The following is a 205,596-nucleotide window of genomic DNA, read 5'->3' as shown; positions in this document are numbered from 1 at the left end:
GCTATGGTATCACCCAATGTAACTAGCTCTGCTCATTATGAACTCTTCTGATTGCCACCATACATCCTCACTTCTTTTTGCCTCCACACTCCAATGTTTAGTGTGTTTTACTTATGTGCTCCAAATATTATATTATCAATTATCATGAACATGCAGTTGTTGATTTTTATATACATGCTCATCTAGTCCAGTCTGACTAACATTACTAGATCCTGGGATGGAAGGTATGCATGGTATTGGAAATTCAGAAACAGGCCAACAAATCTTGCTTCTCAGTAATGTCAATGAAGTTCCAGTAAAAGTTTCACATTTGGCTGAATGTAAATGTGAGTACAGCATTAGTGTTCTACCACCCAATCTAACAATATCATGCCTATTCCTAAAGCCCACACTTATGTATTTGTAATCTTTACCTAAAGATTTACATCAATTACTTTACACTCACATAAGTGCTTTGTCAAGATCTGGTATGTGGTTAAGACTTGCATCTCAACGACTAATGCGGCTGCCACCCTGGATCCAATCTTATCATTTTTGACCAGGTCACCTCTATTCCAGACTGTCAATGCACCTGCGGTGATGCCATAATTCCACATAAGAGGTGTTCCTCTGGATGTTATCCCCTTTAACTCTTTCTATACCCAAAGGAGAGCAGTTATTGGCACTACTTACATTCATTCAGATCTAATTTTTATTAACTTTTGAATCATTTTTCTTGTAAAGTTATCCTCCAAAGTAAAGCTTTTGTTACCAGCAAAAGTTTTCAAAGTATTTATTAGAACCCCTTCTAGTTCTAATATTTTCATTTTTATAGATTTCACACTTAAAATCAATATTGTGATCCTTTTCCCAACTATGGTTTGCTACAGCACTATTACTTCCCAGTTTGGTGCCTTCTTTTGATAATTGCTTGCTTGCTTACAGCACTATTACCAGCCATGATTCTATATGCTGCTTTTTTGTTCTTCAATTTTGATCTAAAGTTTTTGCACTATTTCCCCCACATTGCAATGAAGGAGGAAACAATGAAGCTGTTACCCCCTCTTTGTGGGGAAAACAGTGCAAAATCTTAATATAAAAATTGAAGCACAAAAAAGCATATAGAATCATGGCTGGTAATAGTGCTGTAAGCAAGCAAGCAATTATCAAAAGAAGGCACCAAACTGGGAAGTAATAGTGCTGTAGCAAACCATAGTTGAGAAAAGGATCACAATATTGATTTTAAGTGTGAAATCTATAAAAATGAAAATATTAAAACTAGAAGGGGTTCTAATAAATACTTTGAAAACTTTTGCTGGTAACAAAAGCTTTACTTTGGAGGATAACTTTACAAGAAAAATGATTCAAAAGTTAATAAAAATTAGATCTGAATGAATGTAAGTAGTGCCAATAACTGCTCTCCTTTGGGTATGGAGAGAGTTATGAGGGATAACATCCAGATGAACACACCTATTAATAACAACTCCAGTTATCATAATTCCATAGGTGACAATATCACAGGTGCATTGGCAGTTGGGAATAGAGGTGACATGGTCAAGAGGATTGGGTCCAGGGTAGCAGCTGCATCAGTCGTTGAGATGAAAGTCTTATCCTAACCACATATTCAGATCTTGACAAAGCACTCAAGAGTGAAAGAATTGGTGTACATATTTACATAAAATTCACAAATACATTAGTGTGGGTTCGTATGTCCATTTGTGGAAGGGGGGGGGGGTTGTATGTCTGTGAGAAGGAATGCCAGGGGTACTTTTTTTTTTTAGGTGAACATATTCACCTGCCCCCCCCCCCCTCTTCTCTTAAACATTGCTATTAAAAAAATTGGCCAGCAAAAGGTCCCCTTCCCATGGGGATTAAACTTGCAAAAATGCACTGTTGTTTTGCCAGCTTTGTTGCTAGTTTGGCTATAGTAAGTGTGTGTGGTGGCTCCTTGTGTTTTCTCCGTTCTGTGCTCATTTTAAAATGTAGCAGCCTTTCCTGCACCTCGAAAACATCCCCCCCTTACCTTATGTATTTTTCATAAATACAGTACATGTACTTTGAAAAACATAAGACATGAAAGCTATAGTTATAATCATATTGAGGAATCTGAAAACTTTAAACTATTTAAAAATTTTAATGTTAAAATTTTACATTCTAGTGCATTGTATAATACTTTAATTCTATTCTCAAGTTGAGCAGCAGCATAAGTATTGGAAAATAGAACAATATAAAAGTTTAGAAAAATAAGCATTATACTGTACTGTACTTTAAAATGGACCGAGTTCAAAGTCTCTGGATATCACAGCTGCATTCTAAGACTTAGGTCTACTATTTGACACATTGTAATGCCAATATAATAAATACTAAGAAAATTTAAGTACTGTGCAGAAAAAAGTCAATACTGTATTAAATTTGTGTAAAGCTTATCATTTGACTACTACTGTGCATTTTTGGGAATTTTTCTTGCCACTTACCATATCTCCCTTCTTCAATTATAATACAACACACAAATCAGAAGGCACTAGGTATGAACGCTTTGGCTAATGCAAGAATTGGAGCACCTGTGGGAAAACCAGGAAATGGTCCTGATGAACCTGCAATATCCACATGGGAATATTTTAGTGGCTGACTGCTGTCCTTGCCATGCTGAAATGAAACAAGGTACATGACTGTTAATGGAATTATTATTAAGTAAAACAGTACTTTATGGGTAAATTATGTTATGATTCGTGTGCAAAAACTATTTTGGCAGCTTTCTTCATACCATGTCTTATCTTTCAAGCATTCTAGACATGACCATTACAACAATTCAGTCTTGCAATTTGAAAAATTCTTATTTCTTTTACTGTACTGTACTTCTATTTATCTCTACAATGTATAGTGTACTATACATTATGGTAGACAGTACTCAAATAAGCTTAGTTTTCCCCTCCCTGTAAGAATACAAGTGCTATATTTAAATCGGCTCTAAGATAAAACGGGCAAAATATTTCAACTTGTGTTTAAGACTCGTCAGCAAACCTTTTGATAATTTTTGATTGTCCTAAATGGTTAAGGGCCTGCCTGTTTGCTAAGTACTATGTAATGCAAAAAGTTTCACTTTTGCAACATGCCATGTGCATGTTGCTGTTTAATATCAGGAGAGTAAAGTCTAGTTTTAATTAATGTACAGATGAATAAACGTTTCAAGAGAATTCTACATAAAATAAGAATACTTTACTAATGTATACTTGCATCCATAGTATCTAACCCCTTCAACTGTGTGACAACCTGGGATGCTCTTGCCAATTATCCATACTGATTACGATACTCACAGCACTAGGCAGACAGCCACAGTTTGGTGCATCTATTCATTATGAAATGGGACCGCATGTTCTTTTAGAAAATGATTCACATTCAAGATTTAGTGACAAGGATTCTGCTGATAATAGCAGTGTTGTGGCTAGTTAGGAATGTGCACAGTATATCTGGAAGCACTGCTTTGCTTGGTGTTGCCAGCAAGCAACTAGCTTGTCACTATGCTCTGCTTGGATTATGAGATTACCACACCCACAGAACTCTTAGTGATTCATAATGGTGTATAAAATGTATGTTTATATAGCATGTGTATATAGTGGAATACAGCAAAAACAGTATGTTGTATTGTTTTTGTTTTTACTGTAATAGGGTGTGCATATTATTGACACCAATATAAAAAAAATTATGGAACACTGAAATGTTCACTTATATGTTTCTCAAATGACACCCTCTTAATATTACTGTAAAAAACAAAACAGAAAAAACAACAATTGGTAACATTTTTACATACAGTAGTTATTTCAATATCTTCATGGCAACTCCCACTCAATGCCTGGCCCAGGGCAATTGCTCCATGAACAGCCAAATGGAAGTCAAATTGTATTTTTATTTTCTTGTGATCATTTTAACAATATTAAAAGTTTTTTTTTTTTTTTTTTTTTTTGGACAGCAATGGTCATGAAAATTAGAGTGAGCAGTGCAGGGATTAAGTATTTTTGGTGCCGAGTTACTCTGTGCATTTTTATTGAGAAAAGAATCTTTACAACAACTAACCTTGTCAAGACCTGATGCCATTACAAGAAATGCAGCGGGAGTCTGGTGTCCACGAGGTGTGCGTGACGAGGGTAAATTGTTACACTGGAGTACATCTTCATATACACTTTTACCACAGTGAAAGTCGTAATCCTCACGCCGGATGGATGAAATCTGCAGGAACATTATATTTACCCTTGGTGTATATTGCTTTGATTTTAACCTGCAACAAAATATCTCAATATGAAATTATTTACATTGATTATGTCAAGTGGAGGCAATAATATAACATTAGTCAATATGATATACAGAAGACCTAAGGATGGGTGGGTTTAGGTGGGTAGGCAGGCATGGGTGGGTTCAGGTGAGTACTTACCTAGTTGTGCGTGCGGGGATTGAGCTCTGGCTCTTTGGTCCCGCCTCTCAACTGTCAATCAATCATCAGGTGGTGCACTGGGATACTAGTGCATAGTTAACATTTGGCAAACTATAATTTCCCTTATTTCAACTTTTTCTCTTTCATTAATTAAGATATGTTAATTAATTAAGATATGGTATAATAGTTTTCAGTTATGTGGTTAGTTTTTAAGCTCCATGCTGTTCTTCCCTCTCTCTCTCTCGAGTCACCACATTCTCTCAAGTGTGAGAGAATGGTGGTCACTCCATCAGCCCAATCATGGGCTCAACTTGGACCCTTTTGCATATTTTAATACTACGCCCCCCTTAAAATGCTCCTGATCTCCACAGAGCAGGTATGGGGAGCTACAGACGCTGTCCAAAAAAAAGTTTCCTAACATTCAGTGCTCGAACTTGAGGCTGGCCCTCAGTAGCTTCCTGGTGTCTCTGAGGTCAAAGGAACTTTAAAGATCAATGTCAGAATGAGGATCAGAAGTGGAAAAGCAAAGGCCAAAGTCAATTAAATTATGTTTGTGTTGAGAAAGACAAGACAGCATTGAAATTTAATGTTTAACTTGGTATAATGGAGATCATAGATAGATTAGCAGTGACTTGAGCAATGATAGTTGGAAGACTACACAAATTATTTGATACAAAAGGAGAAAGACCACATTGACATTTATAAACAATAAGGACATTGTCAACCCGGGAATTTTGTAAAAAGACCAAACTGTTGAAGCAAGAATGGCCATGTTTATGAAAGGGTAATCTCAAGAGAGTTTATTCATTCTTGCTTTATCTGTCTTAAGTATCTTAAAACAACCAGATTTGGCTTCTTAAATACTGCCTTGTGGAATAAATGATGACTTGCTCTCAATGTATTAAATAAAACACTATTATACTTTTTATTACTGCATCAGAACAATTTTCCCCAAAAATACTAAAATCAAAGATCTAATACCACAATTATGTTTACATTACCGTTACATGCCTCACTTGCTTACCTCAAATGGATCAGCAACTTCTTCTCCAGCAGCCTGTAATGTCTGAGCCATACTGGATAAGTGAGCTGGGCCATTGTCCATTATAGCTGAATAAGCTTCACCATGTGCTAAGACACAGTGGCCAGTGAGTGTTGCAATCGTCATTAGATATGGATTTACCTGAAACATTTTAGAAAATAATGCTGTCTTATAATATTAACAAACATTTGGAGCAGAAGCTTATTACTGGAATAATATCCCTCAAATCCTACCCATTCACCAAGTTTCAACTGGTCCTAAAAATGGGCTCCAGGGGGACATACTGATTAATCTGAATAAGGTCTTCCTTTTATTATCATTTTAGTGACTGAAGTTTAAATTATATATAAGTAGGTATTCTCGAGACTACTAAAATTCCACTGAAAGATTGCAAGAAATAAACGGAAAAACCAAACAAGCTTGCAGGCGATAAGTCACAATAACGTGGCTGAAGTATGTTGACCAGATCGACTTGAGAATGGTCCAGGACGGACCGAAACGTTGTCGTCCCTTCAACTTCTAGTGTGTGGTCTGGTCAACAAACAAGCTTGATAGCTGTTCAATAAACTGATACAGAATTTGCAACTTAAAAATTAAACATGTAATGTCAGACATTTATTAGCCAACAAAATGCTTAAAATCAAACATGATTGTAAATATTAAGTTAAAATGAGCCCCAAAATTGGATGAACAACTCCAAACATCTTTATGATTATTTCTCTTACTTCTTTGATACCCATTTCCTTCATATGACACAAAACATCAGCCATAGCCATTCGCCCTTCTGCATCAGTGTTTCCAACCCGTACACGTACTCCAGCACGGGAAGTGATGATTTCATCTGCTACATAGCAGTCTGATCCCACACTGTTTCGTACCATTGCCATGGCACCAATCACCTGAATTAAGATAAACAAGACCAATTTAGAATGAGGAGGATATACTTTGTAGCTCTGAACATATTTTTATACATAAAAATATTTTCATAGCAAATTGATACATATAATTAAAGTACCAGTGAATGCTGATTTAAGTGAGAATGTATGCTAAGGCTAAAGAAGTAATACAAGATGTTTAAGAATTCTTAAACAGTCTTCCTGACTTGGTGTCATCTTTTGATAATCATTTACTCTTCAACTCACATCAGTGGAGGGAGGATGAGTGGGCAGGCAGATGTTGAGTAAGCAAGCAGGCATTAAAAAAGGTGGGTGACTATTAGGGCAGGCAGGTGGAAGAGTGGGTGACATAGGGAAGGCAGGCATAAAAGAGGGAGAGTGGGTGTTGGTGTGGACAGGTAACAAGGCAGGTGGGAATGCCCACTTGCTCTCACCTCTCATCTGTATTAATATAGAGCTGCCTATAACTGTTCAGATCCTTGACTTCAATACCATTAACATTAATTATTCAAGTATTTTTACACCTTCACAAAGACTTGTGTACATACTTACCATCCAATATTTACCAAATGAATAAAAACAAAAAATATGATGAAAGCTAGAATAAACTGTTATAGGAAAGGTAATAAATTTTAGGCACATGTCAACAGCATACAAATGAAATGCTGGTTGGTACGATCACCACATAACTGCCAGCTGTGTTCTGGCTTAACAAGGTTAGCTCATGTATGTCATAACATTTATATACTGGCTCATATACAGTAATTTGAAAATGTATACTGTAATGTGTTTTTATTAATAAAATGTTTATTTATATAAAAATAGCAAATCAATTTCAGAAAATAGTGAAGAGGTTGTTAAAAGCAATCAGGCACCAACATTAATGAAATGCCAGCATGAACTTTTTGCCTAGTTTTTTCTGTAAATATTTTTATTCAGAACTTATCCGTACATTATTGGCAATATTGTACAAATAAAGAGATGAAAAGAAAAAAATTAACGTCAAAATGAGAAATAACCTTTCATGACTTGCCTCCATGTTATACAAATCATCTAAAAATTATAAAAAATTTGAACCAGCCAGTTAAGTGTCCACAACTGCTGCCATGCAGTACAGTCCTGCTGGTTCAGTTATGGCTGTAGCAGTGTTACAAGGAATAAACAGATTTCATTAATACCACAAAAAGTTTAAACTTTAAAGACTATCAACAAAGGTGCACTAACTGCAAAGTTACATTAGGGGTGTGGTGTTAACCTGGCTACTATTTATAATTTTGTTTACAATTTCCTACCTTTCAGGCTTTGACAGCTCTATTGTTTATGATTTATAAATATGTAAATAAATACATACATACATAAAGTAACTGCACTCTGTTGATAAACTAGAATGTACTAAAGCTCTGTTCATTAAAAAAATTAAACAATAACTACCTTGCAATATATTATTTTGGTTGCATTGTTGCCGTCTGTATATGATGAGCATCAAAAGGATCAATTTCTATAACATTATATGGTTGGTTTTAATTTTGAGTGTGACAAGAAATTAAGCTTTCACTCCAAATCCAAAAACTGAATACATTGTATCAGTGCAAGAAAGCAATATAATGCATCTCTATAATAGGCTATAAGGCATATTTTATTATTCCCTGCCACAGCTAGAATAGAAGCAACCATTACCTTTAAATTTGGTGGCTGAAGCTTGGCAAGAATCTGCATGAATCCAGCCACAGCAGCTGCTCCACATTTGTCTCTGTGCATGCCAGCCATTACACCTCCAGCTTTGATGTCGGCTCCACCAGTGTCATATGTTACACCCTTACCAACCAACATGAGAGTACGTTCAATTGGCCCAACACCTTCATAAGTTAGGTAGATCACACGGCCCCGGTGACGTAGTACACCTGTCAATCCAAGTTCAGCAAGATCATTCCAGCACACTACTATATGAGATTAAAGTGCTAAATACAAATGCATAAACTACTAAACTACAAACTACAAAATTTGGACAGGACTTTGCAATTTAAGCCCTGTCCAAATTGGTTGGGATGGATGGGTGCATTCATGCATGCTGAATGGCATTTGTTGTCGAAGCATATTCTTTTAAATGAATGCAGTGAGATGTAAAACCCAATTACTTGCCTAGCCAGGTCATTGTTTTATATATACTGTATTGTATTTATATATACTGCTCTTTATGGTTCACTCAACACTTTTTAGTGTCACTAGTAGGTCAAAATGGTCTATATAATACAATAACATTAAATTTTGGATTTTTAAGATTACACTGTATATTACACTGTACTGTACTAAAACAAAATCCATCTTAATAATGTACATATAAATAAAATTAAACCAGTTTTTTCTTAAAATGTTACAAATGTAGCACATTAAAAATGCTACAAATTATACAATTCCATTCTGTTATTTACAAAATAATTTCCATAGCTTGAGAAGAACAATACTTTTGTCTGACATACCTTTGGCACACCTATTGACAGCAGAGAATAAGGGGTATTCTTTACAGAGCTTAGCATCATCAGACACAACCTCCATTGACACATTGGTTCCTTGGAATACATTCCTCACATACTCCTCAACCCTAGGTGGTGCCATGCGTTCAGGATCTGATCCCCCAATATCTCGTGCCACTGTCCTGAAAAGAAAAAAAAGCAGCATACAAGTTTAATAATATATAAGAATAATAAGAGGTAATAAGAATACCTTTAAAATGCTTCAAGTTTATTAAAAAAATTGTTTTTAAAATAATGGTTGCAACAGTCAAAAGATTAATATAATTTCAACATTATCAATTTCATATACAGTGGGGCCTCGACTTACGATGGTAATCCATTCCCAGGGACGGATTGCAAGTCGAAATATTGTAAGTCGAAGCGATTTTTCCCATAAGAAATAAAAGGAATCGAATTAATCCATTCCCCACCCTCCAAAATATTAACTTACAAATACATTTTATACTGAATACAATATTTTTTCTAACTACAATACAGTATATATGTTTATCTTACCTTTATGGAGGACTCATGATGCGTATGGAAGATGGTGAGGAGGGGGGGAGGAGAGGAGGAGAGGTGTTACTGTTACCCTTCCATTATAGCATCAGGCAGTGATGACTTCTCTGGGGTACACACTCTCTTACGTTTTGCCTGCATACCACTAGGACCTGGTTGTGATTCACTGCTTGTTTGTCTCACTAAAAATCTTTCCAGAGATTTTTGTTTTCCATATGTTTTAATTTTTGTCTGTAGTGAGGCATCACAGTGTCATTAAAAGGTTAAGGCAACGGCCTACTGCACAGTGATTTGGGCGAGTCATTTCAGCAAAAGTTTGCAATTCTTCCCATGCTGCACACATTTTCTCAATTAATGAGGATGGGACATTCTGTACTGTCTCCTCCCCTGAAGAAATTTCCTCAGTTGTCTCTTGTTGCTGCTCCTTGTGAAGTTCTTTGGTGGTCAGTTCTTCGCTGTGTTCCTCCACCAGCTCGCAACACTAGGAATGCCACTTCTTTTTCTAAATTTCTCAAACCATCCCCTGCTCGCCTTAAACTCTTTCGCATTTGCATCACTCGTTCCAGGGGTTTTCTTTAAAAGGTCTTCATGTAATTTCCTTGCTTTTTCACAAATGATGGCCTCTGAAACTATCACCCGCTAACTCCTTGCTGTGTATCCAAATTAATAATAACTGCTCAACATCCTCAAGTGTTTGTGTTCTATGTTTTGTGATTATTGATACACCTTTTGCCACTTTAGCACTCAATGTTTTTTTTTCCTTAGCCAGTATGGTGGATATTGTTGACTGAGATTTGTTGTACTGCCTAGCTAGTTCAACAACCCGCACACCATCTTCATATTTATGAATGATCTCCTGTTTTTGCTCTATGGTTATCCTTACATGGGTTTTCATATGTTGAACCTTACCACTGACTTTCTTGGAACCCATATATATAATAATTACACGATATATAATAATTACTTTTATGTCCAAAATGCAAAAAATCACCACAAAAACAGAATTTCTTATAGGCGTGATTGTCACTAAGCTGTAGTAAACCGAGGCAGGGCAGGTCGGCCCGCGTGACCGGGACCCACGCGCTCAGTCGACCCGAACGTGTACCAACAAATATCGTTAGTCGATGACACCATCGGATGTCGAGTCGCATTTTTAAATCAAATTTACATCGTAACTCGAAATTATCGTAAGTTGGGGCAATCGTAAGTCGAGGTGCCACTGTATATCTGTTGCACTTGTCCATAACAAAAATCAAGCACAACTTTTCCAGCTTAATAACGAGTCGCAGATAATATGTTCTAAAGTACAATCGTATAGACAAATTTTTAGTGAGACAAACAAGCGGTGAACCACAACTAGGTCCTAGTGGTATGCAGGCAAAATGTAGGAGTGTGTACCCCAGAGAAATCATCACTGCTTGATGTTGTAATGCAAGGGGACTCCCCTTCCAAACAGTAACACCTCTCCTCCTCATCACCATCTTCCACATGTCATCAAGAGTCCTCCATATAGGCAAGATAAACATATGTATGGTATTGTAGTTATAGAAAAAAAATTGTATTCAGTATAAAATGTATTTTTAAGTTAATATTTTTTGGGGGGTGTAATGGATTAATTCAATTCCCTTTATTTCTTATGGGAAAAATCGCTTCGACTTACGATACGTCTCTGGGAACGGATTACCATCGTAAATCTGTATATATATACTGATATATATATATATATATATATATATATATATATATATATATATATATATATATATATATATATATACTGATATATATATATATATATATATATATATATATATATATATATATATATATATATATATATATATATATATATATATATAATTTCAAAAAAAAAAAAAAAAAAAAAAAAAAATTATATATATATATATATATAATAAACAAAAATTACAATTGGTAAAATTAATTAAGAACTGAAAATGCAGTCAAGTTCAAGTAAATAAAATTCTGTTAAAGTCTTATGGAAATATATTTTTTTAAATAAAATAATGAAATATTCAGCAAGAAGATAATAATGTGAAAGGGTCAGTCACAGGTGTCGTACAGTAGCTGTAAGCAGCAAAATTAAATAAATAACTAATACTTACTTTCCACTCTCCAAGGCAAGGGCTAATTGAACCATTTTGTTGTCACCTAAAAAGCCCAGTGAAGAAACTGTTGATGCTTTCTCAGGTACATCCTCTCTTATCTAAAAAAGAAAAGTAAATACAGTAAATACATACATTCATACATACAGACAGGGTAGATAAAGATAAACTATTTATCATGGGTGGTATGCTAACAAGGGGACACAGATGGAAACTTAGTACTGTATACAAATGAGCCACAGGGACATTAGAAAGAACTTTTTCAGTGTCAGGGTAGTTAACAAATGGAAAGAATTAGGATGTGATGTGATAGAATCTGACTCCACACACAGTTTTAAATGTAGATATGATAGAGCCCAATGGGCTCAGGAACCTGTACACCAGTTAATCGACGATCGAGAGACGGGACCAAAGAGCCGAAGCTCAACCCCCGCAAGCACAACTCGGCGAGTACATACATTTATTTATTTTACAGTATTAACAGTAAGAGCTGGAATTGTTTCAAGTAAGTACTATAAAAAACAGGTTCAGTCAGGCAATCAGAAACAATACATTACCAAAGAAGAATAAAAACAAGTCTACTAGTGTCCCAAGGACCTGTGTTTGAATTGTGAAGTGTATGTATAATTATAAATAACAAGGCTTAGTGGAAGCAGTTTGTTAAGAGAGAATGATTGCCATTTTATTGATGGTAATTCACACTGAGCACTTTACACCTAGTCTATGAAGCAAATGCAATATTCCTGTGAATGATTTGCTATTCTGATGGTGGTGGGGTTTGCTTTCCATGATGCTGCCCAGTGGTAATATATGTGCATTGATATATAATACTTTTACTCATCTTTTTCCTAAATTATTATTCCATCTCCTGTTAGCAAATGGCTTCACATCCCATGAAAGTGGGAATTAGGGAAATGATGTTCATTATGAAGGTAGACAACACCACAAGGGCAAAGGTATGTGCATAATGAGTTATTAATGGAAAGGGATATTACATGTGAAGAGGCATTAGGAGACTGACTGGATAAATCTGAAAGGAAAGGTATGTATGGGGTGTACAGGGTAATTACACACATTTCAATGCAGATGATATGCAGCCATTCTCCTAATGCCTGTATCTATAATGTCTATCCAAGTACATGCACGTACATGGCCATACCTATCATGTCGGTTGAAGAAGGAAGCAAAGGAAATTATGAGGAGAAAGCACAAAGTCAGGATGACTATATAGCACTTGGAAAGGCTACAAGAGCAGAATAAGAGCTGGGATAGAGAAGAGTGAAGAAATGATGCCCCATCACTTTGACCATCAGGGATCAAATGCCAACCTGCAGGGAGTGAAGTTGTCGCTCTACTGACTAGTCCAAGTCGATGGAAGAATGAACAAAAAATTACGAAATCCTTTGTGTTCAAGAATTTATTCAGTTACTGAAATAAAAGGGGCTGCACTTTGTCATCATTACTTCACGTATAGTTTCACTACAGTTTACAATATATGAATTAAACACAAGTAATAAACTGATAGCTGAATTGAAGTATATTAGTAGAGAAATTTAATGGAATTCAGAGAAAATACAGATTCATACCTCAAGTGGAACATAAAGAGCGTGAAGAGCCCCAAGTAACGTAACAAGATCAGCATGAGGGAAGCTCTGGTCTGGGGCACGTACAAGTAGTGGACGTTTCATCCCAACTTTTAAACCTCTGCAGAAACAAAAGAGAATTTAAGTTAATTGTATAAAATATAGTTACAGAACAGCACATCACTTTTTTTTATACAAAAATAATCAATAAAATACAAAAATCAATGAAAGCAAAGAAATTTTAAAAATATCATAGAGCATAAGGTTTTTATAGCAGGTGACTATTTTGTGGAGTAGATACCTTGACAAGAGATTATACTACACAGTCTACTTGTTACTTAATACAGTGGAATGTTAATAACCTGCACTTCAACTAACACTAGCAGTCTGTCTTCTGGGCCTACGCTGGAGCGTACATATTCCATCTTGTTTGGGCTCTGCAGAGGTATGCGTACAAATGTTTATCTTTTTACGTCCTATAGGACAGTGCTCAGCAAAGTCTGTTCACAACAACAAAAAACTTGTAACTATAGTACACAAACCGTAGAAGAGAACGTGTGGAAAGTGGCATCCCATTTGCTTCCTCCTGTTTTTCAAATAACCAACAATTACCTAGTGCTGCATGCAGAACCAAAATAATACTTGCAAATGGTAGGAAAAGCCAAACCACTCCAAAGTCAAAGCACACTGTGTCAGGGAAGGCTAAAACAGGCTGGCACTGCTCACATAACACCATGAGGTATCAAGCACTTTACATGCCCCAAGAATCTCTTTTTTTTTCTCCCCTACAAGAAACATAAAAACCAACTACAGTACTCCCTTTCGATAACTAATAACACAAAACTAATTTTCACCGTATGACAACAAATTACCACACTGGTATATAATTAGTACTATAAGAGCTTGGTAATCCAAACCTGGGGTAACCCCAAATGAATTTGCATTCGAGTTTCTTGAATTTTTAACCAAAACAGAAATTCAAGTTAAAAGGTTAAATGCTTTGTTTTCGAGTAAATGGCAGAAGCAACCAGGTAAACGATAAGTTTTTCCATGTGGAAATACAAATTTCTGAATGTTGGTTGTGGTACAAAGAACTGCAAATCTGTTCATTTTTAGAATATTCAAGTAAGACATTTGTCTATTTCTAAGTCAAATGCTCATCTAACTTGAATGTGGATGGCCCCTTTTGATTTGGATTAACAAAAGTAGACAGTAATTACTAAATATTTGTAACCTTCTAGCAAAGCATGTATACATTTGTTACTAGGAAGTCATGCATATCCTAGAACTAACCTTTTTATCCCGGATTCAGCTGCATCTGCAAACCTTCGCACATCATCATAATCACGGGTAAGAGGCCCAGTTGGTGCATACACAAGGCGATTAGCTGGAACATTTACTTTCACGCAAGCACCATCTTTTACCAAGGATTCATCTAAAGGAAGAAAATAAAATTTTATCAGTTCTCAGTCATGAATGCTATCAATATCTAATACTGTTAACAAATGTCTTTTTTACCAATTAAGCAGTACTATAATGGTCAAATATTTTCTTAAAAACACACAAACATAACACAAATTTCTTATACAGTACTGTACTAAGTTATAATGCAATATACAGTGAAAAATGTAAAGCAAACTGGTCTTGTAATCGAGGAAGATGTAAACATTCCCTTATGTCAGCATATCTCAGGATACAAAGACCATGAAGAATTATTGTAAATTCAACTCTTCACCTTTACATGATACCAATATGAATACTGTATTTATAAGAGTGAAGTGTCTTTTTATTCATGTACTGTATTGTATGTTTTACTGATATAGTATAATGTACCAGTCAGGAACAGAAAGCCTGCCAAGTTTATCTAGGCTCCTTAGCCAGTGACAAGGCTGTCTGTGTAGGCATCCATCCAATTACTGGCCAGGCCCAACATCAATCAGTGACCTGATTAATCAAGTGACATTTTGTGTACTTTGCCCACATTAAAATTTAAAGCAAATGTAGAAACTTCAGTATAGTACTTTTAATAACAACACCTTGCAGTACAAATAACATTAAGTACCTATACAGTATGGGTATTCTTAAGCAAGTACAGGACAGTAATTCTCAAAAGAAGGCACTAAGCTGCGATGACTATTGAACACTGAATACAGATATTATTAATACAAATACCTACCACTTTGAAAATTAGCCAATTGACGTAGTAAACCAAATACCAAGTCTTGCATTATTTTATACTGTATTCCATATACGGATACTGCCTTATTTCCAGGTACAGTATTGTACCAACAAATTCTTCGATGCTATAAAAAGCATGCCCTGATACAGGTGCTGTACTTCATTTTTTGTTTTAGATGTTAGAACTTTAAGACATGGCTTCTCAAGATCTCAGGGTATGTAATCAATGAGAGAAAGTTACTAACAATTGCAATAATCATAACTATTCCTGCAGAGTACACCAAATTTAACTGTTAAAAAAAAATATCCAAAAGAACTATGGTGCAGTTTGGGCAAGATGCCTTACATTCCAATCATGTTAACTCTGAAACTATGAATACATTGTATATCCAAGAATATGGTTTAGAAGAGTTGAATACCTCCCTGCAGAGTACAAAAGTACTTATCCTTAAGGGAAAGGGAGATATTACTGTTTATTAACCTTTACCAATGTTCTGCCAGCAGTTACAGTAATAAATTAATCAGCATATTGTATTCAGGGGAAAATCAATAGTATAGTGTGGGAGGGAAAGCTCCAATACTCCTAACAGGGGTAGGAAGCCATTTGCTCCTATAGGCTATCTGCAGTATAGATTTAAATTTTAGATACTGTGCTTAATGCAAAAATTTGACATTTCACCTCAATTTTTTAAATTCCATGTGTATGCCTACTGGCATTAATAATTCATTGTGTCCAGGGGAACAGGCAGCCAGTGTACATATATATGTTAAATTGTATATCGAGGTCCCCAACCCCCACAAGGTCAAATAGTGACCCTACCCAGAATGCAACCACACAACAAGGTGACTAACTCCTGGGTTAGTATATTTGCTGCTAGGTGAACAGATGCATTAGGCAATAGGAAGAGCATCTAACCATTTCTGTCCTGTCTGAGATTCAAACCTGGAATTCTCAATAGAGTCAAGAACTAACCCGACTGCATTACATGTTACCTACATCACAGCTGTGTACAATGTTATGATATTGTACGAAACAATTTTATAGGGCATTATAAACTTTATGATAGACATGTGGACTTATAAATTCCTATCATTATACTCATCACTCTAGGAAAAAAACAGTATAGGTAAAAACTTCAATTCCCTACCCTTAGTTAATTTTGTTACTGTATTACAATGCACAAGCCTTAGGATAAGATGATCTCACCAAATTCAGCTTGAGCTTTAAGGGGAGCCAGAAGGTTGTCCAAAGCCCCTGTAAGTTTATCCAGGGAGTCTGTCACCAGGATAATGCCATCATATCCAGATGCGGATGAAGATGTTTCCACCTTCACATCACATGGAACTCTAGAAATCAAAGAATTATTTTTAAAAATTTTCCTAAACAGTTAATGCCTTTAAATTATCACTCATAGGGTTTCCTGACAAGCCAGTTTGGTTATCCTCTTCCGCCAATTCTGGGTATTGAATTACAGTATTGTACTGTACTTTATAGTACTGTACTGTGGGTTTTCTTCCACTGCTACAGAATTAGAAACAAATAGGACACTGGGATTTATTTCTAGAAGCATTAACAATGAGACATCTAATATTATTCTTCAGCTTTATCTTGTTCTTGTTATCTTGCCCCCATTAGACCTCATTTAGATTATACAATTCAGTTTTGATCTGTACTATAGAATGAACATTATTTACTTTAATGCATACATAGAAGAATGACACTTAATCCCAGAAATTAGAAACCTTCCACATGAAGAGATCAACTAAAAAGCTTAATTTACATTTTTTTTTTTTTTTGAGATATATACAAGAGTTGTTACATTCTTGTACAGCCACTAGTACGCGTAGCGTTTCGGGCAAGTCCTTAATCCTATGGTCCCTGGAATACGATCCCCTGCCGCGAAGAATCGTTTTTTCATCCAAGTACACATTTTACTGTTGCGTTAAACAGAGGCTACAGTTAAGGAATTGCGCCCAGTAAATCCTCCCCGGCCAGGATACGAACCCATGACATAGCGCTCGCGGAACGCCAGGCGAGTGTCTTACCACTACACCACGGAGACTGCTCTACACCACGGAGACTGCTAGAAACTTTTCTAGAAACACGAAATGTAAGGGCAGGGCCAAAGGGCCTAGCCCTTCACCCAGCACCAGGGGGCCCACTAGTACATTTTTTATATCATAAAATCAGCTCTGAATGTTATGAAATACCAATTTCTGGGTGTGCCCTGGTGGCTCCCTGAAGCTACTACAAGACAGCCACTTGGTTTGCAAACTTAAGTTATTCAAAAGTTCCAGTTTCACAATCGGGGTTGAAGTTTCACGCTTCACAAACTAAGTTCGGGAAGCAAGGAAGCGGTATACCAGGCCTCGCACCAGCCCGGGGTGGGAGATGGCCTTGTATGCCCACTGAATGTGTCAGGCACCACCACTCTAGTGCCTTCTACTCTGTGGCTTCACAGATTCACAACCCATTGTTCCCATTGTTTTGATTTGTCACGAGGCTGGGGTGTTCATTCTGTGACTTTGTTGGACATATCTGCACAATCAAGGAACATCCGTGCACCATGTTGGCTTCATATACACGCATTGTGTCAGTGATGGCTGACTGATGGGTGGATTGGTGGGCAGAGTGGGCAGGCGGGCGGGGAGGGTGGGTGGGGGGTGGAAACAGAATGGCTGGCAGGCAGGACTGACAGGCAGGGTTAGCAGGTGGGTGGGCGGAACGGGATGGGTGGGCTAGCTAACAATCAGGTGGGCGGGTAGGCTGGCTGTGTGGGCAGTTTTGGGTGGGTAGATAGGTGGATGGATTGGTGGCCAGCTGGAAGACAGGCGGAGTGGGAAGGTGCATGGACAGGGAGGATGGCTGGGTTGGTGGACTGGCTGGGTGAGTGGGCAGGCAAGCGGACAGGCAGTGTGGATAGATAGATATGTTGGTGACTGGCGAGTAGGCTGGGTAGATTGCAATCCCCTCTAAAATACGTTATATGGAGGTCTAAATTTACAGAATGCAGGGTAAAGTGAAATCTAGATGTAATTGGAGCCAGACTGTATCTGATCTTTCAAGGTGCAAATTTTATCAAACTTCTACAGTTTTTCACAACCAAACATTTTGGGAATTTGTTTTGCTATGAATAATGATAAATATACAGTAATATATACATACATAATCCTCTATAAGTAAATAATGCTTAATATGAAAATATAAATTACAAAAACTTTGCTAACAAAAAATGAAAAAATGGTGGGTCAAAATCAGTCCACTTTATTAAGGTTGCCCCAGCGGGCATAATATCCAAAGCAACACCAATTCAATGCCTGAATCAATGTTGAATTAACACCACTCTTGGATACTGTGCTCAATGGGTTAACAATCTGGGCCCACTGATACATATTATTAATGGTTTTGTATAGCAAATTCATTCTGTCCCACCGAAGGTTCCATTCTATTGAGGTTCCACTATACTGTATTCTGCATCCATTAAGCATCACGCTTAGTATTGTTGCTGCATTTGAATATCATTCAACCATGTTATAGAGTAAAATATAGTACTGAACATATTTATACTTTATCTTTATTTATGGTGCAAAACATTTTGCAACCATGTTGGTGTACATTGGAAAAGTATATTCTCACAAAGTACAACACAAGAGTGTATACAACAGTGCAGTATTAAATAGCTAGGAAAGAATTAAACATATTCAAGAATAATTTCACTATGGCATTTGATGCTTAAACCATTTTTAATTATTTCGTAGTCATTATTGTGAGTCTTCACACAAATATTTAGGACATACACTACTGTATTAAAGCATCATCATCAGAAAGAAGTCCTATTGGTCATCAAATACTGTAAATGATGAACAATACCTTTTGTTAGCCATGATGAGTGTGAGAGGTAGGCAGACACTGGTGGGAGTGTGGCCTGGAGATAACTAGTGCACCAGCCTTGACCTCCCTCCCTGCCTGACGACAACCACCCAGTTGCCACCTACTACACCCCTTACTAATTACATCTCTTATTACACTAAGCACTGGAATACATTACCTGGGTAATGTTTTTGTTTCTAAATTTAAAATCTATAAAGGATATAATATCTTGCTTGGTAGAAAATTAAATGTGAAAGCAAACAAACTGTCCAACTATCAAATTACATAATGTAAGAAATATATAGCAGTTTGTTAAAACTTAATGAATTTTTTTATTCTTAGCAATTGAAAAATACAGTGCCTGCTACTGTATCTTCAAAGTTATTCATAACCTTATCAACATTATTTAAATTTACACTTGGTTTAAGTCATGAAGTAGAAGAAAATTATTGTAAAATGATATGGCAACCTCACTTCCCACCATACAAGTGACGCAAACAGCTCTCAATCCCCAAGGATACAGGGAGGAATTCTGGAAGACAGCCATCTTCTTTATCTTCCCAGCATTAAAGGTCAAGTGTCTACCAAATCCTTGAATGCCTCAAATGTTTGTAATTAAATTGTATAATGAAACATTGTTTTTTGTATACTGTACATTAATTTATCAACCTAAAAACTATTATCACAAATCAGATTGAGTTGACATGATTAATTAGATCACCCATTCTAGTCACTTCAGGAAATTTTACCAAAGTAGTTAATGTTGAGAAAATCACCCTGTGGGAACAGGAATTTTACTATTAATACTTTGAGTGTCTTAATAAGCTTAGATTCAGGTAAGTTTTGCAAGTGAATTGTACAGAAACCCCATAGTTCTTGTGAAAAGAATGTCACAATAACCTGACAAAAAAAATACAACTCTCACATGTGAAGTAAAATGAGAGCAATAAAGTTTTGGTTTGTCCTGGACCCTAATAAAGTCTAAACTGAGTAAGAAAGGAACAGGAAACCATTATAAGGCAAGAGGTTAGGTGAGCCAAGAGTAGGCAAGATGGCAGTGGAAAAGTAACTCAATCAAACTGAGCTATAAGCAGCTTTCTGTGAGATGAAATAAAAACAAAGAAATCAGAGAAATGCAAAAAGTAAATAAACAAAAAATAATACAATCAAATTAGACATATCAAAAGATAAGGACTGAAGAGATAGAATGATAGCACAGAGGGGCAGATAGTCAAGTCAGATCATGCCCGAGATATATATATTATTATATACATATATTATACCGTATACTGTATATACAGTATATATATTTATTTATATACAAGAAGTACATTGGGTTTGTGAGAGTACATAACATTGATGTTCTTACATTCTTGCAAAACCACTAACACGCATAGCATTTCAGGTGCTATATTAAGAGTACTGTATTTAACTATGAACTGAGAAAGGCAAGAGACAATAGTAATAAAGCTAGGACTAAGGTTCTGGTTGGCAACAATGTTTATGAGAGTCGACTCAATAAGATTGTGAGCATTGTTCATGTCATCGAGTTTAACACTTTATGTGTTCTTTAATTCTGTCCTTAAGAGTATGGCCAGTTTCACCAAAGTTTTGGAAAGGACAAGAGGAACAGGAAATTTAAAAAATGCCAGAAGCAGCAATGTGATCAGGTTACTATTTCAGGTTACTGAGTGATTTTGTTAAAAAGGAAAGTTTTACACCAATAGAGCAAAGGTATTAATGAAATTTTATAGTTCAGATATAAAGGGAAGGCAAAGCACAGGGGTTCCTAATGTTGGAAGCAGGTTTAGGATGAAAATTTTTAGCTTGAGAGTAGGCACAGTTTATAAAATTTAGGGGATAGCCAAAGCAAGAGAAATTTCAGAATCAAGAAACTGAGGGTAATAGATGCATATGGCCCAGAAGAGAGGGAGACATGGTGTTTTCTGAACACTGTTAGCAGTTATTGCTCTATGACTAAGTTACTCCTCTTTCAGTTAAAACAGTTAACATTTGATTAACAAATACAGTGCAGAATTGCAATAAATACAAAACCGAATTATAATAGAATATAACACACCAAAAGAGATGGGAAATGAACAATTAGTAAAACAACCTCAGCTAATATACATGTAATCTAATCTTTACTTGTTCAAAAGCGAATGTGTTATCTGACTTGACAAGGAATTGCCATGTACTGTACTCAAGATCAATAGGGAAGAGGTGGTGTTAATTGTTTTAACCACCACAATTTATTATAGTTTACAAATTCAGCTAAGATGGAAATACACCATGTAAACATAAAAATATTTTATAATTTTGCATTTAATAATATAAATTTGAAACAATTTACAAGAATATGTATTTTACAATTCATTTTGTGTCAGGGGAACAGAAAGCCAGAGTGTATTCATACACGTTTGACTTTTATTGAGCCCCCCCCCCCCCCCAAGGACACATTACTGACCCCACCCAGGATGCAGCCACACAACAAGCTGACTAACTCCTGAGGATGTACATACTGCTATGTGAACAGACACATTAGGTGAAAGGAAATGTGCCCAACCATTTCTGACCTGCCTAAGATTCGAACCAGGAATTCTCGATTGTACATTGAGAACGAACCTGACTGTACTACCGGGACCCTTTTATATTTAAATATAAATTTCAATAAAATTACTTGGATAAATTGATTGTTAAACACTATGTATAAAATTAATTAAACGTATGAATTAAAACAAATATTTACTGTTGCCTTTCTAGTTGGCCATTTGGATATACTGTACAGGTATATGCATTCAAAATCAAATCAAATCGAATCAAATGTCAAATCAAATGTTTATTCAGGTAAAGTACATACATACAAGGTGAGATGCAAACATTGATGGATTTATAGATAGAGCTAGTACATACAATGCCTAAAGCCACTATTACGCAAAGCGTTTCGGGCAGGAAAACTAAGACTAAAACTTAATACTAATTGAGATTAAAGTATAAATTGTGTTGAGAAAATAAAAAAAAGGGGGGGGGGGAACATGGCAGAAAAATAGCAAATATACAATTTGGTCGACAAAGAGCATTGTTTAAAATAGTAGATATGGGTTGACATTTAGGGGTAAGGTAGGTTACATGGAGTTAATTAAGTAGTATTTAGTTTTTATCTTAAACTGGTTGAGAGAGGTACAGTCTTTTAACATGATTGGGAAGGTCATTCCACATTCTGGGTCCCTTGATTTGTAGAGCATTTCTAGTTTGATTTAGTCGTACTCTTGGAATATCAAATAGGTATTTGTTTCTGGTGTGATACCCACGAGTTCTGTTACAACCGTCTAGGAAGCTTTTAAGGTCAGGATTGATATTACAGTTCAGCATTTTATATATATAAAATACACATGAGAGGATGTGCAGAGGATTCATATATACTTTAGGCTTGTATCAAGGTTCTCCCCCAAGGAGGAACTACTGACCCTCCCCAGGATACAACCTCCCCAGCAGCAGTTCCTTAACTCCTGGGTAACTATTTACAGCTAAGTGAAGAGAGACATTAAGTGAAAGGAAACATGCCCAACCGTTTCTGTCCCACTTGGGAATCCCTGAATTCCAGATTGCATGTCGTGAACGATGTCATACGTGTCACTGGGATGGTCATGGGAAATTGGCTCTAATATACAAACTAAAACTGTTAATTTAACATTGCTTAAAAGTATGTGCTACCTCTGCAACTAGCTCATCAATCCTGTAAATTACTTGGCTAGACGAATATTGCTCTCCAGTTCCTGAGCTAATGTATCCCATACCTGAGTAGCCTTTTCCCACCTTGTACTCACAGGTGGAGTACAAGTACATAATACACTTAACACCTATATTACCTGCAGATATTATGCACTTCTCGCTCAATTTAAACAATTACCTGGGCGAGTCAGAACTCATGTTGGAGAGACGTGAGTGGATGAAACAACTGGTGGCGGCCACAGCTGCTCACACCTTCACTACAGAGGCTGCTCCACGACCCGTCCTCAGGCCAGGCTCCCTAGGGGACCCGTCATCCCCCATACACACTGGAAGGAAAGGAGGAAATGTATATGTTTATCTCTCAGATTGTTTGGTAATATGTTTATTGTTTGTGATGTGTGTCTATGTATGTATTAACACGATGTACTGAACGGGGTGAGAATAGCTTGAGCTACCTCATCCCTTTGTGTGTGTTTTACCTCAATAAACTTATTTCAGTTTCCATACACACTCATCAATTTTATTTATTTATTTATATCCTAGCGAAGTTAATAAGTTAGTTTAATTAATATATTTTGCACCGTCCTCACAGTAAATCCATTACAATCAGTCTCCGTGGTGTAGTGGTAAGACACTCGCCTGGCGATGCGCGAGCGCTATGTCATGGGTTCGTATCCTGGCCGGGGAGGATTTACTGGGCGCAATTCCTTAACTGTAGCCTCTGTTTAACGCAACAGTAAAATGTGTACTTGGATGAATAAACGATTCTTCGCGGCGGGGATCGTATTCCAGGGACCTGCCCGAAACGCTACGCGTACTAGTGGCTGTACAAGAATGTAACAACTCTTGTATATATCTCAAAAAAAAAAAAAAGATAAACCACATCCCTAACCTAATCTTAACCATAAACTAACCTTAACCTAACCATGGATAGCCGGCTTGGTGCCTTCTTTAATAATTACTTACTAACCAATTTCGAGCGAAATTCGAACGCACATCATGCTTCTTACACACGATAATTCGGTTGTTATTCAATTGAGCTGTCTACAGACGTTTTTATTTATTTATTTATATACAAGAAGATACATAGGGGTTAAGAGAGTATATAGTAATGGTGATGATTTTACATTCTTGTAAAGCCACTACCACGCATAGCGTTTCGGGCAAGGAAACTGTCCGAAACTCATCAAGTTTTGAAGAAGGTACTTAACAATGCAACCAATTAACCCTTTATTTATACAAAATAAATAATTAATTAGCTGCACAATTCACAATCATTTATTTATGATGAACGTCCTAAGCGCCCAGCAGTAAATAAGGTGGTTCAATATGGCCGCCGGTGTAGAGGCAGTTTGACAGCCACCAGATGTTAGAGCTCTGTGGGTGTGACACGGCGGCGGCCTCACAACAGCTGATGGCTGTCAACAACAACAACACCGCCGGTCATATTCACTTTCGGTCATAATCATACTTTTGAATTTGATATTGCCATTTTAAAGTGAATTTAATGATTTAAGACGCATTAAGCATATGTATATATCTTAAGTTTAAATTCTTTTTTAATGGAACATGTTACCATAGTAACAATTTATCGTGATGATGGCCTTGTCAAGTCTAGAGCTTGACAAGGCCTAGAGCCAGACAAGAGTCTAGGCAAGGCCTAGGCAGGCCCAAGGTAAGGCCAAGGCAGGGCCAAGGCAGGGCCAAGGGACCAAGATGTGATGCCTATATAGCACAGGTTATTTTCTTAACAAATTTTATAAAGCGTGATCTGACTGATATCTAACTGGCCCAGCAGAGGGATGCTAGTCAAAATGGACAATATTCAACAATTGTACAGGTCAGTGATGTGTTTTTTATGTGTGTTTTTGTTGTTGAAAGTGGTGATTGTCCAGTTGCTAATTTTAGGTTTGGCCAGGTTAGGTAAGCTGGGAGACATAACCAATTTGTGGCTTTACAAGAATGTGTGCCAGTAGCTTTACAAGAATGTAAAAACATCAGTGCTATGTACTTTTTATGTACTATGAATAAAGTAACATGATGACTGAACATACAATTCAGTATGTTGATCAATATTCTAATATTTGTATATGTAAAAAGGTTCCGTTAATTATGAAAAGGTGCAAAATTTTATATTAAATCAACAATGATTTATGTTTCGCATAAATAATTTATTTATTTATTTATTTTTTTTATCCCAGAGAACCCGCCCTTACGATGTCGGGATCTGGTGGCAGTGAGGATGTTGATTCAAGCATTAAGGCTCAGTTGGAAGATGAGGTAATCCGTGAGGCCCTCACTTCAGGGACAGACCTCAGACAGTACTCACAGTCTGTTGAGAAGGAACTCCGACAGGTAAACAACAGGAAAATGTTTGTGCAATCACAAAGAAAGCCTTTGACAAAAAGGTAACTTTGTTTTTAATGATTATTGCTGAATAGTAATGCTTGTAAATTATTGGTGATATATTGCAAACTCAGCAGTGAATATAACTGTGCCTAATGTATATACTGTACTGTACTTTAAACTACTTGTATTAAAATTTGTATAGTTTTTAAGAATACAGTATTATAGGTACAAAATACAGTACTGTATGATTATTATACAGTGGAGTACTGTAATTATACTATAAGTAAATACAATTATTGCATGAATTTAAGTAATGTAGGCTGTCTGCTTATTTTAACAGTGAATTGTTTTAAATAATAATTGGATCAGTAAAATTAAATCCTTGTTTTCCAGCTTGAAAATTTGAGCATACAGGATTATATCAACAAGGCCCAGAATATAGCTACACTTCACCACCAAATTACAGAGTGTGATTCAATTCTTGAAGTAAGTACCAGATACTTTAAAAAAAATTCAAGTGTCTTTAACAAGGTTGTATACAGCACTAAATTACTTACTGCATATCTGTAGGAACAAAAAGTAACTATAGTATATACATGATTCAAATATGCTACAGTATCTGTAGCATATTTGTAATGTTTCTTTCTATGATTAAAAATATATTTTCTAATAAAACCCTATTAATATTTATCTTTTTATACAACCAGCAAAACGGCACCATGTTAACGATTTGAAACCAATCACCAATATACTGTGTCTTTACAGTTTCCATGTTTCTTAGTCTTGGCAATACATAATCACATTTTGTGTGAAAATTATTATATTGTATTCACTTCCTCATTCCACATGAGTTAACTGTATAGTAGACCTCTCAGATCAACCCACTCGGCTGCTCACTTAGACCTATGTCCCACTCTCATAAGGGCATAGGAAAGTACTAACCAGCGACAGTAATTCAAGTTTCACTCATTTTTGTGAAGATAATATGCATTTGTCATTATTATTTGAATGCATTTTCATTGTACTGTACTCTTTTATGAGAAGCTATATCTACTGGAGCATTATGGTGCTGGATGGATGTGATGCTACAGTATATAGTATGGAAAGTATGATGACATGATGTGTGTGTCATTTTGAGTGTGTTTTACCTGCATTACTTTCCTATTTCTTCCAAGTTGATATCTTCCCATCCCATGGAATTGGAGTGCATTAATAATGATTTTTAATACCTGTATTTATTTAACTTGTAGGATGTTAATGCTGTACTCTGCCTCAGAGAAAGGACTAACAAAAAAAATATTTTGGTAGCAAGCACTCTTCTTGGCTCATTATATCCAGCTATCAAGAGTCTTATTTAATCTAATTTACTATACTGGTTGTTGAAATCTCATAATTGCTATTTCTCCAGCCTAGTGTTTTGGCTGAAATGCAGTGTGTATTAGTGGCTTTAAGCATAGTACATATATACTAGCTCAATCTAGAAAGCCAACATTCTGTTTGTAACTCATTTTGTATGTACTTTTACCTGAATAAAAATTATTATTATTATTATTACAATATTATTATTACTGTATAGTGATATTCTTCTTCTGCCTGTATAGCTAATATATAATAATGGGTTTTAATCAGTATACTCTATAATGGCAACTTGCCAACTTTTGTAATTCACTTTCACTTATGGCAATGCCTGCAATTTCTTAATTTTCTTTTGACATGTCATTTTGTGTCTATTTTTTGTTGTTTTAGAGAAAATGCAATTAATGTGTTTTTCTGTTTAGAATATGCAGGGTATGCTGGAAGGATTCCTGACTCATTTATCTACAATTAGTCAGGAAATACAATCTCTTCAAGAACAATCAGCCACAATCAATATCCAGTTGACTAACAGAAAGCAAGTTCATGCAGAGATGTCAGCATTCATTGATCAACTTATGGTCCCTGAAGTTATGATACAGTAAGAAATTAACCTCTTTCACGTTGAAAATGTATACTGCCCGGAAGATAGGAATCAATGTTGATATAAATGACATCCAATACTGATATTTTATGAAGATCAAGGAAAGATCCTTTCCTTCACCTTCATAAGATGAAAGAAAGATACATTTAATATTATAGATTAATAATAATAAAGCATACACTTACTCAAGAAAACAGGTAACATAAGCAGTTAAAAGTTGAAGTTACTGTATATGGAGAGTTATTGCCACCATTGTATCAGTACTAAGCTCCTAGCAACAGCCTCATTATCTGAATAGTAACTGTCTCAAGTTTTTTTTATTACAAACAATTTTTTATATTCCATAAATTGTTGTTAAAAAATTAATATAATTTTTATCTTGTACATAGATATTAGCTAAAGGGTGATCTTAAAATGTGAAGATTATTCATTAATTTCTGTGAGGATTTACTAATTATTAATAAGTTTAATAATTTGGTTTGTCAGGGAAAGCAGCCAGTGTATGTATATATGTTAGGTGTGTATCGAGGTCTCCCCCAAGGTTGACTAACAACAGCTGACTAACTCCCAGTTACCTATTTACTGCTAGGTGAACAGAGGCATTAGGTGACAGGAAACATGCCCAACCATTTCTGTCCCACCCAAGATTTGAATCCGGGTTGCCCAATTTTGAGTAGGGAACGTACCCAACTGTACTACAAAGATCTTATATGATTCCTTTCCTATAATGATGTACCCATTCTCAATTGACACATTGTTTTTCATAAAAATTGGCACAAATAATTTCCTTATGAATGAAATCCTAATCAGTATGTTGTAAAATGAACTTTGGACTTAGGTGAATTCAGATACTATACTGTAATGGGAAATTTGCACAATATGAAGTAAGCAAATCTCCCATGTGTAAGTACTGCTGCCCAGACCATTATGCAAACAGGTAGGCATGCAATGCACAGAGGAAGTGTTTTGGCAAATCACACACCTAACCCCAAGCAGATTAGACTTGTAAGGAAAGGCCTATGAAATCCCAGATAAGAATCATTTACATGACCCAAGTGCAGCTAGATCAGTTTACCTCCACTTGGAGCCACAAGCTCCTTATTTAAGTGGCTGTTTTTGGATCAGGAAGCATTTGCATTGGTTGTACTGTGTGTATGGGATTAGTGAGAGATGAATCGGTGATTCTTTCAGTTCAGATGACATATCGTTTCTGGCAAAGTTAAAGAATTGTGTGCATCATGTTTTCCTTCTGGTTCCTGGTTTTAGTCTAGCATTGTCCAACCTGACAACATTCCCTGTGATTCAGCTCTGATATAGGATCTGCTCCAGGAAGTATATCTTGAGGTTATCTTGATTTCGGAGCTTAGTGTCCCTACGACCTGGTCCCCGACCAGGCCTCCTCGTTGTTACACATCCCCAGGAAGCAGCCCGTAGCAGCTGTCTAACTCCCAGGTACCTATTTACTGCTAGGTGAACAGGAGCATCAGGGTGAAAGAAACTCTGCCCATTTGTTTCCGCCTCCAAAGGGGATCGAACCCGGAACCTTAGGACTACGAATCCCGAGCGCTGCCAACTCAGCTGTCAGGCCCCTGTAAGTACATAGAATTATTGTGGCTGTTGCTCTACACATTTAAAGGTTTCGTGGCTGATGTACCTCCATCGGTATGGGAATCAGGTGGCTGGCCTATTAACTTTCTACACAATTTTTCATTACATCAATAAGAAATGGCATGGTGATCTCTCCAATGATTTTGTTGTGGCAGTGTTCGTCTTTCTTGTCTTGGCTATTTCTTGAGTGCCACCTTGTGTTGAGGAAATTTTAATTTAAAAGTTGTGAAAAATGCCATTCAGTATTATTGTTTCTCTTCCATCAGCCATATTCTCAACACCTCTGTGACAGATGAGCTCTTCATGCAACAACTTAAGGCACTGAATGAAAAAAGCAAATTTATCAAGGAACAAAATTTTAGAGGTATGTGTGCAGTTTCTATTAATTAAGTAGTGTGATCTATCTAATTTTGTTTTTTGTTCAGCCATTACCAGCAGTACAAGTAAAGAGTAGCCAAATGAAGATAATCTCCCAATGCCTTATGATCTTGGAACATTTCTATAGCTGTATACAATCATATGTTTTATGCTGGTCTTGCAGCCCTCACCTTTTGTCTTTTTGCTTATGTTACTGTATGTTACTGTGTATGAAAAAGCCTTTCCACTTGTTTTATGTAAAAATATACAAATTTGATTTTATAAGATTTACCGAAGTACTGTTTCTTCAGATGCCCACTCTTGCCAAGATGTTCAAGATATTGTAGACAAACTCACAGTGAAAGCTGTCAGTAAGATTCGAGAATATTTACTCCAAAAGGTGTACCAGTTTCGGAAACCTCTCTCTAACTATCAAATACCACAAAATGCAATGATCAAGCACAAGTAAGAACTTTGTGATATTGAGCATATCTTTGTTTCACTCACATATTTAGTTGTACAGTATTTTAATAACTTACAGTATTGCCCACATTTTTTCTAGATTCTTACTATCTTAGTTTTGTGAAGATATTGAAGTACTATTTTGTTTTATTATAAAAGAGATCTGTACTGTAACTATAATATTTTATACAGGTTTTTCTTTGAATTCCTGCTCCTACATGCAAGAACAATAGCTGCAGAAATTCATGATGAGTATGTTGAAACGATGAGCAAGGTCTATAGCTCTTACTTCCAATCATATACAAAACAGCTGTGGAAGCTACAGGTTTGTGTCTAGTCATTAACATAACATAAATAATTTTAAAGTCAGATAATACAGGACAATAAAAATAGAGTACAATTTGCATGTTGTGCCCCATCTCCACTACATCTCCATCTGTACTCTATCTTCTTCCATGACTGGTAACTGTTGAATCAATGAGTATATATTTTGTTTTAATTTTGTATGTTAAATCTTTTGCTGACTATTGTAACAATGCGACCTTGAAAATCGGACCTCGATATTGCTCCAACCCCAGAAATCTGTAAAGATTTTGCTATTGGAAAAATACATGAAGTCCGCAAAAGGTTTCTAGCTTTCATGTATTTTCTATGTGTATGACCATGCCATGAAAGCATTTAAAGTTCACACACTGGCCACATTTTCTCACATGCTCACTATGTTTGCCCAATTTCATGGCCTGCCTTTCCTCCCATATTTAGGGTCACTCGTGCATGGTTTATCCACCATTATTGTAATTCATTCTTTCCACATAACCATAACACCATAGAATGTTTGTTTTTTTAATTACTATGTATAATATGGAGATTGTAGCTAACATTACTATATTGGCAAAATGTGGGAGAGGCTGAAGTGTGGTGAATAAATTGTAGACGAACTGAGAGAAGATATAGTTGATATTGGCAATATCAACTATATTGTGATTGAAGGCACTGAGGCATGTAATTATAATATTATTATTAAAGTTTAAGCAAATCTAAATACTTTATATATGTGCAGTAAAGTAAATTTATTTCAGAACTTAAACCACTCAATTGCTTCCTTTGGCAATATCAAACTCTTCCAAGGACATGTCAAAAGGCTTCCTTAATGTGATGCTTTCATCCCCAAGGCCGAGGGGGCTGTGTTCAGTGAGAAGATCTAGTTCAAGTAGCATCTGAGAGAGTCCTTAGCTCAGAAATTGGGCATTGAACATTTGGATCAATGTTAGTCCTTGTACACATGCAGAATTTTAATCCATATTTTGGTTACTGTATTGATAATTAATCTTGTCAAACTTACAATTTCAAATGATTTACAGTATGAGGAAGGTGTGACACGTGATGACCTTATGGGTGTAGAAGATTCAAGAGCCAACAGCTTCTTCACGAAGAGTCTCAAGAGTCGAGGAACTGTGTTCACACTGGGCACCAGAGACTCTGTGCTCTCTCCTGCTGGCCTTATTCAGGATATAATTGTGCCTCACACTGCCAGCAAAAATGAAGCCAAGGTTGGAATAATTTTTTTAATAAAGTGAAAAAGTCAGTTTTCAGGACTGTCAGTATGGCAGTGTAAATATTAATGCATGACCACTCTAATGGGTCATGTTTTTATCACAATACAAATGTCAGACTTTCTTCTCTTAACATTTCTTTTAATTTACTATAACAAAGTTGCTACACAGTGGATGGAGACCTCACCTTCAAAAAGATATAGCTGCACTGAAAAAAGCAGCCCATCCTCCTGTTTTGATAACACTGTACTTATAGTAATGATGAGGATCATAGTATATATACCGACGTACAGTACAACGAAATTAGAAAGTAGAAATCAGCACTATTGAGTTGGACAAACTGGAAAACTATTTTCTACTTATGTTGAAAAAATACTAACCTAACCCTAACCTTCTAGGCCTAATATAGTACATATGTGCGCTACACTAGGCCTAGGAATATTTAAGTGTGTTTTTAGCTTCATTTTTTGTGTCTCTATAAAGTGAATACTGGTACTGTAGTACAGTACAAAGTTCTACTATCTAATTGCTTAGAATGGTAATCTTTGTACTATGGTGCATATAGTTACAAAAACTGCTATCTAAACAGGAGAATAGGTTTGAAAAAAAGGTTTTAGCACACAGCGATAAAATTTACTAAGAACTAACAACCTTTATACACTACCAGTAAAGGTTCTTCATCTCAAGACGAACAACTCTGCAAAAAAGACACGACAGGGCTGATCTTGTCAAAACCTTTAAAATGCCAAGCAAATTGAATACATTGGTTTAGGCCATTTCTATCAAAAACTCTCACGGGGCAACATCTTCAAGAGCAAGAAACTGCAGTGTTGGACAGACAGTACAATAGTTGTTTAATGAATAGGGTAACAAACTTACGAAGTTGCAAATCTGTTGGTTATCAATACCAAGACAATACTTTAGTTCAAAGCACAACTGGGAAAAATCTTCAAGAATAATTGGGAGATTTTTGACAAGCCACCTACTTCCTGTGACCACTAGAAATGGTGGCTCACATGTAATTCAGGTTCCAAAAGAAAAAACATCAATAATAAATCAGCATAAGTTGAGACAGCAACTTTTTGTGTATTTCTTGAGTGTGTTATCGTGGCAATAGCTGTATAAGATCCAGTACAGGTTTGTGGCAGGAGGAAAATGATGGAAACTTAGATGTGAGGTCAGGAGAACTGATGAGAGAAGCAGCTTAACTCTGTATTGTCTCAGGAATTTTGTTGGAGAGAATGCTACCTCTAATTTGAAAGCAATAATCTAGACAAGAGTGAATGAGACTGTAATAGAGCTGGAACAACAAAGAACTGAAGTATCTTGGTAACATGGAAAGAATGCCTAATATTTAGAGTTGGAAGAAGTGTGTCAAAGAGGTTGGCTTTGTCGGAGGAAGAGGTAACTAGAGTTATGAGAATGAAATGACAAAAAGAAGATCGATTGAAGTTATATGAGAGTTTTAGTGAGTGACCATAGAGCTCTATTAAGATGATGGCTTGTCACTTTTTGTAACACAGCACTGCTATGTCTGAGCACAGTACATCAGCCCTCTATGCAGAAAACAAAAATTCTCTAGAAAGGTAGAATACTGTATGCCTAGAAAAAAAAATTCTACTTGTGTTGGTTTGAGATAGCAAGGATGGAAGTGCACTGACAAATGATGACTAATGGTATATTTTAACCCTTATAATGTGGTTATTATCTTATTACATTACCCTGGGGATCAACATATCATCATATGTTGAGTTTAGACATTATTGTCTGGTTTTTATACATATGATGTAAATATGAGGGGTATTTACTTGTCATTATAGGGTAACCTATAGTTATCCTGAAATATAGAGAGAAGTAATCTGGCATTAGTGTTGAAGGTACATCTTTATGTTCCTTTCATTCTTTTGTTTTGGAATTAAATATACTGTACACTGTATCGTAAGATAGTAAATAAATGTTTAAGTATTTATTATGCAATTTTGATGTTTTCCACAGTATGCATTTGAAGTGCTATTTAGAAGTCAGCAGTATGCACTGATGGACAATGGCTGCCGGGAATACATATTTCTCACAGAGTTCTTCATGGTCCGAGATAGTGATGCTTTAAAGCTCTTCATGACTGTGATGGGCAAAACACTCCAACATGTTCAGGTTTGGTTCATAGTGTTGCTAAGTAGGTTTTCAGAATACATAAAGTGCAGCATTCCTTAATACTGTGAATTTTTTTGTACGGAATGCATGTTAAATAAAGCATAAATACAATTACAAATAAGAGGACACAAAAAAAAAGTTCACTTCCTAGAGGAAGTGAACATTTACATTACAAATTTTTGCCATTTTTAGCCATTTTTTGCCGGAAGCCATTTTTACATTACAAATAATGTCTTTAGAAAGGTAGTTAACTATGTAAAGCATGATTTATACTGTAATAGTACTGTATATAAACTTTTAATTTTGTGATCTTTATGTAAGATTAATTTTCATTTGACAGAAAGAGGTGTGTGGTGTAGTTATGGGTTGCTATGACTCAATAGCACTTTACTTGTGTGCACACCTTATTCATCAGTATCGACTCTTGTGCCACAAAAGGGCAGTTCCTGCTTTAGACAATCATTGGGAACAGTTACTTCACATGATATGGCCCAGGTAAGCAGTACTGTACAGGTATTATAGAATTTTATGTACAGTACTGTATCTGTTCAAGTTTTATGCAAGTTAATGTAAACATTTTTACTGAGGAAAATATTAATACAATTTGTCAGTACTTACTAAACAGTGACTTTATGCCTCACCTAATAATTTTTTTGTACCTGATGCATATTATTTTTAATTTCTGAATGTTCAAGTTTGTTCTATCTGCCCTAAAGGTTGTGGTAGAAGTGGTTGCAAAGACTTGTTTCAGTATATTCCACTTGTTGACCATCAGTGATGCAGGTCTATAGTTTCAACTTGAAAAAGTTTTTCTTGACCCTTTTTGTAATTGAAACTATGCTCATTATATGTCTGCTAGGTTATCCATTTGCAAGAATGTTTGAAAAATAAGTTGTAGTCCACATTTCCTTGGAACCCAAGGAGAGACTCCATCTTGCCTGACTGACTGGTTTCTGCCTAAATCTTTGTGCAGTTTTTTTGTCATCTATAGACGTACTGTATGTAGGTGTTCTAAAATTTGTATTGAGTCTAGTTCCCTGAAAACTTAATTTTGAATGAACACATTTTGGAACTGTTCACTTAGGATTTCATACATTTCCTTCTGTCTGTGAATATGTATCCCAATCTTAATCTCTAGATTTTATCATTTACTTACAAATTGCTACATATGAATTTATGTAATAGGCTGGGTTCAGTGATACATTTGTTGGTATCCTCTTTTACATTTTTCTTTCTGTTTCTTGTCTTTCTGTCTTGTAGTCATTTCATGCTTTTGTATTGTTGGTATGTTTATGGGTGAGGCCTCTTCCTGTGGCCCCTCACAATTTATGTTAAGACAATCATTTTCCAGTTCATCTTTGGTTTGGAATGAATTTTTAAACACCACTGTCATATATCTCTCAAAATATTTCATACATTTCATTGTACTTGTTTAACTGACTTTTCCAATTAGTTCCAGTGAAGAGTTTGTTAAATTACCCTATAGTGACGTATTTTATAGTTCCCTGGAGCACCACTATGGTGTCGGGAGATAATCCACCACTTCATCCAAGTCTTACTGTGTGTGATGGTATCTTAAATAAAAACTAAAAACAAAAAACGAGATAACGTGTAAGTGTCACTTGCTTCTTTGTAATAAGTATCTATTATATTCAGGTTTGAATACGTGGTGAAGATGAACATACAGAGCATTCAGGAATGTGATCCATCCAAAATGACAGCACTGGACATGCGGCCCCATTATGTAAGTCAACTACAGCGGATTTTTGTTGTCTTTGAGCCAGCTATGTGTCGAGTCAATTTACCATACCAGCTCCAGTAGTGGATACTGTATAGTTTAAAATACTAAAACTCTTGCCTATCTGTGCTTTGCATGAATATTTCACATGCCACATGTTGACCACATTTTAAACCTCGCACCTGAGGGGCCACTCATCTTAGCCACTCATGTTCAAACTTATTGTAAATAAAGGTAACGTACTATCCCTACCATTACAAGCATTGTGCAATATTCACTAATACTGTACTGCCATAATCGTACCCATATTATTTATTGTTTCTGATATAGGCCACTAAATTGCTTCTGAAAGCAAAGAAGTACATTAGGACCAGTCAGGAAAATGATAGGGTGGAATACAGTATAAGAACCTTCAAATCCACGGATGCCACCACATTGCTCCTTCTTTTCAAACCACTTGTGCATCCCAGCCTTGAATACTTCTTGATACTCACCTCCACTTTCAAGACAGAAAAGATTTCTGAAATAAAAGAATACAGAAAATATACACTGCATGCATACACACACTAAAGCAACTAAATTACTGGGACCATCTAAAAATGCTAAAGATGTGCTTTCTGGAATAGAGACGAGAGGTATCATACAATATATAAAGTCTATGGAAAATACTCGGAGGTTAGATTCTTAATTTGTTAGATGATATAGCAACTTACTAGAGTGAAAGATTTGGTAGGAAGTGCAGAATATAACCAGTGAAGAGTAGAGGTTCCAAAGACACAATTAGAATACACTGTATGAACATCAGAGGTCCATGACCCTTTTAAACTTCCAAGTACTGTATACAGAATAACAAAAGTACATGTTTTCAAGTGACAATTGGAAAAGTTTCTGCAGGAAGTACCACATCAACAGGTTTGTTTCTAAATGTGAGCCTGTGGGCTGCTGCAAGCAATAGCATGACTAAAGAAGTTATCGCCAGACATGCCTAGCCACTGGCTGAACTTGGGGAGGAGAATTACTTTCAAACTGGATACAGGTAAACTACAGGTAACCCCAGAACAGGTTGAAGCTTAGTCAGGCAGGTCATAATGATGCTAAGAGGACATTGAAGAGTACTCAGTCTAGCCCAAAATGACTGTTAGAAAGCTTCAAAATACCTTACAGCTGTGAAACCCTAATTGTCACCTAGAACTGCCAATTTATATATTGTATTGATAATTGAACTAACCATCCTCAAAATATTTTCTTCTTGTTGGCTGATTAATCCAATTATTTCTTATTCTGACAGCTGTTATCACATAAAACATATGCAATCACCACAGCCACATTAACCTTCTATACCAGGCATGTCAAACACATGGCCTTTTGCAAGCACACCTGCGGCCCACACAAATGATACTGTAATTAGGTATATAATATAATAAAAAAATATTCTGCAATACTTTGTATTAAATGACTTCAATTAGTTATGGTGTGTGGCCCTTCTGATAACAAATGTGACCGATATGGCCCTCAGGAGACCCTTAGTTTGACATGCCTGCTCTATACCACATACATAATCACATGCTGGTAATGTAAGGTCTTCTTCCATAAATGCATTCTACATGGTCATATCCTCTCTGTAAGCTGTACAAGCATTTTTCTCCAGTGACTTCCTCATTCAATATAAATTTTCTGCATCTTCATTCCCATTTATCTTGATTCCAACAATAATTAGTATATGAACCATATTTGAATAGTATTTAATAATTGTTTCTTAGATCACCCGACGGTATGCAGAATTCAGTGGTGCAGTGATGGTTCTACATGAGAAGTTCCCACTAGAGGGTGTCGATAGCCTTATGTTACAACTTCAGGATGAAGTGGAGAAAGTTATACTCAAAATGGCTGCTGTCTTTCACAACCGAAAAGATCAGCTTATTTTCCTCATCAATAATTATGACATGATGCTATCTGTACTGTCTGTAAGTTAAAAGCTATATACGGTATGTAAATACAAATAAAATACTGTATAGGAATACAAATTTAAAAGTAACTACTATTCTTAAAGTACTAATTAATCATAGATGCACACAGTTTGTGTGTGTATGTGTGTGTGTAATTACCTAAGTGTTGTTACAGGATGAGACCTACGCTCCTGGTGTCACGTCTTCCTAGCACTGTCATAAAACACTTTGAAATTACCGACGGTTTTGGCCTCCACCACCACCTCGCCTAAATTGTTCCAACCGTCTACCACTCTTTGTGAAAGTGAATTTTCTTATATTTCTTCGGTAGCTTTGTTTAGTTGTTTAAATCTATGACCTCTTGTTCTTGAAGTTCCAGATCTCGGGAATTCTTCCCTATCAATTTTGTCGATTCCTGTTACTATTTTGTATGTAGTGATCGTATTGCCTCTTTTTCTTCTATCTTCTGGTTTTGGCATATTTAATGCCTCCAACCTCTTCACGTAGCTCTTGTCCTTTAGAGTTCCGGGAGCCATTTAATTGCATGTCTTTGCACCTTTTCCAGAGTGTTGATGTGCTTCTTAAGACATGGGCACCATACAACTGCTGCATATTTCAGCTTTGGTCTAACAAAAGTCGTGAACAATTTCTTTAGTATTTCGCCATCCATGTATTTAAAAGCAATTCTGAAGTTAGAAAGTGTAGCATAGGCTCCTCGCACAATGTTCTTTGTTGTCCTCAGGTGATAGTTTTCTATCTAGAACCATCCCTAGATCTCTTTCTTTATTGTCCTCAGGTGATAGTTTTCTATCTAGAACCATCCCTAGATCTCTTTCTTTATCAGAATTCTTTAAAGATTTCTCACTTAATTAATAGGTTGTGTGGGGTCTATGTTCTCCTATTCTACATTTCATAACATGACATTTGTTCACTAAATTCCATTTGCCAAGTATTGCTCCATACACTTTTCTAGGTCTTCTTGATAGGAATAACATTATGAATGTGTGTGTGTGTAATTACCTATGTGTGTGTGTATAATTACCTATACAGTATGTGTGTGTATGTATGTATGTACTGTACCATATTTATGTCATATATCCAGACTCTTCAACATAGCTGGTTTGTTTGTATTTTATAATGTCCAGAGACAGCATACATAGGATCAGCTAGTTGATTTACATTTGAAGAACCTTTTGGGGATACAGTACAGTATGTACATTTTGGAGTTCAAGTATTTTGGAAGTAAGCTTTTCAGCTTGGGTGTTAGCATCTGTCTGAATTTAGTACATTACAAGTTTTGTAGAATAAAAATTCTACACGTTTTAAAATAATGAATTTTGCATTGTAGGAGAAAACGCGCGAGGACAGCCGGGAATGTGAGCGTCTCAAGGAATTACTTGGTCAGCGTACTGGAGAGTATATAGAAGAGGTGCTTGCACCACACTTTGGTGGCATGCTGTCATTTGTGAGGGAAACGGACCATCTTATTGCAAACAACAATATTGAAGCCTTGAAAGATTATGAAAGTTAGTTTTATAATGCTTGTACAGTAGTATACAGTATACTATTTTTTAAGTACTGTTCTTAGATTTAAATTAATAATTGGATGAAAGTAAAATTTGTGAAAAATATATGGGAAATCTACAGATATGTAAATACCTGTACTGTATTTAGCAAAATGTTTGTAATTTTTTTATTTACATTTTCTAGTCATCAATGAATTTGCCAGTTACTATAATTTTGTTGGCTCAGAAATCTTCCTAGTTGTTTTCTGGAGGAAAGAACCCTGATTAGGGCCAAAGTTGATGTCAGTCATTTTTCAAGATAGACGGTTTTACCCTGTCCAGTACTTATGCAATACTTTATATGGCTTTACCATTATGAAGGTTTTCATAAAATCCTAATTACAGTATCCTCCTGCTTACTGAGGAGGGTATTGGAGTTTCAAGTTTAAATATTGCCCCGGTACATTTTATTTTATTCTATTTTATTTATATATGCAAGAGTTCTTACATTTTTGTATAGCCACTAGCATGCATAGTGCTTAGGGCAGGTCCTTGATCTTAATTTTCCCTGAAATACAACCCTCCAAATTGTTTAACAACATCAGTTGTTATGAACATGTGTTAGAGCAACAAAGTTATATTGATGGGCAAGTATGTAGCAAACGCCTTTTCTCTTTATTAGATCATACTTGTGTGGATCTAATGAGCTATTATAAAACAAATACAACTTTGCTGTTGCAGGCAATGAGTCACAATAACGTGGCTGAAGTATGTTGACCAATCCACACACTAGAAAATGAAGGGACGACGACATTTCAGTCCGTTCTGGACCATTCTCAAGTCGATTCTCGCAGTCGACTTGAGAATGGTCCAGGACGGACCGAAATGTCGTCGTCCCTTCATTTTCTAGTGTGTGGATTGGTTAACTTTGCTGTTGTTTGGTAGGTTAAAACTTTTAAAGGGCACTGAAATGTCTCTGGGCATCCATGCACTATACTGAGCAGTAGTAGTATATCCTAAATGCACTTGGACTTTGGATTTCTCCAGTCAGTAGCAATTTGTGTTTATGCCTACCAGGTGCATTTGCAAATCACAGCATAGTGAGTGCCTCAATGCTCACCATATTCCCAGAAATACTTCTTTGCCTCAGCTGACACCTTTCACATATCATATTAATCCTTAAAGTGCTTTGGCCACCAGTGAGTTTACAAACACTGTTCACTAATTACACACACAAATCACAATAGCGTGATGCATCAAATGAACATCAATTTTGACCATGTCGTGGCCTAGTCGATTAAAGCAGCGCCTGGGATCCTCTCAGACGTAGGTTCGAACCCTCATCACGGCCCTTGTGGATTTGTTCACTGTTCACCAATGTTTATTTTATTGTGGAAAATCATTGCCATATCCTGGAGCAGTCATCCTGGCACTGGTGGTTTCTTTTGTTTGCACACAAGTTTCTTGCACTACTTTCACAGTGTTGTCAACATTAGTTTAACTTGACTGGCTTCCTCCTCCTCTGCATTACTGTATTATTCAGACTTTGAGCAAAACAGGCACCGATCTTGTCTTTACCCTTCAAAATATTACAGGGCTGTCTTGAGAACTTTATATTCATAGTACAGTACTGTAGATGACTTATCAATGCCACCTAATAAACCTAACCACCTAACCTAATCCTAATCAGATCTAATTTGTGTTAAAAATTAATCGCTACATGTTACCTGTATTTTGAGATGTTATGGTGGCAGGATTTTGAGTATTTTGACTAATATATGAAGGAAAGTGTGGGGAGAACAGTCTTTAAAGGTCATAAATGCATCCAAACAATGCTGGGTCAGGCAAACATGTCAGGGTGGATAAGAGGATTAGAGGCATTCTTGTGGCCCTACTGATGATCAGCCAGACAAGCTACACCTCTCATCTCAGTGTGTGGAAGGTCTGAGTTGGAGAGAGAGAATGTGTGGTCTGTGAGAGTAACTTCAGAATATTTCTTCTGAAGTTCTGGTAGCGATATCATACCATCATACTCTTGCCATCATTCCACATTTTCGGATTTAACATTGACACTTCCAGATGGGTTAGACTTTTTCCAGCATTTTACTAAGTTTTCAAATGTTAATATCTAGTTAAATTCAATAATGAACATTAGTTTTAGAATTTCACCCAATCTGGATATTAAATGTAAAATAATAATTTATCAGTAACATGTAAAATGTAATACAGTATGTTATTTTATTTCAGAGAAAGTTGTGTTATTAGTTAGATCATTTTCAACCACCTGGAAAAGATCAGTTGAACGTCTCAACAATGAGGTGATGCAGTGCTTTACCAATTTCCGCACTGGGACAGTGGTTCTGCAGCGAGCTCTCGAGGCCCTCATCACGGCCCACCACACGTTTAATAGAATCCTGGCTCACCAAGCCTTTCAACATCTGAACATCAAGGGAGATATTGTAAATTCACATCATTTGATTGTAGAAGCCAAAAAATATAAGCCAACGTTTTAGATTATTAAGAATTAAAAATTATACCATGTAGAAATTTGTATGTTTTATCTTTCCATTACTTACTGATTAAGAATTAGGGAAGTTTAAGAAACTTGTTATTTTTGTTCAACAACACTGTAAACTTCCTAATTTTGTGTGTCCAACCACTTGGGCTGGATGGTAGTGTGACGGTCACGCTTCATGCAGGTCAGCGTTCAATTCCCAACCGTCCAAGTGGTTGGACACCGTCCCATTTTCCCATCCCATCCTAAATCCTTATCTTCATCTCTTCCGAGTGCTATACAGTCATAATGGCTTGACACTTTCCTCTGATAATTAACTCCCTTCTCTCCGTAAATATATTTGACAAATTTTCCTATGGCACTACAGTTATTACTGTATATAAACTATGCAAGGCTTATTGTTGATAAATAAAAATAAATATCATAAAATCTTGGTGAAACATTTTGGCTAGTTTGTGTTTTTGTTACCGTTTGTTTGTGTTTTGTTTTGCATTTGAGTTCAATGCAGCATTCCTGGTAACTAAGGTTCACATAAAAACATTAAATTTAGCAAATTTGATATGCCTTTTTTATAAAATTACCCCAAAACAGTTATTCATTTAAAAATTTAAACTTTGCTATACAGCGACACCTTGATTTAGTGAACTACTGTAAGTAGTACAAGACCCAATTTGTTGGAGTGAGAGATTTGTTGCAACCAGAGATGCATTCATGAATCATTGGTGTGATGCAATATATTTTTTACAAAAATATATACCACTGCTGCACGGTATATATAGTGCAACACTTATTTTTTTAAACATCATAGACATCATTCCTGGGTATGAGAGCCTCGGTACTGAGTGAGCAACCAAGGCTGGCACGTGAAGCATTAGCTAACAGCACCACTGTTCAGTTTGTGTCCACAGCATCACTTAAAAAGGAAGTTAAGGCAGGCATCTGTGAATCGACCAGAATGCGAGTTCGTCACTCCATTGCCTCAATATGATTTTCATTGATATTTCACACCATTGTAAACAAAAACAAAAAAATTGTGTTTTCATTGCAGTCTAAGTGGGGTGTAAGAATGTGAATGCCATTTCCATAGGCCAGAGTGTGGTCGGGTCGGCTGTAAAACCCTGGTTGGGCTCCGGTTTGGGGCCTCCAGGATCTCTCAGAGAACTCGGTTGAATTCTGAGTTGGTCAACTTTTGTACCACCCTGGCCGAATCATTTAAGGCAGGTGTCTGGGAATCGCCAGAACGCGAGTTTGTCACTCCATTGCCTCAAAATGATTTTCATTGATATATCATACCACTATGATTTCATTGCGACGAATATTAATGACAGCCAATTGTATCATTCCACTTGAAAAACTATGGTATAGCATTGGAAATATGGAGAAAATATTATATATTCAATACTGCAGTTACAATTTCATGCAAAATATACAGAGCTAGGCTGAACTTTTGACCACATGTTATGAGATTACCATACCCGTCACAATGGCTTATCAGTTCATAATTGTGCATGAAAATGTACATATATAAAGTGTGTATATAGTATAATAACACCAAATATAGAATGTTGTATTGTTTTCAGCAAATATAGACGTGGCCGAATCTTAGTGACAAATACAGTATATTAGAACATTGCGATGTTCCACACATTTTATTGTACTGTAATATATATACATTTCTCAAGAAACAGTATTGAATAATATTACTGCAAAAAACTAGACAACAAAAATAATCAGAAACATTGAAATAAATATGTAAAAATATATATTTGCTGTAACTCCTGCCTGACAGCTGGCTCTAGACATCCTCCATGGGATGCATGCTTGATGAACGATGAAATGGATTGTGGTGTCTTTGCGAGACTTCCAGGCTTCACTGCCCCCCCCCCCCTACAAAAAAAAATCACATACAATTTTTGTATTATTTTCCTGATAATCAGGGAATGCATTTTAACAATACAGTATTAGAATTAAAAAAAAAATATAATTAATTTTATGCACACCTGGGTATTGCATGGTATTAACAGAGTTGCAGCCCAGGGGTTAATGCTGTTGCTTGTGTGACTGGGTCACTGAGGTTTGGGGGAGGGATATGGATTGAAGGAGGAATGGATGGTATGAGGAAGAGTGTAAAGGAATATGCAGTAAAGGTTCACTTGTGCAGGTACAGTATTATATATTTTTGGTAATAGGCAACTTGATATTATTAGGATAATTTGAAATATTTTCTTGTTTTAAGATACCCCAGGGCCAAGAGAGCACTGCAGGAGCCAACTCCAAAAACAAAAGAACACTGATGTATAGAAAATAACTGACAGAGTATACAGAATGGGATAAAGTTCAACTGTAAAATGCTCATTTACTGGGAAAAGGCAGCACACAATCACTTCTAAAGTCATTTTTAACTGTTGTTTGGATCATTGAAGCACTTAATCCCCTGCATTTCATGGTAACCATCTGAGTATGTAGCTGCACAATTAGGGTTAACACAGATCAGAAAAACGCCTTATAGGTAAGTTTACGAACACTTTACAGGCAGCTCGAGAATAACTATACAGTACAGTAATATGAAGTAGAGTACTTAATACAGTATGAATAACTACAGCAGGTTCTCAGAAAACATATAGCTTACAGTACTTACAATATATTGCTTATAGTACTGTACTTTAAAAAATCAAAAATCTAAATAAATAAATATATATATGTCGTACCTAGTAGCCAGAACGCACTTCTCAGCCTACTATGCAAGGCCTGATTTGCCTAATAAGCCAAGTTTTCCTGAATTAATATATTTTCTCAATTTTTTTTCTTATGAAATGATAAAGCTACCCATTTCATTATGTATGAGGACAATTTTTTTTTATTTTAGTTAAAATTAACGTAGATATATGACCGAACCTAACCAACCCTACCTAACCTAACCTATCTTTATAGGTTAGGTTAGGTAGCCGAAAAAGTTAGGTTAGGTTAGGTTAGGTAGGTTAGGTAGTCGAAAAATAAATAATTCATGAAAACTTGGCTTATTAGGCAAATCGGGCCTTGCATAGTAGGCTGAGAAGTGCGTTCTGGCTACTAGGTACGACATATATATATTTATTTATTTATTGTGTAACCGCGGTTTTCGAATGCCCCTCTTCAAATTTTTCAGGTCTCGAGCTCAATTTCTTTGAAAAATTTGACTCTGTATTCAAGGTTGGTCTCGGTGCTCGAGTTCGTTGGTACACGCATGGGTCGACGAAGCACGTGGCACGCTTCAGTTTACCAGTGTCTCCCACCTAATGACAACCCCGCTTTAATTCTTTGTGAAGAATTTCATTGTTTCTGCTTTTTTTGGTTTCTGAACATAAAAGTTATAATTATATATCATACCATGCACTCCAAGAAAGCCAGTGGTAAAGTTCAACCTAAGAAAATAGTTGTGAGGATGACAATAGAGGAAAAACAAGATATCATTCATAGTGAGACAATGTGATGTCTCACTTCAGAGGAGTGTTAAAATGTAGGGAAAAACAAGTGTCTATAGACAGACTCTTAGTAAGACAAGCAAACAGTGAGCCACAACCAAGTCCCAGTGGTATGCCTGCAAAATGCAAGAGAGAGTTCACCAGATATGTCATCACAGTTGGTATAATGGAAGGGGACTCCCCTTCCAAACACTAATACCTCTCCTCCTCCTCCTCCCTTCCTCACCGTCTTCCATACACAAACAAGATTCCTCAATAAAGGTAAGATATATTTGTACATGTACTGTAGTACAAAATATGAGCGGTTAGTATTAATAAATGTATTTTTTAGTTAATATTTTTAAGGATGTTGAACGGATTAATTCAATTTACATTATTTTGTACGGGAAAATTTGTTTCGGTTATTGAATTATGGGTATCAAACCGTCTCTGGGAGCGGATTAAATTAAAAAATGGAGGTACCACTGTATATTATATATTTTCATTTTATAATATGAAAGTACTTAAGGAAATTTCTGTTTCAATTTGTCCTTCGGGGTCTGACACTCACATTTTTCCATCACGTGTTAATTGTGTGATTTACACACACATTATAATTATATATATATGTGTGTATGTATGTATATATATATATATATATATATATATATATATATATATATATATATATATATATATATATATATATATATAATAATTTTGAATAATGAAATGCATCTAGTAGGCACAATTTAAAATAAAAATTATGAATAATAAAACACAAACTATATGCATGAATACCATATAATTACTCTGATTCACTTTAACTACAGTATTCAAATCATGTGGAAGATGGAGGATTTGGTAAATTGATTCTATACAAAAATATTTAAATACGGTGAGATGACATTTTTAAAGTGGCTAAGTAATTGGTTAGGTCTTAGACAAGAGATAGCAAGCAAGAAAAAAAAAAAATTCACAGAACTCAAAATGAATGAAGCAAAATGTGTTCTACACCTCTGCTAACTTTCATATAAGAGACTCAATTAATAAAAAAATTTGAAGGCTTCAATGCAAAAATTCTTGGCATGTTTATTATTTACGTACTGTACTTAAATTCTTTACTCTCAAAGCTTCTAATTTCAAGTTGTGGGATATTGATACTCCCTCTTAAGTCACTATGAAACAAGCTGTCAAAGTTAAATGAATGTTGAGTTAAATGAACTCAACATTTTAATTAGTTGACTTCATTATCTCTTTATTAAACTCATTTACTTCTTCATTTACTATAAACTTCTATTGATTATTGAGAAAAGAAAACATTTAGACTTATTTGGCAATAAAATACTGTATATATGTTTTATTTCTTTGAGAACCCAGTGGGCAGAATAAGCAAGTGTAACGTATATTCAGCATTGAAAGCGTTGAATTAATGTTACTATGACATTGTGGCCACTGGGAGGTAGGCCATAAGTACTGAAAGAGAACTCATATCACAAGAGTATGCAGAATAATCTATGTTCTCTTTACAATCACAGTACTATTAGATATACAGGTATTTGGGTTATTAGTTTTATATCACTTGTAGTTCACTCAGTGAAATACAATGTCTTACTTTAACCAAATAGAATAAAATAAGAATGAAGCCAGTTTCATAAAGTGAAAAGCCTGCAACATGCCAAACTGCATATCATCACCCTGTGGTTATACTGTATCTGCACGATAGGTTATACTGTATAACATACAGTACCACTTTTGAGCTGGTCCACAAATTACTATTTTCAAAGGAATATCCTTAACAATTTCAAGATACAAGGATATCTATATACAATACTAGTGACACTACATATACAAAGAAAAAAAAAAAATTATGCGTGTTCCCTGGGATGTCATTGAAAGAAGTATTTTAAAAGGGAGGAATATGAATAACTCATTCAACCCCTATGATATCATTTTATGACTGTACATAACAGGTATAACACATTGGTGATCAAATTAACCTGAACTCAAAAATAAACCAAATCTATGACACCACAGAATTTTAATCTTTAAATTTGAATTGTACTTAATTTTACTTACATACTCAAAAGCTTATAAATGCAATGCAGTATAGTAAAATCTACAAAATTTTAGAATACAGTACATATTGTTATTAACTTGAAGATTCACAAACAGCTACCAAGCTTTAGAAATATGATGTATATACTGTCTATATATGCATTCTGAGCCATGACTCTTCTGCATATTGAATAAGTGTGTAGTTAATACCTTTCTTTACATATATAATTTAAAATACCAAAATTAAAGGTATTAGTTATTGTAGCTAAACAAGTTATAACATTAACCACATATTATTTTATTTATTTCTAGCAATTTAATAATTTGTAATAATTCATTGTGTGTCAGGGTTGTCAGGCAGCCAATGTATACTATATACATGTTAGGCTTATATCGAGATCAACCCTACCCCCCCCAGGTCGAATTACTGAACCTTCCCGAGGATGGGGGAGGGTTCAGTAATTAACCCCCCTCAACAAATGGACTAACTCCTGGATATCTATTTACTGCTAGGTGAACAAATGCATCAGGTGATAGGAAATGTGTCCACCCATTTCTGTCCCGCCCGGTATTCAAGCCAGGAATTCCTGATTGTGAGTCGAGAAAAAACTTGACTGTACTATCAGCTTCCCTTATTTTCATCACTGTACATAATACTTTTGACAGTACAGTACTGTATTTTTAATTATATTTATCTTATTTGTTTGCAAACTAAAACAAAAATATTATCTTTTCATATAGTTTACTATTTATAATACAGTAATTATGTATTTATGCAAAGTACAATTGAGCATTATATTTTCGTATCTAAGTTTTCTATGAGCAACATTATATTTCTAATATTAGAATTTTAATTGATAAAAGTTTTTCTACACAAAAACAAAATAAATCCTCTAACTGTTCATTATATTTTTTCCAGGCATTGCTGTAATATTCACTATGTATTTATTATTCATATTATATTTTGAGCCAGTATGCTTATACAATAGAACACAAACAACACAAAACATATAAAAGTATTAAATTAATGTGCCTTACACAGAGTAAGCATTTAAATATTTATCTGTGTAAGATATTAATTTAACATGGAAGCTATTAAAAACATATACATAATGCTAAATACTTAAACATTTTGTAATATAAGTTAATGTAAACAATTGATGAAATGCTGTACCAAAATAATGATTTGTAGTACAATAAACATGACCTATTGAAGTCAAACATGTTCTGTTTTAATATCAGCAACACATTGTTTGGCTTAACAATATTATCAACACGTCTTCAGGACTTACAATGACATTTATTTCATGAAAGCAGTCTTGAGTCTTCTGCAATGTTGAGCTGCCGCTTCAATTTGGTCTTGGTACAGTATACATATTTTACAATGCACAGTATGCAATGTATCAGATTTCAAATGATGTAAGAGCATCAATGCTCACTGAGGAACAGTTAACTAAAAAAATAATCAATATACATGTAGTAGAAATACGTAAACACTCTTCAGTATCTAGGAATGAACTGCTTAGGAAATTATCTCCCACATTTTCAATAAATATTCACAGTAAATGTTTAATAAAACTGTACACAGTGAAGTACATTCCTCTGGCACTTAGTTTCAAACTCGTGTAGAAGTTCATCAATATCATTGTCCAAATCTTCAGTACCAGAAAGCTGGAAGAAAAAAAATAACTAAATACATGCATTAGGAAGTTAGCACTGATAAACTGTAGATATATTTATACTGTAACCATAATACAGTTTCAACACATTATAACAAAATTAATCTAAAACCTTAGCATTTATATAATCCTCTGTTTTAATAATCTCCATAACCAAGAAATACTCCCTAGATGAGAAGTTAGTACAGGAATGGTTCAGGGGGTTTAGAGGGACAGAATATTGGTTCTGGAAAACTGGGGTTTGCAACATCCAGATCAAGTCTCACAGAGGTAGTACTTATGGAGCCTGCCCAGAAATAGGCCATCACCACAGTAGCTTTTCATTCCCTTCAATTTCTCCCATCTTCCTGTGCCACTAGGCATCATGAGGGGCTCAAAAGTAAGGTGGGCACCTTCCCTGGGGCATCAAGTAGATTGGGCCATCACCTAGTAGACAGTTTAGCTTAGTTCATTTATTATGGACCCTGTACCCATCTTGTGGGCAATAGTTGAAAGGGTTACAGAGGCACATAATGGGCTCAGGACACACAGAAAATTGGTTGGTGGCTGTTAAGCTTGTTCAGAGCATATTTTGTAATTCAGTGTAGGAGGAACTTATGGTGCTTTTGGCTGCCTCATTAAATTTGTGGTGTGATACCCTAGTGGTGGGTTGATATCAGATCCCACACAGTACCTGCCCCATTGAAGGGGGCATAACACCTTGTACCTGGTTGGTTAAGATAGTCAACAGGAGCTTGGTGTGTTCAGCATGTCCTAGGCATGCCAGAGTTAAACACAGTAGAGCAACTGAGGTACAGTACTACCAAGGGTATTTCATCACACTCAAAACTATTATTTTGCTAAAGGGGCAAAATTCAATAGAAGTTATACTTCTTTGCTGACGCTTGTAATTTATATTTTCAAGTGCATACAATGAATCATTCTTTAAATATTAAATGACGAGTCCAGCTACAAAAGTCATCAAAAACGTGATTGGAGCCATATTAAGAGCGTTATCATTTATACCCTAATGCAGTATTTCCCATACTCTATAGGTTGATTTCACAGAGCTAAATTTTAATTTCAACCTATCATATAAAGGACAACTACCAAAAGAGCCTGTCTGTAGAGACTTGACTACATCTAGCATATTTCCTCCTCCCTAGCCTTGAAATCACATTTTAAAGGAAAAAAGACCTATATTAGTGAGCAAAAACCGGGAAATCTCAAAATGAAAATGTACCATAGAGTTTGGTTTTTAAATATGTTCAATGGCTTTCCCAAGGTCCCTTATTATTTATGGTAATGTTGCACCCATCTATGAAAATTATTAAAAGCCTGATTAGAGCTATAATAATTTACCATTCATACTTAATATTCCTCACCCTATGGGCCAATTTCACCGAGCAAAATTATAATTTCAACTTGTCACATGAAGGGCAACCACCATGAGAACCTGTCTGTTAAGAGATTTAACCACATCTAGCATATTTTCCATGCCGAAGCATCAAAATTTCTTCTACAAAGAAAAACGGGCCCATATATCCCTGAACAAAAACCTCTGCAACTGGAAATAAAATAGAACCATAGAATGTCTTAAATATGCTCAGTAGCTTTCCCAAGGCCCCAAATATTTCTTGTAATGTTGCCTTCATCTGTGAACTCGGTCCTAAAATATTCAGCAAATACACACATCCCCTGCTTCAGCGAACTCTTGTTCATTGAATCAAGTGAGGAGATCTGGAATGGAATGTGCGTGTTCCAACCAGAGATTTGCCCAATCAAGGTTCCACTGTAATTCAAATGGTCAGTTATAGTACAAACTTACCAAAGCAGCTAACTCGCAAATCATAAATGCACCAATTGTAGCCTCCTCGTGGTTATCCTGAATATCTATGTTGATTACATGTACTGGGGTATTCTCCTCTGGAATTCGTGCTTCTAAACCTGTAAGACAAGATTTAAATGTGAGAGAAAATAAAATACAGAATGATACAAGTATATTTATATAAATTAAGATAAACTTTGGGTATTTGTATTTAGCATTTATACTGTAACCACAGGGATCAGGACTCAAGAGCAAATGGATGCTAGACATTTTGTGGATACCTATGCATGTCTCTGGAGGAAAACTATGTCAACAAATAAATTTATTTACCCTAATGGTATTTTTTAGGCCTAATGGTAAGTGCAAAGGGGGTTCCTGAAGAGAGCAGCCATAGACCAAAATGCCTGGATAACAAGGTAAGACCACGCAAGTCAGCCACAGCCTGCCAGGCTGTTTGGAACACAAAGTACAGGGGCAGTGAAAAGAACAGAAGCGCACAGCAGCCTCCATAGAGGCAGAGGCTAAAAGTTGCCGACACAAAGGCACAGGCCTACTGCAATGCTGCCAAATAAAGCAAGAGGCTTGCAGAAGATCATTGTGGAGGGAAGCAGTAGCTCTGCATTTAAAAGCAAAATGATGGCTGCAACTGCAAACCAGCAATTTCTGTAGCTTACACACTGGTATATCCAACCCTTGAAGAGTGCACCAGGCCTCCGAGACCCATGCTGTCCTACCGGAAGTCATGGCCAGACGCTAACACTCTTTTACGAGGTTATCTTCAGGTTATCTTGAGATGATTTCGGGGCTTTTAGTGTCCCCGCGGCCCGGTCCTCGACCAGGCCTCCACCCCCAGGAAGCAGCCCGTGACAGCTGACTAACTCCCAGGTACCTATTTACTGCTAGGTAACAGGGGCATTCAGGGTGAAAGAAACTTTGCCCATTTGTTTCTGCCTCGTGCGGGAATCGAACCTGCGCCACAGAATTACGAGTCCTGCGTGCTATCCACCAGGCTACGAGGCCCCAGTGAGGAGAGCTGAGGTGAGGAGAGCTTGGGAATCAAAGACCAACCAAAACCAAGGACAACCCACTAGAAAGATTAGGTGAAATAAAACAAACTACTGATTGAAGAAATAAATAAAATGAGTGAAAGGTTAATGATCGATGCAGAGAACAATACCAATCACAACAGGAAAGTGAGTGATCAAAAGGATGTCAGGAACCTAATCCCCAAAAGAAACTGGGACAGGGATCACAAATCCAAGGCCCTAGGAATTGGTCAGTAGATCAGAGAGCTGAAACTCATGGCCCAGGATGATTGGCATGTGAATGAGGCCCTGAACCAGAGGCCTACTGTACCCCTCAGCTAAAAATGGATCATCATCTCAACACTCAGGACTGCAGTACAAAAATGTGGGGTGATCTGTCCAGAAGGCAAAGGACGTGTAGCTCATATAGCATGGGGTACACAGCACAACCAGCCCGAGGTAAACAATTCCCACACCCTGGAGACAGAAAGGCAGAGGTCAAAATCCTCAAAGATGAGGGCAAGGAGCCTGGATAATCAGAGAAAAACTTCAGACAGCCCACAACATGCAATGCAAGGCAAAACACAGCCCAGAGCAATATCAAGCTTCAGGGTCTCCAAATAAAGAACTCTGTTGCCACAAGCAAGCAAGTGTAAAATCAGAGAAGACAATCAAGGGAAAATCATAACAGAGAAGAGCAAGACATATTTACCTAGCATAAAGAGCCCCACTGGTATTCGAACCTGCCATCCAGGGAGCAGCAAGAAAACATTCAACTTCCATACCCAAGAATACTACACTTGAAGATCATTACTTGAGGCCAGGGTAAACCACTTGACACCAAGATCAGAACTGCAAAGGCATGGATTATATTGAACCTTAGGGTCAGAACAGTCTGACAACAGGGCAAAACAATACCAAGGAACACAGCTTGGGAACGTATGGGCCCCTCAACCCAGAAACCTAGTCTAGGTCCCTTAGCCAAAAACCAAGTCTAGGCACTTAGCCCAGAAATCTAGTCTAGGCACTTGAACCAGGAACTGCCAGACACGAAGTCTATAAGCCATCAGATGACCCGAGAACTGGCAGGCCAGTATATAATGGGTATACCCCACTATTCCACTTGTCTGAAAGAAGCAACTCTTGATTTCCCTCAGAGAGGTGGACTCTTAACTGGACCATGAAAGTGAGTGAAGTTCAGAGGTGGATTAAAATAACCATGGGCCTTAGGCTTGGATTCCGAGCAGTCCCAGGTATTCTATCAAGTATCTAGTCATCGCTACTAAAACTATTTCACTGAAGAAGCATGAGACTGCAAAGTTCATTAGCATCCTGACAGAGACCAATCAAACAAAATAATTGACAGTATAGTATATTAATAACACAAATACACTGTAAATCAAATTCAGTTACAAACACAGTTTAAGCCTGTCTTATTATCTTGGGTGATATTTTATCCATATTTAAAATTTTAATGTACGGTAGTGTACATTATTTTAATAAAATTTATACAAGAAATACTGTATGTATACTGTACCATCACACTGTCTTCACAGCTTCATCATACTTACATTCAAGAACTTGATCATATACTCGTTCTTCACATGTAATTATAATGTCAAACTTGTCTTTGCACACTTGAAACCGTTCAGGATCTGGTTTGATTCTTCGATTTCTATCTAACATGTGAAGGAGACCATTCTGGGTGTATCTGTGTTCTGATAGTTAAGGAACATCCATTTTCCTGTTTTCAAGACTTTTTAGTGTACAATACGGTGAAATCTTCATCATCTGAAGAAATGATTACCATACTTGAGAGCTGATTACTTAACCAAGCTGATAGCAAGTAATATACTGTATGCAGTAATTACAATACATGATTTTTATAGTAAAAGGAGCTTTCAATACATACTGTTAAAATGTTGATGGAAAATTACTGACCTGGAAACTCCACTCAGTCATGCAGCAGCTGGTGAAGAAGCTCTGAATATACCAAACATAAAACTTTGTGGCAATTTTAGGTCCTTGTGTAAATGTGCAGTGCTGAGTACTGTATATAAGCTCTATTTACATTTGCAATATGAATATACTGTACTGTAGTGGTATGTGTGAAAATGTGTACATGCATTAATGTGCATTACTATGAAAAAAATATGCATAAACAAAATTTAATCATTAAATGTAGTGAAATGCCCATTTCTGGTAGGTTCTAGCTGCTCCCCAGTGTTCACACTGGAATGGTTGAGCAACCAGCCTCAAAACCCACACTAACCTAATGGGAGCCATGACTAGAATATGGTTCTTTCTACAAGGCAAGAGGTGGCACGGTAGTAACACCCTCGCCCTACACTTCACGAGTAATTTGTTGTAGGTAAAAAAAAACCTGTGTTACCCCACCTGTGTAAACAAAAAAATGAAAGTTTAAGTGGAACTAAACACACTAACAAACTATTTCTTGTAAGAAGTAGAAAAACAAGCCAACTGATCGTTGCCACAGGTAAATCACCTTGACCCTTGCGAGCTCGGTCACCACCAAATGGTCAAATCGCCCTGGGTACCGACCCTCCTCTTGCCTTACTCACAAGCCCCAAAAATCCCCAAAATCCCCACAGGAAGGAAAGTTAACAGGGAAAGGATGAGGAGCTACTGAAGGTCATACCAGAAAAGGGCATTTCATTACATTCAGTGCATGATTCCCGTGAAGGCTCTCTCAGTAGCTGTAGCTTGCCAGTCATTACTCCCAACAGTGCCTCAGGAGAGGACAGCATTAGTGCAAAAACCATGTAAGTCACAAAAGAGCTTAACTGTAGAAGAGTGACAAATTAGCAGCACTGCACCAAATGACTTAGTAATAAGCCTAAGGAACATCCGAGGAGAAGCAAAAGGCTAGCATCGAAATGAATTGCCAAAAAACTGAAGCTGGAAAACAACCATGAACAAAAGAAAGAACAAAGGTCAGAAGGCTGAACAGACAACTACTGGCAAACCAGTAGTTGTTTGGTTTGCCAATAGAACAAACTACTGGCAGGGAAAAAGAATGGCAACCTTGTACTAATTGCCCAAGCACACAAGCTTGGCAATACCAAAGGAGATCCAATAATATCAGCTGGTAACATAACAGACTGTCAAAGAATGCCATAAAAGCAGCATACATCTATACATTCCCCCTAACCAGACACAAACAGCCGGCTGGTAGAACCAAATCGCCAGGTGAAGGGCCTAGGAAATGCAGCCTTGGAACAATGAAATTGACAAAACAGGAGCAATCAACAGCACTCCAGCCCCAGGGAGCATCCAAAATGCTGCATTGCAGCCACAGGACAGGGTGTATAATGGACACACCAGAGAGCAAAGAACACTTGAGACAGATGGAAAGAGATGCCGAAAGCATCCTGAAGGCCTATGAAAATGAGCCACAAGTCTGGAAACCAACCTGCAAATGTGGCACAGACAACACTCAGACAGCACCCCACCACACCAGCACCAGTGTAATTACCTAAGTGTAATTACACTGGTGCTGGTGTGGTGGGGTGCTGTCTGAGTGTCGTCTGTGCATACTACAAAAGTGTGTACTACAAAAAATGCAGACGATGAAACATGCCAACTGCCAGCCCAGAAAATGGTAATATAGTCCAGAATTATAACCGCAGACCGCAGTTAAAGCACCCGGCAAATTGTAAGAATATATGTACCCATACCCATGAACAACCTGAACAACAAGCAACTGGGAAAGTATCATGGTTCCAACTGGTGCAGTTTCCATAGATGTATAGCATCAATTTTCATTTAAATTTAAAATATTTTCATCAAATAAAATTTCTTTGCTTATATTAAGAAAACATTCGTTCAATTGTTGATAGACAATTAGCCTGTTTAGTACCAAGTGCTGTTCATCTGACCTGTTCTTTCTTGACAATATACCATTTGCTGTTTGCCATTTAAGACCCACCATATACCTAGTCCTTGTTATTTTTAGAGAAAGCATAAATGGCAAAACACACTGAAAATGTTGGTCACTGATTTACACTAGGCATTCTCTTCAAAATTTATTAAAATCTAAACCTATTCCCCAAAATGTATGTACAGTAGGTGCCAATAGCAACTGTACATATAATGTACAAAATATGGACTGTTGCAACCAAAAATAGTCCTTATTTTGTACAACTGATTTAGTAGAGGCCAAGAAAGTAGGCAACGCTGAAATCTAAACTTATCTCAACCTAGTAAATATATATACTGAATTAGGGCTAAGCTTCCATTTATAATTCTTAGGATTGCTTATTTAGGCCTTGAACAGGTTAGGTTGTAGCAGTTTTTGTTATGCTTTTAGTATACTAATAGTGCAGAAGGTAGAATTCTTATGTGCAACAATCTATATTTTGTACACATTCCATCCACAATAGTTATAGGTAACATACTATCATTTTTAGAGGCTGGGTTGTTAAATTTACACTGTGCCTTAAGAAATAATTTATTGTATGCAATGTATTGTACTTGCCAAATATAATATACAGTATAGCATACATATTAAAGAACAGACATACACCAAATATATTTACTGTACTTTAGTTACCAAGCATAAAGAAGAACTGCAGTACTTTTACTGTATATGGCAAGTCAAGCATGGCCCCGGGCCGGACTTGGGGAGTACAACTCCCAGGATCCCATCCAGGTACAAGTCAACACACACCTCCATCACTATACAATACAATATTACAAATTGGCAAAATTAATCGCACAAAGTAACAGCTTACTCAAAGGAGTGACGTGTGATGCTTGTTAAAAATATTAGAGTATTGACCAATGCCAGATGTTAAGGCTAATGCCTTGCCTACTGGTATTGTAATTTGAAGTAAATAATCCTCTTAATCCTTAAACTGCTCAGCTAATTAAAAGTCCTTTATCACAGTACCTATGATAAATAAAAGTATTTCACAAAATTTATATAACAAATAAATAAATAAAAATGCATTTGGTGATTCGAGGACAAAGATAATTGCAATGATTAGACCACTTACAGATTGCATGTTGCGTCAAAACTGTAAGGATATAAACAACAAATATTCTAGGATTGCATTTTTATTAAGTTTACACAAAAGATAATAATAAAAAAAAGTATTTCAATAAATACTGTAGTCACATTAAAAACCCTGCTTTAACGGGGGATTCCCTATGGCTATTTTTATATCAGTATATCTTCCAAATTAAAACAATTCTGAATCTCCCCATACCGTACACACTTACTGCTCATTGCTTTGCTTATACTGTACTGTATCTTATATAAATAGTTTTAACTTTATAATTGGACTAAGCATTTAATAATCAGATACTGAACTAAATAATTATGATTAATATAGAGATTTTTATCACAAAACATAACATGTTGAACCACGCTAAATATTTACGAATTACAGTACGTACAGTATTTAAATTTATGATCCAATCATCAACAGAAGGCATATCAAGATATGCATTAGTATTTTCACTGCAAGGATAGTTTACCTTATATAATTTGAAATATTTATACAATATGCCCTGCTATCAGCAAATTATAAGTACTGTACTGTAATAAGATTTGGAGGTAAATTTGTAATCTTAATTTACACTATTGTAGATATACGATCACTCAAGCATCGAGATGCAAATTTCTAAACGGAAAAAATTCAAATGATCTTATCGAGGAATATCTCGCATAAATCACTTGCAATAATACATTGCCTGATTATGACTGTTGCAAATATTATTTTTGTCCTTTGAAGTGATCAATATATGCACACCTCTGAAATTAGTTTAAAACAAAAATAATGTAATTTTTCAGAGGAATTTGTAATTCCTCTGTACAGGTAATTCTATTATTGCATTAATATACTGAACGAGTCAGTCCATCTGCTTACCTGAATCAATTTAATCCAACATTACAAGTAAGGCAATGTACTCTAAAATTTCTCAAGCACCCAGAATACATCCTCACAATTGTCACTAGCATCTAAATCCAAAACAAATTTTGACTTCTTTGTGCTGCAGAATGATTTGGTTATGAAATACCAGTACATAAAGAAATCACCAAACCTCACACCACATAATGTGAAGTAAAGTGGCTATTTCAATAAATACACAAAATCCAAATGAGTAGAGATGCATAAAGGTAGTAAAAGGCATGGTGTATAATAAAAAGAACAGTTCTGAAAGGTTCTTAACTCTGTGAATGTTAAGAACTTACATAAGAGTGCTTTCATTGATGACCAGGTCTAGATCATTTTCTTTGTTACTATATCATATTCACAGGGGGGGGATGGGTTGAACAAATACTGTACTGTACATTCATCTAGTTGTCCATGATGAACAAAAATAAAGCATTGAGTGAAATTTAACACCTCTTTCTGGGGTTGATCCCCTCACCTTATATCACTGCCATACAAAAGACACAAACATGCCAGGCTCCCAGTAACAGTCTTCGCACACCAAGAACAAGCACATTTCCTAGCAGCCATGTCCCCTCCAAGCAAAATATAAAAACCCCACAGATTTCATGGATCATGGGCATGCAGCCCAGGAACCCTTGAATGCACAGCCCGAGTGCTTCATGAAACAGTACAGGAACCTTCGAAAATGCATCCCAGAAACAAGCAGGCACACAACTCGGTAACCACCAGACTCTCTGTTCAAGAACTGGTAGACATATAGGCCAGTAATTACCAAGCACACTGCCCTGGAACTGCTGGGTATCCAGCCAGACAATCTTCAGGCAAGACGATGGCAAAAAAGCACAGTAGTACAGTCTCAGGGCAAAACCATTGCATACAACCAGGGCACACCAGCTGATGTGAACATGGCCAAAGGAGGTAATGCATACCAGCAAGCAACTGCATGCACTACTGAAAAGGGGGGGTACACACACACACAAAGTAAGAGGCACACCTACCTGAGGAAATGAGAGATGGTGAAATTCCAATTAAGCCAGAATTCCGATCCTCATAAGAACACCCACACAAAACATGGGAATGCCACCTCACCCCCACTGTCAGTTGCTCCAACTCCAGGATGGAGATAAGTGGCGGCAGGTGGAACTAGTTGCCCAAAGCAGACAAAACCCCAATCAAACTGGGCAAAACTTATCTTTTATGGGATTAGCAACACATTCTAAATAAAATAAAAAAACAAAAATGAAGGGTTTTATCAGGTTAGGTATAAATATCAGAACATTGCATGCAAGAAGTGGCGATACATATTTGTTCTGTATAGTCAGTGTGATGGTGGTCTGCAGTGAGGGATCAAGGCAGTGAAACAACGAGGCAGCATGTGGCCACCTTTTCCCACTGACTGCCAATTTACCATCTTGTTTTTTGTTCTTTATACATAATTAACCTGATTATGGCTGGTTAATTACAAACACTATCTTATCCCTAAATAAAGTAAGAAAATTAATAAATAATTTGTACTTGATATGTACTTAAAATACTTGAAATACAAAAACTAATAAAAACTATTGTATAATTATATACAGTACTGTATATTGTACATATACAGTGGAACCTCAGTTTTCATATGCCCCTCTTTTCGTATTTTTCGGTTCTCGTCTCCAATTTCTTAAAACAATTTGATTCAGTACGCGTTGTTTGCCTTGGTTTTCGGAGTTTGTTTACACACACATGGGTCCACCGAGCACGTAACTCTTCAATTTACCAGTGTCTCCTGCCTAGTGATAATCATGTTTGAATGCTTTGTGAAGAATTTTATCGTTTTTGTGCTTTTTTGGTTTGTGATCATAAAAGTTATTATATATCATGCGATGAGTTCCAAGAAAGTCGGTACTAATGTTCAACCTAAGAAAATAGTTGTGAGGATGACAATAGAAGAAAAACAAGAAATCATGCATAGTGAGACAAAATGATGTCTCACTACAGATAAGTGTTAAAATGTAAGGAAAACAAGTGTCTATAAACAGATTCTTAGTAAGACAAGCAAGCAGCGAGCCACAACCAGGTCCTAGTGGTATGCCTGCAAAACGTAAGGGAGTACCCCAGAAATGTCATCACAGCTGTTGTAATGGCAGGGGGGACACCTTCCGAACACTAACACCTCTCCTCCTCTTCCCCCTTCCTCACTGTATTCCATACACCAACAAGAGTCCTCAATAAAGGTAAGGTACCTAAGAGCATTATTCTGTATAAAATGTATTTTTAATTAATATATTTGGGGGTGTGGAACGGATTAATTCAATTTACATTATTTATGGGAAAATTCGTTTCGCTTTTGTACTTTTGTTTTCATACCGTCTCTGGGAACGGATTAAATACGAAAACAAAAGTACCACTGTATAAATATATTATATAACAGCACAATAATAAATACAATTTATTATTGTATAATTATATATTGCATGTATACAATATATGTATAATGTACAACTATAATTTTTTAATGACAACAGTAATAGCTACAGTAACAGCTATTTTTTTTTTACTTTATAAAAGGCGAGATAGTTTATAGCGTGAAAAATTGTAGAAATAAAATGAATATTAATGCGAGAATCATAATTAACACATATTTCATGCTTATATATGACCTTCAGTTATATATTCACTAGAGCTCAGGAAGAGAGAATAACTCCAGCGTATAATGGTGGTTAGAATGCTGGCAAACAATTACAATCAAACCTACCAATATTAAAAAAAATATCTGAAAAGATTATATATAAACAGCTGTACTCCTACCTTGTAAAAAAAAAAAGTACCAATGATGCCATTATTAGTTATAAAACTAATAATATAGTTTTATAACATACTCTTACTCAACAAGGTTTGTGGTCAAAAACAATTATATTTTGTGTCCCATTTGCATTTCATTAACAATACTTCCCATCAATAATGTTTTTGTTATGCTCTGCAATCTACATTCAGTATTCATATGTTAGTAAGTCAAGCCATTTACCCAAGCCTCACTCCTCTCTCGAAAACTTCAATTGCAAGTAACAGATAGGTATTTAAAGGATACAGTGTTTTATCTTTTTTTAGAAGGTCGTTATATATATCATCGTAGGATGTTCCGAACTCGTAGCAGTTGGGTTTGTCTGGAGCAGGTCCTGGTAGCTTCACTTTGTCTCCCGTTCCAAAGGATCTCACATTAAAGCCCTTTTTACTGTTGAATAAAATTTATATACACTACTGTAAAGCATTTAATTAAAAATGTATAACTCTCGCTTTGCTGGTTTAGTTATACTGTATTACTTAAAAATGTAGCAACAAATTTACAATACATAATGTCAGCACACTAAAAAAAATTATCTAAAATATATATAAGCTTCAATAGGGAGGTGATATCGGAGGAAAAATGAGTCAGCAGTACAGATTCTTACCTTAAAAAAGCATGAGCCTCCATGCTGCGATTCATATTGCTAGAGCAAATCACTGCAAACCCAAGGTCAGCCATAACGTAACTTCTGAAATATTATGAAATTATGAAAAAAATCAACCCATCATTTATATTCTTATTAAGGTAATTGCTAATATCCTACAATATATAAACAAATAAAATAATAATAATGCTAAATATGGGGGGTCTTGACTGCTGATTTTCAGATATGGTCAGAGATTGGCATTCGAGATGGTTAAAAGACTCGGCAACATGACATGTCTGAATACCAGATGTGACACCCACTATAATCCATTGCTTGCCACAAGCCTAACAGCATTAAATATCTTTGATCACTTAATATATTTTGAGATACTGTATACTCCCCCAATCACAGACATCCATGAGAACACTCGCCCGCCCGCCCACCCACATACACAGCTGAACACCCACATAATATCTGGAGGGATACCAAATCAACATACAGTACTACCTTACTGACCACCCAGTTATTATACTTCACATAAAAGTATAGAAGTAAAGAAAATTGCAGAAGGCCTACTGACCCACATTAAGTACAGTAACTACTATTTATAACAACTGGAAGTCATTCATATGTCTAATCTATGTTTGAACTAATCCATTGAACTCAAATTTACCGAGTCACCAGGAGTGTAATTATGCATGTGTGTGTGTGTGTGTGTGTGTGTATATAAATTCAGGTAATTTAATCAAATATTTATAAAATTTATGATAAATTTTCAATATACAAACTGTTTAAGTACCCACACCTTTGAAATTTAGACTAATATGACTGAAGGAGTGTTCCACTAAGTACACATCTTTGTTGACAAACCAATACAACACATACAACTTGCAAAAACCTATTTAGTGTTTTTTCCCACATCTTGCCCGAAACGCTGACCACATTAGTGGCTTTAGGCATAGTATATATATATATATCTGCTCTATCTAGAAATCCAACATTCTGTTTGTAATTCATTTTGGATGTATGTACTTTTACCCGAATAAACATTATCTTATTTAGTATTATTATAATGTGAACACTTTGGGGGATAGTGTGGAGAAAATGTTCCTGTGGTTCATTCTGGTGAACATCTTCACTATGTTCTTGATCTAAAATAGTGTATGACGAGTAATAGGCGTGATCATATTTGTACCATTGTATTTACAGTATGTAGAAATAGGTATAATACCCACTTGATCGAATACCAGCAGTTGGGTGCCGGATAATCTGGCGGCCACTACAACCTCAAGACATCTTATTAGTTTATCTTACAGTGTCACTGTAACAGAACATTTTCCCTTTCGAGTCACTGTATTTTTTAATTTTGTTAAAAATACAGTACTTTATTTAGCAAAAAAACAAAAAAAAAAATAAAAAAATCACTTTAACCTAGTGAGAAATCCAGTAATTTTATAAAGTATCCAAAAACCTGCAAATGTATTCTAATCAGGTTGCTTCAGGTGCCTTGTTCGAGGGCCAGATTGGCCTAGGGGTATGTTAAGGGTAGATTCCAAATGGTTAATTAGGGTCAACTCTGACAAGGGGGCGACCAGTCACGTCCCGCCCCAGGTGACCTCAGCCAGGAACTACCTCTCCCACCCACATATACCCGCCTAAACACTCCTTACCAACAGCCTCAAACATGCAGCATGTCAAGTCCGGGTCCCACACAGTACTTACAGACGCACAGCCTAGCATAAATTGGTTATTTTCGCCTGGAATCAGCTTGCGGTAAAACATAGCAAGGTAGCTGGGTTACTGACATTTTCGCGTGTGGGTTCGAAGCCTTCCTGCCATCTCTCGCCTGTTTTAATATGTTTCACCTTATTTTTAATGCTAATTCAATATATATATGTAATTATTGAGGATAGATGATTAACAGTTAATGTGTTTTACATGGGCACGGTTAAGAAAATATTTGGACAACTACCCTCTACATAAATTACATGAATATATTTTAGCTAACTTACAATTTATGGCAAAACTTTAATAAATATAAAAATTTTATCATAGGTTTTGCTATAGATGCCATATATCAGTACAGATTGGCAATATTAGTGATCATAAGAGGCTTCATGTGTTATTTTTATGCATTTACGAATGAGCACAATTGGCGGCAATTTCAAATAATATTTTTCTGCACAATTTAGGTACTATTGAATACTTATACTATTAAATTGAAATTAGAACACCCATATTCAACCTAATTTTCAGACTTATCACATGCACACGGCAAGCAGAAGATATTGTTGTGCTCTACCCCAGAGTTTGCTAGTGGAGGCTAATATCATGTTCTCTCCTGATTCCATGTATGACTAACCATCCCCATGATATGGGGATATCAAATGAACTTATAGCTAGTATTTGATCAACACTGTAATCTTTCATACAGAATATGATAGAAGTACATTGCTGCGTATACTTTTAAGCTTATAGGAAAAAAAAGAGTTCTTTGGATACGTGGCTAAGATTTCCGATAGAACATCGTTTTTAATGAAGTATTTTCACGTTGACCAGACCACACACTAGAAAGTGAAGGGACGACGACGTTTCGGTCCGTCCTGGACCATTCTCAAGTCAATTGAGAATGCAGAATTCCGAGATTCGGTCCAGGACGGACCGAAACGTCGTTGTCCCTTTACCTTCTAGTATGTGGTCAACATACTTCAGCCATGTTATTGTGACTCATCGCCTGCAAGTATTTTCACGTCATTTCTTGAACACCGCTGATAAGAGTTGTCTCTGAATTCCGAGATATTTTCGCATTTGATTAAATAGTGATGTAATGTATGTGAATAGTGCTGCTGACAGAGTTTGCATTTAGTAAAGTTTTCAACAGGTGGTGCAAACCCTAAGCCAAAAGGAACGTCTATAGACGTCTGCTGATCTTATTGAATGATCCATACCTCCTAAAGTAGTAATAGTTATCTTTGTATGTTCTAGAAGAGCAGACGTGGGACCAGTATGCACATACAACACAAAATCTGTCAGTTGCACATGCACAGGATATATATATATATATATTGCACAGCCAGTGATTGATCGTACGTCTGGCCATTTTTTGTTTTTTTAATTGACACGCTGGCTGAGAGATATTACCTATTGTCTCTTCCATTGATATTATTAATTTTACACAATGATCCTTGGCCAAACTGGAATAATAATAAAGCTTGAAATAACTAGAAACACATCTAAAAAGGTGGAAACATTACTGCGTTGCATGAGGGATATAAGGAGCGGCGTGGCGCCTGGCGCGGGTCAGTTAGTCAGTGTCAGTAGAGGCCGTGAGGTGTCACGCGTCACGGTGGTGTCAGGTGCCGCCTCTCCTCTCATTCTCTCATAATGAATACCAGAAGATTATTCCGCTCCAATAGGGTAAGATTTATAAGCGCCTTGAGTTAACTTGGTATGTGTAATTGTATACCCGTATGTTTAGTAGTTGTGTTCGTAGGCGCCTTGCATGAAGTCAAATGTTCATATGTTTTCCTGTTTTGTGTACGTTAAGGTTTTGTCAAGAAGTTGACGGAAGTTGATTTAGTACATAATCGTTATAGTCAACTGTTATAAGTAATATCCGAGTGAATGACCTCTCACAGAACCCGGCCATAGTTCTGCTTGTTATATACGTATTGTGCTATAATGAACCAGCTGATAACACCCAAATTTTACCCTAATGTACCTACTAATCTTTGTCATATTGTGTATTGTCATTATTGTGTATGAATCTAATCTGTGTATTGTCAAAATTTCTTACAATATACCTGTAAACATTTTTTGTCAATTTTGCTGGAAATTATCTATCTAAAATTAGATTCCAGACCTACTGGAAATCACTGATAGTACTGCCATGGCTCTTGACCACATTTGGACTAACATAATTCTCTCCGCTTACTTCAGGGATAATCATTGATAGCACCTTAGACCATTACCCTACATTTCTCCTAACCAAATTTCAACCTAACCTAAAATTACCTGTTAGATTAAGAACCTGCCCGAAACGCTATGCGTGCTGGTGGCTTTACAAGAATGTAAAATCATCATTGCTATGTACTCTCTTAACCCCAATGTACCTTCTTGTTTATAAATAAATAAATATATAAATAAAATACCCTCAACTCCTAGCTCACAACTGGCATACTTAAAGCAATTAACAAGAAACACGAATATTGAAAAAAAATAGAATTAGCCTAGTTACAAAATAAGAAGTTAAGATACTCATCAATGCTTACCAATATAATACAAAGAGGCAAAGCCTCATTTTATGTGAATAGATTTAAAGAAGCAAAAGGAAATGTGAAAAGTACATGGAAAGCCATCTCCAACATCCTAGGGTCTAAATACCAATCACACAACAAACGGATAAAACTCTCCAAAGATGGTTACACACTTGCAACAAACTTAGATATTGCAAATAAATTCAATAGTTCCTTTTCATCAGTTGATGTAAACCTTGCTAGAAAAATCCCAAAGACCCAGACACATATTGCTACATATCTCACAGGCAGCTATCCCAACTCTCTACTCCTTTTACCAGTCAGTCTGACAGATATTATATCCATAATTCAATCACTTAAAACCAAAGCTGAAAACATTATGAAATTACCATCTATGATGTATAAGAGTGCTGCCTCAGCTCTTGCACTACCCCATTGCTCTACTATTCAACAAATCTCTAGTGTCATACTTTTCCTGATATCCTTAAAAAGCAAGAGTGATGCCAGTTCATAAGGCAAGACAGCCAACATGAACATAGTTCTGCTATCAGAACTATAATGAACTGTCTTCAGACAACACGCACAGCCTCTCTAAGTCCCTTAATATGCTATACACACATACCATACATTCTCATGTGCTATCTACATGGACAAAACCTTGTTCCTGAATGCTAATCTTGATCTGAAACTTTTCCTTAAATTAATAGATGTAATAGAACCCATGAGCACCACACCAGAAATAAATATCTTTGATATCCCCAGTCAGACTAAATCTGTGCAAACAATCCATGCAAATAAAAGGGCCCAGTCTTTGGAACTCACTCCCTGAATTAAAAAATTTTCCAACCTATGTCCTGCTCAAAATTAGAATAAAAAATACCTAATTTCCTCATAGTTTCTTTCCTTGTGCTTCAAACTCTCACTGTATCTTGTACTACCCACTTCCCCAAACAAGGGGACACAGGTGGAAACTTGGTACCCAAATGAGCCACAGGACATTAGAATTTTTTGTCAGAGCAGTTAATAAATGGAATGCATTAGCTAGTGATGTGGTGGAGACAGACTCCATGCACAGTTTAAAATGTAGATTTGATAGAGCCCAGTAGTCTCCAGAATCTTTACACAAGTTGATTGACAGTTGAGAGGCAGGACCAAAGAGCCAAAGCTCAAGAACCTAGTTGTGCTTGTGGGGGGCAAGCACAACTTTGTACAATGTGTGTACAAAGAATATGATTGTATAGGGTACAATTGTAGGGACAGGCATTACACATACTAATGAAGCCACTTATGCAAAGCATTTCAGGCAAATGTATGAAGAATGTTGTTTAGCAGCTGTGTTGTAAACCATCGCCAATGTGTATCATAGGTTAGGTAAAGACTGAAAATCCCTGTGTGAACGGTCTCTTAGAAGTGAGTTGTTAACTATCTGGGAAAATGCTATCTGGGGCACTTTAAAGGTGCCTAAGTTAAATGTGCTTATATAAAATTTAAAATAAAATCTTTATTTTGCTAAGGATGTGTACCTTTATTAGTAATAATGGTTAAAAAAAATTCTGAAAGCAGCATGAACATCTAACTTTTCTGGACATATTTGTTTTGCAGACTAATACATCCAGAAATGCGAGCAATAGTAGTAGTACCGGTAGTCAGCCTCCAGCTGTTGTCCAGCTGCATGAAGGTGCTGAGGGTGGTAGTCAAAATCCAGAACATGCTTCATTATCTACGGTAGACAAGGTGAAAGGAACAAATCTCTACTACTAAATTTTCCCCACTGATTACATGATTTAACTAATGCAGATTTTAATGTCAAGAGTGTGATTTATAAACTTTTGTTCATGTTAAATTATGAATATTGTAATGTGCTCTCTATAGCTGTTGGCAGATTACACCCGCCAGGTATCATCACCTCCAGATGAAATATGTTCAATATGCATAGTGAGCCTAAGGCATCAGTCTGGTTTTAATGAGGATATAAAACATGAGGATTCTCCAGGGAATGCATCTTGTTCACAAGGCAAGTTTGCTTAATTAAGGAAATGTGTATTATATTTACTGTACTCTAAATAGGAATACATATACACAGACTTCCTGTCCCAGACAATGTGAGTTAATATTACCCATCAAATTTGCTTGTAAATATATTCATAGTGTTATCTGTTGCAATTTTATTTGATATGTAATCTCACTTTTGCACTTTTGCAATCTTAATCCCTAATTGCGGATCATAAGATTTGTTTTCTATGCGTGTATGTATGTATTGATGGGGAGGGGGTAATATTAAAACTAAAAATGTGCACGTCTTAAGAGGTCAAATATTGGTGTAGAGTACAGTACTTCACACAGATCAATTACTCATACTTGGTTTAATATCTTATTATTGATAAATTTGTTTAAGGGTAGTTGAGGTAATTTTCTTGGAGCTTCTTGTTGGCTCCCTGAAGCTGTTTCAATGATATTGCTGCTCTACTACTGGTTCACATCATTTGCAGGAGTTCTGTTTGAACTTCTGCAGACCAGAGCCAAAACCTGGCCTCCCCCCCTCCCCCACAGTTGCAGGGAGTGAGTAATACTCTCCCATCCCACAGGTAAAGCATTCAGAAAGTCAGTGAAGCTTTACAGACAACTAAGATTCACTTGAAACTAGCTTGAACCTATTAGTACTGATAGCCAGGCAGCCCGTGGCCCGTGTCTTCCTGGATCAATTCCAACACTGGTGTGGCAAAGAATGAGTCCACTGGCTTCTGGAGGAGTCCTTTGGCAATTGATGCATGATTGGTCTGGCTGGGGTTGTGGAGTAGCAGCAATTCACTGCTACTTGTAATTGCCCGAGTGTAGTTAAAATGTTAGAGCTCTGCTTATGGTGTCCCGTTCTTTGTCCCATGATTTGAAACTACTGATTGATTGGTAGAGGTGGGTGGCCTCTACCCACCACCTCACTTAACTTGTTCCAACTATCTACCACTGTTTGCAAACTTTGTGGTTAACTTTGTGGTGTTTTTTGGCAACTTTGCTTCCTTAGTTTGAGCCTGTCTTGTTCTTGATGTTGCAATTTTCAAAAATTCTTGTCAATTACTATTTTGTATGTTGTGATCATATCACTTTTTTTCAATCTTGTAGCTTTGGTATATTTAACATTTCAAACCTCTCCTCATAGCTCTTGTTTTTCAGTTCCTGGAGCCATTTAGTTGCATGTGTCTGCACCTTTTCCAGTTTACTGATGTGCTTCTTGAGATTTGGCCACCATACAACCATTGCAAATTCCAACTTTGATCTTGGAAAGGTTGTGAACAATTTTTGTAATATTTTGCCATCCATGTACTGAAAAGCAATCATAAAGTTGAGGCTTACATAGAGACTTTTTAAAGAAGTGGTCTGGATTAACATCGTCCTAATTTATTTAGAATTTCAAAGGTGTTGAAGAGATCAGCCCTGTCATGTCTGGTTTGTAGTGTTGCTAGTCCTGAGGTTCTCAGGCCGTTCCTGGTACTGTATGAGAGTTTGTTCAGAGAATTTTTTTTGTGTTTTAACATTTTCCAAATCAATTAAATAATTATGAAGATTTCTCAGTGTGAAAGATCGAGGTATAAATTAACAATATTCAAAATCATACTACTGTACATGGGGAGTTAAATTGAGTACAGTATTGTATTTGTAACAAGGCATTGTACTGTATATTTATGATACACTACTTTAGATTGGACAGTCATTTGTACACTTTAAATGTAAAACAGAAGTTTCATACATTGTCCCTGAGCCCATTATATGCCTCTGTAACCCACCCCATACCCATACAAGATGGGTATGGGGTGCATAATAAATGAACTAAACTAACTCATACAGAATACAATTTCCTTAGAACTCAGTATGTAATATGTGTTATTACTCATTTTAATTTAGCATAACCAAATAATAGTTCTGTATTGAGTATATTATCCTGATAATGGTAATGCTTGCATAAACCTAACCTTGACTTATAGTAGGAGGGAGAATAGCCATTACTACTGTACTGTGGAGAATAGCCATTACTACTGTATTGTAGGGAATAAACAAATCTCATCACATTTGTTGTAATCTTTTAACTGGAATGCTCATTAAAATGCCATCATTTTATCTTCTCCCAGGGTCAAATGGTTTTGGTACTGTGCAGTTAGTCCGCTGTAAACACATCTTTCATTTCGTGTGTGTGAAGGAGATGGTTAAAGCTTCACCAAAGTTTTTGCAGTGTCCTTACTGCAAAGCCATATATGGAATTAGACAAGGCAACCAACCCCAAGGCTCTATGAAAGTTGAGTGGGCACCCTACAAGTTTCCAGGACATCCTGACTGTGGTACAATTATTATAAAGTATAGGTATGTTAGCCGGAGTATTTTTTTTTTTTTAATTATTTTTACTATAAGCCCTTTTTTTTTATTTAGAATCAAGGTCATAATAAGATGAAAATGTAAAGACGTGTTACACTGTATTTTGAATATCTAGATACAGTATCTGTGATATGTGATATTGGTAGGAATGAACAGTAATAAAGATGTTCCAAAAGTTGGAAGTGCAACACATTGGTAAGAGCACATCATATGCAGTAGATGTGTAACACATTTACTCATTCACCATTCATTGTCAATTGTGTGGGTTCACCTTAGGGTTTCCCATCATCAAGAAAAAGATGCCTGTTAGGCTTATTGGGGTCCCTCTAGGCCAACTATCAACCTTACCTAGGATACAATGCATAATAGTCGCCTAGCTTCCGAGTACTTACAGCTCGGTATAGTCACTAAGTGAAAAGAAACATTGCCTGAACACTTCTGCAAGAATTCAAATTCAGGCCTTTTAGCTGTGACCTGACTGCTCTTACCACAGACGTAAGAGCAGTACCTTGGTTTAAGAGGTACCTAGGCTGGTTAAAGAAATTGCCAGCCTTCCACTTTCTCCACTAAAGACATGTAAGGGGCATAGTGAAGGATTTCTATTGGACCAATTGGCGTGATCATGGTTTGGACGTGCCCACGGAAGAGTAGGGGGACATTGTTTAAAGAAGCAAGTGAGTAGGATGTTCGAAAAGTAGTGTCTTGTCTGCACTCAAGCCTTTTTGTTTTTGTACAGCATATCATTTACAATTCTATGACATAAATGTTTAATATATTGTATTTAAACAGCCATGGTCTTGGGGTACTGAATTAGGTTTTGGAAATGGCCTGAAAAATGTGAAATGTAGGCAAGTTATAAGTTGATACTTTAGTAGTAAGGGTTATCTATATTTCAGTACAGGTACAAATGAGAGTACTGTATATGCAACAGATTTACTGTTGAGCAACAGTCCTTACTAATTTTAAGGAAATACGAACAGTTTGTCACATCACCTTGAGCTCTGAGTGAGTGGACATGTACATCTGTAAATACTAAAGTGGCATTCTGTTAAAGAAGGTTTACAACCATTTTTGGAAAACCATCAGGAAGATAAGAGACAACAGAGCAATGACATGAGCAGCATTGGAAAGGTTGATACAATTTTGAGCCTGTGTACCTTGTATGAAACCAATGATATAAGGTGACCTTATTTTTAGTGTGAAAAAGTTGGTTGGAATTTATTTTGGAATTGAGAAAATACATTTAATTTCTTTATCCTTATTCCTGTCGTGATATTCTAATATTGCATCCGTCAACTTTAACTGAAAGTCTGGATGGATCTCCTGAGGAAGGACTTGCTTAGCTAACACGCTAAGTGTAGTAAGCAGCTCATTCCTCACTCTGGGACCATTTAAGAACAATTGACTAGGCACGAGCAATCGCCGAGGCCTGAAAAGTTTGAAATCCCCTTCACTTAGGCCGTTGACCTTCTCACAACGCCGGAGTGAATCAAACGAGTAGGTCATGGGCTCTCACAACGTAATTTATACTGTTGTGTGGTGCTGTGAATTCAACTCTAATCTTGGTAGCAGTCTCAAATGAATAGCAATAGTAACAGAACATATGTCAATCAATAAAATGTGTGGGGTGTAACGAAACGACAGTGTTCAACATAGTTTAGTTCATTTATTATGCACCCCCATACCCATCTTGGTATGCCACACCACACCAAGAAAGCCACAGTGCCCCCAAATAAGTTTTAACAAAAGTTAATAATAGAGTAAAGTTAAGGATACTAATTTAAAAGGGGCACATGAAGCCAACATTATAAAATTGCCCAAACAGGTGAGAGTTGTTGGTAGCAGTATGGAGATGCAAGAAATCCTAATCAAATTTTATTGACCGACATTTTCCAAATGCTGCACTTCATTTTTAACCTGTCAAAAGGGTACCAGACAATTTCTTAAGCAAATTTAAATGGTTTTTATATTTTAGTTGAATTTTTTTTTTGGTAGGTCTTTAAATGGTATAAAGTATAATGCTTTGAACTTTTCAGCTTTAAAGATGGTATTCAAGGACCAGAGCATCCTAATCCTGGAGAACCGTACAGAGCACATGCTTTTCCACGGGTTGCATTTCTTCCTGACAATACTAAGGGAAATAAGGTACAAGCCTGACTCATTCTTAGATGCAAGTGCAGCAGTGTTTGAGATTCAGTATAATACATTTTGTCCTTCATAACTGTTCAAATAATAAATACTATAGTATTGTACAGTGCAATTCAGTATATACAGTACTTGGTTGTTAACCCAATTATTGGTAATATGTTACTCATTGCTATAAGTCACCAATATTCTTGTATGGTGGCAGTTTCCCTTTGGTGTCCCATTGTTTGAAAAGGAAGCCTGTACCTGGGTTTATCAAGGCCACCCTTAACCAACTACTTGCCTTCCTCTGGATGCAAACCCCACAATTTGGTTAACTTCCAGGTACGTATTTACTGCTAGGTGAACATTCATCAGATAAATGGAAACATTCCCAACAGTAGTTTCATGGGAATTGAATCTGGGATCTGAAATGAGCCAACAATGTAGACCACTGTGCTTCCGGACCCTTGAATTCTGGCCATATCCTAGCCAAACCCCCAAAAATTTTTGCTATGCAGTATTAAAAAGCATGAAATTGTATGTTTGGATGAAATAAAAATAATGGATCATATCAGTAGTTACATAGTAGATACATCATTTGTACAGTTTATGAAGCCACTAATTATGTGCAGTTTTAGGTATAACATGAGATATTGAGTTTACAATTGAGTAATGAGTTTACATTAGTTGAAACTAATGTAGTTTCATTACCATGATCACTACTGTCTTTGCTTCTTTGCAGGGTCCCTACAACACCCTCACTCTTGCTTATGTCGTACTTTGACCATTACCCTTCCTTCGGGCCCTGTTCCATTTCACCTATCTTTCCCTTTCTGTACGATTCTCACTTGCAAGGTTCTCTCTCGATTCGTGTTTCCAAAGTTTCTCCTTGTCATTCCATCCTTGCCCCCATGGATGGTCCCTCTTCCAAAGTTTTGTAGAACCTTGACCAGCATGACTAAAGCTTTCATTCCTCTTACAGTTCTGAAATGCCTTTTCCTTGCTCGCTTTTCTTCACAACTGTCTTCACAGTTGGGTCTAAGTCTGCCGATGGTGTAGGTTACTCCATTATATTTCCTGATTGCATCTTTGTTGCCTGCCACGGAGACTAGCATCTTTACAGCAGAACTTTATGAAATTTTGTATACTCTTCGTCTATTGCTTTCTCACCGTCATTGTTCCTTTGTTGTTGTCGTTGACTCTCGCAGTACCCTTATGGCTTTGGAGTTCTTTAATCCTGTCCTTGTGGTCGTCAAAATTCAATATTGGCTCTTATCTCCAGTAGATTTAAGACAGTTGCGTTTTGCTGGGTTCCCAGCCATATTGGTGTTTCCTCAAATGAGCATGTGGATGCTGCAGCGAAGGAGGCTATCCACACTTGTCCCATTTTCCACAAAGGTGTTCCTTATTTTGACTTGTACCCAAATATTCGTTCTCAATCCATGCCCATTGGCAGGATCGCTGGTCTTTTGATACTGGTAACAAGCTGCGTGTTCTTATGGGTAGTATGTCCCCATGGCCTTCCTACCATCATAACCAGCAGTGGGAAACAGCTCTGGTTAGGATACATATTGGCCATACCCATTTTAACTCGACGGGCACTTAATGGAGAGCCGCCCTGCTCTTTGTCCCTCTTACGATCGTGCATATCCTTGTTGAATGTCCTGACTTCCAGGATGTGCTTGCGTCTTGCTGCTTGACTGTCCCTTGCGGTCACCTGTCCCTTGATAGAATCCTTGGTGAATCGGATACCTTTGATGTTTGTTTGCCTTGTGTACTTTTGTTCTCGTATTGGCATCCTCAGTGATATTTAGTGCCTTTTCAATATCCCCCACATTTGATGGTGCTACATACCCATCAAAGGCTTGGTGCCTTCTTTTGATAATAACTTACTGAGTTTGCGTTATTTTGGCTTAGTGTGTATCAGCATTGCATGCATGGCCTTGTATTGCAGGAGGCCTGGTCAAGGACTGGGCTGCAGGGACAGTAAGCTCCAAAAACGCCTCAAGGTCAAGGCCATGGCAAAAACCGAGTGACAGGCACCTCCCATCATGGTTCTGGTGGTATTATATTAACAAGCTGCTTCTCCTGAGGCTGTTGGGTGACAGACATTTGTTGATCACAATTAGAACCATTTAATGTAAACTGGTATCCAAATATTGAAGGGCAAAAGTACAGTACTGTACAGTACATGCATTGAACACGTATAATGTCCCATAATTCAAGATAAGATTATACTGTATGCGACAAATAATTGTGTATATACAGCCAGTAATACATTTTTAGATATACATTAATAATGTGTAAAAAAAAAAAATCACTACCCAGAGAAAAAAGTTTTTGTCACCTGCTTGTAAGCTTGAAACCTTCAAAACTGTGTGGTGGTGTGAAATAGATTGTAGATCCTATTATTGGTCACATTTTAGAACATGTTCTAAATTAGGGCTGGGAGATATCATTTAAAACAATTAGGCGTAGCTTTTTCACCTACGGTATCTAACGGTAAATCCATGGAATCTTACCAGCCAACCTCCTTGCAAATACCAACCTGACATGGCAAGGGGGGTATTTGCATGCCATTTCTGTGCATTTCTGCTTCCCTCTCCTGCTTGTTGGAACAGCATGCAACAAATTTCTCCAAAATACAACCCCACAATTTCACAAAACATACCACCACCACTTTACAGTAACCTATATTCATTACACTGTCCTAAATTACTTATGCTTGCTGTAATCTTTACTCTCCCTTCACTCGTTGCATTTGTGTTCTTTGATGCAGGTACTGAAACTGTTACAAGAGGCATGGAAACGGCGCTTGATCTTCACAGTGGGTACATCGGCCACCTCTGGGTTGAGGGATGTGATAGTTTGGAATGACATTCACCATAAAACAGAGCCCTCCTCTAATATCAGTGGTCATGGCTACCCAGATGAATTCTACCTGGACACTGTACTTATGGAACTGGAAATTGCTGGGGTTACAGATGCAACAACTGAGTAATGTTAACATTGTCACAGACTTTGCCCGAGTAATGTTAAATAATTATTTTGCTTATCTGCAGTAGTATGCCAGCCCTTGTGTAATTAGATGTGGCTTTGAATACTCGGTTTCAGTAACCCATTCTTTTCTTTAGTGCTTGAGATGCATGAAGGAAAAAATCATATTGGTTTAGTTATTATAAAGGAATGACAAATTATTTTATTGAGAAAGGGTAATGTCTTGTATCAATAAAATTGACTTGATCATTAAGATTTTTACCTACAATTTATCACAGTACAACTTATTAATAATAGAGATGAACATTTATATTTTTAATTGTTTATACATTCATAACTGTCAAGTCACAAATTAATTACACTGAAGTAGTAGTAGTAACGAAGAATTATTAAAATATCTGTATACAGGTTAGGTCTTTCATCATTGACATTTTGTGCTCTGTTACAGATGGCCAGGGAGTTTTCATTCTTAAAAAGTCTGTAAAGCCTGACCCATGCAAATAAAATTGTATAGGTGTATATTGGAAGTCTTTCCCTTTTAGCCACAAATACAGTACATAAGTCCAGAATGCTTGGGGGGCAAAATATTTAAATACAGTACTAGAATGCAAAAGTTAATATTTGCAGCATGTGTGAGAACCCAAAAAACTGGCAACAAGAAGTTAGACCCATGTTTTAGATGGTATGGTAAAAAATTGTCCAGATTTTCTAAATTAATAGGTACTGTGACAGTCAGTAGTGTATTATGATGCAGTAAGTTGGTTCATGAGAGAGAACAGTGTTGACTGCAGTGCGAGTGCATGGTCATTGAAGTGATGCATGATGAGAGGAGTAGAGAAGAGTTTGCATGCTGGTCAAAAGCAGTGATCTTAATTGGTAAACTTTAGTCTTATAGAGCCATGGTCAGGATCTGTGGGAAGTCTAGCAAAGTATGCCGATTTTCCAAAACCACATTATCCAACACGGTACAGAATTCAGGCCATCTGTACTCTATATGTGCTACACCGCAAGTTTTCACTATACTGTCATTTTTTTCAGGCACAACTGATGTAAGGCTTTATTAGTTTGCTGAATTTTCTTTTTAATAATTTATTCATTAATGTACATGTGAAATAGTTACATGACTACATAAAGCAGTGCCTCCTTGTACAGTGGTAATAAAAATGTTAACATGAGTTTTGAGTGAATTGTTGTCTAACTTCATGTTCATTATACACCATACAGTTATTTGATACATCTCTTCTTGCACAAAAAATACTCGAGACAAATCATAATGAACAATGCCTTGATAATGAGCACAGTATATATTGTACAGGGTATTATAGTAGTGTAACAGAAAGTGTAACATTATTTGATGGTACTGTACATTCATGTGATTGTAGAAGAACTGTTAAGAGTAGTGCAGATAAATGCAATAAAATACTCTAATAACCATTATATAATTTTCCCCAATTTTTTTTATACCTAACCTCTGTTGTACATTTCATTTCATACTTTTGTACTGTAGAAAATTTAAGTAAAGACAAGTGGTCTACACATCCTTGGATACCCCGACATGTTGGAAAATACACTCACTATGGTAACTAGATGTATATTTTATATAAATGGTTACATTGGTGGTGGTTGTATGGTACAACAGTATCGTGACAAGGCGAGCCATAGTGTAAAATGGTGGCAGAGTTGGTATCAGCTGGATATTGTATTTAGACCAGTCTGAGAGTGCAGGGGACTGAGGCTGGTCACTGCTGGTGGCTGCAGACAAGTTCATTTGGTGAAATGGCAGGAACCATGACTAGTAGGAAGTGATGCTGTGGCCGACTGCTCTGTTGTAAGTTTCGTCCCGATGCTGTGGTTAGACGGCCTTGTATTCCCATCCACTTGACTTGGCTTGGACCAACATGTTTGTTGATTGGTGGGAAATATGTGGGCGTTTGCAGCATGTGTAAGTAGTTGCTACAGACTTTTAGTTGCGACACTTCCTTGCCTTAAACTTGATGTGCTGTGCCAGCTAGTGATGTGCCATAGGGACCCCTGTTATATACCCCCTTGCCAACAAACTTTTTGGCATGATACAAATGAGACTGCTGTACACACCACAAAGTTAGTTGTGCCACTGGATCTCACTTGTATGGGGACTGTATGGACACAGCCTTACCCTTGGCCAGAGGGATGCAATACTGTAACCCAATTAGGTTTTCCATGAGGCACATTTGGGTGCTGAGCTCTTCTCACATGTCTACCAATAATCTCCCCATTACATCTATTTTGACATGATTGGGTTGGAGTACTTTGCTTGACCCTTACAGGATTTATATAATCTCTTGTAATAACCAACTTCAGTGCATAAGGATAAAAATGGAGCCTACATAACACATTTAGCACTACAACACTTAACATTTCTTACCCACCACCCAACATCCAAAATGTTGATTGATAAAGTGCTACTTTTCAGTGTCCACTCATTGATGATGCAACAGATTCTACTTCAAGAATGCATGCCAGAAGAGGGGAAATGGTCTAGGTAGACTGGTAGATTGTGAGGTTGACATTAAACTTGAACAATCAGCCTGGAGAAAATGTGAAGCTTGTGCGATGAACATAATTGTTATAGCACTATGATGCAGGATAAATCTAAAGAAAGAGTTGGCCAAAATGGAAAGTTGATATAAATATACCATCTGTTAATATATATTTTTTTTTTTTTTTAGATTTGAACAAGAATTCAAACTAAAATATTGAGAATGTGACAATTGAAACTGTTTTTGTCAATATAGGTAAGAAACCAGGATGAATCTGTTGCCGATTCTCATAGCAATACGTTCTTTCACTGATTTGGGGTAACGAGTAAGAATATCTTTGTGGTTTATAACGGGTGCTAATTGGGGGGAAAAAAATAGAATCTCTTAGGCCAATAGACTTTTCCCGGGACACAACTCATTCCTGAGCTATGAAGAAAGACCGAGGCAACTTGCTCTCACTTCATTGGAAGAAAGAATGAATAAGGTAGATATTGATCAAGTACAGTACAAGTGTCTCTGGGGAAAGTGGCCAGTTATATAAATTAACAAGCTTAAGTTCAAAGTGAAAAACAATAGAATGATGAGACATAATAGGAAACTAGAGAGTGCTCATTTTCTAGGCCTTTGGCCTAGCCGAGTCCTCTTGGTTAAACGTTTTCTCTGCCATTTCCATGCCATGTACCTCTTGGGCGGTCACACTGGCCTTTCATACCACGCATAAACTTGGTCTGCGTTGGTTTTACCTGACCCACCTCCCGCCCTTCCATCGCGTTGCCACTGGCATGCTTCTCTTGTGGGTGCATGGCGGCCTCACCCCCACTGTTCTATTCTATGCTGATCTGCACCACGGTTTGCACAAAATGCAAATACAGAATTCTTAATTTTAAACAAGACACTTTAGAACAGTGGTTTCCAGCTTTTGATTGGACTCTTGGCCCTATACAACCAACTTGGAAATTCGTGGCTGTGTATTTGCCAAAGTCATCCTCCACATTAATTGAGGTTGTTCCTTCCATTTGTTTTACCTGAATTTACCCGCAAGGGCCACTAACGCACCAGTGGCTTCAGTGATGACAGGAGGAGGGTGGGGTGTGGATAACGATGGAGGGAGGGCACCCGGGCACCGCCGGTTACACCACCTAGTATACTTATACATTAATCAGTATATTTGTAAATTATAATCAAATTAATTACGGATCATTATAATTTAGCATATAATAATGATGGATTTTAAATTGTATATGATTCTAAATACAACAATTAATTAAAGCCTATTATAAAATTGAATATAATATGTGGTTATATATAATTATAGGTACCTATAGATAATGAATCATCATTTTAATCATTTATGATTAAATAATTATAAATATAAATTACAGATAATCATAAATATACTATAGATAATCGTAAATATTCTATAGATATTCATAAGTATAAATTATAGATATTCATAAATATAGATTATAGATAATCATAGATTATATATAATGAATGATTATAAATAATGAATTATTATATTTATTGACTTGTAGATATATGTAATTTGGAATACAGAAATATTAAACAATAATTATGGATTTAATTTTTTGTTCATTATTATACAGTAACAAATCGCATTCTCATTTTCGGATCTCTATATGAAATAAAATAAAATAACCATAGATCGTTGTCCTTCCTTCTGAGCGTGATAATTCAACTCGCAACACTGCGCTTGCGACCCTTCAGTTGTTAAAGGTGTTTGTTTACATTCACACACAGGTTCCACGTGGTGATTGGCACGGTGTGTTAATTGGCAGTGCAGAATTGTTAATTTGAGCTAGCCGGTGTTACTATATATATATGTTTTAGTGATTTTTGCTTCTCCAGTGTGATTATGTCAAATTCTGAACACCCTTAACTTAGTTTCAGTGCAAGAAAAAGGGTGTTTAATACTAGTTTTGAAGATTGTGTAGTTAAGGAAAGTTGGCGTGGTCATAAGCTTGACCCCGCAGGAAAGGAGGGGTTGGAACCAGCGTCGTAGAGTGGCCAAAACACCTAAAAGGATCACACACACACACATTAGTTTTTAAAGTGCACGTTGGGGCTTGTGGTGTAGTGCAGAAAAAATAGGTCAAGATTGCAAAGAATTTGTGTTGTAAAGTTAAAAAGAGTGGCGTGAGTGCATCTCCAATTATGCTTCAGTGCTCTCAGTTTGCAGGCGGAGACAACCAATAATTTTGGTGAGTATATCTGCTTTTGATAATGTTCATTAAAATCAGATTAATTTATTGAGTATTAGGTTAACTGTTAGCTTATATAACTGCATTTGCTATGTTGATATCTGCTAATTCTGACCCTGTTGTTAATTCTCCACCTGTAATTTGACAGGTGTGTAAATACTGAATAATTGTTGTGGTAGATAAGACCAAGGTGGAACGTTATAAAGATGTGGAGGAAGACGTAGTGGGGGAGGGGAAGAGAAGTCATAAGAGGTGAACGGGGGAGAAACCAATGGGGAAGAAACTGGCGTGGAGAAGAAGATATAATTGACGTGGGGAGGTCACAGGATAAAGATAGACCATGGAAACGGGGTAGAACCACCGAGAGTAAAGATACCATGGAGAATGACTAGGCCTTCTGGGGAGGGTTAGCCACATGGAAAGGGGTTGAAGCGGATAAAGATAAAATGGGATCAGAATTTACAAGGGATGGGGGGGGGGGGGAAAGACAATACAGAAGGGGAGGCGAAAATGGAGGTGATCACATTGGGGTGTGCACCAAGAGAGCGGAGACTATATAGGAAGAGGTGAGGATGAACTTTGGAGAGTTAATTTTTCAACTACCCCGGCAGTGAAGAAAAACATAAGAAACATTGAGAAGATTCGTGTTAGAATCATTAATCTTACCCCTTTCGGTCATATTCAACAACATATGTTTGCAAGAAAGACTGCTACCAATATATATATATATATATATATATATATATATATATATATATATATATATATATATATTTAATATATATATATATATATATATACATATATATATATGACAATGTCATATAGGAAGCCAATGACTATATAGGAAGAGGTGAGGATGAACTTTGGAGAGTTAATTTTTCAACTACCCCGGCAGTGAAGAAAAACATAAGAAACATTGAGAAGATTCGTGTTAGAATCATTAATCTTACCCCTTTCGGTCATATTCAACAACATATGTTTGCAAGAAAGACTGCTACCAATATATATATATATATATATATATATATATATATATATATATATATATATATATTGTGACGATAATCTCCTTCAAGAGATTGAGCCTGCTCTTCCCTCCACAAATACGTCGATACATCTATATAAAACTACTATGGAAGAAATGTCCAACAATGACAACACCACCAGCAAGGTTTGCCAGAGCGCAAAACGTATGCAGCCAGGGACACCTGCTCAGACTCAAACCGCCAAACTACCCGTCTTGCTGCCGGCTCCTCGCTGATTGGTCGCCGGTCTGGCTGCAACTGCACTCGCCCACCATACTACTTGATGTCTGGGGCTGCCACGACCTCAGTCCTCAGAATATTCAGTGCTTTCACACAGTTAACACTTCTCCCTGCTAGACGTAAGCTTTGGCGTACGTGTACTAAGAGAGGTGATAGCTTAAAGCCAATATTCCCGCACCTCTCATTTACTTGTATATTGCACTTCTTGTTATTTTGCTCACTTGTCTTAACGTAACTTTTCATTGTCATTTAATTATTCTTATTATTTTGATTGATTTTATTATACGAATTTGTTTGTCCATTTTATTCATGTTTTGTTTATTTAACATAATTAAAATTTCATTGTTAAAATTTACTTGTGTTTTGTGTGTCTTCTCCTTACCTTACCACAGACGAAGTTCCAGATTTTCTATTTTTTTTTTATACTATGTGACGAGGCCATACCCCTAGCTTTGAACAGCCGAACACCAATGCGTTACCGTCACAATATATATATATATATATATATATATATATATATATATATATATATATATATATATATATATATATATATATATACATATATATATATGACAATGTCAGACCATGGAGGAAAAATGAAACAGGAATTTCCTTAAGTACTTTCGTATATTAATATGTATTAATATACGAAAGTACTTAAGGAAATTCCTGTTTCATTTTTCCTCCGTGGTCTGACATTGTCACATTTTTAATCACGTGTTTATTTTCGTGATATACACACACACACATATATATATATATATATATATATATATATATATATATATATATATATATATATATATATATATATATATATATATATATATATATATATATATATATATATATATATACACACACAAGAGTTCTTACATTGTACAGCCACTAGCACGCACAGCGTTTCCGGCAAACTGTCATTGGTCGTAAATATTTCAGGTTTAAATTACTAAAACTGCTAGATATATTTAACTTTATTAACTATAAATAATTGTAGATCATAATTTTTTATACATAATTGTAAATAATAATTATTATACAGTATATAGAATATACTGAATACATATAATTATAGATAAATGCAAGGTAGGCCTTTGCTTATTATTTATAGGCCATAATTGTTACAAATATTAAATACAATTATTATATATATTCGTAATCAATAATATTATAGAGTATAGAGCATTATAAATGATTATGAAATATTTATCATGTGGATGTTGACCTTTCAAGTACTGCATGTATGTTTAGGTCTAAATATGAACCAAGGACACACACACACACACACACACACACACACACACACACACACACACACACACACACACACACACTTTGAGAAGACGATGAGTCAATAACGTGACTGAAGATATAATGACCAAACCACACATCACAAAGTAAAGAAACGACATTTCGGTCCGTCCTGGATCTTTATTAAGTCACACGACTTGATAATGGCCCAGGAAGGACCGAAACGTCGTCGTTTCTCCGCTTTCTGATGTGTGGTTTGGTCATCACACACTGAGAAGATGGTGCATGGATGCCAAAACCGTCAACAGTTTCAAAGCGTCATGTGAAAAAAGTACTGGGAAGACGGGACTCCATTAGCGTAGTTCTCGTCCTGTAACTACACTTAGGTGATTACACTTTTTTTTATATACTGTATATTCAAGAGCTATTACATTCTTGTCAAGCCACTAGCACGCATAGGTTTCGGGCAGGTCCTTAATTAATCCTAATTTTTTTCCCCCGGAATACGACCCACCAAATCGTTTACCAACCAGGTACCCATTCATTGCTGGGTGAACAGAGGCGTACAATTAAGGATTGGAGCCCGGTCAATCCTCTCCGACCAGAATACGAGCTCTAGCCAAAGCGCTCCCGAAGCGCCGGGGAGTGTTTGACCGCTGCGTCATGGGGACTTATCACACGTGTGCTCCCAGTCATTCCCTCTGGGCTTGTGTCTACAACTCTTACACAAGTATCAACTATGTCATGCTATTGGAAAAAAAACTAACATAATTTCTCCCCCATGGCTGTATAAAGACGAATTCTGTAATGTATATGAATCACACACGTATATTTTGCGAGTATATAGTAGTTAAGCTATCTCACAAAATTTAGATACTTATATTATTGTTATTTATGCAGTATTTATTACAAAGTGTCTTGGAACGCAGTAATCATTAAATGTATAAATAACTCGTAACCAGGCAATTAAACCTTATAGGCCTAGCCAGCAAGCGACTTTATGATGTAATTTTTCCAATCTGTTGTAATTCCCGTAATATTTCAGGAAATTAGGGGTGACAGAAGAGCAGTCACTGACACTCAAAAGACCAGAAACCACGAGTATAAAGAGCAGTGACATGTTTAGAACCGAGAATTATATGTACGGGCAGAATAAAACATCCACTAGACAGTGTGACATTGTAATTGCCAGAATTAGGCTGGGATATCGATATCTAATTGCAGGTGGCTGCAGGTAATGATAAACATGGTAAACATTCCAATTTTAAACTATGTGAACAAGAGTCAGGACATTCTCCCCAACACTGTATCTGTGATTGCTCTGTTATCAGTTATTATGTAATTGATACAAAGTTTGCAAACTTGTCTCTGGTCTATTTACAAAACTGGAATTCAAAATTGATGAAATAATTGATTGTAATCGTACTCTTTCCAAACGGTCTAAAAAAAATCACTGTACCCTCCATGTTTGGGGGGGGGGGCACTATAAGACAGTTATATATAATTATTATATAATCTGTGGAAGGATAGCATACAAGGAAATAGTAGCAGGCAGAGGTAGGGTATAGGGGACAAGGGGCAAGAATAGTGTACAAGGGGCACGTGACAAGAACAGTCTACAAGGGACAAGAATAGTGTACAAGGGGCAAGTGACAAGAACAATCTACAAGGGGCAAGTGACAAGAACAGTCTACAAGGGGCAAGAATAGTGTACAAGGGGATAGGCTAGTGACTGATGGGCTACTAACTTCATATAATATAAATGTAAATAAATCCAGAGGTCTAGATATCCTCACGAGGGTTCCCCGTGAAGATACGAGGGAAGAACTGGCTTGAAGTTTGTACAGAGATACTTATCTCTAAGAACAATAATGTTCAACTCTGTGGCAGCTTTACATGCATTTGAACAGTTAAAGGTAACACTGTACAATATATACACTCGATAGAAAGTTTCTGTATAGAATACAATTACTTATATTAAGATGAAGAATATTTACAGACTAGATATGAAGCATACGATTAAAATTAAAATTAGTGTATTGCTCTCCACTGAAAGTGACATAAATCTTGAGGAGACAATTGCCTATCATAGGTAAATAAATTGTATATCACACACACACACACATATATGTATCATTCTTTCCTTTTAGTATCTTTGAAGGTGTCCAAAGAATCTCAAGGTCAATACTGTATTTTACAATTGCTTGGCTCTCATATCAGTGATCTTTGGACTTTTAACTGGTGGATGAACTGTCTTTAATCAGATCTTCTACCTCATCATCCGTAAAAGGCTCAAGATCCTTGTCTTCAATGTATTCGTCATTTAAGCTAGGATAGATGAGACTGATGTCTGTTGCATCACTGTTCCTACGACTGGACGTGATGGTGTGTGTGTCGTCATTGTCAGTGGGAGGGTTCCTGGCCTCCGGGGTGTTGTTGATCACGTCTGGGATGTCGCTGGCTGCTGGTTTCTTCTCCTCAATAAACATAGTCTCGCTTTGCCCTACAAACAAGTATCAAGTGATTACTGAGAATTATAGAATTGCAATTAGGCTATGCATGATTTGATTTTAAATTTGTATATTTTTTAGGCTACTATTGGAATAGCAAGTTCAGACAATGTAATACAGTAAGAGAATAATGAGAAATGCCAGAGATGTATAAAAGTACAATTGTCAGCTTGTAAATTGTTAATTCTTTAAATGGCTGTCAAACTGTCATTTTATAATTACAATTATTACTTTAGATTACCGTATTTGTCGGAGGATGCGACGAATGTTTTTGCTCCACTATGTATTGTATTACCTGCACAAAGTTATGTTTGTCATTACAAAACTGCTTGAAAATCACGTTCAATAAATGTTTGGTGAAATAAAAAAAAAAATTCTTCACAAAATATCGTTGTAAGTGCGTTAAATACGTCGGAGTAATACTTCAGACCCCTCACCTGACTGGTCGAAGTAACACTTCAGGACCCTCACCTGTCTGGTCGAAGTAACACTTCAGGACCCTCACCTGTCTGGTCGAAGTAACACTTCAGGGCCCTCACCTGTCTGGTCGAAGTAATAGTTCAGGACCCTCACCTGTCTGGTAGAAGTAATAGTTCAGGATCCCTCACCTGTCTGGTCGAAGTAATACTTCAGGACCCTCACCTGTCTAGCTAATGCAGTGTTTCGGAATGCAACCGACCCAGTTAAGTAAATAATCAGGGCAGACTTACCTATACTATTGAGGTAGTACTTTAGGATACACTTGTAGAGAAAGGCGTACTGGGCCTGAAGATGAGAAAACAAAAGTTAATTATACCAGCTTATCACCGAGTTGCAGTTTAAATGAATAAAAGTAAAATATTACTATACAACAATAAATACATAAATGAACAATTATCACACGTGGTAAAACAGCCAGTAAGATTTGTTTTGCCCATCTTGAAATTTCCTATACCAGTGGCTTAAGAAACATTTCGGTGTAATTAAGATTTTTGTAACGTGTGTCTGCAAGCACGTTAAGTATTCTGTTTTAATTCTGGAATTTCGTTACAATAGTTTATGTAATTCCGTCACTCATGCTCTAGTGTTGCAACTCCAGATACCATATCATATCAAGAGCTCTACACAGAGCAATGTTTTAAAATTTGCTTGATCCTTCATGGTAAAGTTCCATGTTGAAAACAGATGCAAGGTTTTCATTATACACTGTATGCATGGGCCAATTGACCTGCAATATCTATTATTATTATGTTCTTATACATGATAATTTGTCTGTCACTGTAAGCTAGATCTGAATCATGTAATTCTCTCACACAATGTATTCAGATATTAAATAAGTAATTATTGTCTTGATTAATTCCCATATTTTGTTGGATGTAAATAGTTTACTGAACTATCCGAACACATTCGAAGACCACCAACCCCCGCACCACGATAAAGAAGACCACCAACCCCCGCACCACGATAAAGAAGACCACCAACCCTCGCACCACGATAAAGAAGACCACCAACCCCCGCACCACGATAAAGAAGACCACCAACCCCCGCACCACGATAAAGAAGACCACCAACCCCCGCACCACGATAAAGAAGACCACCAACCCCCGCACCACGATAAAGAAGACCACCAACCCTCGCACCGCGATAAAGAAGACCACCAACCCCCGCACCACGATAAAGAAGACCACCAACCCCCGCACCACGATAAAGAAGACCACCAACCCCCGCACCACGATAAAGAAGACCACCAACCCTCACTTCAGAAAGGATGACCGCCAATTCTTCACGTGGAAGACATACCACCTGAAAAGAGAGGAAGGGGCCTCACCTCTGTCTGCACCATGTTGGCGCGGTGGAGGCGCATCCTGTACACGGTGTGGAAGACGTCCACGCTGTCTTCTTCTGCCATCTCGTCGATCAGATTATTGAGGCCGATGAAGGTTCCAGTCCGCCCCACGCCCGCGCTGAAGTCATACACTCGTTAGTAAAGTCCAGCAACGCAGTTAGGACAAAGGTAATAAGAGTGTATGGTGGTAATTTGCAGTATATTTACAAAGTGATCACATGTTTATCTGTGTTGGTCTAAATTATTAGATAAGTCTGGTTTAGTTCAAATCATTGAGCGATTAGTAAGATTAGATTAATAAGATTAGGCGAAATTGAAGTCAGCTTTACTTTAACTAGGTCAAGACCGTTAGTGAGAGAAAGAAGGCATTGATTGATGAAGATTAAGCCACCCAAGAGGTGGCACGGGCATGAATAGCCCGTAAAGAAGGAAGCAGTCATCAAGCTGAGGTGAGAGGAGCTACCTGCAGTGGACGAGGACATGGGAGCTGTTGGCGGGCACGGCGCTCCTCACCGTCTCCACCAGCTGGATGAGGTCATCTGGGGTGTCCGGGCAGCCCATGTCCGGCCACGAGATGAAGTGGAAGTGTTGCACAATCCGGGAACGATAACCCTGAAAAATCAACAGCATATATATATATATATATATATTAGTATATTTTGGTAGCAGTCTTTCCTGTAGACATATATTATTAAATATGACCGAAAAAGTAAGATTAATAATTCTAACACGAATTTTCTCAATCTTTCGTACATTATGCTTCACTGTTGGAGGTAAATCAAAAATCACTTCTCCAAAATTCATTTTTATTTCTAGTCTGACGCGACACGGGCGCGTTTCGTAAAACTTATTACATTTTCAAAGACTTCACAAATACACAACTGATTAGAACTTGCGTTTCCCTGATTTTATATCTACATTTGAGTGAGGTGGGAAGGGTGATGTGGCATTACATTTGAGTGAGGTGGGAAGGATGATGTGGCATTAACACAAGACAGAACACTAGAGGATATTAATAGGGTATTAAAAGTATCAACACAAGACAGAACAGGAACAATGGGTATTGAATAGAAGTGTTTGTAGAAAGCCTATTGGTCCATATCAAGCATCAAGAAATATGGACCAATAGGCTTTCTACAAACACTTCTATTCAATACCCATTGTTCCTGTTCTGTCTTGTGTTGATACTTTTAATACCCTATTAATATCCTCTAGTGTTCTGTCTTGTGTTAATGCCACATCATCCTTCCCACCTCACTCAAATGTAATGCCACATCACCCTTCCCACCTCACTCAAATGTAGATATAAAATCAGGGAAACGCAAGTTCTAATCAGTTGTGTATTTGTGAAGTCTTTGAAAATGTAATAAGTTTTACGAAACGCGCCCGTGTCGCGTCAGACTAGAAATAAAAATGAATTTTGGAGAAGTGATTTTTGATTTACCTCCAACAGTGAAGCATAATGTACGAAAGATTGAGAAAATTCGTGTTAGAATTATTAATCTTACTTTTTCGGTCATATTTAATAATATATATATATATATATATATATATATATATATATATATATATATATATATATATATATATATTCTTATCAACGTATAAGCAACATGATGGCAGTACAACAGTACAATATACCAGTCTCTCTCCAGTGTTCCTTTCACGCACTCTATTGCTACTGTGATGCAAAATATTTATTATCAGTAAATATGTGTTACAAATCGAGTTAGAAATAATAAACAAAATTAAAGATTATATGCTCCCGGACGCAGGTTCGAATCCTCGTCACGGCCCTTGTGGATTTGTTCAAAGATAAGTATACCACTGCATGACATAATTATAAGGCGGATGCAAATTAAGCGTTCTTAAGGGTTTCTTTAATGTTAAGCTTGAAATTGTTAGAAAAGATAGACTTTTGCTTTGAATAGAATTGTTACAATCATTACAGTATATTTATTTATAGTATATGTATAGTTTTTTTACCATGCATCTTTTTTTTCACAGAGGTGGGTACAGAAGACGACTTCTGACTCCTTTTCGCATGTGTAAAACTTTCTCTTCACACAAATCATCTTAAGCTTTACCCCTTCTAGTCTTTTCCTGCTACACAACCCACCATTTGATTTATAACCAGGTCCCTAATTACTAGTCTTAAGAGTTACAAAGGCTGCCAGCTACCTTTAATCTCGGGGTTATCGGTTCCTCCACATACATTCAATATATATATATATATATATATATATATATATATATATATATATATATATATATATATATATATATGTGTGTGTGTGTGTGTGTGTGTGTGTGTGTGTGTGTGTGTGTGTGTGTGTGTGTGTGTGTGTGTGTGTGTGGAGCACCTAGTTGTGCTTGCGGGGGTTGAGCTTTGGCTCTTTGGTCCCGCCTCTCACCTGTCAATCAAATGGTGTACAGATTCTGGAGCGTATTAGGCTCATTCGTATCTACATTTGATACAACGGCAGAAATTGTAATAAGAACAAATAATATTTTTGTGAAGAAAATGTAATTATATCAACGGTTAAAAAACAGATAACAATTAAGTACAAAAGACATACCTTTAATAAATTTAAGTTGGTTATCAATTCGTTGGAACGAAAGTCTTTAGGGAAGATTAACTAGAACACAATAAAACAGATTACAATAGTATACAAAACTTAATAAGTATATGTAAGGTTATAATATGTGATAATTGCGATAGTTTTTGAATTATGACAAAAGCTAAGACTAAGAACAAAATAGCAACAGTGGACCACACGACGGTAGAATGTACACATTATTATGTTGGAAGTCTAGCGACAAAATACACGTTATATGCACTGGATACCAGCAGAAACATGTCCCACTGGGGACGATACCAGCAGAAACATGTCCCACTGGGGAGGGGACCAGCAGGAAAATGTCCCACTGGGGAGGGGACCAGCAGAAACATGTCCCACTGGGGAGGGGACCAGCAGGAAAATGTCCCACTGGGGAGGGAGCCGGCAGAAAAGGGTCACATTGGGTAGGGGGACGGATAGAAAAATTGTCCTGGATCAAGATTTGCTTGACCTTTATCCAGCAAAGAGGATAAAGCCCTCAGTATTATCTGAATCAGCGAATAAATTATCAATGCAATATCTTTGGGTTTATCTTGCTTACAGCTATTTCATGTAGGATTTATCCATCTTTAATTTTGTCTCTTACTTCTAACTCTTGAGTATAGAATTAACTGTTTTATGTACAAACCTGTGACACAGTAATAATACGGGCTAGTATATAAGTTTATCCTGATAGATAGCTAATATGTGTGACCAGGAATTCCTATCTAACTTGATAAATCCAATAGAAACGGAGACACAAACCCAAATATTAGGCTTGTGTTGGCTTGTCATCGTGCGTACAACTCTATATTTCTCTCCATCGCTGTCAGTTTGACATGTATTTTGTAGTGTTGTAAAGCACCACCTGCTGGCTATAAGACATATCATTAAGATGTGTGTGTTTACTAGTTGTGTTTTTGCGGGGGTTGAGCTTTGCTCTTTCGGCCCGCCTCTCAACTGTCAATCAACTGTTTACTAACTACTTTTTTTTTTTTTTTTTTTTTTTTCCCACACACCACACACACACACACACACCCCAGGAAGCAGCCCGTGACAGCTGACTAACTCCCAGGTACCTATTTACTGCTAGGTAACAGGGGCACTTAGGGTGAAAGAAACTTTGCCCATTTGTTTCTGCCTCGTGCGGGAATCGAACCCGCGCCACAGAATTACGAATCCTGCGCGCTATCCACCAGGCTACGAGGCCCCCTCGTAGTGTGTGGCAGGGTTCATGTTATTACCTTGGAGAGCTCAAATTTGCGAATGATATAGCCTTCGGTCTGGTGCGGCGACTCCTGTAGCGTCCTCAACCTCAGTCTTGACTGTTTGAACTCCAGACCAGCCTCTGTCAAGTCGGGCCAGTATTTGTTACATTTTCTCTGTCAAGGACAAATTTGGGTCAGTTGGACAATCATGGCATATCGTATTAATGACTTTGTATCTTAATATATTGTATTATTGACTTTGTACCGTAATATGTATCTTAATATATTGTGTTAATGACTTTTATCCTAATATATAACATTAATGACGTATCTTAGTACAGTTTCAACCACTGTTCCCAAAGATTTGCAAGCTCCTTAAGATAATTTTATGGGAGGCAATTGTCAACCATCTTTTAAGGACAATTTTCTCAAAGCATCACAACGCGTTTTTCGTGAAGAAAACTGTAGCCTAGTAAACCTACGTTGCCAAAACAAAGACTTCATTATTATGAAAATTATTTTTTCTTTTACTACTGTACCTCTGTTAGGGTATTTTTACCTTCGCTATCAGATAGCGATGAACTTCTTTGGCGTGTTGTAACCCTGTGAGGAAAGGGGTTATGTATACTGTTGTATATGTAGCAAACGTTAGTTTTAGCTGAGTTATTAAGCCCCGTCATTCCGAGGTTACGGAGCCAGTGATGGGCCCATCACCTGGGCCCCAGTTGCAGGGGGCCCGCAATGCATTATGTAAGCTAATTACAGTGGTAATGAATTGTTGTATATGCAATAACCAGAAGTCTTATGAACAGCTAGTAAACTTAGACACTGTCTTTATTATGTCAGGTCAGGTCATTTGATGCTTATTTTCATTATACTTCGTTGTAAACACATAATAATGCGTGACAAGTTGACCAAAACTAGCAAGTTGCGACACTTATAAAAACCAAAGCTTAGCTTTAACTTAACATGGCCAGAATAGGGGTATCAAAACGTGGTTCATTAGCAGCAAGTACAGAAGACTCGACTTGACTTCATACTCATGCACTTCTCCATCATTCACCTTAATTACTATTCAAACAGAAACAATAAACGAATGGAAAGACCAGACTAATGCTAATGTAAAGTTTAGTCAGAAACTTGTGATGTGGTTTCCCGTAGTCAGGGAAAGGGAGCGTGTTAGGTTTATGGAGGTCTCCCTAGGGGGGGGGGGGCCCTGCGGACGTTCCCCCAGAGTGCAACCCACAACTCTTGTCTGACTCCCAGGTACCTATTTAGGTGAACAGGCTCATCAGGTAAAAGGAAACGTGACCCTCCGACTCTGTCCCGCCCGGGGATTCTTTTGGTAATTCGCAATAATATTAAAATAAAATGAATAATGCTATACACCTTTAAGCGTCCATGTGTAATAAGGAGGTCCAGTATGGGGACTTACTGTGTTCCTCTCGACGCACTGAGTCACCATGACCACGACGTGAACGTTCTTCTCCCACACCATTCGCCAGAAGTCATCGATGCAGTGTTCAGTAGGGCCCTGACAAGCAATGAACTCCTTCGGCGTGTTGTAACCCTGTGAGGAAAGGGGTTATGTATATTTGTGTATATGTAGCAAACGTCAGACCATCGATAGCTTCATAAATACGTCCCCAGTGATACAATAGTTACACACACACACACACACACACACACACACACACACACACACACACACACACACACACACACACACACACACACACACACACACACACACACACACTTCCCCAACACTTGAAACAATAGATTCAAAAGTACCCCAGCACTTGAAACCATCATAACCCTACTGGACTCCTTACGTGAATGTAGGATGCGTTGATGTAGTCGCTGCAAGGAATAGAGCGGTATTCCCTCATCTTCACCCGGGTCTCATCAACTGTAGCGAAAGCCAAAGCATTATTACTTATGTTTTGGTAAGAAACACATGTGAAGAACCTCTCACACACTCACAGCTCCCTGACAAGAGGGAGCCAGTTTAGCTTAGCTGCCAACACCCACACATCGTGCCAGCAAGGCGGACAGCCCGCCTGCTTTCATACCTCTCACTGTATTTCCCACTTCTATACTTCCCTTCACCTATGCCTCTCCTTCCTCTTTACTCCCCCCCAAAAAAAAAAAATGTTTTGGTAATGTATTAAGGAATCTTCCTCCAGCTGCAAATATTAAGTCTTCACAGATACACTAAAAATATTCAATACGTTAATGCATATATCAACCAAACTTCTATACAATACAAGCTTCTGTACAAAGTTTGTATGATCCCCAAGCCAATATACAGCCAAAAACGGTTGACTCCTGAAGGATTCGAACCCGATCAGCCAGGGTCAATAATGCCACTAGTGATGTTGCGTACGTGCAGGTCTCAGTAAGACTTCCCAACACTTGTGACAGTCTGTGGCTGAGTGGGCTCAGCACTGGACTGCCGGGGGGGCGGGGGTGCATGGAGACTAATCATTTTGATTAGTCTCACGTTGGCGGTAGGCCTACCCTACCGCCAACGTGAGCCCAGTCTTTGAGAAAACATTCATCGTGGCGCCCCACTTCAAAAGTACACAGGGGAAACTCGAAAAGGCACAGAGGTCTGGAATGAGGATCGTCCCAGAATCATGTGGGATGGAGAGTCAGAGAGCCTGATAGAGCTGGACTTAGCGTCTTTAAAAGAAGAACAAGATGAAATAGAGCGGTAGCATGATAAGAGATAAATAAAATACTTAGGGGGATTGGCTGGATGGAAAAAAAGAGGAATTATTCACAATGAATATAAATAGAACAAGAGGTATGGCTGGTAGCTTGAGAAACAAATGAGCCATAAAGATGTTAGACATTTTCGTTTAGCGTAAGAATAGTAGAGAATACGAATGAACTAACCGATCACGCTGAGGAGGCCAACCCCATTTATAATTCCCAAAGTAGATACGATAGAAAAATAGATCAACATTAAGACAATCGCCGGCTGGAAAGGCGGATTCCAGCACCGCACACAAACACCCCCCCCCCCAACACACACACACGGTTGAGAGGCGGGACCAAAGAGCCAGAGCTCAATCCCCGCAAGCACAACTAGGTGAGTACACACACACACACACACACACACACACACACACACACACACACACACACACACACACACACACACACACACACACACACACACACACACACACACACACACACACACACACACACTCCATCAAATACCTGACCTGTATCACACAGTACAAGAGATTTCAGAGACATATATTGCACAAGACGACCACTTCTCTAAAAACACTTGACCGGGAAGCCACAGTTCGACCCCCCCCCCCCATCTCTCTAACACGGTAATACAACTAGACGTTGAGTACACGCACACGGGAGTATGTTGATGTAGCGGTTCTTGACCTTATTGGGCGGGAGGAGCGCGTACTCCCACGGTTTCATCGGCGACACCGCCTTCAGCTCCGCGTACTCCCGCGACAGTGCCACCTGACCTGAAACATGAAATCTTGTGAGATTGTAGTTAGTCATTTGGTGAGATGGTGGTTAGTCACTTGGTGAGATTGTGACCATAACTACACCTGGTGGCTCCCAACAAGATAGACCTACAAATACCAAACGACTACAAAGTCACTCACAAACTACATGATTACAAGTACCTCCCCCTCCCTGACTCCATAAGTGAAAAAGGCTACCTTGACCTCATAACACCCTAACCCCCAGAACAAAGAAAGACCCACCCCTAACCCCCAGAACAAAAAAAGACCCACCCCTAACCCCCAGAACAAAGAAAGACCCACCCCTAACCCCCAGAACAAAGAAAGACCTACCCTAACCCCCAGAACAAAGAAAGACCCACCCCTAACCCCCAGAACAAAGAAAGACCTACCCTAACCCCCAGAACAAAGAAAGACCTACCCTAACCCCCAGAACAAAGAAAGACCCACCCCTAACCCCCAGAACAAAGAAAGACCTACCCTAACCCCCAGAACAAAGAAAGACCTACCCTGGCCATCAGCACCACACAAGACAAACTTACCTGGTCCCACAATACCACCCGTGACCCAAGAACAGTGAGGTGCGTGGGAGGTGGATGGATCACCGTGGGAGAGATAGACGCACCTTGGGAGAAGACTCACATGGGAGATGAGGTCTTACCGTGGGAGAGGGGCTAGACACTGTGGGATGAGGACTTACCATGTGAACGGCTGGCTATGGACTAGGAGACGAAGACTCACCGTGGGAGAGGAGGACTCACCCTGGGAGAGGAGTGTGCAGACGGCGGAGGAGAGCTGGGAGAGGGGAATGCGACGCTCCACACTCACGTCTGGCGGAAGCGACACCACCAACGGCAGGTCGATGGACGTGCTGTGCTTCCTGGGGACATGACAGAGGTGAGAGAGAGAGAGAGAGAGAGAGAGAGAGAGAGAGAGAGAGAGAGAGAGAGAGAGAGAGGAGGGAGTGAGCACGATCGAACAAATAGGAGAAAATAAGAGTAATTAAGAGTGAAGTAAATATAGCCACGAGACCTACATAGGTATACCCAGTCGAGAAAGGGATCGAGGACCTCCCTACCTGTAACTAGCAGTCTGTCAACTCTCTCCCCTACAGGGCCTTCACCTTATATATCATAAGATATATCCTCATATATCATAAGATATATATCCTCATATATCATTAGATATATCCTCATATATCATAAGATATATCCTCATATATCATAATATATTCACCTTATCATTCACCTTACATAAATGATATGTATCATTCATACATATCCTGGAACTATGATACACACATATCAAGGCAAGTTTTAGGACTGGCAAATACAGGAGAGAGCTTTTCATGCATTATCTCAGAAACGTTCATATATCAAGATCATATAAAAAAGTTCATATATATCAGGATAGATATCCTTCCCAATTATAAATCTCGTCCCAATTTCTGACACTAAATGAATCCTTTGATAAAGTCTACCATTTTATTATGATTCGGTAAAAACGACATCATATGTTGCTTGCTTTTACGTTTTTGTTTCTACTCAGTTTATATAACTTTTTTTTTTAGCATGTAAGTCATGTCTATGGAACATTCAAAGGCGTGTACCCATGACCCAAGTTTCTTCATAATAAATGACATTCACAAATCCTGGTGAATTTCTGCGGGACTTATATGGGTGGGAAGTGGGGGTGGACATAGTGAGGGGGTGACTTACATGGGGGGAAAGTGGGGGTGGACATAGTGAGGGGGGGACTTACATGGGGGGAAAGTGGGGGTGGACATAGCGAAGGGGGACTTACATGAGTGGGAAGTAGCGGAAGTAGTGGAGGAGCGCGGCCGTGACCGCCACCAGGAGCACCAGCACCAGGATCACCAGCACCGCCACCACGGGACCACTCAGAGGCGTCGCTGTCGAGGTCACCACTGGTTAGTTCCCCTGAGCACCATCAGATACACCACTGCCTGCACCACCACTGCCTGCACCACCACCACTGCCTGCACCACCACCACTGCCTGCATCACCACCACTGCCTGCACCACCACCACTGCCTGCACCACCACCACTGCCTGCATCACCACCACTGCCTGCACCACCACCACTGCCTGCACCACCACCACTGCCTGCATCACCACCACTGCCTGCACCACCACTGCCTGCACCACCACCACCACCACCACTGCCTGCACCACCACCACTGCCTGCATCACCACCACCACCACCAGACTCACCACTAGTGTGTCTGCACTAAAGCACTAAAGTTTCCTTATTATTTTTGTGTGATATTACTGTAACTATAATAATAATAATAATAATAATAATAATAATAATAATAATAATAATAATAATAAGATGATGATTATGGTGTAATATATTAATGAAGAGCATATTTTTGTATATGTCCTCCGTTTATTGACGAACTAATGAATATTAGGATAAAATAATAATTCAGTTGGAGCAAGATCTACCTTGGATATATATATATATATATATATATATATATATATATATATATATATATATATATATATATATATATATATATATATATATATATATATATTTATATATATATATATATATATATATATATATATATATATATATATATATATATATATATATATATATATGTCGTACCTAGTAGCCAGAACGCACTTCTCAGCCTACTATGAAAGGCCCGATTTGCCTAATAAGCCAAGTTTTCCTGATTTAATATATTTTCTCTAATTTTTTTCTTATGAAATGATAAAGCTACCTATTTCATTATGTATGAGGTCATTTTTTTTTATTGGAGTTAAAATTAACGTAGCTATATGACCGAACCTAACCAACCCTACCTAACCTATCTTTATAGGTTAGGTTAGGTTAGGTAGCTGAAAAAGTTAGGTTAGGTTAGGTTAGGTAGGTTAGGTAGTCGAAAAACAATTAATTCATGAAAACGTGGCTTATTAGGCAAATCGGGCCTTGCATAGTAGGCTGAGAAGTGCGTTCTGGCTATTAGGTACGATATATATATATATATATATATATATATATATATATATATATATATATATATATATATATATATATATATATATATATATATATATATATATATATATATATATATATATATGCACAATTAACATAAATTTTGTTTACTATTTATCCAGAAATGCTACATTAGTGTTGTACTTTTATTATGTCCATGTGGAAATATGTTCTTTGTTTCCAAGACCTTCTCTCTCTCTGGTGTAAACATAATGCTAACCTAGCATTATATTGTTAATATTAACAATACCTTTAATGTGGTAAATGTCTCTTTGATGACTGCAAAAGTGAACCGACAGACGCATCACTTCAGCCACTGACGTGTGAAGGCATTCTCAGTGGCTCCATCTCAATCCTTTTTGTTTATTAAAATACTAAACAAATGGTCATTTATGCAGCTATCCTGGACTATATGAAGGGTTACAGTGTGCCAAGGGCTGTGATGCTGAGAGATCTTCCCCATCTCGCAGGATGGTTAGTTATACACAGACATGTTATCATTAGTCTACACTGGCAAACTATTGATGTGTTAAAGAGGATATCCAGCACGTCTGAAGACTGGACATTCAGTAATATATCGTGTGAGGCCATCTTGAGGTTATCTTGAGATGATTTCGGGGCTTTAGTGTCCCCGCCGCCCGGTCCTCGACCAGGCCTCCACCCCCAGGAAGCAGCCCGTGATAGCTGACTAACACCTAGGTACCTATTTTACTGCTAGGTAACAGGGCCATAGGGTGAAAGAAACTCTGCCCATTGTTTCTCGCCGGCGCCCGGGATCGAACCCGGGATCACAAGTAAAGCGTGCTGTCCGCTCGGCCGACCGGCTCTCCCCGTGACCCAGGTCGTGCTCACGATTGGGAGATTCGTCACGTGCAGCCACACCTGCTACCACTGTCACACTGTCTGGTGTAAGGTTGGTGCTGCCTATATATGTAGGTATTGGATCTAAATACATAATGTTTTATACGGGTGCTTTGAGACCACCGGGAGTCTGCGAATTCTCTCGTACTGAGACCTGAATATTTGGATCAATATGGTCTTAACAACAGAAGTGGGGGATACCTAGGTATTGTCTGCTAAGTCAGCATTGTAGCAGCTTAACTCAGCACTCATTGCTACAGAGAACTGTAGAGAGCGCCCCGGGATACTGTCCACTCCTCTGTAGTGACTCCACACAACTTCCCGTCAGGCATATCTACATCTTCCACTCACAGGTGCATCCACAACTTACTATTGCATGAGAAAAATACAAAGCCATTCGTGTTATACAACTTACCAACGGTTCTGAAACACTTCCACTCAGACTCATTGAAGGCACTGGAGGTGGAAATGCGGACGCGGTAGGAGTACTGTGTACTGGGCTTGAGAGGTGGGTTATCACACATACTGCACTGCTCTAAGTCACCTGAGATCACCAACACACACACATTAGCTTTCACCTCACTATAAAGAATCACCGCCACAGTTTTAAGTCACTATATTCATCAACATCTGACATGAAATTGCGATGGTCATTAACTTACCGATGACAAACTTCACCCTGGGACGTAAGTCAATGGCAGATCCATTGCTAAGTAACTTCTCATGTAACTTGTGTTCACAGCCCTCCGACAGCCGTATCTCGTACCTCCTGTTGACAAGGAATTCTTTACATCTACATCTCCAAGTCATACTATGGAAAATTCTCTTTTATCAGCAAGAAATTTGATCAATAATATGAACGTTACTTGTTTACCTTCGTGTAACACGAGTCGGGTGTTCGAGTCATCCTTGGATGACGGAGCCATCTTGGCCTTCCAAAATGGCAAGATGTAAAAGATCTTGCCATTGTAAACGTCTATATCATCATGATGACCTCTTAACAGCCCCGCCTCAACGGGGATATGGGACGGAAAGATGTTTCTTTCCATACTGGAGTTTAGTTACGGTCAGTTCTTAAGGGTTCCGGTAGTACTGTCAGGTTCTTAAGGGTTCCGGTAGTACAGTCGGGGTCGTTCTCGACGCACAATCGAGAATTCCGGGTTCGAATCTCGGGCGGGACAGAAATAGCTGGGCACATTTCTTATCACGTAATGCACCTGTTCACCTAGCAGTAAGTAGGTACTCCTGAATAACCTGTCCTCTTACAAATTACGGCTGAATTGGCCGTTTGCCCGTATGGCCGAATATAGACGTAATTTAAAAATGAAAATAAGTTTTGGATTTTTTTTCCAAAACGGTAAGTGAAGGGTTCTCTGGTAGGTTAGGTGGGCAGGAAATTCTCCTTAAGTTTCAAAACGTCATGAAAAATGTTAATTGAAAGTTTCCTCTCCTAACCTTTCCGAGTAAGCCAGAGGACTCAAACAGAAAACGGGACAGTACATCACTTTCGTGAGCCGATTTCATTTCAAATTACGTCCATTTTTGGCCAAAGCGCGCATACGAGCGACAAGCGACGTTATTTTTAAGAGGACGAGTTGACTCAGGAGTTAGTGAGCTTGTTGTGGGTCGGGATCCTGGGCGGGGTCAGTAATTCGACCTTGGATTAGTGGGGGGGGGGGGGGGGAGACCTTGATATAAGCCTAACGTTTATGAATACATTCTGGCTTCTTGTCCCCCGACACAATGAATTAATTTACCATTTCTGATATTTGTCATCGGAGCCTTATTTACCGGACATGTATAAACGTAGAATATTGAGGTCGGAAGGTGACACAGGCACTAATGACTAGATCAATTCAACATGTATCTTCAAGCCAGTCAAGAAACTGTCGCACTTAGGATAAGTGCCCCTTATCCTAAGCTACCAGAGGACCCAAAACAGAAAACGGGACAGCATGTCAATTTCAAGCGAGCCGCTACCGTTTTCTAGTACGACAATTATTGCCCTTAGGTAGAGTATACGTCAAAAAACCGACGCTCTATTAGGAGGATTGGTTGGTGACCTACCTGACGCGGCCATTGTCGTTACTGAAGGTCGTCGTGTTAAGAATGATGGCGTGCTCCTTGTCGCGCTCCAGTGTCATGTCTTCCTCGTCATCCCACGCTGGTAACCCCTTGAAGAATGGCTCTGAAATACTTTACACGTGTAGGCAAGTAGGCGATGCTGTGTATTCTTCTATGGAAAACAACGGTACTTTTATTGGCAGTGAAACACAGATACAGTGACCCCCAACGATGTTGGTGTCACTGCTGTAAATGAGTTTATAATCAAGGTTAAAAGCATTTACGTTGCTATACTTAAGCAAAGAAAAACATTATATGGAAAAACATGGATTGTGTGTATTCATCTAGTTGTGTTTGCGGGGGGGGGGGGGGTTGAGCTTTGGCTCTTTCGACCCGCCTCTCAACTGTCATTTTTTTTTTACACACACACACACACCCTAGGAAGCAGCCCGTAACAGTTGTCCAACTCCCAGGTACCTATTTACTGCTAGGTAACAGGGGCATCAGGGGTGAAGGAAATTCTAGCCATTTGTGATCCCCGTGTGTGTGTGTGTGTGTGTGTGTGTGTGTGTGTGTGTGTGTGTGTGTGTGTGTGTGTGTGTGTGTGTGTGTGTGTGTGTGTATGAGTGTGTGTGTGTGTGTGTGTGTGTGTGTGTGTGTGTGTGTGTGTGTGTGTGTGTGTGTGTGTGTGTGTGTGTGTGTGTGTGTACACGACTGGAGACCTTACTTCCTGCTCCGACGGACAGGTTAAAGACAGCCTCCTCGCTGTCATTCTCCGGAACTTTATTTTTGGCGGTGACCCTAAAGCTGTAAAGAACAATAAATAACACAATCACAAAATAATAAACATTGTTCACAATCTGCCATGTTTATTATTACAAATTATTCATTCTTAAGTTAACTCTATATAATCTTTATATTGTGTGGTTGTAAAGTTCACCATGACAGCACAATTACCCCCAGACAGACCACTGGAACATTATCTAACACAGTGCACAGTTACTAACCCATTAAGATGTCAACTTAGATTCAACAGAGCAGAAGAAGTTGTTAAACAAATGGGACAAAATTTTACTGAAGCGACCATACGAGTCATAAATACTCATACTCCGCCCAAGTAAAACAGAAACAAGCAACACTTAGTGGGCCAGCCAGAGGCTTAGGGCCCGCGCAGGAATATCCATGCAAAAAAAAACACAATTACCATAACACAATCACCATGACAACTCAATAATTAAGCCAACACAATCACAGTGGGAACACAATTACCGTGACAACACAATCACCACAAGAGAGACAATCACCGCAAGCAGACAATCTCCACGTAAAGACACTCGCCATGAGAACACAATCACCATCTCAACATAAATACTGTAACAATACAAGCACCTTGCCAAAGCAAACATGGCGACAACATTCACCACACACACGCACACACACACACACACACACACACACACACACACACACACACACACACACACACACACACACACACACACACACACACACACACACACACACACACACACACACACAGGAAGCCAAACACCACGCCCACACAAGGCATGACAACTCCAACATCTTAACAAGAGTCTTATACTCACGTGTAGTTGGTCTCTGGCATGACCGTCACAAGACATCGAAGATCAGTCTTCTCACCTTCGTTAACTGGAACTGTAAAGACATTGATCAATCCACAAGTTACTGTAACAACTAACCCTGGTGTTTCTCCATGCATGCAGTGTTGTTTTACTGCTTATGGTATGGACAGATTCCATACATGAATTTTTAAAATAGAAATGATGGAATCCAAGGAGAAAGGGAACCTTGCATACGATGACACACAGATGCAAGATTCACTTCGTCTGCAACATTGTCTACCCTCATTGTTTCGTGCATTAGCCTTCCTTTCCGTGCTCTGTCTGACGCAAAGCACCTCATCACTCCCAGAGATCAAAGCATGTGGAAGCCCAGAGAACGCTAGCACACAGAACTTAAGTGAGCTTTATAGTTATTTATTCATATATTAATTGGATCACAAATGAGGCAAGTGAAGTCAAGGAACAAACACGTGAAGAGAATCTAAATGTAATTGTACTCACAGAAACTAAACTATTGGGTGTCATAATAGATGCAGCATTCACAGTTCTACCATATAATGAGAAAGGAGACACAAGAGTGGATATTTGAAATAGTAATTCTGTGGTTTGATAGGTTCATGGATAATGAAAATTTCCACAATAGTGGATATTTCCACCACAATAGTGAGAATTCCCAAGACAATAGTGCAGGTAATAACAAAATCCTTCCTAAAGTGACAGAAGACCCAAGCAGAAATAGGACAAAAACAAAATATACAGAACACTATATATCAGATGCGATTAGGAATAGAAGTGACTCCAATCCAGTTAAGATAGTTAAACAGAGACCCCTATCAGAGACCTTAAGACCTACAGAAACATGAGGATTCTCCAGATTTTGAGCTATAAATCAAGTCTCTTTTGCACCAGTGGTTGGTAAGTTATGGCCATTTTGTCCACGAATGTGAATATAATCAGAGCGGTTTTCGGCCCAAAATTGATCGCAATTCCCCCCAAATCTATTTTTTTCTAACTTTTGGCATAAATGTCAGGGAATAAGAGCTACACTTTTTTCAGTAACATTTTTTACCCTATATCTCGCGTCAGTGTTCAAACTCGGCCAGCAAGTTTGAACCAGTGACGCTCACTATATCAAATCTGGCTGAGCCCCCAGATTAGGTCAAATGAATGAGTGTTAAATAGTTCTAGTTAGGCAAGAGGGTCACATCAGACAAAGCTGCCACCACCAGGAAGCAGTTATACGGTCATTGTAACAGCATATAGTGACATACTGCCTGCGCAGCCTCCGCCCTGGAAGAGCCAGATCCCTCCACTCTTCCCTGGAAGAGCCACACCCCTCCCGCCCCTGCCTGGAAAAGCCACATCCTTTCCTTTTCCCTTGTAAGAACCAAATTCCTTCCAATATCTCTTGCACATGACCAGCTATAAACATTCACACAACATACTGAAGCATTCACACAACATTCTAACCAAAAATCAGCAAGGTATATAGTGTAAGAAAAAAATGATTTTTTTCTTACACTGTATACCTTAATTTTAAAAATTAAATTAAAAGCCATTAAAATTTAACATATATGTAACATAAATATAATATTAAAATTAAGCAATAATAATAATAATATACAATATATTGAAAAGTGAGGCTGAAGCCAGTAACACCAGGGCGGAAACAAATTATTAATCACAGCATTAACCACATATCTTGTCCAATGTAATGCTGCGGAAAAGGACAGTTTGTTAGAAAATAGCGATTCCTTAATGACTGCGTTGTATAAAGCAATGACTACTTTCTATAGAACAATGACTATGTTCTATACAGCAATGGGTGTACGTTCGATAGATCAATGACTACGTTCTATAGAACAATGACTGTTCTATACAGCAATGGGTGTACGTTCGATAGACCAATGACTACGTTCTATAGAACAATGACTATGTTCTATACAGCAATGGGTGTACGTTCGATAGACCAATGACTACGTTCTATAGAACAATGACTATGTTCTATACAGCAATGGGTGTACGTTCGATAGATCAATGACTACGTTCTATAGAACAATGACTATGTTCTATACAGCAATGGGTGTACGTTCGATAGACCAATGACTACGTTCTATAGAACAATGACTATGTTCTATACAGCAATGGGTGTACGTTCGATAGATCAATGACTACGTTCTATAGAACAATGACTATGTTCAATCCAACGTAGAACGAAAACTAACCTTTATGAGAGAGCAGAGTGAAAGATTAACTGTAAAAGACGGGAAGAAGAATGATGAAGAAGAGATGGAAGTAGGAAGAGAATAAGAGGAGCATGAATGGAAGGAATAGAGGAGAGGTAAAGAGAGAAAACACGAAGCGGCTAAAAGCTGAGTAGATCATTCAGCCTGTTGAGGGTTCTGGGGGATCAATGTCCCCGCGGCCCGTTCTCTGACCAGCCCTCCTAGTTGCTGGTCTGATCCTTCAGGCTGTTCCTAAACCCCAGCCCTTCCTCTATACGGTGTTGAGACCAGACCCCAGCCCTATCCTGGATGACTCTGCGTGGGTCTGACAGGTTATTCTATTATGAAATAAATCCTTCTCATGGAGACCCTTTGCTTCCTTCGATCTGCTCTGGTGTATTGCTTAGTGTACTGGCTTGCCACCTGGTTAGCCTGAGTTCTTCTCTCATAGGGAAGAGTTACGTTGTGTTTATTTATATATATATATATATATATATATATATATATATATATATATATATATATATATATATATATATATATATATATATATATATATATATATATATATATATATATATATATATATTTATATATATATATATATATATATATATATATATATATATATATATATATATATATATATATATATATATTTATTTATTTATTGAGGTGGCATTGGACCTTCGTACGACATGAACATTTATTCATAGAAAACATCAGTAGTAAGAGAAGTAGGAACAAGAAGAGAAGGGGAGGCAGAAATAACGAGTACAATAATGATACGAATATTCAAGCCCAGAAGCGAAGCCACAGACCGCCAGCAGTAAGCGTCACCGCTCTCACCTTCACAGCAAGCGTCACCACTCTCACCTGCACAGGCTCCTCCGTTATATTTAAGACTGTATGAGTATATGACGCCATTGGGGTGCTCCGGGGGATCCCACGTCACGTTGATGTTTTTGGAAGCAGGATCCGGGGTGAAGGTGGGATGAGGGGCCCGCAGGTTCCTCGGCGCGGAAGGTGCTGTGTGGGGAAGGAACACACGCTCAGTTTGGTCTTTACTCTCGTGGGTTACACACACAACCCACGAGAGTAAACCCCCACAAGCACAACTACTCACTTAGTTGTGCTTGCGGGGGTTAAGCTCTGGCTCTTTGGTCCCGCCTCTCAGCTGTCAGTCAACTGGTGTACAGGTTCCTGAGCCTACTGGGCTCTATCATATCTACATTTGAAACTGTGTATGGAGTCAGCCTCCACCACATCACTGCCTAATGCATTCCACCTGTTAACTATTCTGACACTGAAAAAGTTTTTCTAACGTCCCTGTGGCTCATTTGAGTACTCAGTCTCCACCTGTGTCCCCTTGTTCACGTACCCCTCGTGTTAAACAGTTTATCCTTATTTACCTTGTCAATTCCTCTGAGAATTTTGTAAGTAGTGATCATGTCTCCCCTTACTAGTGTCCAGTGTCTTCCAGTGTCGTGAGGTGCATTTCTCGCAGCCGTTCCTCGTAATTCATGCCTCTTAGTTCTGGGACTAGCCTAGTGGCATACCTCTGAACTTTTTTCAGCTTCGTCTTGTGCTTGACGTGGTACGGACTCCATGCTGGGGCCGCATACTCCAGTGTGTGTGTGTGTGTGTGCGTGTGTGCGTGTGTGCGTGCATGCGTGCGTGCGTGTGTGTGTGTGTGCGCGTGCGCGTGTTCGCGTCATTGTTATTTTGCCATAATATTCTCTCCTAGGATTGCTTGCAAGGCCGAGGGTTGGCTGCTAATATTTGACATCAGAAATGCTACTAATTTTATTCAGTGACTGTTCTCCCGTTTTTCTTCTCATTCAGTTTTTGTTTCTTAAATAGCATACTGAGTTAGCTGTCTCGTCTTCACACAGTATTTTGGTAAGGGGCTTCTTACTGACGGCTTCTGTCCTGATAACAGTTGGCCTAGTCATTTTGGGGCCCCTCTGGAGTATCTAGTTCACATTTTGCCGTATATTGCTGTCCCTCTCTGTTCTGATTTGTCTAGTTTGTTTTGGATCATTTACGTTGATCTGAAGGAGGATATTTCCTCTTGTCAGGTCGTTGATGCATATTAGGGATGGGCCTTATTGGTGATCCTTGTGGTACTTCACTCGTTACCTCGTTACACTCTAATGTCTTCCCTCTCATGGTGACCCTTTGCTTCCTTCCTGGTAGGTACTCCCTCACTGAACTTAGCACTCATCCCAGCCTGCTACTCTGTCCGACTCGTGTGTGAGACTGTATCAAATGCTGTTTTCCTAACCTCTGGAAAATCTTGTTTTAATACAGACCTCAATACTACGGCAAGGGATCAACACACTGCTGCAGCTGTCGCTTTTAATATCTGTGGTGGACGTTTGTTTCTGTCTCTGGTTTTCATCACATGTTGCTCCTCTTGTTGTTTAATTATATTTCTTTTGGAAATGTCTGTTGTCTTAAAGGTTTTAGATCTAAGGACAGGTCTAGTTCCTGCTTTAAGACATTTTGGATCTTTTGTTGCGAACTTTTCATACTAATCATTTAGTGTCACATTGTATTGCTGTGTTGTTGTATATGTCTACTTTGTCCTCCCTGACGTGATGTATTAGGGTATCTTTATTGTATATGTCTACTTTGTCCTCCCTGACGTGATGTATTAGGGTATCTTTATTGTATATGTCTACTTTGTCCTCCCTGACGTGATGTATTAGGATGTCTTTATTGTATATGTCTACTTTGTTCTCCCTCACGTGATGTATTAGGGTATCTTTATTGTATATGTCTACTTTGTTCTCCCTCACGTGATGTATTAGGGTATCTTTATTGTATATGTCTACTACCTTTGCTTTCACTCTTCAACCACTGTAAATTTATGAATGGCTGAAGTCTTCCATTACTATCATCCCTGTTCTATGTTTCTGTCACTTCTTGGAGACTATAGAAGCATTTTTGTATTATATTCTAAGTTTTCTGTGGCTCCGTGAGGAGTTATAGACCACTCACACCGTCACTTTATACTCCTCCACTGAGATGATCTCAGTGACATAGTCTCTTTAGTTGTTTTCCTCTCCATTATTGAGCTCTTCATATATGTTGATTAGTTCAACCAGCGGTGCTACTTCCTGGTCTCACCTTTTTTTTCGCTAATTGTTCTGGGGGGAATATTACATTTGTGACAATTCCGGTTATTTTAGTTTCTACTATTGCAATTACATCAGTATTTGTGGTTTCAGTATTTTGTGTTTGTTTACTTTCATCTGCCAGATTTTTAAGTTTTCATTGTTTTCTGTCCTCTGTAACACATGCCTTCTGACTAACCAGTAAGTATACTTTAGTTCAAAATATATTCCAGGACTAAAGTAAACTTAAACACGACTTGGCTCCGAGTATCTCTGGCAGTTGGGCTTGTATAGGGATGTAGACGGAGTCAAGTGTAAAGTGTGTGTGGACAAAGACAAGAACACTCACTGGAGCATTACATCTTAGACTGTGATAACATTGAGCCAGTGAGATACATCTAAAATCTAGCTGTGTGAATTTATTATAAATGATAAAATATATAAAATCCTTGGAGAGGGTCCCTGTGTCGCTTCTAGTAGAATCTTCATTGTATATACATTGGTGTATATATGCACCAAGAAATGGGGTACACCTCTCTGAGTACACATCCCTTGAATTCATTATGTGTTTGTGTGACTTGTATATGGTGGAGTAGTGTGTAATCTGTCCTCTTAAAAATAACGTCGCTTTGGCCGTTTGGACGTAATTTGAAAATGAAAAAAATGAAAATAAATTTGGGATTTTTTTTTAACAACAATAAGTTAAGGGTCCTCTGGTAGGTTAGGTGGGCAGGAAATTTTCATAAAGTTTCAAAACTTTATGAAAAACGTTAATGGAAAGTTTCCTCTCCTAACCTTTCCGAGTAAGCCGGACGACTCAGACAGAAAACGGGCCAGTACGTCACTTTTGTGAGTAGATTTCATTTCAAATTACGTCCACTTTTGGTCATAGCATACGAGCGAAAATCGACGTTTTTTTTAAGAGGACGGGTTGGGCACCCATGTTGATGAGTGAAGACCTACCAGCAGGCGGAGTGCTGATGTTGTAGCTGTAGCAGCCGCAACACTCGCTACCGTTACCACCGTCGCCACTACCGGCAACGTCGCCACCGTCGCCACTACCGGCAACGTCGCCACCGTCGCCGCTACCGGCAAAGTCGCCACCGTCGCCACCACCGGCTGAGGCGTCCGGGACGCTGGGGAAACATTTGTCATCTGCGGCGGAACAACTCCCCGGGCTGCAGGTGGATGCCCAGGCCTTCACGGAGACGCTGTAGTTTGTGTAAGGTTTTATCTTGTCGTCCTTCACGTAGTAGCGACATTCTTTAGATTGCTTTACCCTGCGGGAATGTCAGGCAACCTAAGAGCTCTTATCTTACAACAGCTAATCTGACACCTGATCTTTGAGGCTGATATATTTATTGAGTTCATTATTAATTTGTCATAAGAAAATATACTTTTTTTGTAATGTTATTTTGCAATCATGTTAGGTAAAGGTCCCTGCCATCATTCATAAACACCTAACACAACCCAGGCCCAACTATACACATAATTAGAATACAGCCAAGTAACAATGTATATTCAACTAAACCCCGTTGTCGGTCACGCAGCGAGCTCAAAGTGTCGAATGAGTGTTTGGGGTCGAGGCCACCGCCCCTCGCACAAGTATAACCTGGGGGATCGAACTTGAAGAAACACTATAGAGGAGATATTAAGAGGAGGAAGGAAGTGACTCACTGGAGGTGTTGACCGTCCAGGTGTAGGGAGAAGGTGGCCGGGCCGGTGTAGGGGCAAGTGTAGTCCCACCACAACTCTCTACTCTCAGCGGTGATATTAGGCCTTCCTGGTACTACGGACAAAGTGTTCACATTAACATTTAGAAATTAAAGTGGAGGATGAGGCATGTAATAGTAATGATGCAATAATAGCGATAACAAAACAATATCAATAATAATAATAATAATAATAATAATAATAATAATAATAATAATAATAATAATGAACAAATCCACAGGAGCCGTGATGAGGGTTCGAACCTATGCACTGGGTGTTCCCACACTCTAGTCGACTATGCCACGTACATAGGTCGCACTACGTACTATGCTTACATAGGTTCAAACCCTCACCACGGCTCCTATCGATTTGTTCATTGATATATCACATTAATGTGATCTCTCTGTGTAATAATAATATCAGCATCAACAAACATGATTCCAGGTGTGCGACAGACCTGCAGAGGGCGTGGTCACGTGTTTAGCACCGGGGTGGTGGGGGTGTGGGCAGGAGACGTTAGCCTCCAGCACCCACACGCTGTACTCAGTGGCAGGCTCGCCCTTGAAGGTGTAGCTTGTGGCATTTGTTGTGTCGTCGTACTCCTCACACGGCATGCACCCACACGAGTCATTCCTGCTGCACGCCACACACACTCTGTATCTGTGGAGAAGGTGGGGGGTAGGGCACGACGGGTGATACATATGAGAGAGAGAGAGAGAGAGAGAGAGAGAGAGAGAGAGAGAGAGAGAGAGAGAGAGAGAGAGAGAGAGAGAGAGAGAGAGAGAGAGAGAAGGAGAGAGAGAGAAGGAGAGAGAGAGAGAGAGAGAGAGAGAGAGAGGGGCTAGAGATATGACAAGGACTCGCTATAGATAAGCCTCCAGCTAATCTCTCGAGTCTGATTCATAGAAAACGTAGACATTTAGGAGCCATTGCTTTTCACAAGGGGTTTGCATTTGAAGCGTTGGTTAGCATTATGTAAAGAATGCGACCTGTTAACCGAGAGGACGGGCTGGGCTGAGGGCATGCCACTGACTTACTCTGGGAGTGTGTCCACTTCGCTGCTGCTGGTGGTGGTGGTGGTGTCATTGGCGGTGTTGGAGTCGGTGGTGGTGGTGGTGTTGACGTCATTGGCGGTGTTGGAGTCATTGGCGGTGTTGGAGTCGGTGGTGGTGGTGGTGTTGACGTCATTGGCGGTGTTGGAGTCGGTGGTGGTGGTGGTGGAGTTGGTGATGAAGATGGTAGAGGCTGTGGTGGTGGTGCTGGGGACGGTGGTGGTGCTCTCCCAGGTGACCGTAATGTGTGTTCCATTGCGTGTCAGCCTCACACTGACCGTGGCCACATCTGCAAGAGGAAGGTCACCTGGTCAATGTCGTCCGCCAACATTTGGAGTTCGGGGTCAGAACACGGAATAAAAATTTGCTGAAAAGAATTTCATACAACAAATCTGGCTGAATAACATAGTTACAAATTGTATTAGTGAGAAAATGAAAAGACAAATATTTTTTCTTACGAAAATCAACTGAGGACCAAAATTGTGAAAAAAAGACTGGTTGAAGTTAAAAACGAGGGTAATAAATTTTAACAAATATATGCTGTTGTGGGAAATTATGGAATAAATACTGATATCAAAAGTAGAAATACTATTTTTGTACAGTGTATAAGTGGTATTGAAGGCGACGAGTGTCTGTAGGAACGAATTCTCTATCGTCTGTGCTGGACGAATTCTCTTAATTCTCTGTCGTCTGTGCTGGACGAATTCTCTTAATTCTCTGTCGTCTGTGCTGGACGAATTCTCTTAATTCTCTGTCGTCTGTGCTGGACGAATTCTCTTAATTCTCTGTCGTCTGTGCTGGACGAATTCTCTTAATTCTCTATCGTCTGTGCTGGACGATTTTTTTTATATATCCGTGGCCAGCACACACTGTGATTGGTTGTAACATATTGTTAACTAGCTTCTTCCCGAGTAACTCATTTGACTTAACTTGTGATCATCACTATCAATTGGGTTAACTAACTAGATTGACTATTTTTTCTTTAGTAAGGATCGACATAACATACGTAATTACAAGTCACCTATTATTTCTCTGTTATCTCTTCTTTGACACCTACCCCCCCCCCTCTCTCTCTCTCTCTCTCTCTCTCTCTCTCTCTCTCTCTCTCTCTCTCTCTCTCTCTCTCTCTCTCTCTCTCTCTCTCTCTCTCTCTCTCTCTCTCTCTCTCTCTCTCTCTCTCTCTCCTCTCTCTCTCTCTCTCTCTCTCTCTCTCTCTCTCTCTCTCTCTCTCTCTCTCTCTCTCTCTCTCTCTCTCTCTCTCTCTCTCTCTCTCTCTCTCTGTCTCTCTCTCTCTCTCTCTCTCTCTCTCTCTCTCTCTCTCTCTCTCTCTCTCTCTCTCTCTCTCTCTCTCTCTCTCTCTCTCTCTCTCTCTCTCTCTCTCTCTCAATTTCTAAGAAATTAAAAAATTAACTCTAAAGTTTATTTCACCATTTTATATGGCCTCACACTCAGATGCGTTTCATTGAACCTGTCAGCATTTTCAGAGGCAGAGGTGAAATACAGACAAGTTAGGCTGACAAACGGAATATATAACCAAGAACGATGAGGTTAAGTGGAGTATCGCAGTTGTTGTTAAAGATTCGCTACCTGGAACAAAAAGTTCCAAGTAACACGGGCTATGGTGAGCCCGTAGAAGTATCGCAGGGGCCAATACACCTTCTGCAGTTTCCTTATAAAGGCAGACGAGTGACCACTAGAGACAATGAAGTGTGAAATATTTATGCACTCGTGTCCATTTTTTTGTTAATAAACAATTTTTTGTGTGATTTTTCCTTCAAAGTTATAGTGGAGGCGTAATGGGCTGCCAGGATATGTGACTTCCTCTCTTACTGGGTGATACATATCCTGAAGCTTCCTGTGTGTTGCTGTGGTGTTTGTGGTGGTGTGGTGTTTGTGGTGGTGGTGTGGTGTTTATAGTGGTGGTGTGGTGTTTGTGGTGGTGGTGTGGTGTTTGTGGTGGTGGTGTGGTGGTGGTGTGGTGTTTGTGGTGGTGGTGTGGTGTTTATGGTGGTGGTGTGGTGTTTGTGGTGGTGGTGTGGTGTTTGTGGTGATGGTGTGGTGTTTGTACTCACCTATTTGTGCTTGCGGAGGTTGAGCTTTGTCTCTTTGGTCCCGCCTCTCAACCGTCAATCAACTGGTGTACAGGTTCCTGAGCCTACTGGGCTCTATCATATCTATATTTGAAACTGTGTATGGAGTCAGCCTCCACCACATCACTGCCTAATGCATTCCATATACTAACTACCCTGACACTGAAAAAATTCTTTCTAATGTCTCTGTGGCTCATTTGGGTACTAAGTTTCCACCTGTGTCCCCTTTTTTTGTTCCACGCGTGCTGAAGAGTTTGTCTTTGATCACCCTGTCAATTCCCCTGAGAATTTTGTAGGTGGTTATCATGTCTCCCTTTACTCTTCTGTTTTCCAGGGACGTGAAGTTCAGCTCCTTCAGCCTTTCCTCGTAGTTCATGCCTCTCAGTTCCGGGAAAAGTCTGTGATGGCATACCGCTGACTCTTCTCTAACTTTGCCTTGTGTTTAACTAGGTATGGACTCCAGGCTGGAGCTGCATATTCCAGGATTGGTCTGACAAAAGTGGAGTACAGAGTCCTGAACTATTCCTTACACAAGTTTCTAAAGGCAGTTCTTATGTTGGCCAACCTAGCATATGCCGCTGGTGATAGCCTTTTAACGTGGGCTTCTGGGGACAGGTTCGGTGTGATATGAACCCCCAGATCTTTCTCTCCGTTTGACTCTTGCAGGATTTCACCTCCCAGATGGTACCTTGTGTTCAGCCTTCTGCTCCCTTCGCCTAGTTTCATTACTTTACTCTTTCCTGAGTTGAACTTTAGCAGCCATTTTCTAGACCATTCCTCCAGTTTGTCCAGGTCATCCTGTAGTCTCTGTCTATCTTCATCTGTCTTAATTCTTCTCATAAGTTTTGCATCATCAGCAAACATTGAGAAGAATGAGTCTATACCCTCTGGAAGATCATTTACATATGTTAGAAACAGAATGGGTCCAAGTAAGAGCCCTGTGCGACTCCGCTGGTTACATCTTGCCTCTCTGATGTCTCTCCCCTCACAGTTACTCGCTGTTTCCTGTTGCTAAGGTTTTCTGTTGCTTTGTGGTGGTGTGGTTTTTGTGGTGGTGGTGTGGTGTTTGTGGTGATGGTGTGGTATTTGTGGTGGTGGTGTGGTGTTTGTGGTGGTGGTGTGGTGTTTGTGGTGGTGGTGTGGTGTTTGTGGTGATGGTGTGGTATTTGTGGTGGTGGTGTGGTGTTTGTGGTGGTGGTGTGGTGTTTGTGGTGGTGGTGTGGTGTTTGTGGTGGTGGTGTGGTGTTTGTGGTGGTGATGTGGTGTTTGTGGTGGTGGTGTGGTGTTTGTGGTGGTGGTGTGGTGTTTGTGGTGGTGGTGTGGTGTTTGTGGTGGTGGTGTGGTGTTTGTGGTGGTGGTGTGGTGTTTGTGGTGATGGTGTGGTATTTGTGGTGGTGGTGTGGTGTTTGTGGTGGTGGTGTGGTGTTTGTGGTGGTGGTGTGGTGTTTGTGGTGGTGGTGTGGTGTTTGTGGTGGTGGTGTGGTGTTTGTGGTGGTGGTGTGGTGTTTGTGGTGGTGGTGTGTTGTTTGTGGTGGTGGTGTGGTATTTGTGGTGGTGGTGTGGTGTTTGTGGTGGTGGTGTGGTATTTGTGGTGGTGGTGTGGTGTTTGTGGTGGTGGTGTGGTGGTGTGGTGTTTGTGGTGGTGGTGTGGTGGTGTGGTGTTTGTGGTGGTGGTGTGGTGTTTGTGGTGGTGGTGTGGTGTTTGTGGTGGTGGTGTGGTGGTGTGGTGTTTGTGGTGGTGGTGTGGTGTTTGTGGTGGTGGTGTGGTGTTTGTGGTGGTGGTGTGGTGTTTGTGGTGGTGGTGTGTTGTTTGTGGTGGTGGTGTGGTATTTGTGGTGGTGGTGTGGTGTTTGTGGTGGTGGTGTGGTATTTGTGGTGGTGGTGTGGTGTTTGTGGTGGTGGTGTGGTATTTGTGGTGGTGGTGTGGTGTTTGTGGTGGTGGTGTGGTATTTGTGGTGGTGGTGTGGTGTTTGTGGTGGTGGTGTGGTGGTGTGGTGTTTGTGGTGGTGGTGTGGTGTTTGTGGTGGTGGTGTGGTGTTTGTGGTGGTGGTGTGGTGTTTGTGGTGGTGGTGTGGTGTTTGTGGTGGTGGTGTGGTGTTTGTGGTGGTGGTGTGGTGTTTGTGGTGGTGGTGTGGTGTTTGTGGTGGTGGTGTGGTGTTTGTGGTGGTGGTGTGGTGTTTGTGGTGGTGGTGTGGTGTTTGTGGTGGTGGTGTGGTGTTTGTGGTGGTGGTGTGGTGGTGTGGTGTTTGTGGTGGTGGTGTGGTGTTTGTGGTGGTGGTGTGGTGTTTGTGGTGGTGGTGTGGTGTTTGTGGTGGTGGTGTGGTGTTTGTGGTGGTGGTGTGGTGTTTGTGGTGGTGGTGTGGTGTTTGTGGTGGTGGTGTGGTGTTTGTGGTGGTGGTGTGGTGTTTGTGGTGGTGGTGTGGTGTTTGTGGTGGTGGTGTGGTATTTGTGGTGGTGGTGTGGTGTTTGTGGTGGTGGTGTGGTGTTTGTGGTGGTGGTGTGGTGTTTGTGGTGGTGGTGTGGTGTTTGTGGTGGTGGTGTGGTATTTGTGGTGGTGGTTTTGTGTTGTGGCGGTGGTGACATATATATATATATATATATATATATATATATATATATATATATATATATATATATATATATATATATATATATATATACATATAAATCTTCAGGAACTGCCTAAAGATTTGGTACACGAACGCTGATGGAGTTACGAACAAAGCCGAGGAAATAAAAGAAAGAGTTAGTGTGAATATGAGGGAACTCAGATGAAAGACGGTCCAGGAAATGATGGACCAAGTAAAACTAAAATGCAAAGAGGCAGAAGAGAGATTCATACCACTATTAAGGGAAAAAAGTAGTAGGCCATATAATAACCCGAGGTTCAATAGACAGTCTCAGGAGCCAAAATAAAAAAAGTAGGATGGAGTGAAGGAAATACAAAGGGCAAAGGACAAAGGTAAACCAGGTTAGATAGGACAGGGTCAGGAATGACTACATAAACATAAGAAGAATTGCAGAAATTAACTATGAAAATTATGTTGCCTCCAAAACAGAGACAACCGAAGCTCCTACATAGCCATATAAGAAGGAAAATGACAGTGAATGACCAAATGACCAGGTTATCTTGAGGTTATCTTGAGATGATTTCGGGGTTTTTAGTGTCCCCGCAGCCCGGTCCTCGACCAGGCCTCCACCCCCAGGAAGCAGCCCGTGACAGCTGACCCAGGTACCTATTTTACTGCTAGATAACAGGGGCATAGGGCTCTAGCCATTGTTTCTCGCCGGCGTCTGGGATCGAACCCGGGACCACAGGATCACAAGTCCAGTGTGCTGTCCGCTCGGTCGACCGGCTCCCCGTAGGTTACGGAAAAGGGGAGGCCAGTATACAGAAAATGATAAAGAAATTTTTGAGGAGCTCAATGCCAGCTTCCATGGGGTGTTCACTACTGAGCCTGAACAGCTCCCTGAACTAGATGAGGAAGCAGCCCCCTGAAGAGGAAACTTGTAAATATTGAGGTAATAGCGGAGGAAGTAAGAACACAATTAGCACCACTGGATGTAACTAAAGATATTGGGCCTTATAGAGTATCACCATAGTTGTTTACAGAAGCAGTACAGGCCCTCAACACACCTCTAGTGCTAATCTTTAAAGAGTCCCTTACAAGGGGGGTGTTGCCCAGCTGCTGGAAGAAGGCTAATGTGGCGCCAATCTACAAGAAAGGAGATAGAGAAGAAGCACTTAACTACAAACCAGTGTCACTCACAAGCATCCCTTGCAAAGTACTTTAAATAAATTATAACGCTAGTTGCTTGTCTTGTCTTGTCAGTATAGACTTAACCTGCATGTCAACAGTGATGGTTCTCAGTAGTCATAACAGCGTTCCGGTAAGCCCTATAGACATACACAAGGAAATGACGATAACCGTGATATAGGCTTCAGTAAACATTGCCCGGTGTTCACTTACTTTGTTCCGTGGCGAGACTGTTGTAGCTTTCAGTAGAGTCAGTGTCAACTTCTGAGGTATTTACTCTACTTGTAGTGCCTTCCTGTGCTGTTCCGGAGCTCTCAGGACCAGTGGAAGGGGGGCTGGTGCTGGGACTACTGTCGTCGGAATGACTGGAGCTGGTGGCTTCAGTCGTCATGTTTTGTCCCTGAGAAATACTTAAAGTGTCAACAGTTATTATCAAGAGCCAAGTTCTTGAGCACCCGGCCATGTCTCATGTGCGGTACTCTATCAACGGCTTTTTGGCACTCCAGAAATATACGGTCTGCCAAACCTTCTCTGTCCTGTCTTATCCTCGTTATTTTATCATAAAATTCTAAAAGGTTTGTTAGGCATGATTTCCCTGTGTGTGTGTGTGTGTGTGTGTGTGTGTGTGTGTGTGTGTGTGTGTGTGTGTGTGTGTGTGTGTGTGTGTGTGTGTGTAATTACCTAAGTGTAGTTACAGGATGAGAGCTACGCTCGTGGTGTCCCGTCTTCCCAGCACTCTTTGTCATATAACGCTTTGAAACTACTGACGGTCTTGGCCTCCACCACCTTCTCACTTAACTTGTTCCAACCGTCTACCACTCTATTTGCGAAGGTGAATTTTCTTATATTTCTTCGGCATCTGTGTTTAGCTAGTTTAAATCTATGACCTCTTGTTCTTGAAGTTCCAGGTCTCAGGAAGTCTTCCCTGTCGATTGTGTGTGTGTGTGTGTGTGTGTGTGTGTGTGTGTGTGTGTGTGTGTGTGTGTGTGTGTGTGTGTGTGTGTGTGTGTGTGTGTGTGTGTGTGTGTGTGTGTGTGTGTTTATGTGAGTAGTTCCAGCTGTGTTTCCCATACACAATGATAAGGACATAAAGCGCACGTACCTGTATGACTGAGGGTTGGGTAGCCATAATGTAAGCGAACCCCAGCAGGAGGGTGAGGTGAACGGCCCCCCAGCCATCACCGGCCCTGGTGGACACAAACACACTATTATAACATAACTTGATATTGATAATCACCGACATTTCTCCAGTGTTGTAAGGGAATTAAAACTGTTTTTTTAGGTTTATAAAACATTCAATTACATCAAGAGAGTTTATACAACATTGATAACACATGAAGTGTTTATTCAAGATTTTTAACATACATTGTGTTAGAAGGCGTTGAACTGGACCTAGATTTTGTTTTATTTAATTTATGTATTTATTTATTTATTTACAAGAAGGTACAATGGGTTTGTGAGATTACATAATATTGGAATTTTTTTACATTAATGCAAAGCCACTGATACCAGACTGTGATCAACCAGGCTGTGACTCATACGTCAGGCTGCGAGCAGCCGCATCCAACAGTCTGGTTGACCAGTCCAGCTACTAGGAGTCCTGGTCGAGGACCGGGCCGCGGGGACGCTGAGCCCAGAAACCAACACAAGGTAAGGTAGCGCGCACAAGCGTTTCGGCCAGATTCACTAAGTGTCATTATTCCTTCTTAAGAATCACGAAGATTCTTATATATATTCTTTTAAACATGTCTCATTGAATATGACCGCAAACTCTGTATTTACTATCTTCTGATTTAGGGCTTCTATCTCTCTAACTATTTTCCTAGCATCAGGGCTTAGCTGAAAGATGAGTTCTCCAAAACTCATTTTCGTTATTTCAAGGTGAAGAAAAAAATGAATTAATTAACTTTTTCACTTTTTTGAAGGTAACATTGTTCAGCTTTATATATATATATATATATATATATATATATATATATATATATATATATATATATATATATATATATATATATTTATATGTGTCGTACCTAGTAGCCAGAACTCACTTCTCAGCCTACTATGCAAGGCCCGATTTGCCTAATAAGTCAAGTTTTCATGAATTACTTGTTTTTCGACTACCTAACCTACCTAACCTAACCTAACCTAACTTTTTCGGCTACCTAACTTAACCTAACCTACAAAGATAGGTTAGGTTAGGTTAGGTAGGGTTGGTTAGGTTCGGTCATATATCTACGTTAATTTAAACTTCAGTAAAAACAAATTGACCTCATACATAATGAAATGGGTAGGTTTATCATTTCATAAGAAAAAAATTAGAGAAAATATATTAGTTCAAGAAAACTTGGCTTATTAGGCAAATCGAGCCTTGCATAGTAGGCTGATAAGTGAGTTCTGGCTAATAGGTACGACATATATATATATATATATATGTATATATATATATAAATATATATATATATATATATAAATATATATATATATATATATATATATATATAAATATATATATATATATATGTATATATATATATATATATATATATATATATATATATATGTATATATATATATATATATGTATATATATATATATATATATATATATATAAATATATATATATATATATATATAAATATATATATATATATATATATATATATATATATATAAATATATATATATATATATATATATATATATATATATATGTATATATATATATAAATATATATATATATATATATATATATATATATATATAAATATATATATATATATATATAAATATATATATATATATATATATATATATAAATATATATATATATATATATATATAAATATATATATATATATATATATATATATATATATATAAATATATATATATATATATATATATATATATATATATATATATATACTATATATATATATATATATATATATATATATATATATATATATATATACAAGACTCCGCTCCAATATAGAAGCATCAAGAAATATGGACCAATAGGCTTTCTACAAACACTTCTATTCAATACCCATTGTTTCTGTTCTGTCTTGTGTTGATACTTTTAATACCCTATTAATATCCCCTAGTGTTCTGTCTTGTGTTAATGCCACATCACCCTTCCCACCTCACTCAAATGTAATGCCACATCACCCTTCCCATCTCACTCAAATGTACATATATATATATATATATATATATATATATATATATATATATATATATATATATATATATATATATACATATATATATATATATATATATATATATATATTTATATATATATATATATATGTATATATATATATATATTTATATATATATATATATATATATATATATATTTATATATATATATATATATATATATATATATATATATATGTATATATATATATATAAATATATATATATATATATAAATATATATATATATATATATATATATATATAAATATATATATATATATATATATATATATATGTATATATATATATATATATATATATATATATATATATATATATATATATATATATATATATGTACATTTGAGTGAGATGGGAAGGGTGATGTGGCATTACATTTGAGTGAGGTGGGAAGGGTGATGTGGCATTAACACAAGACAGAACACTAGGGGATATTAATAGGGTATTAAAAGTATCAACACAAGACAGAACAGAAACAATGGGTATTGAATAGAAGTGTTTGTAGAAAGCCTATTGGTCCATATTTCTTGATGCTTCTATATTGGAGCGGAGTCTTGAGGTGGGTAGAATATAGTTGTGCAATAATTGGCTGTTGATTGCTGGTGTTGACTTCTTGATGTGTAGTGCCTCGCAAACGTCAAGCCGCCTGCTATCGCTGTATCTATCGATGATTTCTGTGTTGTTTACTAGGATTTCTCTGGCGATGGTTTGGTTATGGGAAGAGATTATATGTTCCTTAATGGAGCCCTGTTGTTTATGCATCGTTAAACGCCTAGAAAGAGATGTTGTTGTCTTGCCTATATACTGGGTTTTTTGGAGCTTACAGTCCCCAAGTGGGCATTTGAAGGCATAGACGACGTTAGTCTCTTTTAAAGCGTTCTGTTTTGTGTCTGGAGAGTTTCTCATGAGTAGGCTGGCCGTTTTTCTGGTTTTATAGTAAATCGTCAGTTGTATCCTCTGATTTTTGTCTGTAGGGATAACGTTTCTATTAACAATATCTTTCAGGACCCTTTCCTCTGTTTTATGAGCTGTGGAAAAGAAGTTCCTGTAAAATAGTCTAATAGGGGGTATAGGTGTTGTGTTAGTTGTCTCTTCGGAGGTTGCATGGCTTTTCACTTTCCTTCTTATGATGTCTTCGATGAAACCATTGGAGAAGCCGTTATTGACTAGGACCTGCCTTACCCTACAGAGTTCTTCGTCGACTTGCTTCCATTCTGAGCTGTGGCTGAGAGCACGGTCGACGTATGCGTTAACAACACTCCTCTTGTACCTGTCAGGGCAGTCGCTGTTGGCATTTAGGCACATTCCTATGTTTGTTTCCTTTGTGTAGACTGCAGTGTGGAAACCTCCGCCCTTTTCCATGACTGTTACATCTAGAAAAGGCAGCTTCCCATCCTTTTCCGTCTCGTAAGTGAAACGCAGCACGGAACTCTGCTCAAATGCCTCCTTCAGCTCCTGCAGATGTCTGACATCAGGTACCTGTGTAAAAATGTCGTCAACATACCTGCAGTATATGGCCGGTTTCAAGTTCATGTCGACTAAGACTTTTTGCTCGATGGTACCCATGTAGAAGTTTGCAAACAGGACACCTAGGGGAGAACCCATGGCGACCCCATCTACTTGCTTATACATGTGCCCATCCGGGCTCAAGAAGGGTGCCTCTTTAGTACAAGCTTGGAGTAGTTTCCTCAGAATACTTTCTGGCATGTCAAGAGGAGTACAGGCTGGATCACGATACACTCTGTCGGCTATCATTCCGATTGTCTCGTCCACAGGTACGTTGGTAAACAGCGATTCTACGTCCAACGAGGCTCTTATCCCTGTGGCCCGTGCGCCCCGCAGTAAGTCCACAAATTCCTTTGGAGACATCAGGCTGAAGGCGCAAGGAACATAAGGAGTCAGCAGGCCGTTGAGTCGCTTCGCCAGTCTGTACGTGGGTGTGGGTATCTGGCTAATGATTGGCCGAAGTGGGTTTCCAGGCTTGTGCGTCTTGACATTTCCATACGCATATCCAGGTTTATATTCCCCAATGATCTTTGGCAGGTGGAGTCCGGATTTCTTGGCGTTCACAGTTTCGATCAGTTTGTTGACCTTAGGAGTGTTATTCGATAATTTTTACATGGGAACCATCGAAGATAGAGTCGTTAGTAGTAGGCAAAAACCAATGGTATAATGCCGTTATGTAGGTGACATATTCGTCATAGTAAAAGACCCAGATGAACTAATTGATCTAAAAAGCCATCTAGAGAGAGAGAGTCAGTACTCCGTTTTACACATGAAAATAGTGAAAATAACAGTCTGCCATTCCTGGATGTACTAATAACAAAAACAGGAGCCTCTCTAAGCACCAGCGTATATACTAAGCCTACAAACATAGGGTTATGCCTGAACGGTAGGAGTGAGTGCCCCCAGAGATACAAAGCCAGTGTTCTCAACGCTTATATTCGTCGAGCTCTTACCTATCGCTCTGAATGGAGCAACGTGAGTAGAGAGTTTGAAAGAACAACTCAGGTGTTGGTGAACAAAGGATATTGCAACACAGAAATAAACATTACAATAAGACGACATGCAGGCGATGAGTCACAATAACGTGGCTGAAATATGTTGACCAGACCACACACTAGAAGTTGAAGGGACGACGACGTTTCGGTCCGTCCTGGACCATTCTCAAGTCGATTGTGTGAATGGTCACAATCACAATCGACTTGAGAATGGTCCAGGACGGACCGAAACGTCGTCGTCCCTTCAACTTCTAGTGTGTGGTCTGGTCATCAATAAGACGACACCTGGATCCATGGTACAATCCTGAACGTAGAACAAAAACCACAACACCTCCAATAAAATTATATTATAAATCCACCATGCACAGTGAACATAAAAAAGAACGAATAATGAAAGAGATAATCCGTAAAGGAATAAAAAGCATTACTCCTAACCAAAACGTAGACCTGATCATATTCTATAAAACAAAGAAGACTATCGAGCTCCTTATTAAAAACAGCCCGAAGCCGACGGAGAACCCTCTACAGCAATCAAAGGTGGTATATTTGTACACTTGCCCCCACGAAGGATGTAGCCTTCAATCTAAGTACATAGGTATGACGTCGACCAAGCTGACGAGGCATTTGACCTGTCATCTTCAATCAGGTGCCCCCAAAAATTCACATGAGACAAGCCCATAACATCACCCTAACAAGAGAAATGTTGAATAAAAACACTTGCATAATAGACAAAACCCAAGATGTAAGAAGATTACAAATTCTTGAAGCAATCCACAAAAATATAACAACCTTCCATAAATACCCAAATTACGGAACTGTTCACTCAACCCATCGGAACAAGAACAAGAACAAGTAAGAACAAGACAAGAACGAGTAAGAACAAGACCGGAACGAGTAAGAACAAGACCGGAACATGAAGATGCCAACATAGAAGACACTGCTCAACATGCTACGCCCACTACACCTGATTAATCTTCGTATGTGCTTCGTCCCCTATTTTCGCCTTCTTCTTTTACGCCTTACCTTTTCCTTCCCCTTCATGTCTTATTCTTGACCCATTTGTATAAATCTACTTGTCTTCACCTGACCCCTTAATGGTATAAATCTAACACGCCCTGTAATTTCTTATTGACGTTCTATTCATGCTCGTGCCACCTCTTAGGCACCTCTTAGGTGGCTTAATCTTTATCAATCGATGTATTTTTGTATCACTTGAGAATGGACCATGTAGGTTAGAAACGTTGTGTAAATTTTATAATAAGTGTAATACATTCTACAGTTATTTATTTCTTTTTCTTCACCTCGAACGAAGATGACTTTTGGAGAACTCCTCTTCCAATTAAACCAAGATGCTAGAACACTACTCAGAGGGTTAGAAGCCTTAAACAAGAAAAATAATCAATACACAATATGCAGTCATATTTAATGAAACATATATATATATATATATATATATATATATATATATATATATATATATATATATATATATATTTCTTTTTGCTTTAATTTGATGGTGTTATAAGGGAGGTGGAGCGTGGCACAGAAAGAGGGGGAACGGAAGGCGCCACACCCGAGCATCGTGTTCTGGGTAATTTGTGAACTCTGCACATCGAGAAATGCCAGCAATTGTGGTCAACTTTATGAGCACGTAAGATAGAGTGAGTGTATCGGTGATGCACAACAGTTGTCCTTAGCTGGTGTGTTGCAGGGCAAGAGGCTCTACATCTTGAAGATATAACCTTCCCTACGACAGGAAAGCCCTTTGCTTAAGACTTTCTGGTAGCAGTTTCTATCTTACCCTTTACGGCGGGAGACCATCAGAGCGCGGGGGCGTGTAGCTGTTGGGGTATAGTAACGAAGCAGAAGGGAAGAAAGGTCGGTGTGGAGGGCGAGTGCCTTACTGGAGGACGCGCGCTCCTTCACCAGTCCTGGATACTCTTGACACTAGCCCCGCGCCTTGCCATCCCTCAGCGGACATGACGACACATCCTCTTCGTAGATGTCAAAGGCCAAGCGTCAGAAATTTGTATTTAGTTTGCTCCTTCTTCATTCTGCGTTATATAAAGCCAATAGGTGGCAGATGGGCAGGTAGAGGTGTAAGTGGGACTTGAAGTGTGAGGGAGGAGTGTAGTATTATCCACAGGTGTGTACAGGTGGAGAGAGACAAGGGAGAGAAGTATCTGCCGGATATGATCAACACAGTTTCACGAGCCATATAGATAATCCATCTCAGCCACTAGTTACATGTACCGTACGCGCCTCATTCATCACAATGTTCTTTACTTAGTGAATGTAAACATTTACGCATCATCCATAAAAGTTTTATTAACATGTTATATCTGAATCAGGAGATGCCCCTTGTACCACTCATTCATAACGACGTAGTTCCCGAGGGGCGCTGTGCGCGATACGATCATGTACTAAGAATTGTTATTTATATACCATTGACAAGATTTATCAAGAGGAAAACAACGGAAACTCTTGAGGGACAGCACTCTAGCCGCTCTGTTACAGTCATACAACACCAGCTCTGCCAAATGCACAGTTTGGCCATAAATTCGTTTGAAGTTAAATTATTGTCATGTGGATGTTGCCGTGGTGCTTCAGCACATGTGGGATCAATATTGTCACAACACTTTCTAGCATATCTTGAAGTGTTTCCGGGGCTTAGCGTCCCCGCGGCCCGGTCGTCGACCAGGCCTCCTTGTATGATTATCTAGATGATTGGTTGATAGTCTAGATGATTGCATGATTATCTAGCATGCCCGTAAGTGTTCCATGTCAGGCAGCAGGCGTTAACCTCTGGGAAAATTCATAACTTTGCGTATTTCATAACTTGTGTTCATAACTTAGCGTATTTATATCGTATTAGTATTTTTTTCACTCTTGTAAAGCTACTAACACACATAGCGTTTCGGCCAGGCTTCTGTTGCGTTCTTTGGAGATTCACTGGCGACTCTCCGCTTGAAGCAGGACAAAAGGAGAACCCGCAAAGCAGAACAAAAAACTTCGGGGCTTAGAAAAGGTTGATAAATGAAAGGGAGGTTGTGAGCAGGCACGCATGGAGGAGGTTATGTGAGTGTGAGGTGGTGGGTGGTGTGAACACAATGTACTCACTGCCACCTTACTCATAGACTCTGCCCCCGTACTCAGAGACACTGCCCCCGTACTCAGAGACTGCCCAGTACTCATAAACTCTGCCCCGTACTCATAGACTCTTCCCCGGACTCAGAGACTTTGCCCCCGGACTCAAAGACTCGGCCCCCAGTACTCAGAGACTTTGCCCCCGTACTCAGAGACTCTGCCCCGGACTCTTCAATGACCCCATGACAGACTCTGGCGTGGATTTTCATTGACGTGAATAGTATTCAGGTTGGAGGAGCAGGAGCACCCAGGTGCTTCACCTGTGTGTGTGTGGTGTCCCCCGAGCACCTGTCACCTTCGCTTCCTGTCTTGAGATAAACCTTTATGAATGAAAACACAGTGTACACACCGGTTCAGGTGTACAGATATATCTCTCTTGTTGAGTGTACGCTAACGTATTAGTGCCTGTGCTATCAAATTTAGCTCCTGGGCCCAGCCTCTTGTAGCTGCCAGTTGTCTAATACAGGGACTTCTGTACAAAAATTTTCCCATTATATTTATGAAATTATGAATGGAGTTGGTTTCTACAACCTGATTGTTTAGTTCATTCAACTTTCCTACTATCCTTATGCTAAAGATCAGATCTTATGCTAGAGGGAGCCGGTCGGCCGAGCGGACAGCACGCTGGACTTGTGATCCTGTGGTCCTGGGTTCGATCCCAGGCGCCGTCGAGAAACAATGGGCAGAGTTTCTTTCACCCTATGCCCCTGTTACCTAGCAGTAAAATAGGTACCTGGGTGTTAGTCAGCTGTCACGGGCTGCTTCCTGGGGGTGGAGGCCTGGTCGCGGATCGGGCCGCGGGGACACTAAAGCCCCGAAATCATCTCAAGATAACCTCAAGAAGATAACCTAACCTAACCTAACCACAACATACACGTGATTTCCACGATCAGAATGCAAATAAGTAACAAGTTAATAGAGTTAAATACCGTAGCTCCAGTACGAGTTACCACATGTGGGAGTATGTGTGTGTGTGTGTGTATTTTAATTATGTATATGTGCATACATGTGCTCTGGTGCCATTAACATTCCTGCATGCTTGTGCTTATTGATTTGTATGTACTCCATTAAAAGAACAGGTTATGGATATTGAATTCAGAATTCAATGCGCTGCAATGCCTGATTATCGTTCTGTGCCCATCTGTGCTTCCCAGAGTGATTGTTGCCGCCGGAGGTGGCTAGTTTATTGTGCACCCCATACTCTTCCTGTGAGCGGTAGCGCAAAAAAGGATTACAGAGGGCACAAAAGGTCTTTATCAGACCTCAACGGAGATTATTACGTTAACAATTTCATCTATCTTTCACGCCTTATAATTACAATGTCAGCTAGTTACAGAGAATGTTCTATTTCAAGAGCTATATATTTACAGAAAATCATCATACATTAATGGTAGGTCTTATCGCTAATAAATAATTGTTTGAGCAATGGAGATATTACAGTCATAGGAGAACTGCTGTTTATTATTAGTCTTCACAATACACTACTTGTTTCTTAATCTCAAATCTCGTTTATCTACTGAGAGTGAAATATGGATAGTGTGCAAGGATTTCAGGTATTTTATCCTTAGTAATAAGGTGGTTTGCCATTTCATATAACATGAGTTTAGATTGAAATTGAAATTGAAGTTTAGATTGATGTCTAAACTTGAGTCATCCCGTAGTGAGAAGGCCCGCTTACTGTCGGGCGGTCCGGCGCCCATTGGCCGGTACCCGCGCTCAGCACCTCAGCGGTTTGTTGACATCGTTTCCATGACAACCGTAGTTCACTTCCAGTCCGCTAGGGGTGAACTATATCCCAAGGCGGTTCGCTTGATTCACCTGGCATAGTTCTTTTTAGACCTAATGCCGTAGCTCTGCAGAGGCGAGGTTGTCCACAGCTGAGTGAACGGAATGCAGAGATGCAGAGAAATCAGCTGTTACAGGTGGATAAGCGAATGTGAGGGCAGTGAGACGAGAGCTCCCATGAAGCTCGCCTGAGAATAGCTGTACACGAGTGTTTTTGTGAACCATTATTGATCATAACGGACCACAGGTTAGTGTTGGTACACTCAACACCTTCAGTGTCTCCCTGTGGCCCAGTCTTGGACCACCTCTTGACTTCCACTCTCCTCTTACACAAGCATCTATTACTGCTTCCTCCTTACACGTAAGATAACTCTATCTCTCATTTACATTATATATATATAGAAGGGTTACCACCTAGTGGTGCAATTGTAGGGAACCCATAGCCTTGGAGAAGGGAACACAGAGCATTCAGAGAAAAACTTGCCATTTAACTCTGAACACGTATGAGTGATCACTTCTACCATCCCCCCCCCTTTTTAGTGTTGTTCACTTTATTATACAAGGTTATGCCGTTACATATCTGGTTGTTTACAAAAAGTGAACATTAAGAGGAAGTTTGTTTCTTAGAGGCTGTCGATTTTTTTGGAACTCCTCCGACGCCGGGCAGGAGCCGAGGAATGCAGTAGGCATTCCCCCTCTGGATCGCGACACTGAGGCGCTGGAAGAGGAAACTTGCCGCTCTAGGGTCGCTTGTAGTGGCAATGAGCCTGGAACTAAGATCCTTAAGAAACCTTCTTGCGCTCTTGCCCCATATATCCTCATGTATACAATTTTGCTGAGAACATAACACAATGATATTACTATTGTAACTCTCTGGAGATTAATTAATATATTAATACAGTTATTAGTTAAGTTTTAACATAACCCCAAGAGTCTCCCCTCCCTCCCTCCCTCGTTTTCTTCTTCCTCCGGAACCCCGCTCCCTGCTCCAAATTTAACCGGTAATTGTCCCAGCCGGAGGAGTGTTGTGTGTAGCGACTGGGCGGTGACGGCCGCTTCTCTCTCACCTCCAGTATTGTACACTTTTATATATGAAACGAAAACCCTTATCTGAATTAACGTTTTACATATATGGTCACTACTCTAACGTTGCTCGGGGGTCTGAGTCTGTCTCTTCCTCCCACCCCCCCCCCCAGTTCCCTTCTCCTCCTCTCTCTTCCTCTTTCCCGCTCCTCCGTCTTCCTGAGGGGTGCCATCTCTCTAGCGGTGGTCGGCTAGTAGAGCTTGTTAGAGGGTTTCATTTTGAAGACGCACACACACACACACACACACACACACACACACACACACACACACACACACACACACACACACACACACACACACACACACACACACACACACACAAGGGGCACACGCACTAGGGGACACAGGTGGAAACTGAGCGCCCAAATGAGCCACAGAGATATTAGAAAGAACTTTTTTAGTGTCAGAGTGGTTGACAAATGGAATGCATTAGGCAGTGATGTGGTGGAGGCTGACTCCATACACAGTTTCAAGTGTAGATATGACAGAGCCCAATAGGCTCAGGAACCTGTACACCTGTTGATTGACGGTTGAGAGGCGGGACCAAAGAGCCAGAGCTCAACCCCCGCAAGCACAATTAGGTGAGTACACACACAGACACCTTTAATTTTTCCTCCGTTTCATACCACCTCTTCCCTCATCATCCTCTTGCTTCCCCTCTCCCATCATTATCATTTTGTTCCCTTTTCTCCCCTCATCATTATCTTGTTCTCCCCTCCCCTTCATCTTCCCACTGGCTCCCTCTCTCCTCATCTTCCATCTTCACTATTTGCAATTTTCATCGCATATACTATCTTCATCACCATAACAAGCTTCACTACTCACTATCTCCATCACTATAACCCGAATGAATTCAGCTCATCGTTTTCGAATGAATCATAAAAATGTTTGGGTAAACGGCGGGAGTAATCTCAAACTCTACGGAAAACACATCTGCGATTTAATTTCAGATTTGATGAAAATCCCAGAGGGGGCGTGTGTGTGGGAGGGAGGGTAGGGGATAGGAGGCTAGAAGCAGATATTTCCTAAAGTATTTAACTTAGGCTGACCCCCCAAATCAGCCAATGTCCATCCTGTACCTTAGACCATTCCCCCTGCAAAGTTGGGCGGGGCTAGTCGTAAGCTAACCTTTCTATATGTGTAGATAGTACTTCTCATTCAGCGACTATAGCCTCCTATGTCATCTGCCTCCTGGCACTTCTGGGTGATATAAGCTATCCATGGCTTGTCCAGACTTTTATCAGAGTTCTCTTTCCCATGGCATTCCTGTTATGAATTGTCTCGTCTCATCATAGTTTCCCCTCCCCCCCACACTACCCATCCCCCCTCCCACTCTTTTCACACCTATCCATCTGATAGTCCGTTATCTATATCTATCCATTGTGCATGTAAGCCCGTGATTGGTCATGATGAATATGTTGGTCATCTCTCTCGTCACACGAACAGGCCCAGCACGAGGCCAGGGACAGGTCTAGCACGAGGCCAGTAACAAGTCCAGCACGAGGCCAGGAACAGACCCAGCACGAGGCCAGGACCAGGCCCAGCACGAGACCAGGAACAGGCCCAGCACGAGGCCAGGAACAGACCCAGCACGAGGCCTGGACCAGCCCCAGCACGAGGCCAGGACCAGCCCCAGCACGAGGCCAGAACCAGCCCCAGCACGAGGCCAGGAACAGCTCCAGCACGAGGCCAGGAACAGCCCCAGCACGAGGCCAGGAACAGCCCCAGCACGAGGCCAGGAACAGCTCCAGCACGAGGCCAGGAACAGCCCCAGCACGAGGCCAGGAACAGCCCCAGCACGAGGCCAGGAACAGCCCCAGCACGAGGACAGGACCAGGCCCAGCACGAGGACAGGAACAGGTCCAGCATGAGGCCAGGACCAGACCCAGCACGAGGCCAGGAACAGACCCAGTACGAGGCCAGGAACAGGTTCAGCACGAGGCCAGGAACAGACCCAGCACGAGGCCAGGACCAGCCCCAGCACGAGGCCAGGAACAGGTTCAGCACGAGGCCAGGAACAGACCCAGCACGAGGCCAGGACCAGCCCCAGCACGAGGCCAGGAACAGGTTCAGCACGAGGCCAGGAACAGACCCAGCACGAGGCCTGGAACAGCCCCAGCACGAGGCCAGGAACAGCCCCAACACGAGGCCAGGACCAGGCCCAGCACGAGGCCAGGAACAGGCCCAGCACGAGGCCAAGACCAGCCCCAGCACGAGGCCTGGACCAGCCCCAGCACGAGGCCAAGACCAGCCCCAGCACGAGGCCAGGAATAATCATTGGCTGAAGGTGAACGACCCCAACATGGGTGCTGGAGGTGGTAGTGGAGGGGATATGGGGGGAAGTGTTGATTCACTTCGATATTGACAACAACGGAACTCTACAAAGTTCATTATACATGGAGTTTAAGTTCAGTTATTCAATATTTTAAATTGTACTTTATTGATTTCAGTTTCCATTGATGCTATATTTAATTGATGTATTGTAAGAAGTGCCTCAACGAGCGTATGGTGCCGGCAGGTGTATGATGTATGCGGTAGTGAGGGGAGCAGTGGCGGGGCTGGCGGCTGTGGCGGCGAGCAAGACTGTGGTTGTGGTGGCGGTGGTGGCGGCCATAGTGGTGGTGGTGGAGGCGGGCCTGGCGTGTTTCAGTAACCCTTGTCTCCACGGCGTCTGTGTCGACAAGATCAACAGGTGAGGGCTGGCGCGCGCCACCCCCTCCCACACCTTTAGTGGCCGAAGGACACATATATAAAGTGTGTGTGTGTGTGTGTGTGTGTGTGTGTGTGTGTGTGTGTGTGTGTGTGTGTGTGTGTGTGTGTGTGTGTGTGTGTGTGTGTGTGTGTGTGTGTCTGTGAGTGAGAGTGTGTGGGCACACTCAAGGGCACATTGAAATAGTTTTTAAATTCCATATTTCACATTATCGTCAATAATACACCGTATTAACGTAACCAAATACAATGAAAACTAACTTACCCTAACCTAACCAAACCTAACCAAACCTACCCTAACCTAACCTAAAGTAACGTTAACCTAACCATGGATAGAGTAGATAATAACACTAATTATTTAGTCATTCCTAATCCATTGCTTTGAGCGGATCTCCTCAGGACAGGTTGAACACCCCACACATACACAGGGTGCCTGACGGCTGAGTGGACAGCTCTCGGGATTCGTAGGGCTGGTCGAAGACCAGGACCAACCAGGCCTCCGGGTCTCTAAGTCCCGAAATCATCTCAAGATAACCTTCCTTCAGCTCCAGGTACTCGTGCTTCTGCGTCGACGGCTACACCGGACTCCGGTGTCAGACCAACTGGGACGAGTGCTGGTCGTCGCCCTGCCTCAACGGAGCCACCTGTGTTGACCTGGTCGCCGCCCTCACCTGCATCTGCCCTCCTGGCTACACAGGTATGATCCTCGTCTCTCGTGTGGTTGTACTGGTCCTGTGGTTACCTTATTTCTCCTGGTTATTCAAGTATAATGCTCAACCCTCTTCCATATGTTATATATCCGCCTGTGTGAGAGTTATACGTGAGACCATTTCACCATGTTTGTTTACAGTATGACGTGAAGAGTTGTTAATACATGTGTGTGTGGTTTATTTCCTATATGTTAAAATGTTTATTTCCAAGGCTAGCAAAGATTGGGCTGACTGGGACTCTGACGTGTCTTGCTTCATTGCGTCACGTGTTGCATCTAAGGCAATGTTGGGGGACAGGTAGCATTGCGTAAGATGTGATTTGTTTTGCAGTTAAAAATCAGCCTAAACATCAAGTAGCATGCTAATTTATGCAAGAACCCCAAGCGTCTGATTAGAACAAGTACTTCTCTTCACTCCTGGGATCTTGCTCTGAAAATAACAGTATGGCATGATAGCGTGTCTTGGAAATTCTTATTCTTGCTTTTTTCTCGCAAGACATTAATTCTAACTTGGAACGTCTTGAGTCAAAGCTTCGAATTGAGTGAGATTGACAGAATGTGTAAAATACGGACTGTTTCCAACTGAGATGGTTCATATATATTTTGTACGTTCATAATTTGGATTGTAGAAATATTGACGTGTGAGTTGAAGGAAAAGGAGGAGGGGCAAGAGTCTTGGGTAGATACTGGGGGGGGGGAGGGGAGAGGTGGGGAGGGGGGAGGTAGGGAGGGGGGAGTGGGGGAGGGGGTAGGAGGTAGGGAGTGGAGTATGAGTTCACACCAGCACAACATCCTGAGTGCAGATAGTGATGCTAATGTCATATGCGGTATCCGCATCGTCCGAACCCCCCCCCCCCCACACACACACACAGTGTGTGTGTGGACATGATCACCACATACAAGATTCTCAGGGGAATTGATAGGGTGGATAAAGACAGGCGTTTTAACACAAGGGACAAAAGCACTAGGGGACACGTGTGGAAGTTGGGTACCCAAATGAGCCATAGACATTAGAAAGAATTTTTCAGTGTGTTAGTAGTTAACAAGTGAAATGCATTAGGCAGTGATGTGGTGGAGGCTGATTCCATACACAGTTCCAAATGTAGATATGATAGAGCCCAATAGGCTCAGGAACCTGTACACCAGTTGACTGACAGTTGAGAGGCGGGACCAAAGAGCCAGAGCTCAACCCCAGCAAGCACAACCAGGTGAGTAACATGTCTAGAACGCAGCCTTACGGCCATATAGCCTATTGGCGCGACATTGTTACGACTTTCGCTGGTGACCTTTCCCAAAACACGACGATTTCATTATCTTAGGCACTAGCAGGCTCGAACTACCGACCCCCGCGACACTTTAATAGGACGATAGTTTAAGCCACTATCACCTATCTCCAATACTGTGGGGTGTCATATGATAGTTTGCAGCCATTTGGCACCGTGTCCTTCTTTAGCACCTTGTTTAGCTGTACCTTAAGGAGGGGGGTGGGACTGTGTTTGACCCTGGGGCCATTGTTTACAATAGAGGCGGGAAGATCACGCGGGCTCTCCTGGTGTATGTGGTTTCTGCAACCCGTTCTCGCACTTTCGTATAGTCAACATTAACTTATTAAATACGTGTGCATATGTGACATACTAATTTATTGTGAATATTTTAGTTTACCTTGAAAAGCTTCATAGAAAACACCGACCTTACCTAACCTTCTGGAGGTTACACTGCAGCGGGTCAGGATTGTGCGGTGTTTAATGTCAGTTTTTTCCTGACCTTTCAGAGACGATTTGTACCTTATCGTCCCACACATCCACTCCCTTATGTGTGCGTTCCTTTCTCTCTCACTCCCTCCCTCCTCCCCATGGCGTTGATCCCTATCTCCCCCACATCCCTCTATGATTATCTCTCCCTTTCTCTCACTCACTCTCTCCTTACTTTCCTCCACTTTCCTGCCCTCTCACTTCCTCTTCCAACCCCCCAACCCCTCTCCCAATACTCTCTCTCTCCTCTGCTCCTCTCTCCCTTATTCTCTATCCTCACTTCCCTACCACTTCCTCCCTCTTCCCTTCCTCTCTCCCAACTCGCCTTTCCCACTCTCCTCCCCTCTCACTCACGTCTCCGCCTCCCCGTCTCCTCTCCCTCCCTTCCCCCTTTTCTTCTCTCGTCTTTTCCCTCCCCCTCCTCCACTCCTCCCTTCTCACTCCCCTTGCACCTTCTCCTCGCCTCCCTTTCTTTCAGAGATTTATCTCTCCATTCCTTCTTAATTACCTTTCTTCATTTCCTTGTACGTTTCTTTCCATCTCTATGGAAAGAAACGACCTGTCACGGGGTTACGGTAGCCACCTGCCACAGGTAACGGTAACCACCTGCCACAGGTAACGGTAGCCACCTGTCACAGGTAACGGTAACCACCTGCCACAGGTAACGGTAACCACCTGTCACAGGTAACGGTAACCACCTGCCACAGGTAACGGTAACCACCTGTCACAGGTAACGGTAACCACCTGTCACAGGTAATGGTAACCCGACCCGATAAGTAATTGAAGACAGGATTAAGTCTAAGGAAGCAGATTGCCACATTATATTACCTTGAGTCACTCGCCAAGTAATCAATCAATTTTGTTGATGTAGAAATTCCACCAACCACTTAGGCTGGACGGTAGAGTGACGGTCTCGCTTCATGCAGGTCGGCGTTCAATCCCCGACCATCCAAGTGGTTGGGCACCATTCCTTCCCCCCTTCCCTTCGACACTGTCAGCTGGTATTGTGCCTCGGACATCCTCAAATGTGTCAACTACGCTAATTTATGCTATGAACCGAGAGTTTATTGTTCAAGGGGACTATTGTGGTCTGTCAGCGACATACATCGGCGGTGTAATAGTAGGCATCCTGCAGTCTTGGGAGACTATGGAGTTGCTAGACAAAGCCTGGGTACGTCGATATGGAGGAGAAGCTGTTACCCATGCAGCAGGTCCCCCCAGGTTCAATATTACATCGGCGGTGATTCACCGTTGGTAATTGAACATTATTAGTAATATCTGGGGAATTGGGTTATCTTACTGGGGCCTCATATAGTTGATGACTGAAGCCAGAGTGTGATCATCCGGATGAGAGAGTGTTCGGAAGGTGGCCGGTATGGTCCGTTCTTATGTTGGATGTCACCAGTAGACTCTGTTTATTGTGTGGGTGGGAGATATGTTTGTAAACATTGCGTGAGATTTTTGCGAGATACAGTGTTGTGCGGGCCCCTCTGACTGGCCCACTAAGTGTTACTCGTATACTTAGTATACTAAGTATACTTAGTATACTTAACGTATACTCGTTACTTAGGCGGTGGACATGTATTTCTGGCTCTTATGATGGCTTCGGTAAGGTTATGTCCAATGTGTTTAACACCTTCCTCTGCGCTGTTCAATCTCAATGGAAATTGGATGGGATTTATTACGCTGCCTCGAAGACTGCTTAGTATGAGCCACCAGGAGTCTTCAGACAGCTCACCTGTATCATAGCTTGACAGCCTAACCTCAGCTTGCAATTGCAAGGAGGCCTACGTCAGAGCCTTCGGCAGGCGCGCCTCTTGCATCCTGATGAGCTAGATTATCTGATCTCTGGTACTGTGGCCAATCAGATATTGCCAGGTGTTAATCCTTCGAGATCCTTATGTTTATATGTATATTCACCCTTTTTTTTCCTATATATATTTAGACTATTCAGTCATACTTTGTTTACAAGGTTATGGACACACATATAAATGTGTAGTCACGATTGGCTTTATGTTTATTTTCATCCATATATTTAATGAATTTTCCCTCCTTAGGTATATATGGTTTTTTACCCTTATGTTTACAAGTATATTTGCCATTTTATTTGCATATATATATATATATATATATATATATATATATATATATATATATATATATATATATATATATATATATATATATATATATATATATATATGAATAATTCATTCGCATATAGTCCTGGGGACCATTCAGGCTTGTTCGCATATATATATATATATATATATATATATATATATATATATATATATATATATATATATATATATATATATATATATATATATATATATATATATATATATATACATGTATTTACGTGAATATTTAGCCAAATGTTAACATGTATAGTAATTATTCAACTGTATGTTTACAGTTATATTTGTATCTAAGTGTGTATATATAACTACATGGCGTACCCGGCAGTACCCGGGTCAGCCCCAATGTGGATATCTCCTCAAAATATCCTCCCTCTTCCCCCCCACCTCCCCCACCACACCACCACACACACACTCAACCTCTCCCCAGCACACACACACACACACACACACACACACACACACACACACACACACACACACACACACACACACACACACACACACACACACACACACACACCCCATCTCCCGCAATCGCTGTAACCATTTTCTCTACAAACGTTCCGTATTGCTGTAACCAAATGGTTGTGCCAACAATGCCAATCTGTCATCTGAATGCACGTTTTATCTCAATATCTGACTATACTAATTTAAATTAATTAATATACCAATATACCGAATTTAAACATATGTTAAAGTCTACGGACTCGGTGTAGAACATTTCACATTCACTGGCGTCGTAAAGGAGTTTTAATGGGTTCGACCCCCGATTTCCCTTTAACATTCCCAATAACACCAATATTAATCTTCCAAAGTTTAATGAAGCTAGCCACAAACCTCTGACCTTCAATCTTGGATAGTGAAACAGACATTATCTTTTATAGATACTAGAAGGGTACCCAGCAGTGCCCGGGTCTCTCTCTCTCCTTTTTCCGCATTTCCCTCCTCTCTCCCAATCTTCCTCTCTGTTATCTCTCTTTTCTCTATCCCCTCTCTCTTTTTAACATCCCCGCGCCTCTCCTCTCCAACCTCTCTCCCAATCTCACCCTCTCTCTCACCTCTGCCACTAGTTCTCATCCTCTTCTCCACCATTCTCACCCTTCCCTTTCTTCAACCATCCCCCCTCTCTCTTTTCCATTTCCTTGTCTCCACCTTCTGCTTCCTTCTCTCTCCCTCTCGCCACTACCTCTCTCCCTCTCTCTGACTCTGAACATGGTTCGTCGTTTTCCAGTGAAGAAATCCAGGCACTCTGCAAGCCAAATTACACCGATTTGGTGGGGGTCACTCTTGGCCCGACCCCGTCTTAGTAAGACCAATAGGACCGTCTCCAAGCAGCCTATGCCCATCCCGTACCCCAGCCCATTCCCCCTGCAATGTTTAGTGAGGCTTGCACCAAGCGTCTGGCCTATAACCTTGGACAGATAAACAGACAAACACACGGATATTATTTCTTATAGGTACAGGTAGATAGACTGCATTTATCTGTATATTTTCTTTCATATTAATGTGTGTATTTTTTCATGAAAGTTCATCAACATTTTTACCTGTATGTTGCATGTGTTTATATGTATATTCACCCTTTTTTTTCCCCTATATATATTTAGTCTATTCAGTCATACTATGTTTACAAGGTCATGGACACTCATATAAATGTATAGTCACGATTGTGTTTATATGTATTTACCCATTCTCCCTTATAGTTACATGTATGTCCCATTCTCCCTTATAGTTACATGTATGTCCCATCCTCCCTTATAGTTACATGTATGTCCCATCCTCCCTTATAGTTACATGTATGTCCCATTCTCCCTTATAGTTACATGTATGTCCCATTCTCCCTTATAGTTACATGTATGTCCCATTCTCCCTTATAGTTACATGTATGTCCCATTCTCCCTTATAGTTACATGTTTGTCCCATTCTCCCTTATAGTTACATGTATGTCCCATCCTTCCTTATAGTTACATGTATGTCCCATCCTCCCTTATAGTTACATGTATGTCCTTACGTTGGCTTACCCATGTGTTTCCCCCGTGTGGTCAGGAGAGCTGTGTGGGGTGGAGATCAACGAGTGCCAGAGCAACCCGTGCCAGAACAATGGCACCTGTCGAGACCTCCTCAACCACTACGTCTGTGACTGTCCCACAGGATACTCCGGTTAGTCCACCTCGGCCACACCATGGCTGGGGGGCTCTCTTCTTCTTCCTCTCATTGTCGTTGGTATACCCGTGTTCTTAATCTTGTTTCTGTGTCGTGGGTGCTTCTTATGTCTTGTTCTTGTCTCTGTCTAGCACTTCTGATATCTTATTCTTGTCTCTGTCTAGCACTTCTGATATCTTATTCTTGGCTTTGTCTAGCACTTCTGATATCTTATTCTTGGCTTTGTCTAGCACTTCTGATATCTTATTCTTGTCTCTGTCTAGCACTTCTGATATCTTATTCTTGTCTCTGTCTAGCACTTCTGATATCTTATTCTTGTCTCTGTCTAGCACTTCTGATATCTTATTCTTGGCTTTGTCTAGCACTTCTGATATTTTATTCCTGTCTTTCTCTAGCACTTCTGATATCTTAGTCTTGTCTCTGTCTAGCACTTCTGATATCTTATACTTTTCTTTGCCTAGTTCTTCTGAAATCTTATTCTTAACTCTGGTAGTTATGATATATTTTCTTTAATAATTCTGGTATCTATTGTTATCTTTGTTCAGTACGTCTGATATCCTGTTATATCAATGTATAGTGATTCTGATATCCTTCTGTATCAATGAATAGTGATTCAGATATCCTGTTATATCTATGTATAGTACTTCTGATATCCTTTCCTTATGCCTGCCTAGTGCTTTTGATAACCCTTTCTTATCTCTGTTTAGTACTTCTGATATCCTTTGTTAATCTCTGTCTAGTACTTTCGATATCCTTTTCCTATCTATGTTTAGTACTTCTGATATCCTTTTCTTATCTCTATCTTGTACTTCTGGTATCTTATTCTTATCTCTGTCTAGTACTATTCTTAGTTATATTGCTATTTAATTAGTAGTAATAATGTAATTCTTAGAAGCTTTTGTAATATTTGAGAGTGAAGATGAGTCATTCTTGTTATGAATAGTGTGAGTAATACAAATAGAATGAGTAATATTATGAGTAATAGTAATAGTATGAGTAATAGTAATAGTATGAGTAATAGTAATAGTAATAGTAATATTATGAGTAATAGTAATAGGCTGGGTAATGTACATGGTAGGAGGCTCTGGTGAGTACTAAATGTAGTCATCAGAGCCTCCTATAAACTCCTAATGTACTAATGATGAGATGTAATGAGTACTATGCTTGGGTTCAGGCCAGAACTGTGAGATCGACGTGAGTGTGTGTAACTCTTCGTCCCTGTGGCGCGGCGAGGACCCCCACTGTCAGCACGGCGGCCTCTGCGTCGACGGCCCCGGCCTCTCCTACACCTGCCTCTGTCAGCCAGGTAACACTGCCTCGCTCACACACACACGGAGGGAGACAGGGAATGACAGCCAGGCGGATAGAGAAGGACAGTTGCGGGTTGAGGATAGGAGGACTGCTAGGGATTGATGCTCTGGCCCTCGTGGTTTGAGCTATGTCCTCTATGTTCTCTTCTCGCTCTTTAGCCGTCGTCTCCAGTATGGTTTTGAATGTGTAGTATTTTGTTTTTTATTTCTCGAGGAGAGGCAACGAGGATGCCCTCCACCACCCTTCCCCATAAGTCATCTGTTCCTCCCTTTCCCCCACCATTTTTTCCCTACTTGTAACCCCTTCCTCTTCCCTCCTTCCCACAAAGAAGTAAAGTCACGGGAAAGGAGCGTGTGTTTCCTTCATTATGCCAGCGACCAGCAGCAACCTCATTTACAAATCCTATGATCCCTCACACTTCACACGCTGCTATAAGCTTCTATAATGCGCTTCACGCTTCTGCTACACGTCGCGTCACGCTTCTGTTCTATGTTGTACGCTTTTACACGCTGCTCCACGCTACGTGTTCCAAAATCCAAATTTCTCCCACAAAAAATACAGAGACAGTGTGTAGCTACTTAGATTGACTCAGTGTGAACGGTAATCCCGTTAAACCAGACAGCGTTACGTGACGGACGCTGTCTAGTTGGGTGCCTGTCTCTCACTGGCAGAGTTTCTTGCATTGCCTTGCAACGTGACGGTTGATCCATTTGTCGCATGTTATTATGTACTTTGTGGAATATTCTACACGCAGCTTGACTGGATGAATACATCAATTTTGATTGATGATCAGCGTTTAACTCTGGTACGTGACTCGTTAAACTTACGCCTCTCGTCAATGGACAAGAATTTGATTCTGCTTATAAATGCCTATGATTACTAAGATTTAACATTTATCTGGGAATTATTACCTAATAAAAATATAAAACTTGTTATTGTACGTCAAAGATAACCGGTTGGTGTTATCTTTAGTACGTCAAAGATAACCGGTTGGTGTTATCTTTAGTACGTCAACAATAGCGACGGTGCCACATACTCATCAGTCAGAAGAGTTTAGATGTGGCAATATCGCACCCACAAGTATTTATTTCATATACAGTAATAAATTTAGGATTTTTATTCACTCATTTGTTTTAACGTTTAACCTTAAATTCCACAAGAAAAACAAAACATAAAAATAAGAGGTATATATTTATCTAAATTTGTGGAGCCGATCTAAAAAAATAGAATATATTTCATTTGAAAATATATATATTCAATGAAATACAATTTTTTTAATATTGTTTCAAAATATTATATTTTTTAGTTGTCATTTGGAATAGAGAAACAATTTTTTTTTACCTATATTTTCAGAAGTGAGCACTTTAAGGGTTAGTGTCAGGACACTGGTTTATTGTGAAACTTTTTCTAAGATACTAAGATACAAGACACTTTTTCTAAGATACTAAGATACAAGACACTTTTTCTAAGATACTAAGATACAAGACACTTTTTCTAAGATACTGGAGTGTCTTACGACACTCCACAAGTTAAAGTTATTAGTTACTCCACAACCGGTTATCTTTGACGTACCAAAGATAACACCATCCGGTTATCTTTGACGTATTAAAGATAACACCAAGAGGTTATCTTTGACGTACAGTGTGTGTGGTAGATGAGACCAGCTGCCCCAGTGTGTGGTAGATGACACCAACTGCCCCAGTGTGTGGTAGATGAGGTGTATGCTGTGTGTAGGTGTATGTAGAGCAGTCGAGGGTGTAAGGCATTGATCCACCGGTGAATCTCTTAACTATGCTCTTGCGTGAGTCTTGTGGCACACCACCTGGTGCTGTGTGAGCCTTAACCACCAGCATTCTTAGTGCTTCTATGGCTGCTGCTACTATGGCTCCTGCTACTATGGCTCCTGCTACTATGGCTCCTGCTACTGTGGCTCCTGCTTCTATGGCTCCTGCTACTGTGGCTACTGCTACTATGGCTCCTGCTGCTGCTGTTCGTGTTGACTACTGCAATAGCGGCGTTTTATGTTACTTTTGCTGCCGCTATGCCTGCTTTTGTCACTACCTCTGCTGTTATGGCGGCTGATGTTCCTTCTAGGCTTCAGGTTTGATGGGTTTCAGCTTGATGGGAAGGGTTTCGTCCCTTCTCTCCCGCTACCGCTGCCGCTGTTGGTGCTGTTGCTGCTGCTGCTGCTGCTGCTGCTGCTGCTGCTGCTGCTGCTGCTGCTGCTGCTGCTGCTGCTGCTGCTGCTGCTGCTACAAGAACCAATGCCAATGACAGCTAACTGCTATAAGAACCAGTGTTGTTAGAAGCATTAAGTAATTTGCATTACTATAGCAATCGGGTCAAGAAAGATGGCGAAATAGCATACCATTATCGACGACAGTCCCCATTTATTGCTCGTGAAGATGATCCTTACAGCAGACAGGTCGATGACGCATTGTTGCGTGTTCCCTGACCACCTTCTGACTCTCCTCCCACGCTAGTGTCAGACTATCTCTCTCTCTCTCTCTCTCTCTCTCTCTCTCTCTCTCTCTCTCTCTCTCTCTCTCTCTCTCTCTCTCTCTCTCTCTCTCTCTCTCTCTCTCTCTCTCCCCCTTTCTCTCTCTCTCCCAGTCTCTCTCTCTCTCTCTCTCACACACAGGCATCATGAAGGCTCCCATGTTTCTCCCACAGTAAAGCGTGCATAGACTCGTAATATTCAACAACTCTTGAGTTAAAAGTATATATTAATGTTGGAATCGAACCAAGGTACAATGTAATCCAAAAGGAGTTGGATTACATAATCTTCTGGAATCAAATAATGTGTTCGGAAACCGAAGAAAGTGTTCGGAAACCAAACAAGATGTTCGGAAACCAAATAAGGTGTTCGGAAATCAAACAATATGTTCGGAACAATATCAAACAATATGTACCGTTCCACATACTTCATCGCGTCTCGAGTAAGAGGACAATTGAACTCGTGAAACCACATTCTGCCCAAATTAAATCATTACGTCATGCTGTATTAGCGAGATGTACGATAATTGTCGCTGGCGTTCGGGAAACCTGCATTAGGGCAGCATAATTACGCGGTGAGCCACGCGAGGAGACGTTCCCATTAGTGGGTCGGTATTAAGACTCATGCGGTACTCTGGTGCTCTGTTATTCACATGTGATGTTTGTGGCAAGCGCCTCAATTACCTCAAAATCTCATTCTGTTAATGAAGAGGCGACGTCAGGAGGTAATGCAGGGACGGGGGGTATGAACCCACACTGTAGAGGAGCGGTGTGCTTCACCTGCTCTTGCTGTCTCTCTCTTGTTGTTGATCAGCCCGTCCTCCAAACAAAGATCCAAAAGTGATTCCATGCACCCGCCAAACCCCCTGTTTATGAATGAAAAGCGGTTTATACACGACTCACAACTGCTGACGTTCGAACATATCCGGAACAAGTGCTTCACTGACGAATTTTGTTCGAATCACAACGCTATAAATGCTTCACCCACGTACTACAAATACAAATAATCGCCAACAGAACCTAAACACCTACCCTAACGTAACTTCGGCCTAATCATATACAAAACTGCAATATATATATATTGGTTACACAATAGGTTAAAATTACTGAATGCGTCTTTATAGACTGTCGCTGCCTGGGCACATATACCCTCTGAGGATAGGTTGTGAGAGGCATGTATAAAATGTTCTTTTCCTCATAATCTTCTCCATCCCCGCAAGGCAACACAATACATCCTATTCCATCCAGATGTTCCCCCCCTCCCAGAGTGCCCCCCCCATCACCCCTCCACTTCCGTCCCCAGAGATGACATTTCTTCCAGCTGTCATTCAGCGATTCTCTCACCCTGACATTTAGACAGTCATCCTGTCACGCCTGACACAACAGTGGCAAGATAAGACGGAGCACGACGGTAAGGCTCGTGGTGTAGGGGAAGTGTAAGCTGTGATAACGGTGAGGTGGAGGAGTGAATGTTGGGGGGGGGGGTGAAGCTGGGATTTGCTTGCTGGGAAAGGAGAGGAACAGTGTGTCTTTATGGAAGAGAAGTGTGTGGGGGGTAGGAGGAATGGTTGTGGGGGGGGGGGGGAGAGGAGTGTCTCTGTCGGCGTTGAAGGGAAAGGAATCTGTGGGAGATTTAGTCTGGTTTGTGTGAGGGGCATGACCTCTTTGTGGGTGAAGGGAATGTATGCGTTGGGGTGGGAGAGGATGGCTGTACAGCGTGAGGGATGGAAGAGAGAGAGAGAGAGAGAGAGAGAGAGAGAGAGAGAGAGAGAGAGAGAGAGAGAGAGAGAGAGAGAGAGAGAGAGAGAGAGAGAGAGTGAGTGTAGATGGTAAGAATTGATGACATCATAAGGTCTGTACCAGCACAGTATGCAGGCAACAACTAGACATAAACTAGAGTAATTAACATGGGTGAGGGAGCGTGAGTGGTGATGCACCAGAAGGCTCTCTCTCCCCACTCCTCTCCCTCCATCACTACCACACTTATCACCTCGCTAACTCTGTACCCCAACTCTTACTTACACATGTTCTCCACTCTTCTCAACCCATATACCACTATGACTATTGTTCAAATGCTGTTATTGTGAGTACTTGCTACATGTACTCAACTACCAATGTTATGACCAAGTCAACTACTAGTGCCACAACCCCACATACTCCCAAAGACATAATCCCAAAGAAAACAAAGACATAATCCCAAAGTAAACAAAGACATAATCCCAAAGTAAACAAAAACATAATCCCAAAGTAAACAAAGACATAATCCCAAAGGAAACAAAGACATAATTCCTAAGACAGACATTCCCCCAAAGACAACAAAAATGGAGTTGATAGCAGTAAAACGCTTGGCGCGCCCTCTTCGGCGTCCCGCCGACCCTCTCATCTATCATCTGGGTGTCCTCCTGGTGCAGGGTGGATGGGCCAGCGGTGCGAGGAGGACGTCAACGAGTGCCTCCACTCTCCCTGCTACAACGCCGCCGTCTGCATCAACACGCCCGGCAGCTTCGCCTGTGCCTGCCAGTTTGGTGAGTGCTCTTGTCGTGCTGCGCCTCCCGCTCCTTCACAATCCTTTGGCATCCTCTTTTAAAGTGACATTTATTCGGCTTTTGTTTTACGTAGAGTTTGAGAATAGGGCGCCTAAACCATGGGAACCGTGTGAACTTAGATTTTCGTTAGGTGAGGTGAGGTTAGGTTAGGTTAAGCTGGGTTAGATTACGTTAGGCTAGGCTACGGTAAGTAAGGCTAGATTAAATTAGGTTAGGCTAGATTAAATTAGGTTAGGCTAGACTAGTTTAGGTTAGCTTGGGTTGGATGGGTTAAAGAGTAGCAATGACGTAGAGGATTACACACTTTTCTTAGGTCTTAGACAATACTCTTTCAACGTCATGTGCCTTAGAAAGGCACGAGTGTCTCTGCCTCTGAGCTCTGTTTTAGAGCTGTCACCAGCCATTCTCACCTAATTCGAAGAGAGGCTGGTTTAGACCCCCATGGCTGCACCCCCTTACTATCCCAGATTCCTGTCATTCATGGAGTTAACATCTGCCCCTCATGCTAACATCCCCCTCCCCCACCACCACCATCCCCACCACCCCCGCCACCACCACCCCCACCACCATCTCTTAATACATCTTAACTAGAGGTGTGTCTTCTGGTACCAGATTCCCGATAACATGATAATCCTATCACAGGTTTTCTCCCAAATTAAGCTTATAATTGGCCTCCCTTCCCCCCCCCCTCGTGATGAACTGTGGCCCAGAAGGGGGTTGTAATTGCTGGGTTAACAATATACCTGTGGTTATTATACAAGCCGCTCCCTCGCCGTGCTAACATAATTAACCCCGCGGGTGCGGATTTATGTGGCTTGGTGGTAGAAGCGTTCTCGCCATCCCTTGATTGTTTGTTTGGTCGCTTCCCTGCCTTCTGACTTCCCTATGACTGGAGTATCTCAGGGGTAACCTAAGGAGCGATGACTGGAGTATCTCAGTACCTCACTTATCTCCTCCTTCTCTCTCTTTCTCCAGACCCTCCACCATAGCTTCTGGTTCTTGTTGAAGTATGCCTCTTAATATTTTTGTGTTTCATTTTGCAAAATGCGTAACGTTGCCTCCTTCAGGGTTCACTGGTACGCTGTGCCAGGAGGCGGTGGTGTTCTGCGACGAGAGCCCCTGCCACAACGGTGCCCTCTGCGTCATGGAGGACCACAACGCCACCTGCTACTGTGTGCCGGACTACCACGGCACTCACTGCCAGGACCAGTACAACGACTGCCTGCCCTACGCCCCCAGGTCAGCCCGGGCCACCTCCACACACACACACACGCACACACACACACACACACACACACACACACACACACACACACACACACACACACACACACACACACACACACACACACACACACACACACACACACACACACACTGGCGTGGTTGGTTACAAAAGGAGGGGAGATTGGATAAGAAACAAGGGGTTCCATGAGATAATAGCTCGATGCTGCGGACACAAATAGTAAATAAATACACACTCACACAGGGTCCGTATAGAATCCTGTGAACACAAAATTAGTAGTCAACATTACTGACCAAATGAAACACTGGATATGAGAATATTCTCAATAATGTCACAACACTTGTTGCGTTTGCAGCGTTCATATTCCCAGGAGTATGTTATCCCTCAGGTGCATGAACGGTGGGGAGTGCATCGACGGGGTGGACAGCTTCCTGTGCAGCTGCCCAAGCCCCAGCTCGGGGGTCCTGTGCCAGTGCCTTACCACCCCTCGCGGTCAAATCTGCCAGCAGCTGCCTCACTGGTACCAGGACAAGCCTTACCAACCAGTGGGCGTCCGTCGAGGATGTATTTCATCACTGGGTTAACGTCAGCCATGTACTCAACGAATCACTAACTGATTATTTCCCTTCTCCAACGTCAACAGACGATACTTATGTTTACCCAACGAGTTCTGTTGATATCTCAGACTATGATGTCTTCCCCACCGAGACAGTTTTCCCCAGTATTGAAGTTGTTTCAACCCTTTCCCCCACACTTCCGCGGGAACTTCCGCCGTCTTCTGTGATAAGTGCCAAAGAATCGCCAGTTTATAGTGAATTAGAGTCCTCCAGTGTGCCTTACTCTTCCAGCGAGCTGTTCGAGTCCATCTTCCCCTCTGCGAGCATCTTCCCTTCTACGATGGAATGGAGCGAATTTTGGTCTATAGAGCCATCGCCAGTGCTTCCAATCGCGCCATCCTCGCCTGTCGAAGACTCTGCGGTATTGTCATCAGAGTTCGTGACCTCGACGTCTGTGCCAGACATCGTCCCCACACACGTCCTTGAGGACTCCTTCCCCACGCTCTCAGTGGAACTCGTTTCTTTGTCCATTGTGTCCGTGTTCGACGTAAGTACCACGCCTGTTTTCGATTCATTACCCGCCCTAGAGCCTACTCCTGTGCTCTCTATCGCCAGTAGCTTTCTAGAAACCGCGACCTCTGTACTCGTAGAGCCCCCGACCTCTGTCTTCGTAGAGCCCGCGATCTCTGTCCTCACAGAGACTGCAACTTCTGTTTTCGTAGAGCCCGCGACCTCTATCCTCATAGATACCACAGCTTCCTCGCCAACCTATACTTCCGACATAGTCACCGCGACGTTCCTGCCAGATGATGACGGGCTCAGGAACCAAACCTTTTACACCAGAGGCTGACTTAGCTAGCACACCTCCCATTCTACTGCCGGGAGACGACGCATCCACTGATACTACCAGATTTACCGAAGACTTTACCACCCTTGCGCCCCCAGCCTCACAACTCCCCGAAAATGAAACTAGCTATCCCACTGGTGAAGAAGATGAGGTTACAGAATCTTATAACGCTACAGGATACATCACCCTTGGCTCGGAGGAGCCCTCGCTCACCACAACGTCCTTCACCACCATACCGTCCGATAATTTTACCGATGTTGGCTTTGGGGTGTCGACGACGGACACCACGCCGGCGGTTAACGCCACAGGCGAACCATTTACCACAATCCTACGATACCGTCGTAAGTGCCAATCGAGACGGCCACCCCACCGTCGTCCAGGCCTCCCGAGTACGAGGATACTGGAGGCCTGGCAGTCATCCACAGACTCAGCCTCGTCCACTACACCGCCAGGTTATGAGGACACTGGAGGTACAACACCCACTACAGATTACCGCCCTACAGATGGTTGGACAACTTCCTTCACACCAGACACTGAAAGACATCTTTCATCAACTATTACTGCGACAACGAAAGTTTATGTGAACATAACTACCGTGAGCATGGATGAATATGATGAGAACACCACGTCTCCTGCGCCTACTGATGAGTACAATGCAACCGTTACCGTGCCAGCCGGACATAACAAGAGTAGACGCCGTAAACGTGACAGTGAACGAGACACTGAGGGTGACAGAGGCTGGCCTGGCCCTGACTCCTGGACCGACACCTGTTTCATCCGTCCCCACATACACTGCCGCTCCCACACCCGCAACACATGTGACTATGCACGACAACATCTACCACATATATGCCACCATTTAATGAGTCACTCTTCATCACAGATGTGTTCTACAACGAGTCCTTCACGTCAGATTTTACTACGATTATTGATTCCACATTTACTACAGACTATACTCCAACTAATGTGTCCTACATCACGGATATGTCTGTATTTGATGATTCCTCTACGACACACCCAACATTGCTTGATGATTCCTTTACAACAGAACTATCAACTTATGACACATCTTTCACCAGTGAGTTTTTGTATCCTAATGAATCTTTCACCACAGCTAATACCTCCACAGTCACCCCACACTTCACGACAATATTCAGTTATGTCACAGAGAAGACGACAGGTCAGTGACACCTATACAGCCGACCAAACGACTCCGGACGATTACTACATTAAAATAAACGACACGTCTACAGCTGTAATGACGACGACTGAGAGCACGGTGGAGACGTCCAGTGTGTCCCTCCCGACCGAGGCGCCGCTGACGGACACTGCAGAGCCACTGACTGAGGGCCTCCCTGTCACTGAAGGAGGACCACAGACCTTAACAGTGACAAAGGTACAGACCGAGGCAGGAGTCACTACTGATGGTGAAGTTGATGAACCCTCCATTACACGCGCCTCTTCCACCACGCTGACAACTGGCTTAGTTGATGTATTCACCGTAGTCACTCAACCTCCACAAGATCTCGAGAATGTAACTATACCCGACTCCGAATTCCTGTATAATGCTTCCGTGAACGGGTTTAATATCACCTCAACAGCTATTTCTCCTGTAGCAACTGAGATTCCAGTCTTTCCAAAGCCTGAAGTGCCTTTGCTTCCTGCAACGAGTGAGTCTGCCACAGAGGTACCACCAACTCAGACTCCAGTCGGTACCACTGAGCCATCTGTTACTCCTCTTCCTCTTTTCCCTCTTACTACATCTACATCTGTCACCTTCACCACTGCGGCTCCCAACGTTACATTCCAGGTCCCGACGACACTCACTCCCACCTCCGTCGTGCCCGGCCTCGCCACTACGACGGAACCTGACGAGGACGACCACACCGCCAGCTCCAGCGTCGAGGAACCGGTCTTGGAGACGACATCTCAGAGACCAAGAGAACCTCCTACGACCCTCACAGACACCAGTGTGGTTCCCACGACCACCAGCACCACACGACCAACAGCCCTCACCCCCACAGAGACCCAAAGTGACCAGCCTCCAGCAGTGGCGTGTGGCACAGGCTTCTGCCTCAACGCTGGAATCTGTGTCTTCCGCGACGCTAACTTCTCAGTGAGTATTACCTGGCTTTAGCAGCCGTGGTTCACACACTTGAAGCTGAGACTTTATGACTGTTTACTCTCCTGTATATTTCCTCTGCCAGCTTCATGTTAAACTTATGATTTTTATTATTTTTTATTTAAAAATGTATTAACGAAATTCATTGGTATTTAAATTCAAAGATTCTTATGGAGAATTGTGTCGAAGAGATTTGAGCTACTTAGTGCAGCCACGTGTATAATATATATATGATGAAAGACCAGAAATGAAAGATCTAAGAGCAAATTACAATAATAAAATAGGGCAGGGAAGGATGGAGAGATTGTATATATATATATCTAGGCTGCCTCGTAACCCTTGACACTAAAAGAGAACCCCTTAACACGGTCCTGTGCCCTCCACAGTGTCAGTGTCCCTTCAACTACCGCGGCGCCTCCTGCGAGGTCTACTTCTACATCAACAAACCTTATTTCGTCGGTGCCTCCTACCTGGGCGTTTATGTCGGCAACATGTCGCTCCGTCGGGGCGTCCAGGTGAGTGTGTTGGTGTTGGGGGAAGTTCTCTTACGGCCTCTAACCCTATTTAAGCCCTGTAAGCATATGCATATTGAGCCTTCACTCTAGTCATATTTGACCGGAGGTCTCCAGTATCATTAAAAGCCTATTGCCTACGCCTGAAGTCTTAACATCTCCCTCTTCTCATCGCAGGTGTATGTGCAGTTCACCTCGCAGGACCCCAATGGCCTGGTGGCGTACAGCGAGGGCTCCAGCGACGCCTTCTTCATGCTGCTCCTCCGAAACTCCCTCTTGCAGTTCGTCTTCTCCTGCGGCCTCCAAACAGTGTCATTCCTGCAGGGCAACGATAAGCTCTCCAGGAACTACCTGACTGATGTCTCCGTCAGGTAGGTCTTCATTGGGACGCCAGAGACGAGAAATGAGTGAAACTAGTGAATTTCTGTGTATATGATGCTATGTATGTGCGTGTGATAGTGTGTATATGTATATGATGCTGTATTCGCATGTTATACTGTGTGTAAATATCCACTAGGAAACTGAAACGAAAGTTCCAAATGTTATACTGTGTATAATGCTCTATATGCATAATATACTGTGTATAATACTATATGCATGCTATACATATAGCATGGTTGGTCTACTTCTGGAGGCCTGGTCGAGGACAGGGCCGCGGGGACGCTAAGCCCCGAAATCATCTCAAGAAAACTTCAAGCTATACTGTTTATAATACTCTATATGCATGGTATACTGTGTATATTACTGTATATGTGTACATTATACTGTACATGCCTGAGAATATAAGCTTTCACTGGGTTATGCATTAATTATTACATAGCTTAACCCTCAAAAAGTCGTACTTTTCCAATTAAATGTCCAGCATGGACCTTACGAGTATTGTATCTATGTCTTCCAGAACACATGAAGCTCTAACAACCAGGATCTTACATATGGGTCTCTGATTGTCGGTATTTTAGTTGAGAGAATAATCACTCTGTCAGTAGTGGTCCCATTAATGAAGTTTTTATGCCCCAAAAAATTTCTTGTCTCACATTTTCACCTTATCTCTCTCTCGATCTTAATTCCTTTCTATCCTTCTCTCCTTCCTTACGTCTGCTTATCCATCCACATCTGTCTGTGTCAGCGGGAATGTTGGCCAGAGACGGACACTAATGTATGTGACAGTGTCAGACCACGGACACTCGTTCTGAAGGATGTATTAATATACGAAAGTACTTAAGGAAATTTCTGTTTCAATTTTCCTCCGTGTTCTGACACTGTCACATTTTTAATCACGTGTTTATTTTCGTGATATACACACACTAATGTATGTGTGTGTGTGTGTCGTCAGGATGTGGTGGACCCCCTACAGGCACGACGCTCCCTGGGGCCCCGGCATGTGCAGCGCCTCCATGCAGGTGAGCTTCACTTCTTCTCTCCTCCGTCAGGATGGTCATGAGTCCGGCTCAATCGTCAGGTTGGTAGTGAATGTCTTCAAAGGCGAGCTTCCTACTCCTATCCCTCGTCAGAAAGGTACCGGGTCTGCTCACAAGTAAGCATGGGTCTCCTTCAAGTATGTTTATTGAGATAAGCAAGAAATACATCTCAAAGGGATAGAGTAGCTTAGGCTATTTCTACCCCCCCTGGGTCTCCTCACTCCGCCAAGTCAAGAGCCGCGCATTATCCTTCTAAGTACCGGTTTACATTAAAGACACAGTAACTTCAGCCTGACCTCTCATATTTTCCTGTAATCATTTAAGAAAGTACGTCTCGTTTTTGCTTATATGTTCAAGTTCCGTATTTACTCAGACTACCTGGTATGTGTGTAAGAAATATTTATCAAAAGACGGCACCACACCAAATATGTGTGCGTATATATATATAGATGTATATGGAGTCAGGTGGTCAACTGAGGTGGATGGCGTGGTGTGTGCTCCCTCAGGTGAACGGGACGGCGCCAATATACAGCGAGCAGAGGTCGTCGAGCCCCTGGGTGCGCCTGGGGCTGCTGTACCTGGGCGGGCTGCCCTCCTCCTACTCCTCCCCGCTGGTGGTCAAGGCCGGCTTCCTCCCGAGGCTCAAGGGTTGTGTCTCCTTACTCGAGGTCAGACTCCACCACCACCTCGCTCCTCACTCACATCTTCACTCTTTAATAGAATAGTCACGCAATCTTATTTATGATATAGTTAGTCTTCGTACTTTTATAATAGACAAATACAATTATTTATTCCCGTTGAATCGTGCGGCGTGAATTGCATTGCATTTGGTTAAGCAAAATGAAATGCACATACTAAATATGCCTTGCAGGACATCAAAATTGATAAATTGTTTTTGGCACGATTTCAGTAGGTAATACATATGAAGTAATTTATGTGAGGTCATCCCTCCTTTGTACATCAACTTTGCCATCTTCCCAGACGTAATCTCTTCTCTTCTCTTCTCATATCAGGCTAAACTAGTCCCTATAGACATGCATGATGCCTCATTTCTTCTCTGGCACCTCCTTCCCCTCCCCCCAGCAGGTAAATTGTGCTCCCTCCTGCAGGTGAACGGGCGGGAGGTAGACACGTGGGTGTCGAGCGTGTCCGGGGAGCGTGTGGAGGAGTGCGGGTCGGCGCCGTGTCCCTCGGGCTCCTGCTACAACGGTGGCTCCTGCGTCCCGGGTCCCGCCCTCTGGTCATGCCGCTGCCCGCCAGGGTCAGTCCCACACTTACAACTCGGGGTAACGACGTTTCGGTCCGTCCTGGACCATTCTCACGTCGATAAGAATGAAACGTCGTCGTCCCTTCACTTTCTAGTTTGTGGTCTGGTCAATATATTTCAGCCACGTTATTGTGACTCATCGTCTGCAACTCTGGGTATTTTACGCCATAAATCACAGGGGGCAGCCACGAGTACAGGAACCAAGGCTATTACTTTTGCATCATCAAAGTACCCATATCATTTTACACAGGAACTTCGTAAAACTAGAGTATAAACATCTGTATCCATAAAAATAGAATCCCTTTCCGTATTGTCTGTCCAAAGTAACAGGCCAGACGCTTGGGATGACTCATTTCATAGGTCAGTCAAGGTCGGCCCCAGTGCCACTTTTTAAGAAATATCGACAATCTATAGTGACCCTCTTTCAATTATAATGAAGTCTGAAATCGGATATGTGTTTTTTTTGCAGAGTTTTGGCAGCTTTCAGTGCCTTGTAATAACTATTCTGAGAGAGGGAGGGAATTATCAGGAGAAAGCGCCAAGCCATTACGACTATATAGCACTTGGAAGCGGTCAGGATAAGGATTTGGGATGGGATGGGGGGGACAAGGAATGGTGCCCAACCACTTGGACAGTCGGGTATTGAACGCCGACCTGCATGAATCGAGACCATCTCTTCCGTCCAGCCCAAGTGGTTGATGATGAGTTATGACAAGAGGTGGATAGATGATGAAGGTAGATAGATGAGTTAATGAAAGCACAAGTTACTACGATGCGCTCTGCATGCTGCCTGAAACACCTTGCTACAGACTTTCAATGATTTATCAAACATTGTGACACTTGTATATCTCTCAACAATCAAGGTTATTACAATCAAACTCGCAGTGAGTGATTCGGAGCGCATTATTCGATAACTGTTAGCAGAACCGCCATATTAAGGAGAGATGAATATGTTGGTAACTGGAATGAGTACTCGCTTGATGAATCCCGTTGAGGAGCATGTTACAGCCCCGTGATGAGCACAGACGTCAGGTTAGAGGAAGGGCACTGGTGCCTGCCCGCCTGCAAGCAGCAGTAGGATCTAAAACCTGTACCGGAATCAACAATATGATGTCATAGTGACGTCACATACCTCCTGCACACCAAGTATATCAAATTCAAAATGTTATCTCTTATTTTCGTTGGATTACGATGTTAGTTTCGGCTGTTAGGCTAAATTATGTTAGGTTAAGTTGGAGTAAATTTGGTTAAGTTGGTCTGTTTATACTATAAACAAATTTTATAGAGCAGCGATGACGTAGGAGTACAAAGTTTTCTCAGGTCTTAGACCCTTCTCCCTCTAAGAGCGGGAAGCCAGGCGCTTCTCACCGTTGTCAACAGCTCGCGACACTCTGTGAACGTTGACAGTATTTTTAGCCGTCAGGTTTTCCGTCCGGGATTCCACACATAAAATTTGCATATGAAGATCATTATATTTCTTTGTTTTTTGATGTGCTTGAAATGTTATAGCACAAACACCGGGAGTGAAGTTCTCAGTATCACGTATAAACGGTTGTATTATTCCGCTCAATCTCCTCGACTTAGGGTTTATGTATTAAAACATGGTAAAACTCTAATAATTCAAAAAAATCAAATTCAAAAATCAAATGTTTATTCAGGTAAAATACATACATACAAGAGGTGATACAAAAATTTATAGATTTATAGATAGAGCTAGTACATACAATGCCTAAAGGCACTATTACGCAAAGCGTTTCGGGCAGAAAAAACATTAAAGACTAAAACTTAATACTGTGCTTATAGTATAATACTTATACTAATAATAATGTACTTGCCTACCATTAACATGCCTATGTCAGTGTTTAAATGAAATAACGTAGTGCCATATGAAATTATATTGGAAATTGCTAGGTGATTTACAGGACGGTCCATCTTCCATCGCTCTGACGCCTTTTGTAAATATACGCCAACCACAGCCGAGTGTCACTTGACCTGACGCTATATTTGCCCGCGAGAATATACCGGGCAGTAGATGGGTAACTCTCTCAGGTTGGTCAGGTCTAAGACAAGCATTCTACTCAATGTGTCTCAAGATAAGCAACGTTTGGGTGGCTGTGCTGAGAGAAGAGACTTTATAATTGGTTTTGTCCGGGACAGGAAGCATGTGTATTTATATGTTTTAGGGCTGTATCGAAGTTACCTCCTCACACCCAAAAAAAAAAAAAAAAGTCGAGACCAAATCTCTGCGGAAACCAAATCTCCAATTTCAGACTTGTTAAAATCGCAGGGGGGTCACTATTGGTATTGATATAGCTTAAAGAGTAGCACTGGACCCAACGCGATTGTCCTATGATACTCCTATACCCATGTGTCATCTTAGAAAGTTGGATGAGGCTAGCCCCAAGTGTCTGGCCTACATTCTTGGACATATAAAGAAAGAAACAGACATTCAAATTTTTAGCTATAGATATCCACGACAATTGTGTATGATAAGTGTGGCGAATGTTACCGCCAGACGACAGGATGTGTACCGTGTAACCTCTCCAGCCTCCAGTACGTCCTTTGTCACTCAAACGTACGACATTTCTGTACCTCGGCAACCCTGGGTGGAGCGCGTCCGGTACACAAAGTGTGCCGCTTTGTCTTGCGTTCTCAAGTCAACCCGTCCTCTTAAAAATGACGTCACTTTTCGCTGGTATGCGCACTATGGCCAAATTTGGATGTAATTTGAAATGAAATCGACTCACAAAAGGGACGTACTGTTCCGTTTTCTGTTTGAGTCGTCCGGCTTACTCGGCAAGCTTAGAAAAGGCAACTTTCCATTAACATTTTACATACCGTTTTGAAACTTTATGAGAATTTCCTGCCCACCTAACCTATCAGAGGACCCTTAACTTACTGTTGTTGAAAAAAAAAATCCCAAATTTATTTTCATTTTTTTTTTCATTTTCAAATTACGTCCAAATTCGGCCATACGGGCAAACGGTCAAAAGCGACGTTATTTTTAAGAGGACAGGTTGCTCAAAAATCGGCTTTGGATCGCGACAAAGCACAACACTACCAGCTTAAACCATTACATGTACACTTAACTGAAGCTCTGAATCTGTCTTGGGGGGCCTTGGCTCATCTCAATAGTCTCAATCTTGGCGCGTTATCCAATTCATTGACATATGATTTGCAATGAATTTGATAACGTGATGTGGACGCCATCCACATTGACAACGTAGTGTCATGTAGCAATATAACCAATCATATTTGTTTAAGCACTATAGGCCTTTTTCGAGATTGCTTGTGGACATGAATATGATATAATGTCTAACATACTAACAATTTAAAACACAAAATTTAGATAATTATTTAATCACTTTGATGGGTGATACATATAAATAAAAAAATATGCATAAATGGAAGATGTATATTAAAAAGGTAAGCATATACAGGCCTTTCATAGAGTCCGTATAATTATCTAGCTCTATTCGCAAACCTTCCCCAATACAGCAACGTAAATGTTGTAAGGGAAGGGAATTTTCAGTGGAAAAGTGCAGTGCACTTGAAAGGGGTCAGGGGTAAGGTTTTGGGATGGGACGGGGGGGGGGATGGAATGGTGCTCAACCACTTGGACAGTCGGGGGATTGAACGCCGACCTGCATGAAGCGAGACTGTCCCTCTACCGTCCAGTCCAAGTGGCTGGACGTATAAGTAAGTAATAAATGATAAGTAAATAAGCTTTGGGTAATTAGGCGAACCGATCCTCTTATTCTTCTTGACCTCTTGACCAGGTCACCTCTAGTCCCGACTGCCGATGTACCTGCGGTGATGTCGATTGATTGATGAAGATTAAACCACCCAAAAGGTGGCACGGGCATGAATAGCCCGTAAGTGGTGGCCCTTTGGAGCCATTACCAGTATCAAGAGATGATACTGGAGATCTGTGGAGGTGCGACTGCACCCTGCGTGACGGGAGATGTCTCCCGTTGTGGTGATGCCATCTTTGGAATTATGATCAGGTGTCCTTTCTGTAATCCTGATATTCTGGGAACTGGAGTTGTTATTAATAGAGGTGTTCATCTGTATGTTCTCCCTCGTAACTCCCTCATACTCAAAGAAGAGCGGCTATTGGCACAACTTACATTCATACATTTATTCAGATCTAATTTTGACTCACTTAGAATCATTTTTCTTGTAACGTTATCCTCCGAAGTAAAGTTTTTGTTACCAGCGAAAGTATTCAGTATTCAGAGTATTTATTAGAACTCCCCCTTCTAGTTCTATTATTATTACTTTTATAGATTATTTCACACTTCTTAAAATCAATATTGTGATCCTTTTCGCAACTCTGGTTTGCTACAACACTATTACTAGCTATGATTCTACATAAATAGTTTTCATATTACTATACACAATTTACTCTTATTTTTTAAATATTTTCCCAGGCAAAGCTAATGAGCAGTGACAAAATCAGTCGAGGAAGTCAATATGTGACCAAGCACACTGTTCCCTCTTGAATTCCGGCGACCCCCAACAGCCTTATGTCCGTCCCATACCCCAAGCCATTCACCATGCAAGGTTGGGTGAGGGCTAGCACTGAGTGTCTAGCTTACATCCTTAGACAAACTGACATTCTCTCCTATAGATTATGAGGGAGTTGTATATAAATACCCACGAAGAGAGAAATATTTGTGCTTCTTCAGAAGTACAAAAACATATTTTCATTGTTATTTTGTTATCTTTGTGTATTTTGTATAGTTGCCGGATATTTGTAAGTGTTGATGCATTGCAGGTACCACGGGGAGCTGTGTGAGCAGGCGGAGTGTAGGGGCGGCCAGGGCGGGCCCTGCCACAGTGGCCAGTGTATACCCACCCAACACGCCCACCCATTCTGCCTCTGCCCCACCCACCGCCACGGCCTCTACTGTGAACTGGGTAAGTTAGAGAAGATGTTACCCCCGAGCACCGCCAAGCATGGCGCCCGCCGCGGACACGCGCCGCCTCGTGGCGCGCCACCCATCCTGGCACACCAGAACCACACACACTTTTGATGGAGGCCAAAACCATCAGTAGTGTCAAAGCATTATAAGACAAAGAGTAGTGGGAAGACGGGACATCACGAGCGTAGCTCTCATCCTGTAATTACATTTAGGAAATTACACACACACACACACACACACACACACACACACACACACACACACACACACACACACACACACACACACACACACACACACACACACACACACACACACACATACATAGTGTGTGACTGTTCAGATCGTCCTCTCGAGCGTTCACAACATCACTAAAATGATGCACTAAATTGCCCGAACCTAACCTAACCGAGGACCCACGAATAGAAAACGGGACATCAACTCAATTTTACCAACCGCTATGATTTTTAGTACACATCTTTTTTTTTGTTTTGGCCTTAGAGGACCTATACATAAAATTGCAATGTACTATTCGAGAGTACAGATTGCATATGTAAGTTATCTGTCGTTGACAGCCAATCCCACACATCGGAAAATGTAGAAACAGCATCGTTTGACTGCTCTTGTGGAAGACGTGGTGGATGTCGCGTAACCCACAGGTCTAGTCGCGCCAGAACGATCAACAGTAGGATTGGTATATACAAGGAACATGTTTCTGTAGCCTAAGAAGTGGGGGGGCCCAAGGACTAGATCTCGCTCCCCGTAGACACCGAATAGGTAATCACATAACACGTCCACTTTTTGCTTCATTCCCAAAGTCCTTACAGTAGGCTACTTAGACCGGCAATCTGTTTTTTTTTATTATTATTATAACCCCAAGATAACATGATCACCTAATACTAAAAACGTATATCTCTTAAAACTATAAAAGTGTATATGATTTGTATATATATACTTAGAGGCCTAGTGCAATCATGTTTAAAAAATCGTGGGAAATAGAACAACGATTATGAGTTAAAGGAATTTGGAGAAACAACATTAGTTTGTACTATGGGAATGTGTGTGTCGTTAGGTAGTCTGCTGTATGTTATGTAGCCTTCTGTAAGGTAGGAAACTTACTGTGAGGTAGGAAGCTTACTGTGAGGTAGGAAGCTTACTGTGAGGTAGGAAGCTTACTGTGAGGTAGGAAGCTTACTGTAAGGTACGGAAGCTTACTGTGAGGTAGGAAGCTTACTGTGAGGTAGGAAGCTTACTGTGAGGTAGGAAGCTTACTGTGAGGTAGGAAGCTTACTGTGAGGTAGGAAGCTTACTGTGAGGTAGGAAGCTTACTGTGAGGTAGGAAGCTTACTGTGAGGTAGATAGCCTACTGTGACAATCGTTTCCCAAATTTTCTTAACAATCGTTTATGTCAAGCAGCCTAGACGTTATTGATATCACAGCCTAGATGTTGTTGATAGCACAGTCTAGACGTTGTTGATATCACAGTCTAGACGTTGTTGATATCACAGTCTAGACGTTGTTGATATCACAGTCTAGACGTTGTTGATATCACAGTCTAGACGATGTTGATATCACAGTCTAGACGTTGTTGATATCACAGTCTAGGCGTTGTTGATAGCACAGTCTAGACGTTGTTGATAGCACAGTCTAGACGTTGTTGATATCACAGTCTAGACGTTGTTGATATCACAGTCTAGACGTTGTTGATATCACAGTCTAGACGTTGTTTCAGTCTAAACGTTGCTGATATTGGTGTAGAGACTGTCTGCACGCCTATATCATTCATGCAGAGTGACAGACATTATTGCAGAATGTCTGTGAATATACTGGTGACGTTACAGCGTGTCTGTACATGGCTGCAAGGGTCTGGACCTAGGATGTTGCAATGTAGGTGTGTAATGTAACTGCCCCCTGGTACTGTAGTGGTGGGGTTGGTTGGTGGTGTTTCAGAACGCGTGGTGGAGCGGCCGTCCTACGCTGGCACCGTCGAGGGCTACAGCTCCTATTCTCTCTACCGTCTCAGCTACGATGTCACGCACTCCATCGCTCTCAGGTAGCTGGACGCACTCGCTGGCGTGTTCTATGCACTCGAGTCACGCTTCATGCACTCTCATGCGTGTTCTATGCACTTGGTCACGATTCATGCGCTCTCAGGCGTGTTCTCTGCACTCGGTCACGGTTCACGCACTCTCAGGCGTGTTCTATGCACTCGGCCACTCTTCACGCACTCTCAGGCGTGTTCTATGCACTCGGTCACGCTTCATGCACTCTCAGACGTGTTCTCTGCACTCGGTCATCCTTCACGCACTCTCAGGCGTGTTCTATGCACTCAGGTATGCACGACGTTCTCACGCATGCAAATGATTGCACTCAGGTCTGCTCAATGGCCTTATGCACTCAAGTGTGATCCTTGCACTCACGTATGCTAGACATACTCCGGTATGATTGATGTCCTTAATTTTGTATGCTTACACACTCTGGCATTCTTGACGCACTTAAAATAGAATAGAATCGACGCACTCAGATATGATCGATATATCAAAGCACACCCACACGACGCACTTCGGAACTATCGACGTACACATGTATATTCAACACAGGTAAAATATAATCGACGCACTCTAGCATCCTTGACGCACTCTCTACTACTCAAGCATCGATTTCATAATATATTTATTTTGTATCTAAAGATACCAGTCAGCCTCAGTGGTCACGAACGGTGTGCTTTGACCTCTAATGACCCCCTTATATGAACCGTCATGGTCCTATACATGACGTCTTTCGCATGTAAACATTGTGTAGATGGGGGTCAAATGTGACGTCACGCCACGCTGCCACGTGTTGCATGTAAACATTGTGTAGATGGGGGTCAACTGTGACGTCACGCCACGCTGCCACGTGTTGCATGTAAACATTGTGTAGATGGAGGTCAAATGTGACGTCACGCCACGCTGCCACGTGTTGCATGTAAACATTGTATAGAGGGGGGTCAAATATGACGTCACGCCACGCTGCCATGTGTTGCATGTAAACATTGTGTAGATGGCAGTCAAATGTGACGTCACGCCACCCTGCCACGTGTTGCATGTAAACATTGTGTAGATGGCAGTCAACTGTGACGTCACGCCACGCTGCCACGTGTTGCATGTAAACATTGTGTAGATGGCGGTCAACTGACACTATGTTTTAAGTCAACTCCGGTACAGATCACTATTCACATCTCACACAGTTGATATAATGGACAGCGGCCCCTGACGCTCACTGTAACAATGTTGATACACTGCCCCTTACTCAACACTCTCATAAGATACACTGCCCCTTACTCATCACCCTCACAAGATACACTGCCCCCACACTCAACACCTCACAAGATACACTGCCCCTTACTCAACACCCACACAAGATACACCGCCCCTTACTCAACACCCACACAAGATACACCGCCCCTTACTCAACACCCACACAAGATACACCGCCCCTTACTCAACACCCTCACAAGATACACCGCCCCTTACTCAACACCCTCACAAGATACACCGCCCCTTACTCAACACCCACGCAAACTCACCACCCGTCAAGACCGTCTCCCTCCCTCCCTCCTCTCATTCCGACGCCTCTCTCAACAGACTGCACTTCACGACGAAGGCCCTGCAGCAGGTGGGCCTCCTGGCCTACCTGGGCAACGAGGTGAGGAGTGCCAGGCAGGACTTCCTGGCACTCAGTCTCGTCCGTGGTCACCTGATGCTCACCTGGGACCTCGGTGCTGGTAACTTTACACTTGAATAACTCATAAATGGCTTATACATTGATGTACTTTGCATCATTTCAAGTCCTGTTATTAATTTATACAAGAAACTGTTTATAATAATGTTTTAATTCTGATTATTATTATTATTATATCTTATATTAATCTAGTTTTTAAATTTAAAATATCATTCATTTATTCAATAAAAACAGTAATAATAGTCTTAACATTGATCATCATCATCATGCATTTTAAAATGATAATAAAAACGGAATGCTCATTATTTTAACGACAATAATGATAGTAATTGTTACATTTCTAAAACAGATACGTTGTAAAAGACACGTGAGAACACCTAAATTAATTTAAAGTCATTCATTCACACACGCACGCACACACATGCACACACACACACACACACACACACACACACACACACACACACACACACACACACACACACACACACACACACACACACACACACACACACACACACAATACAATAGTGCATGAGGCTTAGCAAGATCTACTCTCCGCCAATACAATACACACACACACACACACACACACACACACACACACACACACACACACACACACACACACACACACACACACACACACACGCACACACATACACACACACACACACACACACACACACAATACAATAGTGCATGAGGCTTAGCAAGATCTACTCTCCGCCAGATATGGCCGTTATCGGGACACCTCCCAACAAACAGGAAGTCTGGGAACGAACGAATTGCAGTTTTAATTCTTTATTTTCTTTACCTAAAATTAGGCCCACGAAGAATAATGACGTCAGAGGCACTGGACGCTACGTTGCACACGCACTCTGCGCTGATTGGTCGCCGTGGGCGGGGGGCGTGGCTTGTGGTGGACACACAGAAGAATATATCTGCAGATTCCCAGGGCTATTTGTCCTCCCTCAACACCAACTCTATGCTCTATATCGGTAATCTCTCCTCTCTCAACACCAACTCTATGCTCTATATCGGTAATCTGTCCTCTCTCAACACCAACTCTATGCTCTATATCGGTAATCTGTCCTCTCTCAACACCAACTCTATGCTCTATATCGGTAATCTCTCCTCCCTCAACACCAACTCTATGCTCTATATCGGTAATCTCTCCTCCCTCAACACCAACTCTATGCTCTATATCGGTAATCTCTCCTCCCTCAACACCAACTCTATGCTCTATATCGGTAATCTCTACTCCCTCAACACCAACTCTATGCTCTATATCGGTAATCTCTACTCCCTCAACACCAACTCTATGCTCTATATCGGTAATCTCTCCTCCCTCAACACCAACTCTATGCTCTATATCGGTAATCTCTCCTCCCTCAACACCAACTCTATGCTCTATATCGGTAATCTCTCCTCCCTCAACACCAACTCTATGCTCTATATCGGTAATCTCTCCTCCCTCAACACCAACTCTATGCTCTATATCGGTAATCTCTCCTCCCTCAACACCAACTCTATGCTCTATATCGGTAATCTCTCCTCCCTCAACACCAACTCTATGCTCTATATCGGTAATCTCTACTCCCTCAACACCAACTCTATGCTCTATATCGGTAATCTCTACTCCCTCAACACCAACTCTATGCTCTATATCGGTAATCTCTCCTCCCTCAACACCAACTCTATGCTCTATATCGGTAATCTGTCCTCTCTCAACACCAACTCTATGCTCTATATCGGTAATCTCTCCTCCCTCAACACCAACTCTATGCTCTATATCGGTAATCTCTACTCCCTCAACACCAACTCTATGCTCTATATCGGTAATCTCTACTCCCTCAACACCAACTCTATGCTCTATATCGGTAATCTCTACTCCCTCAACACCAACTCTATGCTCTATATCGGTAATCTCTCCTCCCTCAACACCAACTCTATGCTCTATATCGGTAATCTCTCCTCCCTCAACACCAACTCTATGCTCTATATCGGTAATCTCTACTCCCTCAACACCAACTCTATGCTCTATATCGGTAATCTCTACTCCCTCAACACCAACTCTATGCTCTATATCGGTAATCTCTCCTCCCTCAACACCAACTCTATGCTCTATATCGGTAATCTCTCCTCCCTCAACACCAACTCTATGCTCTATATCGGTAATCTCTCCTCCCTCAACACCAACTCTATGCTCTATATCGGTAATCTCTCCTCCCTCAACACCAACTCTATGCTCTATATCGGTAATCTCTCCTCCCTCAACACCAACTCTATGCTCTATATCGGTAATCTCTCCTCCCTCAACACCAACTCTATGCTCTATATCGGTAATCTCTCCTCCCTCAACACCAACTCTATGCTCTATATCGGTAATCTGTCCTCTCTCAACACCAACTCTATGCTCTATATCGGTAATCTCTCCTCCCTCAACACCAACTCTATGCTCTATATCGGTAATCTCTCCTCTCTCAACACCAACTCTATGCTCTATATCGGTAATCTGTCCTCCCTCAACACCAACTCTATGCTCTATATCGGTAATCTCTCCTCTCTCAACACCAACTCTATGCTCTATATCGGTAATCTGTCCTCCCTCAACACCAACTCTATGCTCTATATCGGTAATCTGTCCTCCCTCAACACCAACTCTATGCTCTATATCGGTAATCTGTCCTCCCTCAACACCAACTCTATGCTCTATATCGGTAATCTGTCCTCCCTCAACACCAACTCTATGCTCTATATCGGTAATCTGTCCTCCCTCAACACCAACTCTATGCTCTATATCGGTAGCCTCTCCTCCCTCAACACCAACTCTATGCTCTATATCGGTAATCTCTCCTCTCTCAACACCAACTCTATGCTCTATATCGGTAATCTGTCCTCCCTCAACACCAACTCTATGCTCTATATCGGTAATCTGTCCTCCCTCAACACCAACTCTATGCTCTATATCGGTAATCTGTCCTCCCTCAACACCAACTCTATGCTCTATATCGGTAATCTGTCCTCCCTCAACACCAACTCTATGCTCTATATCGGTAATCTGTCCTCCCTCAACACCAACTCTATGCTCTATATCGGTAATCTCTCCTCTCTCAACACCAACTCTATGCTCTATATCGGTAATCTGTCCTCCCTCAACACCAACTCTATGCTCTATATCGGTAATCTGTCCTCCCTCAACACCAACTCTATGCTCTATATCGGTAATCTGTCCTCCCTCAACACCAACTCTATGCTCTATATCGGTAATCTGTCCTCCCTCAACACCAACTCTATGCTCTATATCGGTAATCTGTCCTCCCTCAACACCAACTCTATGCTCTATATCGGTAATCTCTCCTCTCTCAACACCAACTCTATGCTCTATATCGGTAATCTGTCCTCCCTCAACACCAACTCTATGCTCTATATCGGTAATCTGTCCTCCCTCAACACCAACTCTATGCTCTATATCGGTAATCTCTCCTCCCTCAACACCAACTCTATGCTCTATATCGATTGTTGTTCTACATTCACTCTATTTTCAGGGGAAAATTTTATACAAATGACGCAGCCAACCTCGTATTTAGGTAGTACTTATAGTAACGCCCATCGTACATATATTGACAGTAAAAGGCATTTAGAACAACCAGTCCTCGACTCAAGTCCATTCCATCCAGCGGTCAACCCCATAGACGCATTCATAAACAGGGGGGGGTTTTGGCGGGTGCATTGAATCACTTTTGAATCTTTGTTTGGAGGACGGGCTGTTTAGAAAGAAAAAATCGGTACTATTGAATTTGAACAAACCGGAAAATTTCTTTGTACTCATGTTGCAAAGTACATATATATATATATGTGCTATACTAAGCCTAGGAATATTTTAAGTTCGGTTTTTTGTTATAGTTTTTCGGACTTTTATGAAGTGCATAGTGGCAAATTCAAGTGTCTAAGTGTCCATTATGTCTATGTATGTACGATGGTGCAGATAGTTACGAAAGTGCTGTCTATAGACAGAAGGACGGGTTGGGTGACAATGGAAGATTTGAATTATTACTTGCGATAGGATTTTTTGTCGGTGGAATTTGAATTCAGTTTGACAGTATTGAGAAATTGTCTGTCTGTTTAAGTTATGTGAGGCTGCTAAGTTAGGGGAGATTGCTAAGTTAGGGGAGATTGCTAAGTTAGGTGAGGCTGCTAAGTTAGGCGAGGCTGCTAAGTTAGGTGAGGCTGCTAAGTTAGGCGAGGCTGCTAAGTTAGACGAGGCTGCTAAGTTAGGTGAGGCTGCTAAGTTAGGTGAGGCTGCTGAGTTAGGTGAGGCTGCTAAGTTAGGTGAGGCTGCTAAGTTAGGTGAGGCTGCTAAGTTAGGTGAGGCTACTAAGTTAGGTGAGGCACAAATTATTCCGTATTGTTTAGCCTGCTGTGGCCCTTCTCTGGGCCCAAGGTCAAACAACAGTGTTTGTAACGCAGTATTACTCATGGCTTGCACCGTCAACTTGCGTCTCTCTCCACTTGGGCTGGACGGTAGAGCGACGGTCTCGCTTTATGCAGGTCGGCGTTCAATCCCCGACCGTCCAAGTGGTTGTGCACCATTCCTTCCCCCCATCCCATCCCAAATCCTTATCCTGTCCCCCTTTCCAGGAGTTATATAGTCGTAATGGCTTGGTGCATCTCCAGATAGTTCCCTTCCCTTCCACTAATTAGCGTTCTCCTGACCTCTAGTTCCCTTTGACAACTCGTGACCCCTGACCTTTGGTGACCCAGTAATCCTTTATGTTATGCGGCCATGACTACTTGTAACAAAAGACCGCTCATGACCTTAGTGACCTTGAATTCTATTCCCCGGCCTCAAGTGACCCCTGATCACTTTCCTGGCATGGCTCTGGCCCGTGATATTTTTATGGTCTGGTGACCTCTATTGACCCTTGACCTGGAGCAATCCGTGACGTGTGGTGTGTCCCGCAGGAGGCCACCCGTCCTGGAACATGACCCACCTGCCGGCCGACATGTGGCGCCACCAGGGCTTCCGCGGCTGCGTCTTCGACCTGCGTGTGGCCGGCACCCTGGAGGGGCCCTGGACCGCCCTCAGGATAGCCGGAGGGGCTAACGTGAAGGAGTGTGGTCAGGACGAGTGCCACCGGGACTCCTGCGCCAACGGTGGCACCTGCGTCGGCCTCGGTGCTACCATCAGGTCAGTTCACCTCCACCAGATACCTTTCCTCCTTCTCTATTTGCTCCATCAGTTTCCACATTTCCTCCTCCCTTGCCCTACTCTCTTTCCCCACACCTTGGATACTTGCTCCGTAACACACGTACACACGCAGTATACACATGCACACACGCAGTATACACATACACACACGCAACATACACACAATATACACCACTTACACACTTCATTCACAGCTGTAAGGGCATAAATGACAAGGCCGAATAGGCTCTCGAAGTTATACAACGATCAATTGAAAGTTGAGAGATGATTTTGATGTGATTATCCACAAGTATAATTGTAACATTCTCAGTGTATATTATTATTTCTTTCATTATAAAAGTTCTCTATTCTCCCAGTCATCCGATTCTACACCTTCGTCCTATTCTCCTCAGCCTCTTGTTATTCTCCTTTCCTTTACGTCGCAGTAAGACTAAGATTCCCTGCCATCCACACCCACCCCGTTGCCGGTCGGTAACTAACCGTTGTAAACACTGGGTAGGTGTGAGTGTCCCGTCGGGTGGAAGGGCCCGCGGTGTGAGGCTGCCAGCCACGTGTGTGAGGGGGGCGGGAGGTGCGCCCCCGGAGCCTCGTGCCTGGGAGGGGGGTCGTCGGGAGCGCCCCTCACCTGCTTGTGTCAGCTGGGCAGGACTGGACCTCGCTGTGAGAAAGGTGAGGCCAGGCGTGTGTATATATGGCGTCTTGTGCGAATCATTAATCAGTAAACGTTTTATTGTGGAAATATATTAATATTTCTGGTACTGCTGTTACAATCAATAATACCAATTTTGATGATGGGATTGATGATATTGATGATGATACATGGCATAAGGACCACTAGGTTCTCTTTATATATGTTATTCTAAACCATCGGTGAAAAACAGTATTGCAAATGCTGCATGTGAGCGTGGAAGAGTTGATGATTGCCAGGATTCATCAATCATTTACGCAACCACTTACGAAACCTTTACACCTTTCCTTTATTGTGACTATAAAAGCTCTGTTTACTTTTATTAAACAGTTTATGCGCTCAGAAGCACTACGAGTTCATTTAAAACAATAATAACACTGGGTTGAGAAGCTTCGAAACTTGTAAACTGTTTAATAAATGTAAGCAAAGCAAACATGATTCAATCATCATGTTTGATGATGTACAGGTTTTCGGAAGTAGGTGCATAAATGCTTGATGAGTCGTGATGATAAGGTGTGCAGGTGATGAGTGACCACGACGCCTGACCCGCTTGTCATGTCTTGGCCGCAGGCGTCAACATCACAGACCCGCATTTCTCGGGCGACGGGTCCTTCCTCAGCCTCCGTGCCAAGAACCTCCGACGGGAGTCTGAGGTGGTCATGTCCTTCAGACCCACGCGTCTCGATGGCCTCCTGCTGCTGGTGCTGCCGAGGAGACCCCCGGGAGACTTCATGGCCCTGGCGCTCGTCAACGGCACCCTGCAGTTTACTTATCATCTGGGTAAGCAGTGAGGCCACGGGAGAGAGAGAGAGAGAGAGAGAGAGAGAGAGAGAGAGAGAGAGAGAGAGAGAGAGAGAGAGAGAGAGAGAGAGAGAGATAGCCGCAGAAAAAAACAAATACATGTTTAGTTCAAATTATTTACTATTAACATCTCCAATCATATAAAACTTAGTAGACACTAATAATTATATATATATTATATATCTATATATATATTCTCAGCCTACTATGCAAGGCCTGATTTGCCTATAAGCCAAGTTTTCATGAATTAATTGTTTTTCGACTACCTAACCTACCTAACCTAACCTAACCTAACTTTTTCGGCTACCTAACCTAACCTAACCTATAAAGATAGGTTAGGTTAGGTTAGGTAGGGTTGGTTAGGTTTGGTCATATATCTACGTTACTTTTAACCCCAATAAAAAAAATTGACCTCATACATATATATATATATATATATATATATATATATATATATATATAAAAGCTTTCCCTTATAAAAGCTTCTATATATAACAGCTTCCCTTCAAAGAAGGGAAGCTGTTATTCAGCTGTACAAATGTACAAATGTGCCCACATCTGGACTACTGTAGGCAAGCTTGGGAGATATTATTCCAGAACACTTCTTTGATAGGTGAAGTAACTCACACAAGGGAAAACAGACTCAAGTTCAATAACCCACAATGTAGGACAGGAAACAGAACCACTACTGGATAGTTATGGCTGTCACACACACATAAACGCACATTAAATGTCTGTTAGAGTCAGTTAAGTGTGAGTGCATGTCAATTCATGCACTCGGAAAAATAAGTTGTCAAATATACCCGAGTACCAGCTGTAGAAAGGTTGAGGATCGTCTCTGCTAGCATATAACATCACAGGAAGAATATATATTGTAATATACATATTGTCACGGTACGACTGTCACTGTTCACCATTCTCACTACCCATCATTGTCACTGTGCACAGGGTGGCGCGCGCCAGGGCTGGTGGTGGTGCGGTCTGAGGGCGAGGTGAGGCTGCAGGAGTGGCAGACGGTGCAGGTGTGGCGACGGGGTGGGGACGGGGCCCTCACCTTCAGGGGAACCACCACCAGGGCCGCCTCCCCCTCCCCCACCACACTTCTCGACGTACACTCAGAACTCTTCCTCGGTCTGTTATATATCCTTGGCTCCTTGGTTATACTCGTAATCCCTCAGTTATATGTATGGAGCCTAACGATCCCTCACGTACACAGATAGTCCATTGAGGTTTTACTCAAAATTTCTCAAATATATATATTTTGGAAAATGGCTATACATATATCTGTGAGGTATACATTATTCTTTTTAATATTAATGATATACTTAAGTACATGGGCACTTATGCGGCAACTCTAGAGTATATGAAAGGTTATACAATTTGTGTCAAAGAGCTAGCTATGCGATACTCACAGGACGGGTAGTCATACAGGAGATTGTGATGAGTTAGCCTACACTGGCAAACGTTTGGTGCATTATGAGGACATCTTCAAGGGAAAAAAAGAGAATAGAATCAATAATTGCATAGATCCAGGTACCTCATACCGGCAGGTCTTCAGGGTCTTACGGCTAGTAGTAGTAGTAGGCAACCTGCAGTCTTGGGAGACTATGGAGTTGCGCTCTGGTTGTCGAGGCTGGAGTGTCCTCTCCAGGGCGCAAAGCCCGGGAAGGTCGATATGGAGGAGAAGCTGCTACCCATGCAGCAGGTCCTCCCCTCTCCACGTTGTTGAAAGTGTCCAATGGAAAGACAAACGTCAATACGCTTGGTTCCAGCGCCGTCGCGGGAGCCGCCAGAACGAGGTTGAAGTTTTATGGCTAGTCCTTCAGTAATACGGTGCTTGGGACTGGGAGGTTGGTCACTTACTGGCGCCTGAATTAAGTAATAGCTGATTACTTAATTCTGTCCAAGGTGATTCTATCAATTACTATGTCACTGGTAAACCCTTTCTCCTGCCCATTTATATAGGTGTCATATCTAAACCAATCATAATTTGTATTGCTAATTTAGCTGCCTCGTGTGTGTCGTCATGATGAGTTATATTTGTGAGAGGGTGTCCTTACAGGCGGACATCATAACCTTTAATGTTGAGCATCCAACCGCACGGTGCCAACCAGTTTGTAATGTTATGGATGTGTAAACGTCTTCATTTCAAGCTCTGAGAGTTTTAAACGTTCTGAGAGATTCAAGATGCACGGATGTGCAGTATTCTGTATTGCATATAATTAAGTTTGATATACATTGATTTACATGGGGCTGGGAGGCGTTGATAAATGTGGGGAAGATAGATGCGAAAGAGAAGGAAGTGGGGGAGTAGCGAGAGAGGAATAGGGGTAGGGGGGGGCTATTGTTCATGTTCTTAACTGAACAATATGTTCTGTGTTCATTGTAATTGTTGCTGCTATGAAAACTATTACAATTATAATTAATTGTATTATTATAACTTATTGGAATAATAATAATAATAACAATAATAATATTATAATTATTATTATTATTATTTTAATAAATACTTAAGAGTTTTACATTAAAATTACTTTCTATGAGCCGTCATATATTCTATAAAAATCTATAGCTTGTGATGCATGTCAAATAACTCTAAATTTTCAGCCAGTAACCCTAACCTGAGAGAGTTGGTCAAGAGTTTGGTCAAGAGTTGGCTATAAGCGGGGCCAATAGTAGTGCTTTGATAATGTTTACTGTGTCTGATAATTCGTTTTGCCTAACATATTGCTACATGGGCTTAAACAGTTGCAGAGTTCATTATATTTTGTTATATGATGTTTAACATGCTCTACAGTCATTGTAGTTTAATTTGTATTTCGTGTAGAAAACAAATCAAATTACTGTGGCGGGAAAGTGAGAATATTTCTGCTTGTTATATAATGTCTGTTCGTTATTGGCTCGTAGACTTTGGTGAATTATTATGGTCATTTATATCCATGAGTTCTCATATCTGTTTATAGCTTGTTGTGATCTTAATGAGTTTATGGCTAATTGATGTTTAGTGTACTCACCTATTTGTGTCTGCAGGCATGAGCATTGACACTCTTGGATCCCGAGTTACTGTTTATATCCGAGTGTATGTGTAAACAGAGTTGGTTATTGGTAGTGATGAGATGGTGTGTGTGTGTCTCTCTCAGGTGGCGCGCCCGACCTGGCAGTGGTGCCGCCAGCCGTGGCACCTCCTGATAGTCGTGTTGCCTTCCGTGGCTGCGTCAGGCAGGTCCGTGTCAGCTTCTCACACTGTCTGCTCTCACTCTCTCTTCTCTTCTCTTCTCTTCTCTTCTCTTCTCTTCTCTTCTCTTCTCTTCTCTCTCTCTCTCTCTCTCTCTCTCTCTCTCTCTCTCTCTCTCTCTCTCTCTCTCTCTCTCTCTCTCTCTCTCTCTCTCTCTCTCTCTCTCTCTCTCTCTCTCTCTCTCTCTCTCTCTCTCTCTCTCTCTCTCTCTCTCTCTCTCTCTCTCTCTCTCTCTCTCTCTCTCTCTCTCTCTCTCTCTCTCTCTCTCTCTCTCTCTCCCTCCCCCTCCCTCTCCCCCCCCCAACATTGCAGATACCCTGTACACCACCATATGCACTGAATCACCCAACCATTCTACTCACTACCTAATCTTTTCACCATACCACATATGCACCGCACTATCCTAGTTACTCATTGGCCTCACTCATGAACCCCACTCACTCACCCTATTCTTCCCTCTCATCATGTCACACACCCACCCACTAGTCAACCACGCACACAATTGACCTTGATACCCCCCCAAAGTATCTCATTCTGCGAACCACTGGGTTGTACATCCACGCGACTCACCGAGTCTTCCATCCTCGTCACTCACTTGGTTACCTGACTACCACCTCACCCACCATACTCATCCAACCCACTCACACTATCAGCCAGTGGGCTGGATGATGCCCACTGGATGCCCACTTGCCTGTGATGGAGGTAACGAGTGTTCCCGTGGCCGCAGGTGGTGATCAACGGGGTGGAGCAGGACCTGCGGGTGCCTGGCGGAGGGGTGGTGCGCGGGGCGGGGATCACTGACTGCGACGGGACGGCCTGCGGCAGCCAGGTGTGCCTCAACGGGGGCACCTGTACTCCTGTCGGCGACACCTTCGTCTGCACCTGCCCACAGGTGAGCTTGCCTGTTTTCCCAGCACTTCCGTGTACATCTATCTCTGTGTCTCACATTATGTAAGGTTTGTCGCATCTTGCCACACCTCCGCGTCTCACAACTTTTTGAATAACAACGGAAATTCCATCTTAAATGTAGGTAACTTGTACGCAACTTGTCACTGTACGTATACATTAGAAAGGCTTAATGTTGTGCATATTTGATAAAACGCGCTGATGAATGCATGATGATTAATGAAGTTGATGAGTTGCCTCCTGCAGGAGTATACAGGAGCGAGGTGTCAGCTGGCACGGGCCTGTCTCGACCATCTGTGTGTCAACGGAGGAAGGTGCGTGCCCTCGTACGTCTCTGACAGCGGCAAGAAGCGTCGTCACACACTCCTGCAGGTGGAGGGACCACCTCGAGGAAACACTGGAGAGGTGCAAGTGGACGGGATCAAGCGGAAGGAACCCGTCAGACGAAGAGGGAACCTCATCAGGGACGGTCAAAGTACCATGCACAAGGAGAAGTACAGCGTGGGGAAAGGAAATGTGTTCAGGGAGATGCATCTTATTTTAGAAGATGGAGACGTGGCTTCGAACAAGAAGAGTGATGGGGATCAGGAGAAGCGTATCAGAAGGGAAGGGGGCATCTTCAAGCTCGTGGATGGGAAAGAAGACGTAGCCATGGGTAAGAATGAAGACATGAAGAGGAGAGAGACTGAGGACGTGAACACTGCCTACAGCCCATATAACTGCCTCTGTCCTCTTGGCTACTTCGGTGTTCACTGTGAAGCAGGTCAGCGGGCTGCTCGCACTTCTTGTTTCTTACAATATTTCTTTCGTAAAAGTCATTGTTGTTTACCTCCTTTGTTAATATAGTTTAAAAAAAGTTATCGTTTCTTCTATCAATATTTATTATCTGTGTTTACCTCTCTCTCCTGAACAGTTTCTCCTCGAACACAGTATCCACCGTTGTAGTAAATATTGAAGTTTTCATTTAATGCTAAATTAGACTATTTAAAAAATGTTCGACTCTCGAAACAATGTAATAATGGTTACATCATTATGATCAGATCTGAGCCAAGACCAGGGTTAAAAATAATGGTTTTAAACTATATGTGTTTTTAGAGGCTTTAGCTTATTCACTCGGAAAAATAAATAAATGTAATAAAAGTATGGTAAATATAAATAAATAAATAAATATAAATAAATGTTTATTCAGGTAAGGTACATACATACAAGAGATTTTACAAAAATGGATAGATTTATAGATAAAGCTAGTACATACAATGCCTAAAGTCACTATTACGAAAAGCGTTTCGGGCAGGTAATGCAATATCAATGCAATACCATTCTATAAAAATGATAATAGGACATAATAAAAGCAATGAAGGTGCTACACTATGACCCCCACAGGCGGGGAGGTGGTCTCAGCCAGGTTCTCTGGGAGGAGCTTCGCCGTGGTCCCTGAGGGCCCCTTCGGCAGCCCCGCGCCGGACACAGACTCCCTGGCTCTCAACTTCTCCACCAGCGCCACACACGGCCTCCTCTTGTGGCGAGGACAGGTAAGCTCTTGAATACCCGAGTGTCGTGGGGGACAATCCTTCCTCAGATCAAGTCCATTCCATCCAGTGGTCGACCCCAAACACGCATTCATCAATTTTAACATGTTGTTCATTCAAAATAGGAATTTTCTCAAATATAAATTGATATTGTTATATATTAGCATTCTGTGTATATTTAGGCATTGGTTAGTCTAGGCTAGGTGTTTAGGTTCTGTTGGCGATTATTTGTATTTGTATTTGTACTACATTTACAGCGTTGTGGTTCGAACAAAAGTAGTCAGCGAAGCATTTATTCAAGAAGTGTTCGAACATCATCAGTTGTGCAGCCCGTCCTCGTAAACACAGGCCAAAATCCATTTCCTGCACCCGCCAAACCCCCTGTTTATAAAAGAAAAACGGTTTACATACGACTCACAAGTGATACCGTTCGAACATTTTTCGAACAGTGCTTCACTCACAACCTCTGTTCGAATCGCAACTATGTAAGTGCTTCACCCATGTACTACAAACACGAATAATCGCCAACAGAACCTAAACACCTCACTTAACCTAACAATATGCTTAAATATGGACAATATCCTAATACAGTATATTATAATATTAATTTATATTTGAGAAAATTCCTATTTTGAATGAATAGCATGTTAAAACTGATGAATACGTCTTTGGGGTCGACCGCTGGATGGAATGGACATAGATTGAGGACGGGTTAAGCTTCACCCACGTACCAGAACCTAAACACCTAACCTTACCTACATCTAACTATAAATAGAACTTTACTATATAAACGAGAACAAGTCTATTTTTAATATACAATTCGTTAAAATTGATTAATTCGTCTTTGGGGTTGGCGGCTGCATGCACGAGCCTAGCCTGAGGGTTTGACATAGGAGTAATGAACGTGTTCTTGGCGGCGCCGTACAGGTGGATGTCCCCGGAGAGGATTTCCTAGGTGTGGGTGTGTCAGGCGGGCGGGTGAAGGTGGTGTGGCACCTAGGGGGAGGAACCCTTGGCCACCTCACTACGTCAGGTGAGTCACCTGCTGTCTTCACCAGAATACATCTTTCCAAAGAGTTTCAAAGTGCATCGTAAACTATAAAGATTCTTAACGTAATAATTGTATCCATTTACTGTAAAACATGTATATGTACCAAATTCTTAATGCTCCATTTATAAATAATAATATTTATTTAATTAAATAAGCTGTCTAATCGCAATATAAATTAGTACATTTATGGTTGCAATAAGTTGATGCAGATCATTTAGATAAGCTTGATTCGGTAAAAGTGTTTACCTTGTGACGCACTGTGTTGTGCCTGCAGGCAGCGTGAGGGACGGGGCGTGGCACAGTCTGCTGGTGTCGAGGACGGGCGCCGTCGTCACCGTCTTCCTCAATGGCCGCCCAACCAAGGCCGCTGCCTCTGGCACTTACACACAAATCAATGACGCACAGGGACTCTTTGTTGGTAGGCTTACAATTTTAGCAAATTTCTACAATCTTCATTGATATAGTTGAAGTTCTTAATATGCAATACGAGCAAAGTTTCTTCATAATCTCAGCAGTCTAAAGTCTCACTTGTTCCTCTTCGTATATAAAAAGTTTGTATTTCTTTATCTCCTGATTGTAACAATTACTTTCTTCTTCCCCCTACCTTGTGTGTCATGCCTTACCTCTCATGGAACTTGCAGGTGGATTCCCTAACGACGTGTCAGTGGCCTTTGGGACAGAGGGACACTTCCAGGGGGCCTTCGTCGGATGCATACGAGACCTCATCGTGCATCAAGCCTCGTCCCCCATCAAGTTCTCCACACTTCAACAAGGCCAGGATCTCCAGCCTTGCTCGTGAAGATGGCGGGAAATATATCCTACGTGTTCCTGAGATGTTGGTGAAGACTCTAGCAATGAATGTATTCGGTGTTGCAAAAGCAGTTATGTGTTATAATAATGTTGTTTAGAGGTTAAAAACGACGAGAACATGAAGTCTTGGAAAATGATCAAGAACGTACGTTTTAATACGTAAGAGATAACATACATATACTGTACCTGTTAATACTGTGAAGACAATTTTCAGAGTACTTTACGATGCTGTGAAAGACACTCAGTGTACCTGACAATGCTGTGAAACAAACTTGCAGTATTCATTGCTCTGCTGTAGACGAAATTATTCTTGCATATAAAGTACCAAAAAAGATTCCAGTATATTTGTTACTGTACCGATGAAAAAAAGACTGCAACAAGCGACAATTCTCCTTATTAAATCGATAAAGTTGACCATTATCTGAAAGAGCGCCACAATGACTATTTCAGCCCTGAGGAAGAAATGAGCTGTTTATATTGCGATAGCGTTCATCAATGATCCGGAAACACTTAGCTCCTCTACGTACGATCGCGGGGAATCTTCCCGTAGTTTACAATGCTATAGAATGGTGGCGAAAATTATGCTGGGAACGGTATAAAGTGAAAAGAAAACTGCTGTATAATTTGTGTTGTGATATGAAATGTTATGTACACTTACGTTGTTGTGGAAAGCAGCATAGAGCGTCACGATGCTATTAAGGACGTGCTACGTAGTCCTTCTGACTTTGGCGCCATCTTTTGATAATTACTTACTGTTGAGGAGAGCAACACAGTACGTCACGGTATTGGGGAAGAAATGCAGGCAGAAAATATCTTAGGAAAAGCTTGAATTTCCTGCAAATAGCAGTGCTGATGTATGTGTCCATGAGATTGAATATAATTTTATGTCACAAATAAGAGCTACCATCCTTTAGAACCTGTTTTAAAGAATCGTCCATATTGCTGAGTTTATTGTTGAAATTAGCATCCACTTTCCTGAATCTGGTTAAATTAACACGTTACAACCTGTCTAGACATTAGTCGTGAAATCGACCACCAATATCTTTTCAATTATTTTCGAATGATTAATGAATTACTGATCAGTTTTGTGAAAGAGTTCATGGCAGCACGCATTCAGAATTTTAGGAGACTTTAAATATCTGAGCAAAAAACTTTGATAAATTGTTCCCCATCTTTGAGGCTTCATGGTGGACCCTCAGTGATAGAAAATGAGCCACCTGGACCTCCATATATAAGACTGGGTTTCCTTTGTCGCCTTGAAACTATTGGAAAGATATATGATAGTTATTTATGAAAGGTGTGTTTATTTCTTAATTACTACAGGTTGTTATGAATAGGTATTAAGACTTACCTAAAATATTTAGAGAAGTACAGTAGATAGAAATTACTTCCAGCATAACAATATTATGCTAGGTAATCATCAACTACATCACCGGGAATACAGGATATAATGCAAGAAGCCTACTCATTACAATGACAATATTTTATTTATGCTATCAAACTGCCATCCACATTGTTAGCGCGCGAGGGACCAAATAATTCTAGTGCAATGGTAATTTACTGATAATATATGTAATTTTTTTTAAGTAATCTTGCAGAAGAGTTGTACATATTCTACTCTTCATACATGTTGGAAAAACAACGTTGAACTTACATCAATACATAAGTTACAATTTACTGTGACATAATATGTGTTTATGTGATAGGATGACACACACATGCTCCAGTGAGTCGTGCTATGATATCAAGCTAATTAACTAACTCAGGAATTGGAACATTTTGATGGGGAATTGTGTGTCTGTGGGAGCAAGCTCTGTGTTCCCCCCACGGTCATCACTGTGTTCATCTACCCACTGCCCACGGTCACTACTGTGTTCATCTACCCACTGCCCACGGTCATTACTATTCATCTACCCACTGCCCATGGTCACTACTGTGTTCATCTACCCACTGCCCCACGGTCATTACTGTGTTCATCTACCCACTGCCCACGGTCATTACTATTCATCTACCCACTGCCACCACTGCCCACGGTCACTACTGTGTTCATCTACCCACTGCCCACGTCATTACTATTCATCTACCCACTGCCCATGGTCACTACTGTGTTCATCTACCCACTGCCCCACGGTCATTACTGTGTTCATCTACCCACTGCCCACGGTCATTACTATTCATCTACCCACTGCCCATGGTCACTACTGTGTTCATCTACCCACGGTCATCAATGTGTTCATCTACCCACTGCCCACGGTCATCACTGTGTTCATCTACTCACTGCCCCACTGGTCATTACTGTGTTCATCTACCCACTGCCCCACGGTCATTACTGTGTTCATCTACCCACTGCCCCACGGTCATTACTGTGTTCATCTACCCACTGCCCCACGGTCATTACTGTGTTCATCTACCCACTGCCCCATGGTAGTTGCATATTATCCTACACTGTTACATTTCAAATCACGATGTCCAAAATATTCCATGTTTTCTATAGTTAAGTCTTTCTTTCGTTCTATTATAATTTTATTAGAGGACTTCTCTTAGAAAAAGTAGTTTAAAATGAATTCTATATACGATGAAAATACATGAATAATGTAGCTTCAATGATGATACATTTTGTGGCCATTACTTCCAGAAACTTTTCTGTATCATACCAGAAGTAATGACACGAACCAATCGCTAATAAGTGAACTTAGATTTTTAATATATTGAATATTTTATTATGTAGATAGTCAGGTGAGATTTTTGGCTCACTTTGGTCACATTAGAGTGTAGAGCAGTGTTGCTATTGTTAATGGTTATACAGCCTAGTACAGGAGCGGGAGACAGCTAGCTTGGCTTCACTTTCCGGAGTTCAAACACATTATCACTGCCATCTTAGTCTAGAGATTACACTTTTGTTATCGCTGTTGAGATTATATGGTTTTTATATAATTAAGGCGTGTAGGATCGTCTGCTATATCATTTATTTTTGTACTTTCAAGACAGAGCTGTGTCTCGACAGTACTGAGCGTTTAGTAATAATTACAGAAAGTCGTTACAAAAACATGAAAGTTATGCAAGGCAACATGATAACCAATGGCTTCCATGTTATGCTCAGCTATAGAGCTCTACAGTTGGACAATGAGAGCCTTCGAAGCTCTGTGTTTAACTCTGTGTACCTGAAAATTCACCAGTAACGAGACCTAATCTTTCAAAGGCCATATAATGTTTATACACAGCTAGAGACCGCCAACAACTAAATAATCGACAGATACAAACGACAATAGAAGTATAGACAATGCGGAAGCACTATATATATTAAATTATAATTATTAATATATCTTATCCATCAACAGCCAGCTTACAATTAAATATGTACTATTATCCTCAAGGCTGAACTATACCACCAGCAGACAAGCAGACAGACATTCTACTTTATAGGAATAGATTTTTGTTAATGTGGGTGTGTATATATATTCACTTATTTATATGATTAATCCTTCTAGTGAACCGGTAAATGTGAGGTGGTCAAGTCTGCCGTTATTATCAGTTCATACTGAAACAACAGATGGGTGAGTGAGTCAGTGACCCATCAGTGATGAAGACACCACACACACCCAACCCATGAATGTATTCATCACCCAGCCACACACATGACAGCCTCCATACAGGTACAGATGCAGTTAGTCACTGTACACAGGTGTCATGTTGAATTAAGGTCAACATTCTGTACTTCAAATGCGTCTACAAATGACTTAAAAAATGATGAAATGCCTGGATACAATTTTGTATAATCATGTCCCCCATGTGATCAATATTGTTGTTGTTATTGATACATTTTTTAACATTTGTGTATATGCCATTTTCTTAAAGTGTTAATGTTACCGAGCATGTTTTTAACCCCCTAGTGTGTTGCATGAGGGGAATAACCTTCCCCTAATAACTATTGTGAGCGATTCTGCAGTTCAGTCACAATATGAGAGGGGGTGTGGGCATGACGTCACCATCTGAGAGAGAGTAAAACATTATCATCAGACAGGTGGGATTGGCATCAATATGACACAGATCGGCATGACATCAATGAAACAGATGGCTATGGCATCACTATGAGGCAGATGGGTATGCCATCAATATGAGACAGACGGGTATGGCATCAATGTGAGACATATGGATGTCATATTAATATGAAACAGAAGGGGTAAGACATCAATATCACAGGTAAGTATGACATCAACATGAGACAGATTGGTATGACATCAACATGAGACAGATTAGTATAACATCAATATGAGACAGGAATACAAAGGACTTCAGACAAGTTGGTATATCATCAATATGAGACAGAATGGTATCACATCAACATTAATACCTGTATAAGACAGAATGGTATCACATCAACATTAATACCTGTATAAGACAGAATGGTGTCACATCAATGCGAGATAGATGCGTATGACATCAATATGAGACAAATGTATGTCATCAGCATGAGACAGATGAGTATGACATCAATTTGAGATAGATGTACTAAAATAAAAGAATATGCAGAAGACATATTGACCCATGATTGGCAGCTACGTCAGAGTGGAGGTGATGGTGTCAGAGAAGAAAGGGTGACTTCAGAAGTGGTCGCGGACAAGGTCACAGACAATTAAGTATCATATGAGGTCCTTAACATGTGGTTGATGCTATGATCCTGCAGTGTTGCCAAGTCGAAGGCGCCGCGCGCTGCTATTTTGTTCCAGAAATTTTAAATTGACCTCGAGTCAAGTTAAGATTAAAATATAATCTCGCCTTCTCATGTCTGTGTACAACTTGAATTATATAAAGTTTAACCTAATTAATGTAACTAAAATTAAACAATTATAAACTAATGAAGTGCAATAACCTAGAAAAAATGAAAAGCAGTCATCGGTGAATAAATCAGTTAGTGCAAAGATGATCTCGTATTAATTCCTTTAACGTGTATGTGTGCCAAATTGCCATACTTTATTATAATAAGTGACATTAAATTCGTTAAAATTACTCAAGTTTATTTTAATAAATGAGAACTTTTTATCTGTTTTCTTTCTCTGGTTCCTCTTGTGAAGACATCCCCCTGTGAACACCTCTAATTTTCTCCGGAATTCCCGCCAAATTGTTTAAAAATCAGGTACCCATTCACTGCTGGGTGAACAAAGGCTACATTTAATGACTGGTGCCAAGTAAATCCTCCCCGGCCAGGATACGAACCCAGGATAAAGCACATGTGTTACCACTTTGCCAAGGGAACTAATCAACTCTCATGTTGAGGGCCTCAGGGCTAACAAGACATTAAACCAGACATGACAAGGCTGATCTTGTCGTAACTTAAAATACTGAACAGTTTGGAAGATATTGTAAATAAAAAATAAATAAATATTAATCGAGACCACTACTTCAAAAGATCAGATGTAATACAGAGAAGCAACAGCTTCAAGCTCAACAAGCCACAATGTAGGAATGAATACAAAAGATACTCTTTTTACCTATAGGGTTATAAACCTATGGAACCGCCTACCTGCAAATGCTAAAACATTGCTGCAATTAAAAACCCAGCTCGCTAAAATCATCAGGACAAATGGGGGGACCTTTGACAAGCCACCGGCTTCCTATCCTCGTCGAGGCCACTAGTGAGATGATAATCAGGTAAATTCAGGTTAATCCATTAATTCTGAGTACGATTTCTCTACTCCATATGTACTCTGTAATCCTTTATATAGCCGGTAGTACAGTCTGATTCGTTCTCGACTCACAATTGATATAATTCCAGATTAGATTTTTTGTTTGTATTAAAAAGTTTAGGTATATACAGCAGTGTGCTGCTACCCTATTATATATGAAAGATTACAGTGTAGACCAAATACTAGTCATAAGTTCATCTAATATCCCCATCTCACAGGATGGTTAGTCATACATAGAATCAGGAGGGAACATGAAATGTAAGGCCTCCACTAGCACAGGGTACAGCAAAAGAATATCTTTCAATATTTCTGAGTGTATGAAGTAATTACTGAGCTCAAAGTACCTCATACCAATTCGTCTGAAATCACTGATAACAGGGCAATCAGAGATATGGTGTTGGAGAGTATGTCCTAACTCTTGTTCACATAGTTTACATTTGGAATGTTTACCATAGGGCGATTCATTACCTGCAGCCACCTGCCATTAGATGTCGATATCCCGGCCAGCCTTATTCTAGCAATTACAATGTCACACTGTCTAGTGGATGCTTATGCTGCCCGTACATATAATTATCGGTTCTAAACATGTCATTACTCTTTATACTCGTGCTTTTTGGCCTTTCCTGAGCATGACAGAAATGGTTGGGTGCGTTTCCTATCATCTAATGTCCCTGTCCACCTAGCAGTAAATATAGGTTCCTAAAAGTTAGTCGGTAATTCGACCCGGGGGATGGGGCCTCGAAAAAAGCCTACCATGTTCTTTATGTATAAACTGGCTGCCTGTTCACCCAACACAATGAATTATAAATTATTATAAAAAAAATCTTCGCCCGTTTATTGCGTTTACCGAAGGTGTTTTGTTCTAATCCTAACGAGCATAAATAATATAATGAGTTCTCAAAATATGACTCATTTGTGCTCAAGATCACCGAATACCTTTACAATATATGCATTGATCCATATAAATCCGATATGCTAGATATCAAACTGGATACTAAAACGTGACTGTGGATTTAAGAGTCCAGAGAGGAGTATATGAGGCTAGGCTCGTAGTGGGCAGCTTCCTCCTCGTTCACTTGTAAACATGTCGGCGGCGCGAGGCAAGAGGGAGGCCGAGACGGGCCGCTGTGTCATCAATGTGGTGCAGCTCGAAGGCTTGGTGAGTGTGCTGATAAAAAGGGCAAAGGGCCGTGAGCATGTAAGGCATCAGGGAAACTCGGGGAATTGTGAATCTGAATTTGAAAATCACATTCATTTTTGGTGCATGGAACAGATGATGTGCGCGGTCTTGCCGCTGTACCATCATCCTTGTAGGAAACAGTCATGCTTGTGGACGATACTTTTGGTGCTGTTGTTCTTGTGTATAGAGTTTGTCAGAATGTTAGAATATCCTCCCGGGTTCGATTTCCCGGTAATTTTGTTTTAATTTCAGCATCCTATGACAATCCTGCAACCCATCCGAATATTAGTGCCTGCAGATACTGTGGATAGAATGTACAAAATATAAACTGTTCCCCAAAAAGGTCCATCTTTTGTACTCTTGGAATTCTATACAAATAAAAAATGGTATGAACTTAACTCTAAACCTAAAATGTCCTAGGCATAAATAAGCAATTGTAGGCCTAACATGCAATCATTCAACTAATTTAGTACATATATTTATGGTACTTGGTCTAGGAAAGAGTTAGGTTGTATTTTTGGGCCATCTGCAAAATTAAAAAGTACAAAATTTAGATTTTTTGTGCAATAACTTTTATCATGTTTTTAATTATTAATAATATTGTATGTTACATCCTGTGAGAGGTAGTGAAAAGTTTAGAGAGGCTCAGGAACTAAGCCCTAATTTTTTTTAGCCGAGCAAGTTACAGCATTGATGAATTAGTTACAGCATTAATATATTGTACAGGTGCTGCCTCACTGGGGCTTATTGGCGGCTCCTTCGCTTCTGTTCCCAAACATCATATTCCTTTTGCTCTCTTCCTTTTCTTTCACCTGACCTACCTTGATGCTGCCCTCCAACTTATCCTACACTAACCTGTTTTAGCATGAAAATTATTTGTTTTGGAATTTGAAATAGCTCATCCTATTCACTGTAAGTGAACATTGCATGGAAGACACACTGACACCAATAGATTCAAAGGTTTGGTAGAAAATAGCCAGTACAAGACAGTCATTTGCTTGGCTAAACAAACAAATTGGGGATCATTCGTCTAGTATCGTATCTAGAGATGAATGTTAACCCCTCTCGTATCTGCAACAAGATTTAGAATGTTGTAGGCAAATTCATCCCTGACATAGCAATAGGGTGGCCATTTCCAGTCACCAATGAAGGAGGACATAGCTGGTACATGTGTGTGTATACATGGAATGCATTAGGGGGTGATGTGGTGGAGGCTGGCTCCATACACAGTTTCAAGTGTAGATATGATAGAGCCCGATAGGCTCAGGAATCTGTACACCTGTTGATTGACGGTTGAGAGGCGGGACCAAAGAGCCAGAGCTCAACCCCCGCAAACACAACTAGGTGAGTACATATGTATGTATAGGTATGTATATTAATTTATGTATTGGCTGTCCTTCTTTTTGGGGTTTGGAAATGGCCACCCTATGTAGCACCCATTCATCATCTTTGGTTATTGCTGAATTACTGTTGGTCACAAATGAGCTCGGTGCATGCTTCTCGGCTATTAACATCAGTTCTTCCCTCGTCCCTGACTGCCTTACTCCTATACTGTAAATCCTGTGCTGAATCTTGCCCTTTGGACTTTTGCACGTGACTTTGGTATTTTGACACAAATAATTCGCATTTTCTTTTTTTCTAGGCTTTGATGAAAATCATCAAACACTGCCACGAGGAAGGTGCAGGCAACACTGATGTTGCACAAGGTGTATTGCTAGGCCTAGTGGTTGATGAAAGGTTGGAGATCACCAACTGCTTCCCTTTCCCACGGCATGCTGATGATGTCGATGAAGGCAAGTGCATGTAAAATATTAGGAAAGATTACTTTAAAAATAGCTTTGGGTATCTTGAGTTAATTGACCATAATAGGATCTCAAAACTGTACAGACAGTTGTCAGATTACCAGCAACTTTAAACCTTGTTTAAGTATGATTATTTTTATATTTTTTTGCAGAGGATTATCAGCTTGAAATGATGCGTCACCTGAGGAAGGTTAATGTGGATCACCTGAGTGTAGGCTGGTACCAGAGTACACAGCTGGGTAACTTCATCACAACACAACTTCTAGAGTCACAGTTCTCATATCAAACCAGCATTGAGGAGTCTGTTGTCTTAATATATGGTTAGTGATCTCAAATGTTTATTCATGATTTACAGGTCTTATCTTCCCTTACCTGAGGAGAATCGGGGTATTTATAGTAAAGGTGCAGTCGGTCCATTATTAGACAGAAATCATGTTGGGTATAAGCCATTTCAAAGTACAATAGTTCAGTTTTTATACTCTCAAGATAAGTGTTTTTTTATGAGGCTGAATCTAACTATCTTTAATCAAAGTGTTTTGAAATTTGGTGGTAGGTCAAAAACAATATGGCAGGGTGGTTCCAATTCAAGTCTGTAATGAGGTTGAATGCAGTGGGTATTTGTTGTCATTCTTGGTAAGAATACTATATAGTTTTTAAATGTTTGTTCTTTTCCAAATCTTTATATTTGTCATTCTCTAAATTTCCATTACAACCTTACTATTTATACATAATTCTAAAATGGTTTCCTTCAGTATTAGGCAATGTTTCTTAATGATGTCCATCTCTCTTTCTTTTGTGAATACTGTATCTTTTAAAATACCTGATTGCATTGACTTTAAATTAACCGCATACATAAGATCATAACGAGTGTGAGAGAAATATTGTCTTGCCTTATTGACTTGACATTTACATCAATTTTGACCATAAAATAAGAGGTTTGCATATACAGTAGTTATATAATAGTCAAACATAAAAAAAAATCTGAAATGATTAGAGTGAAGCTCAATGCACGTTTTTGATATTTGAGGCTTTTGGCTACCTGGTATAATCCTACACCATAGTGGTAATCTCACTGTTAACGAGACAGTAGCGTCATCAGTTACCTGTAGCAGTAAAGTCTGGTTTTTAATTTGATTATTCAATATCAAGACATCTTTTTCAAATTAATTTTAGTCATGTTTCAGTGTAGAGTTTATTTTAATACAGTATTTTGTTTAAAGTATTGTATCCAAAATGTTATCTGCTAGGTAATGTTTTCCTTATTGTGTTGCCCAAGTAAACCTATCCGTACTGTCTCACTTTAACCTTAAAGTTATCATATGATGATTTGTCAGTGAATGCTGCTATTGGATTTGTTTTGTCAATTGTTTTAATGCCGATGATGCCCATAGTGCTCATATAGCTTCGAAGTGGTGTCTCGGCAGTTATGGGAGGTCTTAAAAAACTAATTTAGAATTGAACTTCAAATCCTTGTTTCATGTACTGTAATCATATGATCATTGTACTACTGTACTTGCCTAGGATAATGACAAGATGTTTACTGTATATATATATTTTGGTATTTTTTGCATAAAATTTCATTTTATGCAAAAAGTTAAATTTTTGTATAAAAATAAACCAAGAATTTGTTCAACTTGGCTTCAATCAGAACATAATGCTACGAATGTAAGAAATAATGCTGACCACTGCTCAGGCTACATAGATTTTTTTTTTTTTGATAATCTTCCATTTCATCAATCAATATAAGGAACCTGAGAAGAGCCAAAAGTTTGTGTTGATATGAACAGAAATGCCCGAGGCATGCTTGGAACCAGCCTGACTTGGCCATAACGTCTCACAATCTTTCTTTATATTCACAACAGTATCTGGATTTTATACTGTTCATTCACCATTATGGGTGCATTAATGAGTATTGTTAAATATACACTGCATGATGTATAAAAAACCACATTAAAAAATAAGAAATTGCTGAATGCATTTTTTGGTTTTCATTTCAACTGAAGGCCTAAGTTGGTGAGTGCATTGTGGCAATATGTAAAACTCCTGATTGTGCTTCAGTGGAAGCCTTGGGACCCCTAGAGAATTCAGTTGAATTTCGGGTTGCATTGCTTTTGACCGGTGTAGCAGTCTATGACGTGGACTTGGGAATACCCAGTGTGTGGGTTCGAATCCTCCTCATGACTCCTACTGATTTTCTTAAATGAAATACTATATTTGAAGACTTAAGAGCACTGACTAATTATAGGCTTAGTTTTATGCAGTGTTATAGGCTTAGTTTTATGCAGTGTTATAGGTTTTAATTTTGTCAGTAAATGGCTGATTTTATCAAGGACTTTCTGTGGTAGATGACTTGGATGTGGCTCAGCAGTTAGATGACTTAAATGTGGACCACCAGCAATCATACAGACTGACCTATTACCAGAATATAACTTTTTGTCTTTTTATTTCAGATCCTATCAAAACGGCAAGAGGATTTTTGTCCATCAAAGCTTACCGCCTCACCCCAGAAGCCATTAATACAGTTCAGGAGCGTGACTATACCCCTGAGGCTCTCAAAAAGATGCGTCTTGGCTATGAGTCTCTGTTTCAAGAAATTCGTTTAGTAATCAAGAACTCGCATTTGGTCAATACACTTCTGTGTGAACTTTATGAGGTTTGTTTGGACTTTATAGCAAAATAATATTACTGTTCAAATTCCTTTAATTTTACCTTTCATGTTTATTACCACTTGCAGATACTAAAATATCTGGTTAATCCTTAAATGAGAGCTCATGTTAATTCATATTTTCCATTATATAAATTGTATAAGTTCTGCCTAAAAGTCCCTATAATTAACAAAATTGTATACTTCTTTGGCTACTATTACTTATATGTAAAACAACAAGGTTTGTCTTTTTAATAAGTTATTAATTAGAACACTCTTTGGAAAATGTTGTATCGTCGATCTCAAAAGTAAAGCATAATACTGTATTTTGTCACCAAAATTTATTAATATTTACAAAAAAAAAATTCTATGATTCTAGCTTATGCCCAGCAGTGAAGGAAAGCAGTTCTTGGATCTTGGTACTATGTCAACCTTAGACCGTCAGTTGAGATGTCTTATGGAGTATGTAGATGATCTCAGTCAAGAAGCCAACAAGTTTAACAATTATCAGCGCCAAAATGCCAAACAATTACAAGATAAACACAAGTTCATGCAGAAAAGGGTAAGACTCATAACATTCTTTTATTCAAACTGTTCATTTATTCCTTGGGATTGATTATTTTCTTGCTAAATTTTGTGTTGTATATATCATAAGCCTTGTTTTCTTGCACAGCTATAATCCCTAGCAAATATTATTAGTTCCACATTATTTCTTGCATGTAACTCCACTTACACATATCCACATAATTCTCATTGGCTTGCAAGAGAAAGGGTTTACTTACTGTACGCTGCCTCAATTTGGTAGTCAATGTTCATTCTTTCATTTGCATGCATGCTCACAAACTGGTGCAGATGTTTGTATATACGGATGCATGTATTCTTTTACATTTAATGTTGGTTCAAGTTACAAACATCCACCTGTTTCAAATCTCCTTTGCTGACTTTATCATTATCATCTTCACTTTTCTGTATTATTGTCTTTGATTTTTTAAATATTTCAGAGCTGCCTATACTTCATATATCTGGACCAAAAAGTCTTATAACTTTTCCTTTCTCTTTTCTTATATTTTATGAGCTTGCATTCTGCCACTCTCAGGAATATGCTCATTGGATCGCTAGATAAACAGATTTTTTTAAGCATGATGCCCCATGGTCTGTAGATAGTAGTAAACCAAGTAAACTTGCCCCAAGACATTCACAAAACCAGTTCCTGAAGCATCATTGACGTGGACTATGACAGCCAGTTGTAGGCTCTTACTAACCTAACAGCCAATTTATTAAAAAAAAATATTTGGGCTTCTGGTGAAGGCCTCCTCTTGAGAGCTGGAGAACGCAAATTTTCAAAATATGCTTTTGAGCTTACAGTATATGAAAGTCAGGATCTCGGTTGTGTTGGTGCTCACCCAAGAGTTGCTTCCTTGAAACTAGTGTATTATTGGTTAGTAACCAAGTAATGTTGGCTGTTATGGCTCATGACATCAGCAGAGCTCTGAATCACCTTATGCAATTGAACAGACATTTCAGGTTAAGGCAAGTCTGGCTGGATTGATTTTATTTACAGTGATTTGCAAACCCAATAAAGTGGTTCTGTATCACCGGTACTTAAAATAAACTGCCAAACTATCCAGTGATCCTTCAGTATTACTGTACTGTAATACTGTTGGATCATATACCTTTGAGAATGACAGAATAGCTTGCTCAAAATGCTTTTTTTGTGTGTTTGTGTTCATTCAGTATCACAGAACATTCCTTAATAAAATGATTGCATAATTTTAATAAACAAATTTTATCTTTTCACAGGCTGCTGAGAATGCTCAACGACAAACTCGTGGTGAGCCAGCTTTGCCTGATGAAGATATTAGCAAACAGTTCAAGCCCATTGCTCCCTTGCCACGTCTAGATGCAATGATCACCTCGGGCCAGATATCAAATTACTGTAAGCAGATATCTCAATTCTGCAGTCAGTCTCTGGGCAAGCTCTATGTTGCAAAGGCTCTTCAGCAAGAAAAGAAATAGACTATATAATAAAGGGCATAGTTAAGAAAATTTTGAGAGTACAGTACTATCAATCCAACTTGATAATATCATGATTTATAAATTGTCATGTTCATTTCTAACCTATGTGGAACTGTGATTTGGAATATTAAATTTTATCTAAATGTATCTACATTAAAATTTTTGCTAATACAGTACATTCAATTTAAAGATTTAAATCTTTTGTTTTTAAACCCTAAAATGTAAGCATTTATTGAAAGAAACTGGTGAAATTTGGAACTCGCTCCAACTGGCCCCTTACTGAAAATAATACTCTTATATAAGTGATCGAGACAAAAACATTTATTTTGTCTATTCTAAATTTTTTTTTTTTTTTTTTTTTTTTTTTTTTTTTAATTCAGAATGAGACACTAATGGAATCACTTAATTTATCATTAACTTGATACTTTGCTCGTCTTATTGATGATTGCAGTAGTAGTGTATTGTTCATTTCTGATATATCTTTGGGGGTATAGTACTATCAATCCAAATTTGTATATATTCTAGTTTTTACTTTAATTACAAAATTAAGATTTGTCATTAGCATATTTACCACTTACATTGTGTGGGAAGGTATCAGCTTTGAGAATGAGTATACGAATAGAAGGTTACAAATTAAAAAAAAAACTAATTTGGCATATTTTATACACTATATAGCATGGAGAATTAACACCACTTCAGTAAATCATCTTTTTGCAGCACCCTTACAATAAGCAAAAGTTGGAAATATGAGGAAAGGCTTCTAAACTTGTCAGGTGGCATACACTGAAAGTAAGTGGAAGACGCCTCTATCCACAATTTCAAGAGGACACGCAACTGCTGTCACATTAGGCAAGCACTTTATAAGATGAGTGCTCAGACGTCCTCATACGTTATGTATTGCACAAACAAAACACTACTTCCACACAATCTTGTTTCCTTCCTGTCTGAGGTGCTGTTCGTACTTGGTCTCCAATTTCTTTCATGTTCACCATATCTGCCCATCTGTCTTCCTCTTCCCTTACTCTCAAATTCACTTCTCTTCCATGTTCATCATTCTAAGTGCCAATAACCTCACAATGAGTGCCAGAGAAATTGTCAATTGATCCCATTATCCATTCATTCAACATGACTGAATCATTTTAGTACTTTTGTTAATATTGATGCAGCATCAGTATTAATAGTTTATCTATTTACATTTGCACTCCACATCTCCGTAATGTTATCAAAATGCAAATGGCACCATGCTTTTCAGCAAAGGCAAAGGGCACCCTCTGGTGAAGAGGTTAGCTATTACTTCTTGCAAGCAAGAAGTAATAGCAATTGGGTTTGATTCTTGGGTAGGGTTGAATAATTGGGCATTGTTTCTTCATTATTACCCATGACCCCCAGCACAGGTATGTAGCAAGCACATACCCTTACCACAAGTAGTCTACTCTCCATGTGTGTCGCCTATCAGATAGGCAGTGTCTCACATAATTAAGCTTGTGGAAGTCAGGAGTGTGTGCACGCGTCCACATAATAAATCAAAATCGGGTATGGTTTTTAGGCAGAACATGCCAGCCTTGCCTAGTTTGCAAGTACCTTATTGGCTTATTAAATAGGCAGAGTTTTTCAGATTTTATGCTTTGGCAAAAGTTGGCGAATATCACAGTACAGAAATTTTATTGATGGCCTGAGATAATAAAAAAAAAATATATATATATATATAATATATATATATATATATTATTATAATAATAATAATAATAATAATATGCGTGCCAAATTTTACTTACCTTAGGAATAAGTTTTTTGGGGGGAGGTGGTAAGGTAGAGCTATTATGCACAATTAAATCTCATGAATATGTATTGAGAATATATCAAGGCCTTTGCTTGACATTAGTACTTTTTCAGTTATTGTTTTTGTATATTGAAAGTGCCCATTAAATTTTATTTATTTATTTAAAACTAAAAGAAAAATATGGTAATGAAAAATGTCATTTTATAAACCATGCTCTCACAAAATTTGAGCTTTTTTTTTAGATTATTTACAAACTTAGAGAAAATAGGTGCTGTGGGCTCCCCTTTATTTTGATGGGCCACTGCGTGAATATCAGTTATACCAAAAGTTAAACATGACGAGATTTACACTTTGGACGTATTTTTATATTTATTGCTCAACAACTTTGGTGCATATTAATGAAAAAGATCAACACGAGACCTCATATTAGATGTACTGTACTTGTAATTTGACCACCTATTTATGTGTATATGGGTCATTATCAGATGTAAACATCCTCTGAAAGTGATCAACAGAGAAGGTCATGTTAAGACATCTATATTTGCCAACAGCTTTCCTGGTGCCTGACAAACAGAATTGATTTGGAGTGTGTGTGTGTGTGTGTAAAGAAAAGGAAATGATATAAGGTTCATCTCTAGTGATAACTCGGTTGTCTTGTATAGCCATGCCGCAATTTTTAAGGTTAGTACAGTATTATTATTTACCGACGTCACCTTATGCTTGCCGTTAAACATTTACGTAATTTATGCTACTTTATATCCTTTATTTTATACCATCCTTGACTATGAATTTAAAGATGTGTTGGCTGCAGATACCTCAGAACACTGATGATTGTAAATTAATAGATGATGAATTTAAAATTTAGCCCATCAGCCTTTTGTTTTGTTGGTGGGCTGAATGACTTTGTGGTAGAGTCTGTAATGTGTGTGGATTGATTCTACAGTTCATGGGTTTATTTTCATCACCTCAATTTTAAATACTGTGTATAATTTAATGCTTCAGACATTTATTTAAGATGACAATGACCCTCCCCCCAAAATGGGAAAATGTTCACCCTTTGTGTTGCATGATAAGGCAAGGACAATTAAAAAAAATACTGAATGATGTGAATACCTGTGCTTGGCTTTGTCCCATCTATTTAGCACTAATCATGCGTTCATCTAAAGTCCTGCAAGATAGCATAGTGGCACAAGCATGTTCCACAGATATTGTCCATACTAATATTTTATTGCACATAATAATTTTCTTGTTTGAATTAAAAGCCTTAGTGATAAAAATCTGGATTTAAAGAACAAATTTAGTTCAAACAGTGTCTTACTGTTGTTCATCACATGTATGTTCATATAGCAGGATAACCTTGATGCCAGAGTTTCCTGCCACCAAGTATTCAAAGCGTAAAATATATACATTACAACATCAAAAGCAAACAATATCTAGATGCCTTTGTCAGTGTTTCACATACTGGAGGTGAGATATTAGACCTCACCTTGTGGTATTTATCAAGAGGGTAGGCTCTGTTGTCTGTTTGAAGAGAGCAGTCTGTTGCGGCCATGTGTGTTGGAGGGTGGTAGGTCGTCCTCCAGGTAATGTCTGAGGGCAGGGGGCAGTGGTAAGGTGTAGAGGAGTTGTGGCTGTGGTAGGGCAGATAGGAGGGCATGCCGGGCTCGGTCTTGCAGGCCAGTCCACCCTCGCTTGGTGGCACCCAGAGTAAGTTTAGTCTTGGCAGCAGTGGATGCGATGACAGGATAGAGGGGTTCAGTAATGGTGTCGAGACCAGTAAAGGCTATACCCAGCCACCGAGTATCCTTATAAAATCCCAAAGTGCCTTGCACACCATCAAACAATACACCGATGGTAGTGGAGCAGTTTTCTTGGAAGGGTTCAGTGTAGTGATGCCCCTTCCCTTTATGCCAGATCAATCCTTTGTGCGAAAGTCCCCACCCAAACTGGTCTTCCCCCACCAGGCTGACAAAGCTATTGGCATGCAACCGTGCAGACTCTGTGCACACCCCAAACATCACGGCAGTGCCAAAGAGTCTCTGAGAAACCTGCACTTCCCAGTAGTGAAGTCCACCATTAAGCTGTTGTGAGCCCCTCACTGCTGCTGTGCCATGTGACCAGTTGGGATGGAAAAGAGCAGTTCGTGCATATAGGAGGACTTCTGGGCTCTTGTGTAACTGGCTCCAGAGCCACCAGGCATCACAGCCGTGTTCCAGCGGATAGGGAGACGAGTCATCTTGGTGAGCATCATTTGGGAGTGCCTCTGGTATTGCTTTGTTGTCATGATCACCCTGTGTCATGGCAGCGAGGCTTCACTGCATCACATCTGTGGGCTAGGAGGTACTACTGTATATTAAAACTGACCATTTTGAACACAACATAATTATTTATATAAGTTATTATTTTTCTATTATCATTGTGGTCTAGTGCTACACCAGTATCACTATAGAAATAATGTGCAGCGGCTCGTAGATCATACCAGCGTGGGTTGAGGGTTACAACACATATAATGAAGTTACACACACTACTTATATTAATTATGAATGAAAAACTGTTTACACACGACTCACAACTGATGACATTCGAACACTTCTGGAACAAGTGCTTCACTGACGAATTTTGTTCGAATCACAACGCTGTAAATGCTTCACCCACGTACTACAAATACAAATACAGTAATCCCCAACAGAACCTAAATGCCTAAACTAACCTATGCCTATATATGCACAATACATGCTAATATATTATAATATTAATTTATATTTGAGAAAATTCCTGTTTTGAATGAACAGCATGTATAAATTTATGAATGCATTTGTGGGGTCGACTACTAGATGAAATGAACTGAAATGAAATGAGTCGAGGACAGTATCACGTTATTGTGATTTGTGTGTGTAATAATAATAATAATAAATAGAAGTGCTCAAGAGGTGAGTTAGAATACTAAAATAAGAATGGCAATGAGGAAAATGTGAATGTCTCACCATATAAAGAGTACACTGCAGAATAGGCTGCTTATATTAACCTACTGGAGATCACAAACAAGATGAGGTTGGGTCATCATGTAAGCCATCAGTTGGATCAGGACGGTGAACTTTTATTTAAGATATCTGGCAAATCATTTGAATCAATAGGGCATTTTATGCTATCTAAAGACACATTTGATTCCTGAATTTACCTGAGGGGCCACTATCTCTAGTGGCCTCGATGAGGACAGGAAGCCAGCAGCTTGTCAAGGCTCCCCTATTTGTCCTAGTGATTTTATTGAGCAGGATTTTTAAATTCAGCAGTGTTTTGGCATTTACAGCTTTGGCGGGTTGGTAATTCCATGTATTTATTACCCTATAGGTAAAAAAGCATCTGTTTTCTGTCTTGTAGTTGTGCCTTACTGAGCTTGAAGCTGTTGCTCCTTGTCTGTGTCACATCTGATCTTTTGAAGAAGTTGTCTAGATCAATGTCCTCCAAATTGTTCAGTATTTTAAAAGTTTCGATGAGATCAGCCCTGTCATGTCTGGTTTGCAGTGGTGTTAGTCCTGTGGCCCTCAACCATTCCTGGTATGAGAGTTGACTTAGTTCTGGAATGATTGTTATTGCCTGGTATTGAATTTTCTCTAAATCAGGTACATCTTTCTGAAGATTGTCTCTATGCTTCAATACAATAATACAAGTGGGGTGCACCAGAGATTTATACAGTTGAATAACTACCTTATTTTTCTTGCGCTTGACTATTCCAAGTTTTTGGTTAACTTTTTTTTTTACTTCAGATCCCACTTTTGCAACTTTTAGTGAATGTTGGAGACCTCCAGGGTCCTTTTCTTCATCAATATGCTGTAAGTTAATGTTAATTTGGTAGTTGTGACTTGCAAGGTTTGATGTTAAGAGACCATTTGCTAATCTTCTGATCATTTATAAGTTCATATAGATCTCTTTGTAAGGCCTTGATATCTTTTTTCACTTTCCACTTTACTATACATCTTAGTTTCATCTGCAAATTTGATGATGTAGTCTAATCTATATCATTGATGTATATAACAATAAGGGTTGGCCCCAAAATGGACCTCTGTGGTACACCATTCACCACATTTCCGCTTAGGACGACCCTTTATTTATTTTTTTGCTTTAACCATTGTTTTATTGATTCTTTTTATATATTTTTTTGCTTTAACCATTGTTTTATTGATTCCAGTATTCCACCATTTATTCCATGAGCTTGTAATTTCCTTGCTCGTCTTTCATGGTGTACCTCATCAAAAGCTTAAGCAAAGTCCATGTATACTAAATCTACCGGAAGTCCTTTTTCTGAATAGCTTGTTGCCGTTTCCAAAAATGTGACCAGGTTTGTACGGCAGGATCTATTTTTAACCAAGCCATGCTACGTTGATTTTATAGATAGTTCACTGAGGTTGTGAATGCTTTTCTTCCTTAGCATTCTCTCCATGAGCTTGCAGATGTGTAAAGTCAAGCTGACCAGACAGTAGTTTTCTGCTATTCTCTTTATGCCTTTTTTTAAATAAGGGTGACATTTGCATATTTCCAAGCTAGGGGAAACTATCCCTTGGTCCAGAGATTTTCTGAAAAGGATTTTCAGTGGTAGGCATAGTTCATCTGCCAGTTCCTTTATGACTAGTATTTAATTATGTCCACACCTGGGGCTGTTAAGTATTTTAGTTTACCTCTGCCTTATCCTTACCTATGGCCACATGTTATGGGAATATTCTGAATATTCTTTAATTCGTTCTCTTCACCTCCAAACATTTGTATGGGTAATGGGATGTTGTCTAATATCTCTAGTGTGAACACTAATGTAAAATATTCATTCAGAGTGTTTGCTGACTTTTATCATATAACTGTTAGTCTCATCTTTTAAGGCTCTGGACCATGAAATTTCTTGTATGAACCAACTTTGTTGTGGCTGGAGGGAAGAGGGCCATCTTACACAAATAATTGAAGAAGGAAAAAGAAGACTTGCAGGTTATGCAAAACATTTTAAGTTAGAAGACAAATTATCTACATCATGTCTATTACACATAATATGCATATTGTCCATATCTTTCTGTATATTTTCCCAATCACCCCCTGTCCACTAATCACTTCAGAATATTCAAGTCTCTGTTCACATAGTGATAAATATATGCCTGGGAGTTAGGCAACTGTTGCGGGATTGCACCCGAGAAATAGTCGGTTGTTTCAGGGGACCCTGATAAGATAACAGGGCTTCCTGTTCCCATTAATGAGAAAAAGGGAGCTTAAAAGTGATAATGCACAGAGGCAAGTGAGCTTTAAAGTAATGTGCGCATAGATGGGACTATAAACAAAGCAAACAAATTCAGGGAGTGAACACATGAAGGTGACCCCAGATGTACTGCTACTCACAAAGCAAAAATGGAATGGTAACAAATCCCTTTTGACTAATATGTTGTAAGAAAACAAGAAGGAGCAGTGGCTGTGTTAGTCAGGAAAAGGTAGATTGAAGATGATAATCCTAGGATTGGATATATTTAGAGATAATGTAGTCACCATAACAATGTCAAGAAGACTTGAGATAATAGTGAATAATATACTGTACATTCTTTGACAAAACAACAGGTATGCAATATAACCAATAGGGCAGGTATTACAATCATAGAAAGGGCTACTTCAATTGCAAAGTTACAATTAATATCGATTATTGATCGCAGGGAAACATTTTTGCAATATAAATTAGGAGAATGGACAACTACAAGGGCAGTGTCATTAGCAATTGTGGGGATTAATGAGAACCTTTAGGTAGTTACAATAGACTTTCTTGGAATGTGGATTAACTTGGGGATAATTTAAGTAACAGGCACATTAGAGATAATGTGGTTTGCTACACTGCTTTACTATCTATAAACATTACAGAGTCTAGAGCCTCCAGAGATATAACTACATAATATAATTTATTATCACCACCTTACTCTAGTAATGTTAATACAGTAATTGTGTTTACTCAAATTTTATCATTATATACCTGTCATTACTTTCATTTCTTGTTCAAGATTTATTGTTTCACCAAAACAATAAAAAATTGTTTTTGCCGAAATTGTCATTTGCTTAGCTAAACGAACTAGAGGGTTCAGTTCCTGAACCGATTATGTGCCTCTGTAATCCTTCACACCACCGCCCACGGGATGGGTATGGGGTGCATAATAAAGAAAGAAATTGAATTGCCGAAACGCTATTTATGCGTGTTACCGACTTTACAAGCTTGTACCACTTAATCATCAATATATGTACTTTCACAACCCATTGTAATCTTCTTGTGTGTGCATACACCCCCCTCCCCTTCCTCTTTTACCTACCTAACCTACACACAAACGGCATACCTTAACGGGCTATTCATGCCCAGTGCCACCTCTTGGGTGGCTTAATCTTTATCAATCGATCAGGGCATTCCTAGTTGCCCAAGGTAAATGATCGTTGCTATGGGACAAATCGGACGACAGATGCGCCTGGCTGTTACCAGATGGCAGCCCAGGCCACCCGAGGTCTTACACTTCCACCTAGTGTTATTTGCCTAGGACCTGAAGACCCTCCTGGCCCTCTTATCTGCTTCACGGTATTCAGATAAGTGTTGCTGGCTTTCTCTGGAGCATTAGTTCCACCTAGGGGCCATTGCTTTGATTGTTTTTATTTCAACTTCATGATTGTGTTTATGCCACCCTGGTTGCACTTCGTGTTGCAAAGCATTCAATTTTGCTCCAAACCTGAGTGCTTGAACTCCGAGGAAATAGTCATCTAGCGTCCAAGCAGTGCATGAGATTTATTCTTTCCATTGATGTTTGTTGATGGGGAGAAATCTTAAGAAAATGAAATATTCAGATATGTATACATCTGTGTATTCCCGACGCTGGCGAGAAACAAAATGGGCAGAGTTTCTTTCACCCCTGATGCCCCTGTTACCTAGCAGTAAATAGGTATGTGGGAGTTGGCTGTTATGGGCTGCTTCCTGGGTGTTTGGGAGGGTGGGGGGAGGAATTAGTTAGTAGTTAGTAACAGTTGACCGATTGACAGTTGAGAGGCGGGCCGAAAGAGTAGAGCTCAACCCCCGCAATCACAACTAGGTAAATACATGTTATTTTTACAGCCCGCCCTCAGGATCCTAGACGCATCTATCAATTTTAATGAATTGTTTGTTCTCACATATAAACTAACATTATTATTCTTAAAGTTCTATGCTTAGTTAGGCATAGGATAGGTTAGGTGTTTAGGTTGTGTACACGATTATTTGTATTTTAAGTATGTGGATGAAGTATTTAGGGAGTTGTGTTTCGATCAGAGATCGTCAGCGAATCACTGTTTGAGAAATATTTGAACGTCCTGTGAGTCGTGTGTAAAGTGTTTCATTCATAACTGGGTTTGGCGGAAGGATTAGCAAGCATTTCGCCTTTGTTGTTGAGGACAGGCTGTATTTGTCATTATAGCTGCTTGAGACTCTCGCCAGTGTTTTAAGGTCAGCATTGGGTGTTTGCTTCGCCAAGCTGGTTAACCTGGCTGAGGACAGGTAAGTTCTACGGACAGATTCCTGTGTGATAGGATGGCTGGAATCCCTTGAGCCTGTGAAGCTTATGTTGAATAGAATACAATTTACATCGTATACAAGACAGTTCGCCGATGGATTTTAAAACCTAATTAATCTTACCAAATCAAACCTAACCCAAACTAACCTTACCTAACCCAACTGAGTCTAAAAAAAGTCTAAGCAAATACTTCCTAAGCTACAATATGTCAACCTGTCCTCAGGGAGTATGTACCCTTGTCATAATCACTTCAAAACCACTATGCAGTTAGTGCTATTATCCACTCCCTATCCATGGTTAGGTTAGGTTAAAACAGTGCATTATTCGCAATAAGTGTGTGAATATTCCCCTTGAATTTGACATTAAAGAAAACTTTGGCCTTAGAGCTTGTCAAAGAAAACGAGTATATGACATAATTTTTGTTTTAAACCCTGGATTTATAACACAATACAGTTAAAATTTGAGAATATTCCTTGTTCAGGAAACCTTCAGAGCATCACAGATATCTGGTTAAATATCCAGGTATTTAACCTGGAAGCAACCCCACAGCAAGTTGACTAACTCATGGGTACTTATTTACTGCTAGGTGAACAGATGCATTAGGTGATGGGGAAACTCGCCCAACCATTTCTGTCCCGCCCGGTACCTGACAGTGACTTCAGTGTATTTAGGCGGCTTTTCCTGTTGCCCTCGACATACTGCTTGCTGGACTTAGAGGTCCTTTTCACCCATGGGTTTGTGCTGTTTGACGGCGTTAGACTTAGTTTTTGCCGAGCTGCCACTTTGAGCAGTTTTCTGCATGGAAACAGTCGTTTTGTTTTACTTGAGCTTTATGGTGTCTGCTTTGCAGCACTTGTCAACAGTGACTGGTGTGGATGCTGATCCCTCACTCTTCCTGACAATTATGCCTCATATCTGCCGACTTCCTTTGCTACTTTTGCCTCCGCGGACAGACAACAGCGTCCTTAGTTTGTTGGGCTTTACTCTCCCTCGTAAGCTTGTGGTGCTCAGGTGTTTCGAGCTGCGAGCCTTCTGGATGTTGTTGTTTAAGATTCGCTACTCAGAACAATAAGTTCCAGTAGCACGGGCTATGGTGAGCCCGTAAAAGCCTTCTGGAGCCATCCCATCCTCATCAACATTGGCTTGTTCCTTCCTCCGTCGTCCCCTATCATACACACCTCACACCCACTGCCTTTCTATATACATGCCCCCTCTAGGTATGACTCACGGGAGACATCTCCCGTCACGCAGGGTGCAGTCGCACCTCCACAGATCTCCAGTATCATCTATTGATACTGGAAATGGCTCAAAAGGGCCACCACATATGGGCTATTCATGCCCAAGCCACCTTTTGGGTGGCTTAATCTTCTCTCTCTCTATAGGTATGACTGCCTTTCAGTTATACACGCCTACTCAACTAGGTGAGTACTAATTTACACAAAACCGTGTAAGTAGCTTTTTAAGACTGAAACTTGCTTACCTAAATTAATTTTGGGGTTCAGTCCCTGAGCCCATTATGTGCCTCTTGTGATCTTTTCCACTACTGCCCACAGGATGGGTATGGTGTGCATTACACAGAAATCACAATAACGTGATGCATCAGATGAACAAATCCACAAGGGTCGTGACGAGGATTCGAACCTGCGTCCGAGAGCATCCCGTGACGAAATCCCTTGTGGATTTGTTCATGGTGTGCATAATAAATGAACTAAACTGAATTGACACCCTCTGCATTCCTCATGTCAGTCATACGGGTTTGACTCCGGCTTCCTCATATCAGCACCTACACGCTTACCAACCCACGCGGCTTCTCAGTGGGTTTCCCAGGAAGTAATGATGGTATCTCCATGCCTCCTACATGGCAATGGAAAGAGATGATAAGCCTGTATTTCCCAGAATTATAAATGCAACACAAACATTTAGGCTTTTCTTAAAACACATACACCAGTTGATTGACAGTCGAGAGGCGGGACTAAAGAGCTAAAGCTCAACCCCCGCAAACAAAACTAGGTGAGTATACACACACGCACACGCAAATCACACAAATGGTTCCCAGAACTGAAAATCAAGAGCTATGAGGAGAGAGATCAGTGGCATTAAATATATATAAGCTAAAAGATTGAAGAAAATGAGGTGATATGATCACTACGTTCAAAATAGCAAAAGGTGTAGACAAAATTTTTGAAAACAACTTAAAGAACAAAAGGATATTATTATTATTGGTTCGAACTAAGGAAACAAAGGTGCCGAAAAAACATTAGAAAGTTCACCGTTGCAAACAGTGGTAGACGGTTGGAACAAGTTAGGTGAGAAGGTGGTGGAGGCCAAAACCGTCAGTAGTGTCACCGCGTTATATGACAGAGTGCTGGGTAGACGGGACACCACGAACATAGCTCTCATCCTGTAACTACACTTAATTACTCTCACGTGGAGACCAGACAGCGCTTGGGAGACAGTCCACGAACCCGGGTTCGATTCCCACCTGAGGCAAAAGTAAATGGGCAGTTTCTTTTAACCTGATGCCTCCATTCACCTAATAATAATATTATTTTCAACTACGAATGTGCGCACATAGAAACAAGACAACTGTAGATACAGGGATATCACATAAAAATGAAGCCGCTACTACTACACAGTACTTCGATCCAAGCTTATAATAATTTAGATGAACAGAAATATCTACAGTTATAATAGGGAAAAGACGAACATAAGAAGGTTAGGTAAGGTCGGTGTTTTCTATGAAGATTTTTAAGGTAAACTAGTATGTTTAGTATGTCACATATGCACGTATTTAATAAGTCAATATTGACTGTAAGAAAGTGCGAGAACGGGTTGCCTTGTCACACGGAACTCTTCTCCGCTACGCTCTTCGAGGGAGTCTCTCAAAACCACACGATTTCAAGAAACTAGGCCGACAGACGAGCCATCAGACACTCAAATGCAGAAAGTACTATATCAAGAATTGTGATATGTTTAGAATTGAGAACTATATGTACAGACAACATAAAACATCCACCAGACACTGTGACATTGTAATTGCCACAACCTGGCTGAAATATCGCTATTTATGGCAACTGGCTGCTGGTTATGAATCCCCCGAATAGTGAACATACCAGTTGTAAACTATATAAGCAAGAACTGGGACACACTCTCCAGCACTATATTGGGGAATGCTCGGGTATCAATAATTTTAGACCAAATGGTACGAAATACTTTGAGCCACGTTCCATTCACTCAGGGATAAGTGAAGATATTCTCATATATTACCCAAAGTTTAACAGTGCAAGCTAGTGAACTAGACTTTCATATCGTGTTTTCCCTTGGTTCCATGTATGACTAATCATCCTGTGTGATGGGAGATATTAGATGAAAGCATAACGAGCTCTTGGTCTACACTCCGTCGTAATCCCTCATAGAGAATCGCACAGAAGCACACTGCTGTGTACATAATATTGTTAATTAAAACCAGAATTAACCAGTACATGAGTATGTAGCCAAGGTCGTGACAACAAGCAGGAATTAAAGAACACCAGTGCCTACTTCTCGTAGAAAATTTTTACAGCCACTCACCTCAACACTTAGGAGCTCGTCTGATTGTTTACCCGGAACAGCTGGAGCAACCCGAGGGGAGACGTGCTGAATATATTTCGTCTTCCCCTTGAACTGTCATTTACGTACCTCGCGAAATCATTGGCGTTTCATTCGGATATAGGCATTAATCCCTGATGAAGATAAATGATGATAAAAGCCAGTAGTGTAAAGACTTAGCGTCAAATAGCGTACGGATGCGGAGGTTGGTGAGGACGGCACCAGAGGGCGGAGGTTGCCAGCAAGTCGACAACCAAACCACACACATTGTTGACATTTTAACTTCCTAGCTTGCAACCATTGCTCTTTGTTCGGTCTATAAATTTAATTTTACTACCAAGTCATTTTAGTGGATAATCTTTATCTGGTATTATTAATATTTAATAAGGCGATGACGAGTAAGAATAATAACACGTGCTGCATCTATCGATTTCTGGGTAGTGTATAGGTCGATATAAACAGCTGTCTCTCGCGACAACCTGGTTAGGTCTTGATAACCAAACCACACACCAGAAGATACAGAAACAACGACGTTTCGGGCCGTCGTGGACCATTACGACTTTATTATGGTCCAGGACGGACCGAAACGTCGTTGTTTCTTCATCTTCTGGTGTGTGGTCTGGTCATTATATCTTCTGCCACGTTATTGTGACTCATTGTCTACACAAGCAGGTCTTGGGGGTACTTTTACTTATAAAGTGTCTCGGTATGTGAAAATAACTGGTACATTTGACTCCTTAGATAGGAGATTGTATGTCATGCTCTCGTCTTGTCCTGTAGGTTGGAACTCGTGAATATTCTGTAATATATAGTGATATACACCCATTCTGGCTAGATTTCTAGTTCATTTGCTTTGTAGCCCCTATCCATCCTTGACCTGTAGTGGAAAGATTACAGAGGCACACATGGGCTCAAGAACTGAACCCCCAAATTTGTTTAGCTATGAAAGTTACAGAATTCACGAATTGTTTACAGAGCTTAATTTATTGTTCACATATATTAATAGTCTATTTACAGTTTATCAAAGTAACATAACCGTGGCGCCAAGAGTCACGTTTCCGTTCTCCTGGTGTCTCTGTTCACCTAGCAGTAAATTAGGTAATCGTGAGTTAGGCAACTGTTGTGGGTTGCATCCTTTAGTTGACATGATTGAGAGTATAGAGATAAGGAGGTGAGGGAATCACGTACACAGAACCGCGGTATTATCATAGATAACGCCCCTTTAACAACAGGTTAATTGAGGTCGCTTTAATATATTTGTCTTGTTCCATAAATCTTGAAATGATTTATGATAATAAATCTTGAAATGATTTATGGTACACATAATTGAAAACACATAATTACCGACGATCATCAATACGAATGACGCAATGACCAAGTTCAAGTTCAAGTATGTTTATTGAGTTAAGAAAGAAATACATCTCAAAGGGATAGAGTAGCTTAGGCTATTTCTACCCCCCTGCAATGACCAAAATATGTGTGTGGAGGAAGGTCTTCCTGGTGATCTGGGCGTGGGTAGGGGGCGCCATGCTGCACGGTCACATATTATATTTACCGTAGACGGAGTGGACGAGGATAGTTGCTTCCGGATGACAGGAATAGACGAGGCAGGTCTGTAGTCTACTGTACATGATTGAATCGTCGAAGTAGGTAGTCTATTCCACATGACAGAAATAGATAAGATGGGTAAGGAATCTATTCTACAAGATAGTAATAGACCAGGTGGATAGGGAGTCTGTTCCACATGACAGGAATAGAAAAAGTAGGTAGGGAGTCTATCCCACATGATAGAGAGAGAGAGATAGTTACGAGCAATGCAACCTTTTTTCTCTTTCGGAAATTCTACACAATAGCAACAAGTTTTTAAACTACTTCAAGGTGAAAATTACCGCCATGATCTCAGTTTTATCATAAACATTGACACAACTCAGCAGTAAAATATAGCACAAAAGTACCAGATTAAATCGGAGTTTACAGGGATCACTCCACAACTGAGAATATTTAGACATAACTTCTTATAAGAAGAGTCCCACGGCACCCGTCACATCTTCACCGGATTACCACAAAGAACTACATTGTGGAACAACTTATCCGCCCCTAAAGGCCGCTGCAGGCATGGCGTCACTGAAACAGTATCACAGAAGTACTAGGCTAGATTATGAATAATCCCGAACAATGGGACCTCGCAGGGCTAAGGATATATAACTATAAAAACCATAACCACCAGCAGGCCTAGGTGGCTTAATTTGTGTACAGATGACGATGACTGAATCGGGTAATCTATCATAACAAATGATAGGCCGCGTGTGGGGAGATATAGGCATGAGGACCTGAATATTGTCTGGGTATTGGGGTGTTGTAGATGAGGGCGTGGCTGGAGGCTGGGGCGCCAGAGTGCTCCAACACTGACTCTTGACACGGTGTGAGGTGTCTTTGTTGGGGTGCCCTACACTTCTGTTGTGTGTGTGTGTGTAAAATTACCTATGTGTAGTTACAGGATGAGAGCTATGCTCGTAGTGTCCCGTCTTCCCAGTACTCTTTGTCGTATAACGCTTTTAAACTACTGACAGTTTTGGCCTCCACCACCTTCTTACTTAACTTTTTTCCAACCGTCTACCACTCTGTTTGCAAATAAAACTTTCTAATTTTTTTCAGCACTTTTGTTTCCTTAGCTTGAATCTGTATCCTCTTGTTCTTGAAGTTAGTGGTCTCAGGAATTCCTCTTTGTCAATTTGGTCGAATCCTGTTATTATTTTCTAAATGATGATCATATCACTTCTTTTTCTTCTATCTTCTAACTTTGGCATATTTAACGCCTATAGCCTCTCTTCGTATCTTGTTTTTCAGTTCCGGACGCCATTTTGTAGCATGTCTTTGCATCTTTCCCAATTTATTGATCTGCTTCTTGAGATATGGGCACCATACAACTGCTGCATATTCCAACTTTGGTCTCACAAAAATCATGAACAGTTTTTTCAGTATTTCACCATCTATCCATGTAATTAAAGGCGATTCTGAAGTTGGAAATCAATGAATTCGCTCCTCGCAAAATGTTCTTTATGTGTTCCTCTGGTGACAGTCTATTATCCAAAACCTCCCCCAGATCTCTCTTTGTTCTTTAATTACTTTCCACATAATATGTAAGTTGTGTATTATCTATTTTCTCCGATTCCACATTCCATAACGTGACATTTATTCACATTCATTTCCATTTGTCACATGGTTATCCAAGCAATTATTGTATCTGGATCAATTTGAAGGGCATGCCAATCGTTTACGTCCCCTATCTTCTCCCCCAGTAGCTTAGCATCATCAGCAAATATGTTCATATAATTCTATATTCCTTCTGGTAGATCGTTTATGTAGACGATGAACATTACTGATGCCAGAACTGAACCCTGTGGTACTCCGCTAGTATCACTCCTCCAGTCAGATACATTGTCTCTGATTACCGCCCCCATCTGTATGTCAGTTAGAATTTTTTTCATCCAAGTCAGAAATCTCCCTGTCACCCCTCCAGCATGTTCCAGTTTCCAAAACAGCCGCTTGTGTGGGACTTTGTTAAAAGCCTTTTTGAGGTCCGGATAGGCAGAGTCAACCCACCCATCTCTTTCCTGTAAAATCTCTGTGGCTCTATTCTATTATAGAAACTAACCAGATTTCTTACACAGGATCTTCCTGATCGAAAACCATACTGTCTGATATTATGTAATTTATCTAAAGATGTTCTAACCATTTGGTTTTGACTTTTGTTTCCAACGTTTTAACATTTTTGTATTTTGCTTTGCCACGTTTTGACATCTTTGGAACTAGTACGGCTAGTGCAATTAGTGGGGCTAGTGCCACTAGTACAATTAATGAGGATAGTGCCACTAGTACGGCTACTGCAATTGGTAGGGCTAGTGCCACTAGCACGGCTAGTTCAACTAGTGGGGCTAGTGCCACTAGTGGGCCTAGCACAGGTAATTGGGGTAGACATATTGTGGAGCTTGCCCTGCAATGTGTTGTCTTACGGCCCTAATGGTAAACCTCATTTTGTTTTTGCAGTATACATCACCTTTCAACTTGTAAGATAACTTTAAATTGTAAGCTAAGCCACTTTATGAGAAAAATGGAAGTTTGATTAGCTTTCTGTTTAGGCCAGCCATTACTTTAATTATTTGTACAAGTTGTTACAAATAAAGTTTCTGATTATCAATTCTGATAATGACAATGCGTACGTGCTAGGCTGTTACTGTCACACACTTCATGTATTTAATGTATTATAATTTGTATGTATATTTTCCCAATTATAAATGTACACATGAATAAAGGTTTTGATTTGATAACAGCTCCGAGCCTGCATAATGTGAAAGGTAACGTTAATAATAATCATTGAAGTCAAAAGTGTAAATTAAAAAAAAAGGTCTGGGAGCAAACCCAGGTGCAGAGTATGATTTTTGGGCCCAAGGTTGAACAACAATGTATGATGCAATTCTGCGATAGTTACTGATAGTTCAGGGTGATTACATTGTGGGATGGAAAGTAAACACACACATAATGTATATATAATGAATTAAGGTTCCGTGAATGGCATGTCCTCACCAAATGCTCACTATTTTCTATATAACACTTGTGGCTGTAACCTATCATAATTTTTTAATTAAAAATTTTGTTTACCCGAGGTTTTACCTATAAATAAATATTTTATAAAATGAAAATCTTGCAGCAATTACGATATCGAGTAAAAGTCTGACATTAAATAATTATTTTTATGTAACCATTTTCTAAATTTCTAACCCATCCTCGCTGTTTAGGGAGTACTTTTTGTAACTACGTAAATCATCGTACATACAATGACACAATGGACAATTAGATACTAGAAGTCCGAAACAAATAAAGCTTAAAAAACAAACTTAAATATTCCTAGGCCTAGTATAGCCTAGTATGTACTATATTAGGCTTCAGATAGCGTGTATTAGGCCTAGGGAGGTTAGGTTGTTACGTTTTCTTTGCAACATCAGTACAAAACATTTTCCATTTTGTCCAAATTCAATAGTACCGAATTTCCTTTTACGTTAATATATGTACGATGGTCTTCATCGTTACTATGAATACTGTCTAAACAGGAGGATGGGTTGAAAATTTAATAAATAAATTGTTTAGGTTTGCAAACCACTTACATTGATAAAATATATACTATATACACAGAGAGGTGTACCCATTTATCGGTGTATATACACTTGAGAGTATAGTTTAGTTTGACTAGAGAACGATTGCAGCTGGTTGGGCTGTAATAATTTATAAACTTTAATAACTTTCCAGCGGTTGAGGGACCTTGTATACAACACCAAGCCAAAGTAAGAAATGCTTGTCAGATAATGTCGTTACCAATTATTAAGGCCCTTTGTGTATTGAATATGGCTGGCACTTGTTTGTTGAGCCTAAGATCATTCAGATGAAGGTATGTTGACATGTGTTGGTGTCCAGTGAGTGTTTGTGTCAGTTAACATGTGTTGGTGTTCACAGGGTTGATGTCAGTTAACATGTGTTGGTGTTCACTGAGTATTATGTTCGGAAAGACCGCCAGTCGACGTATCTGTTGGCCTTGAAGTGTTCCTTATGACTTTTGAGAAAATAAGAGTAGAGTTCCCGGGTACCTACTTACTGTAAGGTGAGCAGAGGCTTTAGGTGAGAGAAAATTTACTTAAATTTACCCGAGGGCCACTAACACTAGTGGCTTCGACGAGGACAGGCAGCCAGCGGCTTCTCAAAGGTCCCCCCATTTGCTCTGATAATTTTTACCAGCTGGGTTTTAAAATTTAACAGTTTTGTCATTTAGGGCTAATGCGGGTAGACGGTTCCATGGGTTAAAATAACCCTGTGGGTGAAAAAGCATCTGTTTTCAGTTCTACATTGTGACTTGTTGAGCTTGAAACCGTTGCTCCTTGTTTGTATTACATTTGACTTTTTGAAGAAATTGTCTGGATCAACATCCTCCAAATTGTTTAGTATTTTAAAGGTTTCGTTGAGATCAGCCCTATCACGTATGGTTTGTAGTGTTGTTAGCCCTGAGGCCCTCAAACGTTCCTGGTACGAGAGTTGACCTAGTTCTGGAATAATTTTGGTTGCCCAGTGTTGTACTTTGTCTGCAATGTCCGTCTGCAGAGGAGGTCTCCATGCTTGGATACAATATCCAAGTGAGGGCGCATCAATGATTTATACAATGGAATCACTATACCTTCTTTTCCTTAAAGTCAAAGGTACGCTTCATTGAAATTGAAATTGAAATAAGTTTATTGAGGTAAAATACACACAAAGGGATGAGGTAGCTGAAGCTATTCTCACCCCGTTACGCTTCATTATATCCTAAGGTTTGGTTAGCGTGTTAAAATGTGCCCAATCATTTCCTTCCTGGC

General features: G+C 39.9%; 10 protein-coding genes across 18 annotated transcripts; 6 read left to right on the top strand and 4 right to left on the bottom strand.

Moving 5' to 3' along the window:
- Positions 1 to 2,099: 2,099 nt before the first annotated feature.
- Positions 2,100 to 23,491, bottom strand: Dip-B (Dipeptidase B). 3 transcript variants are annotated; one of them, XM_069304556.1, is made up of 12 exons: positions 23,450 to 23,491; positions 23,038 to 23,185; positions 16,464 to 16,603; positions 14,372 to 14,513; positions 13,082 to 13,199; positions 11,496 to 11,596; positions 8,821 to 8,996; positions 8,021 to 8,244; positions 6,173 to 6,346; positions 5,430 to 5,588; positions 4,051 to 4,203; positions 2,100 to 2,625 (listed from the first exon to the last, which is right to left on the bottom strand). In XM_069304556.1, the coding sequence occupies exons 2-12, from the start codon at positions 23,055 to 23,057 to the stop codon at positions 2,491 to 2,493; spliced, it is 1,542 nt and encodes a 513-aa protein (XP_069160657.1). In that variant the 5' UTR covers positions 23,058 to 23,185; positions 23,450 to 23,491; the 3' UTR covers positions 2,100 to 2,490. The 3 variants fall into 3 exon arrangements, with proteins under 3 accessions (XP_069160657.1, XP_045606701.2, XP_045606702.2); XM_045750745.2 differs by lacking the exon at positions 23,450 to 23,491 and having other exon boundaries at positions 23,038 to 23,191; XM_045750746.2 differs by lacking the exons at positions 23,038 to 23,185; positions 23,450 to 23,491 and adding an exon at positions 19,128 to 19,269.
- Positions 23,492 to 24,180: 689 nt separating this feature from the next.
- Vps52 (vacuolar protein sorting 52) lies at positions 24,181 to 41,559 on the top strand. The gene is made up of 14 exons (XM_045750744.2): positions 24,181 to 24,699; positions 25,061 to 25,214; positions 25,602 to 25,694; positions 26,987 to 27,162; positions 29,040 to 29,137; positions 29,442 to 29,595; positions 29,785 to 29,917; positions 30,954 to 31,142; positions 33,141 to 33,296; positions 33,637 to 33,791; positions 34,953 to 35,040; positions 36,795 to 36,998; positions 38,329 to 38,506; positions 40,733 to 41,559. Exons 1-14 carry the CDS (start codon positions 24,662 to 24,664, stop codon positions 40,996 to 40,998), a joined length of 2,082 nt encoding a protein of 693 aa, XP_045606700.1. The 5' UTR covers positions 24,181 to 24,661; the 3' UTR covers positions 40,999 to 41,559.
- Positions 41,560 to 45,226: 3,667 nt separating this feature from the next.
- On the bottom strand, positions 45,227 to 62,205 carry Ssu72 (Ssu72 CTD phosphatase). Of its 3 annotated transcripts, none has more exons than XM_045750742.2 (6): positions 62,069 to 62,205; positions 60,365 to 60,448; positions 60,004 to 60,147; positions 52,581 to 52,720; positions 49,985 to 50,103; positions 45,227 to 48,169 (listed from the first exon to the last, which is right to left on the bottom strand). In XM_045750742.2, exons 2-6 carry the CDS (start codon positions 60,436 to 60,438, stop codon positions 48,068 to 48,070), a joined length of 579 nt encoding a protein of 192 aa, XP_045606698.1. In that variant the 5' UTR covers positions 60,439 to 60,448; positions 62,069 to 62,205; the 3' UTR covers positions 45,227 to 48,067. The 3 variants fall into 3 exon arrangements, with proteins under 3 accessions (XP_045606698.1, XP_045606699.1, XP_069160648.1); XM_045750743.2 differs by having other exon boundaries at positions 62,017 to 62,126; XM_069304547.1 differs by lacking the exon at positions 62,069 to 62,205 and adding an exon at positions 61,818 to 61,989.
- A 1,399-nt stretch (positions 62,206 to 63,604) lies between these two features.
- On the top strand, positions 63,605 to 75,519 carry LOC123763577 (probable E3 ubiquitin-protein ligase DTX2). Of its 2 annotated transcripts, none has more exons than XM_045750739.2 (6): positions 63,605 to 63,763; positions 66,205 to 66,336; positions 66,499 to 66,616; positions 68,724 to 68,952; positions 71,001 to 71,109; positions 73,871 to 75,519. In XM_045750739.2, exons 1-6 carry the CDS (start codon positions 63,731 to 63,733, stop codon positions 74,090 to 74,092), a joined length of 843 nt encoding a protein of 280 aa, XP_045606695.2. In that variant the 5' UTR covers positions 63,605 to 63,730; the 3' UTR covers positions 74,093 to 75,519. The 2 variants fall into 2 exon arrangements, with proteins under 2 accessions (XP_045606695.2, XP_045606694.2); XM_045750738.2 differs by having other exon boundaries at positions 66,475 to 66,616.
- A 6,997-nt stretch (positions 75,520 to 82,516) lies between these two features.
- On the bottom strand, positions 82,517 to 122,226 carry LOC123763490 (tyrosine-protein phosphatase 10D). 3 transcript variants are annotated; one of them, XM_069304544.1, is made up of 25 exons: positions 122,066 to 122,213; positions 115,633 to 115,717; positions 114,744 to 114,930; positions 108,775 to 108,971; positions 108,668 to 108,732; positions 108,088 to 108,290; positions 107,595 to 107,706; positions 106,881 to 107,197; positions 103,672 to 103,824; positions 100,574 to 100,643; positions 99,694 to 99,773; positions 98,970 to 99,090; positions 97,565 to 97,671; positions 97,318 to 97,446; positions 94,807 to 94,915; positions 93,765 to 93,883; positions 92,881 to 93,000; positions 91,330 to 91,406; positions 90,930 to 91,064; positions 89,531 to 89,668; positions 88,266 to 88,325; positions 86,150 to 86,298; positions 85,669 to 85,804; positions 84,572 to 84,626; positions 82,819 to 83,854 (listed from the first exon to the last, which is right to left on the bottom strand). In XM_069304544.1, the coding sequence occupies exons 1-25, from the start codon at positions 122,083 to 122,085 to the stop codon at positions 83,586 to 83,588; spliced, it is 3,213 nt and encodes a 1,070-aa protein (XP_069160645.1). In that variant the 5' UTR covers positions 122,086 to 122,213; the 3' UTR covers positions 82,819 to 83,585. The 3 variants fall into 3 exon arrangements, with proteins under 3 accessions (XP_069160646.1, XP_069160645.1, XP_069160644.1); XM_069304543.1 differs by having other exon boundaries at positions 108,668 to 108,971; positions 122,066 to 122,226; XM_069304545.1 differs by lacking the exon at positions 88,266 to 88,325 and having other exon boundaries at positions 82,517 to 83,854; positions 108,668 to 108,971; positions 122,066 to 122,226.
- A 6,524-nt stretch (positions 122,227 to 128,750) lies between these two features.
- Positions 128,751 to 143,941, top strand: LOC138352245 (protein eyes shut-like). The gene is made up of 7 exons (XM_069304546.1): positions 128,751 to 128,974; positions 129,537 to 129,688; positions 135,642 to 135,755; positions 136,933 to 137,064; positions 141,977 to 142,090; positions 143,179 to 143,350; positions 143,746 to 143,941. The coding sequence occupies exons 1-7, from the start codon at positions 128,805 to 128,807 to the stop codon at positions 143,939 to 143,941; spliced, it is 1,050 nt and encodes a 349-aa protein (XP_069160647.1). The 5' UTR covers positions 128,751 to 128,804.
- Positions 143,942 to 144,720: 779 nt separating this feature from the next.
- LOC123763721 (mucin-2) lies at positions 144,721 to 149,538 on the top strand. Its single transcript, XM_045751038.2, has 5 exons — positions 144,721 to 146,877; positions 147,270 to 147,398; positions 147,573 to 147,766; positions 148,729 to 148,795; positions 149,320 to 149,538. Exons 1-5 carry the CDS (start codon positions 144,721 to 144,723, stop codon positions 149,536 to 149,538), a joined length of 2,766 nt encoding a protein of 921 aa, XP_045606994.2.
- Positions 149,539 to 158,639: 9,101 nt separating this feature from the next.
- LOC123763575 (protein eyes shut homolog) lies at positions 158,640 to 174,980 on the top strand. Its single transcript, XM_045750736.2, has 13 exons — positions 158,640 to 158,774; positions 159,559 to 159,732; positions 163,700 to 163,925; positions 164,446 to 164,615; positions 165,205 to 165,414; positions 166,384 to 166,566; positions 168,576 to 168,658; positions 169,398 to 169,562; positions 169,823 to 170,339; positions 170,960 to 171,108; positions 172,033 to 172,138; positions 172,431 to 172,574; positions 172,798 to 174,980. Exons 1-13 carry the CDS (start codon positions 158,750 to 158,752, stop codon positions 172,953 to 172,955), a joined length of 2,310 nt encoding a protein of 769 aa, XP_045606692.2. The 5' UTR covers positions 158,640 to 158,749; the 3' UTR covers positions 172,956 to 174,980.
- A 4,672-nt stretch (positions 174,981 to 179,652) lies between these two features.
- On the top strand, positions 179,653 to 186,489 carry eIF3h (eukaryotic translation initiation factor 3 subunit h). Its single transcript, XM_045750731.2, has 6 exons — positions 179,653 to 179,809; positions 181,473 to 181,623; positions 181,785 to 181,952; positions 184,083 to 184,285; positions 184,656 to 184,838; positions 186,077 to 186,489. The coding sequence occupies exons 1-6, from the start codon at positions 179,735 to 179,737 to the stop codon at positions 186,290 to 186,292; spliced, it is 996 nt and encodes a 331-aa protein (XP_045606687.1). The 5' UTR covers positions 179,653 to 179,734; the 3' UTR covers positions 186,293 to 186,489.
- A 2,257-nt stretch (positions 186,490 to 188,746) lies between these two features.
- LOC123763573 (SPRY domain-containing SOCS box protein 3) lies at positions 188,747 to 199,903 on the bottom strand. 2 transcript variants are annotated; one of them, XM_045750733.2, is made up of 2 exons: positions 199,181 to 199,903; positions 188,747 to 190,398 (listed from the first exon to the last, which is right to left on the bottom strand). In XM_045750733.2, the coding sequence occupies exon 2, from the start codon at positions 190,370 to 190,372 to the stop codon at positions 189,572 to 189,574; it is 801 nt and encodes a 266-aa protein (XP_045606689.1). In that variant the 5' UTR covers positions 190,373 to 190,398; positions 199,181 to 199,903; the 3' UTR covers positions 188,747 to 189,571. The 2 variants fall into 2 exon arrangements, with proteins under 2 accessions (XP_045606689.1, XP_069160643.1); XM_069304542.1 differs by having other exon boundaries at positions 199,289 to 199,903.
- Positions 199,904 to 205,596: the final 5,693 nt, after the last annotated feature.

The sequence above is a fragment of the Procambarus clarkii genome, chromosome 52, assembly GCF_040958095.1.
Source record: "Procambarus clarkii isolate CNS0578487 chromosome 52, FALCON_Pclarkii_2.0, whole genome shotgun sequence".
Taxonomy (NCBI): Eukaryota; Metazoa; Arthropoda; class Malacostraca; order Decapoda; family Cambaridae; genus Procambarus; species Procambarus clarkii.
This window is presented reverse-complemented; position numbering and strand designations above follow the sequence as displayed.

What these genes read in the sequence shown, in the direction of transcription:
- Dip-B (XM_069304556.1), bottom strand. Translation starts at nt 23,057, where the DNA reads ATGAGTTCTGACTCGCCCAG. An exon ending in TGTCAATAGGTGTGCCAAAG is followed by an intron (nt 8,245 to 8,820) that starts GTATGTCAGACA and finishes TTGGATTGACAG; the next exon opens with GTGTACTACGTCACCGGGGC. An exon ending in TGGCATCAGGTCTTGACAAG is followed by an intron (nt 2,626 to 4,050) that starts GTTAGTTGTTGT and finishes GTTTCATTTCAG; the next exon opens with CATGGCAAGGACAGCAGTCA.
- Vps52 (XM_045750744.2), top strand. Translation starts at nt 24,662, where the DNA reads ATGCTAGTCAAAATGGACAATATTCAACAATTGTACAG. An exon ending in CTTCACATGATATGGCCCAG is followed by an intron (nt 33,792 to 34,952) that starts GTAAGCAGTACT and finishes TATTATATTCAG; the next exon opens with GTTTGAATACGTGGTGAAGA. An exon ending in TGATGCTATCTGTACTGTCT is followed by an intron (nt 36,999 to 38,328) that starts GTAAGTTAAAAG and finishes TTTGCATTGTAG; the next exon opens with GAGAAAACGCGCGAGGACAG.
- Ssu72 (XM_045750742.2), bottom strand. Translation starts at nt 60,438, where the DNA reads ATGGCTGACCTTGGGTTTGCAGTGATTTGCTCTAGCAATATGAATCGC. An exon ending in CTAAAAAAAGATAAAACACT is followed by an intron (nt 52,721 to 60,003) that starts GTATCCTTTAAA and finishes ATCAGAACACAG; the next exon opens with ATACACCCAGAATGGTCTCC. An exon ending in ATATGATCAAGTTCTTGAAT is followed by an intron (nt 50,104 to 52,580) that starts GTAAGTATGATG and finishes CTTGTCTTACAG; the next exon opens with GTTTAGAAGCACGAATTCCA.
- LOC123763577 (XM_045750738.2), top strand. Translation starts at nt 63,731, where the DNA reads ATGAATACCAGAAGATTATTCCGCTCCAATAGG. An exon ending in GATTATTCCGCTCCAATAGG is followed by an intron (nt 63,764 to 66,204) that starts GTAAGATTTATA and finishes TTTGTTTTGCAG; the next exon opens with ACTAATACATCCAGAAATGC. An exon ending in GAATGCATCTTGTTCACAAG is followed by an intron (nt 66,617 to 68,723) that starts GCAAGTTTGCTT and finishes ATCTTCTCCCAG; the next exon opens with GGTCAAATGGTTTTGGTACT.
- LOC123763490 (XM_069304543.1), bottom strand. Translation starts at nt 122,085, where the DNA reads ATGGTCTCCCGCCGTAAAGG. An exon ending in CAGTCTCGCCACGGAACAAA is followed by an intron (nt 108,972 to 114,743) that starts GTAAGTGAACAC and finishes TTCCTCTTGCAG; the next exon opens with ATGTGGCCACGGTCAGTGTG. An exon ending in GTACTACCTCAATAGTATAG is followed by an intron (nt 83,855 to 84,571) that starts GTAAGTCTGCCC and finishes ACTTGTTTGTAG; the next exon opens with GGCAAAGCGAGACTATGTTT.
- LOC138352245 (XM_069304546.1), top strand. Translation starts at nt 128,805, where the DNA reads ATGATGTATGCGGTAGTGAGGGGAGCAGTGGCGGGGCTGGCGGCTGTG. An exon ending in CTGTCCCACAGGATACTCCG is followed by an intron (nt 135,756 to 136,932) that starts GTTAGTCCACCT and finishes GCTTGGGTTCAG; the next exon opens with GCCAGAACTGTGAGATCGAC. An exon ending in CACCTGCCTCTGTCAGCCAG is followed by an intron (nt 137,065 to 141,976) that starts GTAACACTGCCT and finishes CTCCTGGTGCAG; the next exon opens with GGTGGATGGGCCAGCGGTGC.
- LOC123763721 (XM_045751038.2), top strand. Translation starts at nt 144,721, where the DNA reads ATGATGACGGGCTCAGGAACCAAACCTTTTACACCAGAGGCTGACTTA. An exon ending in TCCGCGACGCTAACTTCTCA is followed by an intron (nt 146,878 to 147,269) that starts GTGAGTATTACC and finishes TGCCCTCCACAG; the next exon opens with TGTCAGTGTCCCTTCAACTA. An exon ending in CGCTCCGTCGGGGCGTCCAG is followed by an intron (nt 147,399 to 147,572) that starts GTGAGTGTGTTG and finishes TTCTCATCGCAG; the next exon opens with GTGTATGTGCAGTTCACCTC.
- LOC123763575 (XM_045750736.2), top strand. Translation starts at nt 158,750, where the DNA reads ATGCTCACCTGGGACCTCGGTGCTG. An exon ending in GGCCTCGGTGCTACCATCAG is followed by an intron (nt 163,926 to 164,445) that starts GTCAGTTCACCT and finishes AACACTGGGTAG; the next exon opens with GTGTGAGTGTCCCGTCGGGT. An exon ending in TCGTCTGCACCTGCCCACAG is followed by an intron (nt 169,563 to 169,822) that starts GTGAGCTTGCCT and finishes TGCCTCCTGCAG; the next exon opens with GAGTATACAGGAGCGAGGTG.
- eIF3h (XM_045750731.2), top strand. Translation starts at nt 179,735, where the DNA reads ATGTCGGCGGCGCGAGGCAAGAGGGAGGCCGAGACGGGCCGCTGTGTC. An exon ending in TGGTGCAGCTCGAAGGCTTG is followed by an intron (nt 179,810 to 181,472) that starts GTGAGTGTGCTG and finishes CTTTTTTTCTAG; the next exon opens with GCTTTGATGAAAATCATCAA. An exon ending in TGCTGATGATGTCGATGAAG is followed by an intron (nt 181,624 to 181,784) that starts GCAAGTGCATGT and finishes ATTTTTTTGCAG; the next exon opens with AGGATTATCAGCTTGAAATG.
- LOC123763573 (XM_045750733.2), bottom strand. Translation starts at nt 190,372, where the DNA reads ATGACACAGGGTGATCATGACAACAAAGCAATACCAGAGGCACTCCCA.